The 243702-nt window shown below is 39.0% G+C and overlaps 8 protein-coding genes and 1 pseudogene across 9 annotated transcripts; 3 read left to right on the top strand and 6 right to left on the bottom strand.

Annotated features, from left to right (window-relative positions):
* Positions 1-108662: 108662 nt before the first annotated feature.
* RnrL (Ribonucleoside diphosphate reductase large subunit) lies at positions 108663-112260 on the bottom strand. The gene is made up of 5 exons (XM_065228135.1): positions 112073-112260; positions 111914-112002; positions 111635-111812; positions 109656-111274; positions 108663-109590 (listed from the first exon to the last, which is right to left on the bottom strand). The coding sequence occupies exons 1-5, from the start codon at positions 112110-112112 to the stop codon at positions 108985-108987; spliced, it is 2532 nt and encodes an 843-aa protein (XP_065084207.1). The 5' UTR covers positions 112113-112260; the 3' UTR covers positions 108663-108984.
* A 4551-nt stretch (positions 112261-116811) lies between these two features.
* Rsph1 (Radial spoke head protein 1) lies at positions 116812-117654 on the bottom strand. The gene is made up of 2 exons (XM_065228251.1): positions 117567-117654; positions 116812-117510 (listed from the first exon to the last, which is right to left on the bottom strand). Exons 1-2 carry the CDS (start codon positions 117648-117650, stop codon positions 116812-116814), a joined length of 783 nt encoding a protein of 260 aa, XP_065084323.1. The 5' UTR covers positions 117651-117654.
* A 6242-nt stretch (positions 117655-123896) lies between these two features.
* LOC135706565 (RNA-binding protein 42) lies at positions 123897-183204 on the bottom strand. Its single transcript, XM_065228218.1, has 5 exons — positions 183097-183204; positions 182659-183028; positions 182422-182589; positions 158394-158649; positions 123897-124157 (listed from the first exon to the last, which is right to left on the bottom strand). The coding sequence occupies exons 1-5, from the start codon at positions 183135-183137 to the stop codon at positions 124033-124035; spliced, it is 960 nt and encodes a 319-aa protein (XP_065084290.1). The 5' UTR covers positions 183138-183204; the 3' UTR covers positions 123897-124032.
* Positions 125745-126698, bottom strand: LOC135706583 (chromobox protein homolog 3-like; annotated as a pseudogene).
* Positions 131054-158369, top strand: LOC135706588 (uncharacterized). The gene is made up of 2 exons (XM_065228241.1): positions 131054-131387; positions 157686-158369. Exons 1-2 carry the CDS (start codon positions 131373-131375, stop codon positions 158205-158207), a joined length of 537 nt encoding a protein of 178 aa, XP_065084313.1. The 5' UTR covers positions 131054-131372; the 3' UTR covers positions 158208-158369.
* Positions 183205-183661: 457 nt separating the features above from the next.
* LOC135706644 (zinc finger protein 558-like) lies at positions 183662-189901 on the top strand. Of its 2 annotated transcripts, none has more exons than XM_065228289.1 (4): positions 183662-183905; positions 186353-186483; positions 186547-187661; positions 189194-189901. In XM_065228289.1, exons 1-4 carry the CDS (start codon positions 183789-183791, stop codon positions 189349-189351), a joined length of 1521 nt encoding a protein of 506 aa, XP_065084361.1. In that variant the 5' UTR covers positions 183662-183788; the 3' UTR covers positions 189352-189901. The 2 variants fall into 2 exon arrangements, with proteins under 2 accessions (XP_065084361.1, XP_065084362.1); XM_065228290.1 differs by having other exon boundaries at positions 183805-183858.
* A 9027-nt stretch (positions 189902-198928) lies between these two features.
* On the bottom strand, positions 198929-203890 carry LOC135706646 (uncharacterized). Its single transcript, XM_065228291.1, has 4 exons — positions 203529-203890; positions 203103-203378; positions 199749-203035; positions 198929-198989 (listed from the first exon to the last, which is right to left on the bottom strand). The coding sequence occupies exons 1-3, from the start codon at positions 203766-203768 to the stop codon at positions 199757-199759; spliced, it is 3795 nt and encodes a 1264-aa protein (XP_065084363.1). The 5' UTR covers positions 203769-203890; the 3' UTR covers positions 198929-198989; positions 199749-199756.
* A 4293-nt stretch (positions 203891-208183) lies between these two features.
* Uba2 (Ubiquitin-like activating enzyme 2) lies at positions 208184-210736 on the top strand. The gene is made up of 5 exons (XM_065228292.1): positions 208184-208325; positions 208387-208559; positions 208685-208839; positions 208903-209190; positions 209261-210736. Exons 2-5 carry the CDS (start codon positions 208416-208418, stop codon positions 210609-210611), a joined length of 1938 nt encoding a protein of 645 aa, XP_065084364.1. The 5' UTR covers positions 208184-208325; positions 208387-208415; the 3' UTR covers positions 210612-210736.
* Positions 210737-226031: 15295 nt separating this feature from the next.
* LOC135706648 (zinc finger protein 345-like) lies at positions 226032-228589 on the bottom strand. Its single transcript, XM_065228293.1, has 4 exons — positions 228446-228589; positions 228288-228347; positions 226882-228214; positions 226032-226809 (listed from the first exon to the last, which is right to left on the bottom strand). The coding sequence occupies exons 1-4, from the start codon at positions 228536-228538 to the stop codon at positions 226037-226039; spliced, it is 2259 nt and encodes a 752-aa protein (XP_065084365.1). The 5' UTR covers positions 228539-228589; the 3' UTR covers positions 226032-226036.
* Between the last annotated feature and the right edge of the window lie 15113 nt (positions 228590-243702).

The raw sequence follows: 243702 nt of genomic DNA on the forward strand, positions 1-243702 counted from the left end.
TTCGTGCCCCTAGGCACAGACCCTTCTTCTTTTTTTTTCGGATAAAATGTCGAAAATTTCCCGGCTGGTCCCAATATTACCAGCCGGGAAATTTTCAAGAAAGGAAAATGTTCAACCATTACTTTTTTAAAACGTTATCAAATACAAATTGTTGAAGAAAAAATTATCTTTAGGAACAAAAAGTTAGGAATTTTTTTTTAAAGGAGAAAGATCAACGAAACAGAATGGTTCACTTGATTTATTCAATACCGAACCATACATCTTCATGATAATATTTTGATTCCTTCTTAACGTTTTACAGTCATCCCATAATTATGCATCAGCTAATAATAATTATGAATCAGTCTGAGCGGCGCCGGTTGTGTAGTGGTAAGCGTGATAATCTCTCACCCCAGCAGGCCTGGGTTCAAACGCAGTCGGCGCCGCCGGGATGTTATGAGGCAAAACATCTCTGATCACGCCTTCCTTCGGAAGGGAAGTTAAGCCGTTGGTCCCCGGTTCATGAATTGATGGGTCGATAGGTAGGGTCCAGGTGTGGGAGCTGCCTCCCTGGCGTCGGTAGCATTGGTGCTCAGCACGGAAAACAAGATCGACGAAAAACAAATCAAGGAAAAAAAATAATCAGTCTGTTCAGCATGTTAGTCAACTGGAAGTGATCCTTAAATTTTGTGTATTTAGTTGATTAAAAGATACGAAAAGTAAATGTTATCTTCGAAATACAGTCAACTCTTGCTTACTCGATATTCATGGGACCATCGACTTAGGCACGTATCAAGTTACAAAACATCATAAAAAAGATTAGAATTCCAAAAATCCAAATTATATAAACTCAATAATTTAATGCTCGATTTAGTTATTTTTTTTTTCCTTGATTTATTTTCCGTCGATCTTGTTTTCCGTGCTGAGCACCAATGCTACTGACGCCAGGGAGGCAGCTCCCAAACCTGGACCCTACCTATCGACCCATCCACTCATGAACCGGGAACCAACGGCTTTACTTCCCTTCCGAAGGATATGCCTGTTATGCCTCAGAACATCCCGGCGGCGCCGACTGGGATTGAACCCAGGCCTGCTGGGGTGAGAGGCAATCACGCTTACCACTACACCACCGGCGCCGCTTCGATTTAGTTATGATTTTGATATGAAATTAGAAATTATAGGGGGAATGGATGAATATCGGCCTAAATGCCCCTTATTTGGGCCCATACATGAATTCAGCAATCGACTAAATTTTCAATAGCGATCAAAAATATCCATTAGTACCGTCCCATTCATTTAGATAAAATGAATAAATAACAGACTTTTAGCGATCTAAGATCCATAGGCCAACAGTAGAGTCATTTACCCTATTTAAAATATTTTCGTCAAGTGATATATTTATTTCAAATTTTTCACCAAAATAATTAATTACTATTTTTTCCTAGTATCTTTCCTCTAGATCACAATTATACTCTATTAATAGAACCGTACTCTGAGATTAATTTAAAAAAAACGGAGGATATTTAAAAAAAAATCTTAGGAGCGGTTTAAGAAAATTCTAAGAGAAGAGTTTTATCAAGTATGTCATGATTAATCTAATGATAATTTTAATGTAACTCTGGGAATAATACCTAATAATGATTGCATGGTAATTTTGACTTGAAGGCGTAAAAATCAAATCCCGGAAAAGTTTTAGATGAGTATCGGTTTTTACATGTTTTTTACCCTTCTTACAAAGAAGGGTATAGATATCACTTGAAAAACCGACTATCGATCCGAGGCCCGGAGGGCCGAGTGTCATATACCATTCGACTCAGTTCGACGAGATCGGAACATGTCTGTGTGTGTACGTGTGTACGTGTGTATGTGTGTATGTGTGTGTGTGTATGTAACGAAATGAATGTGCTCACGTTTCTCAGCAACCGCTCAACCGATTTGGACAAACTCGGCGCAAAATGATAGGTCTTGGGGTCCATTGAACGCTATTGAACGGTTTTGGAATCGGTGAACCGGTTCTGGAGATATGGCCGGAATAAGATCCGGTGAATATGGGCCTTCACGCTGGATTTAACGGAAAACGTATCAAAACCATCATGCGACACATCAAATTACTACAGAATTCAAAAATAAGATCAATGCAAGTCGTGTTAAGTGTTCCAGACCACATTGGACACACTTGGACATGTTCCGGGTACCCCGGGGAAGTTGCTTGAATATGAATTGAATTAAAACCCATTAAATCACATTAAAATACGATGATAAGGTGATTGGTAGCATCACCAAATAGACTACACCTGGATATATTCCGGGTACCCCCAGGCAGTGGCGTAGCGTCACTGGATGACACGGGGGTGGGGGGCTTGGTCACTGATAATGACAATAAAATAAATAAACTTGAATAAGTAAGAAGGGTCTGATCACACCATAGGTGGATAAATTCGGGTTTTTCATTTTATTTTTTCATTTTTTTTTTACTTCAATGTTGATGATATGAACATCCAGATTGGAGTAGGAACGAAAAATAATTTGCATAAAATAAGACGAATAACTGATAGAAATTATGCAACAAAAGAGCAGGTCTTTTTTAATTTTCTTTTTTTGGTTAGGTAAATACTTGCTCTGTTTCACTAATTGATTCTGTATATCTGGTGTCAAAATTTGGCCGTAAATTAAGGTTTATAGATTTTTCTCGGTTCTCTTGACAAATTCCCAGGTTTTCCCGGTTTGTGCGGCTACACAGCAAAAAAAATATTTTAATGTTTCATCCAACAGGATACACTTCAATGATGTCGAAAATCTCGCATAATTTTAATGGCCACAAAATAATATTATTGAAAATCTTGTCCTTTTTGACAAGTAACATTACACCATATTTTTGATACGATTGAAGTGCATTCACTTTGCTGTGGTATCAAAATTATTTTTTTTGCTTTTTAAATTCCTGGTTATTTCCCAATTTTTCCAGTTTTTCCGGATTGCTCGGTATTTTTTTTTTAATATTGAGTAAACATTCAAAAAACTTTTAAAAACTTAAATATTTCAAAAAGTATATCTGCAATATTTCTGATTTATTGTTAAGATAAAGCTCATAAAATGCCAACTTTTGCAGTATTTCAAACTATCGATAAAAATCGTATAACATCAACTTTTTGCCATATTTTAGAACTTCTTGGTAACAATGTCTTAAATATTGTTTCTTGTGTAGAAATTACATAAAATAGCGTAAAAGGAAAAAAATTTAAAAAAAAAATGACTACAGGTTCATGTTCAACGATATTTTTCAATTCAAGTCTCCATGGTTTTAAATACTCTAAAAGATTACATTTCTTCAAGCTTTCTGTAATATAAAAATTGAAGATATAATTTTATATTATAATTACCAAATTCAGAGCAGCGTTAAAGGTTATAACAGTTGCAAACCGAACCGTAAATCAAAATATTTTAGTGAAAACAGGAACGCAAAAGTCGAATTGAAATTTTCTATCAAAACTTTAAAATAGTGTCGAAAAAAAATATACCTGAGTTAAATATACAGAAATTTGGTGAACCTATTTTCAATTTTTGTTTTGCGCTTAACACAAATTACGAACAGTTAATTACATCCAAATGCTAACCGAAACCTTATTTTGCAACGCTTAACTATTTCATTCGAGTATTCGCTCATGATCTTCGAAAATAAACATTGATTTTAGATGTTGCAAATATACATGGAAATGATTTTTAATTGGATTCATTCTACTCGACAACGAGTTTCAGGATGCATTTCGGTCTCATGTGTCGTGTCTTTATCAAGGTATTTACAATACCCGTATCCATCAAATCGGAAACAAGTTGGAACAAGTCTAAATAAGCCTCCAAAAGTTAAAAATTACCATACCTTTCATTCGAAACTTAGCTCCACCTGTAACCATGGATTATTTTATCACAGCTTCTCATTCAATCTGCCATTTGTTAACCAATCGAACAATCTCTTCGCATTTGGGGGCTGGTTTTATCCGTGTTGCGATTGTGTCACGCGTTCAATTACTCGTGCAATAAACCCAGTTGTCGTCACATAAATTTTGCAAAACTGTTGACCACTTTCTTTATGGATTTGAATGCTTCAAGTTGCTCGCTTCGGCGTCCGGCTCGAAACAAGATCGAAAAGGGCTTATATCACATTCACGACACTACTATCTAGGTCTTCTTTACCAACACAGATATGCATTCACGTAGGCACAGTAACTCTTCCACAGTTGCCCCCTTCCAAAAACTTCTGCACTCACGTCCCGTTTCAATGTCATCAATCCATTCGCGTATTGAGCGAGGAGAACGCGTTTTCCAATTTACGAGCGGAGATTATGCAAAGCATAAGCCTCGATTGGGAAGGTCGGGATTTCGATTAATACTTGATTCGAGAGAAGGGCCCACAGATTGGTATCTCTTCACGATCCTGTTTGTTATCGGGAATCACTTATCAACTGAGGTACGTAGGAAATGAAAACACCTACACTGGCAATCTAACGGATCATTCGCATGTAGAATGCAACCAATGCAACTTGATCGTACCTTCGAAAGTAGTGAACTTCCAGCAGTCTCTCAGAACAAGTGGCATTAAATTCCAGAACGCGAGACCATAACAAAATCAACGAGAATAGGTTGTATACTGTTTACACACACACGCGCATGGTCAAGACGAAGAACTTGTGAAACAAAAGTAAACAAGCAAAACGCGAAACAATTCCAGTCACGAAACTCTAGCTTGCCTCTAAAGCTTACGCGGGTCCCCTTGCTTCAGACGGTGCAGAACACGTAGAACGACGGCGCGATGTATCGCGGTTTCAGAACTAGCGGCCAGCGAGGAGCGACTTCAGCATGCGCTCATAACAGTTTCGAACGGAAAGCAGAACTGACTACAACTCGCCAAGTTGTATCTCCCCCGGCCCGGACCGGCTCTACTTCGATTGCTGGCTGGTGAACTGCTCTCAATCCATGCTCTCTCTCACGCGCGGCGGGCTTGGTTTGGTTGTTCCTCTGACGACGGCACTGGAGAACCAGAAAATATCAGCCACTGCTTTGTGAACTCAATCGAAGCGAGGTGAGCCAGCCAAAAGCGAATGATCTTCGCCGCTTGTTCTCCCCATCGAATGGCACACCGTGGGCCTCGCTGGTTTGTCTTCGATTTATTCTTATCAACCATGGCGATAATGGAACCGTAGATGCAATAGCGAGAGACGTCACCGGAGGCAATTAGCGATGGCATAAAGGAAATTGACTGCACTTCCGAACCACGAGTGTGAAAGCAAACCAGAAATACTACACAGTTCGAAAAAGTTATGAAAATCGCTGTCTTAAAATGTGATGTATATTAGGGTGCGTCATCATTGCAACCTCATGCTCCCCAGTGCTCTTTCGATGCGCATTGAGGTCCCCAATAACTGTGCACAAATTTGAACAAATTTGATTATGGTCTGAATTTGCGGGAGAATTTAAAATGTTGTTTGGGCAGATGTATGGAAAATTACGCGAACCTATTCATTTGCCTGTCAAATATTCAAAAAATGATCAATTTTATCCAAACCTCGGACTTAGATTTGGAATACTATGTACAACAACTTTGACGAAGACTGCAAAATGATTCGCATTCTTTTTAAAAAGTTATTAAACTTTTACTTTGGCCAAATGCTTCACTCATACCTACAAGCTCATAATACGCCAGCAGTTAAGTGTTGAGCATTATGCCTATAGTAAAATAATAATAACTTATTGCTCAGGAGTTAAAATGATTTGCGGTCTTGGACAAAGTAGTTCTGCATGGTATCTCCAATCTAAATCCGAAAATTGGCTGAGCAATTTTCGATTTTTTGGCAACCAAATGAATAGTTTCATGTCGATATATTTTCCCATAAAAAAATTCAACTAAGTCCACTCAAATATTGCACAGTTGTTTGGGACCTCAATACGCATCGAAAGAACAGTTGTGATCCACCATATAAAGTTGACCCACCCTAATGTGCATCAAAAGATGCTCGTACATCTGTATGGGCAATCTTTAGAAACACTGTTTACGTAGAGAGATTTTTCAAATCGTGGCTGCAGGTTGATAAATTATCTTATCATTTATCACTGATTTATTAGCTGAGTCTGAATGAAGTTTGGGCAATTTACTGGTATGGTAACTTTGTATTTTTTTTTTCTTATTAAGTGTAATTCAGTTAAATTTGTGGCATGTCAAGAGATCTTTAACTACAAAGGGGCAACATTTCAACGAATATTTTTCATTGTAATTCAGTGTTTAAGAAGTTTTTTTTAAGACGTTTTACTGAAATTTATCAAACTTCATACACGGGGCATAAGCAACATAAAAGAAATAGGCGAGCATTTGTCCAACTGAATAATTACACGATTGAGGACGGTTCTGGTGCACTATTTTCATTCAGGGATTCAGGTGACCAATAATCGAAAATTTACTTTCTCCTCGTGCTTCGTGATTCGTGTTCGTCAATCGGTAGTAGCCTATTCAACAGAGGAAGCCCCTGAATTTCAGTTCTCTAAACCATCATAGCAACAAATTCTGAATTTTAATTGTGATGTAAACATTCATTCACGTACTTTTGTTTCACGCAAACCAGCAACTTTTAAGCAATGTTGTTTACAAATATGGGCTTTTGTATACCATATTTGCAACATTCCATTAAAAGTCTCAGATCAGAGAAACTCTATATTTACCGAGATACAAGTAATTGATGAATCTACGTTACGGCCAGCAGATGGAAATGATGTGAAAATGATAATGACGTTTTGCTAGCTGTCAAATCGTATGGAATATTTTTACATCATCTCTTTTGTGGTTTTGGATTTCAAACCTAGGTGTCGCATGCAGTGGTGCAGTTTCGCGTGGATTCATCAATAGAGTCAGGCAATGGATCACATCATTCGAGCAGTTTAAAATGACGTTTCCTACCACTCGAACTTCAGCGTGGAACGATATTTTAATGTTTTTTCTTCTACAACCTCGAGAAAATAGGGTCTTATTTGTAAAACGCTTGAAAAATCTGGAATTGGTTGTTTCATTTCCGTTAAATCGCTGGTAGAAGGTCGTCCCAAAACTGCTCGACAATATGATTAACTGTCGGTTTTGTAAAAAATCAATAAGTCATTCAATTTCATTTTTCTCTGTGATGAATATCAGTCTTTTTCAATGCTTGATATTCATAAACACTTATGTTGTAAGCTTACAAATTAAATATAGAGTATTTGTACTAACTGTATTAAAGTACGAAATATTTGCAAATCAATGAAATTTTTTTAGCTTAAATGTTCTAAACAAAAAATGTTTGTCAAAGTTTACATTTGGGGCAAAGGCAAAAAACATTTTCCGACTTTTAAACTTCACTTTATTTGGTGTTGTATGGTTAGTTGTGAACACGATGCCTCCGGTAAAATGTGTAACGGCAAATTGGCAATATTTGAAAAAATTATTTCTCAGCAATTTATCAAAAGAATTTAATTCTATTAATACAGAATAAATCTATATAGTATTTAGTTTCAAATGAAACCAATAGTTTTTAAATTCGTCAATAAATGGCAGAGCTATGGTTTTTCAACCATTGCAAGTTTGCCGCTACACATTTTACTGGATGCATCGTGGTCGAAGTGTTAAGGGGTGCGGCGAAGCTTACTACACTGAAACTTTCCCGATGGTGGTTCGTTGCGGCTGCGGTCGCAACACTCCTCCCCAGTAGTTACGGTAGTCGTCGCCAGACTCGTTTGCATACACCTCCGACATGCTCCAGGAACTACGGCAGCACTTTCGTTAAACGCGATCGGGGGCTTTGAACCGTTCGAGAATCCAATAAGGATGTGGTTCGTGGTTAGCGATGAGACTTATTCATGTTCGAGCGGTATTTCGGTCAGCGGTCTAGCGTTGATAATGGAGAAAGACCATATGGTTTGGGCACTTACGAAGCTTCCGATCAACTTGTTTTAGTCAGTCTCTTGCAGGACATCCTTCAATTTGCGGACTATGAAGTTAGTTCCGCAGTTGCTATTTATGTCCAGTGGCATTCCTCATCGTGCAATGAAATTTCAAATGGCAATGATACAGGAGTCTGCTGATAATGAGTCGGCAATCTAGATGTGTACTGCTCTGAAGGTCGTTATCAGTACACCCCAGCGTTTCTCGACTCCACGGCCGACCATGACCTGCATAGGCCCGAAACAGTCGATACCGACATATGAAAATGGTTCTGATCTTGCATTGTTGGCAGCGACTTCGACAGCGACGGTAGGAGACGTAGCACATAATACTTCTGCCTATGGCATATGGAAAGCAAGATAGGATGCTTCATATCCTTTCCCACGAAGTCGAATGCGTAGTACACCGTCACTGTCGAATTTCAGGCTGAGCTTGTAGAGAGCGCTGTGCTTTGGCAGGTTTCGCTTTCTCCCGATCTGCTTCCTGGAGTATTTGGATCTCTTCCGAAAAAACTTCAGCTTGAACGCTCCTACTAGTTCTTCCTGTGTGAGTGAGCAAGTGAGAAGCGTCTCCTTCAAAAGCTTCCTACGGATGCTCATCGGGAACCACCTGACGAAAGCTGCGTCCCGAGTCGCTCGTTTTGCTTCGCAATCCTTGCAGTATACCTTCGCAATGTTCTCATCATCGTACACACACTCGTAATGGAACCAATCTCCACAACACACCAGCCGACTGTTTTCCTAGGAGCCACATATTCTACAGGCATCGTACAATGTCACTGACGATTCGTTGCGTCTTTGAGCTACTTCTGACTCAGAACCTTCACTGCGCACTCCCCGGTCGCATAAACGAAATTCCCAATATGTCACAAAATAGGTATGGTGAAGACACATCGTAATCACCCCCCACCCGTCGGTGTTAAGTTGGTAAACGAAGCAAACCAGAAATTTTGAGTAAAACTAGTTTAGAATGTAATGTTTACATGTGCAAAATTTCGTCACAATCTGTCAAGTGGTTATCGAGATGGCTTCCAAGCAAGAAGTGATTTAAAACAAAAATATGGGTGCGGTCGTGGAAAATCCAGGCTAGTCCCACAGGTGGATCACGAAACAGGTTGGAATCGACAATTCGATCATATCCGAGGAGTAAAATAGTTCAAAGAGATCCAGGCGACCCAGCGGCGAGCTGGCAGCGAAAGAAAAACGAATACGACCGACCCCTTGAACGCAAGGAAGGTGAGGGAATAATCCAAGCGCAATCCGAACCTTTGGATTCAGAACATGGCCAAGAAGGTCAATTCTTCCGTCTGGTTCGTCCAGCAGGCAATGAAACGGGCCGGAGTTCAGGTCTTCAAGGAAGGCACCTAACCGAACCGATAATCAGAATACGGTGGCCAAATCCCGCGCTAGGAAGCTGTACCGCGAGTGGTTGGTGCAGCCAAAATGCATCGTAATCGATGACGAGACGTACATTAAAGCGGAGGCCAAACAGATCCATCTGCCAAACTCGCCAGAACTTCGCCCAATAGAAAAATTCTGGGTGATTATGAAGGGCAAGCTCCGGAAAACAGCGAAGTTCTTCAAAAACCACAAGGATTTGAATAAAGAGTGGATGAAAGTGTGTAAGAAAGATGGTGCAAGTGTTGCACAGGATTCGATGGGTAGCATGAAGGTATTTCAAAAATATCAGACTTAAAATGAATTTTTGGTGATCACTTGGTGTGTTGCATTTTTTTTTTTTCGAGTCAACAGAAAATTGTTTTTATAAGCTACAAACTGTATCAATATTTGTTTGCTCTGAAGAAGACTCAGATTACATCAAAGCTCCAATCGCCATCAAAGCCTAAATGCCATGATATTCAATCCTAACTGATCAATTCATTCATTTCATATCGTCTGAAAAACCTGCTTCTGTAAATAAAGAAAAAAAGATTCCATCGCAAACCTATGATTTTTGAAGATTTTTTTCAGTTGATAATTATGTTTGATTTGATTAGATAATTGATAAGAACTAAATAATATAAACAAAACCCAGAAGATACGTATTTGTCTCACAATCATGAAGTTTTTTTTCAAAACAAATAAGGGTTGACTTTTCACTCAGATTTCAATACCTTTTATCTGTTTCCTTCTTAAAAAAACAGTAAACACTGATTCGATTTTGACAGTTCAAATTGGTTTGAAAATCATAACGTTTTCACCAGACCTAGGTTGCAAAAACTTCGAAATAGTTTCCCACTTTTTAACCTCACTTCAGTTGGTGTTGTAGGGTTGTTGACCTTACCGAAAATGGTTAAAAAAAATATAATCCCTGCTAAACTTTAACTGAAATGGTTATGGAACTTTACATGAATGCGTGATAAAGTTTTAACCTTATGTATTATGGTTTTTTGGAAGTGAACCCTACAAATAATGGGTTGTTAAGAACCATTACCATTCAAAATTCTTGTTTTCTTCGTACATTTTCGGAAAGAAAACTAAATTAGAACCTTTTTACTTATGGTTTGAGAATTTTAATGGTAATGGTTATGGTAGTCAGTAAGGTCCATGGAAGTGAATCTTACAAATAATGGGTTGTTAAGAACCATTACCATTAAAGTTCTCAAACCATAAGTAAAAAGGTTCTTATATAGTATTGTTCGGAAAATTTATGGAGAAAACAAAAATTTTAAATGGTAATATATAACCCATTATTTGTAAGATTCACTTCCCAAAAACCATAATACATAAGGTTAAAACTTTATCGCAAAAATGTTCAAGTAAAGTTCCATAACCATTTCAGTTACAGGTTAGCAGGGATGTTACGCAATTTTTAACCATTTTCGGTAAGGTCAAGATATGGTTCGCGTTTATGCGGGAAGTGTTGCGACCGCAGCCGCAATGAACCACCATCGTGAAAGTTTCAGTATAGTAAGCTTCGCCGCCCCCCCCCCCCTTAAATAGCAACTGACCATGCACTACAACTAACCCTACAACACCAAATAAAGTGAGGTTAAAAAGTCGGAAACCATTTCGTTGTTTTTGGCGAAGACGTAATGAGCTTGGAGACATTTTTTAAATTCAGAAACGATTATTCAGATGTAAGATTTAGAATATTTTCTGTGTCACGGAAATTCAAAGCTGTCAAAATATACATAGAAAAAAATGGAAAAATTTCAATGTTCATCATTTGCAGAATGAACCTTATCAAAAGTATTTCAAAGGATGTATCTGAAGAAATGTATGCTTTTCTGATTTTTCTCCTCTACTTGCTGATCGAATGATGAACTTTCGAGGATATCAAGACTGGAAATCAAGCAGATAGGTATCTGAAGTTTGCGAAGCGTGAATCTGAAGGGTGAAGTCTAAGCAGTGATACTCAAATTGAATTGATTTGCTCTGATTTTTGTCTGGGCTGGTTCCACATTTCCTTTGTGGTTCGCCTTCATAAGGGATTTACTGCAGTGGCTGCATCTGCTCCCTGGAAAGCGCATTGAATTCAAATGTGACCCTCAAATGTGAGCAGTACAGAACAAAAAACTTAAAAATATGATTTGCAAAACGAATATATGTGATTCTCACCGAATTAATCTTAACCTTCTTGCCGTTGTTTATATCCTCTCAACGCTACTAACAAATTGGTTTCTTTATTTTTTTGGAAATTGATCGATTTTTATACTTCATTTGAAAAGTCTTTGTTTCGAACCCATAGACTTTCATCTCGATCTTTAAATCAAGATTTAAAGCAAATTTCAAAGCAAATCACCCCAGCAGGCCTGGGTTCAATCCCAGTCGGCACCGCCGAGATGTTCTGAGGCATAACATCTCTGATCACGCCTTCGGAAAGGAAGCAAAGCCGTTGGTCCCCGGTTCATGAGTTGATGGGTCGAAAGGTGTAGGAGTTGCCTCCCTGGCGTCGGTAGCATTGGTGCTCAGCACGGAAAATAAGATCGACGGAAAACAATACAAAGGGAAAAAAATAAAAAAAATTAAAGCAAAATCATAGCTTCACACAAAAGGCTGGTCCATTTAGAATCCGGACACTTTGTTTATTCTATAGCAGTGCCTCTAAAGGGTGATACGGTCAAAATTTGGTCAATATCAACTTGACGTATTTCTTTCAATTTTGCATTTAAAAAACCTGAACACCCCTCATTTTGAAGGTGTGTGTGTGTAGAATGTTGCTCCTATTTTGATTTTGCAATTCACTCTTCAGTTGTCAAAATGCCGTCCAAGCAAGAAGAGTAGCGTATCAAAATTTTGCTCGCGCATCGTGAAAATCCGAGCTACTCGCACGCAAAGTTGGCAAAATCGCTAAAAGTTGCCAAATCAACCGTTACAAATGTAATTAAAGTGTTTGGGGAACGTTTGTCGACAGCCAGGAAGTCTGGATCGGGGGGAAATCGAAAACCGGAAGCCGCTGAGACGACAAAGAGAGTTGCCGGTAGTTTCAAGCGAAACCCTAACCTCTCTCTCCGAGATGCCGCAAATAAGCTGGGTGTATCGTCTACAACCGTGCATCGAGCCAAAAAACGAGCCGGACTATCGACTTACAAGAAGGTAGTGACTCCAAATCGCGATGATAAACAAAATACGACGGCCAAAGCGCGATCCCGGAGGCTGTACACGACGATGCTGACGAAGTTTGACTGCGTGATAATGGACGACGAAACCTACGTCAAAGCCGACTACAAGCAGCTTCCAGGACAGGAGTTTTATACGGCAAAAGGAAGAGGAAAGGTAGCAGATGTTTTCAAGCACATGAAACTGTCAAAGTTCGCAAAGAAATATCTGGTTTGGCAAGCCATCTGTACCTGTGGCTTGAAAAGCAGCATTTTCATAGCTTCCGGGACTGTCAACCAAGAAATTTACGTGAAAGAGTGTTTGAATAAACGTCTGCTGCCTTTCCTGAAGAAACACGGTTGTTCCGTACTGTTTTGGCCGGATTTGGCATCTTGCCATTACGGTAAAAAGGCCATGGAGTGGTACGCCGCCAACAACGTGCAGGTGGTTCCTAAGGACAAGAACCCTCCCAACACGCCAGAGCTCCGCCCAATTGAGAAATACTGGGCTATTGTCAAGCGGAACCTAAAGAAGACCAAAAAAACTGCTAAGGGCGAGCAGCAGTTCAAGGCAAACTGGCTTTCTACGGCGAAGAAGGTGGACAAGGTGGCTGTACAAAATCTGATGGCAGGGGTCAAGCGTAAGGCCCGGCAATTCGGATTTGGAAAAACGGAAGCCTAACTGAATATTTTTCCTGAATTTTATACTAATTGAACTTGAAAAAGAAATTTAATTTGATTTTTTAAATAAACGATTTCACCGATTTACACGCGTTTTCCCTTGACCAAATTTTGACCGATCACCCTTTAGTGGTCGGATTTAGAATGTTTTGACAGCGATTTGTTTTGAAAGTACACTTGTTTCAGTGGTGAAAATTTTGTCATGATACTTGCAGTATTAAAAAAGTTTGTAAAAGATGGAAGACGAGAAAAGAAAATAAATCCTGCACACCCAAAAACCCACACACGAAAACCAACGTAAACAGTTCGAAATATCGCAAGCGCTTCCAATAGTGTGGCCCGTAAGGTTCAAAGCAAACGTCGTGCTGTAACTTTGGATCGGCATCTGAACTGGAAGGTGTTGTGGTCGATCAAGAGAAACCCAGGACTCTCGGATCGGAATGTCGCCAAATATACGGTGCCAGCCGTAGTACCGTCCGGACGATCCGTCTGCGAGCAGGTTACCGTTCATTCCGTGCCTCCAAGCAACCGAACAGGACGATGAAGCAGAATCTAGTGGCCAGAACACGCACCCGAAAGTTGTACGACCGGGTTCTGACGAAGTACAGACGAAACCTATGTCAAGAAGGATTTCACCCTGCCTGACAAAAGTTTTATTTGGCCACTGCACGGAGTGATGTCCCCAGCATATTCGAATTTGTTTTCGCCAATGAATTCGTCCGGAAACTGATGATCTGGCAAGGAATTTACAGCTACGGACTCAAAACCAAGCTTTTCATCACTAACAAAACGATGGACTCGAAGCTGTATAAGCAAGAGTGCCTGGAAAAAATTATACTACCTTTCATTTCTGTTCAGTTCTGGCCACATTTGACAAGCTTCGACTACAGCCGGGAGGTGCTGCAGTGGTACCGCGACAATAAGGTGGATTTCGTCGACAAGGGTATCAATCCACTAAACTGCCCGCAATTCCGCCCAATCGTAAAGTATTGTGTATTTATCAAGCGGAAGTTAAAGAAAACCAGAACGACGTCTCAGCACGCCTCATGTGAATTCTCACTGAGTGTGAAACAATCGTGAGTGTGAAATAATCGATAGAACTCTTTCACTCATTTTTGATATCTGTTCGGGACCTAACACCTCTGCGACCAGTAATTTGATCTATTGTAGTTCCCGTGTCCTTAGTTTATATGACAATTGAGAAATGATGAAGTATTCGATTAGTTTACAGTTGTCATTCTTGCATTTATCGCAAGGATCCGACTCTAAATAATTGAAAGGTCCCGATCTTTATACACTCTATTCGTACCCTCTATTTAACGATCATCCTCGGTGAAAAAAGCCGAGTCTTGTCACTGTCAACAAGGCATAAAAAGTAACAAGAACTAAGACATGTTCCTTGGATTACTGAACAATCCTATTCCCCAGTTTGAAGTTAGTCAGGACTACACAGTTATAAAAAGAAGTGTAAATTTCTGTTCAATATGATGCACATTAAAGGAGCGTCACATATCATATAAGTTTACATTATAAACCGTGTAAAGTTCTGAGACTTTTCATGAAATTTTGCAAATATTGTAAACAAAAGCCCATCTTTGTAAACAACATTGCTTACAAGTTGCTCGTTTGTGTGAAATGAAATAAAAGTTTACGTGACTGAATATTTACATCACAATTAAAATTCAAACGTACCATGAAAAGATGATCTACCCACGTTCCACTCATCGAAGGTACCTGAACAAATCGGCGATCATTTCTTCTGCCAGTGGTGACGGGGGTAGATACCCCTCACTATCCCTCCCTAACAGGGGAGTTTGGTAAAGGAGATGATCAACCCGATTTGAAACAATATTTATTTATTTGCTCACCATCTTCGACCACGTGGTACAAACTGATTACTAAAACCTAATTTAATCTAAGCCCCTTATTCTAGCACTAAACACATGTTTGGTCAAAATAAAATCAAACTCGCTACAAACATCATTAAAGGAACGCAAACAAGAATTAAAACAACTATTGAATCCAAAATTCGTTCTGTGAAATGGAATTGCAAGCAACGGTGAATTACGGAATCGTCGAGGAGGAGTATACCACGGAATCAGTTCCAGGAGTTCGGGACAGTCCACGTTGCCTGTTATGAGGTCGAAGATAAACAGTCGTTGCAATTTAAGACGCCTGGCAGAGAGGGATTCCAAATCAATCAGCTTGCATCGGTCGGGATAACTTGCAAGATTGATTGGATCATTCCAGGGGAGCTGACACAAGGCAAACCATATAAAACTTTTCTGAATCCTTTCAACCGCAAGGATATGCGTAACGTAAAATGGAGACCAAACCGGGGAAGCATATTCTAAAATGCTGCGAACCAGCGAGCAGAATAGCGTCTTGAGACAATAAACATCGGTGAAACCAGAAGCATGACGACGAATAAAACCAAGCACAGTATATGCTTTAGCAGTTACGAGACTGCTCTAAAAAGCAAATTACAGTTGAGTTGGTTAGATTTAAAAAAAAATTACAGATCTTTCGATAATTTACGATTTGCATATCGTCTCCAAAATTACAGTTCTCCGGTAAAGTCGACTACTAATCAAGCAATGCACATCGGTAAACGCTACCGATTTTTCGGTAAATTTGACAACTAATTGTGCTGATTCATTTTACAGATTTTTCCGTAATGTTCTCGATTACCAAAAACATTACCGACCGTTCAGCTGTTGAGAATTCGGTAAATGTATTACCGAAGTCGGTAATTTTTTCAATGCGTGAATGTGAACTGATAAATACTGAATGTCTTCTATACACAGAGAAAAAAATAATTCTAATCATTGCGTAACCCGAGTAGGAACAAATATCTCGATACCTTAAATTGGTATGGATGAGCCTGACATAAGAGGTAAAACATCAAAAAATAATACCAAGAAAATGTTCCCCAAATACCATTCCAATACCAAATTATGATAATGCAATACCAAAACACTACCATACATGTACTCTTTTGGTATACAAATATCATTTTTTTTTTTTTTTTGTTATTCACAAAGTGTTTTGCATGTAAATTTTTGGTATTATTCTTTGATATTTTACCTCTTATATGTCATGCTGGTCAAAACCAAATTTTGGTGTCAGGTCAAAATTAGGTATTCATAAGTTATTTTCTCCTGCTCGGGAAAGCATCCCTCGTGTAATTTTAAGCTAAATTTATCAAAAGCAACGAAATGATTAGCAGTCAGAATACCAAGGGTGCAAAATGCGTTTCAATGTTGTGACACAGCTCGCTTGTCTTGTTGACGAGAACCGAGCTTGCTCACAGCATTGATACGCATTTTGCACTCATGGTATTATTCTGACTGTTAAAAAGCCTGTATGCAATATTTTTGATTCACAAAAAAAAATTAGCTGTTGGGTATAACTTCCCTCGTTTAATTTTGAACAGGTTGGCATAAACTAAAAAACTGAGTATACGTGCATCATTACAGATTTATGCGAAATTGTATTCCGAATTTTAAATTGAAAAATGCCGAGGAAATACGCGGTGAAAGGATGTTGCGCGGACATTACAGAAGTGTGATTTAAATCTCACTGCAGTCTGAAAAATTATCGAGAAAATCTACCCAAGAAAAAATCCACGTAAACAGAACCACTGAACTGTCATCCGATTGAGGTTAACCACGATGGAACAGAACCTTACAGTAAACGATCTCAACAAATAAATCCAGAGGGAGAGAGAAACTTCGTGAGAGCAAGAGACTGATCGAGACTCATGTACTGATGCTACTACCATAATTCGATTGGGCTTGCAAACACCAACCGGTATACGGTGGGTGTTTTTGGTAGGTTGTTTTGAGTTCAACACGTCTGTATGTACCAATACTAAGGTGCATTGGACTTTAGTTGCAATTCATGCTGCTAATAAATAAAACAGACGTGAAATCCCGAGCAGGAGAAAATAACAAATGAAAACCAAATTCTGACCTGATATAATAATTTGGTATTGACTAGCATGACACAAGAGGTAAAATATCGAAAAAGTTACATGCAAAATACTTTGTAAATAACAAAAATTGATATTTGGATACCAAAAGAATACCTGTGTGGTATTGTTCTGGTATTGCATTTGGTCAATTTGGTATTGGAATGGTATTGTGGGAACATTTTTTTTTTTGTATTATTTATCGGTATTTTACCTCTTATGTCAGGCTCATCCACACCAATTTAAGGTATCGAGACATTCGTTCCTGCTCGGGATGGTGAATTTGCTTCAGAGAAAAGCCGGGTTATGCGTGAGTAATGCGATTTTTCTATAATATTAATTAGGAATCCAATCTAGGTTCAAGAAGTTAGGCGCTAGAAAACAGGTAACAGTAATGACCGTCCAGCATGATTGACCTTCCCGTCAGATCATGTTCTAGTGATAATGACGCCCTGTCAAGGAATAGAATGTTGTTACATGCCACTGAGAGCGATTAAGTGTGATGAATAAACAAAACAAAACTTGTCCACTGTGGCTACACAGTCGCACACACACAAAAAAATCATAAGATACTTGCGGGTGGTCACTAACGATGTTTCATTGTTTTACATATCCACACGACTCACTTCTAGCCGGGGCAGAACGATTAAATAAATTATGCGTGTACGCACTCGACAACAAGTCCCAACGGCTCAGGTAGCGTTTCAAGCTAAACTGACGTTCTGTTAAACGAGAATGTCTTATAAATGAAGATGCACAAAATAATCCAAGTCTCCGGCGTTTTTATGAATTTTATAGCCGCTAATTTGGTCATTTGAGTGATGTGTTGAAATTTCAAAGTTTAAGCACGCAATACATATAGCATAAACACCAAATGTAAGTGTGGACTTAAGGTCTTATGTCACGTGATCGTCATTTTTGATGGATTATTGAAAAAAAAGAATGGTAAAGAAGATCGAAAAATCCCACTCCCATTTTTTTTCTAATTATGTCACATATATCATTGACTTTATGCATTTCTCTCAAAGTTTTTAGTTGTTAGACAAAAAGGAGAAGGAGAAAAAAAGGAAAGTTTTGTATTTCTCTAAGGATCATTTAAGCATAAAAACATGTGTATATTCGCTTTATATTTTGAGAAATTTTACTTCAAATAAGCAAAATGTTCCTTCAAGGGTACATGAATTTCTAAATTGGGAAAACATCCTTGAAATAATCCTCTCTCTGATAAGAAGAGAAAATAGAGCATAGACCATAGTCGAGCTAGTACTATCTTGCCAGTGGGAAGCTATATTTCTTTCCACATTTTTGAAGCATATAATTGGGTGTACTGGGGTATTTTTGAAAATAATTATGCAAATTTAATTTTTGTTAGAAATCACCTGGTTTTGCCACTTAAGATTGAAATACTTATAAGTCAACTTCAATCTCAATTATCATGAGAAGTTCCAAAAGTAATTTAGAATATTCTGTAAATATATCGGCATTTTCGGAGCATAGACTACCATGTACCGGGGTATTTAAAAAAATAAGACTAATTAAATTGATATTAGAAATCAACCGGCTTTGCCATTTCAATTTTATAAACAGTGTAACTCAAAATTGATCATACAGCAGTACTTAAATTTTAGAAAAACGGCTCTAAAATGACAAGTTAAAAATATACGTGTCTGAACTTTTCTCAGCTGACTCAGCAATATATTTATCAATTTGGCCGGAAAAAATAAAAATCTCAAGTTTTTCTTTTGTCAAGTTTCCACCGGTTGCTTTAACTCTTGCATCTTCTGTCAAAGTATAGAATCAATAGTGACCTGCGGCGAAGTTCCGAACTAAAACTTAACTTCATTCAATGGGTCTTGTCATTTATAAAAAAAATCTTCTGAAGACACCCTATTGAAAAAATCTCTGTGAAAGATGGCAATGAAAAAAGTTCATGGATTTGGCCTTTTGCACCACAGTGCACCGTAATCGTCCGATTTTCGTAATCGATCTAAATTTCTTAACTTACAAACCTGCTGCAATGCTACTTAATGATCCAATTCTTTTCTACAGTGATTCAACAATTTTTGAGCTAAAGCCAATCTTTTCAAAATTGGTTTAAATTTTTTGAAGCGAGGCCAAATCAGAAACGATTCAGGAAATTCCTAGTTGAGATGACACTTCAAAAAGCAGATTAAAAACTGATATTGAACGAATGAATGGGAAATGACACTGATGAAGACTGCATATTGTAGTCGAAATACGTATCTGTCATAGATACCAAAATTAATTAAGTGGAATTAAATGGAAGATAACCATTTTTTTTTTGTTGTTTTATGAGTCTTATCTTTTCGAAGTGAGTCTGAACTTTTTTGAAGTGAGTTCAAACTTTCGAATAAGTCATCAACTATTTTCTAACTGAGTCAAAAAAATTCTTTTTTTTTAAACTAGTTCGTTTATTTGGAAGGCTCAATCGCGTTAGCTTTACGGAGCCGATAGTTCATTGTTCTTTGTTTGTAACAAAATTCTCTTAATTCTATGTCTAGTAGGAGTTGGGCCGAATACTCGTGGCTTACTCGAGGTTAGAGAGGTACATTGTCGAAGGATAGGATCAGGGGAGGAGCTTGGGGGCAAGGTTTCGTTGTCTCAGCAGAGCGTTGTCACCAGTATGAACGGTTGTGCGGTTCTAGTTTCGTCTGGGGTTCGACCGGCTATGGTGACCAGTGGGCGACGATGAGACTCATCGAGACGGGGGTCAAGACAAACAAAAACTAATAAAGAGAGACAAAAGACAAAGGAATTAAATTCTTATACTAGACATTTGAAGAAACACATAAACCGACTGCATATATCAGATGTCGCGAGTTCCCAACACGTATTTGATAGGAACATAGGGTTGTCTTCCTTGGGCCTCGAGGGTATTCAAAAGTCGCTCTCTGGCGGCGTCATTATCCGTACATTGCCAAACTGCATGATCGATGTCATCGTAAACGTTTCCACAGCGACAGATGTTGCTGTCCACGAGGTTTATTTTATTGAGATGAGCATCTAGCGAGTAGTGGTTGGACATAAGTCTACTCATCACGCGAATGAAGTCACGACTTAAGTCCAAGCCTTTAAACCACGCTCTTGAAGAAACATTAGGAATAATTGAATGTAACCACCGTCCAAGATTTCCAGTGTCCCAATCGGTTTGCCAACTCGAAAGGATACTCTGACGCACAAAATGGTAAAACTCATCGTGTGAAATTTGCCTGTCATAAAATTCGCCTTCGCGCCCACCTTTGCAAGAGAGTCCGCCTTCTCATTGCCTGGGATTGAGCAATGTGACCAGCACACTCATCTGCTCCTTTATCTTTGAAAAGAAATAAGATGAGTGCCTACCTTGTTTCATCGACCGAATAGCCTCGATCGAACTGAGACTATGCGAGAAGATAAAGTAATGGTCTGCGGGCATGTTGGAAATCATCCCCAATGCGAAGTTGATTGCTGCCAGCTCAGCAACAAAAACGGAACAAGGTTCCTGGAGTTTGCGGAAGGCGCTAGAATTTTCATTGAAGATACCGAAGCCAGTGGATCCATTGAGACGTGACCCGTCTGTAAAATATCTGTTCACGCAATTGACGTGTTGGTACTTTTCAGTAAAAATACGCGGGATAATAATAGGTCGATGTTGATCGGGAATCCCATGAGTTGATTGTTTCATGGTCAGATCATATTCAATTGAGGAACTGTGATTGGTGAAGTGAGCACGGTCTGGAGTGTAACAAGGAAGACACATATCTGACGATATGTAGTGGTGGTAGATTTTCATAAATCGAGATTGTGTGTTCAGCCCAAGAATTTCTTCAAAATTTTCAATTATAAGTGTGTTCGTCACTCCGCATTTGATTAGTATTCTGAGAGAGAGCTCCAGAAACGGTTCTGGAGGGGTGTTACTCCTGCCAGAACCTCGAGACTCATGTTATGCGTTGAGTGCATACAGCCGAGAGCAATACGCAGACAACGATATTGAATTCGTTCCAATTTTATTAAGTGACATTTTCTTGCCGAGAGAAAGCAGAAAGAGCCGTACTCTAGAACAGAGAGAATTGTTGTTTTATAAAGGGTTATGAGGTCTCCCGGATGAGAACCCCACCATGTGCCGCAAATTGAACGGAGAAAGTTGATCCTCTGCTGACATTTTTGCTTCAAATACGTAATATGGGTATTCCAAGTGCACTTTGAATCAAACCAGACCCCAAGGTACTTGAAAGACAATGATTGACTAATGTTTCTGCCCAAAAGATTAAGATGCATTTGGGCTGGGTACCGCTTTCGAGTAAACACTAGATTGATGCAAATTTTGACTTTTTCGCTCCACAGTGCTTAAATGGTTTCAAATCGGGTCCTGATTAGCCTCCCAAAGTTACAACTCATTTGGTTAGAAACAGACTTCGCACAAGTCATTTGTACATGTAAATTACTATGGGAAATCTTACTTTTTGTTCATTGCCTTCTAGTTTTTTTTTCCATATTGAACTGCGAAACAGTTCGATAGTCATTCTTATAAAAAAATTTCTCAGCTACAACTTTGCTAAAGATCGTTTCTATGTTAAACGAGACAGGAAAAAGTTATTAATTATTTAAGAGATTGGTAAACTTATGACATGATCAAGCAGCTGCTATGTAGGCAACACTGTATTTTGCAGTGTTACATAGTAGCCATGATTTTTGTGTCCTATTCAACGCCCCAGAAACACCAATGTTGCCTGCTGAGCAGTTGATTGAGCATGATCATAAGACATCAACGCATTGAACCATTGATAACTTTCGATTTTTGCATTTAATCAAAAAGTAATCTTCAGCAAAGTTGTAGCTGGGAAAATTTCCTACAAGAACAATTTAAAGTTTTTGAAGCAGACCGATATGGTTAGTTATAAGATAGACATGAACAAAAATCTTGGTTTTACTATAGTAATTCCCATACAAACTTCAAATGGTTTTGTGGAGTGAAAATTTCAAATTTTGCATCCCTCTAGTAAACACTACCAGTTCAGTTTTCTGCGGCGAGAATTCGATCCCTAGATTCCTAGCCCAATACGACAAGTTATGTAAGAAACTTTGCAATGGTCCTTGCAAGTCCACGGTATGTGGACCTCTTACGGAAACCACACCGTCATCTGCAAGTTGTCTTAGCGTGCATTGTTCTGCCAAACAGTTGCCGATATCTTTGACATAAAAGTTATAAAGAAGAGGGCTGAGACATGGACCTTGGGGCAGGCCCATGTAGCTCAGAAGTTCATTTGCTTTTCTGACAACAAATTGTCAAGAAATTATTTAAAATTCCAGAAAGTCCACATCTGTGCAGATTGTCTGACAGAATTTCAATAGAAACTGAATCAAAAGCCCCCTTAATGTCCACGAATACTGAAGCCAATTGCTCCTTGTGCGCAAAGGCCAGTTGAATATCTGTGGAAAGCAGCGCTAGACAATCGTTTGTTCCTTTGTTCTTGTGGAACCCAAACTGTGTATTTAATAGCAAGTTATTTGTTTCGACCCACTGATCGAGTCTCCGAAGGATCATTTTCTCCAACAATTTCCTAATGCACGAAAGCATCGCAATCGGACGGTATGAGTTATGGTCAGACGCTGGTTTGCCAGGTTTCCGAATGGCTATTACTTTGACCTGTCTCCATTTAAGCGGTATAATGTTGTTTTATAGTAAGGAATTGAATAAGTCTTGAGTCAAAAATGTTTGGTTATGTTATTCAAAAATGTTCTGTTATGTTATTCAATCCTTTTTAGAGTTTTCAAACTTTCCTGAAGTGATCCAACATATCCTGAACCAAGTTTTAACGAATTGGATTAGAATGTTCTGGAGTGAAGCCACATTAGCGGATTTAATCAATTTCCTAAATCAAGGTTTCCTGCATTGATTCAACTTTTTCCGAACTGAATTCAAACTTGTCAGAACGGGTTTGATATTTTCCTAAGTGAGCCCAAGATTTTTCCTGATGAATGTGGGCGTCTTAGTGGAATACCTGTATAATGAGAGTATTAGTACAAGACACTGAAGAAGTCTGCACATTGTAGACGAAATACGCGTATCTGTCAAGGATAAGCAAATAAAGTAGTGGAATTAAATGGAAAATACTAATCCTTCTCTCTCTCATTATACCAAGATTTTTGTTAACTGCTTTAGCATTTGGCTAGGACACAATCTTGTTTAGGTCATCTAGCTTTCCTAAAAGTGTAGAAGTTTTCCGAAGTGAACCGAATCTTTTTTGTGCTTAAACTTTCCAAACGAAGACCAATTTTTTTTCTGAAGTGGTTCAATACAGTCCAAACTTTTCTGTTGTGTGATTGAGTTATATTTAATGTTAGTCTGAGCTTTCCTGAAGTGATTTAACCTAATGGCGGAAAATAAGTACAGTGCGGTGAAGAATCGTTTGATCTCGCGTTTTCAAGTGTCTGCAGAAGAGAGGTTGGAACGTTTGCTGAGTTCCTGCGATTTGGGTGATATGCGGCCAACACATATGCTCGCAAAAATGCAAGAGCTGGCAGTAGGATTAAACGTAACCGATGAGCTCTTGAAAATGTTGTTTCTTCAGAGTCAGAGTCGATTGGACCGACCTTATTTTCCGCCGGCGGATTCGACACTAAGTCCGTTACGTGGCAAATGACCGATTGGTCGATTTTGGTCACAATGTGATAAAATTTCGTATCGTCTCTAAGAACATTCGCGAGGGCAAACTGAGCCTCTGCCTGTGCAAACCACATGACAGGATCGTTCTTCCAAAAGTCCGGAAGTTTTACGGCGACGCCAGCCAGATTCCGCTCTCCTAGATCCCTTCCTCGTTCTTGTGAGACTCACAAGCTTTGAAAATTAAGCTGATATTTTAAAGAATGGACCTTCGGGTGTTCATGACGGTAGATTTTTTTAAGCAAGCACAATTGTTGAGAAAACTGGGTTTACATCCACAAAAGTACGTATTTTTATAGAAATTTTGATTTTTTGATCAGCAAGTTGGATTTTGGTTCCGTCCTTTGAAAAACAGGCTTGGACTTTATAGAATAGACCTTTATGAGTTCATTCGTGATGGTAGATTTTTTTGAAGTCAGGTTGGATTTCGGTTCTATCGTTTGAAATTTGTGCTTTGATCTTAAAGAATGGAACTTGCTGAATCCATACGTGAAGGACGAACCTGGTTAATATTCATAATAGTAGGTATTTTCATAGAAATTTGATGTTTCTGTTTTGCCGAACTGAATTTTGGGTCCTATCTTTTCAAAATAGGTTTGTAGTTTATAAAATAGAACTTCCGGAATCCATACAAGAGGGTTGCATTTCTCTATTTTTGAGAAAATCGAGTTTAAATTCACAAAAGTACCTATGTATTATTATAGAAACTTTGATTTTTTGATCTGCCAAGTTGAATTTTAGCTCCGATCTTTGAAAAATAGACTTGGATTTTATAACATGGACCTTGCTGAAACCATATGTCAGGGTTGAATTTTTGATTTTTTGTGAAAACTGAGGTTAAATTCACAAAAATATGTATTTTGATGGAAGTTCGGTTTTCCCGTTCAGCCCAGTTGGGTTTTTGCTCCGTTTTTTAAAAAAACCGGCTTAGATTGTATAGAAAAGAACCTTGCTGAATACATACGTTATAGAACATTTTTTGAAGCATGCACATTTTTTGAAGCATGCACATTTTTTTAGGAATCTGGGTTTAAATTCTCAATAGACCTTATTTTCATTGAAATTTGGATTTTCTGTTCAGTCAAGTTGAATTTTTGCTCCTTCCTATGAAAAATAGGCGTGGATTTTATAGAATTGATTAATCCATATGTATTTTCATAGAAATTAAGTTTTTCGGTTCAGCCAAACTGCATTTCGGCTCATATCTTTGAAAAATTATATTTTATAGAATGGACCTTGCTGAATCCATAAGTGAAGGTTGAATCGGGTTTGTAATTTGAAAAGTATTTGCTTAGAAATTTGGGTTTCCTTTTCTGCTAAGTTGGATTTTGATACCGTCCTTTGAAAGTTATGCTTGGATTTTATAGAATGAACATTTTTTTTTTGAATATTTTTTTAAGCACACACAAAGTCAGGTTTAAATTGACAAAAGTACGTATTTTTGTTAAAATTTGATTTTTATGTTCAGCCAAGATAGATTTTGGCTCGTTCCTTTGAATATTACGCTTGGATTTTGTTGAATAGGCCTTCCAGAATCTATACGACTAGTTAGATTTTTTGAAGAACGCACATTTGTTGAGAAAACTGGGTTTAAATTTAAATTTTCATATCAATTTGGGTTTCCTGTTCATGGCAGAATTTTAATGAGGAGGAACTATCGAAAACAGAACATTTTTTTTAATAAGAACTATTACGTTTGTGGTATTCCGCTTGATGGTTTACCCGGAATTTATCAAAATCCACAAATTAGTTGCTTTGATCCTATTGATCTACATTATTACCCATTATTCTTCCTTGAAAGGATGAAAAAACTTATGCGCTAAATGTATTGTTTATAACCGGAGTGTTACACAAAATAAACTCAACATTTGTGGCTCCTATTATGCATTAGCTTGAAAAACCACGGCTTCAAAGAAGTATAAGACTAAAGCGAAGACTAAGAAGTAATGCAAACGCTTGAAATATACGGTTTAGATGTGATGTAAAACGAATTTTGAGTGTTTTAGTTTATTTTTTAGAGCAATTTAAGGAAAATTCCTTTTCCTTGAAAAACCTTATTTTCTTGAAATAAAATGAACATAACTTCTTGAAATTTTGCTAATTTTTATTCGTAATAAAGATCATTCATCTGCCACTAATTTTACTGAAATTTGACCACTAGGTAAAAAGTTGAAAATCGAACGACCTACTACAATATATATAACTTCATACACAGCAAAAAAAATAATTTTAATATCACATCAAAGTGGATGCACTTCAATCGTGTCGAAAATATGGTGTAATATTACTTGCCAAAAAGGACAAAATTATCATTAATACAGTGCATGAACTGACATTACGCTGCTTTTACTGCATTTGTTTATTTGTGTGGACATAAAAATTACATTATATTTTTGACATGATTGAAGTGCATCCTCTTGGATGTAATATTAAAATTTATTTTTTGCTGTGCTACTGTAAAATAATCTTAGTGTGTAGAAATGGTTTGCACGAATATTGTGCAACCATGCAAAACTCATTTGGGTGAATGCACTTTCTGATTAGCTAATTGATCGTCGTCGCACAAGATGTTTGGAACTAAGATGATAATTCGAAACTTCTTGCTCACAGCACAGATAAGCGGCTTAGAACGGTGAATTATAAAGGCCGTCCCTGATGCCATTTCTCAGCTATCGACCTCGTCGCACAACATAGAACACAGGAAAAGATGAGTAGTTCCACGCCAACTGATGAATCGATTTTATTTTTTCCATCTCAGTATTCCATGAGACTTTGCATAATTGTTCACTAGGGGCAATGAACCAAGTTTGTGCTGGAATTAGGTGATTTTTGTTCGCGCCTTAACGTTTCAAAATGGTTAATTCAATATTTTTCAATAAATCATAGCACGGACACGGGTTATCTAATCGAAATGACGTCTGAGGCAAAGTTGTAGAAAACAAGATAACGGCTTTTGATCTAATTTCCGTCCCAATAAGCACAAACCACGCTTTACCTCTCTTTTCTGAACGAGTTTAAACAAAAAAAAATAATATTTCTGTCAAAGATGACTTTTAAATTTATTCACCTTTCCATACGTACCGTTGGATTTTAAAAAGAGTCACAAATTGTTAGGATATGTTTTAAAAACTAATACTGATTCTTGATTCTAAATTCGTTTTATGAGTTTCAATTCCGCATTGAAACGCCATTAGATTTTTTTCGTCATACAGATAAACGTAGAAAAGGTAATTCGCTAGGAGCACTCCTTTTGTTTTGAGAACATTGACGTAAATATTCATACAATGCGCTCTAACAGGATTTATGTTGTAGCTGATGAACTAACGCATCGGAACAAATCTATTATTGATTTCGGGACGGTGAAATCATCGATATTGTTGATCTTTTCTGATCGATAGAACGAAAATAAGCAATTACGACGAAGTAGTGCTCTACCCAACCTTTACAGAAAACATATGCGCTGAACTAAAATCAAAATTTTTCGTCAAATATTAAAAAAAAACTACTGAAAACTTCAATAACAAAAATTTTAAGATTTTTTTAATGATTATCAAAAACAATAAATTTTCTGAAATTGACAAAATGACCAACAAACAATTTGTGATAAGAAATTTTTTAACTGAAAAAGCATATTTTTGCCTGATTAAGCTCTTATTCTGATTACAAAGTTTGTTGGGTGGTCACGAAAATTTGTGATTTTTTCTAATGTGTATTTTTTCCGGAAAAGGCCATTCAGTTTTCTACGAATTTGTATCAGAAGTCATTTTGATAAGATGAGCCATTTTCGTGCTATGATGAATTGGAAAATATCGAATACGCCATTTTGAAAAATTAGACGTGAGTCAAAATAGCCGAAATAACGAAAAATTAAGTGAAATATCAAGGAGTTCTGAGAGGTTATATAAAAAAATGTGTTTATTTTTTTCGCTATTTGGCCTGGAACTGCTCAGGTTCAACGTTTGCTACATCTCAACGCATCGACGTTCATCAACTTACGTCGCGCTTTCCAATTGAGAACACTCTTATCAATGAAGCCTCGGTAGGGAACAGTGCCACACTTGCTCCCAAATCTGACTATACACGCATCGCAACGTGCCAAAGCTCAAAGTTGAACGAATGTTCGTACAAGAAACCGTGCAAAGCTTTCCGCGATCATCACCCGCTTAATGCTACTGTTTGCATTGGACAGCTGATTGTGACGAACTCGACGACCATTTCCAGGCCAAATAGAATAAAGAAATATAAAAAAATTACTTGACCTTCTCCAATTTGCATGAAACTTTGTATAATTGTATGTATTGGGTAATCATTCACATTTTTTGCAAAAAAAACGTCTATTTTGGATCTTGTAGGGGAAACGCTCCTATAGTTGCGGTACGTTGGAAGCGTTAGGTTCCAATAGTTGTGCATGAAGACTCAATACACAACTATACTGCCGTTCCACGCATATCTGTCCCATGTTCTAAAAGTTACATCTGAGAAAATCGCGAATAATGTTTCGAATCATTTCTGCTCATTGAAAGAAATATAAGTTAAAATAAGTTAGTGCATTGTTCACATTTCAACAGAATCAATTTGTTTTAGTGAAAACTACAGAAATTACCTTCAATGAAACTAGTCAAGCCTATTTTTATACGAAAACAATTCAGTGGGACTGTTATGCCGAGAAATTTGCTATGAAGTAGGAAATTCTACGCATATCAGTCCCACTAAGAACTATTACTTTCCGTGTTACTTTGATGGCCACGTTGCGTTTGACGTCTTTACTCTTGTGGTTGTGGTTGAGTTTACATGAGCGTGCTTGAGTTCTCCGCGAAGTTTTGAAAGTGTATAGTTTGCATAGGTTTGCATCATTAACTGAAACCAACAATAATTGAGTTGACATTACTGCAATTAATCATTTTGTTCAACCATTTTCCGCAGAGATGGCGCTGTTCCGCTGGTAGGAAGTGATAAAAATTCCCATATAGAAATTGAGAGAAGTGGGAATAATTCGCTTTCGGTGCATATTCAGAAACAAAAAAAGTGAACGACAACCTAAAGAAACTAGTCAGGGACTTCGTCGTTCAGTTTTTTCCCGGAAATTTTTGTTAAACAAGCTACAATTAAATAAAAATGATTTTTCCCCATACAGTTTTACCTGCTTTACTACCAGTTCCCAGAGAGCCAAAAAATTCAAATTCGAGAGAGAAAATTTGCTCTCACGACCTCAATCTCTCAACATGCCATGTATTTTGTTGACACTCGATTTGTGATTTCCCTTTCACAGATTACAAAATAGAGTACCTGACACTACAAAACATGTCTGGTACCTCTATATATGCATTTGCTTTAACATTTGAAGTCCCTCCTTTTTTACATATTCTGCGCAAAAGATACTTTATGCCCCGCCCCATACATAAAATTCGGCTGGAAATTCTGTGAGGGGTGAGCTATTTTGTGTGCAGAAAGTGTAAAAAAGGAGGGACTTCGAATAATAATCTAAATGCATATATAGAGGTACCAGACATATTTTGCACTGCAGTGTCCTCTGTGAACAATTATAGGAAAACAGATTGTGTCTAGTTTCCGATTGATGTCACCGCAAAGAACAGCTGTGACATCTGATGGAACATGAATGCAGAAGCTTGACAAAATGATCAATTAAACCCTTATGACGTACCGCTACTATAGGAGCGTTTACCCTAATATTTTTCACAATTGCGTCTTTGACATTTTTCAATACTTTGTAGTACGAAAACGTCACTTTTGATCGAAATGACGTCTGAGACAAAGTTGTTCAGAAAAGTAAAAATATACAAGGTGATTTTTTAAAGTAGTTTTGAGTAAAAATTCATAAATAGTTTTATAGACTGAAAAATTTCAAAAATTATATTTTCAATATTTATAATTTTTTTTTAAATAAAGCTTTAAACAAAATGCAAACTTAAGAAGTATTTAAAACCATGGACACTTGAAAATTGACAATGCAATAGTGGAACATCAACTTTCGGTCATATTTTTAAACTTCTTGTTAACTAGCTTGTTTGTGCATTTTTTTCACAGATAACAATTTAGAATGTCTCAAATATTGTTTCCTGTGTAAAAAGACGAAACATTTTACCAAAAGATGTTATTCTACGATTTTTTTCAATTTTAAAGTGTCCATGGTTTTAAGCATACCAAAAGTTTGCATTTTTCCGAAGCTTCTCTTTTTAAAAAATATAATCAATGAAGTTATATTTTTTGAGATATTCAAACACTTTTTTTTAATTTGCACTCAAACTTACCAACAAAAATACTATGTTATTTTTTTTTCCCCGGAAACAGTTTATTTTTATCCACAACTTTGTCTCAGACGTCATTTCGATCAGAAGTGACGTTTTTGTGCTACAATTTATTGAAAAATAACAAAGACGCCATTTTGAAAAAAATAAATAAATACGAGCTCCAAAATGGTCGATTTTTTGTAAACATGTAAATGATTGCCCATAAGACACAATTATGCAAAGTTTTATGCAAATCGAAGATGGTCGAGTTTATCCGATCCGTCATTTGGCGTGGAACTACTGCTCGAGTGGTTTCGATCTGCTGGCCTCACATTATACAATGTTATACGGTCGCCTGTCAAATGGTTCTGCTTGATGGATTCTCGCACTCTAACCAACTGGTCGTAGGTATTTGTTGTGTTGGTTGTTGCCAAGATCCCCACTACTTCTCATACGAGAAAATCGACAGATTGTGAAGAAATAGTCCTCACTTGCAAGCTGGGGCAAGTCGTCACGATCCACACCAATACTAGCGAGCTAGCAGGAAACTAGAATCGCTGCTGTGGTTCTTCCAATGCGCAATGGCAGGTAATGGCAGAAAATGATCGATCGTATCTCGTCTTGGGCTCAAACCGGAGAGGTGCCAGTTTGCGCTGATTGGAACATTCTGTTTTTCTTCCTTCATAGCTGAATGCCTGCGCTGCTGCTGGCGCAGGTCGGAAGAACTGGTTGTGAAAACGATTCTAGAAACGGCGATAATTGCATTGCCAATCTCTGGTCGGTGGTTGAGATAATTGGATCGATCGGATGTTTGGGCTGATGAAACGAGGCGATTTGTTTGATTTTACCTGAACCAAAAAGGCTGGTACCTAAGTGGGTGCGAGACCGACTCAAAATTAAGTTGAAATCGATTCAATTTTGCAAAAAGTGGATTTTCTCACCAATTTAGCCAAATTTGTCTCGGTTTATTTTTATTCATGTAGTTTGTTTCTGGAAAATCGAGAAAAATTTTACTCACTTTGTGAGCCAATTTAATATTTGTAAAATTGAGTCGAATTCAAGTAAATTATGAGTCAGTCTTATCGTCCGTTGGGGCAGTTGGAAATCAATAAGTGGTACAAATAATCCGGTGTGCAAATAGTTTATACATCTATTTGAATGCCACTTGAATTCAATTGTAACAATGATCCTATAAGATGTTAAGATCTATCACCTCAGAAGGTATGCTTTATATGTGCGAAATAAATAAATAAATAATGCACTGTTTTTTGTAGATTCTTACCACTCAAAAACATAAAACTAAGAGTAAAAATATGGCGAACGTTTAGCATAAAATATCAAGTGATTTTCAAACATAGTTTCAGAATTTATAAGGTTTGAGGAACTCAGCTTCTCTAAAAGTTCATCATCAAGGGCTCAACCAGGTTTAAAAATCGAGATGGGGAAGTTCATTTGGATCTTTAGATTAAATTCGATTGGGCTGACTTCAAGCTGAACATTGCATTAGGTCCTAAGTAACATTGATCGATTCTCTTCGTCGACTTTCTCTTTCATTAATAACTTAAGCATATAACCGTTTCTTGTTGTAGTTGTCGTATTAGATGCTAAATAAAAGCATTTTTATCGCTCCTTGTGCTGAAAACACCTGGGAATGTCTCAACAGGGCCGTGAAAATACAAAGAGAAAATCGACGGAGAGAATCTGTCAATGTTACTTAGGACCTAATGCAATGTTCAGCTTGACTTCAGCAAAACTATATGCCATTAGACCACAATGTTTATTGACTGATGCATTATACATCATCAGTACTGTTAAAAAAAAAAAAAATTAAAGGGTTGTGTCCTAGACACAACCGCAGTATGACGTAGAACCTATTTATCTATCTATACCTATGATGCATGATGTATGCATTTAGGTTAACATCCGACGTCCCTCCTTTTTTACATATTTTGCAGAAAAAATACATCCGAAATTTCCCGCCATTTTATTATTGAGGGGGGGGGGGAGGTTGTTGTGAAGGGGGGAGGGGTTTTTTTTTCCTCATTCCTCATTGTATTGCATTCCTCATTGTGGTCACGTCGCTGACTTGGTCCTGCTTGCTGCAGGACCAAGTGCCACGCCGTCCGAAGCGACAATGAGCAAAAAGTTTTTTTTTTTTAGTTTAAATGATCTTTATTTTAGTTTAACTTGGACGATTACCATATAAATTTTTTACTAAGTGATTTAATGATTTCTTCATCTTTAGGTATGGGCAAAATTCAAAATTTGTTTTACAGAATTAGTCCTAGACTTAGTACACGGTCGACCACCTTGGTGGGATTGGTTTGTTTTGTTTTTAGAATTTGAAGAGAAACTACTTAATACTACTATTTACAGCTTAAAACTAACCTACTCTACTATATACACTTAACCTACTATGTACAAATTGCTTATTAAAGCATGTTCAGAAAGATTGCATTTTTGAATAAATTTAGTTGTCATATCATCAATTTTGGAATCTACTTTGGGAATTTCTGCCTCTTGATGGAGGTCTGCTATTCTTGTGTCGAATGGACGATCTAGGATCAACCTCAACACTCTATTCTGTGCAACCTGGATTTTGTTCCTGTGGGTCTGAGCGCACGATTCCCACACCGGGGCGGCATAGAAGATCGCGGGGGCTATGATCTGTTTGTAAACAGCCAGTTTGTTTTGCCTTGAGAGGCGGGATCTGCGGCAAATGAGCGGATACAAACACCTAACCAAGGCGGAGCACTTAACTAGGGTTTTCTCTATGTGCGAGCGGAACAGGAGCTTCTCATCGAACAACATCCCGAGATAAGTAACATCAGTGGACCACTCGACCCTTGTACCATCCATTATTACGGTACAGGAGGGAGACGGTTTAAGTTTTAATGATTGTCTGTGAAGGAACATGATCGCTTGGGTTTTCGAGGCGTTGATTTTGATTTTCCACGTGGTGGCATAATCAGTAAAGGTGTCAAGGCATCGTTGGAGCTTGTTCGTAATTTCACGAGGCATCCTACCCTTGACAGCTATCGCGGTGTCATCTGCAAACAGAAAGAACACGCAACCGTCTCCTAGAGGAGGGATGTCCGACGTGTAGATGCTGTAAAGCAGTGGTCCCAGCAGACTCCCTTGCGGAACACCTGCTGGGATCGGAAATTGTCCCGAAAGGGAACTATTCAACGACACCCTGAACGACCTTTGCTGGAGATAGTTACGGGTGATTTTCACAAGGTATGGTGGAAAGTTAGAGTTACAAAGCTTGTATATAAGTCCGTCGTGCCAGACATTGTCAAACGCCTTTTCGACGTCTAACAAGGCCATGGCTGTGGACTTGGATACAGCTTTGTTACTTCGGATGTTATTCATCACCCGCACTAGCTGATGATTGGTGGAATGCCCCTTGCGGAACCCGAACTGTTCCGGAAGAAGAATGTCATGTTCCTCCACAAACTTGTTTAGTCGGCTGAGGATCAATTTTTCGAACAGCTTGCTCAGCGCTGAGAGCAGGCTAATCGGTCTGTAGCTTGACGGTAGTGAAGGGTCTTTCCCAGGTTTGCGGATCGGGATGATTTTTGCCACCTTCCAGATGCTTGGAAAGTAGTGCAGCTCCAAGCATCTGTTGAAGGTGGCAGCTAGCAGCGAGTACACCCTCGGGCTGAGATTTTTCAACGCTAGGTTGAATATTCCGTCAAACCCGGGAGCCTTCATGTTCTTACTGTATTTCAGCGCTGAGCAAATTTGTTCCTCTGTAATCCGTTCTTCTGGAGGGACGGCACAAGGGGAGGCATCTAACGTCAGGACGCACTGCGCAACCTGGTTCTCGAGTGGACTTGGGATTTTAGAGCCAAGCAAATGCGACTGGGCAATGTGCTCCCCAATCGCATTGGCCTTCTCTTCGTTGGTGATAAGCCGTTCGTCATTGACTCTAAGTGGTGGAATGGGCTTGGGGTGAGACTTCAGCACCTTGGCAACCTTCCAGAATGGTCTGGAACGGTTGTCCAGGTTCTGAACGAGCCGCCCGAAACTCTCGTTCCGGATTGAGACCATTCTGGAAGCGATCTGCCGATTCAGATCGACCATTTCGTATTTACGCTGCAGATCCCCAGTCCGCTGAAACTGGCGTCTACGAACATTTCTGAGCCGAATCAAGAGTTTGGTGTGGGAATCAATTGCTTGAAACTTACCCCTCACAGGAACTCGTCGAACGCACTCTTCGTCAGCCATGGATATGGCTTGATGGAGACCCTCCAGGGCCCGGTCGATGTCATCCACTGTGTCGAGCGGTGGGTTGTCGTCGATGTGGCGGTCGACCACGCGTCGAAACTGAACCCAGTTGACTCGATGGTAGTCCTTCCGCTGGCACGGTGCAGGGGCCACGTTGTAGCCCAGCTCGGTCAGCACCGGTTGGTGGTCCGAACTCAGGTCGTTGACGGCAACCGGCTTGGCTAATCTGGTGTTTGCCAAGAACAGGTCCAGCGTCGATGGGTTGCCCGTCGGTGATGTGAAGGTTGGTTCGTCCGGAAACCAGACGGAATAGAGACCATGCTGGGAATGGTCGAATAGCAGGCGGCCGTTCTGGTTCTGCTGGTAGTTCCGCCAGCCCTCGTGCCGGGCGTTCAGGTCCCCTCCGATTACAAAGCGGGCATTGGTGTGGGTTATGATGGCAAGGTCGTTCTTGAACTGCTGTGCTGTACCATTGCTAACGGTACATTGCCGGGGGCAGTAGGCGGCGATGAACCGGACGTTTCCGGTCGATGTTTCCACCTCTATGCCAACGGCCTCGATGATGGAAGTGCGGTAGTGGGGTAGGGTGCAGTACTTGATGCCTTTCTTGATGATGACCGCGACACCGCCCCCCCTGGAGCTGGTGCGATCAAGCCGGACAATGCTGTGGTCGGGCAGCCAGAAGCTGTCACCGGTCTTGAGGTGAGTCTCGGTGAGAAGGCCCACGTCGATGTCGTGCTTGCGGAGGAAGTCTGCAAGCTCAATGTTTTTCGCCCCTACGGAGCGAGCGTTCCAGTTGGCGATCTTTATGGGTTCACGGTCCATAATTAGCGACGAAGGAGATGATAGCTTGGAGCTGTTGTGTTCTTGTTGCGCAGGTGCGCTTGATGATGATGGCCTGGGCCAACAGTGTGACGATCTCATCCGTTGACAGCGGAGAATCGTCTGTAGCTTCACCGGTTGTACCGGCCAATCCCGGAGCAGGGGGATCCGTCGATGGGCCGGAGGCTTGACTGGGTACTGCAGCGGCAGCCGACTGGGCAGCAGCCAACTGTTGGTTGAGCGGGAGCGGCGCCAACACTGGAATTGGCCGTGGTTGGACCGGTGATAACGGAGGAAAGTTCTGCGCGTTGTTTTCCGGGACCTTCTTGCGACCGGGCTGGTTGTTGGACGAGGCCTTCTTCCGGATCTCGGCGTATTCGGCCCGCTTCGGACAGGCCTTACTCGTGGCCTTGTGGGCAGCACCGCAGTTGGCGCATGTGGGAGCGGCTTCCTCGATGCTGTCGCAGTCGTCGATCTTGTGGTTTTTGCCGCATTTGATGCAGCGGCTGGCCATGCGGCAGTTCCTGGTGCCGTGCCCGAACAATAGGCAGTTCGAGCACTGAGTGACGCCACGGTGGGTTGGCTTATACCGCTCCCACTTCACTACGATGTGGAACAGTGTGCGTGTCGTATGGAGATCCTTCACGGTTGTGGAGTTCTTCTGCAGATGGACCAAGTAGAGCTGGTCACGATACTTGATGGCCTTGCTACGGGTCATCTTGTGGATTTCGACCGGCTTGAGGCCGTTCGCCTTAATCTCGTCCATTAAGGTGGTGGTGTCCATGTCGTGGAGCCCGCGCAGCACCACTTTCAGCGGCTTGGTGGCCTCGACGTCGTGGGAGAAGTACTCCAGCTTCATCCTGTCCAAGAGGGCCTGGACTGCGTTGTAGTGATTTTCGGCCGAGACCATCAGTTTGTAGCCTTCCGTGCACCGTTGAATGGTGCAGCGAAGGCCCTGCTTAATGTAGAAATCCAGCTGCTCCCATAGCCCGGGAGGGAAGCCCTTCACATAGAAGGGTGGCAACTTAACTTTTTTAGGCACCGTCTCAGGGTCCGACTGCGGCTGGGCTCCGTTCTGCAGGGCGGAGAACGGATTGTTGCTCAGCAGCTTTTTTGCTGCCGATGCGGTGGCGCTGATGTCTTCAGGTCTGGGTCGTTTAGTTCCGGGAGGCCCCGGCTGCGGGTCCGCAACGCCTGTCGGGACGGGCAATGGGGTTTTCTTCTGCTTCTTCTGAGCTGGCTCGGTGGTCGCGCCGTCTCCTGGGAGAGTCTGTTTTCCCGGTAAGCCGGCACTCGCGTTACCGCGCGATTTCTTACCCATGGCTGGGTCAGCGAGAGCGTCACTATACAACGCGGAGCTAATTCGACTTGCGAACGAACGAACGAAACTAGAGAGAATTCAAATCGACTGAACTGCTCAACAGTCTGGCGCGCAGAGGCAGGAGAGCAGCACTGATTTATATATTTTCAGGTTTAAGCAGAATGATGTGCAACCAAGTGGTATTCGTTTATGATGGCTGGGTTTGGGAAAAAAGCTTATTTCATGAAAACAGTGATAAAATTATCATTTGTACATTTTCAAAAGTTTAATTACAGAAAAATTGGAAAAATATTTATTTCAGCAGGTTTGTAATGTAATATCCTATCGATTGGCGTATTTAGATTTAAATTTCATCTACAAAGTTACAAGCGTTCAAAACCTAACACTCCTTCACCTCACATATTTTTTGATTTGCACCCTAGTATAGTCGACAAAGACGTAGTTCTACGTCAAAAAGAACAACATTTTACATGGTGATTCGGAATAACTGTCAATTTAAAAAATGGTCATAACGATTGATCGCTTGCAAGATTTTTTAAATCAGTATATTTCAGATATTCTACATATGTAACCTTCAACTTAGCATAGTTTAATTCAAATCTCTCTCCCTTAACCTTCAATTACCAGCCACATTTTTCAAGAAAATGAACCACAGTTGGCACGCAGGTCTTAGTTCCAGCATTTTTGGATTCCTGGTGATGCGTCTAAGCTCTGATATTAAAAGGATTTTACCTCTATAATGATGCGAAAAATAAATGCTTCATTCTTTCGAAGATATTTCAGTTTTCAAAAGATAACATACGAGTTTATACGGAATTATGACGGGCTCCATTTTCACGTCCATCGCTGCTTGAAATCGAAAACGAATGAGAATTGTTTTTTTTTTTGTTTGTTTGTTTGTTTATTTATCATCTGGCAGTGTAAGAGGTAACCCCTTTTAAAATACTACCTCCGTGTTGTAAAATGTTTTGAACGTAAAATCGTATGTCGTCAGTTATATAATACAAACACTAAACTATGTCTAACCTTTATCGATAATTCCAAAACCCGAGGCAGCCCCTCTTAAAATTTGCTTCCGAAGTCGAACGTTTAATCGTAGAAGGCAGCATATTCCAATTTACCACACCTCTGACGAACATTGTGCTTGCGTAACCTAACGTGTTGTTCGGTGGAAGGATCCAATTTTGCGATCACGGCTTTGAAAACGGGATCAACTTCTGGAAGAGCTCTGGTGGGGAACACGTTTTGGCAAGTTTCCACATAAAGACACAAGATCGGTATGCATACAAATTCTGCAACGAGCAACCGATCAAGTTTGGCTGGAGATGACTCACTCTTGCGTACCGGTCAAGCCCATAGACGAAACGGACACAGCTATTAAGTGCAACTCGTAACCGGCTCATGGAGTTCGCGCTGGGGTTTACATGCAGAAGATCTCCAAACAGAAAATGCGGCAGTATTAGAGCTTTGAACATCTTAGGCCGGACATTCGTGGGTGTGGCAGAAGCTGTACTACAGAGCGTGCGCAGACAAGCGTAGATTTTCCCGCATTGCTGATTAATTAGTTCCATCCCACTCCAAGTCAGCTTGAAACACGAAACCAAGATTTACAGCTCTGTCGGTCCATTCAATGGGTTGTCCTTTCATGGAGATAACAGGCAGCGAATCAGTGCGAACAGAGTTACGACGGCGTTCCTTAACGAAAATTGCCTTACTTTTCGACTGGTTCACAAAAAGCTTGTTACGATCAGACCATTCAGCAACTCTCTCAAGGTCTTCGTTCACCATACTTATTAGCTCACGAACACACGAGCCAACTGAGCACCATCTTAGCACCGTTGGGAAATCGTTAATGTAGCAGCAAAACAACAAAGGGACGATAACCGACCTTTGTGGTACGCCAGATGTTACCTCGCCAATCTCAGAACATTGATTGCCACAAAAGACAGTTTGAGTTCTTCCAAATAGGTACAAATCGACGAGGCATACTGCACCAGGCGTAAAATTGAACTTCGTCTCGAGTTTCGAACATAGTTTTCGATGCGGGATTGTATCGAACGCCTTGGAAAAATCCAACAGAAGCAATATGGCGGACCCCTTCTTGTCGATTGTGGTCGCCAAATCATCGTAAACACGTAACGTCGCCGTTTTGATGCTATGTCCTCTGCAAAACTTAGCTTGACAATCCAATAATAGATGGTTCTCAGAAATGAACGCCGACATTTGTTGCTTCAAAAGTTTTTCAAAAACCTTTGACATCGCACACAAGATGCTGATAGGCCTGAGATTTGTTAACCTGTTCAAATGTGTTTTTTACGTAGTGCCAGTACTTTCGCTTGCTTCCAGCAAGCAGGAAAGGTAGACGACTCAATGAGAGGGTTGAAAATAAAGGTGATTTGCTGCATAACTAATGGAAGAACAATTTTTATGAAGCATATCGGTAATCCATTGAGGCCCGTTGCGTTCCGTTTAATGTCCCATGTTGCGTTCACAACTTTCCAGTCTTGTACAGGATGGAAGGAGAAACTGTGAGGAGAAGCTTGTGTGGAATGCCTTAGTATGTTTTGGGATGTTCTATTGGTGTAGCTTGCCAAAAACACTCGGTTTATTTCGATTGAGCCGAATTCACAGTCCGCTGACGCTTGTTCCTTACCAACACCAAGAGTTTTGATCCGCTTCCACAGAGTTTTGGTTGGGATCCTGTCATCTAAGAAGCGGTGCAGGTAACGTTGGTGTCCTTGATCAACGCGTTGGTTCGAATCCTCAGTGCTTTATATTGTTTTCTTGCTTGTTACTTTGAATCCGACGACGCATTCAGCCAGTCGTTGTAGGCTAAATCGCGTTCCAGTATTGACTTCCTGATATTGTAATCAAACCACGAGTTATTCTGCATGCGACCGCTGTTTGATCGAAGTGGCAAACACTGATCATGGATCCGTTTGAGATGACTGTTGAAGAAATCGAGTAAATCGTCGGGGTCGTCAATGGAGTACATATTATACCATGTATAGCGTTTTTCAAAGCCGGAGCTTAGAAATTGACATAGTCACGATACGTTTGAATTATTGGTGCAGGCGAACCATCAAAATCCAAAGAACCGAACATCAGATCATGTTGCGAAAGGGCAGGGAAACTAACCTGATTAAAGCTCAGAACCCTCGAATCGCTTGTGATAAACAGATCGAACTGTGAGCATCCCGTATGGTGAAAGAAGGTTGGCTCGTCACCAACAGACGTCAACGCAAAACTCTGAAGTAATGTTTCGAAGTGTGCTCGCTTACTGTTTTGGGTGTTCAATTCTGTGCTGAAATCTCCAATAACCAAAACGGTTTCGTAACGTGTGGCAAAGTCGGCTAATTTATCGGCAAGAAAACCTGAATAGTCGTTTTCTGGGGATTGTGAACGGCTACAATCAGCAGTTTATCCGAGCCAAGTCGCAGCTCCAACGCTAGGCACTCTGTTTTGTCTTTTGAATCGAGTTGTAGTACTGTCCCAAAAATGTTATTACACCGTAAGTGATCCTTGTAATAGATAACAATTCCACCTCCACGCCTGTACAGTCGGTCTTTGCGTAAAATGTTATATCCAGTAATGGCAATGCTGCGGTTACTAACTTTTGGTGTCAACCAGGTTTCGGTGAAACATGTTACGCTGACGTTGGAGTCTTGAAGCAGGTTTCTTACTTCCTCCAGTTTGGTTGACCTCCTAGTACAGATACTTTAGGGAAATTCCGTGACACACATTTAGTTTTCCGGGGAGAAGCACTGCATTCATCACTGCACGGGGAATGTTCGTCAGGGTGTGGCTATTCAACGAGGGCATAGCGAGCACGGAGGGAAGTAATTGTTAGGGGGCAACAAGAATACAATTTTTCAACATAGTACAATCTTCACAAAATACAATATTTAACGAACTTTGATAATGGAATACAGATAGTAAACATACTTACGCAAATTGATTGAGTTGCTCCTCAGACTGAATGACGATGGCTTGTGCTGTGGCAGTAGGCTTCACGAGGACAGCTCCGAGCTTGGTGTATACCGAGGTAAGCTTGCCAGCTTTCTTCAGACGTACTGCTGCTGCCTTCAACTTACGTGCTGCCACTGTAAGATTTTCATTCACGTTCACACGTCGCGTCGACTCGATTCCAAGATGACTCAGCTGAAGATTATGTTTCCGGAGGTAATTAGGTGATTATTCCTCAGTGCAAACTGTTCCAACACCAAACTATTGTCACCATCGTTCATAGCTCCGGTTTTGAGACGCCTGATGTCGACCGAAGGCCGCGTTCGCTCGTCCATTCCAAGCTGCTTACACACAGCATTAAAATGCGCTAGGACCTTTGAGATACGGGATCCCGCTGATGATGAGCTCGTTCCTATTCCCCAGGCTGTCCATGGTAGAGGAAATTTCGTCAACCCTTCCGGTCGTAGCTTTAGGAATTAGCAGCACACTCAGCTTTGAGAGAGTGGATGTCGTTCGATCCTGTTTTACATAAGACACATTTATCAGCAAAAAATAATTAGCGTATTTCTTACGATACAGCGATAGTGCAATTGATGATGTACCTACCGAACCGTGTGCTGCTTTGGCAGCTTATCACTATGGAGCACCTCAATTGGATGGAGAACAGCCGAGAAATTACGGTTGGTGGACGGCACCAATCACCGCGATATTCGGAGGATTCCAATAATGGTCAATACCATCGTGAATTCAGTGCTGTCATACGCCAGCAAAACATGCTGCACTTCATCGGAGAACACTCAAAAGCAGCAAGTCATCAATGTTTTCAGCAGCTCGTCACAATATTTTCGTAGCGAAGGCGCTACGAAAGGGTGGAAACGAAATCAGCAAGCAAGTGCTGGATTGGAGCCCGGCAGGGCATCGCAGCAGAGGCAAACCCAGAGGCTCCTGACGGTGGAATTTCAACAAAGAAATTTAAGCAGTCTTAAGAGATGGAACTTTTATTCTGACACTCAGGTAAAAAAGCATGTGTAATTTTTATCTTATTTTTTTTAGGCCCGCCAACATACCCCCACTCCAAAAAGCTCGCACTGAGATCCCCCTGGTAGTGGACTCCTCGATAATATTTTTTTAACGTTACAAGAGAAAACATATTGACATATAAATAGAACATTACTAATTTTAAAGTTGTGTGATGCAAAATAACAATCATTAACAAAGTTAGGATGTACCCACTTGAACAAAGTTCCTTTGAAGGGATCCTCAACTCATAAACAATTCAATTAATTAATAAATACAATTTAATATCTTAAGCTTAGCGTAAATAGTGTAAATTTTATAATTATAAATCGATAGTTGACACGAATTTATATCAAGAACTCGTTTATTTTGGATTTGTAGTATCGCTTTAAACTGGTTTTGAAAAGTAGTCGGTTGATTAAGTTTTTCAAACATTCCGGAAGTGCATTGTACACAGATGGACCATAAAAAGAAATTCGTATTTGACCGAGGCATGTGAATGCTCTCGAGCGTATTAGGTTATTCGCATACCGAGTGTTATGATCATGATTTGTGATCGGTAAAATGAGGTTACGATGCATGTTGGGATTTTTCAGCGAATCATATATAAACAAACAAGACTGTAACTTGCACAAACCGCGTAACGGGAGAATACCGTGCGAATTATTTGCGTAGAGTTGAAGAGTGGAAAATAATTGTGGAAGGTGATTGATGATTTTTATGCACCTATTTTGCAATACTTGCATTTTTTTAGTTTAGCCTTGCAAGCATGTCCCTAAACGATGATTAAATACTGCAGATGAGAATGAATACAGCCATGATAAAAAGTTAGAAGTGCGTTCCTAGGCACAAATTTACTAACACGATCAGCGAATCCAAACACATAAAGCAACCAACGATACAGACAAAACGGTTACTACGACTACCATGACAAACTCGCTCTGTAACGTGGCTCGATCGGAGTGGTGGAAGGATAATGAAATTTTGCTTGCCTACTTTGTTGCAATATTCACGGATGAGGACATAGCTTGATCTGAATCGAGAAAAGACATAACAGAAAAATTCCCATTAACACACGTGTATCATCTTCGGCTTTACTTCGTGAAGCAGCTCGCCAACAATTTGCTCGTTTCCTTCTACCACCCCGAATGAGCTGTGTCGCACGGGCTGCTTGTCATGAAAAAGAAGGAAGAAGATTATATCATTATTGCTTTCCATTTCTGACATAGCGTTATTATTCGGTTCGTTGATCGCTTGTCATTTTGTCATTTGGAGATATTTTTAATTCCTTGAACACGATACATTAGGCCACATAGAGATGATACTTTGCGTTGTAGGGTAACCCGGTGTAATAAGCCCCCCCTTAAGAAAATATGGAAATATCCGTATGCTTAACACTAGATCACATGTATTAATCACGTTAATTGGTTCATTAGTTAATAGATTGATTGAAAATTGCATAGTTTCTATCGAAACCTACGTAATATTTAAAAAATATGATCTTTTCTATCATCATCTAAATCTTGAATTTCAAATAGAGCCAGGACAATATGCCCCAGCTGCAGTGTAATATGCCCCACAACAAATGGATAGTATGCCCCATAACAGGTGGATAATATGCCCCACAACACAGGGGTTATACGCCCCATCTATGCCAGACATTTACGTCCGACACAAAATTACAGAAGAACGTCCGGCGGTGGGGCATATTGTCCAGAGCTGAGCCGTTGTAAAAAAATGAATTTTTCAGGGAATTTACCTTCGTTTTTCACCGTACCAACAGATGACGGACGTTCTTCAGTCTCTACGTTCACCACTAGTTTCTATTTAATTTTCGTTATTTCACTCCGTAAACGCTTAAACTGACTGCGACGAAAATAACATCAAATCACGGCTTTTGATACTTTTTGTTTTGTTTTTGTTTTGCTGCGCGCTACAGCTGTCAATATTGCATAGTAGGGTGGTCCCATGATTAGCTAGGGTTCCCAATCATTTTTAATCTTAAATAAAGTCTGATTTGCCCAAATTCTAAGGGGGGCGTATTGCCCGGGTGGGGCGTATTATACCGAGTTACCCTACATGTTCTATATGATCCCCCCAAGAGAGCGTAGGATCTAATACCTGATACTTTCTCTATTACGTAAGACCCAATTGACGGACTGTTGTGTGGAGAAATTTTTTTCCTCGGTGAGTGGAACACCATATATTTAGTCTTTGATAAGTTTAACGAAAGTAAGTTAGTATCAAAGTATCTCATGAGTTCCTGTAAATCATCGTTTATGCAGGAAACGATAGATGCAGTATCCTGATTTGGGTAAAAAAGTGCTGTATCGTCAGCAAATAATTTAGCTATTCCCTTAAGAGGTAAATTTCCTATATCGTTTATATATATAAGAAATAAGAGAGGCCCAATATTACTACCTTGTGGAACCCTTATATTTACTGATCGGAGAGAGCTCTGTGCTTCTTAATATAGGGGAATTTACGTATTCTCGTCAATCTAAGCAGCATCCGGACTTCTATTAGCAATTTCTCAGCGTCACACACATATATGATGGGTTTGTTTATTGACATTTATCTGCTGCTTGCTGTTCTATCAATTCCAATCGACAGAATTGATCAAAACGGGTGAAACACGTTTTTACAACGCTCCAAACTTCTCAGGTGAGTGTGACTATTGTCGGCAGTCTCTTTTTCTTCGGCACCATTTCCATTTGAACTGCGTGTTAACCAGCTGTTCTATTATCGGCAACTCGAAATCAGCCGTATTTTGTAGTGTGTATATTTCATTTAAAGAAAAATCTGGCATAACAGGATTGCTCAGTCGTAAAAATGTAATAAGATTGAAGCTGAAAGGGTAAGGAATCGGTTGAATACATTCAGTGAAGAGTTTTGATGGGAAAATACAGTGAAATTAATGTTTCAATTTCGGTTGCCGAAAACAGTCAATGGGTGCCGAAGCCATAATTTCCCTAATAAAAAATAACCATAAACGAACGATAACCAAAATCATTGAACTATTCCACAAATGGTTTGGATGATACCCAGAACACGTCGTTAAGCAAATTAACCATACAATTTTTATTAGGGTTACCCTACCACAAAATGTTTCCTATCACTCAAATAACTACGTATAATGTCATTAGTCAATCCACGTATGCCATAGCTTTCTATTTTTTGCAGGAGAATATTGTGATTCAGGGTATCAAATGCTTGATACTATGGTATTAATGTGGAGAAGAGTTGAAAATTTGCTCTCGTACGTACGTAAGAAGATGCATATGGGACAAGGATCTTCAATGTCTGCTAGGAGACTTTGGGATACGACATGGCATACTAGAACCACTGATTCAAATCTTTTTCATGATGAGGAATTATTTCTCAGGTCCAAATATTCATCCTGCGTTTCATCAAGACTTCCACATCAATTGAGGAAGAAAACGGATTTCGGACTACATCAGCATCTTTTTGTAACAGCTCAGGGAAACTCAGCTCACATTGATAAGACGGTGAGTGAAAATGAGTAATAATTTCTGATTAAAGATCCAAATTAAGCTCGTTCGCTCTTTTTTCAGAGTCTATGGAACATGGCAACATTTCCAATACTAACCTTTCGGGACCAGTTTTGCCTGAGTGCTTAAAGGTCGTCTTCGAAGTAAATTAGATGGGTTTGCTCCTCTGAGATAAACTAGCCATCGGCTAAAAATCTCATTAAAATAGTATTTAAAAAAATTTACTTGCCCCGTACTTTCAAGTCCAGTGAATTTTGATACACAAAAATTTATTGAACAAGCGAGATGCTTATGCCAACCTTCCACACTAAAATTAGCAAAGAAATCATTTTTCCCTTGAATTTCCAAGAACATTTTGATTTCGTCCTTCAATTCAAAAGCACGGTTGAGAACATATTGCCTTTGGAAAACCAGCGCACCACAGTGTAGAAAAGAAGAACCACGTGATCTGAATGAATTTGCTTGTAGAGTTCTTTAAATAAACGAGTGTTCGATTTGCTCCAGATTTGACATAGTTATAATTTTGATGACCGAATCAAGTACTTGCTCTAGCTGACAAGGGCATATCGAACAACTGTGGCGTATGGAGCAAGCTCTACAATCTGTTTCTGAAATCTTGATTTATTACCAAGCATTGCTAGAGCGCCATCGGTATTAACTTCACTTGCTTTTTCCCACTGTAAGCCACCCGAGTCAAAATATGTTTTGTCAGCCGCGGACCACCGGTTGGGAAACCCTGTCCTGCATGGTCTTTAAAAGTAAGTTTTAAATCTAAGAGAGCACCCAAATCCTGTTTTTATTTTTTTTTTTCCTTGATTTGTTTTCCGTCGATCTTGTTTTCCGTGGTGAACACCAATGCTACCGACGCCAGGGAGGTAGCTCCCACAGCTGGACCCTACCTATCAACCCATCAACTCATGAACCGGGGACCAACGGCTTTACTTCCCTTCCGAAGGAAAATGTGATCAGAGATATTTCAGAACATCCCGGCGGCGGGGTAATCATGCTTACCACTACACCACCGGCGTCGCTAGACCCAAATCATTAACAGTAGATTTTCTTTTTAGAAATGTTCCGTCAATGGTGTAATCAAATGAAATGAGAGACCGTTTACGCCAAAAGGAAAGTTGCGCACCATTTGGAAAAAAACGGTTAAGTTCTTTCTGAACAAAATGTACATCTTCTTCACAGGTTATTACATAATAGAGTTTGAAGTCATCGGTATACGAGAGATTAAAACATTAGAGCACTAGGTTGACGTCATTCAGGTACGGCAAGAATAAAAAAGGTTCAATATGACTGCCCTGTGGAACACCAGATGTGACATGGAATAGTTCTGATATAGTAAATATTACCAATTTTTACCGACATTGAACCAGATAAGAGTTAAGTCAATTTAGCAGCGAACCAGATAAACCAAAACTCATACTTATAATGAACTAAATATCAATACACACGTAGACGTTGCATACCAAATAAGGTCAGTGAGCTACAGCTGGGCACCTAGTTTGAGCATGAATGTAAATTAAGTTAAATTTAGAACAAATAGAGTTACAAAAGCAGTCTAAATATATTTGACTTCGTCTCAGGTCAAGGCGAAAGCAATAAATCACCTAAGATGGAAATCATTCACGATAGCCTAATGCATCCCTTGGGAGCACGCAAGTAAAGCAAGCACAGCTCAACATTCAACACAAACCACCCACAACCATAACCTTTCCCCGCAAGTTCAACCGAACAGTTTATCTCCAAAAACTACCCAAAGCGTTTTTCTCGTTCTTCATCCACATGCCCGTGGTGGGTTGCTCTTGAGCTGGATAATTATCCTAATGACCCATTCGCTGCGTATTAGTTACCATTGAACTAGAACCTGACACCTGGTCGGTCAGCCTTCGGACGGATCTGTTCAATGGATTAATTGCTATGTCAAATGCTATGGGAAGTGAAACGGAAATCTGTAGGCGGATTGAAAACAAAAACCAAAGCTACCGCTAACAGAGAGTCAACTTAATTGTCCGGTTAGTTGTTAAGAGAATGAGAATCAAAACGTTTTTTTTTTTAGTTTTTTAAGCAAAATTTGTGCCAATCAAGTACAGTTCAGCGACATGTTAGGGTAAATTATGGCTTCGGCACCCATTGACTGTTTTCGGCAACCGAAATTGAAACGTTTATTTCACTGTATTTTCCCATAACAACTCTTCGCTGAATGTATTAAGCCGATTCCTTACCTTTTCAGCATCAATCTGATTACATTTTTACGACTGTGAATTCCTGTTATACCATATTTTTCTTTAAATGAAATATACATACTACAAAATACGGCTAATTACGAGTTGCCGATAATAGAACAGCTGGTTAACACGCAGTTCAAATGGAAAGGGTGCCGAAGAAAAAGAGACTGCCGACAATAGTCACTCTCACCTGAGAAGTTTGGAGCGTTGTAAAAACATGTTCAACCCGTTTTGATCAATTCTGTCGATTGGAATTGGTAGAACAGCAAGCAGCAGATAAATGTCAACAAACAAACCTGTCATGTATGTGTGTGACGCTGAGAAATCGCTAATAGAAGTTCGGGCGCTGCTTAGATTGACGAGAATACGTAAATTCCCCTATGTAATGATTCCTTTCATTAAAATTATTTGCAATATCATCTTTGGTGGGCAAATCTAATATACGCCAGATTATTCGGATTTAAATTACTATTTATATACATCGCGAAAATTGAAAGTTGAAAACATAAATCTGGAGTGCTTTAAGTTTTTTTTATGCATACATATTTTTTCTCTCGCACCAATCATTCCAAGCATATTAATATGCCATAATGTCAATGTCAACATGATACAAACGCGCTGAAATACAGGTATCAAAAAATGGGCTCGCGAACCAAGTACATACCATATGAAAATGCAAATTCAGCGACTATTAAATACTGCATGATATGGGATTTTTTTTAAATTGAAAACCCCTAAATAAATTATTCTTTGAACCTCTACTGCTTCGAAGTAGTGTCCAAAAATTGATCAAAACATCAGTATACACACATTAGAACATTTCAAACCAGTAGAAGTTTGGCTAGACTGAGCAGTTATAACATGTGATAAGCCTATCTTGATAAAAAAAATTCTTATCGATAATTAATAATATAGGTTTTAACTATGTAGTCTGAACGTGGTATAATTCCACGACAAATTAAATTAATTTGAATTTTCAACAAGACGCTGACAGCAAATCTTGAAGTTCAGTTGCTGATTTGGGACTTGCTCGGGAACCGGTACTGCTCGTTTTGTCACCAGATTTAGCTGTTCTCTATTTTTGGCGAAGTTTTACCGTTTGTTTCGTATAATGCATTATTTATTGGTCCTTCGATGGTATGACATTCAAAAGCAGTCAACAGTTCGAACTTGACCGCTTTTCATAGCTGTGCTGACCGGCCTTTATTGCAGGATCTACGTCGCACGAAGCAGCGATCGATGGTGGTACATAAGCGACCACCAAAATCAAAACAAAAAATATGTCTGACCTCGGCCGATTGCTGATAATGGGTAAGTGGAATCATAAAGTAGCTTTTTGGATCGCTGATCTTGCTCAAGTTGCAACGGTGAGGTAGCGCAGCGTCTGGTAAATAGTAGGGGTAGATAATAAGCTTTGGAATTTACCTATTTACCTATGAACCTTCCCAAAAATTAAATGAACACTGATTGTTACTCGCCGTTTTTAAATTGATGAAATATTGCTCATGATTCTGGTTGCATGTTTTTGATTACTTATTACTGAACGTCACTGTATATCGTATGAAAAAATCATGTAGAATTCTGCGATATATAGCGCACACGATAATACATGTAAATTTAAGCGTTGTAAACAAGCTTGTAAGCAACTTCGTTGTTTAAGCCAACTATAGCTTAAATTTAAACGAAAGGAGACTTTCCGCGACAGTTCAGAATTTAGTTTTTTTTTTCAGTTTATTCAAAAAGCGATAATTTGGTGTATGTTGGTGAAAATATGTAACTCTTTATCACGAGCAAAGCCGAAGAATTACGGTCAAATGGAGTCTGATAAAGGGGGCATTATTTGCAAAAGTTGTCCATTCTAATTATAATAAATGGAGAACTGATGATGATTGAGAATGTACCGAGCCGCTTCGAGATCAAAATCTTGGACTTAGAAAATCTTTCAATCCAACCTCGCTTAAACAATATCAAGATGATTTACGGCAGCCAAGAATCTATCTATACAGACTCTAGATAGAGTGAATGGACAGCTGTACGGGCAGTTTTTTTGGTACACAGTATTTATAAAAACACGTAGCATATAGAATATCGAAAGAATCATTTGCCACCATTATAAAAATAAATGCCAGATCCGTAGCATCAGACTTAGTTAACAATGTACCACCCATTCTATGTAACTATTCGCCATCTAAAATTCCCCCCTGCGGCGAACATAAGAACTAAAAACATGATGATGGTTTCAAAATTCCATCACGGTGAGGTATGGGAGAGCAGTTTTTCAATTATTGTAATAAATTATTTAAGCATTTTAATTAAATTAGATTTGCACTACGTTACTACGTTAAAATCTAACAATCTTTGTGAAAATTGAGAAAAACAATAATATTGTATGAGTCTATCGAGTAGCCGTTGAAGATTTGACCCCGTATAGTGAAATCCAAATTCAATTAAAATGCTTAATTAATTTAATGTATGCATTTTCGAAATACTCTCCCATGCCTCACCGTAAAGGAATTTTGAAAAAAATCATCATGTCCAAATTTATCTCTTTCTCTACTAGCACCAATTTTTAATCTTCTATTGGCAGCATCTACCTCGTGCCTATATAAGACAGCTCATAAACCTACCAATAAAAGCGTCACAGATTTCAAGCGAGTTCGCATCTATCTAGAATCGCCACGCTAAGTATACCAACCAGTAAAACCAGCATCCAGCCACATTCAATTACCTATAGTGCAAGAAAGCTCGATTGCGACGACGCTTGAACCGCGTTGTTGTAAGCCTGCAAGTTGTACCTACCTTACGTACTCGGCTTGAACTGAAAATAAAGACAACATTGGTAATTTTCGAGACTGGGTCTCCAATATGGTCCCGGCCCAAGTAAAACAAGTTTGGATACAACAACCCCTGCCCCGGCAACAACAACCCACTACCACCACGACCGCTTACTTGCCACTGAATGGATCTGGTTGCGTGTTTGGTCACACACCGAGTTTGCGGGTCCGGATCAAAAGGTACAACATAGTTACTCACTCAATCTCGCTGCTACTACATACACTGGAGGTTTAGTCTCTAGTCTATGGCCTATGTAGAACTAGAAGAATACCGTATTTGCTGCTAGTTTCCATAGGTATAGAGGGTAACTTTTTCGACATTCTTGTTTTGCGAGTCTACGGCCTCAATATTGATACGCTTGCAACTTGCTTGTCTCCACAAGTAGGAGAGGGAACATGGGTGAAAGGTAGGGGAATATATGGGGTAAAATGCACCCCCGGGGCAAAAAGACTTTTCGCCCATTTTAAATACATTTCCATAATTTTTTTTCCGATGTATGTATCAGCACAGAGACTTTCACAGAGACATTCACAGAGAGTTGAAAAAGAAGTAAAAGATTTATTTTAAACGCCAACATGTAATTTTACCCCGGTGGTGAATTTTACACCAGAATGGGGATTTTTTGTTTTTCGTTTTTGAAAAGAACCAGATGAATGGCTCGACTCAAGTATGTATGCATGTTGCAGCAAAATGCATCCCGCCGTGAGAGCATCTGTCCAAACATGTAGCGAGCGCCGAACACGCGCATTGTAGTGGGTGCATCGCTGATATGTGGGTCACAATTTAGCGAATCCGTTGTCCCAAGTGGGTCAAATGAAAATGGATACTGACATTAAGAAGAAAGCCACGGGTGGGTGCATTTAGAAAGTGACTGGATTGCACGGTAACCGCAAAATACCCAATAGTGACTACAAAGTAAGCATTTTCGAGGAAGACTGGGACTACCCATTAAATGAGTAAAAATATTTCTTATTTATGAGTATTAGTTATTCAAAAATGAATACTTACTACTTGTTTTTGTAGTTGTAATTACTCATATATGGATAAAATTTTACTTATTTAATGGGTAGTCCCAGTTTCTCTCGAAAATGCTTACTTTTTAGTCATTATTGGGTATTTTGCGCTTACCGTGTGGTAACAACGTACAAACAGATATAACTCTCGCAACCACAATCTTTGCACATGCATTTTAAAAATTAGGTTTTGGTTGAGAATGTACTCACATTTGTCATGGTAGCGCCACCACTGTGTTCAGTGGTCGCTATTGAAAATTTAGGCGATTGCTGAATTTATGTATGGGCCCAAATTAGGGACATTCAGGTCGATATTACATCCATTTCCCCTATATCGCGCGAGTAAAAGATGGCACTCAAACCCAAATAACATTTCTAAAGGTCCTATCTGCATTGATCGATTCTCTTTATCGACTTTCTCTTTCGTTAATGATTCAGTTGCAAACCTTTCCCTGTTGTATTTGACACTTTGCAGCTTCTTACTTGTGGTAAAAATAAATGGTGGGGTTGTGTACAAGACACGACCGCCTGGTTGACGGAGACTACGTTAAGCGGTGTAGTGTAATTTTCGTGCATTTATCTAGATATTGATTTAAAATACAGTAGAAGTAACCTGTGATTTTGGTCCTATGTACATATTATGGATTTCCTGCTAAGTAAAACTTGGTTAAATTCAGGATCTCATAAAAAAGCGAATTTATATTTTATTGCATTTGGTTCCTAAATTACAATCAGATATGAGTAAGGCTTTCTTCAGGTGATTCATTGCAGCGTCCAACAATGACTTCAAGATTTCTAGGGCACAAATCTTAGACGGTTGTGACATCACTCATGAAATTGAAACTACTGGTGTACTTCACTGCAGCAAATGTGGAGTTCCAGTTTCTTTGTTATAAGTTTTGTGAGAGCTGATATTTGTGCTCTTGAAATTTTTATGTGGTAATGAGATTGATCAGAAATAAGATTCCAGCGATTCAACTACAAAACGCTAAAAAAAATGCACACACAAAAACGGAACGCACAGTTTTGCATCAATGTTATCCAACATTTTGTAGTTGATATCTCGATTAGCCATAAATCCCTCCAATAAGTATTCGGTACATCTTTTATCTACCGATTGAGCAAAAAAAAAATAAAAATATTGCTGTTTCTTAAAGATTTCGTTTGTGTTTTGTAGACGCACATGCATCTTTTGGCATAAGAACATTGGGCGTTTCTGTGGTGGGAAAAAGGTGACTTCCATATCTATCACAGATTACAAATTCGACAGTGAGCATGCATAATTGCGTAACCGCGATGATGGATTCTCTATTTTGTTAATAACTCACTTGGATTAACACATCTCAGGTGCATTTGCTGTTGCCTTTGACAGACAATACCTGTTACAGGTTACAGCACTACATTGAACAAATTTCAGATAATATTCAAGCTGAACATTGCATTAGGTCCTAAGTATAACATTGATCGATTCTCTTCGTCGACTTTCTCTTTCGTTAATAACTTGAGCACATAACCGTTTCTTGTTGTGTTTGTCGTATTAGATGCGACAAAGATAAAAGCTTCTTTTATCGATCTGTGTGCTAAAAATACCTTCTGCTTCTTCTTCTTATTATTCGCATTTCAAGCTTATTGCTTAGTGTGCATATTATCTTATTGCGTGCTTTTAAATTACACACCTAGAAAAATAATGTAAATTTAGGTGCTCTTAGAGTGACATATACGAGCGTCAATTTTGACATAAATTTTAGTCATAACATACGCGAAATATAGCTCAATCAAGCGTACTTGTAGTCGAGCAACGGACTTTTCAGTCTCGGAGCACTTAATATAACATGATATGTTTGTTTACGTCTCATCTTTAATGTCAAAGATGGATTCCGTCACGGGTAAAATTAGTTTTTTCTAAGTGTGTAGTGTTTTAAATGCACTTCCACATTTATTAATTGAGAGCTTTCGATGCCAATACCAATACATGAATTTGTATATTGTGTGGCAAGCACAATGATACTCTATGCCCATCAAGGAGTCAAAAATATCTCCAAATGACAAAATGACAAGCGATCAACGAACCGAATGATAACGCTATGTCAGAAGTGGAAAGCAATAATGATATAATCTTCTTCCTTATTTTTCATGACAAGCAGCCCGTGCGACACAGCTCACTCAGGGCGGTAGAAGGAAACCAGCAAATTGTTGGCAAGCTGCTTCACGAAGTAAAGCCGAAGATGATACACGTGTGTTAATGGGATTTTTTTTGTTATGTCTTTTCTCGATTCAGATCAAGCTATGTACTCATCCGTGTATATTACAACAAAGCAGGCAAGCAATATATCATTATCCTTCTACCACTCCAATCAAGCTGTGTTGTAGTGAGTGGTAGTCGTAGCAAGCTTTTTGTCTGTATCGTTGGTTGCTTTATGTGTTTGGATTCACTGATGCCCATAGAAGTCGAGAAAATTTTCAACGCAAAAGATTCACTCGACCGGACCGGGAATCGAACCCGCCACCTCCGGCTTGGTAATACCGACCCTTTGAAGCCCCCTGGCTTAAAATACCTGGGAAAGTCTTTACATGGCCAAGGGGATACAAGGAGAAAGTCAACGAAGATAATCGGTCAATGTAACTTAGGACATAATGCAAAGTTCAGCTTGAATTGTTTTGCTTAGCTAAAGCAATGTAAAGAGAAAATCGATCAATGCAAGTAGGCCCTTTTCAACGCTCACTGTCGAATTTCAGTACCTAGTACTACAAAACAACCTGACGATACCTCTATTTATGCTAAGAGAATAGCATTATAAGTCCCTCCTACTTGTAGCATTATGCAATCGAACGGCTTGCTATGCCTCGCCCCCATCAGCCAAAAAATACAGGACGGAATTTTATACCCCGTTCTATAGCATAATTTTCCAAGTAGGACTTACATAGCTAATCTAAAAGGTAATGTCTGATAATTTCAGTGCGTAATTTGTGTAGGGAAATCCTTTTTTCCCACCACAGAAACATCCCGTTTTCATATGCAAAATAATGGATGTGCGTTCACAAAACGCACGAAATCTAAAAAAAGCAATATTTAGTATTTTTTTTTTTCATTTCAATCGGTTGATAAAAAGATGTACCAAGAATTAAATGAGGGATTTCATTCTCAAATGATCTGATCGTGAGATATTCACGATCACTACCTAAATTTCGCATAAATGTCAAACCCGTTTTTGTGCGCTTTTTTATAACATTCTGATGAAGCCCTACCTGAATATTAAAATAGGAACATTGTTGAGACATGGCACTGATTTCACTGTTGCCCAATGCTTAGGGAACTCTCATAAATAACGTAGTAGTTAAGGGGGGAGAGGGGTTTCAGAAGTTGTGACGGGCCATGTAGTAAGTATATCAAAACACGCTACGACGGAGAGGGGGGTCAAACAAAATCTTCGTCATTTATGGATGGAGCCTTATTTTACTTCCAAGGCAGTGACCCAATTGGCGACTAAAATTTAACTCGATTACTTTTTCAAAGGGACGCATTTGATCGTCGATTTGGCGTAACTGGTAGCTCACCGACGCATGCTAACACTACCATCAGATAAGGGAAATCTAAAATGCGTTGTTTAAAAGCTGATATGTCCTTTCGAAAAAGTAATCGAGATTTATAGAACGCGGGATCGTTATCACTCAGACAATGAGGTTGATTCACTTCGGACCGCTTGCGCCATCAAAGCAGCCAGTGATCTCGACGGGAACGACGCGCAAGGTTCGAGGTGAAAAACAGGAACCGCTGCCTTCCTACTGCTGATGCTGTTGCTGCTACCTTCTCGCTCACCGTCCGAAGCGAAAATAAGTTGAGGCACAAAAGCAGCGCTCTTTTATAACTTTTCAGATTCAAGCAGTACGATGTGCAACCAAATGGTACTCGATTATGACGACTGGGTTTGTGGAGAACGTTTATTTCATGAAAACAGTGATAAAATTATCACTTTTAATTTGTACATTTTTTAAAGTTTTTCACGGAAAATTGAAAAATCAATTATTGTAGCAGATTACGAATTTTATTTCCTATCAATTGGTGTATTTGGATTTTAATTTCATCTATAAATGACAAAGTTATAAGCGTTCAAAACATTACACCATTTCGTGACGGTCGCAATTTTAGATTTTCAATTTACCCCCAGTACCTTCCCGTAAGACGTAGTCAACGCAAAAATTCACGAAATCGTTTTGCATAGCAGTGGTTATCAAATAAAGATATATTTCAGAACCCTACGAAATCATAGAACTTACGTCCTAATGTTAATATGTAGTCTACGATTTGATTGATTGACGAATAAATAAACAAATAAATAAATATCAAAAGAGAATGCCTATGAAGAGAATCGATCAAAGTAGATTGGACCTTTTGAAATGTTCATGAAAAATGTGAATTTGTTTTGTGCACTAATGGTGGTAAGCTCCATCCGGTAGTATCCTCGGATTAAATTCCGATCAAGATATGTCAGAAAATATTTTTTGAAGTATTGTCTTCTAAGAGTTATGTCTGTTTGTCTGTGATCGTATGCTGCTGATGAAGACCGAAAGTTTCAGAGAATATAAATAAATACACTGCGTCAAGAATATTTAAGACATCCCTTGTAATAGATGCGATGTCTGCCTCATTCAGTAATTTTCTGAATTTTGTTCTGCCTAACTCATTGCCTTGGCGACAAACCAACATAAATGACCATAGAAATTACCATAAAATTTCTGCTCAAAACACACTACTGACATCTGCACCATTGATCGCGGAAAACTTCTATCTATTCAGAAAAAAAAAAACATTCACGCATGTTAACTTCCTTTTCACGTACGCATAAATGCGAACCTTACCAAAAATGGTTAAAAATTTGATTATCATCCCTGCTAAACTTTAACTTATGCATTATGTTTTTTTGGAAATGGGTTGTTATTCTCATTTTCTTCATAAATTTTCGGAAAAGGAACTATATTAGAACCTTTTTATTTATGATTTGAGAACTTTAATTTTTTTTTTTTTTTAACTCTTTATTTGTTCCAAATTCAAAATAAATTACATTTCATTTTTAACCTAGGTGCTCCAGTTACTGCAGTAACGTACCAGCCTTAATTGTTATGATATATATCTAAGTGTTTTTACATTGTTCATGTCTTGGCAATTAAGCATTTTAAACAGGTTTTTTCACCTGCATGTCAGTATAACAATTGATATCTTAAAACTAAAAACTAAAACTAAATCTTATCTAAGTATAAAGGGAATTAATCGTTGCAATTGAGGATTGCAACGATTTTTGCCTGAAATTATTCATTATTTTGTTGGACATTTGTTCTAAAGTCTCAACATTCGAAATTATATGTACCTCGGTAGTACTGAACCAGGGAGGCAACTTCAAAATCATCTTCAGAATTTTGTTCTGAATCCTTTGAAGTGCTTTTTTCCTGGTAGTGCAACAACAAGACCATATTGGCACAGCGTAAAGCATGGCCGGTCTAAAAACTTGTTTAAATATTAGAAGTTTATTCGTCAGGCAAAGTTTGGATTTCCTGTTTATAAGAGGATACAAACATTTTATATATTTGTTACATTTGGCTTGAATGCCCTCAATGTGATCTTTAAAAGTTAATTTTTGGTCAAGTATTAATCCAAGATATTTCACTTGGTTTGACCAGGAAATTGGAACTCCGATCATAGTGACTATGTGACTACTACTAGGTTTCAAAAACGAAGCTCTAGGCTTGTGTGGAAATATTATAAGTTGAGTTTTGGAAGCGTTGGGAGAAATCTTCCATTTTTGTAAATAAGAAGAGAAAATATCTAAACTTTTCTGCAGTCTGCTGCAAATAACACGAAGACTTCTTCCTTTAGCGGAAATGCCTGTGTCATCAGCGAACAAAGATTTGTGGCAACCCTGAGGCAAATCAGGGAGGTCCGAAGTGAAAATGTTATACAATATAGGCCCAAGAATGCTACCCTGAGGAACTCCTGCTCTAACAGGTAGTCGATTAGATTTGGAATTTTGATAATTTACCTGCAGAGTTCTGTCAGTTAAATAATTTTGAACTAATTTCATAATATAAAGTGGAAAATTAAACTTTTTCAATTTAGCAATCAAACCTTCATGCCAAACACTGTCGAATGCTTTTTCTATGTCTAGAAGAGCAACTCCAGTTGAGTGGCCTTCCGATTTGTTTGAACGAATTAAATTGGTAACTCTTAAGAGTTGATGAGTAGTTGAATGCCCATGGCGAAATCCAAACTGCTCATCTGCAAAAATTGAGTTCGTATTGATGTGAAGCAATTCAAAGCTATTCAAAATTATCTTTTCAAAAAGTTTACTTATTGAAGAAAGCAAACTTATTGGACGGTAGCTAGAAGCTTCAGCTGGATTTTTATCCGGCTTCAAAATTGGAACAACTTTTGCATTTTTCCATTTATCAGGAAAGTATGCCAAATGGAAACATCTGTTAAATAATTTTACCAAGAAAGACAAGGTACTCTCTGGGAGTTTTTTGATGAGGATATAGAAAATTCCATCATCACCTGGAGCTTTCATATTTTGAAACTTTTTAGTTATAGACCTTACTTCGTCCAAATCAGTCCCCCAGGAATCATCAAAAATATTTTCCCGAGAGAAAATATTCCGAAAATCCCGAGCAACCTGATTCTCAATAGGACTAGTAAGACCCAAACTGAAATTATGGGAACTCTCGAATTGCTTAGCAAGTTTCTGAGCTTTTTCCAAATTTGTGATCAAAATTTTACCACCTTCTTTAAGCGCTGGAATAGGCTTTTGAGGTTTTTTCAAAATTTTTGTGAGTTTCCAAAAGGGTTTGGAACTCGGGTCTAATTTAGAAATATTATTTTCAAAAGTTTTGTTCCTCAGGGCAGAGAATCGCTTTTTAATTTGTTTTTGCAAATCCCGCCAGATAACCTTCATGGCAGGATCGCGTGTTCTTTGATATTGTCTCCTACGGACATTTTTAAGGCGGATCAAGAGCTGAAGATCGTCGTCTATTATAATTGAATCGAATTTAACCTCGCATTTTGGTACTGAGGCAGCTCTTGCTTCAACTATAGAAGTAGTCAGAGATTCAAGAGCATAATTAATTTCATCTTTGGTTTGCAAAGGAATGTTTGGATCGAAGTTATATTCCATAAATGTTCGATACTGCTCCCAATCAGCTCTATGATAATTGAAAGTAGAGCTGTTGGGATTACAAATTATTTCTTGGGATATTTCAAAAGTTACTGGAAGGTGATCAGAACCGAAGTCAGCATGGGTAACCAGTTGGCTACAAAGTTGACATGAATCAGTTAAGACCAAATCAATAGTGGAGGGATTTCTTGCAGAAGAAAAGCATGTTGGGCTGTTTGGATATTGAATAGTGTAATAACCTGCAGAACAATCATCAAACAGCATATTACCATTGGAATTGCTTTGAGCATTATTCCATGAGCGGTGTTTTGCATTAAAATCACCAATAATGAAGAATTTAGACCTATGACGGGTAAGTTTCTGGAGGTCACCCTTGAGAAAATTCTTTTTCTGGCCTACGCATTGGAATGGCAAATAGGCAGCTATAAACGTAAGTTGTCCAAATTTTGTTTCAACAGAAACTCCCAAAGTTTCAAAAACTTTGGTTTCAAATGAAGAAAGAATTTTATGTTTTATTCGTCTATGAATAATGATGGCAACGCCACCACAGGGTCCATCAAGACGATCATTTCTATAAATCAAGTAATTTGCGTCCTTCTTAACCTTATGGTCAGGTTTAAGGAACGTTTCAGTTATAACGGCAATGTGCACGTTATGAACTCTCAAAAAGTTAAATAGCTCGTCTTCATAATCTTTAAGAGATCGAGCATTCCAATTTACAATATTTAATGCTTTAAAATCCATTACTGAATTTTAAAGTCATGACAATATTATTTGCAAATTTTACTCCAGTTTGAATAGCATCAAACATGGAGTTAGATTTAAGCATATCAGAAATCATGTCAATTAATGAATTCTGTAAAAATTCCATTTTAGGGGCAGTAATGCTTCCTAAGTCAAAATTGTCAAAATTTCCGTTAGAACGTTGGTTAGTATTTTGATTTCTACCCGCTGCAATAGCAGCATAGGTAGCTCCATTAACTCGCTGAACATTGTTAGCAGCGAGGGGAGTAGGTACAGATGAAAAATTTGAAGCAGGGGTGATATTTGTACCTACGGGTACGAATGTAGAATTTGTTCCTCGCTGACCGTTGTTAACAGCAGAGGAATTTGTACCTGGTCGGAAACGTGGAGCGTTTCTTACCTGGCGGTTAGAACGAGATTGTAGGATCGCTTTGCGAGTCTTACATTCCCAAAAATTGGATTTGTGGTTTTCACCACAATTTGAACATTTAAATTTCTTAGGATCTTCCTTCACAGGACAGTCGTCCTTTGCGTGAGAGGAATCACCACAATTCATGCATTTAGCTGGCATGTAGCAATTTTTAGTTCCGTGACCCCATCCCTGGCACTTACGGCACTGAGTGAGGTTTTGGAAATTTCCTCCAGTCTTCCTGAAGTGTTCCCACTTCACTCGGACATGGAGCATAAGGCTAGCTTTTTCTAAGGCCTTAAGGTTGTTTAGTTCACTAGACTTGAAGTGAACTAAATAAAAATCATTAGAAATCCCGTTGCGCGAATCGCCAGGCACAACTCCAAGTAATTTTTCCAGTTCATCTTTGATCTGATCCAGGGATTCACCACTGGGCAGTCCTTTCATGACAACCTTGAACACACGTTCAGTTTTGGTGTCGTAAGTAAAAAAATTATGCTGCTTCTCAGTAAGATACTTGAGAAGACATTTAAATCCGTCCAAGGTTTCAGCCAATACACGGCATTCACCCCGACGTCCAATTTGTAGAGAAAACTTAACTTTCACGAAGTTCAAAAGTTCCATGCGAAGAGCATGGAAATCGGAAGTGGTTATCACAATAGGGGGAATCTTTTCCTTCTTGGCATTAAGCCGGGAAAGTTTACTAGATTTTTTCTTGGATGATGGATCATTCTCATCATCCGTGAGCAAATCAAATTGATTACTCAAATTAATTTCTTCAGAAGGGGGGTCAAGAGTTTGCCCCTTTCTTTAGCGTTTAGGCGCCATGGCGGCAGTAAATTTTTATCCAAAACGACTTCCAAGCAGATTACTATAAGAATCTGAAGGATCGAAGAGGAATTTTCCAAATCGATATCCAAGAAGGATTACCTCGGGTAGGATCCAAACAAGGATCGAAGAGGAATAAAGTTGAAAAAGGTAGAAATTTTACAGGTTGAGCACTGAAAAGTGCTGTTTAAATTTGTTGTAGCTTTAGGTAGTAGTAACACTTCCTTCAGCAAAAAGCAAATAGAGCCGCACGGCAAGAGAGCACGTTGAGAACTTTAATTGTAATTGTTATGGTAGTCAGTGAGGTCAATATATGGTTATGTAACATCTATCAACTCTATGTGGAATATATTGCGAATTTCTTGCGTTTAAATTAATGACTACCAATTCGCGATACATATATGACTACCATAATCATTGCCATTAAAGTTCTTAAAGCAAAGTAAAAAGGTATTGTTTTGAAATGTATGGAAAAAACAACTATTTTGAATGGTAATGGTTCTTAACAATCTATAATTTGTAAGGTCCACTTAAAAAAAACACAATACATAAGGTTCAACAATTATCACACAAACGTTCATGTAATATTCCAAAGTTTAGCAGGGATTAGAAACAATTTTTAACCATTTATGGTAAGATTAGGTTATGGTTCACGTTTATGCGAGCGTTAACTATCAACTTGAAGGAAATGTTGCTCACAAAGATGGACAGTTGCGTACAATATATGGCATATTTCATGACATGTCTCATAAATTTACACGATCTATATTGTAAACTTGAATGATGACTTCAATAAAATGTAAACTTGAACAATGAGGCTCCATTTATGTGCATCATACATACAAAGAGCAAAAATTTATGCAATAAAAATAATGCATTTTCAAATTGAAAGTTTCAAAAATTTCGTAGTTTTAAGTACAGCAATATTCAAAATGAAAGTTATTTCTTTAGTTTGAATGTATTTTTTTTTTCATTTTACGATACGTAATTTTAAAAGTGCATTTCTCTGCAGCTTGATGGTGGTCATATGATTACAACTAGACAATAAAGGAAGCATTGGCTATCTGTGCTTACAATCGAAGAGATTCCTGCATGATTAGGATTGATGATGTGGTGATAAACGTATCACGAACGGAAACATCCGTTATTTGGGAAATCGTCGATCATAACAGATGTGAGCTGAAAGCACATACGGAAACGGCCAAATTTCGAGACTGCAGCCGTGTTTGTTGAAGGGCGATAAGGATGTCGATAAGTGGCAGAAAATGCTTTTATGACAGCCAATGGGCGGAAGAAGATCAAAGATTTTTGCACTACAAGAATGTGTTAGGTTTAAATAAGTGTTATCGAAATTTTGATAAAACTATCACTGGATTTAGAGAGATAAGAGAGGCCAAATGGCAGATAATTATTATCAATCCGATAATTCAATTGCGTGAGCCTACTTTGGTTCGCGTGTAAAGGGCCTTAGAAAGTTTGTTTACAAATGCTTTCGTGCCGTTAACAAATGTTATGCCTGACATCGTCGCTAAAACATTAGCACCATCTGTTGAGTACAATGTGGTGGGTAGTACGCTGAACAGATGGCGGTAGTGTGCAAACGTTAAACGCAAGGGAATTGACTAAGCGCACCACAGGTGGCGGTACTACCAACTACGATACTTTAAAATTGACCGTTAAATGCTTGTTCGATGAACAACTTGCGTATGTTATGTCTGTTTGTCTGTGATATAACTATAATGTATTCAACAAAGTTGCTTGTAGTAATTTTTCCTACAACTTTGGAAACATCTATAAATGACGTTGCATACTTTTGACCATTTTAAACCTCCGCTCCCCCCTCGTACCGTATTTTGCCATACCTAATACATGGTTGGTCACAACTTCTGAAACCCTTCCCCCCCCCCCTCCTCTTCAAATCCCTTTACTGAAGACACAATTATGTGGAAAACAAAATTTGCATCTCACTTGTAGTCTACTAAATTACATAGTTGATACTTCCAGAAGAGAGAGTTCGATTCCAGCACCACAATACACCACTCCTCTAGAATCAACTCGTCAGGGGTAAAACTATTTCGACCACTAATTTGGGCCTCGTATTTTTGTTGCAAGTGATTTTTGAACGGTTAAGATTTATTAATTTATTTGATAAAGATCAATCGAATTAACTTTACAGAGCCGAGGATACAAATCGCAAAACTATAGTCAAAAGGTGCAACACAATAAACACTTTATCTCAATTTTTGAAGTTGCCTCCCTGGTACAGTACTACCGAGATACATAGAATTTCAAAGGTTGTGACAATTTCAGGCAAAAAACGTTGCAATCCTCAATTGCAATGATTAATTCCCTTTATACTTAGATAAGATTTAGTTTTAGTTTTTAGTTTTAAGATTTCAATTATTATACTGACATGCAGGTTAAAACAAACCTGTTTAAAATACTGAATTGCCAAGACAGGAACAATGTAAAAACACTTAGATATATATCATAACAATTAAGGCTGGTAAGTTACTGTAGTAACTGGAGCACCTAGGTTAAAATTAAATGTAATTTATTTTGAATTCGGAACAAATAAAGAGTTGAAAAAACACTTTATCTTCCGCTATCCAATAAGCCGCCTCCATCAGAACGAGATCCGCTTCCAGTGATTTTATTGTTTGCCAGTATCTCCAAGAGGGAAAGAGCGCTTCCATTGCAGCAATGGATGCAAAACATGGTCATCATTCACACACATTCACGAAACGGTTGCTTTTCAAAGTCGACGACACATCGACCGAAAGAACTTCTGATGAGGACATGACATGAAGAACAATAAGGAGGACGGCACAATGGTTGCTGCCAAATAAACAGACGATCGCGTGACACACATCGAGGGTGGCCTACTTCTGTAGACAGCCGAGTGATTGAAAAAATTATTGGATCAGTTTAAGTCTACCTTCAAAAACAATTTTAAAAACGCATATGTTCAAGCATCGTACATTATATCACAATGATTAAAATATACAAGCATAGTCAAATTAAAAATGAACCTTGAATTGATTTCGGCACCTTGATTAAGTAGTAAAAAAATTCCGATTAGTTAGAAATACTTTTTTGATTTTGTCGTGAAATTTTAATGTCGTGCGCTGAGAAGGAAATTTAAATAAAGAAAACTTTTAAAATATTCATTCACGAGAAACAAGGTCAACTGATAATAAACCATCAAATAACATTAAAGACTTCCTTTCCCATCAAGACAAAATATAGAAGCAATTATAAGCTGTTATGTAAACAAACTATAGCTACCTATGCGTGCGAATTGTTTGTTAATGAGCAGCACTTCACGATGGGAAAGGTCGTGCAGCACAGCAGAAGCTCGCGTAGCTAACGTTTCTAGTGCATATTATTGCACACGTAATTCATACGCCACTTGTCTTTATGAATAAGTATATGTACCTACAGATCTGTCTGCCCTGCCCGGGGTAATAATAAGTGATTTATTGTACCTACTCGGGTTCCAAACGCATTTGCTGCTGTGATCTAATGATCTATGAATCATGATTGTACGGATTACGGCGAGAGGCGGCTTGTGAAACTGATTACCTGAGACAATATGGTAGATTGTTTCCTTAGCCCCGTTAGGACTGTGCTTTCACGTTCATGTAGCAAATGTCAAATCGATAAACAATGAGAAACAAATTATTCAAAGTTTTCTAATCTCATGAGGTGTAGTCACATCAAAACAGAAAACGTATTGTTCAACCCAATTTAATAAACACCTTAAACATAAGCGAACGGTAACCGGAATAGGAGAAAAGTTAAATTTTGATTTTTGGCAGTCTGTAATTTGTTATTAGTAAACAACTACCAACCACTTTTCCCTTTGTTCATATATATATATTTTGCTTTATTGTAGAGACTGTCAGCCTTAAGCTGGTTCGTTTCTTATTGTTCGTATTCTTCTTTTTCCACATGAGTAACGGAGGGAGATGGGGCCTAAACAAAATCCGGTGCAATTGGCAACATTCGTAGATGAGGATCTTTAGTACCTAGTTCTAGTATTTCAATCACAATAATAGATGAATTTAAGTGACAATCGACCAGCAGATGGAAATGATGACGTTTTGCTATCTGTCAAATCGTATGGAATATTTTTAGTACATCATCAGTTTTGTAATTTCAGATTTGAAAACTTAGTTAGTTAGTAGTTAGTTACTGCAACTTAGGCTGTGAACCATTTGCCGAGTTAAATTTAACTTGTGGTTAAAAACTAACATTTGGAAAGTTATTCTTAATGTTCGAAAATTCCTGTGCTGTCGAGAAAAACTCAGCCACGGTTGTCAAAATTTATCTTCTGGTCTGTAAGAATTTTGCTATTTCTATGGTATGTCTTTGTTCCGGCGTTCTCAAGCAAGTCATCAGTGTATCGTTAGCAAGTAAGCAGTCGAATTTATATCTATTTTCAATATATTTAGAGTAATTAAAAAGGACATGGTTGATACCTTCCTTGACCCCACATTCGTCACAATTTTCTATATTAATGAAAAAGTTTTTCTTTCGTCACCGTGTGAAATGCAAGGGGGGGGGGGGGAGGTGGCTGTCAAATATGAACAATCTTCACATACCTCGCATAACTGGTTCCAAACGTAAACAAGCCATAAGAAACCTACAGGGTTTGTTTACGTTTGGAACCAGTTTCATACAAGAATGATCAGTAGGCTGATTTAACAGCACGTCCACCCCCCTCCCCCCCAGGTGAAATGTCCTTAGTCTTCCTATATTAATAATTTTGTGTGTTTCCAGGCCTATGTTTTAAAACCAGGGCTTAAGTGTAGGGATTGGATAAATTTTAAAGTGGCGAAGACCCTTGTCTTTAGACAACTCTGTGTATAGAGAAATCCATTCCTGTAGTGAATCTCCTTTAGCGAAGCTAAATGCGTCTGTTCGTGGTATTTTGAAATAAATCGCATTTGTGATATTACAGCCTTGTTTCGAAAGTTTATCAGCGTTTTCATTTCCGATGTGCCCTTGTGTCCTGGAACAAATTGGAGGGATATTTGTTTCGTGGAGTTATTTAGTTTGGTTAAAATTTCTGTAATTAGATAATTATTTTTAATGATGAAACATATTACAAACAAGGTCTCTGGTTGAACATTAATTATATCAATCACTATGTTAATTGCTGTAAGTTCCACGTTCCTTTTTGAGAGTTCACTGTTTACTTTGCAACTAATTGATTCTTTGTATTCTAGCCATATCCCTATTCCGCATTTATTTGAAGATTTCGAGCCATCTGTATAAATTTTGATAAGATTCTCACATGTATTTTGAATGAAATCATTTGTTATTGATCTAATAGTACCGTATGCGTGATAATGTTTGCACCATCGTACAAATAAGGTTTCCGTTTCACCTGTGCATACAATGCCTTGGTTTTCTTTGCATGCACGTAACCTATAGACTAAAGAGCCTACATTTATAAAGAGACGACATGTCAAAATTGGAACAATCGATTGTCTGTCAAAGTCATAAGAAAAGCCATTCCAATCGAGCAGAAGACCTGTCAAATGGATAAGATGTCGTCTCTTTATAAATTCAGGCTCTTTACTATAGACGAGTGCACGGATGGATTTGAGTTCATTCACTCGACAAAAAGTGACACAACAGTGGGGCCCTGTTTACTAAAAATGAACACATGAATAATACTCACGTAACATTTGAAACGGGTCTATCAACTTATGTACACAAAACTTGTTAAGCCTTTTTCGCGCGAACCGAATACGCTCACGCAAACTAACAACACCATCGGACAGAGGAAATTCTCCCCTTCCCGATAGTGCTCTTGGTTTGCGTGGGCGTAATTCGGTTCTCGTGAAAAGGACCTAGCAAATTATTTACAAGAGTTGATAGACGCTTTTAAAATATTACGCGAGCATTATTCATGTGTTCATTTTTAGTAAACAGGGCCCTGCTGTTGTGTCAAAAAAATTTCAGTAAATGAGCTAAAGTTCACGCGTGAACAGGTCTATAGGATGCTGCACGCTGACGTCACGAATGAACGCGATGAACCCGCATTCATCAGTTTGACATCCAGTGGTGGTTTGTTTACCTTTGCTTGTTAGTCGATTCAATTGGATTTGAGGTTTAAAAAAAAGAATTAAATATATAATATCCGACTATGTTCGTTTGAAAAATATTCCTATACAAAAAATCAAAAAAAAAATTTTAAATTTTTTTTAATTTTTTTTTTCTCAGTCCATGCAAACAAACCACTGTCAGATGTCAAAATAAGTAAGGTTAACCCGACAGTGCAGCTCCCTATAGCTCATACCGTAGTAGGTTGTGCATAAAAAAAATGATTTACTTAGTTTGACAGTTGCACCATGACGAAGTGGCAGCGTATTCGTGATTTTTTCCAAGCGCAAATGTCGCAAAAAGACATTTCAATCGCCGTGGGAGTGTCCCGGTGGACCGTCAAATGGGTTTTAGACCGAGAAAAGAAAGGACAACTATCCGCGAAGGTGGCCACAGGTCGTCCGAGGTCAGCTCGGGTTCCGAGGGTTATCGCTGCTATCAAAAGAAAGATTCGGGTGAATCCAGTGCGTTCAATAAGGAATATGGCAAAGGATCACGGGATCAGTGACTTTACGGAACGGAAGATCGTAAAGGAAGATTGAGGGGCGAAGTCGAGGGCACGGAAAAAACTCATATGATTGATTACCAACCGCATCCGGGAGCTACGAGTCGAACGATGCAAGAAAATCTTGAACTTCCTTAAGCGAAAAAATCCGGTAATCCTGTTCACCGACGAGAGCATTTTTACCGTCGATCCTGTATCAAATTCCAGAAACGACCGGTATATTAGTTCTAGAAGGCCAAGGCCTGTTCTAAACGCCACCCGAGTACAGCAAGCCTCAGACAAACATCGACCCATACCTGGAGAGAAATAGATCCAGACTACATTATTAGAACCTGCCGTGCATTCCGAAAGCGTGTGCAGGCCGTAATTGCAGCAAGTGGAAACTCGATCGATGATTAACGTAGTTTAATACTCTGAGAAACATCCCCCCTTTCAATAAATAAAAAAAACTCGAAAACGAAATTTTTGAGAATTTTTTTAATTTTGACATTGCTCAATGGTGCAAACATTAGCACGCATACGGTATTCATTCATATTTTGCATTTTTAAATTTGGGATTTCTGTTACTATGGGTAGTTTTCCTATTTTTTCTATACATCTTTTTAATCTCGTTTGATATAATTGAGCTACTTGTTTGTATGACTAAATAATTATTCTCAAATGTTATTTTTTCCAAAAAGGTGTATTTTTTAGGTAGATTGTCCATTTCTGTGAATTTGCTTAGGTTATTAATTATAGGTTTAATATGCGCATTTTTTTTTTTATTATTATTTCTTTTTTAGCTAACCCACTTGCTCTTTCCTTGATTGGCATTTCTCCTGCTTCTGCATATAGAACATTAATGGGTGTTGATTTGACTAGCCTTAGACTTGTTCTAATCCCTGCATTGTATTTGAGCTTTTGTAGATTGGTTTTGGCAACACCACCGTAAATTGTTAATCCGTAATCAGCCACGCTGTCAAAATTTAACTTCTTGTCGGTCATAAATAACCACGCTCGGATAGCGATAACTTTCCATCTGTCAAATTTTAACCAATAGTTAAAAAAAATCCACGTTCAGAGGTTCAGAGCCTTAGTGTAACGATGCGGGAAAAGTTTAGCTGTGCTCTGATCTCTACCGAAAAGCTTTTAATTGAACTATCCTTTTAACATAACACGAAACACATAAACACCCCACAGTGCACCAGGCGGGTGGTTTTGGTTGCCGCACATGAGTGACCCAATTGGCAGTGGTCTCGGTATAATATAATCTTTGCGCAATTAGGTTGTCTATACACTGTGCACGTATAGCTCTTTCACTGAGCTTTATGCTTTTACGTCCCCGTTAGCGACCACGCGGTCAATCGATTCGAACAGTTAGTCGGCTGCTGCTGGATTCTACCCCAACTTCTAACCTTATATCTAATATCTGATTCATAGGCCAAGCTGTGAGTGGCTTTCGATTAGCAGCCATGTGTGACTCTACTCACCATATTTCCACTGTCTGTACCTACTCTGGCAGCACCGGACAAGGTATGGGGAAATTGGAGGCCAACGCCGTCTCTGAACTAGATCAAGTTTTTAGGATGACAACATCTCGGAGGGCGACCGAGCTCTGATAGTCGGCCAGAGAAAATAGAATTGCAAATACCGAGCTACATATTATACCTAAGTGAAGCGAAGGTACTTTTGAGCCTTGGAATAGCGGGTCAGTCAGAGCAGTTCTGCTCCGTCGTCGTGTGTTCATGGAGAGGTGATTTTAATTACCAGCGACGATGACGAGGGTAGCGTTGGATGGGCTGTAACTCTGTAACCCGCTTGAATGGAGCGTAATATGCGTAATTTAAGAATGTGAAAAATGAGCCTAACGATCCTTTCACTTCGCGTAGCGAAAATGAAAGTTGAGTGGAAATGTTTCTGTGTTTATCAACACGGATTATGGAATCGAGCAGGTTGAAATCTGATGATATTAGCCCAAACATGAATGTTCTTAAAGAACACTAATTTTAGGTTCCAGGCAGGAAGCTATTTCTCAGATAATGGAATCGAAGAGTACAAATAGGAAGCAGGCGATCTGTAATCGTCAATCACATCGTCAATTACAGTTTAAGCCGTAACTTTAAATCACAGAATAAAAAAATATGCTAACACTTCTGGCGTCACCGAGTTCCAGCCCAGCCGATTCTGCATTACTATCGATCAACAACTGGCTTGCTTCTTCATAGTCAAGTGATAATTACCTGAATTGGTGATTGAAGTTAAGGTTTGCATACAGATTAGGCGACTCTCGGTGGATTCACCCGATTTGTGATGATGTCTTTTGGCGATTGTGCTTTTGTTCAATCTTGAGAGCGCGTTCGTCGATGAAATTCAAATGAGTTCATGAATATGCCTATGAAAAAAAATCCCCTAGCATTTATCGTATATCACGAGTAAACGATTCAAACTTGGAATAATGTGTTCGACACGAAACAAGGACAAAGTCCATCTCAGGTTGGTAGGAACTGGTTGCAATCAGAATACTTGCCTTTACATAACAGCAACACGCAACGTGATAGAAGAAAAGGAAGAAGAAGGACGTTGTAGATTGTGTAAGTTAAACTTGTGACCAATGTTAGAGATGTTCAAGCTTGTAATTTACTGAAAACCTGCATTACAATCAGAAGCCTAACGAGATGCTTTATATATTGTTCGATGCATGATAAAGCGGAGAAGCAGAGCACCGGAAATGTATTCATTTTTTTTAATTATTAGCCCATGGACAAAGCGATAGAGCAAGGTAAGGCAAAAGTTTTACCATCATTCATCTTCAATGTTATACGTTGCAGAACGTTGCACCATTCCTCAACTTCAGTGTTCTTTGAGGATTTGCCCTGTTGTTGATTCAGAGCTTTCTAAGCCTTTACCAGTCACCCGGTACAGTAATGACCCGATTTGGTCAGACCCTCCTCAGACTTTTTTCTTTCAATAATTTCACATTACCATAATTCCAAATCTTTATCATTCACATTCTTTCGGTTCGGCCTCGTCCTTCCTTGGCTCTCTACTGCGGTGGCGAGACGACTGGCTGAGCCACCACAGTGAGGACGGCGGGTGGTCAGGGATCCTTCGTGGTTAGCCGGGGAAGCGAACGACTTCTTGTCGCTTAGCTTTCCTCAATGACGGCGATCCAACACTCTTAACTGTGCACAGTTCACAAACCACGGGCCAACTTCTCGGGGGGAAAACGTGTCACTTCCGACGATGCTGGAAATGTATCATCCATTTGACGAGCGTCACGGAAAACGGCATTGAAACTCGAAGTTTCCACTGAAAAACGGACGACGCTAAAACGCGTCAAATTTCAACCGTGGTTCGTAAATTCCTCTTTTAAAATCACTGTTAATGTTTTTTGCCTTCATTTGCAGTGGGAGGGGAAACTAGTCCAATCTTTGAACTAGACGCGAGGCAATTTAAAACGATTTACCAAAAGGCGTTGCTTGGGACCAGCAATCATCCTCAATGTGTAAATACTGGTGATCTAAAACTAGGCCATACTAGCGCTGGCCACGTCCGAATGCTGGTCAAGAAAGGAATGGGTAGGAATATGTTGACGTAATACTCGCTGTAATGAATGCTGAGAACACCTCTGTTCTTCCACGAGAAATCACTGAGATGTTGGATAAAAGGGTTGGGATTGCAGCATGACTCGTTTTGGTAAACGATATGCTGATTTGATGTCCTAACGATTCAATAGCCCGAAGGAGCTTGAGTTCGAACCCACGGTCTTCTGCTCAGTAAACAAAACTGGTCGCCACTACGCTACCGAGCTCCTTATTTCACAAAAAAATTACGATCATGTTTCCGTTTAACTTGCTGTTACTAGATTTTGATTCCGGCGGTGACCTCACCGATGATGATTACAACTGTCTTTATAAAAAAAATACCATACCTGAACGATAATCCAAATGATAGAGCAATTCCACAAATTATTTTGATGATAGCCTGAAAGCGTCGTTAAGCAAAATAACTATTAAAATTTTATTACGGTGCTCTTGAGAAGGATTTGATATGGATTTTTGATCAAAATGTCTTTCCTTAAACTCGCGCTCGTTCCTCTATCCGATATGCATTACTCTTTATCTCGTATTTAAAAACAAACGATTTAGGCTCTTACTCTATAACATGAGGGAGCCTGAAATTGAACCCATGACTTTTTGCTTAGTAAGCAAAATTGGTCGCCACAAGGCCACCGAGCTCCTTATATCACAAAACCTTTTACGGACAAGTTCGATCCCTACGGCAACCTCACCGACGACGATAACAACTACTCTTGAGAAGGATGTGATGTGGATTTCCGATCAACACTTTAGCATTAGCTTCAGCAGTGTTCGTAGATTGGATACTAGTGACACTCACTTCTCTTTTGAAATTCATAGTCAGACTGCTTTCAGGAATAATGCTGGGGAGTAAACATTATTTCCAATCTAAACAAGTATATCCAAATCATGACTGTCGCTTAGACTGGCCCACAAAAATAAAAGATCTAATTTTCCACGGGCCAACCCCTAGATTTGTGCCTTAAGGTGAGTAAACTATTCTGTGAAAGTTTCAGCTCATTTGGTTCCAATATTAGCTCGCACTTTTAATTTGAAGTTTGTATAGGGAATCCAGTTAGTTTATTGAGATATTCGCTTTTTAATGTATATGAGCATTTTTATATGAAAATTTCAAAGAAATCTGTGTAACGTCAAAATGAGCTGAAACATTCAGATAGAGGTTATCGCACCAAAAGACACGAGCCTGGATGTTGCACTGTGGAAAATATGAACTTTTATTTTTAGTGGTAATCTAGTTGATACGTTACGTTACGGCAGGTTATGCCTGTATTTTGTTGCAATATACGAGCAGAATGCACTTAATTAATTAATATCTCCATAATACTAACATGAATCATGATGCTGTCTTTAGCAAAGTTGTTCCTTATAGTTTAAGCTAAGTACGTGTGCTGAAATTCTGAGGTTAATCGAGTTTTCTGAACCAGTTCTATGCACGAAAGAGTGAAGGAATGTCATTTCTCCATACATTTCAACCAATATTCCCATATAAATTTTAAATCAAAAGCGCCAGCTCTTGTTACATCCGAATGAGCTGAATTTTTCAGAAAGTGATTATCTCACCCAATGGCACAAATTGAAAAAAATTATAAAAAAAATTCCCCCATATGAATGTGGACCAGTCTACTGTCGGTATTCCCGGCCAAGCATGGAGCATGGAGCATGTCATAAATCTGTATAAATTCGTGTGTTATCTTTTAGAAAGTAAAATCCCTTCGGAAGAATAAAACATTTATTTTTCGCATCATTTTTTTTTTTTTTTTTTTTAATGCTTTTATTTTTTTAGGCTCATAGGTTTCGCATCATTATAGAGGTAAAAAACATGCGTGGAAAATCTGTTCAATATCAGAGCTTAGACGCATCGCCAGGACTCCAAAAATGCTGGAGCTAAACCGTACGTGCAAGCTGTCGTTAATTTTCAAGATAAATGTGGCTGGTTATTAAAGGTAACGGGTGAGATTTGAATTAAAGTTTGCTAAGTTGATAGCCTTCAATATCTGCAATATACTGATATCATAGCGTTCAATCGTTGAGAATTTTTTTAAAAGTGACATTTCTAGATAGAGCTGGAATTAGGCCGTAACAGCCTTTGTAAACAATGACTTCTCTCGTTGATTTCTAGGGATTCAAGGCACGCCTACACAAACCAACATCCATCGAGTAGGGGAAGTCTTCCCCTACTCGATGGTGATGTCGATTTGCCAGGGAGAGCCATGACTTTCAAGAAATCCTCGAGAAAAGTCATTGTTTATAAAGTTACCCCCTAATTCCAGCTTTATCTAGAGTTATTCCGAATCCCCCTGTAAAATGGTTAAGCATCCCCCTGTAAAATGGTTAAGCATCCAAATAAAAACGCGTCTTAAATCCTCTTAAATACAAATGTATTCAAAACATGTATTTATGTATTAACTAAAAACAATTATGGATCAGGCCGTGTTTATCAAATGGGAGTGATCCATAATTGTGGCGTGACAGTATGGCACAAGGATACTGAATCAGCGTTGCCAGATATACCGATTTATCGGTATTTACACCGATTTCCAAACAAGATACCGATTTACAGATAAGGTTCCTCAGAATACCGATTTTAAACATTTTATACCGATTTATACCGTTTTTTTATAAATAATCAAAATTATTATTGCCTGCCTACCCTCGAATTTTCGGAGATAATTTTTGTAAGAGACTTGTATCTTTTTGAATACCTCATATTTTTTGAGCCTTCAAAATTCTAAACAATCATCTCTAAAGATGCCTTATGCTTGATACTCTTTCGACTAATGTTTTCATTTCCTCACCGTTTTTGGCTGCCCATTAGACTGATGCAAAATTTGAAATTTTCGCTCCACAGTGCTCAAACGGTTTCAAATCAGGTCCTGATTAGCCTCCCAAAATTTAAATTCATTTGGAAAGAAACTGCCTTGGCACAAACTATTCGAAGTTTATATGGAAATTACTATGGGAAAACCAAACTTATTGTTCATTGTCTTCTACCGATTTTCCATATAGCTTTTTCGAAAATTTCAATAACTATTCTTACGGAAAATTTTCTAAGGTACAACTTTGCGGAAGATCGTTTTTCAGTCAAATGTCAAATTAAATTGTTATTAATTGTTTAAGAGATTGATTGTTCTGTGGGCAACACTGTATTCTGCAGTGTGACATAGTAGCCATGATATTTGTGCTCTATTCTACGCGCCAGAAACACCAATGTTGCCTGCTGAACAGTTGATTGAGCATAATCATAAGACACTAGTGACTTGAATCATTAATAACTTTTGTTCCTTACTTTTGATTGAAAAGTGGTTTTGACCAAAGTTATAGCTGAGAAAATTTTCTACAATCACTGCTATGATTTTTAAAAGCATAGTGATGTGGTGAATTGTTAGATAGATATGAACAAAAACATAAGTTTTCCCATAGTAATTCCCATATAAACTTGAAATGGTTTGTGCCAAGTCAGTTTCTTACTAAAGTAGTTCAAATTTTGGGAGGTTAACCAGGACCCGTTTTGGAACCGTTTAAGCACTGTGGAGCGAAAATTTCAAATTTTGCATCAGTCTACTGCCCATCAATCGAGAAATAGTCGATGGCTCTTTCAGGGAATTTTAAACATAATTTAACTTCCGGAAGTTTTTTTTTCATTTTTAAACTTCACATCCAACTTCCCCTGGAATTTTCTTCCACCCTACCTTGGAAGCTTCTTCAGCCTTCGCTCGAATGATTATTTCATCTTTTTCCGCCATAAAAAAATAACTTTCCCGGAGCTTCAAGGATGCTATCAGATTTTTATTGCGGATCCACACTAGATGCATGCACATTTAAGAAAATCTGAAACTTCAGCAAAGTCCAGGCGTTTGTGTAAGTTTCGATAAATTAAAGACAGTTTCATTAACTTCTATTAAAATTCGAAAACCCGGAATTTTCGGAAAAGTCCAGCGAACTCCAGTGAACTTAAGGAAACATCATACATATGTATTTTGGAAACTTCACGAGTCCAAGGAAATTTAATGGATTTCAGGAACTTTAGTGAAGCTCAGAGAACATCAGGAGGGATCAATTAATTTCAATGAAATTACTGAAATTATAAAGGAGTTCCGAAAAACTCAGGCAATTTCCGAAAACATCAGCAATGTCCTGCAAATTTAGGAAACGTAAGGAAAGTTACATGAACATTGGATCATTGTGAGAACATTTTATGGGAAGTTCTATGCTTTTTTAATGGCAGTGTCGATAACTTTTAAAAATTAAAAAAATTGGGAAGATCAGAGAACTTCAATGTTGATGTTACAATAAATTTAAGAAAATTGTGAAAGCACTAAAGAGACTTCGTAATCTTCAAGAAAGTCCAGAGATCTTCTAAGATGATTAGAGATATTCCGTTAGTCTTATTGTATTCAGGGAAGTTTCGAGCGCTTCGAGGATGGCCAGAGAACTCCAAAACAGCCACTAATTTCAGGAAAAAAACAAGAACTTTTAAGGAATTTCGAGGAATTAATCATTTTGTCAAGCTTCTGCATTCATGTTCCATCAGATGTCACTGCTGTTATTTGCAGTGACATGTATCGGAAACTGCACAAAATCTGTTTTCCGTTAATTGTTCACAGAGGACACTGCAGTGCAAAACATGTCTGGTACCTCTATATATCCATTTAGATTAATATTCGAAGTCCCTCCTTTTTTACACATTCTGCACACAAAATAGCTCACCCCTCACAGAATTTCCCACCAATTTTTATGAATGGGGCGGGGCAGAATGTATCTTTTGCGGAGAATATGTAAAAAAGGAGGGACTACATACTACATATTTTGTAGTATCAGGTACTCTATTTTGTAATCTGTGAAAGGGAAATGACAAATCGAGTGTCATCAAAATACATGGCATGTTGAGAGAATGAGGTCGTGAGAGCAAATTTTCTCTCTCAAATTTGAATTTGTTGGCTCTCTGGGGACTGGTAGTAAATCAGGTAGAACTGTATGGGGAAAAATCGGTTTTTTTAGTTGTAGCTTGTTTAACAATAATTTCCGGGAAAAAAGTGAACGACAAAGTCCCTGACTAATTTCTTTAGATTGTCGTTCACTTTTTTTGAACTGAATATGCACCGAAAGCGAATTATTCCCACTTCTCTCAATTTCTATATGGGGATTTTTATCACTTCCTACCAGCGCAACAGCGCCATCTCTGTGGAAAGTGGTCGGACGAAATGATTAATTATGGAATATTCCTAAGTGCATTTCAGGAATGTTCTGAAAACTTCAGGGAAATTTTGGAGTCTTCAGGGATGTTTTTTGAATATCAGGAAAATTTTCTGGATCATTAGAGCATCCTCCAGGAATATCTTTCTTCCGGAATTATGTCCTTGTTTCTTTCGACTGTTCCGTAAGCGTTCTGGCTTCCGATTTTCTTCAGATGTTTCTTCCAATCTACATTAGGAAGTTTCTGCCAGCGTCTCCAGAAAGTTTATTTCGTCTTCTCAAGGAAGTTTAATTAATTCTCCCAGAAATTTCTTTCGTCTTCTTCTGGAAGCCAAGGGTTCGACTTCTATTGGAAGGTTTTCCCGAGCTTCTTCTGTATTTCTCTGGAAATGGCTACTTTTGGAAATTTACTTCCGGTTTCCGAAACTTTTTTGGCTTCCCTTGGATGTTACATCAGATTTTTTCAGATAGTTTATTTATATTTTCGCCACAAGTTTCTCAATTTGTGTCTCGGAAGTTTCCCGGAGGTTTTTCCACCTTTTCTCTAACTTTGTCCAGGAGAGCTTCTTTCGTCTTTCTCTTCAGAAGCTAATTTAACCATTCCCCGGAGTTTTCTTCCGATCATAGTTCAAAAGCTAAAATTTTGCGTTGAATAACGGCTTTCTCAGTCTTAAAACACTCTTTAATTTTTTCATTTAATTTTTAAAAATATCGTTGTACTCAAGTGCTGATCAAAATTGTGACCCAGTAGTGTTTTTTTTTTCAATTAGATGTCATTAAATGAATCAAAAATATGGAAAATCAGCCACAAAGCAATTCCCCTCAAATCCCAGTCATCACCATCGGTCAAATTGTCGCTTTGAAAAACGGCAAAAAATATAAAATTAAATAAATAGTAAATACCGAAAATACCGATTTTTTAATACCTTTGATACCGATAAGCTTTAAAACAATCTGACAACGTTGTACTGAATGCTCAGGCAAGTCAAGAGATTTTTCTAGACGAGGTTGATTTACTGCCAATTCTCTTACTTAGGCTCTGAACCATTTGGTGGATTATTTTAACTTTTGGTTAAAATTTGACAAGACAAGACAAGACAAGAAGTTAAATTTTGACAACCTTGGCTAAGTTCTTCTCAAAAACCGGTCGATCGATAGCACAGGGATTTTCGAACATAGAAAATAACTTTCGAAATGTCACTTTTAACCACGAGTTAAATTTAACTCGGCAAATGGTTCACAGCCTTAGTGGTTACCTGCACACTTAAACAGAGACCCTGAGTTCGGTAAAACAAAATTACCGTCTTAGATCGATAATGCTAAAAATTACAGATGTTTCGATATTTTCTCGCTTTATTGCTGAAAATTGAAAATTAAATTTTACCGTAATTTCATTTTAATTTAACGAAAACGGTAAATATTTTTACCGGCAGGTCTGTAAATCAGCTTCATCACTGACTTTGGTGAAATATTTTACTGAAGTTTCGGTAAACAAAGCGTTCCATTACTGAGTGCGGTAACGGTCTCGGTAAACGTTAAATCCGTCAATTTTCGATCGACTTTGAAAACGTTCGTGTTTGTGAAATTATGGAGGCTGTTATGCAACTCCAAGATGAGCTAATCGTAGATATTTTCCGTAGTGTTATTTAGTAAGTGTAAATGTAAGTAATTAATGTTCGTTATCTAAATGATTATTACAGATGGCCGATGTTGTTGCTTGTTTTTTTTTCTGTCGGTCCAACTTCCATTCCCGTTGGCGACGATCTGAAAGCAGCATTTGGAATCTTCATCCAATGCTTCCCTGTTTTCTGTGTAACGCCGAATCTTTCCGACAAAAACTTGTTTTTGTTCATTGGTGGAGCAATTTGAGGGCTACAAAATGGTGAGTTGACAACCTGAAAGGAGAGTGATTCCTAGCTCCGGTCCTCACAAGTCCCTACCTCACGCCTCCACGAGTCATATGATTACAAACGACTACCAGCTGAAACATGGACACAGCTGGGTGGCGTAGCCTGGGCAATGTTGCCAATCCGACAATAGCAAAGTGAGGAGGTGCGAAGCGAACACTGGCGCGGTAACCCTAGCACGGCGTTAGAGGAAATGCTTCGCCTCCGAGCGTCTGTCCACCACACGGAGGTGCGGCTCAAAAAGCGTCTGATTGGCATCCAGCGGCTGAATAAGAAATGCTCTTCCCCGGAAGCTACACCTAAGATGGCAGTCCCATCAGAAGACCTTAGGCCAACCACCTACAAGAAGGCCAACAAAAGACAAGAAGGAAGATGGTTATCAGTTAGGTAAGTTACTTCATCATCAAAGGTAAGTCACCGTATATACTTTCACAAAATGATAGCATATGCATGTAAAACAAATAAACCAATAAATGATGGGAAGGGGAGGGACCACCCAATTGAAGCGATTTGAATGGGGAGAGTGAAATTGTCAACTCCCTGTTGTTAACATCTCGTGGAAAAAGGGCGGGCTCTTCTCCAAAACTCATTGGGGCTGGAAGGAGATTCTCCATCATCCCATGTTGGCGTGTAGGTGAATCACCTATCGATCCACCAAAAGCGTTTTTGGCCCTTCATACAGTGTCATGTTGAGGACAATCAGAGGTTATTAAGCTTTATCAAATCAAACAGTGAGGAGCGCCTACTGCTATCGGACTTAGTTTCCGTGCTACAATGACTGGTAGATTATTATACATCATATCATACATTGGTAGAGCAATTCGCTACACTAACACATTGATCACGACTGCAGCCAAATTTTTGCATGGGTTGCAGTGACCGCCACCTTGAAACAATATTAAAGCAAATTACAGTTGAGTCGGTTACCTTTTTAAAAAATTACAGATCTCTCGGTAATTTTCTATTTGGATATCGTCCTCAAAATTACAGTTCTCCGGTAAAGTCCACTACAAATCAAGCAATGCACATCGCAACGTTACCGATCGTTCGGTAACTTTGGCAGCTAATTTTGCTGATCTAGTTTACAGATTTTTCGGTAATGTTTTCGATTACCGAGAACATTACCGACCGTTCAGCTGTTGAAAATTCAGTAAATGAATTACCGAAGTCGATGATTTCTTCTAAGTCGCGCCAAATGCTTCGAAATTCGCAAAGCTAAATTATATTATTAATTTCTGCACTTCTACGATTCTCGTTGATTTTACACGAAGTTTCCTAAACTTGTATGTAATTAAAATAAGGTTGTAGAATATTCACGAGGATTCATGAAATTAAGCAATGTTCCCTTAACTTCCACGACATTCTCCAAACTTGTACAAAGTTCCCAGAATTTCGAGTAAGACGTCTCTCAATAAGGGGCCTCCCTTAGCTCAGTCGGTAGAGGCGAAGCAAGACCATGCTGGAGGTGAGTAGGCTCGATTCCCGGTTCGGTATAGACATTTTTCGGGTTGGAAAATTTCTCGACTTCCCTGAGCATAGAAGTATGATTGGACTTGCCACACAGTGGCCTGTACCATTTTTGCAGTGGTATATTTGTGTGGAAAGTCCAATCTTACTTCTATGCTCAGGGAAGTCATGAAATTTTCCAACCCGAACCGGAAATAGAAATAACTTTTCGGTCATCAAAACAAAACTTTATTTTTCTCGGATCGGTGCGAATGTTACTTATCAATTTTGAGTTATATTTGTTGATAGAAAATGTTGGAAAAAATAAGTTTGGCCATTTTCAAATGGTGGTCTTGATTTTTTTTAAATAGAATAATTATGCAAAGTTTCTTAAGTAGAAGATATCTTTAAACCAACCCCATAGTCGAGAGTTGGCGTGAAATTCGTCAAATGTAATGACAGTTCTTGCAATGGACTGCAGCGCACAACCAAGTTTTTCCAGAATGCATATTTTTGTAAAAACCTTCACGTGATGATTTTAATTTGAGGAAACCAACTTTGTAAAAAAAAAGGTTACATTAACACACAGCATAGCATAGCATAAACCAGGTTCCACAATGTCGTAGTTGGCACGAGCTCCAAACTGTTGTTAAGAAGGAGACTCGCCTTTATCCGTTGCTGTTAGATAGTAATTTGTGATTAATTACTACCTCTTAGATAAAGGATATGTCTCCCTCCAACAAACCAGAGCTGTCCTGGCCACGTCCTTGTATCTGGTGGGGAAAGGGGAGGAATGTTAGTCCGACACTTACTTAAGAGAGATGCAGAGAACTCTACGACCCCTCATAAGTGTCACGGGAAGTGTGGATTTTTATTAGGAGGGTAAGCCATAGGATACGCCCAGCCGGCGTTGCTGGCAATCGTTATATCAAGCATTTAATAAATAGAAGCTGTAAGTAGTTTATCTGTCCGTTGTTGCTGCCCATTACCTAACCGTATTATTCAAAACAGTCTTCAGATTTTGGAATTAAGAAACGTTATCAGCTCGATCCTGTTGTTCCTTTGCGCCTGAAAATGTTTGTTGATCCTAAACATACCTATGCACAATTCATTCTGATGTGTAAAAGGTTATTATTAGTATGTGGAATCGTAGATTAGAATGAAGATTCACCCTTGGCCTAACTCCCACTGTCTGGCTGTGGTATTATGGATAAAATCTGCCTGCAATCATTTCTTATGAATGCAAAGAAGCTTGAACCCGGGAGTTAGAAGGTGACAGCTCTACCACAGCTACAATAGCCCATTTCAAGAACGCAAGCATTCCGAAGCTATTTTCACAGATGATAAGCCCCGCTCCAATACGTTATCGATGCAAATATACACCATTGATAATGTTCTGAAACTTTCAATCAAGCAGTAGTGCAATACTTGATTGACACGTATTTAGTAAGTTTTTAAATAATCGTCTTGAATTAGATGCATATTTCCTATTGAGGACAGAGGAACGAGAAGGTAAATAAACTTAGCTGAACGTAGCTACGCGTAGGTTAGAACAGTCGGCACCACATGCAACGGATAGGAATTTGAAAATTTTCACTTAATGCACTTTTCAACATCACTTCTGTAATTAACACTTATTGAAATGAAATTGTAAATTTGTAACATTTTCACTAGAACGCAAACGACGCAGCAATACAAAAACACGTCATTTTCGCAGCGCGGCCTTCTTCGATCTCCTTGTTAAAAAAGGTTACATTAAAATCACAAAAATATTTTTAAAACCTTCCGAAGACCACATTACTTGATTGATTTTAGAATAGGTCCTATGTCCATTTTTCAATCAAAGAATCGCTTTCTACTGCGACCTGTGCTGTGTGTTTGCAATATGCATGCAGATGCATGCAATCAAAAGTTCAAAGTTTGAACTTTTAATTGCATCTATCAATATTGCAAATCCCCCGCTCAGGTAGCGGTAGCGAATCAGGTTAATCGATTTTTTTTATCGACAAATGGACATAGGACCTATTTTAAAATCAATCCAGATTACAGAATCTGTTCACGTTGCCAAACATTATTACCTTTGAAATTAATTAATCAGAAACTTTTTAAAAGCAAGGAGTTAGAGAGAAATGTTATTTTTTAGGCCGAGACTACTTTTAAACTTTCCGAGCTGACCAAGACTACCTACTTATTTATAAGGGGTGGTACATTAATTATGTCACGCAAATTTGACCCATTTTCAATCCCAAACCCCCACCCCCCTTTGTCACATTTTTTGTATTGACCTTAATTTTTTTTTTGTATGGCTCGTCACAGTTTTCAAAACTCCCCTCCCCCTAAATGTGTGACATAATTAATGGACGACCCCTAAAAGCAAGAAACGTAATCATCCTAAGCAACATATAACATATCAAGAGCAAATTTTCATTATGTCGTAAGTAACATTCACTCCAATCCGAGAAAAATAAAGTTTTGTTTTGATGACCGAAAAGTTATTCCTATTTCCAAGTAAACACATATAATCTCATAGTGATAGCAATGTTTAACATATTTAGCAGGGTTTTAATCATACAAATGCAAATCGCTAGCTTTCATGCTAAAAAATACTGGTTTTTGAGTCAGGCCCCTATTGTTACTTAAGTCAAAGTGTATTTACCAGGATATTCGGGAGAATTATCAATTACGTCTCCTTACGTGCAGCCCATTCATCATTTTAGGATCACCGAAATCATCTTAGCAACAAACAGTTCGATTTATTCACTTTAATAATGAAAAAGCGAAACGACGAACGTACACTTTTCAAGGGTTTCTCAGCGCTGTTACTTAAGTCAAACGGCATCTCCATAGAAATTGGGTGACTTAAGTAACATCGAAAACTATTTTGATCGGAAGGTGATTACGTCAAAAAGCAATTTGACTGGTAAATAAATTTAAAAATGGGATTTGATCCTATATTCGGACAGTATATAGTGTAATAGCAGGAGAATCGATTGACACTGATAGCTCGACTTTGTTTACCTTTGTTACATTCGACGTAATGAAAATTTGCTCTTGATATAACAGTTCAACAGCCGGCATCTAGAAATATCCACCGCCCACTGTCTCAAACACATGCAACGGCATCCATCAACATACAAAACAGTGAGCAATTTTCGCAAATTACAGATCGTACTGAATTCCTCACCCCTTCAACCTCATGGATGGCCGGCAAGAGGAAAACAACGAAAACAAACGCAGGGAAAAGTCTCTCCAGTTATCCTCTTTTTATGAATTCTCCCACTCTCGCATCAGATTCCTGTTCAACGCAATGCTCTTCTCTCCAGTGTGGCTAACCTACGGAATTTTGCACACCAAACAAAGTGGACACCCTCTTGGGGATTTCCTTATAGCTTTAATAATAGGATCACTTTTAAACTTTGTTTAGTTCAAAATATACTTCAAAAGATTTGCTATTTTTTCATCAAGCACTATCTGATTTGAAGTTGTATTGAAAAAGTTTAAAGAGGGTATCCACTTTTTTCGTGAACAGATCTACGGATAGTTAACAACACTGTTTCTCTCCGGTTGTCGTTTACCTGCTAAAAACCGGCCGGAAGGGTTTCCCCGGTGGCACGTACATAGATCACCTACTTCCAAGCATAAACTCTCATTAAATGTATTATCCTCTTTTGGGGTGTTTTTTTTTTTTTTTTTTTTTTTTGTAGTCGTTTGAAAGGACACACAGTCTGCATCTGCCCGTCTGTCGACGAAAACAACCATCCTGATGGAGGATAAAAGTTTTCTCCTCTCGCACGTGTACCCTAGATACGAACAGTGATTCCAGATGTGATGAAACCGTCTTTACAAAGATTATAATTTTAACTTGTTTATTTATATGACTTACCGTTACATTTTTAGAAAATTGTTGAACTAGTAGTATACATACCAAATGGTGCATCCTATATCTATATGCTAGTTGGCTTTTCTGTATCCTAACTACTGAACCCTGCAGCTTACAAATTTCCCGAATTTCAACAATCCGGGAGACAGGGAATAGTGACAACATCCCACCCAGACAACCAGAAGTCGTATAACAATGTACAGACAGTATCGTAAATTGCTACAGTTTAAGTCAAAATCGCATATTAGAATGGCATACCTCGCATTATGTTTAAGTTAAATCGTATAGAATGCAAATTTCCGACTTATATGCGATGACTCATTTTTCCGTCGTACTGTATCACAAATTTAATCGGATTACATCGTAAGACTTTTCAAAATGGATTTGTTATTACAGATCAAATTGCATATGATGTTAAATCAACTCGTTTAAAATTGAACGAAAATATGCACGTATATGGCCTCCACTTTTGTACGTATAAGCCATTTCTTTGCATTCTATACGACTTGTTTGTTTGTATATATGTTTGTATATCACGAAAACATGTTTGAATATACGTGCATTCTGGTTGTCTGGGCAGGAAAAACATGTGCTTGATTAACGTTTTCTTGAAGGGTTTAATATATTTTAAAATGCCTATATAATTTTCCACTTGTTATGATGTTGCTAGTGCCATCAGAAACGTAAAAGGATGCATAATTTTTCATATTTCCAAAAATAGTAAACATAAGAATGGCCCAAATTAGTTCAATCGGGAATTTCTAACGCATCACCCTGGAATGATTATTTGATGGGCCAGAATCAAACAAAGCTTTTATTATTTTGATCGATGATTCTACAGGGGATACAAACACATGGGGGGGATTTTATTACTACCGGGCAACATAGGCGGAAGGTTCTCAAAATACTTTGAAATTTCGCCGACAAGTTGAGTTTATGATCATATTCTTCTTCTTCTTCGCTTTTTAAGCTTATTGTATATGGCATATTAGCTTATTGCGTGCTCTCAACTTAGTGTTCTAGATGCACTTCCACAGTTATTAATTGAGAGCTTTCGATGCCTGTACCATTTTTGCATTGGTATAATTGTGTGGCAAGTCCAATCATACTTATATGCCCAGGGAAGTCGAGAAATTTTCCAACCCGAAAAATTCCTAGACCGGACCGGGAATTGAACCCAGCCACCTCCAGCATGGTCTTGCTTTGTAGCTGCGCCTTTACCGACTGAGCTAAGGGAGGCCCTTTTATCATATGAATAAAACTAATATGGTGGCCGATTTTCCCGGAAAACTTTAGGTAAAGTTTTCAGATTTTCCCGGACATCACATACTTTGAAAATGCATTACTTATGCACCAAACATTGTAGAAGAAGTTTTGTTTAGTGAAATGCAGTGATGGCATAATGCTCACCCAAATGATTTTTTGTTTTCGTTCTCAAGGGCTCCCAATATCACGCGTGATATTGGATTTTATTCCAATGATATTGATTTTACAGGCTCCTTCGATATTGCGAGACTATTCACAACATATAAAATTGTAGATGACGCACAGCTGAAAAAAAGTAGTGTAAATTTCCGTTACTATGATGCACATACATGGAGCGTCATATATCATACCATTTTAGATTATAGATCGTGTAAATTTATGAGACAAAATCACTACTTTTACACGAGGCGTAATCCATATTGGACGTAAATCATAGAACATAAACAAACATTTCTGGTAAAATTAAGTGTTCTCCAACCGAAACATCAGCTAGTCGACTAAAAGAACGTTTGATTGAATTTATTTTCACGTTTCTTTTAACTGATTCTTATGTCAAAAGGCCCACTTACATGTGTCGGTCTCAGGGAACCGAAATTTACATGACTTTTTAGTAGTGTGTACTTGAGCGGTCGGTTTTCATCTCTTTTTGCCAGTGGTGGCGGGGGGGGGGGACACCCCTCACCATCCCTCTTCAAAGGGGGAGTTTGGTAAAGAGAGAGATGAAAAACCGATTTGTACCTTCCTTAAAAGTTGTCCTAGCTCGCTATTCTTAAAAGTTGTCCTAGCTCGCTATTCTACTATCTATATGCAATTTTCACACTGCCGTACTCTAACGGAACTATCAACTCTATACTTTCATCTACTCCATCTATCGTATAAAAATTACCACTACCGTCTGTTATTTGAAATTAGCATCATCAACTATGTAAATCGTTGACTTCACGCAGAAGTAATACTAAACATATAGTCAAAGTGATAAAAGCTGTTCCAATCGAGCAAAGCGGTGCATTTTGACGGTTCGATTGGAACAACTTTTGACAGACGTTCATACTTTTACTGTAGGGCTTTAGAAGTTACTGCTACCAGCAGCGATGAAAGTTTCGGTTCGTGTTTGGGTAATCAGCAAATATTGTAAAGCTCAAACTCGCCTCAGTTTGGCGAGAATTGTAGTTGGTGAGTTTTGTAAGCATGATATCAGAGTTACCGAATCACAGCCAGTGCTGAAAATTGTCACCGTCACTGCAAAAATTTGGGCTACTATGACGACCATTGCAACATCCTTTACATCCTGGAAAGACGAGTATTTTCGGTCTTTTGTGAGGAATAGTTCAGATGGTTATTATTTAAATATTATTAAATTTATCAGGATTACGGTCTATTTTTTATTAGAATATTCCTCGTTGAGTTCATACTCATCATTAATTCTGAGAACATGACATCCATGTCGTGATGCAAAACCTAGAATGTTTTTTTTTTAAGCTTTATTAAGGAGATTTTTAGCCGACAGGCTACTGCATCTCCGAAACCTACACAGCAAAAAAATAATTTTGATATCACATCAAAGTGGATGCACTACAATCATGTCGAAAATTTCATGTAATTTTTATGACCACATAAATAAACAAATGCAGTAAAAGCAGCGTGATGTCAGTTCATGCATTGTATTAATGATAATTTTGTCCTTTTTAGCAAGTAATATTACACCATATTTTCGACATGATTGTAGTGCATCCACTTTGACAAGATATCAAAATTATTTTTTTGCTGTGTAGAAAGGATACAACAAGCTTGTGTTTCACCTCGACTGTGATTATTTTTCAGAGTTTGCGTTAGAAATAGTTAGAAATGTGAATTTTCAATATGGACATTTTAATATTCACAGCTTTTGGTTGATCCAACCAGCATTTTTTTACCTTCCCATTCAAAGTAGATCAGCGGGTTGTGTTGCGTGTCACGTTTCATGAATTATTTGATGTGCTGGAAATATGCACGTATACACAGAAAAAAAAGCTGTTGAATATTACATCCAAACTGCTGCAACCAGGTCAATCCATCGGTTGTGTAATATAACGAACAAAATTACATCCATTGATGTAATATTGTATCTGCTTTTTGCTATTACATCATTATTTCATACATCAGCTTGAATTACATTGATCGATATTACATTTTTGTTTTTTTTTTTGCTGTGTATGCAATTGTCGGCTGCAACGAGACGCTTAGTAATGATTCGCGACTTTTTGGCAGAATTTCCATTGAAAAAGAGCTGTTTACCTCCCGCAGCCGTTGAATGTTTTGTTTAGCAGCGTCGCATCAAATTCCAATTATCTGAAAAAATGCTCAACCGCTGTTGGGATCAATGGCACAATAATATTCACAGCCGGTGATCCTGCAGCACTCCTGCGCTATGACCGCAAAACTTTTAAGTCTCTTCCTTTGCGCAGAAGGATACTCGGAACCACTACTTTCGTCGTATGATACCCACTAAGCACAACAAAACGACAACCGACACGATGAGGAAAAACATGTTGCTCAATGAAGAAAAATAACAGTCTGCGACAATCTCAACCTCAAAGAGCCTGAATTTATAAAGAGAAGACATGTCAAAATTAGAATAACCGATTATCTGTCAAAGTCATAGGAAAAGTTATTCCAATCGAGCAGAAGACCTGTCAAATTGATAAGATGTCGCCTCTTTACACAATTCAGTCTCCTTATGTCGTTTGCAATGCTGAGTTTCAAAATTGTTTTAAACTACTCGACAATTCTATAATTTGAAACTGTCAAAAATAAAACTGCAACACGATCAGCGCAACGCACAGTTCTAAAAGATGTTTGTAATCATCATGTTCTATAAACTTTACTATTCTCTATGCAGTTCTCCGTTTTTTTTGTGAAGCTCTTCGAAACATCTTTAAATACATCTAAATAAATTTGAAACAGAGTTTCATTCGTGTTTCAAACTCGCTCAGAAATAAAACAGAATATTCGAGCAGTTGCAAATCTGGTGCAAAATAGTGCTCGATTAATGAAACTGCAACTCAGCATTGCGAGAGGTGCGTTTCTGTTCTAGTTTCAAATTGAAACAGTCCTTATAAAAAACAATAGCATTGCGAACGGCCTTACTCAACCTATCCAGCTTTCCATGCTCGGTAATGGCGGCCTGTTTGCATGAATAAATGTATCCTTCACTGTGCTTTTTGACACTATCTGGATGTTCGGATTTTTATCCCTCCCTTTCCCTCTCCCAGGAACAGCAGAAAATGGAACAACATACGCCCTCCAGTTAGTGTCAAAAAGTACAGTGAAGGATACATTTATTCATACAAACAGGCCGCCATTACCGAGCATGGAAAGCTGGATAACAAACAATTTGCCGGACTACTTTGTCTGTCAAAGTGTATTGATGAAGCAAAGCAACGCACGTCGTGTCGCATCTTATTTTTTTAGTTAGCATTCCAAAAGAGATTTCCTAGCGCAATCTCACGAACACTAAAATCCAACATTCATATATAAAAATGAAGAAGAAGAAGAAATAAAAAGGTATAGCAATATCACAACTACATACTTAAAAAGGTAGCACGCGACCAACCCAAGAAACAATTTCCAGTTGAAGAAACGCTTTCGTTTTGATTTTGTTCAGCTGCATGTTGAATAATAATTGCACAATGTGTTCACCACAACTTTTATAAAACCCTTGTTTACACTGGTTTGGAGAACCTATACAACTGCAACACAAAAGTGTTGTCTAACGTATTCAGTAAAACGTTTACCCAAAATCAATTTCTTGTTGAAGAAACGCTTCCATTGTGATTTTATTCAACTGCATGCTGAATAATAACTGTACAATTTGTTTATTACAACTTCTGTAAAACTCTTGTTTACACTGGTTTGGAGAACCTGTTCAACTACAGCATTATATGTATACGCGGTATAGGAGTAGAAGCAACTTTTATACAACGTTTATAGATACATATTTAAACTCAATCTTTATTATTTTGGTGAAAGCTCTTATACAACGTTTGTAGACACTTCTTGACAGCTGCTTTTAAATTTAGTAGAGAGTAAACCTGAGAGGCGTTTGTTGCACTCTTTTATGAGTCCTAAATAATCATTGTACAGCAAGCGGTGAAAAGCGTTTATAGCACTTTTCAATGACTCCTTAACAACCGGATAGAAGCAACTATTATACAACGTTTATAGATACATATTTAAACTCAAGCTTTATTATTTTGGTGAAAGCTCTTATACAACGTTTGTAGACACTTCTTGACAGCTGCTTTGAAATTTAGTAGAGAGTAAACCTGAGAGGCGTTTGTTGCACTCTTTTATGACTCTTAAATAATCATTGTACAGCAAGCGGTGAAAAGCGTTTATAGCACTTTTCAATGACTCCTTAACAACCGGATAGAAGCAACTTTTATACAACGTTTATAGATACATATTTAAACTCAAGCTTTATTGTTTTGGTGAAAGCGCTCATACAACGTTTGTAGACACCTCCTAACAGCTGCTTCGAAAAGTATTAGAGATTGAACCTGAGAGGCGTTTGTTACACTCTTTTATGACTCCTAAATAATCACTATACAGCAAGCGGTGAAAAGCGTTTATAGCACTTTTTAATGACTCCTTAATAACCGTTGTGTAAGTACTCACAATATTCACAGATTAAAATTAGTTTAACAATTGTCGTGGTACGCCAAAATAATTGCTTGTACAGTTTTTAATAATTTAATTTATTTGTGCACATTGAAAAAATATGTAATTATGCCATAATTCACATTCTGTGATCATGGAGGAAGTAGTAACAAGCATCTGTTTAATCTTTGATTGATATTCTTTCAATTAATCTCTCTAATCATTAATTGAGAGAATTTATCTAGAAATGTTATCGTTGATTATATGATATATGTCTTAAATTAATGTTTACATTTATTAATAACACCTACTCCACCAAGGGTTTCTCGAAGCAAGATTCGAACTCATGATCCCGGATTGCCAGCCGCTTCTGTTTCCATCTGCTCTATTCTTGAATACTTATTTTGATCATATGAGAGAAGTATATGAAGCTTATCTTGAGTGACTTCTCTTGCAGTCGAATAATCATTGCCTTATGGTCATATAAACGTGCCTATCACTTGTGCTATTTTTAGCAACAAAATTGTGGTTGGTGGTTGGTCGAACGTAAACAATCATTTAAGAGTGCTCCAAGCAGCTTTTGAAGCGTTTAACCAAATGGCAATACAACTACATTTTTGTACAACTCTGGAAGCTATTATTCAATGTTTGATCAACTCAGGTGTTTTATAAGAGCTTCCAATGGTTTGTTTTGATGCGTTTATTTCACGTTCTATATAGCTCTTGTCAATCGGTTTAACTAAGGTGCTATAAAAGTTATCGTAGGTCTTATAAAGCATATAGGTAAACCGAACGTAAACAATCATTTAAGCGTGCTCCAAGCAGCTTTTGAAGCTTTTAACCAAATGGCAATACAACTACATTCTTGTACAACTCTGGAAGCTATTATTCAATGTTTGATCAACTCAGGTGTTTTATGTTTGTTTTGATGCGTTTATTTCACGTTCTATATAGCTCTTGTCAATCAGTTTAACAAAAGTGCTATAAAAGTTATCGTAGGTCTTATAAAGCATATAGTTAAACCGAACGTAAACAATCATTTAAGAGTGCTCCAACAGCTTTTAAAACTTTTAATCAAATTGCAATACAACTACATTCTTGTTCAACTCTGGAAGCTATTATTCAACGTTTGATCAACTCAGGTGTTTCATAAGAGCTCTCAATTGTTTGTTGGGAAGTAACCAAAAGTTCTGATAAAAGGCTATTTGTGGCTTAAGCAGCTTGGTTGGTGTTGGTCTATAGAATTCTAAGCAGCCTCATTTTTAAGTCGTTATAAGAACTTGAAAGTTCCGGTATCATAATTGAAGAGCATTCTAAGCAGCTTCTGGTGGAACTTGAACGGAACTTTTAGAAAATATTAAAAAAGGTTTTTGTCCTCTACACCAAATCTATATTTAGTTCGCACTTTTAAGAAAGTTATTTCTAAAGGCAGGTAAATAATGTGTATTGATTTATCAGCATTAGTAGTAGAAAATTGGACCTGTTTGAATTGAAGAATTAAAACCCAGTCCTTCTGCGTGAGAGTTCCAGCACGAACCGCTGCGTCATCTGAGATATAATAAAGTGAGGTTGTCCCGCCTACTGTTGGAGTTTTCAATCCAGCTGACTGACTTGAATGCGAAGCACACTTTAATGAATTTTAAATTGGTGTTTGCCCGCATGGTATTCCAACACATTTGTGGCGCGATGGTTAGCGTTCGTAGATCGCATACCGAAAACACGGGTTCGAATCCAGGAAATAACTTTTTTTATGTTTGGATAGAATGTTGATGCACTGCATAAATATAAGAATTATGATTTATTCGGGCCACTGATCATTCCATAATTACGTACATTAAATTTTGTTACTAATAAAGACTTGTGTGGATTGCTTCATGTGGCTTGTTCTGTCAGAACTTTATTTGAACTTTATGGAACTTGAAAGTTCTGTCGGAACTTTATTCGAACTTTATGGAACTTGAAAGTTCTGTCGGAACTTTATTTGAACTTTATGGAACTTGAAAGTTCTGTCGGAACTTTATTCGAACTGTATGGAACTTGAAAGTTCGGTCGGAACTTTATTTGAACTTTACGGAACTTGGAAGTGATTTTAATCGTTGAATGCGGAACTTTTGGTTACTTGGGCGGTCTCACGCACACATTTGTGCATCTCGAGAACTCTAATAGGGGTTTCGTCAGAGAAAATCGAGAAATGTAGCACGTCAGTTGTCACGTAATATTGATTTTTTATGTTTTATTATAAAGGGTGTCCCACATAAAATTGCATCTCGGAAAAAAAAACTCTGTAGAAAATTATCTAATTGACCGATCCTTTTCAAACACTCAGTCAATAAAGAAAAACTATTATTAAGCTTTTGGCATATCTATTTCATTCAACATCAATACCGTAACCGTACGCTCGCACCTTACGCTTAACTCCACTCATTAGGTTCTGTACAACATCTGGCTGCAGCTTCTTCTGTACGGAAACCCACTTTTTCTTCATGTCTTCCTCAGATTTGACCTCCTTGGGACGCCTCCGTAGTGCCTGCTTCATACTAGCCTAGTATTTTTCTATGCATTCTCAAGTATGGGCCGAACTAAAGAGCAATACAGTGCCTTCAAAAATCAGTGCCTTTGAAAAATCCCAGTTGACGATTTGCCTTAGAGATGATTGAAGCTCATTTTCGGATCCAAAAGAACACCAAGATCAGTCATACGTTCTACTCTGCGAAGCGAAACGTTATCAATGAGGTAGTCGTATATGTTCGGGTTTTTAGAGCGGTGGAATGTCATTACTGCACACTTGGGAATGCTGATGATGAGCTTATTGCGACGGCAACAATCCACAAACAAATCTAGCAGAGCTTGAAGACGATGACCGAGTGAACTATGACGTATGGTTTAAGGTCATCTGCATAAATGAGCTTGCTTTTTTCTCCCAACAATGCTGCTACAACGAAAAAAATTCGAGCGGCGCCGGTGGTGTAGTGGTAAGCGTGATTACCTCTCACCCCAGCAGGCCTGGGTTCAATCCCAGTCGGCGCCGTCGGGATGTTCTGAGGCATAACATTTCTAATCACGCCTTCCTTCGGAAGGGAAGTAAAGCCGTTGGTCCCCGGTTCATGAATTGATGAGTCGATAGGTAGGGTCCAGGTGTGGGAGCTGCCTTCCTGGCGTCGGTAGCATTGGTGCTCAGCACGGAAAACAAGATCGACGGAAAACAAATCAAAGGAAAAAAAAAAAAAGAAAAAAATTCTGAATTTTAACTATCGCGTAAAATCTCCCTTCGTTTAATTTTGAGCTATACTTGGCATAAACAGCGAAATCGTTTACAAGCTTGCATACAATATTGTAAATTTATGCGATATTGCGCTTAAATTTACAAGAAATATCGCGTAAATGTATGCCAAATCTAGGGTTAATTTTATGTGCGCTATATCTCGCAGAAATTTACATGAATTTTTCGAACGGTGTACATCGTTGAAGAATAACCTAAACAAAAGTGGACCCAGGTTACTTCCCTGAGGTACTCCAGAGATGCTGGTAAACGTAGAAGTGATACAAGATCCTAGTCGTACTCGAAGAGTTCGTCCGGTCAAGTACGAATCTAACCATGACCTAAGCTGTTCAGACGCTCCTAATCGGGAAAGCAGAGTCCGGCCGAATGCCGTTTGGCCGAATGGCGTTTGGCCAAATACTTGAAAAGAGATTTCCAATTCGTGAACACTACTAGATTCCTAAATGGCATCTCTGTGCATATTTTTTTTTACATTCCACAATTCTGGTGTTTTGACAATATAAATATGGGATTTTTTGTTAAATTGAACATTGTATAAAACTGAAATTTTATACTGCCGATGTATTCATTATTCTTTTAAGGATAAGCTTTTAGTTATGTAATTGGTATTTTTAGCCACCCTTTTTAAAAGGAAATTTACCGGCCCGAAAATAGAAAAAACTATTTTCGGTACATTTTTATTTTTCTAAAAATATTGGGAAAAATTATCAAAAATCACAGAAAATCAGTTCCATCCTTAGATTTTTGTCAATAATTACATGTAAAAATATTTTTTCTATCTCATAATGAAAGCAAATTGGACTCTCAGCAAAACCAAAAAGTCGATGTTTAGTGGTTTTTTGTGTCCAACTTTATGCCATAATGACTTATAAAAAAGGTTTTTGCACGTGGATTTTCTTTGAATAATTAGAAAAAATGTGAGTTTTTAGATTTTTGATAGTGGCGGAGACGAGCCAGCCAACGGCTGAAAGTCTCCTTAATAAAGATATAAAAAAAAAAAAAAAAAAAGATTTTTGATAGGTATCTTTTCCCTATAATTTTAGAAAAATCGAAACTCATTTTTTTTTCGGAGTGGTATGCTTCCCCTTAACATGAGCAGTTCTTTGGAGTTTTGCTGATCTTATTATTTTTGCACAGTAAACGCAGCTTGTTCAAAAATTTCATAAAAAAGAGATTTTAGCAATTTTAAGAGACTTTTCCTTCCTTCAAACATGAGCAGTTCTTTTGAGATTTGGACCCATTCGGACAAATGACATGCGGCCTAAAGGCATTCAGCCAAATTACCTGGAACAAGGAAAGCTTACATAACAATACCTTCTGGTCGATCTTATCGAATGCGGCTTTCAGATCAGTATATGTGACGTCGACTTGTGCCTCATCCTCCATCGCGGTGATGCATACACTGGTGTAATCCAAAAGGTTAGTAGCTACCAATGCACCGGAAATGAATCCATGCTGGTCAGTTGAAATGTAGTTTTTCGAGCAATTCAAGGCAAATTCGCTCAAGATGATCTCAAACAGTTTGGACGCTACTGAAAGACTGGTGATACCTTGATAGTTCTTGATATCTCGTTTATTGCCAGCCTTGAAAACAGGAAACATATACGACTGCTTCCACAATGCTGGGCATTTTCCTTGCTCAAAGGACGCACTAAATATGGCAGCTAAAGGTTCTGCTGGATTTCTATCTGGACCCGGAGCGAGTAACATTTTCAGTCTCCTAGCTGCTGAAAGTACCATATCCCGAGTTACTTCGAATGAATAGTTTCAGTTTCAACGTCACTTGTCATATTTTTATCGAAGATGGAAAGATGGAAGGTGCCTCGGGTGGGGTGAATTCCAGTAGTGGTTAGAAATTTTGGACTTACCCAGGACTTGGAGATGACCAATTTCTCTGAAATGGTGACCAGCATTGAATCGGTTTCGCCACAGCCTTATTTCTCTCGCCTTAGCCACGGTTGACCGGTGCAATGTTGGAATGCTGGTTAATTGGCCAATTTCCGTAAGACCGACGCTTAAGTCAGAATTTTCATGGCAACTAGTGGTGAAGCTCATTAATTCCCATGATAGCAGCTACCTGGTGGCACTATCTTGACGATATTTCACCATTCTTAAACGCAATCAGTGTTACCAATCGCGGCTCGTTTAGCCTGGACTCGCTATTTTCCATGCTAGTACCTTAACTTAACTTACATTTTTGTAATTATTGTTTATGTTATACTGTGTAAGTCACATCAACACATGTGTAACTTATAGTGCGATGAGATTTGAACTCATGACCTTCAACGTGAGAGGCATGGATGTTAACCACTATACCGGGAACTAGATAAGAGGTGGGTCGGCTGCCATAAACTACGAACGTGCTGGATGGGAACCCGGCAGGATATCCCGACAGAAGCAGATGTTCTGGAGCCCATGGCGACGGAGCTTCAAGTCCAGATCAAAGCGAAAGCAATCAGCCTCCCAGGATGGAAATCTTTCACGTTGACCCTTTGCACCACTGAAAGTGCTCCGATCGATTGATTGATTGAAAACAAAAATCTTGATAGCTCTACAGGAGCACTTTATCGAACAAACGATATATGTATAGCTTGAGTGCTACATGGTACAAACCTTAAATCATATCAGTGAATCATATCCTCCACCAATCATTCCAGTTCAGCAACACTGCAATATTTTCATGTCCCGCAGCATCCCACAGTCGAACGATAAGTCTACCGAACAAGTAAAACACCACTGCCGACATAAGCTTCTTTTCAACTTGAAACGCACATAGACTGCCACCCACCACCCACACGGCTAATTCTCTCACTTTGCTCCACCGTCGTCGTCGTCGTCGACGACGGTCGGTCGGTCGGTCTGTAGGTCGCTTATGGGTCGCTCACAAGACCTACCCACATTAGCTTCCTATACACGCACATAAACGCACGAAAGGATATGAGCACCTTTCACCGAACAACACATCAAGGCACCCATCAACAAGACAAACAGATGTCCATTTCACACACTTGCTCCAAGGAAGTATTCACAAAAAATTACCACAATATTCACATTTCACACGAATTTGCAAGGACTTGTTATGATCAACCGCACGAACCAATCGCGAAACATACACTTTCCAAATAGTATATTAGAAACAGCTGACAGGGAAGACGAGATTCGCGTCGGGTGACCGTATTTGTGCGCTACGTGTTCAGAGTAGGTCGAGATATACTCCTCCAGCCGGCGACACGAAGACTTCACTCCCGTTGTTGGCGGTACCATTCAGCTTCGAGACTGAAGTTCTACTGTTCGCTGCTCAGCTGCATACCGATACAGACTCTTGCTCTCCCTCTCTCTGCCTCTCTCCCTCTCTCACTCTCACTCCGGTATCAGTGTATCAACATAGCTTTTCCCCGGCCAGGACTCTGAAGGATTTCTTCTTTCAATACCAATTCATGGTACGAATATCCTGCGTGAAAATGAGTTAACGTAGTGGAACAGTGCTGCCAGTAATGGGCTTGGTATACTACACAAGGTAAGCTAAATCAGAGGATACATTATATTATATTAAGTAGTCGACCCTATTTTGGCCCAAATAGACGATTAAAAAAAAAACTCATCTATTTGCATGCCAACGTAGACTATAAAGCTCAATTTCCGCAAGATCAGAAGAGGGACCATAAATCTGACCATAAGCAAATGGACTGACGCACGCATTATAATTATGCACGAATAATGATTTCTGGATAAACAGATACAATGATCCATTAAGTCGAAACTATAGCGCCACCTTGTGAGCTAATTCTGAACTAAACTCTTTACCTTAGGATACGTCTTGTCCATCTGAACAACTTTGCTCACGACGGAAACCATCTATCTAGTCAAGATGTTTAGATAGGGCAAGTAATTCAAAATTTATGTCACACTAGCGCCACCTGGTGAGTAATTTTTTTATTGAACTCTTTACCTTAAGATTGGTCATTTCCTTCTGACCAACTTTAACCAAGACGGAAATCTTCTATCTAGTCAAGATGTTAAGTTAGAGCAAACAATTCAAAATGAATGTCATATTAGCGCCGCCTTGTGAGATTATTTTGAATTAAACTCTTTACATTAAGATAAGTTTTGCCCATCTGAACAACTTTGCTCAAGACGGGAACCATCTATATGAGCAGGATCTGTAGATAGCGTCTGTCTGTAGATGTGTATGGTGCAACTTGCTCATTTTTGTTTAAGCGTCATCTAGTAAGTATATTCTGTCATACACTCCATAGTTTTAAAGAGCTTGTATTCTTGAATATCTTTGCAGAAGGATGCAACATCCTATTTGGTTGGGATCTCGTGATATAAACATGTCTATCATCAAAATATGCCATACCATGGGAATATTTTTACAATGACTCCTCCCTATGAGAGATCCGCTCCTTAAAATAAACTTTGATAATGTAAACTGAAAGTACATAAAATTTACCCTCTAAAGGTGCGCCCCTTTGTCAGTCAAAATTTGATTTCTTGGCTACAAAATTAAGCAATGACACCGATAATGACCATGCATCAGAACCTTAATCTTAACCACTTCAAACTAGAGAACAACGAATAGAAGATTTGGAATCCCATACACAGATAAAAATTCTGAATTTTAATAGTGATGTAAACATTCATTAACGTAAACTTGTATTTAATTTCACGCACAACCGAGCCACTTGTATACAATGTTGTTTACAACAATGGGCTTTTGTATACAATATTTGCTACATTGCATGAAATGTCTCAAAACTTTACATGATATATAATGTAAACTTATATGATTTGTGACGCTCCATTTATGTGCATCATACTGAATAGAAATTTACACTACTTTTTCGAGCTGTGTATAATCAAGTTTACTACCATTCTGCCAAAACTACTATGCTTACTCAAACGGCATAGTAGTTTTGATAGAAAAAATAGTAAAATTCATTTATTTCGTTTCTGCCAAAATCTATTGGTGGGAGTATTTAATTTAAACCATCAATATAGTATGTTTGCCAATGGCTTTTGTTTCTGTGTATAGATAGAGATAGAGATAAAAGAGTAAGAAGCCAGTTGTCTCCTCTTCCTCTTAGATACAACGTACCACCGAGAAGCGCTAAGATTGTGATTTTTTCTAATGTAAACGAACTTATTCAAAATTGTTCCAGTGCACCTCCAGCTTCCAGCTATCCTTGTGTTTGTAAGTTCTCATTGTCATGACCGGACCGAGGTTTCCAGCCTCGGCTGCTCTCTTGACTGCTGTGTAGCAGTTCCTGCTGCTACTGCTGCTGCTGCTTCTCCACCAAAATTCGTCACAAGAATGTCTTCAACGAGACTTATTTTTTACTTTTTTTTTTACGTTAAATGATGTATATTTCTTAAATTTGTGTGGTATGTATTACCTACTTATCAAGTGACACAAACGCGTCTTTTCAACTTTAGTTTCATTGAAATTTCAATTATTATTAATTGCAGTTCCTAGTCCTATCAGGCCTGTTTTAAGAATGACCACATTGGTGGGATTGGTTTGTTTTAAATTTGAAAAAAACTTATAACTACTATTTACAACTATAACTAACCTACAACTACTATATACACCTAATCTACTATATACAAATTGCTTATCGAAGCATGTTCTGATAAATTACATTTTTGTGCAAATTCAGTCTTAATTTCGTTAATTCTGGTATCTATTTTGGCAATGCCTGCCTCTTCGTGTAAATTTGTTATTCTAGTGTCGAAAGGACGATCAAGTACCATCCTCAGCACTCTATTCTGAGCGACCTGAATGTTGTTCCTGTGAGTCTGTGCACATGATTCCCACACCGGAGCTGCGTAGAGGATCGCAGGTGCTATGATTTGTTTGTAAACAGCCAGTTTGTTCACCCTTGAGAATGTTATTTTCCTCGACAAACTTGTGCAAACGATTGAGAATGAGTTTCTCGAACAATTTTCTCAGCGCTGAAAGGAGGCTGATTGGTCTGTAGCTTGAAGACAATGTTGGATCCCTACCGGGTTTGCGGATTGGTATGATTTTTGCTACTTTCCAGATGCTTGGAAAGTACTGCAGTTCCAAACATCTGTTGAAGATAGCGGTTAGAAGAGACTGCACTTTCATGCTGAGTCTCTTCAAGATCAAGTTGAATATACCGTCCAACACGGGAGCCTTCATGTTCTTGGTGCATTTCAGCGCTGAGCAAATCTGTTGTACTGTAATCATATTCGCCGGAGGCACTAAACAAGGGGAGGCATCTAGGTTTTGAACGCATTGCGCAACCTGATCATCGGGCGGACTTTGGATAGTCGAGCCAAGCAAATGCGATGAAGCGACATGCTTGCCGATCGCATTTGCTTTCCGATCGTCATCATTTTCGACTCTGAGAGGTGGAACGGGTTTGGGATGAGTTTTCAGGACCTTGGCTACCTTCCAGAATGGTCTGGAGCGGTCGTCCAGATTCTGGACAACACGCCCGAAACTTTCATTTCGGAGTGACTCCATTCTGGAAGCAATCTGTCTGTTCAGATCGGCCATTTCACGTATTTTGCCCAGATCTCCAGTCTTCTGAAACTGGCGTCTACGAAAATTTCTCAACCGAATCAGTAATTCGGTGTGGGAATCAATAGCAACAAGGAACTTGTCGAGCGTTTGACAGGAAGAAGTCCAGGGTGGAGGGATTTCCCGTCGTAGAGATGAAAGTTGGTTCGTCCTGAAATTGCACAGTGTACAGTCCATGTTGTGCGTGGTCGAACAATAGACATCCATTCCGGTTCCTCTGGTAGTTCCGCCAAGCTTCATGGCGGGCGTTCAGGTCGCCCCTAACGATGAATCGGTAGCTAGTACGGGTGATGGCTGTCAGGTCCTTCTTGAATTGGATTCCTAACCGTTGCTTGCGGTACACTGGCGTGGACAGTAAACAGCGATAAACCGGACGTTTCCAGTTGGTGATTCCACCTCCACACTAATGGCCTCGATGATAGAAGTGCGGATATGGGGCAGAGTGCAAAACTTGATTCCCTTTCTGACGATGACCGCTACACCACACCCCCTAGAGCTGGTGCGATGAAGCCGGATAATGTTGTGGTCAGGCAACAAGAAGCTGTCGCCGAACTTTAGATGGGTGTCGGTTAGTAGGCCCACGTCGATGCTATGCTTGCGGAGGAAGTCGGCAAGCTCAATCTGTTTTGCTTTTACAGAGCAAGCGTTCCAGGTAGCGATGGTTAGCGGTTTAGACACCATACTGGATGATGAACTTACCGAGCACTGTACGGGTTTAATGCGGCACTTACGTAGAGCACCGGTCATGTTGAAGAAAATTTCCATCAGTTTATCTGACAACAGATCGGTATTATTTGTTTGAGCTGTTGGTTGTCTCCAGAATCCAGGCGGGGATGGAGAGCTTTGTCCAGCAGAAGATCCAGACGTTTCTTGAGGAGGGGCGGATCGCACCCTTGGATTCGCTTGTCCATGAAGAGGCGGAAAGTCCTCCGCCCTGAAAGCCGGGGCCTTATCCTTCCTTTGTACTGGTTGCTTGTTGGTGGATGCCTGATTTCGGATGCGCTTGAAATCCTTGCGTTTAGGGCACTGCTTGTTGGATCCTTGGTGAGCACCACCACAGTTGGCGCATTTTAACGCCACGGCTCCATCCGCAGGGCAGTCGGAAGTGGCGTGGTCTTGAGCGGAATTACCGCAGCGTGGCTTAATGTTGCAGTTGCGGGTGCCGTGTCCAAAGTTCAGACACCGTGGCTCCCAGCGGACGATGATGGAATTGATCGAGCGGATGGCTTTCAGCGTGTTGAGCGTCACCATCCCTTCTGGAAGTGTACCAGGAACAGGCAATCCGGATACGCCTTCACATTCTTGTCTCTTCTTGTCATCCGATAGACGGCACTTAGGGCCAGCTTGTACCGGTCCCTGATTTCAGCTTCGATAAACTTCGGGTCGAAGTTTGGTAGGCCCCTGTAACCGTTTGGTCACAAATTCATAGGTTTTTGTCATTTATGGTATATATTCAGAACCTTCACGTTTCTTGTGCAATAACAGCAGTATACCACATAAGTGATAGGGTTCTGTACCGCTGTGAAAATGTTGTGCCGTTACGTTATGTCCACAATAGAACTACAAACAACCATAGAAAACTAGGATGACGGGATGAAAGAAAATTGGGGAGAAGAACGGCCATTGCCCAAAATCGGCCGTTTTCAATATCAGGCGTCCGTGTGCTAAGACGCATTTAATTAGCTAAGTGCAGTGGTTGGTGTTTTAGAACGTGAATCAGGACCCCCCCCCCTAGCAGCAGCTAGGTGCGCTAGGGCAAGCTAACGTTCAGGACCTCTTTTTTATATTGGACCTTAAAAAGGTCATCCGTCAGCACACGGCCGACTCGTGAAATTGGAGCCTAATTGTCAAGGACCAAACAATATTGTCTGGCCAAACGCAGGCCATAATCGTAAAGGAGTTTTCCCTTCTCGGCTTGACCAACAATCAATACGAAACTAACAATTTCAAATTTGGCTCACTACTTGACTACCCAAGTAACAATTTCTAGTTGAAGAAACGCTTTCGTTTTGATTTTGTTCAGCTGCATGTTGAATAATAATTGCACAATGTGTTCACCACAACTTTTATAAAACCCTTGTTTACACTGGTTTGGAGAACCTATACAACTGCAACACAAAGGTGTTGTCTAACGTATTCAGTAAAACGTTTAGCCAAAATCAATTTCTTGTTGAAGAAACGCTTCCATTGTGATTTTATTCAACTGCATGCTGAATAATAACTGTACAATTTGTTTATTACAACTTCTGTAAAACTCTTGTTTACACTGGTTTGGAGAACCTGTTCAACTACAGCATTATATGTATACGCGGTATAGGAGTAGAAGCAACTTTTATACAACGTTTATAGATACATATTTAAACTCAATCTTTATTATTTTGGTGAAAGCTCTTATACAACGTTTGTAGACACTTCTTGACAGCTGCTTTTAAATTTAGTAGAGAGTAAACCTGAGAGGCGTTTGTTGCACTCTTTTATGAGTCCTAAATAATCATTGTACAGCAAGCGGTGAAAAGCGTTTATAGCACTTTTCAATGACTCCTTAACAACCGGATAGAAGCAACTATTATACAACGTTTATAGATACATATTTAAACTCAAGCTTTATTATTTTGGTGAAAGCTCTTATACAACGTTTGTAGACACTTCTTGACAGCTGCTTTGAAATTTAGTAGAGAGTAAACCTGAGAGGCGTTTGTTGCACTCTTTTATGACTCTTAAATAATCATTGTACAGCAAGCGGTGAAAAGCGTTTATAGCACTTTTTAATGACTCCTTAATAACCGTTGTGTAAGTACTCACAATATTCACAGATTAAAATTAGTTTAACAATTGTCGTGGTACGCCAAAATAATTGCTTGTACAGTTTTTATTAATTTAATTTATTTGTGCACATTGAAAAAATATGTAATTATGCCATAATTCACATTCTGTGATCATGGAGGAAGTAGTAACAAGCATCTGTTTAATCTTTGATTGATATTCTTTCAATTAATCTCTCTAATCATTAATTGAGAGAATTTATCTAGAAATGTTATCGTTGATTATATGTTATATGTCTTAAATTAATGTTTGCATTTATTAATAACACCTACTCCACCAAGGGTTTCTCGAAGCAAGATTCGAACTCATGATCCCGGATTGCCAGCCGCTTCTGCTCTATTCTTGAATACATATTTTGATCATATGAGAGAAGTATATGAAGCTCATCTTGAGTGACTTCTCTTGCAGTCGAATAATCATTGCCTTATGGTCATATAAACGTGCCTATCACTTGTGCTATTTTTAGCAACAAAATTGTGGTTGGTGGTTGGTCGAACGTAAACAATCATTTAAGAGTGCTCCAACAGCTTTTAAAACTTTTAATCAAATGGCAATACAACTACATTCTTGTTCAACTCTGGAAGCTATTATTCAACGTTTGATCAACTCAGGTGTTTTATAAGAGCTCTCAATTGTTTGTTGGGTAGCCTATTGGTCCCAAGCAAATCGATTAACGTACCCCATTCTAGTCTAAATTCTAGTACTACACTATGTTTGGTTTGATTCGCTATGAAAGTTTGGCAGATAAAATGGGGGGTTAGTGGATTTTCCTATGTTTCGAGGGGTGCATCGATTAACTTGGGACCGAAGATAGTACCAGAGCTGAGCCAAAAAGTTGAGCTCGTTTCTTCGGGACCTTCTGGTCTTAGAGTTACCTCTATGGCTTGACCAAGGTGGCCTTGCCACGGTCGGCCGATCGTGCCAACGAAGGACGACGCCTGCCATCCCACCGTCCAGCAACGCCCGCTGGCCCGTCATCCGCTCGCTTCGCCAATCTGGCGAGAGTTCCGGCCGCACAGTAGGACAGGAGTCACTGTGTCGGCCATCCCGATTCACCATCAACGGCAGCAGCGTTATGTACCGGTACAGTAAACAAGGCGATTAGGCTACACGACACATATTACACGAAATTATGAACACAGAACAGTCCGCATCGTGCTCTCTTGCCGTGCGGATCTATTTGCTTTTTGCTGAAGGAAGTGTTACTACTACCTAAAGCTACAACAAATTTAAACAGCACTTTTCAGTGCTCAACCTGTAAAAATTTTCTACCTTGTTCAACTCCTCTTATTCCTCTTCGATCCTTGTTTGGACCCTACCCGAGGTAATCCTTCTTGGATATCGATTTGGAAAATTCCTCTTCGATCCTTCAGATTCTTATAGTAATCTGCTTGGAAGTCGATTTGGATAATCGCATAATCGCACTTTTCAGTGCTCAACCTGTAAAAATTTTCTACCTTGTTCAACTCTTATTCCTCTTCGATCCTTGTTTGGACCCTACCCGAGGTAATCCTTCTTGGATATCGATTTGGAAAATTCCTCTTCGATCCTTCAGATTCTTATAGTAATCTGCTTGGAAGTCGATTTGGATAAAAATTTACTGCCGCCATGGCGCCTAAACGCAAAAGAAAGGGGCAAACACTTGACCCCCCTTCTGATGAAATTAATTTGAGTAATCAATTTGATTTGCTCACGGATGATGAGAATGATCCATCATCCAAGAAAAATTCTAGTAAACTTTCCCGGCTTAATGCCAAGAAGGAAAAGATTCCCCCTATTGTGATAACCACTACCGATTTCCATGCTCTTCGCATGGAACTTTTGAATTTCGTGAAAGTTAAGTTTTCACTACAAATTGGACGTCGGGGTGAATGCCGTGTATTGGCTGAAACCTTGGACGGATTTAAATGTCTTCTCAAGTATCTTACTGAGAAGAAGCACAAATTTTTTACTTACGACACCAAAACTGAACGTGTGTTCAAGGTTGTCATGAAAGGACTGCCCAGTGGTGAATCCCTGGATCAGATCAAAGATGAACTGGCAAAATTACTTGGAGTTGTGCCACTCCAAGTAATCAAAATGAAAATGAAATCCCGTCCTGGCGATTCGCGCAACGGGATTTCTAATGATTTTTATTTAGTTCACTTCAAGTCTAGTGAACTAAACAACCTTAAGGCCTTAGAAAAAGCTAGCCTTATGCTCCATGTCCGAGTGAAGTGGGAACACTTCAGGAAGACTGGAGGAAATTTCCAAAACCTCACTCAGTGCCGTAAGTGCCAGGGATGGGGTCACGGAACTAAAAATTGCTACATGCCAGCTAAATGCATGAATTGTGGTGATTCCTCTCACGCAAAGGACGACTGTCCTGTGAAGGAAGATCCTAAGAAATTTAAATGTTCAAATTGTGGTGAAAACCACAAATCCAATTTTTGGGAATGTAAGACTCGCAAAGCGATCCTACAATCTCGTTCTAACCGTCAGGTAGGAAACGCTCCACGTTTCCGAACAGGTACAAATTCCTCTGCTGTTAACAACGGTCAGCGAGGAACAAATTCTACATTCGTACCCGTAGGTACAAATATATCCCCTGCTTCAAATGTTTCATCTGTACCTACTCCCCTCGCTGCTAACAATGTTCAGCGAGTTAATGGAGCTACCTATGCTGCTATTGCAGCGGGTAGAAATCAAAATACTAACCAACGTTCTAACGGAAATTTTGACAATTTTGACTTAGGAAGCATTACTGCCCCCAAAATGGAATTTTTACAGAATTCATTAATTGACATGATTTCTGATATGCTTAAATCTAACTCCATGTTTGATGCTATTCAAACTGGAGTAAAATTTGCAAATAATATTGTCATGACTTTAAAATTCAGTAATGGATTTTAAAGCATTAAATATTGTAAATTGGAATGCTCGATCTCTTAAAGATAATGAAGACGAGCTATTTAATTTTTTGAGAGTTCATAACGTGCATATTGCCGTTATAACTGAAACGTTCCTTAAACCTGACCATAAGGTTAAGAAGGACGCAAATTACTTGATTTATAGAAATGATCGTCTTGATGGACCCTGTGGTGGCGTTGCCATCATTATTCATAGACGAATCAAACATAAAATTCTTTCTTCATTTGAAACCAAAGTTTTTGAAACTTTGGGAGTTTCTGTTGAAACAAAATTTGGACAACTTACGTTTATAGCTGCCTATTTGCCATTCCAATGCGTAGGCCAGCAAAAGAATTTTCTCAAGGGTGACCTCCAGAAACTTACCCGTCATAGGTCTAAATTCTTCATTATTGGTGATTTTAATGCAAAACACCGCTCATGGAATAATGCTCAAAGCAATTCCAATGGTAATATTCTGTTTGATGATTGTTCTGCAGGTTATTACACTATTCAATATCCAAACAGCCCAACATGCTTTTCTTCTGCAAGAAATCCCTCCACTATTGATTTGGTCTTAACTGATTCATGTCAACTTTGTAGCCAATTGGTTACCCATGCTGACTTCGGTTCTGATCACCTTCCAGTAACTTTTGAAATATCCCAAGAAATAATTTCTAATCCCAACAGCTCTACTTTCAATTACCATAGAGCTGATTGGGAGCAGTATCGAACATTTATGGAACATAACTTCGATCCAAACATTCCTTTGCAAACCAAAGATGAAATTAATTATGCTCTTGAATCTCTGACTACTTCTATAGTTGAAGCAAGAGCTGCCTCAGTACCAAAATGCGAGGTTAAATTCGATTCAATTATAATAGACGATGATCTTCAGCTCTTGATCCGTCTTAAAAATGTCCGTAGGAGACAATATCAAAGAACACGCGATCCTGCCATGAAAGTTATCTGGCGGGATTTGCAAAAACAAATTAAAAAGCGATTCTCTGCCCTGAGGAACAAAACTTTTGAAAATAATATTTCTAAATTAGACCCGAGTTCCAAACCCTTTTGGAAACTCACAAAAATTTTGAAAAAACCTCAAAAGCCAATTCCAGCGCTTAAAGAAGGTGGTAAAATTTTGATCACAAATTTGGAAAAAGCTCAGAAACTTGCTAAGCAATTTGAGAGTTCCCATAATTTCAGTTTGGGTCTTACTAGTCCTATTGAGAATCAGGTTGCTCGGGAATATCTGAATATTTGCTCTCGGGAAAATATTTTTGATGATTCCTGGGGGACTGATTTGGACGAAGTAAGGTCTATAACTAAAAAGTTTCAAAATATGAAAGCTCCAGGTGATGATGGAATTTTCTATATCCTCATCAAAAAACTCCCAGAGAGTACCTTGTCTTTCTTGGTAAAATTATTTAACAGATGTTTCCATTTGGCATACTTTCCTGATAAATGGAAAAATGCAAAAGTTGTTCCAATTTTGAAGCCGGATAAAAATCCAGCTGAAGCTTCTAGCTACCGTCCAATAAGTTTGCTTTCTTCAATAAGTAAACTTTTTGAAAAGATAATTTTGAATAGCTTTGAATTGCTTCACATCAATACGAACTCAATTTTTGCAGATGAGCAGTTTGGATTTCGCCATGGGCATTCAACTACTCATCAACTCTTAAGAGTTAACAATTTAATTCGTTCAAACAAATCTGAAGGCCACTCAACTGGAGTTGCTCTTCTAGACATAGAAAAAGCATTCGACAGTGTTTGGCATAAAGGTTTGATTGCTAAATTGAAAAAGTTTAATTTTCCACTTTATATTATGAAATTAGTTCAAAATTATTTAACTGACAGAACTCTTCAAGTAAATTATCAAAATTCCAAATCTAATCGACTACCTGTTAGGGCAGGAGTTCCTCAGGGTAGCATTCTTGGGCCTATATTGTATAACATTTTCACTTCGGACCTCCCTGATTTGCCTCAGGGTTGCCACAAATCTTTGTTCGCTGATGACACAGGCATTTCCGCTAAAGGAAGAAGTCTTCGTGTTATTTGCAGCAGACTGCAGAAAAGTTTAGATATTTTCTCTTCTTATTTACAAAAATGGAAGATTTCTCCCAACGCTTCCAAAACTCAACTTATAATATTTCCACATAAGCCTAGAGCTTCGTTTTTGAAACCTAGTAGTAGTCACATATGTAGTCACTATGAACGGAGTTCCAATTTCCTGGTCAAACCAAGTGAAATATCTTGGATTAATACTTGACCAAAAATTAACTTTTAAAGATCACATTGAGGGCATTCAAGCCAAATGTAACAAATATATAAAATGTTTGTATCCTCTTATAAACAGGAAATCCAAACTTTGCCTGACGAATAAACTTCTAATATTTAAACAAGTTTTTAGACCGGCCATGCTTTACGCTGTGCCAATATGGTCTAGTTGTTGCACTACCAGGAAAAAAGCACTTCAAAGGATTCAGAACAAAATTCTGAAAATGATTTTGAAGTTGCCTCCCTGGTACAGTACTACCGAAGTACATAGAATTTCGAATGTTGAGACTTTAGCACAAATGTCCAACAAAATAATTAATAATTTCAGGCAAAAATCGTTGCAATCCTCAATTGCAACGATTAATTCCCTTTATACTTAGATAAGATTTAGTTTTAGTTTTTAGTTTTAAGATATCAATTGTTATACTGACATGCAGGTTAAAAAACCTGTTTAAAATACTGAATTGCCAAGACATGAAAAATGTAAAAACACTTAGATATATATCATAACAATTAAGGCTGGTACGTTACTGCAGTAACTGGAGCACCTAGGTTAAAATGAAATGTAATTTATTTTGAATTTGGAACAAATAAAGAGTTAAAAAAAAAAAAAAAAAAAAAAAAAAAAAAAAAAAAAATGAACACAGAACAACACGCACATAATACAGAAAGTGGCAAATAAATGCGTTTAAAGAAAAGTGAAAGTTCTTCGTTTTTGTATGGCGAAACCCTCTGATTACCCAGTAGCTAGCCGACCCTGGGTGTTCCGGAGCTTGCTCTTGTCGCCTGAGTCGACCGGGTGCTGTATGTTTGATCTCCGAGTAGGTAGTAGGTGAGTGCTAAGTTCTTACATCAGTTATACCCCTGATGACGACCTTGAATGGTTTCTCACCGAGAATGTCGTGGATGAAGAATTCCGCCTTGGAAGTCCTCAGGTGGGCGATGTCCAAGTCATACTCCGCTTTGGTGGGGAGCACCACCTTGGTGCCGACTCTGCCCAACTTGTATTCGGCTTTAACGCCCAGCGTCGTTAGATCCGCTATGAGCTCATTTAGATGAGCATTTTTCACTACCAATGGAGGTAGCTTCACTTTTGCCCCACTCGGGCCGGTAGAATTTTCGTTGTCGATGGTGTTACCGAAATCACCGATGTCGCTGGTGTTCGTTGCTGTGACGTCTTCACGTCCACTCGCACCACCGGACTGGCCTTGGTTTTTCTTCCTCTTCTTGGATCGCTTCACCGTGGCAGAGGTAGTATCCCCAACATCGGTGGGAAGAGTAGCGTACCTATTTGAAATAGGTACACTCGTGCTACACTCACCACTGTTCTTCTCCGCTTTCTCACGGAGCCTGCTCCGGGAGCGCTGTCTTCCCATCACACGATGCGACCGACACTACTGACAACGCGAATAAACGTTTGGAATAAACTATCGTCTTCAACGAGCTTAGGTACCTCATATTTATACCTGCTAACCTATCAAAATTCTCTAACCAATGAGATTCCGTTTACATACGGACTATCACCACAAACGAAGTGACAGACGACTAACTGGCGAAGAAATCCATTTAAATAATGTGGTACACTGTAATAGAATTTTCTTGGAAGCTTGTGCCATCATCCACCAGATGGATTAGTTTTTTTGTTTTGATTTGAACAAAGTTGATTTTGTGTACAATGATTCTTTGACAGTGTGCAAAGAGTGCGTATCATTTTTTCATTTTTTTTTATGCATTTCAGTTTTGAGTAGAGTGAAAGAGATAGAACCAAAACATTCTAGTACATTTGGTGAAAATGCTAGTTCAATCTAGTAGTAGTGTTGCCATGTGGTACAATCCAATAGTACCGGTTTTAGGGCAAATTGTAAGCAAACTCGGTCGCTCATCCATACAAAAATCGAACATGGCTGAATCATAAATTTGACACATTAGAACACCTATATGTACTCGCCTTGGTTTATACTATGAATAATTAATTTCCTTTAATTATTCCTGTATCGATTGAAAACTGTTTCTTAAAAATCGGGTACGAACTGACGCAGTGGGAGCTATGTCATTTTTTGCTAGAAGAGGCTTAAAAAGATTCTACAACTGCAATAAAAATCGAAACGTTCGTTGATATCTATAAGTCTTTTTTTTTTATTTTTCAAATCAAAGTATCATATTTTCGAACACTATTTAATGTTTTCAAATGAGCCTAGTCCTTTTATTGGAATTTGGTATATTTTGCTGCTCCATTTCACCAATCTTAACACAAATACATTCTTCTTCTTATTTTTCTTCTTTTGCATTATTATAGACTTTCAGCCTTTTGCTGGTTCGTCTCTTGACACAAAAACACAAAAACACAAATACATGAAAATAGGTACAAAAGGATGATGATGAACTGGCAGTTAAAATCCTCGAAATTAAACGTCTAGTGAATGAAAATTAAATCAGGTGCACTTAACTAAGGTCTATCATACATTAAGCAAGTTGCGCCTCCCTATTTTTGCTACAACCTTTCACATGTTACGATCCGCACATCATACAATCTTCCTTATTCTCCAGCGAACAAACCATCTCGGCCATCCTTCTGTTGCGCTCCGCTTCGGAACCATTCGCCTGTTGCTGGGCGTTGTCCGCCGCCAAATCTGGTGACACACTTCCCTTGGCCACAGCACCGCTCATCTTACTCGGAGTGCTGGTGCTGCCATTCATCTTCGACGGGGATCCTCCGACCGAGCTACTGTTCATTCGGTTCGATTGATTCAGTCTGGTCTTGTCAACGGTGAACTGAATGGCATTAACTGCTGGTTTCGTACGCAGATAGTACATGCCCGTTTTCAGACCCATCTTCCAACCGTAGAAGTGAATCGACGTCAGTTTACCATAGTTTGGCTCGGCAACGTGAATGTTAAACGACTGCGACTGATCAATGAACGCGCCACGATCAGCAGCCATCTTGATACAGTTCTTGACGGAAATCTCCCAGACAGTCTTGTAAAGATCGCGGATTTCTTGCGGGATTTGTTCGATATTCTGAATTGATCCGTTCGACGCGATGATCGTGTTCTTCATATCGTCATCCCACAACTCCAGCTCGGTAAGATCCTTGAGCAAATGATGGTTAACGATCTAAAGGGGAGGGATACATATTGTTAGATCTCTACATCTAAACCATGTGGAGTGTTGCAACTTACCTGGAATTCACCGGATAGCACTCGCCGATTGTAAACATTGGAAGTGTACGGTTCAAAGGATTCGTTGTTTCCGAGAATTTGAGCAGTAGAAGCTGTTGGCATTGGCGCTAGGAGCAGTGAATTTCGGACTCCATGTTTGGCAATCTTCTCCTTCAAGGCAGCCCAGTCCCACAAATCGGTCGGTTCTTTGTTCCACATGTCGTACTGGAGGATTCCCTTGCTCACCGGACATCCCGGATACGTTTCGTATACTCCTTCCTTTTCTGCCAATTCGCAGCTTGCTTCCAAGGCACCGTAGTAAATGGTTTCAAAAATTTGCTGATTCAACTTCTGGGCTTTGTCGCTGTCGTAAGGATAGCGCATCAGAATAAATGCATCTGCCATTCCCTGGACACCGATTCCAATTGGTCGATGACGCATATTTGAGCGCTTAGCTTCTGGCACCGGGTAGTAATTGATGTCAATTATTTTGTTGAGATTTTTGGCTGCGATTTTGGATACTTCTTTCAATTTCTGGAAGTCATATGTTTTGTCTGGTTTCACGAACATGTTCAACGCGATGGAAGCAAGATTACAAACAGCAATTTCATCCTTGGAAGAGTATTCAACTATTTCAGTGCACAAATTTGAACACTTGATCGTTCCGATGTTCTGCTGGTTGCTCTTCCTGTTACAAGCATCTTTGTAGAGCATGTACGGAACACCGGTTTCGACTTGCGACTCAATAATGGCAAACCACAAATCTTGAGCCTTCAATTTGCGAATAAATCTACCTTCCTTTTCATATGAAGTGTACAGCTTTTCAAATTCTTCGCCCCATGTATCCGACAACCCGGGACATTCATGGGGACACATTAAACACCAGTCTTCGTTAGCCTCAACTCGCTTCATAAACAGATCCGGAATCCACAGCGCGTAAAACATGTCCCTTGCTCGGACGTCTTCAGCACCGGTGTTCTTCTTAAGGTCCAAGAACTCGAAAACATCACCGTGCCACGGTTCCAAGTAAATAGCAAAAGCGCCTGGACGCTTGTTGCCTCCCTGATCTACGTACTTTGCAGTATTGTTGTACACCCTCAGCATCGGGATCAAACCGTTGGAAATTCCGTTCGTGCCGGCAATGTACGTTCCCTTTGACCGAATGCAATGCACGTTTAAGCCGATACCTCCGGCCGACTTGGAAATTAAGGCACACTGTTTCAATGTTTCGTAGATTCCTTCAATACTATCGTCGCTCATAGTCAACAGAAAGCACGACGACAATTGCGGTCTACAGGTAGCCGCGGCAAACATCGTTGGCGAAGCGTGCGTGAAGTACCTTTCCGAGAGCAAATTGTACGTCTCAATGGCAGAGTCGATGTCCTCACCGTGGATTCCGATAGCCACTCGCATCAGCATGTGCTGTGGGCGTTCCACGATCTTTCCCTTGATCTTCAGCAGGTAGGATCGTTCCAGGGTCTTGAATCCGAAATAGTTGTAGCCAAAATCCCGATCGTAGATGATGGTCGAGTTTAAACGATCCGCATTGTCCTGGATAATCTTGTAGTGATAGTCCGAGATCATCGGCGTACGCTTCTTCAGGTGCTCATTCTCCATCATGTACAGATCGTGCATCACATCTGGGAAAGGACAAATATTATCATTAGTGGGACCGAGTAAAACAACACTTGAAACTTTCTGCGATTTTTCATACAGTCATTTGCAATATAATATATTATCAGATCTCATGTATCCGTTAGCAGCTGCTAAACAAATTTCAAAACATGAACCGATGCACGTTACTGACCCTTATCTACTTATTACCATATTTCACTGAATAAACAGTTAACGGCAGTCATAACATGAAGTTTCCTGAACGGCAGCGACACATGTTCCTTGTACAAAACATTGCATGCAACATACCATTGTGGGTACTTCCAACTGGATCACTCTCAATCTGAATAGATATTCGAATGATTTCAATCAATTATTGCACTTACCGGAAAAATGTTTCTTCGTTTCCTTGTGCAAATTGGACACGGCCAACCGGGCGGCCAGGATGGCATAATCGGCGTGTTCCGTTGTCAACGTAGCTGAGGTTTCCGCAGCTAGATTGTCCAACTCCTGAGTCGTCACACCCGAGTAAAGGCCATTGATTACTTTCAAGGTGATGGCAACCTATAGTTGAAAATTACATTTCCGTTAAGAGACATCGAGTTCTAAATACATCCCACAAAGCTATTGTCATTAGATCAAGAAGACGTAAAAAATTAACATACCGGATCGACAAAGTCCATGTTCAATCCATAGCACAATTTTTGAATTCGGGATGTAATCTTGTCCAGGTGTACTTCTTCCTTGCGACCGTCTAACGATGAAAAGACCACAAATTAGCAATGTTTCAGCTGCTACATCCGGAAGTTTATTGCTTCACTTACCTCGCTTGAAGACGTACATCTTGTTCGATTTTAGCACCATTTTCCACACCTAACGAATGCTCTCCTGTGCCAAAGATAACGGGAAACACTAGTTAAGAACAAGAATGGAAGGTTCAATGGAAGAAATGCTCAATTTAAAGTGAATTTCAATAGATGTTCACGATCAAAGTGACAAGCAGGTCCACACTCCTGGACGTACAAATAAGAATAGAAACAGCGATGCAAGCTTTCCCGCAATTTTTGTCTGTTGACACACGAAGCGTCGTCCCACTGACAGAGGGAATGGTGCAAAACGGAACAGAGTGGTGCGTTTAGATCGTGCGTTTTACATGAGAACGCTTCACACAAAGTTGAAATGTTTGGAAAAATTCAAATTTTGAATTGGGTTCTTGACGAGGTTCTTGATGATGATGATGATGATGAAATTTTGCACGGTGAGGTGCAATCACACTTAGAAAATAATACCGACCTCGGTTTGATTTCAATCGAGTTTTTATCTGCTGAACGGTCGGTAGTCTGTTCGGTTCAAAGAGGACTAACCGAGCTGTCTTTGGAACTAGGGGGTACCAACAATCAATACGAAACTAACGATTTTAAATTGGCTCACCACTTTAGTAGCCTATTGGTCCCAAGCAAACGATTAACGTACCCTATTCTAGTCGAAATTCTAGTACTACGCAATGTTTGTTTTGATTCACTATGAAAGTTTGACCACAAACGAAGTGACAGACGACTTACTGGCGAAGAAATCCATTAAAATAATGTGGTTTACTGTAATAGAATTTTCTTGGAAGCTTGTGCCATCATCCACCAGATGGGTTAGTTTTTTTGTTTTGATTTGAACAAAGTTGATTTTGTGTACAATGATTCTTTGACAGTGTGCAAAGAGTGAGTACAATTTTGTCATTTTTTTATGCATTTCAGTTTTGAGTAGAGTGAAAGAGATAGAACCAAAATATTCTAGTACATTTGGTGAAAATGCTAGTTCAATCCAATAGTAGTGTTGCCATGTGGTACAATCCAGTAGTAGTGGCACAGACAAGCAGACATAACACATTGAATATTTCTCACTGTAAAACATCATCACTAAAACATTACCGCCATCTGTTGAGTACACTGTGGTGGGTAGTACGCTGAACAGATGGCGGTAGTGTGTAAACGTCAAACGCAAGGGAATTGACTATGCGCGCCACAAGTGGCGGTACTACCAACTACGATACTTTCAAATTGACCGTTAAATGCTTGTTCGATGAACAACTTGCGAGTGTTATGTCTGTTTGTCTGTGGTAGTGGTGTTGCCATGTGGTACACTGAAAAATTGCAATAGCAGGTTAGTCACCAAAGTTTTTGAGCCGCTCCGTCTGTCACTTCGTTTGTGGTTTGACAGATAAAATGAGGGGTTATTGGTTTTTCCTATGCTTCGAGGGGTGAATCGATTAGCTTGGGACCGAAGAGAGTACCAGAGCTGAGCCAAAAAGTTGAGCACGTTATTTCGGGACCTTCTAGCACAAACGAAGTGACAGACGGAGCGGCTCAAAAACTTTGGTGACTAACCTGCTATTGCAATTTTTCAGTGTACCACATGGCAACACCACTACTACTGGATTGTACCACATGGCAACACTACTATTGGATTGAACTAGCATTTTCACCAAATGTACTAGAATATTTTGGTTCTATCTCTTTCACTCTACTCAAAACTGAAATGCATAAAAAAATGACAAAATTGTACGCACTCTTTGCACACTGTCAAAGAATCATTGTACACAAAATCAACTTTGTTCAAATCAAAACAAAAAAACTAACCCATCTGGTGGATGATGGCACAAGCTTCCAAGAAAATTCTATTACAGTAAACCACATTATTTTAATGGATTTCTTCGCCAGTAAGTCGTCTGTCACTTCGTTTGTGCTTCTAGTCTTAGAGTTACCTCTATGGGGGTACTCCAGCTCAACGCTACAAAACATTATTAACCGGGACTAAAATGGGCGATATAGCTTGGACAATGTTGTCGACTAAATAATAGCAAAGGAGACGAACCAGCCCAGGGCTGAAAGTATCCTTAATAAAGATATAAAAAATAATAATAGCAAACTAAAAAGAAGACTGCCGAAACATCTTTAATACACCGATAATGGAAACGCTGGCATCAAGCGATAGAATAAGCGGTTCCTAAGATGGTAGCCCTATAATGGCGGATAAGTGAGAAAAAAAAATTACAACCATCTATAAACCAACAAAAAAAGACAATGAACTGACATCAAGGATTAGTTTTTCGTTTTGTACATGAAAAATAAAATTGATAAGTTAATGACTATAACCTAATTTAATTTAAAACGTCAAGAGAGTAATAATCATAAAAATGCAGATCTTTCATTGCTTCTTTTCCGCAGCTTTTATTCTGCTTCTTCTCCATTGTTGCCATTGCCTTTTCAAGTTATAATGCTTTCTTGCTTCCAACTTTATTTCCTCATCTTCCTCCTCTTCCTCTCTCGCTCAACCTTTTTCTTTTGTCGTTTCTCAAGTGAACCCTACACGATTGCTTTTATTGACAATAATCGTATTGTCAATACATGCTATATTGACGTCAATATATCGAGATTGACAATATTTCTGAATTCACATCATCAATATTATAGTCAATAATTCCCCTTCGCGTCAATATATTGATGCGTGTGGGGTTTGCTTCAATCCTTTGTTTCTTTGCGTTCTCTTTATCAATTTTCTCCCGCTCTACTTGCATGTATATTTCCGGCCATTCCTCGCTGGTGGCTACTGCTGGGAATGCTCTCTTGCCCATTTCTGTCTGCTATCTGTAATTTGTATATGCGTGTTGGTGATATCCTGTAGGGGAGCTGCGTTGTTTTCCTTTTCGGCTGGTTCTAGACGCTCTTCATTAAAAGATATTAATAAAAAAACATTTACAATACGAATAAAATAAGAGAGTAGCGATTCAATACGGCATCTCTTATGGTGGTGAATGGAACGGCAAAATCCCTGGATGCTTCTCGGTAAGATTTCCCCGCACGCATCATTACCACAGTCTTCTCCAAATCCTCCGGCGTGTATTTAGCTTCCATGATCTGCTGAAAAACATAGGATAAAGTAGAATCGTCATTGTGGTGCAAATCAGATTGGATTCACCCTTTGTATATATTAGTATGTTTTAGCGATTTGAGCTTATGTATTGGTTATGGTGCAAGGATACTAATACATATACTAAACTCGTGTTTATTTTCTAAAAGGTGGGAGGTATTGTAATCTCGTAGATTTAAATTTAACTATAAGATTATCTGAGAATGTAATGGCATGCGTTAAGTTCAGTTTCAAAACAAACTGATTCATGTCAGAGGTCTTTCACTTATTATGTAAGGGTTTATAGGGGGAGGGAAGTCTAGGATTTTCTTATTTTTAGGATTTGTTTTGTTATTTCTCGGATTTGTTAGGAAAAAATCAGGAGGGTTGAAAAATACTGAAATAGTCTTACGTAATTAATGGACGGCCCCTAAATAATAGAAATAAGCATGTTGACGGAGGTTGCAATATTCCCAAACAATGGTCTAAGACTTGTAAGACCTACGAATTTGTGAAACCTTTATTCTTTCGGGACACTATGGAGGAAAAAAAATATAAATTTATTTTGAAGAGCAACACTCCTGATTTTTTTTCTCATTTAGGGTTTTGACAGGAACTTTTTTTTAGGAAAACAGACTATTTTGGAAAACGGCATTCGTTATGGTTTCTTCCTTAATTGAAATTTTGCTATACAGGGAAATCATATGAATGATCCATTGCTTAGAATTGAGATATAAAACGATAAACACTTACCTTTCCGATCGATCTTCAGGAAACTACTTGCAAAAATCACTTAAATACGCTTAACAACTGGTAGTACATCCGAGAGATTTTCTTAGAAAATAGTTAAGAACGCAACCGATTGACAGAAATGCTCGACACGTGATAAGGTTTTTATTTTTCTTATTTTAATTGCATGACATACTGCTTAATTGTTGACGTAAACATCAAGCTAATGCATTAAGGAACATGAATATGTATTCATGTTTAATATTTACATTGTTATGATGCATATAAATAAACAAATTCAACAGGGTGTACGAATTTCGGTCCCGCACGGTACATACATATGTATCGAGAAGGAGAAAAAAAAACTATTTTATTTGCTTTATTACTACATATTTACATTTGAAAACATAGGAATTATAATAAAATCCGAAATCCGACACGAACAAACCGTATAAGGGAATATGATAATCATGCGTTATAACTCCAATTCAAAACCTTCGTACACCTTGTCGTCCATTGTTCAACTAAACTATAAAGGAGCATACATTTAATTATTGTAAATGAAAAATCTCAATCCTATCTACTTACAATTTGTAGTAAAGCCAACAAAATAACAAACAAAATTATCATTGACATGTAAACATACTAAATGCGCGAGTGGGTCACTCATTTTTGTCACACTAGAAAATCACTTAAGGTTTACGTGAAACGCACATAGAATTTATGTATGTGGAAATCACGTAAGTTTCAATGAAAATCTTAGTGGCTTCGAATGGAATATCCTTTGATATATAAGTGATAGAATGTAAATTCTATTTACGCCACGTACAATTGACAGGAAAGGGAAATGTGAGACTCTACGTGATTTTTCACGTAACAATAACGTGTCAATTATTTTGAGTGTAGCTATAAAACTAGGTATGATCGAATAGATTTATTCAGTCAAAACAAGAGATGAACCATACGATCCACATTCATCGTCATCAGATGAGCTCATTTCTGATACATCCGATTCATCCACTGGTAATGGGAGTGGTTCCAGCGGTAGCTTCGAGTATTCGTACTTTTCGATCGCTTCCGGTTGCCACATCAAAACCTTTAAATCACTACCCTCCTTTTCTTCGACATAAAATTTTCCCTTGACCATAGCTTTTGCATCGAAAGTAAAACAACCGGGTCCCCTTGGATGATCTCCGTCCCAGTATCCATGGAATCGGCAATCTTCGAAAATCACTTCAGCAGGACCTTTGGCAACGCTAGCAATCCAGCTGCCTTTCAAGATCACATTACTCCCGCTAAAAATGTAGCATCCAACACCATGTCGATGATCCTTGAACCAATTCCCTTCGTAGCGTGCCCCGTTCGGATAGAGATACTTCCCGAAACCGTGTCGTTGATCCTTTCGAAATTCTCCTTCATACTGGGAACAATCCGGGTAATACATTCGTCCCATACCATGTTTCAGACCTTTATACCAATGGCCATCGTAACGGTAGCAGTCTTGCAGTACCAAACGTCCTTTTCCATGCAGTATACCCTTGCGGAAACAACCATCATAGCGGCCTCCATTTGCAAATTTTGCTCTACCTTCACCATGGGGCTCAAGACGACTGTTTCTTGGACCGTTGTATTTCTGAAAGTAAAGTGAAGGATGATTCAAAGAAATGTTGAGCCATCTTGAAATCCTACTTGAATGTCATATACCACGGCTTTTTCGTCTTCGGAAGGTTGAAACTCGTAAAGTATTTTCTCATCAGTCAATTTGTGTGCCATGGCTGAGGACATATAAGCATGCAGAGCCTGCTACTAGCCTAGTTATTGTACCTACGACTGAAAGCCGGGGTGAAGTTTTCACCAGCAGCATCATTCGAGCACAATAAAACAAGGGGGGTTATTCCGAGAGTCGTTAAGTTAAGATACCAATACTAATAGTTACTTTCACATGGAAAAATATTGTTGTTTGAAAGAAACCTATAGTTATTCCAGCATTAATTCGACCGTCAACTCAAGCATATCTACCTAATAGATTCAACTGTTCATCTTATACTCAATTCAACTATAACTTTGATCAATTATAACAACCGTCAAATGTAATTTATTTATATAATTTGGTTTCAAGTGATCATCATAAATCTACATACTTTTAACTTGTGATGCGTAGAGCAGGCGATAAGATAGCTGGCTCTCACGCAGATGAACACGGTTCAAATCTAAGCTGAATGTTCTTGTTCACTTTTTTATGATTTTGCAGTTGTGTTTTTGGATCGATAAAAAAGTAAAACAAACTTCCTTAAAATGTCGATAATGAAGAGCAGTTCGTTTAATAAACATTGTTAAATTGTGCTTTCCTAACAATAGTTTTCTTGAATCAACTAAAGCATAGTTGTATTTTGAAGTTTGACGTTTGTTCATCTACTGAAAAATATAGTTGAGCCAACCGAGGAGCCAACTATGGACTATAGTTGATGCCCTCTATATATAGTCAAATCAACTACAGTTTCGGGTTATCTCTAAAACAATTGAACAATATAGTTATTTTGACCGGAAAAATAATTGCGTCTGCTATAATTTGTTCTCCGTGCGGGCACATAAAAACAATCTGCAATTTTCAAAGTGTAGAATGTCCGTCTTACCCCAAGGGGTGGTCACTCTACATACTTATTTTGCGCCTACATTTGTCTCAGTGTGTCGCGCTGCGCCAACTGTACCGACAGTGCCTACAGTGCCGAACATCGGGCTGACTTTGTTGGTGATTAATTGTATGATTGGCAGTTTTTTACAGTTGCAATGTTACAAAGCGAAAGCTAGCGTAATATCCCTAATAAAAATAACCATAAAAGATAGCTTAAAGGCCCAACGCAATGTGGACAGAAGCGGAACGGAAACGGAAAGTTTGACAGTTGTCCCAAAAGACATCAAGATGCCTAACCGAAGTCGATTTGGTTCTAACTAGTTTTCAATCCGACAAGTAGGCTTACTCATATCGGGCTTTTCCGGTGCCGCCGCCGTTCCGCTTCCGCTGTCATTGCGCTTGGGCCTTAAGGGGAAGATTACCACCCCGAAAATAAAAAAAAATATATTTTCGGCTCGTTTTTATTTCTCCAAAAACATTGGAAAAAAATTATCTAAAATCCAAGAAAAACAGGTTTTCCATAGATTCTTGAGAAAATTTACATGTTAAAATAGTTTTTCTATCTCATCATGAAAAAATATTGGACTCTCAGCAAAACCGAAAAGTTGATGTTTTGAGGTTTTTGAGTCCAACTTTATGCCATGATAAATAACAAAACATATTTTTGCACGTGAATTTTATTTAAAAAACACGAAAAAATGTTTTTTCTTTAGATTTTTGATATCTGTTCCCAATAATTTTAGAAAAATCGAAACTCATTTTCGGAGCGGTATGCTTCCCCTTAACGACGTGTTCGGGGTAGCATCCAAACCATTTGTGGGACAGTTTACCCATCCGCGATACAGTTCTTTTATGGTAAGTGTTTATTAGGGATAATTTCGGCAGTACACCGATTGGAACTGGTATGATTTTCTTATGCTGATGGATGTTAGAATGGCCGGTGTGGTAGCAGCAGCTGCCGTCGTAGAACGAAAAATTATCCTAGGAATCACGACAAGCAGCTTCGTTCCGATCGTATTTCTGGATGGTACTTGACATTAGTCCGCTGATCCCTTACAGGGAAACGGATAGATCCCAGACGAGAGGAACTGTGGAGGGTATGCCGGAGCAGAAGCAGCATTGTTTACATATATGAAAAACGTTGCTTTTTACAGTGTGGTATTGTTTGAGTGGCCTTGGCCAGTTCCGGAAAAAATGAATAATTTAAGTTTAATAATGAGTATTTATTTTAATGTAAAAATTTACTTCAATTTAACACATAATAGTAAATTAAATTCAGTAAGTTTTGTTCCTTAGAAGTGTGGGAATGATTCTGGCCTAGGAAAATGCCGGAAGCACACGCGAGATATTGCTATGGGGTATTGAAATTGAGAAGTCATTTTTAAATGTATTAAAATATTTCTTTTATTGATATCGTCACTGACTCTGAATCTATGGTCAGTACTCTGTGAAGGCCAGAGTGATCGTCTCGACATTCAGAAAAAAAAGGTGGTTGATCCCGGGAATCCACTACCATTGCATTGGGCTGCGGATTCAGCGTATACCTCGGCGTAGACGAAGTTATGTGGCATGTTGAAGTTCGAATATCTATTCAAATTCAACTAACTGAATGACACCTATTCCCTGAGGGTGCACCGAAGCTTTCGTTTGTGGATCCCTAGGGAGGTGTTCGCGGTGCTGTGAGGTGAAATAAAGCGTCGTGTAAACTCTACATACCACTTCGGCCGAGGAAGGTTGATCTCACGGAGCCGGGACTTCCTTGAGTGTCTTCCATGGTGATGAGCAATAGTAGAATTACGTCTTTCGATTGTACCTTCGCCGGTAGAGAATACCGAATCCGATTTTTGGGGATCGAGGTCGGTGTTGCAATTAACAAAAACTGTTTGTGTCAACAATCAAATTTTAACGCACGTGCAGAAATAGTGCAGTGTTGCCAGTTACTTTAAACATCATAAAACATGTGTACCATGGGTGCAAAACAGTGCCAATTAGTGTGCCCAGGTGTGCCCATATTTGTTTTTCGCACACTGTGCTGTGTGGCCAACCCCTTAAATTACTTAATACCAATGGAGCAGCGCCATCTGTTTGGAAAATAGCCTTGACTTAGGCCGTTAGCAATGCTGTTGTATTTTATAAGGACTGTTTCAATTTGAAACTAGAACAGAAACGCACCTTTCGCAATGCTGAGTTGCAGTTTCATTATTCGAGCACTATTTTGCACCAGATTTGCAACTGCTCGACAATTCTGTTTTATTTTTGAACGAGTTTGAAACACGAATGGAACTCTGTTTCAAATTTCTTAGGATGTAGTTAAAGATGTTTCGAAGAGCTTCACAAAAAAAAAACGGAGAACTTCATAGAAAATAGTAAAGTTTATGGAGCATGATGATTACAAACATCTTTTAGAACTGTGCGTTGCGCTGATCGTGTTGCAGTTTTATTTTTGACAGTTTCAAATTATAGAATTGTCGAGTAGTTTAAAACAATTTTGAAACTCAGCATTGCGAACGGCCTTAATGGTTCATTGTTATACTGACACGCAGGTCAAAAATAAAATAAAAGTAGGCCGCAGAAAAACTGACGTGGTTTGGTTTAACTGCAGTTTTTCTTTAGTGATTTTGATAAATTGTTATTATTTTCTAAATTCTTAATTCTAAATTTTTGATTGAATCGAATTTGGCAAGTGTTGACACGGTAAGATAAGAAGAAACTAGAAGATATCCGTGCACTGCGTATGTCGTGAAACGGTTTTTCTTCAAAGAGACGGTGCTGAATATTGACTAAAAGTCGTCAATTCCAAGCTCAGGTGCTGCATTTGGGAGAAGCATTTTGATCCAACTTAGGAAACACGAGAAGACGGGCTAACTATAGACTATTAGCATAGAGGTAACTCTAAGACCAGAAGGTCCCGAAGAAACGTGCTCAACTTTTTGGCTCAGCTCTGGTACTCTCTGCGATCCCAAGCTAATCGATGCAATCCTCGAAACATAGGAAAATCCAAGAACCCCTCATTTTATCTGTCAAACTTTCATAGCTAATCAAAACAAACATAGTGTAGTACTAGAATTTCGACTAGAATGGGGTACGTTAATCGATTTGCTTGGGATCAATAGGCTAGTCAAGTATTGAGACAATTTAAAATCGTTAGTTTTCAACCGGTGCTATTAGGGTGAGACCCATCCTTTTTATTGGTTTATATTATATTTCAATCAGTATTTGTGAAAACTTTAGCTTGGTGGCAGCCGCTTTTGCTTACTGAGTAGAAGATTGTGGGTTTACTTCCAAGCTCCTCCAAAAACAAAGCAATTACTATGGTCGCATCGCTTGCTTAAGCGAATCCTGACTCATCTCCTACCCAACTATCCAACTCCGTAGCATCTATGGGAGCGTTGGTGAGTCGCTGGCTTCCCGTTAAGTAGGTGTTACATCAACAATATCCTTCCTTTCTCCTAAAGAGCCTGAATTTAAAAATTGGAACAATCGATTGTCTGTCAATGTCATAGGAAAAGTCATTCCAATTGAGCAGAAGACCTGTCAAATTGATAAGATTGACCTCTTTATAAATTCAGGCTCTTTACTTTCTCCGTAACGGCGAAGATAAGCGTGGCAGGCAATGGTGATTGTCATGCTTTTCCTGTTCTGAATTTTAGTATACATAGGGGAAATTTCTCTAATGTTGGCCTATGGATCTAAGATTGGGCCCATCGCTAAAAATCTGCTATTTATCAATTGTATCCAGATGAACGCGTCATTGTGACGGATATTTTTGGTTGCTATTGAAAATTTAGTCGATTGCTGAATTTATGTATGGGCCCAAATTAGGGACACTTAGGCCGACATTACATACATTTCCCCTATATATTTCATAACAAATAAGGTTGGGTTAAAACATGTATATAAATTGATTCCAATTTTGAACAACTAAAGAGTTGAAAAAATAGTTGTGGTTTTCATTTAGATCTTATTCTGAAATTACAGTACTGACCCGATTTAGTCAGCCCCTCCGCGCCTTTTATCTCTCAATAGTTTCACATAACAGTAATTCCAAATCTTTCTCAATCATCTTCAATATGGATGTTTAATGTATACTTAGGTACAATAAGACCACTGAAAATACGCATAGATTTCGTGGAACAATAGAAAAGATTTTCAAAAAGGGGCTGACAAAATCGGGTCTCAGTTATAAAAATATAATTCTAAAGGTTAATACGTTATCCCGCAAATGTTAACATAAAGTTGACATGTTCATAACAGCTGGAAGGTAAATCATGTTTAGCTAAGGGCAAGTTTTTGGTTTGCGCTTATGTCTCAGACTAACAGTTTGCAACAACAATAAGCAACAAATTTTACATCAGAACCTGTAGACGGTTGCTGTTATATTTCTAATGTCTCTCATCCAGTGATGCAAAATATCATGACACTCACGTGACACTCGTCTTCGCATCAACCGACTATCGCTGACAGATCGTTTTGTCACGCAGTGAGAGTTAGAGCCATGGCAAACAACAATCACCAGTAATGGTCGCTGCTCACAAGTAAGGCCACGGCCAGGGTAGACGCGACACGCGACGCGACGCGATGCGACTCACGCAAGGAATAATAATAAATAATAAGATTCTTTTGAATTGGTCGCGTCGCGTCGCGAATCGCGTCTACCCTGGCCGTACCCTAAAACGGTACACTCGCTGCTGATGATGAAAAGCAGAACGAAAACAGTGAAGACTTCTGCAGTACGATCGTGAGAAACAGCGTAACGACAGAAGAAAATGAAAACAATGCCTACGCATTCCAAGTTCGTCTCGGCAGGCGCGACTGTGTGAGTTACAAACAAAGCAGGCAACATGAAACGGAAGCTGTTTGGCTCACTCACCAACACACTCACATAAGCAAGCAAAGCAGCAACTGCTTCAAAACGAGCACAGATGAGTGTCGTGATTGTCGGGAATGACCAGATCGGTGATGGATCACAACAGAAGACGACATTCACCAGTTGCTTTTTACTTCTTTCGTCAACTTGATGGATGGTCATGGGAGCTTCGACGAGCACATTGATAGGAATGTACAAAGGGTTACTGTTACTACCATCAGCTGTTTGGCGATCGTGATTGTGATAGGTTGCAACTCTGCTCTCATCAAGACAAGTTTAAGTTCAACATGTATTTCTGTCATTCAATTACATATTCATTAAAATGGTATGGATTTCTTTCCTATCTTAAATTAATAACCGTCAATGACATAATACTCTAGAAAATTTATTATCTACATACAATCATAGTACATAGTACCATAGTATAGTACATAGAGTCTTGCACTGAAGCTGGAGGGTGTTTTATATTCAAGAGAATGGGTAGAACTGTTAATTAAAAATGGTATAAAAAACTAGCGCATTGTTATATTGAAAAAATGAATACAAGTAGTGAGAAAATGAAATGCTAAATTGTTAACCATTGGTTGATACTTACCTACTACTGATTCATAGGAAAAGACACACCTCCAAACCACATTGAATTACCTTAAGAAGAACTAGTTTTGAGTGAATAGACTAAGCATGGCTTGTTTCTCTTTGTCCTTCTTCCGAACCGCTTCGATGCTCCGATTTTTCCAAGTGCTTTTACGTAGCTTGATGGGACGGCTTCCGACGTAACGACCTGCGAAAAAGGAAACGCATCTTGAATGGAATGTGTTCACAACGTCTATAAACTGTAGCTTTTTCAAGCTTGCTTTTTATTGCATACAGTAATATTCGGCTGTATAAGCTCCCGAGCAAAGTCTGAGATCAAATTGAAATCTAAATTTGATGTGATTTCGCTGATAATGATTACTCATGTTGCTGTCGTTTTTGGTCGTTTTATTGATTAAAATATCAAAATTGTGAGCAAAAAAATCTTCCTGTGACATCACATTGAAAACTATTTCTGCTATCAAGTGAGAGCAAACTGAAAACTAAAATTGATATAAATTTTTCCTGTTGATAACAAAACAAGTCTTCAATTTGATGTTATGTTAAGGCAATGAAAACAAACCCGCAACAACATATTTTTGAAGAGCAAATGTACAGCAAAATGAAAAAAAAAAAAATTGGTATCACATTTGTGAATTACAAATTATGATTTCAGTATGATGTTGATATCAAAACTTGATTTCAATTTGCTGTCATTTTGATGCTGGACTTTGCTCGGGCTGTTTTTCAGTAAAAATGTATTGTTTAGAGGCTCTGTTCGATATATTTTAATACTTTCCTATTGATGTAATTAACGATAGTAGGGTTTTTGATCTAATTTCCGTCATACTAAGCACAACCCGCGGCTTACCTCTCTTTTCTGAACGAGTTTAAACAAAAAAGGAATATTTTTGTCAAAGATGACTTGCAAATTTGTTCACCTTTCCATACGTACCGTTGGATTTGATAAAGAGTCACAAATTGTTGAGATATTGTCTAAAATCTAACACTGCTTCTTGATTCTAAATTCGTTCTACGAGTTTCAATTCCATCCTAATGCATTGAAACGCCATTAGATTTTCTTCGTCCTACGGCTAAACGTAGAAAAAGGGGATTCGCTAGGAGCGCTTCTTTTGTTTAGAGAACAATGAGCGTAAATATTTGTACAATTCGCTCTAACAGGATTTATGTTGTAGCTAATGAACTAACGCATCGGAACAATCCTATTATTGATTTGTGCACGGTGAAATCATTGATATTAGTGATCTTTTCTGATCGATAGAACGGAAATGGGCGATTACGACGAAGTAGCGCTCTACCCTACATAGATCTCGATTACTTTTTCGAAGCTGATACGTCCCAGGTTTTGAAAGCAATGCATTTCATCGTCGGTTTGGCATAACTGGTAGCCCGAAAATTTCCCCTATCTGATGGTAGTGTTAGCATGCGTGGGCGAGCTACCAGTTACACCAAATCGTTGATCGTCGATTAATGCATGATACTATGTGGTAACCCAATTGAGGTAATCCTATGACCAATTGACAAATTAAATTTATTTATTATTGAGTTAACTGTCAACAATAGAATCTACGGTAATTTCACTATCATTTAATGGTTATATTTCAGCATGGACTGAACTACCCACCGTGTTCATCGGGGGAAACATTTCATTTTTTTTTGGTTGTCCGAAATTTTTATTTTTCTGCTGTAAAGTTACTCTATGGCCTTGCATTACTTCGTACAAGCTTTTTACGATTATATCCATCAAATCAATACAGTTCAAGCCAATCAATTACAAAATCAGTAAATAAAAGCCTTGTTTATCTTGGACATACATAGTTCCGGGTCGTAATAATTATTTGTTGACATACTTAAAACGAAAATCCTAAGCTTACATCCATCAAGGAAAACGTTCAGCCCCATTCGATTTGTAACGGAGAAAAAAAAGTAGGGAAATTGAACTCGTGCGAGTTACTCCGCCGAATCGGATAATTGCCAGATCAGACGCTCCTCGTAAAAGTCTATGACAAGCTGGGGACAGTGCTTGCGCGCTTCCTTGGACGACACAAGCTGGGCCTTGTCCTTGTCCTTCCATTGGATCAGGAATAAAAGCTCATTGTTTGCTTCGGTGGCTCCGAGAATCTTCTCCGGGGCGTAACCTTTTTCGAATCCATTCATTCCATCATCGCTGGCAGCAGCATCATTATCGACTGCAGCAGTCTTCGACTTGCTTGACTTGGTCGACGCAGAGCCATCCTTATCATCGTCTGATCCATCATTCTCGGCATCCGAATCGGCCTTTCTTTTCGAGCTACTCGTGGAGGACGGTTTGGCAGGTTTCTTTTTCTCCTTTTCCTTCTCTTTTTCCTTGGGGCGGCTTCTTTCTTTGCCGCAGTGCGAGTATCTTCAAATGCCTTGATCAACTCCGGGCACTCCAAATTCTCTCTCGGTTCCCAGGTGTTTGCTGACGAATCGTATCCCTTCCATTTCAGGAAATATTCGACCTTACCCTTTCGTTCTCGTCGATCGACGATTTTCTCTACGACATACTCCTCCTCCTCGCTGGACTCGCTATCAGAATTCGGTTTATTTTCCTTAACCTTGCCCATCCTCCAAAGCGTCAGTGGTGTTGTGGAAAATAAAATCGATGGTGGCGCTACTGACACAGGCTGAACTGTCGTTCAGTCACTTCCGGCTCAAAATACCAAATTCACAACTGGAAGTCTTTCCAGCAATCGGGAAGCTACGTTTTGTGCGGAAAAAGAGTGCAATTATAGCAAAAATTTTCACTTTAACAAGCCAGTACGACCTCGTTCGGCAAACAAAAAAAAATGTCAAAAAAAAAATTAAAAATAAATGAAAAAAAAAATAAAAAAAAATAAAAAAAAATAAAAAAAATAGGGGAAATGACGGCTTCGGCATGCCAGACTATTTTCGGCCACCCCAATTGAAACACTATTTTCACTGGATTTTCTTACGAAAACACTTCGCTGAATGCATGCAAACGATTCTTTATGCTTTCAGCTTCAATTTGACTATACTTTTACCACTGAGAAAAAGCAATCTAGCAAGGTTTTCTGAAATGAAACACACGCACTACAAATTGTAGCTGATTTCGAGTTGCCGATAATAGAACAGCAGATTTACATGCAATTTAAATGGAACGGTTGCCGAAGAAAAACTGGTTGCCGACAATACTCGCTCTCACTAGAGAAGATTGGAACTTTGTAAAAGCGTTTCAAAACAGTTTTTGACAATTCTTTCGACTGAAATTGTTAGAGCAGCTGGCAGCAAAAGATTGTAAACAAACCAATACTGCATATGTGTGCGTTCCTTAGAGAAAAAGGCTATAGAACGAAGGTCGCTGCTTAGGTTGCCGAGAATACGTAAATTCTCCTATATAAAAAAAATGAAAAAAAATGAAAAAAAAAATAAAAAATATAAAAAATAAAAAATTTCTAGGGTTTTTGATCTAATTTCCGTCCTACTAAGCACAACCCGCACTTTACCTCTCTTTTCTTAACGGATTTGAATAAAAAATGGAATATTTCTATCAAAGATGACTTCTACATTTATTCACCTTTCCGTACGTACCGTCGGATTTGATAAAGAGTCACAAATTGTTGAGATATTGTTTAAAATCTAACACTGCTTCTTGATTCTAAATTCGTTCTACGAGTTTCAATTCCGTCGTAACGCATTGAAACGCCATTAGATTTTCTTCGTCGTACGGATAAACGTAGAAAAAGGGGATTCGCTTGGAGCGCTTCTTTTGTTTTGAGAACAATGAGCGTAAATATTCATACAATGCGCTCTAATAGGATTTATATTGTAGCTAATGAACTTACGCATCAGAACAAATCTATTTTTGATTTGTGCATGGTGAAATCATTGATATTATTGATCTTTTCTGATCGATAGAACGGAAATGGGCGATTACGACGAAGTAGTGCTCTACCCTATTCATGTTTTTAGATGGAAAATTAATCTTAAAATTTGATAACACTGTAAACAATTTATTCTTGATTTTGTTTTCTTGTTTCAAAAAATATTTGATACAGTAGGCGAGAAAAATAAATTCTTTTACTTATAAAAAGCAAACGAACAAATTTGAAAAGAATGGTATTTCTCGTCATTTTTGGCATTCTTTGCTTTAAAATCACTTTTTGCTGATAAGTGTTTCTTGTGTAAAAAAAAAAGGATGTGGAACACGATGGTGCTGTCAGAATGAAAATCTAAATATACTCATTCTGGGACAATTCCGTTCTAAGTTTTTAAACGCAAATATAAACTATTTTGCAACACTGTACAAACATATATATATATTTGGAAAATTCATCTTTGGTCCTTCGGATTCTTATAGTAATCTGCTTGGAAGTCGATTTGGAGAAAGAAAAGGGTAATCACTTGATACCCTTTTGATGAAATTCAATTGAGCAATCAATTTAATACGCTTACAGATGATGCGAATGATCTATCATCCAGGCAAAATTGCATTAAACATTCCCGGCTTAATGCCAAAAAGGAAAAGGTTCCCCCTAGTCCCCCTAGTCCTATTGAGAATCAGGTTGCTCGGGACTACCTGAATATTTTCTCTCGGGAAAATATGTTTGATGATTGCTGGGGGACAGATTAAGACGAAGTAAGATCTATAACTAAAAAGTTTCATAATATGAAAGCTAGAGGTGATGATGGAATTTTCTATATCCTCATAAAAAAACTCCCAGAGAGTACCTTGTTTTTCTTGGTAAAATTATTTAACAGATGAATCCTGATTAATTTGGGGTCTTAGTGGAATACCTGTATAATGAGAGAGAGAAGGATTAGTAATTTCCATTTATTCCCACTACCTTATTTGCTTATCCTTGACAGATACGCGTATTTCGTCTACAATGTGCAGACTTCTTCAGTGTCTTGTACTAATACTCGACTAGAAGTCTGCACATTGTAGACGAAATACGCGTATCTGTCAAGGATAAGCAAATAAGGTAGTGGAATTATGTGGAAATTACTAATCCTTCTCTCTCTCTCTCTCTCATTATATTTAACAGATGTTTCCATTTGACATACTTTCCTGATAAATGGAAAAATGCAAAATTGTTTTATTTTTGAAGCCGGATAAAAATCCAGCTGAAGCTTCTAGCTACCGTTCAATAACTTTGCTTTCTTCAATAAGTAAACTTTTTGAAAAAAATAATTTTGAATAGAACAATGCTTCACATTAATACGAACTCGATTTTTGCAGATAAGCAGTTCGGATTTCGCCATGAACATTCATCTACTCATGAACTCCTAAGAGCTACCAATTTAATTCGCTCAAACACATCTGAAGGCTGCTCAACTGGAGATGCTCTGCTAGGCATAGAAAAAGTATTCGACAGTGTGTTTGATTAATAGATTAAAAAGTTTTATTTTCCACTCTATATTATGAAATTAGTTCAAAATTATTTAACTGACAGAACTCTGCTGGTAAATTATCAAAATTCTAAATCTGATCGACTACCTATTAGAACTGGAGTTCCTGAGGGTAGCATTCTTGGGCCTATATAGTATAACATTTTCACTTCGGACCTCCCTGATTTGCCTCATGGTTGCCACTAATCTTTGTTCGCCGATGACACAGGCTTTTCCGCTAAAGGAAGAAGTCTTCGTGTTATTTGCAGCAAACTGCAGAAAAGTTTAGATCTTTTCTCTTCTTATTTGGAAAAATGGCAGATTTCTCCCAACGCTTCCAAAACTTAACTTATAATATTTCTACATGAAACCTAGTAGTAGTCACATAGTCACTATGATCGGAGTTCCAATTTCTTGATCAAGTCAAGTGAAATATCTTGGATTAAAACTTGACCAAAAATTAACTTTCAAGTACCCATTAAGGGCATTCAAGCCAAATGTAACAAATATATAAAATGTTTGTATCCTCTTATAAACAGGAAATCCAAACTTTGCCTGAAGAATAAACTTCTAATATTTAAACAAGTTTTTAGACCGGCCATGTTTTACGCTGTGGTCGCATATTGACCTAGTTGTTGCACTTCAAGGATTCAGGATGGAACATTCTGATCAATAAATAAATTACATTTACAATGTTGAAGATGCTAAGCGTCAAATGACAGACTTAAAGTGGTCATTTTTATACGGTAAATGAGAAAATGAAAGCATAGAGTTGATAGTTCCGTTAGAGTACGGCAGTGTGAAGATTGTATATAGAGAGTAGAAAGCGAGCAAGGACAACTTTGAGGAAGGTACGAATTGTGTTGATCATCTCTTTTTACGATTCGTATGTCTTGACATTTTTACCTAGGGGATGGGTACTTAAGGGGGTTAGTCTTTAGTGGGAATGACACTGTTAAAGACAGCAAATTGCAGTCGAAATACGTATCTGTCATGGATACCAAGATTAATTAAGTAAAATTAAATGGAAGATAACTTTTTTTACTGGTTCATGCAAATCTACTTTATTTTAGGAGAGCTACCGACAAAAAATAAATACATCGAGTTTTCCACCCTTATACGACTATAGGAACACCACTATTACTGGAAAACTTACCCTATGCACTTGATGTCTTCATAAAAATACTAAAATATTAAACTAAAAGACTAAATCTAGACACGCACACACAATTCATAAAACCTTACTCATTTAATTATTCAATCTATGTCTTTAGGCTGAAAACCTCATAAATAATTTAACAAAAATTGTGTATCTACGAACTGGGACGGTCCCATGCAAATATTTGAGTTGTATCGTGGTTTTATTACACCTTCTCGGAAAAAAAGGTCGTAGGTAATAATGAATGCAATTTCACACGAAGTCAATCGACAATCAAGAAATGGATTCTACCGAAACTGATTGTTGCATGGCAACTCTCCGGTCGGCCGAAACTAAAAGTGTTGTTCTTCTAAACGCTCCTGATTGTGTCTGCGCCTCAGTAGGAAGGATTTTCCCACATCCAGCATCAGCAGCAGCAGCACAGTCATCTACTGTCTATAGTACAGACAGCCTTGCTGCGGTGGCACTTCATCTCCTGTGTTTCTCGTTGATAAAAAGCGCGCGCGTTCACTAGACGACTAACATTTAACTCGCAAATCTCGTACGGGACGGTTCTGTGTAGCACGGTGGAAACGCGGAGTGTTTTTTACGTATTGTAGATCGCTTTGAATTTTTTTTCTGGAGATTGGGCAATCGAATGTGAATCGAAAAATCAATAGAATGAATAACGTGTGAAAGTTGATAGAAGGATAATGAACGAGTGAAGTGGATTGCAAAAGCTTAGCTGTCACCAGAGAAGTAAGGAACAAGTATCGTTGGATGCGTATCGACGGTCGGCTGTGAATAGTTTAAGGAAACGTATTTATCTATTTATTTTAACTAAACGTCGCAATAACTCTGTGGTGCATAAAAATCGGATAACAGCCGGAAATGACTATGGATAAGGTAATTACGGATGCTGCAAGTAGAACAGCCAACGGCAAGTTTAGTTTTGACTTGTAAATCATAATCTTCATCATCATCATAATCATCCAAACGGTGGTGCGACACACTAGTCGAGAGTCCTTCAGTTCATTTAAAAATAACTCATGTATAGTTAAATAGCCAACTCGGAGTAAACATGTTTTGTTAGTTAAATTAGAATAGGTGCTTGGGAAACGTAGTAAGCCCTCTCAGGTGTTTCATGTATATGCAATTAGATTATCATTCGACGGTACACAGGATGAATATTCCTTTTAGCAGAAATGATCTAACCTTCATTTAAGATTTCGAAAAACAAAAGTGATTTTTTGGAAATATTTTTTGTTTGTATATATGCATTGGCGAAAAAAAAGATATAATATAATTTTCTGAAGGAGGCGAAGGAAAAATGATTATCAGAAATATATAAGATTTTTTTAGACGGACATTAACGATAAACAGATAAGGTTGCGTTGAGAAGAAAGATAACTACCAGGATGATTGGAAGGAGTGAATTAAATTAGCTCAGATGGTAAATAAGCAAGGCAAGACCATGCCGGAGGCGGTGGGTTCCGATTCCCGATCTGGTGTAGACATTTTTCGACTTTGAAGCTGTTCATAAACTACGTAAACAGTTTAGGGGGAGGTGGACAATTATCCACGGTCCATACAAACTTTAATTTTTTTGTATGGACAATTGTCTACGCAGGGGGAGGGGGGTCAAGAATCCAAAAAAAAAATTGTCTATGTAGTTTATGAACAGCCCCTTTCCTATGAATATAGAGTATCATTTTACTTATCACTCAATGTACCTACGAATATAAAAATCGTACCGGCTTAGAAACATCTCAATTAGCCACTGTGAAACACTAAGCTCAGGGCAAGTTTTTTTTTCGAATACGTTCGTCCCAACTGGAACATAGTGCTCCATGTACATTTTGTCTGTTGAAAAAAAGCACAATTATAGCCTAAATGATTTTGGTTGGAACGGAACAAAACTGATCCAAAAATTAAATTTACCGGCACGAAAATAAAAAAAAAATATTTTATGAAATCCAAGAAAACTCGGCCTACTAACCGATCAGCCCAATACAATATGACCCGAAACGACAATTTAGCAGCAAAAAAAAAATAGTTAAACTGTTACATTTGGCGGTTTTGGATTGTCATGAAACTTTTGTTCCAAAAGATGAATAGGGTGGTCCTCATTTAAAATAAAGGTAATTGTAAAAAAACATGGTTTCAAGCAACTCGGCTGTGGATTCCATTCGTCTGGCTTTTCATTTGACCGTGTTACAGCAATTGTTCAGTTATCAAATAATCATATTGTCGAGCAGTTTGGGGACGAGCATCTATCAGCGATTTTAAGAAAATGAAGCAATAAAATCCAGATTTTTCAAGCTTAGCATAAGAAAAACCCTATTGCCTCATGCTTCTTAGGAGAAAAATATGAAAATTTTGTTCCACTGCAAAGTTAGAGTTGTAGGTAAACGGTAAACGTCATTTTAAGCTGCTCGAATGATGTGATCTATGAAGGTACTTTAAAAATAGTAGTTTTTAGTTCTAATTTTTCGAGAAGATGGTCTTTTGAAGACAATGATGCAAAGCTTAACTCTTTAGATTGACTGATCCATAATGGTGGGGTGAGTTTGTCTCGACAATAAAAACTTATGGGTATGTTTTACCAAAAAAAAAACATACAGTAACCAAATATGAAGGGTATAAATAGCGGAACCTATCAATTAGAATCGATTCCTTGCGATGAAGGCAAGAATGACAACTGTATCAAAACCGAATACTTCATAATTTTTCAATAGTGATGAAGTAATACGACATGCACTAAACTAAGGACACGGGATATACTACAATAGATCAAATTACTGGTCGCAGTAGTTTTATGTCCCGGAAAAAAAAAATATGAATATCTTAAGACATTGCCATATTAGAAATATCACTGATATGAGGGGTAAAATATCGTGAGAGCGTAATTTCCAGCAAAAAAAAACTCGCTTACAGTAGCAAGACCACATGTTTCGGCTTGATAGTATACCTCCGAGACCGTGCAAACGTGCCAAGCAGTGTGGTTAACATTTCATGGAGTACGATCCATAAATAGGGAACATCTGTAAATTACGTCACGCATCTAAGGGAGGAGGGGTTTAAGAAAACGTGACCAAATGCGACAACTGGGGAAGGGGTTTGTTTAACCGTGACATCATATTACCATATTTATAATTTTTATTTGTGAGATCTTATAGCATGAGATCATTGAAATGAGTAGAATTTACAAAAAATCACAACATTTCAACATCTATGCTATGTGAAACATTTATTTACTTTCAAAATGAGTTGAAAGCTCATTTGGTTTAAAATTGCTATTTTTTTTTATTTAAGAGGTTTGCCTCTTAAAATTGCTATGTAGTAATTATCCCGAGATTTCGACAATTTGGAATAGCAAAGAGGGAAGTTCCTTGAACTAGTTGAAAAAAAAACCTTAGAAACATTGAGTGTTTCGTTAACTAGTAATTAGTAAAAAAAATCCGCAAAACTATCGTAAGATCCTTTAATTAATCAGAACTTCCATTGAACTTTTTGGAGGTTCCGTGTACTTGTCTATGAAATTTTGAAGATCTATGAAATTTTAAGAAGTTCTCTGAACAATAGGGTTAATCAATCTTGTCATATGTTTCTAGTTGTTCTAGTTGTAGGGAAATTGCGGTGATGTTATTCGAGCTGTCGAAAATGGAAGTTGTATGAAATTTTCTTTTGATACTTGAGAAGTTCGAAAACTATAATATACCAAAAATCAAGGATTTTCGAGAAGGCCGTAGTTTTTCCGTAACATTTCTGAGAAGTCTGTAGAATATCCGAAATGTCCGTAGAATATCCGAGACGTCTATAGAACTTCCGGAAAGTCTATAGAGCATCCGAGAAGTCCATACAATACCCGATAAGTCCGTATAACATCCAAAAAGACCGTATAACTTCCGAAAAGACTGTAATATTTCCAAGAAGCCCATAGAAGTTCCAAGAAGTATGTAGAACTTCCGAGAAGTCTGTAGAGCTTTTAAGAAGTCCGTAGAGCTTTTGAGAAGATCATAGAATTTCAAAAGTCAGTAGAATATAATAAAATAGAAGGCCGTAGATCTTCCGAGAAGTCCGTAGATCTTCCGAAAAGTTCTGATAACTACCTAAATCCGTAGAACTTTCGAGAAGTCCGTAGAATATCCGAGAAGCGTATAGAACTTTAAAGAAGTTCTATGAAATTCCGAGAAGTCCATAGAACTTCCGAGAGATCCACGGATCTTTCGAAAAAAAAACAGCCTTGAACTTCCGAGAAGTCCGTAAAACATCAAAGAAATCCATAGAACTTTAGTCGCGTTGTTTGGTTAAATTGGCTTGTTTACTTTCGAAAAAAAAAAAAACATACCGAATTTATATATCATCTGAAAGAGCGTCGTTTTCTGAGCACAACGATATTTTTATCGGTCCCATAGACATCCCAAGTAATAATTATGGTTTTATGAGGGTTCTGTAGACCATGATTTAGACTTGTAGAATGCTTTAAAACCACGATAAAACTAACAAAGTTACATGGGATTCATCTTGATTTTTAAATCAAGATTTAAACTGTTAACACCTCGCTCCCATAAAAGTCTCACCTAGGGGTGTTAAGATGGTGATTTTTGCTAATGTAATCACAGTTATAAAAAAACAAATAGTGCACCAAAATTGATGACATTTTGGATTTTGATACCATTTTTAATGCAGATTACAAATATGTATTTAACTCAATACCCCTAATCTACCCAATTCAAGATTTTTTTATCGTTCATTAAGGGGGGGGGGGGGACAATGATTGAATTACGTAACGGTGTAAAGGGGGGTCGAGGAAAATGTGACAATCTGTGGCAAGGGGAGAAGGAAGTATTAATTTTGGACAATTTTCCCGTGACGTAATTAGTGGATGCTCCCATAGCACATAGGAGTATTTGACTCAAAAAGTTTGCCAAAACTACAAATCGATGATTTTTTTGTTACATTTGATTCAATGAATGCTAGTAATGTTAAATTGTACATAGCAAAAAATTAATTTTAATATTACATGCAAGAGGATGCATTTCAATCATGTCGAAAATCTCATTTTAAACATTACATTTTTATGGCCACGAAAATAAATATAATATTTTGCAACATTATTTCATCACCAACTATAACAATACTCTTAATATACTCAAATACGACGTTCTAGACTCTAAGAAAATGAATACAATGGACATAACTTTCAAAAATTGCATGCAAGCATATGCAGAATGAAATATATTCCTTGGCAAAAAATACCAACATATCGAAAATTCGCAAAAATTCATAAAATGTTCTGCCGTAGATCATTTGTTAGAACCCTAATGTACCGAACAGTATCAAACATTCTGCATGGAAATGCCCGGAACATTAACAAAAATACCTTTCAAACATAAAAACATAAGCAAAAATCGTTACTTGCTTCAACCTTGATAATTACTTACTATATTCATTGCTCCTTGGGTTCAGCATACACACTTAGAAAAAAACATGTAAATTTAGGTGCTGACTGAGACTGACATATACGAGCGTCAATTTTAACATACAATTGAATCATAACAGACGAAAAACATTCAGCTCAATCATAGGTGTTTTTTGTCGAGTTACAAATTTTTAGGTCTCGGAGCACTTAATTTTACATGATGCTTGATAGGGATGCTTGAAATTTGCCTATTTTTGAACTGATATTGCCTATAACTTTTTCTGTTTTGCATATTGAACCTTCTTTTCTTGAGTAAAGTTGTGTGAACATTATAGTCATAAAAAAACAAATAATTTTGGAAATATTTACAAAAAAACTGATTTTTTAGGCCTTTCTATAAAAAAACGCTTCATTACTCAAAATCGCAAGTAGATACAGACATAGCGTCTTCTACAAAGTTTTAAGTTATGAAACAACCTATTTTTTTATTGCAGAAGACTCTGCCCAAACTAAAAAGTTAAATTTTGCAGCGCCACCTGTGGTGAAGTTTCGAACTAAAAATTAACTTCATTAAATGGGTCTTGTCATTTACAAAAACTCTTCTGTAGACACCCTATTTTTTAATCTTTATTTTAGAGATTTTTAGCCGAAGGCTAGTTCATCTCTAGACACCCTATTTGAAAAACCACTGTGAAAGGTGCTAATGAAAAACGTTCATGGATTTGGCCTTTCGCACCATTGGTGTGCAAAATGATCTGCTAGGCAGCTTTTTGAGTTTTGCCATTTTGGCCAGCTTTCTTACCCAAATACTCCACTGTGCATAAGTGGAAACAAATGTACCTATGAGAGTATCGTAATTAAGTCACGCGAAAATTGGCCAAAGCTAGCACCCTTTTCCTTGTCACAGATTGATTATTGCCAAATTTAATGACCATTTTCCATGAACAGTCATTCAAAAACATAAAATTTCAAAAAGTGATGAGTGAGTGATTGAAACACAAGCCACACTGACTGCGGTAGCTCGGTCAATAGAGCCAGTCTCGCCGCCGCAGTTAATAGTCTAGCGAACGAAGCAGGCCGAACCGAAGGAGCGTTCGCCTGGGTAGTGCACTGCGGTGACTACTGGGACCATCTACGGTGAGTATTTAGTTGGTCCGGTGCTTCGTCACCACCAGACAAGCCCCACTCGTCCCCCTCGCTAAAAGCTAAGGACCACTGCTAGGCAGCAAAAAGCGAAGTAGGAGAAAACGCTCGGCACAGACCGTGTCTCGAGTCGACGTGAACCAGCAGAAAAGCAACCGCCGCCGCAACCGCCGCCGCAATCGTCGAAAGGCCCCATCGTGCGACACCGAGGACAGCGAGGAGAAAAAGGAAAAGGTCAAATTAGTAGAATAGACGTCTCAAATTTCATTTTCTTTCCTTTTCTTAAATTTCAATCCATCCTAATCCGAACGTCTTTGGGGAGAGTACCCTGCTCGTATCGGGCCACCTATATGCTGGTAGGTAAGCCGCAACTTACAAAGTATTGTCTAGAGTATTTTGATGATAATTTCAAATGAGGTTTGAGGAAAATTGTAGAGGAATAATTCTAAGGATTTTGTGATGAGAATTCCAAAGGCATTTGACTAGAAATTCCAGGTAATTTAAGAAGTAGACGAAGTATTGGAAGACAATTTTAAGGCAAACTTAAAGTGAAATCTATAATTTCAAGGTAGATCAGGAATTCCAAAGCAAATGAGAAGGATTTTCAGCATTTAAGGGGAATTCGAAGGAGAATTCTAAGTGAATTAAACCTACGACAAACTTAATGATGATATGACTACAATCTTGGCAGCAAGCTTAAAATGATCTCATGCGGCTGAACATATATAAATGTTAATCAATCAAGATCATTCAAATATTTAAAAGAGAGGCACTCTGAGGAGAGCTCCAACATCGGTAATAATTCCAAGGGATTCTTATTTTGAATATAGCTACACTTTTGCTATATAGCTATACATTGGACATAAGTAGCATTGTAGCATGATTTGTTGTGGATGCATTTTGTTTACAAACAACAAATGCCCATTGGCTGAGTAAATAAAACACTGTTAATATCATATCATAAGTCGGCATTATGTGAATGATACGTTTTTCAAAGTGTTGATATTAAAATTCCCAAAAAAATTGGGGGCCATGATCCCCCAGCCCCTAAATCAAACCCTGAAAAATTTTGCTCCGTTAGGATGAAGATTCTACACCCAACCGGTGGATGTAAGATTCGCTTACAATTATGTGGGATTCATCATCAGAGGATGTAAGTGGAGACCGCATGAACCGAGGATGCGATATACCTAGCTGCGGTCCGATGTAAGAAAATTGGAGACCGAAAAATGTGGAGTTGTATTAGTGAGTGAAATTAATTATGTCGAAAAAAATAGAAAAAAGGTTGGCGACTGGACTCGAACCACGGACGTTGCGACTATCAGACCAGTGCTTTCTCCACTGCTCTCTCTATGCTTCTGAATATGGTCAGCCTAAAAGCAAACATGAAGCGCTCATTTTCTCGCATGCTCGACTTCGTATGCTTTTTCTGCTGGAGAGATTCGAGTTAAGTGTGTGCGTCGTTCTACAATGTTCTACAATGTGCGTCGTTCTACAAGCTTACTGGTATCGTCGAAAGCGTAGATTGAACCCGAAATAAAAATGCTCGACTTCGTATGCTTTTTCTGCTGGAGAGATTCGAGACAAGTGTGTGCGTCGTTCTACAATGTTCTACAATGTGCGTCGTTCTACAAGCTTACTGGTATCGTCGAAAGCGTAGATTGAACCCGAAATAAAAATGCTCGACTTCGTATGCTTTTTCTGCTGGAGAGATTCGAGACAAGTGTGTGCGTCGTTCTACAATGTTCTACAATGTACGTCGTTCTACAAGCTTACTGGTATAGTCGAAACCGTAGATGGAACACGAAATAAAAAAAGACAAAAAACCATTACATCGCCTGCATGGTCAATTTCTAACATTCGTTGCGATGTTCATGAACAGAGGATGATAGGAAACGGAACTAACATTCATTGTAATAGATTTTTGGTTTGCGTGTATAAAAATCGATTACATACATATAAGGGTTTAAGCCACTCGTATTTCCAATACAGATTAAAAACAAAAAAATCTGTTGACACTTGCTGACCTGACGATTGGTGTTATAGAACATACATCTCTCATCACACAGTTCATCCCACCTTTTAGCGTGCTGCCACTGAATTAATGTTATGGCTCTCACCATTAAAACAACTTCGACGCTAAAAGATTCTTAACAAAAGGAGATCCTAAAGACTCTAATGCAATTTGGTCGGAAGCAAAACAGAAACGACAAGTTTGACAGCTGTCAAAAAATACATCAAAATATCTAACCGAAGTCGATTTGGTTTTAACTAAGAGAGGAGCGGATTGGCTGGTTTTGAGCTAAACGAACTATCAAAACCAGAGCAAATCGAGCAGCACCTATCTTGATTGCATTGGCAGTGTTGCTAGAAATCACCTTGACATAGGTTGTTTTGAATCCGCTTCTCTCTTATACTAGACCCTCTCTAGTTCGACAAGTAGGCTAACTCAGATCGGGCCTTTCCGCTGCCCAGGGTGGTCATACCTACCGATTTTCGGGATGCCTACCGATTCACAGACGAAAGGTTCAAAACTACCGATTTTTCACTTTTCCTACCGAGAATCACAGATGTTAAGTAATCTTGAATAATGTTCAATACCTATGTTTTGTTTTCCGTGTAATCAGTCAATTTGATCGAACGCGATGCGTTTTGCAACTTCATTCCAAACGACCGAGTTTTTTTTTTTTAACGTTTAATTAACTGCCTCTGTCTGTCTCCGAGATGCTATTTTCTGTTTCTCCCTTTTTTGGTTCCGTATTCCGTTCGTCCTACTCACACTTACTTGTTATAATTAGACTAGAGTCGGTGTATAATGAGTCACGCCAAGAGGGGAAAAAAGATGTACGCGCATCACGGTTTTCGAAAGATTCCCTTTCTTTTCACTTGACAACAGAGGACTTCTACATCAACTTCAAATGACTTCTAGCGAGAAAAAAATAGTAGCTGTAGTAAATCATTATATCAGTGATTTTGTAAAGATGTAGGTCACTCCACACACCAATCTTGGGTCATCTTTTTTGACAGTGTGCGTAGGTGTGCCAATTGTGCCGGTCATGACACCTGGAATGTTTTGGTTTGAAATCGCAAGGATAAATCGGATTGAGGCTGACGCGGGAAGTGACGGGTGTGCGAAATTTGTTTGTGTTATGTTCATAGGATAATAAAAGTCCTGTGTTTTAGGAATTTATAATATCCTCAAAGGTACACCAGAAACCTAGCCTTCGTGATGTGAAAAGCAACGGTCTATCAGCGGCCGCAACAAGTGGGGAACATTGCTGGAGACCGTCTATAGAGGATGATGAATAGGCTTCTGTAGTTTATTTTGTGTGAGTTGCAGCATTATTTGAATTAAGGCTACTAATGGGATCTGATTAACTGCCTCTTCCTCTTGAGCTCACCTACATTTCGTATTTAGATCTATAAGTCTAAGTGAACTGCTGGTCTGAGTTCCTCTGGTATATTCAATTAGAGAATGTTCCTGAATATGCAGTCAAACAGCACGTAATGTTGTGAACAACTTCAATGACAGCTGCCCAACAGTGCTCCCATTTTATTTACAACAATCCAATGCCTACGAGATTGTTCCCAAACTGTGCCAAATCTAATTTCGTGCTGAGTGACTTACCCCTAGGATTTTGTCAAATTATCTTAACAAAAAGTAGTAGAAATTCTCATTACTGATCATTACCAAACGTATTCCATTACAAATTAATGCTCATTGCATGTTTATGACCATTTCTTCAATTATATTTCATATTTTATTGCAATACCCTCACTGCAAAAAAATAATTTTAATATTACATCCAAGAGGATGCACTTCAATCATGTCGAAAATCTCATGTAATTTTTATGGCCACAAAAACAAACAAATGCATAGTTGAAGATGCTAATTTCAAATAACAGATTGTAGTGGTAATTTTTATACGATAGATGGAGTAGATGAAAGCATAGAGTTGATAGTTCCGTTAGAGTATGGCAGTGTGAAGATTGTATATAGATATTAGAATAGCGAACTAGGACAACTTTTAAGGAAGGTCGGTTTTCATCTCTTTTTGTCAGTGGTGGCGGGGGGGGGGGGACACCCCTCACCATCCCTCTCCAAAGGGGGAGTTTGGTAAAGAGAGATGAAAAAACCGATTTGTACCTTCCTTAAAAGTTGTCCTAGTTCGCTATTCTAATATCTATATACAATCTTCACACTGCCATACTCTAACGGAACTATCAACTCTATGCTTTCATCTACTCCATCTATCGTATAAAAATTACCACTACAATCTGTTATTTGAAATTAGCATCTTCAACTATGTAAATCGTTGACTTCACGTAGAAGTAATACTAAAAACATATAGTCAAAAAAAAAAACAAATGCAGTACATCACATTTTGGATACGATTGAAGTGCATCAACTTTGATGTGATATAAAAATTAATTTTTTGCTGTGTTTCGTGGACCTTTCATAGCGTCGTTATGCTTGTTTACTGTGCACGATTGGTAGCCGGTTTGACAGTTCAATAGATAGACTTGACTTCACTCTTGGCGTGACTCATTATACACCGACTCTAGTTGATGGCTCGGTTCGAAAGTTCAAAATTGCGTGGGATTTGATTTTATCCTTCCTTCGCTCACAAAGGTTTTAAGTTTCGGGAAGCCTTCTTAAGACGGCCTACCGATAACTACCGATAAAAGTTTTGAGAAGCTATCGATAATGAAAAAAATAATCTGGCCACCCTGCCGCTGCCGCTATCATTCCACTTTCGTTGTCACTGCTTTTGGGCCTTTAGTGTTCACAGTCGTAGGTTAAGGTGATTCCTTGTAGAGTTCACAATAGACTGCCCAAGCCCAGTCGGCGCCGCCGGGATGTTCTGAGGCATAACATCTCTGATTACGCCTTCCTTCGGTTCATTATTTGGATTACGTTGGTCCCCGGTTCATGAGTTGATGGGTCCATAGGTTGGATCCAAGTGTGGGAGCTGCCTCGCTGGCGTCGGTAGCATTAGTACTCAGTACGGAAAACAAGATCGACGGAAAACAAATCAAGAAATCTCCTGAAATAAGTGGTCAATTTCAAAAAGAAAATTTGAAGAATTTCGGGATTTTTTTGTCAATGTTAGAATAATCGGTCAACAAACGACGAATGTATGATTACTTTCTAGGGGTACGACACATCTAAATCCTTATCTACGAAAAAATATCATTACACGCACCTAAATCATTGCAGGAAATCTACAGAATCTTCATCAATCATCTTTCCATCTACTAATCGCGAGCGAATATGACGACAGCAAAACAAAATCTTTCCTGCCTTTTCGAGTACCCACTTTGATTTGTGTGTGTCATTTTTCGACATTAAACATCAGACGTCACTGGCTTGCGAGATAGCTTTATCAGCTTTTACCTCATTTAAATTCGTATATTGTGTGGTGTAAGCATGCCTAATATATATGCTATGTTTTAATATTTATGACCACATAAAATATGATATGTGGATTTTGCCAAACAGTTCACCAGTTCAAATTTCAGCAAAAATGAAGTATCGAAGTGGGTTTAATATGTATATGAACAATAATCTCATACAGCATCCAACGGAAAGGGTTCAGATGCCATAAGAAGGATTCATTTGTCTCACACACGAAATTTTCTATCGAAATAGCTGCAACCTAAAATAAACTCATCAATGTTTATTAAATTAGGGTTTCAGGTTTAGACATTTTATCCCAAGATATATGAACTTTGATATTGATGGTGAAGAAACAGAAGACACCAACAAATTCAATCAATCACTCAGCCTGCCCGCAATGCAACATTATGACGAACTCCAGTATTATACCAACGCTAACTGAGTAGCTGAGCAACGTGGAATCGGTTCCTCTTCATTTTTTCCACGTCATGTTCGCTCACCAGACGATTAACATCGAAACCAAAATTTAACAGGATAATCGCAAGTTACACGTGCTGAGTCGCTGAAATTAATTATGTCACTCATTGCCCAGCCAGCTGACGGATATTAACGGTAACCGTTCGCGGTATGGGACAGCAATATTGCACCGCACATGTCCTTCCAAAATTAGCTACCACGGATGGGGGCATCCTATTACCAACCTTCCCTCAGCAGAATACATTAATTACACCTGACGGAATGTGATTGAATAAATATTGGACGATCACTTTAATTAACCTAAATGAATTTGCAAATGCCCAATGGAACTTTTTATTTTCGGATGAATTAACTCATGCCGCTAGAGGCAGGAAGGAAAAATTAAAGTGAATGAGGCATAACAGCAACGAATGGACTTGTCCAACGAACAGTGGAGTACCATTTTTTTCCGGCAATGTTCAACTTGAACAACATTCGAAACTTTTAAGGTGATTCCTTCAAACGTTCTTTTCTATTTTTTTTCTACCTTAATTTGTTTTCCGTCGATCTTGTTTTCCGTGCTGAGCACCAATGCTACCGACGCCAGGGAGGCAAGCTCCCACACCTGGACCTATCGACCCATCAACTCATGTACCGGGGACCAACGGCTTTACTTCCGTCAGAACATACCGGCGAACATACAGCACGACTGGGATTGAACCCAGGCCTGCTGGGGTAAGAGGTAATCACGCTTACCACTATACCACCGGCACAGCTAAACGTCCTTTTTAAAAATATTAAGGTTTTTGTAAATGCACGTAGCTGAAACTACTCTTGTTGTTTGCTGCGAAGAAGCAAGCAATGTCTTAAATTTACCGATTTATAAACCTCGTAAATCCGGAGTTGTGCGCTCTTGAAATTGCGAACCGTGAGAAGAAAAATTACTCTACAAAGAAACACAAAAAAGTCGAACCTTAACAGTTTAACCTGAAATTTCTATGGCTAAATAAAATTTAGGATCCAGAAATTTCAAGCAACTTCATAATCACGTAGGCAGTAATCACGTGGGCATGTGGGACACCTAGATAGAGCGGACACGGAGAAGGATGTCAAAAGTTTGTTGACTTTGTTTTGGGAAAAGAAATGATGATGTGGAAAGGAAGGAGGGCCTTTGTCTCCTCTCGTTTCGTAAGAAATTAACAACATATTGTTCATCACTTCCGTAAATGATCGACAAATGTTGACTTCCTTCCAAGCGTGCATACGCTGCAAGTGTATTGCGAAATTAATTCGTGAAATTTTATTTTTAGGATTTTTGGAAGACATATGATTCAGCGAGAACCATTCAACTAGAAAGTTATATTTATCTCTTGCATGGAAGAGTATGATATATTAGATTAGATTAGATTACCCACACCCAATCTATTACCCATATAAAAAAATAACCCACATTTAGGTTAACTCGACGATATTTTATAAGAGACGCGCGGAGAGAATAAAAGTAAATCTGGTTGAGCGGCCAACTAAAGGGCTATTCATGAACTACGTAGATTGATTTTTAGATGTTTTAGACACCCCCCCCCCCTTCCCCGCGTAGACAATCATCCATACCTTTTTTGGAAATTTGTATGGACCGTAGACATTTATCAACCCCCCTTAAAGAGTCTACGTAGTTTATGAACAGTCCCAAAGTTATTTTGTCTGCAAGGTTTGGCAACCCGCAATTTTGTGGTTACTTACACGGTAAGAAAAAAGAACCCAATCACTTTTACCTACTTTTGACCAGTTTGTCTCTTTTTCTCTTTCTAAAGTTGTCAAAAACTGAGGAGCAAAACCACCCAACAGGGGTAGTAAAGTGTGGGAGCTCAACGTTGAGTATTATCATATTTACCTACTTTTAGGTACAACTAACTTACTTTTGGGTAGAAAGCGAGTGGAAAATTCCAAACGAATTGCAAACGAGTAAATGAAAAACTGAAGTAGTTTTCAAAACTACTTTGACCCGCTTTACCTACTTTTGGGTTCCTGGAGTATAGTGTCGAGATGAGTGAAAAGAACTTACTTTTGGGTACTTTTTTCTTACCGTGTAGAGAGACTTTTAATTAGAGCTGCAGCGCCACGATAAAACGAATACTTGTTTGACCGTATCGGTAGTCATTATTTGAAAAATTCAATTGAAATGCACGGCATCCATCTGTAAAAAAATACAACGAATAAAACGTGACAAAATACAGCGTCGTCAGAGAAAAGTGGTTTCAATTCAGTCGGTTTCCTCCCGGTCAAAGCGTAACGGAAAACTTCGATTATGTAGCGGAATTAGTCTATCATATTGATAGTCGAATTGTCGTTTAAATGAAAGTCGACTTTAAACTGATTTATTATTTTAGGGGAGCCAGTGACTTTTCATTTTGAAATTCACGGTTCTTTCCCCGGTTTTCCCGGTTCAAATTATAGAAATTTCCCGGTTGTTAATATTCAACAAAAAACCAAATTGTACGCATTTTTTAAAACGTGGCCAACTGTTAAATTTAGGAGTTTTTTTTTGTGGGAAAAATAAAAGAAAAAGTTACAGAAAGTGTTTTCAAAAATCGAAGAAAAAATTCAACTCTATGAGTCACTTTATGAATTCAAAACAGTTTATTGATTTTTCAAGATATTTTAAAAAATCAAATTCTACCACTTTTATGCTCGATACATCTTTTGATTTCAAAGCCCTAGAATTTATTGAGTAACAGAGATTAACGTCACTAGGCCAAATGCTATATGGATGAATAGGTTATAAGACAGAATTGTGAAGAATAAGAGAGTTAATTAAAAAAATATTTCAGAAAAAATGAACTTGATACAAATGAGGATTAGAGCAAATTGTTAGGGATATCGGTGAAAGAAAATGTGACTTCACTCCGTTGTCTATACTAACATAAATATTAATCTTACTGCACTCGCGCTGTTGTACAAAGTTAAACAAGGAAAAATATGTAAAACCTACTGACGTTGGAAGTCGCTCAACGTGAAAGTAAACATGGTTCATGAAATTTAATAGCCACGACTAATTGAAAAAAAAATGCTGAAAGGTTATTTACAAAAATGATACAAATTGATTTAAGTAGATTCACAAGATTCTGGGGCTTTGAAATTTGTGTACAGTCTTAAACTAACGGGTGTTCAAAAAAAATGAGAATTTTTTTTTTCAACGAATTTAGTATTTTTTATTAAAAATATAATGTTTATTCTTCAAAAAAACGTCAATGAATATTGGAGGAGGGGCCCTGGTCAGCCGTACGACACAACTTAGTCGCGGTGCTCTCGCAAGAGCGTTGGACGGCACTGAAATCATTCTCATTTTTTATTGAACACCCGTTAGTACTTTTCTTTTCTTTTTTTTTCGGGTATCAAGCTGGAGCTGCGTGACAGCTTAGTTTTCAAGACTTGACCCATTTGAATAAATTTTGCTTCTATCTTTGACAATATGTACAGCAGAAGGACTAGCCTATGTTGGTCGCTTGAACACTGGATTCCGTATGTATTGTTTCAAGATAGTTATGGAAAAAAATGCTGTGACGTGTGCGCGTAGAAACATCCGCGTAGTAATCCGATTGAAGAAGTAAATCCGTGTCGAACGAAGTATCTAAATTATGTATGTTACGAAAACCACGCGAATTCCGAAAGCCGTGCGAGACAACCGAAGCGAGAAAAAGGCTTATTATCATTTAAAGAGTGCCACCAAAATAAATGTGATAGCCTATGTCGGCAGGTTGATTAATTTTGGTTTCCTCCCTAGATATTCTACTTATTTACTACTGAGCTTTGTATCAAATTAGTTAATTTAAAAAACGTATCAATCATTTGAAGATTTCGCGACCACACCGAACAAATTCTATACTACATAAGCTCAAAAGCGTTTGACAAGCTCTACCGAATTGCGTATCACTTCTGCGTAAGCTCCGTAGACGTAGGCGCGTTGAATCCGATAGTCGGCAAAGGTTTAACCTGTACCAACACCGCTTAAGGAACAACCTCGAGTCAGTAAAACCGTTTAGAGCTAAACATCTAAATTACGTAAGATACCTGGACAACGTTCGCATTCGCGGAGATAACAATGTTTAATTCTGGATGATGTCGCTTTTGAATATGAATCTTCTTACCTTCCTTCTTCACTGAAACGTAATCGTTTTGTACTGGCGTGGCTCTGCTTATCTGGTCGCTTTCGAAGAACTGCAATACCTCGTTTTTAATTTCGGGATCCAAACCGTGCCCTAACCTTTAGTTGGGGGTGGCCAATACTCCTTTCCCGTTTGCCAAGCATCGAGCTTGCAATACAATGTATTTATTTGTTACAAACTCGTCCATTACCGTTTGCGTTGACCAAAATTTCGGCAAAATCGTCAGAATCCTTATTTGATCGTCTCTCGATAAACCTGGATCAGCAAATCTCTCCTTCAGTTGTCCGATCATCTCATTGTGTTTCGCAGCTTTCAATTTTAGTTGCTTCAGGTCATCTTCTTCCGCTTGAAAACCGAAGATGCGTTTCTTAATGCCATTGGTAATGTCCATATACTTTCTCCGGGGATAAAGGGTGTCCACGATGAAATTGCTCTAACTTTTTAACCGTTGGGTAGAATTTAATGAAAATTTGGGTGGATTTAGTTCATAGTGCATTATTTACATCCTGCAAGTTTTAAAGTCCTGTGATCAAAACTCGCGGAAATGGAGTCGAAAGAACAGCTCGTGCGTGATAAAATCTTGCGCATTCATCACGAGAACAAGGATCTCTCGCATCGTTCCATCGCTAAAACGTTGGGAATCGCGAATTCCACGGTGTCGCGAGTGATTAAGCGGTTCGAGGAACGGTTGACCACCGATCGGAAGCCCAGAAGTGAAGGAAAAAGTATTCCGTACAACACCTAAAATCACAACCGCGTAGTTGGGGCCTTCAACCGAAATCCGAACGCCTCCGTTAGGGATGTGGCTAAGAAGCTGCACCTAAGCCGAAGTTTTGTCCAGAAGACCAAAACTAAGGCTGGGCTTCGAACGTTCAAGGTACAAAAGGCCCCTAATCGCGACGAGAAGCAGAACAAGTCCGCCAAAACCCGTGCCAGGAAGTTGTACCTCAACATGCTGACGAAAGTTGAATGCTGCATTATGGACGACGAAACATATGTGAAGGCCGACTTCAAACAGATCCCCGGCAACCTGTTTTTCACGGCCAAGGATAAGGTCAGCGTTCCGGAGCATGTCCGCACTCAGAAGATGTCCAAATTTGCGAAGAAATTCCTGGTTTGGCAAGCCATCTGCACGTGCGGGAAGCGGAGTGCACCTTTCGTGACCCAGGACACGATGAACGGACAGGTGTACATAAAAGAGTGCCTCCAGAAGCGGCTGCTTCCTCTCCTGAAGGCCCACAACGTCCCAACAATCTTCTGGCCGGATTTGGCCTCATGCCACTACTCCAAGGACGTGCTGAAGTGGTATGCGGACAATAAGGTCAATTTCGTGCCGAAAATGTTCAACCCTCCCGACACTCCGGAGCTCCGCCCCATCGAGAAGTACTGGGCGATTATGAAGCAGCACCTTCTTAAACGACCTAAGGTAGTGAAGACAGTCGAGGAACTGAAGAAAGTATGGGTTTACATGCAAAAAACGGTTGATTCACAGGTTGTGCAGAATCTTATGGCCGGGGTAAAGGCCAAGGTGCGGGCATTTGCGTATGGACTGTAAATAAAATACGAGTAAAATGGTAAAATGAAGTTTAATAGTTATTTCTCAATCCCTGAAAATTTGATGGCAATCGGATGAAAACTCGAATTTTGCGAATCAATTTTGTGTGTGGCAATTTCATCGTGGACACCCTTTAGTTAACATTCTGGAATTTTTTTGTCGATATTGGCGATACGTTGATACCAGCTATGCCCTTGTTGAATAGCTCAATATTATGCGTCCAGGAAAATTGTTGCTCTCCACTATCCTGAGATGATGCTGTTGTTATTGACGTAGTTGATGGTATTTCTTCGAGGCCATGTCAATGAATGTATGTATGTATGTATGTATGTATGTATGTATGATGATGTATCACAGATTGATAGAGATGTATCCAAATTAAATTTTCACTCTAGGAACTTATGTTTTTCAATCAAATTTTCGGATAATTTAAGAAGCTTTGACGAACACCGTTTATTAGGAAACGGCTTGCAACACTCGACCTTCTTGAATTCCATATATAAATTATACTTGTTCACTCAAAAAGATTTTTTAAAGTGATGTCTGTTTTCAAAAGCATGGTCATACTTATATACAAACGTAGGTACCATTTGAATATTTAGGTATAAATATTGTTTTGGTATTGAAGCTACTCTACCAGAGAAGCTCTTTTTTTCATGAAAAATACCATGGAAGACATTATAATGTACCTAAAATAATAGGACGGATAGGTACATCAATATTAACAACTTAAATAGGATGAAACTACGCCTGATAATGAAAATAAGTGCAACTTAACTTGTGTTGGTTTCTATATTTAAAATAATAGTGTTTTCATTTCCCCTGTAAATTCTAAACGGGTTGTCTGATTGTTCAATCGTCAAAAGACAAATTGAAGGTAAATATATGTGTATCTTGCTAAACTTATCAAGGCTGATGGAGAATCACGATTAACTTATGAAAATGGCATATTTTCTACAAAAAAAAAATGATTTTTATGAAAGTAAATTTGAAATATCTCGAAAACGGTTATATTTAGGAAGTTTATTGATATGACCACTATCGTTTGAAATGATCGTGGTACGTTACGGGATGTAAGATCTACCACCGATTCCTAGTCATGACTACTTCATACTAGGGGAACAGGATTTTTCAGTAATCCAAGGAACACATCTTAGTCCTTGTTACTTTTTATGCCTTGTTGATAGTGACAAAACTCGGCTTTGTCTACCGAGGATGATCTTGAAACAAGGAAAAAAAATTAGTTAGTTGTCTTCATCTATGTGATTCCTAATCTTCTATTCGTTGTTCCCTAGTTTGAAGTGGTTAAGACTAGGGTTCTGATGCATGGTCATTATCGGTGTCATACCTTAATTTTGTTACTAAGGAATCCAATTTTGACTGACAAAGGGGCGCGCCTTTGGAGGGTGTTTTAACACTCCGAAGGGTATAAATAGCGGGACCTTTCAATTAGAGTCGGATCCTTGCGATAAATGCAAGAGTGGCAACTGTAAAAAAATCTAATACTTCATCATTTCTCAATAGTGATGGAGTAATACGGCATGCACTAAATTAAGGACACGGGATATACTCCCAAGCAACAATTTTTGTTTTATTGAAGTTCTATAGCAGTTGATACAACCAAATTATAAAACCTTCACTGACGACCACATTGCTTTAACAACCTCCTGAGAACCGCTATACAGCCATGTCATGGCCAATTGGCCCAGTTTTAATGCATTCATTATAACTTGATATGCGAACTACCTTAGGAGCAAAGGTTTTATGTTAGTTTTATCACACTCTACACGTGGTTGTCGAAAATGCAAACATAAAACCTCCTCCAGGTCAGAAAGCTTTAACAACCTTTTGATGACTACCATAAAACTATATTACAACCGCATAAATCGCTCCTGAAGAAGTTGATAAAACATGATACGCAAAACATTTTGACAACCTTGAAGGTTTTAAGTTGGGGTTTTTGGATGATAGTTAATATTGAGAAATATTTTATTATGGTTTTATTCTTTCGATGTTTGATGTGGAATCATGATCCTTGTCAGTTGATTACCTGATATTATTGTATATTGAAAATAAAACGACTTTATTACAATTTTAAACCAATCTGTATATGCTTCACAGCATGCCGTGCAATATTTATGGTGATTATTATACCAAATAGGAGCATAAATTCAGTGCGCCATATGAATACTAAAAAATAGGGATATTTTTAATTTGTCTGCATTTGCACCATGCATTAAAGAGTCATTAAAAGATTATCTATTTAGTACAAAACTGTTACTACTGTTGAGCAATAACCAGTCATTTATTATTTAATTATACATAGATGTGTGAAAGTGTTTTATCGCCTATCAATTAAAGCGTAATTATTCATACTGTGTTAAATTTGTTCATACGGCGACATTTTTTTCGTTATAACTTGCTACTCCTTAAAAATACCTCAATATAACATATTCTCCTAGATTGGAATTCTATAGCATAACATAAACCTAATGGTTGTATCTTAGCATTTCGTAGTCCGAATTGAGAACGTTAAGTTATATCTAAGCTCTATAATAGCTTGCTGGTTTTATTCGGTACAGCTAATCAAAACAAAACAAAAACCATGGCAACCTGTCAAAAAGTCAACATTCCAAGCGATCCTCCTATTTTCTCTTGTAATCAAGATGTAAGAAATGCTTATTGGATCTTTTAAAAACTTTTACAATACAAGGTGTGAAGCCGTGATGCAAATACTGATCATCTCCAACCGGATTTAGTGAAACTGTCTGCGTTGTTTTAAGAAGGGTTCGTGGATCTGTCGGAAGTGTATCGGAAAGCCGCTTATTCAATATTTTTAAAAGCTCATTCACCACACTGTGCCTTATGTTGAATGAGGGAGCCCATAACTGTAGATACTCCAGGAGTTTCATAATGGCGATTGTCTCATTTTCATCGTGTTTAAAAACACTGAAGGGGTTTTCATTTCATGTATCTCAATAAATTTGTTTTTTTTTTATATTGGTAACAATTTTCAGAGTATTTTTTGTTATTGTTGTAGTATATTTCTTATCTGTAAATCTTAGGCCTCTGATAAAGATGATGGTTGTAATGAGGTTTTGATGAAGGTCTAAGACTGCTTCAAGTTTTATATCGGTCATAAAAAGTATGCCATAAAACATAATTGTATGTTTTGTTTTGGTTTTATTCTGCAGTTATAAGCAGTGATATAGAGCCACCTTACAGCTACCATTAAAACTATGAAGTCTGAGTTTTAATTTAGTAGTCATAAAACAGTTTTATATTCGACTTGACGGCCTGATTTTATGACAAGCACACAAAACCGTAATACAACCACAGGCTGCAAGGGATGCTATGATAAAACAATGATAAAATAAGAATAAATCTTCCAAGCATTTAGATTGTTACTTGGGACTACAATAGATCAATTTACTGGTCGCAGTAGTGTTAGGTCCCGAACAGAGGGAAAAAAAACATATACTAACATCAAACTGAACATTTTGCCGTAAATAATGAAATTTTCAAAAATGCCTCAAAAGTTGCTCTTAGAAAAACTTTTTTATTGAAAGTTTGTCCATCCTGGAGTTGTTTTCAAAACTTTTGCTTTCTATTCAAGTTTTTATAAAAAAAATATAAAAAAAAAAACAAAAATATGTTTTTTTTTTGTTATTTGAATTTTGAGGTTTATTTTTAATTTTTTTTGTAAAAAACGAAAAAAAATTCCGTGTATATTTTTTTTATAAAGCCTTATTAGTTTCCTACAACTTCGTCTTAGTAAAAAAAAATTCTACAACCAACTGTTTTCGAACTACATTTTTTTTTTAAAGCATGTGTGCAAAACACATAGGCCTTTTTCAAAAATTACCCTTGAGTCAAAAGGGTCTCCTCTCCTGCGGAAAATACTTGGTCTATCATACTGAAAAATTGGGCAAAGTATCATCCAAATCGAAGATGGTCGAGCACGATTTCAGGTTTTTTCAGCTCATTCTGGATGGAATCCCTCAGCTCCTATTTTCGCACTACAAAGCAAACCCGAATACGATTTTCTAAAGTCATGTACCTATAGACGAGTGCACGGATGGATTTGAGTTCACTCACTCGACAAAAAGTGACACAACAGCGGGGCCCTTTTTTCTAAAAAAAATAAACACATGAATAATACTCACGTAACATTTGAAACGGGTCTATCAACTTATGTACACAAAACTTGTTAAGCCTTTTTCGCGCGAACCGAATACGCTCACGCAAACTAACAACACCATCGGGCAGAGGAAATTCTCCTCTTCCCGATAGTGCTCTTGGTTTGCGTGGGCGTTCTTCGGTTCTCGTGAAAAGGACCTAGCAAATTATTTACAAAAGTTGATAGGCCCTTTGCAAATGTTACGCAAGCATTATTCATGGGTTCATTTTTAGTAAACAGGGCCCCATCGCCATCGATGCCTCACGACCAGGCCATGCACTTCTAGTTAGCGGTTATCATTCAAATCATGCAAAAAGCATCAAAACCCCAGCCACCCACGCCAATGATCACTCTACTAGCATCATTCCTCCCGGATATGTGGCAGCCGCCGGTAGTTCAACAGTTAAATCAACTGACCTATCTGTCTGGCTGCTATACCTAGATCAGCGATTGGAGCAATGATAATCGCATTACCTTCCACAGCTTTTCCCAGTGACAGAGACAAGCAGTTCATCCTCCCGGCACCTGATAACGGCGTGGATGATGCGGCTAATTTGTCAATCCAGCAATCAGTCATCAATCCACGCCGGTTTTTAGATTTGCTTTGCATGCCAACGAAAACATACCTCGGATGGACGAAATTTGGTCAAGCTTCGATTGTTGTTTCTTTCGAGCATGACTGTAATAGATAGGATTTGGCTCTCAGGTGCCATAGGGGCGCTTGGGAACTACCATAGGAAAGAGTAATTAAACCGGTGATAGCCACAATTGTTTTCCTCGTTTTTTGCCCCCACCGTCGTTGTATAAATCAATTTGCCCCTTAATCAGCACATTCTCAATTGCCAACAAATTATCATTTTGCTCATTTTCTTGTTTTGTAAACAACTGAGCGTTCCCATAATAACAGTAAACATCAGTGGATGGAACGCAGAATCTAGCGTGGATCCTCCATCAGAGCCAACAGAGAAGAGTTCTTCACCGCGGCGCTCCTGAGTGTCGCCCAGAATACAACGCTTTTCTCCTCCGGATAGATTACTGAATCGTTTGGTTCAATGGAGGATTATTTGCGGATCGAGGCGTCTGTTTTGTAAACACGGTTTTATTTATTCCCATATTTACATGCGGTGGAGGCCGAAGTCTATCAAATGTGACGTTTGGCCACCGTCTCGAGGCGTGATGTAGGTGATGTCATGATGATGGGAAGCCGTTGGCCCAGGATTAGAAAAGGGGGCATGGTCCGTGGCGATCTGTGTTACAACAGTTTCGTTGATGTACATTTGACAGTTGGTTGGAGAGGTCGTTCTTGAAAACAGCCGCCGCACTCTTGTCTACTGATACCGGGGGGTAGTTTAAATCAGCAGTAGCATTTTGATGATTCTAATTGGGTGCCTTTTTGTGGCATTGAGCCCGGTCTGGGTCTGGGTTCAATCTTTGCCGAAATCGTTGGGATTTTGTCAGGAGAAGAAAGCTTTTGATCCCGACCCGTGTGTTTAATGGGTTTGATATGTACAATCTAAGTGAAGCCGGTATTGGTGATTGGCATATATGTGACGGAGCCGATAATGACGGGAAGTAAACAAGAAAAACATGTTTATTTGGGTTAATTTCTTTTACAGCCAATCCTCTCAAGGATGAAATTTCAAAAGGACTTTGTAAACACGGATGAATTTGTGAAAACACTAGGCTCACCCACGCAAAACAACACCACTATCAGGAAGGGTGAAGTTAGTGTTAGTTTGCGTGATCTAGCTAAGAGTTTCGACAAATTGAAGTTTGAATATTTGTTTAGAATAGCAAGAAGGTCGTTTTAAAAATGCATCCTTGAAATAATGTAACGTGCAATTGGTGTCCGACCATTGGACCCGGAGGACATTAGGCCAAAGAAAAGTAGGCCGAAGGTCGTTATATCGAATGACCATTACGCCGAAATTATAAGTTTACATTTTCCTTGTCAGAACTTTCTTCGAAGAACAAATACATACAAAAGCCACCAGAAAACGGACAACATTGTCAGACGGTGGTGAACCAGGGAGAAAAAACGGATTGCATGACTGCATATGTTGTTATTCAACAGGGCCCTCCCAGAATTATCTAAATCTGTTAAACAATCGGTCATGAAGCAGATTTATTTAGGCCGACGGTTTCGATCCCGGATCCGTTGAGGATATTTTTGGGTTGAAAATTTTCTAGACTTTCCTGGATTAGGTGTTAATACACCCAACCGGGGGATGTAAGATTCGTTTACAATTATGTGGGATTCATCATCACTGAACTCGAACCACGCAAGTTTAGATTATCAGAACTGTGCTTTATCCACTGCTCTCTCCATGTTTCTGTACATGGGTAGCCTAAAAGCAAACACGAAGCGCTCATTTCCTCTCATACTCGACTCCGTATACTTCGGAGAGATTCGAGGGAAGTGTGTGCGTCGTTTTACAATGTTATAAATAAAAAGCTTACTGGTATAGTCGAAAGCGAACGAAATAAAAAAGACAAAAACCATTACATCGCCTGCAAGGTCAACTGCTAACATTCGCTGTAATGTTCATGAACAGATGATGATAGGAAATGGTTTACGTGTACGATTTATACCACATGATATTTCAAGCAATGCAATAATAGTAGGCATTAAAAGCTCTCTATTATTTAACAGTTAGTAGAGAAGTGTTTGAAAGCTGAAACCAGGGTTGCTGCCATTTATTTGCTATACAAAAATGTTTTTCGAAATTATGAAATCTTTAGATGTATGATGATATTTTGTACTTGTAAGATACCAGAAGAGGTTGTAAAGGTATGTGTTTGGCACATGATTCACTAATCATAAAATTGTTACTCTCTGAAATTGAAATTTAAAGGTTTTATGTGTCAAACACATATTTTACAACCTCATATTGTATCTTACAAGAACAAAATATCATCATAACATCTAATGATGTCATAATTTAAAAAAAAATCATATGAATGGCAGCAACCTTGGCTGGAACGTCTCAAGTCAAGAAGTAGAAAACGGAAAATGTAGTTCAACATTTAAAATTTGATTGTTTACTCACACACTCACAGCTTTTTAGCTGTCAGGTCAACTGTAAAATGTTTCATCGATCACCTTATAGAAGACTTCGAAAAGGTCAATTTTTGGTACTAGAGAATTATTTCGAAGGCTATATCATTTTATAGCTATGAAATTTTCTTCGCCTTACTTCCCATTGAGCTGTTTTATTTGCGGCCAGTATTTACTCAACAGAATGAAATCCTCATCCTCATAATTCGTGATCATGAAAGCGTCATGCAAGAAGGGAAAAAGCATATTTTAAACATCAACAACTCTATCATGTACAACGCCACTGTCTACCACATTTCTTTTCACAAGAATGCTATATTACTGCTTCTACTGGACTAGTATACATTCAGCACAAACAAACCTATCCGACCAGTAGTCGTGACGTGCGTATTTATGCGTGCTCTGTTTACACTCGATTCACTCGATTGCCTATTCACCCCATAGAACTAAACCCACATGAAGGATGAAATCCCTAGAGATAATAGAGACATAATACACCAGATACCATACTGTATCCATTGCTACCAAAACAGCATCCTCCGGTCGTGAAAACCCACTTGAAACTAGATTAACATCTATTTCTATGCTGTTCGAAAGAAATGAAACGATGCTTTTTAGCTTTCTGAATGCGACAAAAGCCGTTATAAGTAAAGCTCAAGTAGGAACAGTAGATTCGGTGCATTCGAATTATGATTCTGGTAGCGGCGCAGCTACTGACATCCTGGGAATCAATTTCCACTAATTTTATCACATTCTATGGAAGCTATCTTGATTAAATTAAACATTATTTACGGAAAAATGCTAGACATAACATTCCCGTGAAATTAACTCTATTAAGAACTATACGGAATATTGATTGATTGGTTTCTTTATTATAGAGACTTTCAGCTGTTGGCTCAACTTGGAATAAGCGTTCAAGATAAATCGTTAGAATTGGCAAACGTCAGTTCCAAATCAAGTCTGGAATTAAAGAATTAACTTCCAGGAGAATGTAAATCGTTAACTTCTGGCATGAAGTAATACAAACATGATTTGTTAAAATTCCAGGAGAAGTTGCAGGGCTCTTCCGGTGGAAGTCGTAAAAAACATCCTAATAAGGCTGGAACAAGCTTACGCGGAAAGATGGAATAAAGTCGCGGTAATTATTCCAAGAAAACTAGAATACACTTCCAGGAGTGGCCTTAAGATTATTTTAGGGGAATATAGAAAATAAACTATCAGAACAAGTTGGAAGAATCATCCGGAGAAAGTTAAAAAAAAACTTCCGAGGGATGACTGAAGAATATTTCAAAGGAGACAGATGTTAAACAGCGGTAATTATGAGTCTTTGGATTTTTTATTTGTTTTCACATAAATCAGTTGGCGAATGAATTTTAATCGTATAAAAATATATTGGAAATATTTACCGGACTAAGATATTTGTCCGCCCAATGTTTTGAAATCCAAAACTGCAAGAGTTAGAACATAACGTGTGCCATACTGCCTAAATGTATCAAGTTGGGTGTTGTCCTAATCTAATCATAAATCCTAATCTTCAAAGGGTTCTGCGAAAAATGTCGCTGTTTATTATTTCGAGAGGATATTTCACTATTCATAAAAGTAAAATTTCCCGATATACATACACAATCAAGCTAATATGGTTATGCTTTTATGGGCAGTGACTAAACAAATATACACTAATCTAATATCAGAATATATGCCTTTAAAACGACGACAAAAAGAGACACAAATATTTCACTTAAAACATTGACCTTTTCATACATGCATGAGTCTGTATCCTCATCATCAAGATGATTGACTTTCCTCTCCTTCTATCTTTACAGGGTCAACTTTCACTTTGTGTCCATTTGTGCTTCGCCGTAATGATTATTTCGTCGCACGGTCATCCAGCGCGACCCCAACAACAATCCGGGGTCAATGGCAACGACATCAGCACCGGATTAATGCCACCTATCAAAAAAGACGTTTTCATGTCTCGGGGCTGGGGCGCCTCAGGCATGCCATTTACAATGTTCTATCTCAACCACTTTACAAAAACACAGAAGGCTTATGCGCAAAACCAGCAGCAACAGTTGCAGAAACTTCGTCAACAAGAGGCCGACGCAGCTCAATTACAAGCCAGTGAGGATGAGTTCGAGCAGCCCAGAACGCTGCCATACGGCTCTAGATATTCCAACCCGATGGCCAATGCTCAGCAGAGCGAAATCAGCCACGGCAGCGGTTTCAAGGAGGCGGAAGAATATTCCGATGGTGCAGTTTATCTGCCGTCCAAACCAAGTTCACCGCGAAGGCAATATAACGTTCCTCAACTTTTCGTCTCATATGGCTGGGGCCCGATGGGCTAAACTAATGCCATCATTCCCAAAGTAGGGGTTAGCATTTAAATCTATTTATTTTTCACTATTAATATTAAAATTATGTGTTTATGTGTTTCTGTCATCTGCGCTAATCATTCAGAATGATCTATATGTGATGTCTTGATGTGTGTATAAAAACAAACAGCCAAATAAAACGATTTCAAATGTACTCACCATCCATCTCCTTCATTGCCCGAATGAAATCCTGGGGATCTTTAAAGCTAACAAATCCATAGCCTTTGCTTTTGCTCGTACGCTTGTCGCGAATCACTTTGGCCCGCTGGAACGAGGGAAACTTGTTGAAGGTACGTGTCAACAGTTCATCATTCACATCGTTGCCCAAATCACCGCAGAAGATCCGGAAATCGTCATCCGGCCAGTCCCCAAGAGATTGATCCTCCCACGTCTGACCGCCAGCCACGCGCACCGTCTGAAAAAAAGCAGGGAAGAGAAAAAGAGAACACATGTAAGGGTGCAATAAAATTAATTACGCCTGTGACTGTATCACACAGCACAAACCAACAAAAAAGATCAAACGAGGCACCTGAGTGGGCAGAGAAAGGATATATAGAGTTTTAGTTACAGAATATAAATAGCAGGATTAGCAACAAACCCTACAGAAAGAGAATCATCAGTGATGTGATATAATGAATGGGAAATTACAGTGCTTTGCAATTATATGCACATACAATGAGATTTTGTGATAATCATGAAGCATTTAGATCAGTGGTCCTCAACCTATCCGACATTATGGGCTGCAATAATTTGCTATAATACTGCGGACCCCAACAAGCTTCTTTTTTTAGTAATCGCAATTTTTAATCACATTACACTTGTGTATTTCATTAGTATAACTGTTCTTATATATTAAAATGGAAACAAAAACAATTGAATGTCACTGAAATGAATCATATTCATGTATGTATGTATGTAAGGTAGCCACCATCCCTTCGAAGATCTTGTCTTGTATGCAGCTCCACTTAATAGCAAGATCAATTTGAGCTACCGATCTGAATTCACAATATCGCTGTATGAAGGGCCAAAAACGGTGGGGTGGACCCGTAAGCAGAGGCACTTACGCGAAATCCACGGGAATTTAAGAATCTCCTTCCAACGATAGGATCCAACAAATCGAATAACGCAATTCGCAATACTTATTAAGCTTCCTACAGGATGGTTTGTTAAGAAGGGCGCGTCAATCTCCATGAACTGTTGGAGTAGAATTCACACCATCACAATCGAATCGGTAGGATAAAGAAAATGATAGTGTTTATTGCCTCCTAGACTCCGGTTGTCATACCACTCCAATCGTCCAGTTTCAGGACAAATGATACCCTGATGCTCCCTCCCAACCCAGTATTTATTTATATATATAGTAAACATATCAGGCATAACATTTGATAACGGCACAAAAGCATTTGTAAACAAACTTTCTAAGGCCCTCCACACGCGAACCAAAGTACGCCCACGCAAACCAACAACATCATCGGATAGGGGCAACTATCACCTTTCCGAAAGAGGTATTGGTTTGCGTGGGCGTACCCTGGTTCGCGTATAAAGGGCCTTTGAAAGTTTGTTTACAAATGCTTTTGTGCCGTTATCAAATGTTATGCCTGATATGTTATGGAGAAATGAAATATATCAGAACATTAAAATACGTTATAATGAAAATACATTTATATGGATAAAAAAACTGGTATTCCGCAATGAAAATAATAATTATTTTACATACAATATGATGCAGCTCTATGTCTCCTCAGCTTTCAATAAGGAAGATGTAACCCTGAAATTTCCAGGTTATATTATGCAAATAAATATTTTTAGCTAGAATGATACTTGATATGTTTGTGTTGTGTTATGTTGTGGGAGAGCTTGGGATTAAACCCATGATATTCTGCTCAATAAGCAAAACCGATCCCTCTAAGGTTATCGAGCATCTCAAAACCAAAACACTCCACGGCAAAATATGATTAAGCCACAGCCAAACAGACGTAACTCTTTGAAAAAGTTTTTCTTGAAAACATAGTATCTCCAAACATAGGACCTCAGTAACGACATCTCTCGGGCTTCTCGCGGAAAACAAGCTTGCTCGCTAACTCGCAAACAATACCGTGCGGGACCGAAATCCGTACAGCACCGAAATCCGTACACCCTGTTGAATTTGTTTGTTTATATGCATCATAACAATGTAAATATTATACATGAATACATATTCATGTTCATTCATGCATCAGCTTGATGTTTACTTCAACAATTAAGCAGTATAACATGCAATTAAAATAAGAAAAATAAAAACCTTATCACGTGTCGGGCATTTCTGTCAATCGGTTGAGTTCTTAACGATTTTCTAAGAAAATGTCTCGGATTTACTTCCAGTTGTTAAGCGTATTTAAGTGATTTTTGCAAGTAGTTTCCTGAAGGTCGATCGGAAAGGTAAGTGTTTATCGTTTTATATCTCAATTCTAAGCAATGGATCGTTCATATGGTATTTATTTATCAAAATTAGTACTGTACGGATTTCGATCCATATATAACAGCTGATTCTAAATCCGTACACTTGTGCATCACTAATGACGATTCTACTTTATCTAATGTTTTTCAGCAGATCATGGAAACTAAATACACGCCGGAGGATTTGGAGAAGACTGTGGCAATGATGCGTGCGGAGAAATCTTACCGAGAAGCATCCAGGGATTTTGCCGTTCAATTCACCACCATAAGAGATGCCGTATTGAATCGCTACTCTCTTATTTTATTCGTATTGTAAACGTTATATTATTAATATCTTTTAATGAAGAGCGTCAAGAACCAGCCGAAAAGTAAAACAACGCAGCTCCCCTACAGGATATCACCAACACGCATATACAAATTAGGGACCATGCATAAATGACGTAGCATTTGAGGGGGGAGGTGAGGGTTTCAGAATTTGTGACCGGCCATGTATTGGATATAGCCAAATACGCTACGAGGGGGGGGGGAGGAGTATAAAATTGATCAAAAATATGCTACGTCATTTTTGGATGCTCCCTTACAGAGAGCAGACAGAAATGGGCCAGAGAGCATTCCCAGCTACCAGCGAGGAATGACCGGAAATACACATGAAAGTAGTGCGGGCGAAAATTGATAAAGAGAACGCAAAGAAACAAAGGATTGAGGAACGACAAAAGAAAAAGGTTGAGCGAGAGAGGAAGAGGAGGAAGAAAAGGAAGAAGAGCAAAGAAAGTTCCCTAATAAACGATACCATGAACGAACTTTATCCCGGATGGGTAAACTTTCCCACAAATGGTTTGGATGATACCCCGAACACGTCGTTAAGCTCTCTATTATGGTTATTTTTATTAGGGTTGGAAGCAAGAAAGCATTATAACTTGAAAAGGCAATGGTAACAATGGAGAAGAAGCAGAAGAAAGCTGTGGAAAAGAAGCAATGAAAGATCTGTATTTTTATGATTATTACTCTCTTGACGTATTAAATTAAATTAAGTTATAGTCGTTATTTTACCATTTTTAATTTTCATGCACAAAACGAAAACTAATCCTTGATGTCAGTTCATTGTCTTTTTTTGTTGGTTTCTAAGATGGTTGTATTTTTCTTTTACTTATCCGCCATTATAGGGCTACCATCTTAGGAACCGGTTAATTTATCGCTTGATACCAGTGGGTTGGTGGAGTTCCAAAGTATGGCGCATCTTGCACGTTATCACATGTCAAATTTCAAAAACCTCGAAGTTTTGATCGGAGGAAAACTCCAGTAAGAATATTTAACCCAAAGCACTGGTATAGAATAAAATTTGGAAGAAATTAATCCTTAAACATGATATTAGTTAGCATAAAAATCCAGAACAGTTACCTTCTTAAATACAAAGAATTCAGTTACCTCTCCTTTGAATCGATTGGAGCATCAATTAATCTAACGCTGATATCATTAGTAAAAAAAGTAAAAGTAAAAAAAATGAACTTGAACCTTTGAAGAATGATTCTTATGTAAAATCGTGCACTGAATTCAACAATGTAGTCGAAAAAATGTCAGTAGGATAGTTTTTGAGATACAGCTAAAAATGAAAATTCACTTTAAACAAGTTTGATTACTATAATACAAATATCTCCGGTTGTAATGAGATTATATCAATTATTTTAACGCTAAATTAGAGGTAAGAAATTTTTTCGTTCGATCAATTGAACATCAATTGTCAGTGAGATTGATGGTATTGTTGTTAGTTAATAGTTTGTTTTTTAAGTTTTCCTAAGAAAAATTGAATTTCTGCTAAGTCTTTAAGCAATGTTAATTAAAATGTTTATGGTGGTTCTACCATTACTCTCACGGAAAAATAGTGTTATAACGATCGAAATAAAATTTTATCACGTTTAATTTGGCGTTAAAATAATTAATATTACTTCATTGCAGCCAGAGATATTTGTGTTTTAGTTTTTTTAACGTGAGATTTCATTTTTTAGCCATGGGAAGGAGGGGCATAGTGAACAGGCGGGGCATAGTGAGCATCCCGTACTTTGGCTCTGGATCTCCAACTGCATGAAACAAATCAACTGGTAGTAGGATCAATATCCTTAAGATATTGATCCTACAGCCAACAAATTTGTTCTGAACGGCCGGAAGTCCAAGCTGGAGCACGCGTGATGCTCACTATGCCCCACCTGTTCACTATGCCTCTCTTACCCCTATATCTCCAAAACTATCCTACCGAGATTTTTTTTGACTATATTTTTAGATTCAGCGCACGATTTTACATGGGAAATGACCATCAGCGTACAAAGTTCAAATATGCTGTAAACTAGTGTATTTAAACGAATATAGCTGTTTTGGACTCTTAGCCAAGCAACTACAAAAAAAAATACTTTATTCAAGATAGCAACACGTTTTTTTTTCATTGAGTTGGATCGATTTACATTCATGTACGGATTTTGATTCATGACTGTACGGATTTTGATTCATCCTCAACACAGTGTACGGATTTCGATTCAACACTGTACGGATTTTGATTCAATCGTAAAACGCTGTACGGATTTTGATTCAAGATATGTGCAATTTAAATCCTTTTTTCTAATAATTGAAGGTAATTTTAAGACCTGGTGTTTGCAAATATTGGAAAAATAAAGATAAATGTAAAGGAAAAAGATGTGATACAGAGCATAATGTGATAGCATTATTTAGTATTGACCGTTAATGATTCTCTCGTGCTTAGGTGTACGGATTTCGGTCCCGCACGGTATTGCATTAAAGTTCTATAGTGATCCGATGCCAGCGCTGCGACGAGTAGTTCGCGGAACTGATAATAATCAAATCAACCGTTAAATGCGTGAACGAAGATACCTAATGAAGAGTTACGTCTGTTTGTCTGTGATTAAGCCCTCACCTGGTATGTAATGAAAAACATAAATACGCGATAATTCATATATTTTCAGCATATGATGCAATATCACAACTGTTGATAAAAGGAACGGATCTCATCTTATTTAAGACCTGGATGACCTGAAATGTGTGAAACCGGGTTAATACTTATTTAAATGTAATGTAATATTGAAAATGCGTTATAATGCCATGTAACAAGATACAATAAACACAATATTTTTACAAAACAGATAATGAACGATTCAGATTTCTTTTCAAGCTGGCACTATGCTTCCCTGGAGCCGCTCATAATAGCTAACATTAAGAATTAAGTATAATAAAATGTAATTTACAATAATATTAAATGATGTAAAGTCAATAATGAAAGATATGTAGTACTATAAACACTATACATATACGATAACCAATAGCTAGCTTAGCTTAGCTTAGATTGGTTGCTACTCCGTGATTGATCAGAATCAGTGAAATTGTACAATGAATCAACTGAATGGGCTGGGAGTGACCGTCCATTCTCATTGTACAAGTTTCAGTGACTCTATATGTTGTAGATCAATAACGGCGCCGGCCACGTCCTTGCAATCAGGTGGGAGTAGGGAAGGAATATTAGAGTGACCTTTGTTGTTTGTGGGCCGTGTATACCTCTGCACTCCAACAAAAAACACAGAAAAGGAGATTTTGTTAGTAAGTTGGGTTCGTTGGATCAGGATTCACCTTGATAAGTGATGCGACCATGGTTTTAAATGTATCAGTGTTATCATGCATTATACTTGGATTTGCCCGAAGCCAAAACCAAATGGTGTATCCTTGGGCCTTATTTCGGGTGTCACTACACGGTGATAAGCAAGTGATACTCAGAATAAGAGCCGTGATTACCGTTCAAATCAAATGGGAATCACTTCACCGTGACGACAAGTGACAACTTTTCACCGTGATGTGACACCCGTAATAAGCCCCATTATAATATAAATCTGAAGACGTTCCATCATCGAAATGCTGAAAATAAACTTAGAGCATGAACATGAGCAAAATTGATCGCCCGCGACTGCCAACACCAAAGAGCTGAAAACCAATTCAAACAAATCAAATAAACAGACAAAACTAGGGTGAAAGCTGTAAGAGTGAATCATTACAGTATAAATCTAATGATGTTCCGTCATCAAAGAGCTGGAAGAAAACTCAAATAATTTAAATCAATAGATCCAGTCTGAATGAAGGCTGCAAAAAGAGAATAATTATACAGCAATGACCCCATTTTGCCAGCTAGCAAAGAATGTGTATCTTAAACATTCATCTTGAAGGAGGAAGGTATGAAATTACAATTATGTGGAATTATTGAAAAATAACAGTCTGATGCGCGGAGAGGTTGACAGAATCAGGTCATAACTGTAATGTGAATATTAGAAAGATTTATCATCATCAAACTATTCTTGAATTGACCTGGAAGAATGCTTGTGAATAATTGTTATACAGATAAATTAAATTGATAAACTAAATGGTTCAAACAACAACTCCAGCCTGTAAAAAAGCTGAAAATAGGGAATCTTTACAATGTGGATCCCCCACGGTCTTCTACTCAGTAAGCAAAAGTGGCAGCCACCAGACTAGTCGAGCTGCTCAATTTAAATATTGAAACCTTATTTTGCGAAGTTCTTAAGAATACCGATTAAAACACAATGTAAACAAATAAAAGTTAAGAGTCTCATCCGAATCAAATGATTCCAAACGAATTCATAGAAATTAAGTTTAAATAGACAAAAGTAGAAAAAAGGAAAAATCTCACCAAATCAGTCCAACTGAATCCCTTGCAAGCAGCTATGTCACGCTTGGTGTAGTAGCTTCGATCATAGACCCGCCCTACGGGGATCAATCCTCTGGTCGAATGTAGTCGATTGCTCCATGACGCGAACACGAAGCGACCGCTCACAAAATCATACAACGCGTAAACAAACTGAAATCAAAAACTATCACTCGCGACGCCACAAATTTCTGTACCGGGAGCACAAGCGAAGAAAAAAAACAAACTGGAGGTCGATTTCATCACTATTGTTTAATTATTCTATTGATATTATATTTATTTTTGTAGTTGCCATGAAAAATCATTTTTGTTTTTCGCTTTTTCCGTCCAATGCACAGTGTTGCTTTTTGACGTTTGCTTCTCAAACATTGATTTTAGGGGTATAGTTTGTTTAAACATGTTTTAACAATCTAAAGAGATAATTAGTTACAATGTTCAGCAAAAGCATGTGTTTAAACATGCAAAATATACTTGTAGAAGAAACCAAAATTGTAGGATGCCTAAAAAATCAGTTATACTAAAAAACATGATTTAAAGGGGCCTTTCACGAAAAATGAAACATATCTCGCAATTTATAAGAGCTACAAATTTTGGGTGTTCGGTAAAGTTGCTTATAATAACATTTGCTACAATTTTATTGAAGACGTTAAGTCTCTATCTGCATCAGATAAAAAAATATTTTTTTGATCTCACTTTTACGTAGATTAATCTACATCAAATGAAGCGGATTAACATATGCAAAAACATGTTTAAGCAATCTATACCCCTAAAATCAATGTTTGAGAAGCTATTAAAAAAGCGCACGAAAACGGTAAAAAGCAACACTGTGCAATGGATGCTTCGTGTATAACACTGGTGAAAACCCGTAGCTTGTCAACAATATTCTCAATAGGTTACGGTTTGCTTGCGTAAGAGACGTAGCATTCTACGAAGGAGGAGGGTCTGAATTTAATCAAAAATATGCTACGTCATAAGGGTTCATAAGTATGTCCCTTAAGCAGGTTTGGTGGTACACAATGTATGTACAACGGTAATGTTTTGCTATTGAGAAGCTCGAGAGGCTACAACAATTTTTCAATAAACTTCACTGATTTATGCATATGTCAAAAGTATAGAGACTCATGCTCATAGAAGTGCGGATATGTATTGATTGATTTATCTTTATTTAGGAGGCTTTCAGCCTTTCGCCTCCACGTATCCAAACGAGCATTTCCATACAATTTGACAGCCCGTTTGGATACATCAGTCAGTTGTGACATCAGCGATGTTGCCTCCCTGGTACAGTACTACTGAGGTACATAAAATTTCGAATGTTGAGACTTTAGAACAAATATCCAATAAAATAATTGATAATTTCAGGCAAAAATCTTTGAAATCCTTAATTGCAACAATTAATTCCCCTTATATTTAGAAAAGATTTAGTTTTAGTTTCTAATTTTAAGATGACAATTGTAATACTGACATACAGGTAAATAAAACCTGTTCAAAATACTGAATTGTTAGAGCAGGAACAATGTAAGCACACTTAGATATATATCATAACAATTAAAGCTGGTAAGTTAATGTAGTAGCTGGATCACCTAAGTTAAAATGAAATGTAATTTAATTTGAACTTGAAACAAATGAAGAGTTACAAAAAACGGGCATCCGCACATCTAATACATGAGTATCTAAAATCAGAATTAGGTGGCGGTCCACATGTTGAGCACCACTGATTTAGGCGAAGCACATAAAATATGTCTAGCAGTTTGCAACGGTCCCAACAAGAACCGGAAATAACACAAAATCTACAACCAACATAATAATACCAACTACCAACTGCGTAGGATAATTCCTGATTTAGAGATTCCTAGAATGGGCAATTTTGTTCTGTGCGCACTGTGTGCTGTTTATTACCGAGTTCAACGCCATTCACGTCTATAATCGAACCGCACCCATACGCGAGAAGGTGGAAATAATTAAATGGAACGAGTTTGGCGAATTTCCATTGTAGTTGCGATTGATTGTAAGGGCTATACGAATTCTATATTGGGACTTGTTGCTGGAAGTTGAGGTTACGTTGACACTTTTTGTTTGAAGCCAGTTTTCGCGAATCAAGCATTGTTGAAACAAAATTAAAAAAATTAAAGTGATATGATGTCTACACGCAAACCAAAAATCTATTACAATGAATGTTAGTTCCGTTTCCTATCATCCTCTGTTCATCAACATCTCAACGAATGTTAGAGATTGACCATTAGACTGATGCAAATTTTGACTTTTTCGCTCCACAGTGCTTAAATGGTTTCAAATCGGGTCCTGATTAGCCTCCCAAAGTTACAACTCATTTGGTTAGAAACAGACTTCGCACAAGCCATTTGAAGTTTACATGTAAATTACTATGGGAAATCTCAACTTTTTGTTCATTGCCTTCTAGTCTTTTTCCATATTGAGCTGCAGTTTGATAGCCATTCTTATAGAAAATTTTCTCAGCTACAACTTTGCAGAAGATCGTTTCTATGTAAAACGAGACAGGAAAAAGTTATTAATTATTTAAAAGATTGGTAAACTTATGACATGATCAAGCAGCTGCTCTGTAGGCAACACTGTATTTTGCAGTGTGACATAGTAGCCATGATTTTTGTGTTCTATTCAACGCCCCAGAAACACCAATGTTGCCTGCTGAGCAGTTGATTGAGCATGATCATAAGACATCAGCGCATTGAACCATTGATAACTTTCGATCCTTGCATTTAATCAAAAAGTGGTCTTGAGCAAAGTTGTAGCTGGGAAAATTTCCTACAAGCACAATTGAAAGTTTTTGAAGCAGACATGAACAAAAATCTTGGTTTCACCATAGTAATTCCCATACAAACTTCAAATGGTTTGTGCCATTTCAGTTTCTCACCAAATGGGTTCAAATTTTGAGAGGTTAGTCAGGATCCGATTTGGAATCGTTTAAGTATTGTGGAGTGAAAATTTCAAATTTTGCATCACTCTATTGACCATGCAAGCGATGTAATGGTTTTTTGTCTTTTTTTATTTCGTGTTCTATCTACGCTTTCGACTATACCAGTAAGCTTGTAGAACGACGCACATTGTAGAACATTGTAGAACGACACACACACTTGCCTCGAATCTCTCCAGCAGAAAAAGCATACGAATTCGAGTTTGCGAGAAAATGAGCGCTTCATGTTTGCTTTTAAGCTATCCATATTCAGAAGCATGGAGAGACCAGTAGAGAAACCACAGGTCTGATAATCGCAACGTTCGTGGTTCGAGTCCAGTCGGCAATCTGATTCCTATTTTTTTTCGACATAACTAATTTACCTCACTAATACACTCTACATTTTTCGGTCTCCAATTTTCTTGCATTGGACCGCTGCTAGGTATATCGCATTCTCGGTTCATGCGGTCTCCACTTACATCCTCTGATGATGAATCCCACATAATTGTTAGCGAATCTTACATCCACCGGTTGGGTGTAGCCATCACCAGCCACTATAAGTACAGGACGTATACAGTTTCTATTAAAAGGAATACATTAGCAGCCAGTCCAAAGGGGATAACTCGAAACGTAACCATTGACTGTAAACGTCTTGGATTTTGATCGTATACTGCCAAATCTCACCATGTGGTGTTGTTGCTCAATAGCGCGGGTTTCCTGGAAAATTTGGCCATATTTGGCTTGCATGTGGCCTCCTCGGTACCACCCTCTTTGTGAATTGGGATATTTTCCTCAATTTCAGTAGTAATACCACCGACAACAGATGTTCTGCTTCGCCAAGTGCACGTCACGCGAAAATTGACAGAAGCGGTTACTCTCACTTGAAATCCAACTTTATACGATTTTCGCTAAAATTGGAAACAGAGTGACATGTTGTTGGTGATAATATTGCCTAATTTAAGCATATGTCCTCAAAAAAACGAGTAAAGTATCTAGGGTATGTGTCTCTAACCGCAGTCTAATATGAAGCCTTCAATGATATTTTATGTTGTACCTTATGTAATAATTGAGCTGCGGTCGATATTTAACTGTCAACATGCAAGTTTGGATGTTCTTGTTATTTGGATATTAATTAGGCACGACTGAAAAGAAGATTACCGGCTATTATAATTGAATCGAATTTAACCTCGCATTTTGGTACTGAGGCAGCTCTTGCTTCAACTATAGAAGTAGTCAGAGATTCAAGAGCATATAATTAACTTCATCTTTGGTTTACAAAGGAATGTTTGGATCGAAGTTATATTCCATAAATGTTTGATATTGCTCCCAATCAGCTCTATGGGTATTGAAAAAAGAGCTGTTGGGATTAGAAATTATTTCTTAGGATATTTCAAAAGTTACTGGAAGGTGATCAGAACCGAAGTCAGCATGGGTAACCAATTGGCTACAAAGTTGACATGAATCAGTTAAGACCAAATCAATAGTTGAGGGATTTCTTGCTGAAGAAAAGCATGTTCGGCTGTTTGGATATTGAATAGTGTAATAACCTGAAGAAAAATCATCACTCAGAATATTACCTTTGTAATTGCTTTGAATATTCCATGAGCGGTGTTTTCCATTACAATCACCAATAATGAAGAATTTAGACCTATGACGGGTAAGTTTCTTAAGGTCACCCTTGAGAAAATTCTGTTGCTGGCCTACGCATTGGATTGGCAAATTGGCAGCTATAAATGTAAGTTGTCCAAATTTTGTTTCAACAAAAACATCCAATGTTTTAAAAACTTTGGTTTCAAATGAAAAAAAAATGTATGTTTGATTCGTCTATGAACATTGAACAATGATGGCAACGCCACCACAGGCTCCATAAGACAATCATTTCTATAAATGAAATAATTTGTGTCCCTTTTAACCTTATGGTCAGACTTAAGGGTTTCAGTTATAACGGCAATATGCACGTTATGAAGTCTCAAAAAGTTAAATAGCTCGTCTTCATTATCTTTAAGAGATCGAGTATTCCAATTCAAAATATTTAATGATTTAAAATCCATTACTAAATTTCAAAGTCATTACGAATTGTTCGCAAATTTTACTCCAGTTTGAATAGCATCATAGCTCCATTTACTCGCTGAATATTGTTAGCAGCGAGGGGAGCAGGTATAGATGAAGAATTTGATGCAGGGGTGTTATTTGTACCTACGGGTTGTTTAGTTCACTAGACTTGAAGTGAGCTAAATAAAAATCACTAGAAATCCCGTTGCACGAATCGCCAGGACGGGATTTCATTTTCATTTTGATTACTTGAATTGGCACAATTCCAAGTAATTTTGCCAGTTCATCTTTGATCTGATCCAGGGATTTACCACTGCCCAGACAACCAGAAGTCGGATAACAATGTACAGACAGTATCGTAAATTGCTACAGTTTAAGTTTTAATCGCATATAAGTATGGCATGCTTCGCATTATGTTTAAGTTAAATCGTATAGAATGCATATTTCCGACTTATATGCGATGACTCATTTTTCCGTCGTACTGTATCACAAATTAAATCAGATTACGTCGTAAGACTTTTCAAAATGAATTTGTTATTACAGATCAAATCGTATATGATGTTAAATCAACTCGTTTAAAATTAAATTAAAATATGCACGTATATGGCCTCCACTTTTGTACGTATATGCCATTTCTTTGCATTATATACGATTTTTTTGTTTGTATATATGTTTGTATATCACGAAAACAACTTTGAATATACGTGCATTCTGGTTGTCTGGGTGGGCAGTCCTTTCATGCCAACCTTGAACACACGTTCAGTTTTGGTGTCGTAAGTAAAAAAATATGCTGCTTCTCAGTAAAATACTTTGGATGCGTCCAAGGTTTCACCCAATACAAGGCATTCACCCCGACGACCAATTTACAGTGAAAACTTGAATTTTACGAAGTTCAAAAGTTCCGTGCGAAGAGCATGGAAATCGGAAGTGGTTATCACAATAGGGGGAGTCTTTTCCTTTTTGGCATTAAGTCGGGAAAGTTTATTAGAATTTTTCCTGAATGATGGATCATTCCCATCATCCGCGAGTAAATCAAATTGATTGCTCAAATTAATTTCATCAGAAGAGGGATCCAGAGATTACCCCTTTCTTTTGCGCTCAGGCGCCATGGCGACAGTAAAACCATAGAGGTAACTCTAAGACTAGAAGGTCCCGAAGAAACGTGCTCAACTTTTTGGCTCAGCTCTGGTACTCTCTTCGGTCCCAAGCTAATCGATTCACCCCTCGAAACAAAGGAAAATCCAATAACCCCTCATTTTATCTGTCAAACTTTCATAGCGAATCAAAACAAACATTGTGTAGTACTAGAATTTCGACTAAAATGGGGTGTGTTAATCGATTTGCTTGGGACCAAAAGGCTAGTCCAGTAGTGAGCCAATTTAAAATCATTAGTTTCCACCGGTTGATAAAACCGGGCTACAAAATGGTGAGTGACAACCTGGAAGGAGCGATATACCTAAATCCGGTCCTCACAAGTTCCTACCTCACACACTTAGAAATTTTTACAGAAATCTGTAAATTTTTACCGAAATCTCAACAGCTGAACGTTCGGTAAACAGTTTCACAGATTTCTTGTACTTTTTCACAAATATCTGTGATTTTTTCACAGATATCTGTAAAAAATTACAGGAAAACTGTAAAACTGTTTACCGAACGTTCAGCTGTTGAGATTTCGGTAAAATTTTACAGAAATCTGTGAAATAATCTTAGTGTGCACGCCTCCACGAGTCATATGATCACAAAAGACTGCCAGCTGAAACATGGACACAGCTGGTTGGCGTAGCCTGGGTAATGTTGTCAATCCGACAATAGCAGAGTGAAGAGATGCGACGCGAACACTGGCGCGGTAACCATAGCACGGTGATAGAGGAAATGCTTCGCCAACCCGAGCGTCTGTTCACCATGGAGGTGCGGCTCAAACAGCGTCTGACTGGCATCCAGCGGCTGAATAAGAAATGCTCTTCCCCGGAAGCTACACCTAAGATGGCAGCCCCATCACGGCGGATAGGAGACCTTAGGCCAACCACCTACTGTCTCTGAAACCTTTACAATTGTTACAGAAACCAACAGAGAAAGACATCGAACTGATTTAACGGCAATGACTTTAAGCGCAAAACAACGGATCATGGAATGTATTGACGTTAGCCCAGCAGGTTAAACTGGCACAACTCGCCAACGAGGCGACGCATGAAGCTAGAAATCCTGGGACTGAGTGAAGTTCGTTGGCCAAACTTTGGAGAACACAAACTGCCGTCGGGACAGGTACTACTATACTCTGGTATTCGAGGTGAAAACGCTCCCCGCCATCGTGGAGTTGGTCTCGTACTTAGCGTCCAGGCAAGTGCTGCGCTCATCAAGTGGGAGCCTGTCAATGAGAGGATAATCGTTGCCAGATTTAGAACACGGGTTCGTAACCTTACCATAATCCAATGTTATGCGCCAACCGATGCTGCCGAGCTACAGGACAAGGAAAATTTTTACAGTCAAATGAATGCCGTCGTGGGTAAGGTTCCGAAGGGTGACATCAAGATCTACACTGGCGACTTCAATGCGAAGATCGGCTCCGACAACACGGACTATGAGCGTGTCATGGGACGCCATGGTCTCGGCGAAATGAGCGAGAACGGTGAGCTGTTTGCAGAATTTTGTGGCAATAACGACATGGTGATCGGGGGCTCGCTCTTCCCTCATCGGCCAGTGCACAAAGTCACGTGGGTTTCCCGTGATGGACATACCGAGAATCAGATCGACCACATCTGCATCAGCCGAAAATGGAGACGGAGCCTTCTTGATGTCCGGAATAAACGCAGCGCCGACATCGCGTCTGACCATCACCACACGCCGACTTGAAGATCCAGCGGTAAAAAGGTCTTTTGTTCATGAACTTGAGACTCGAGCTGCGGACGTTCCAGAAGGTTGCAGCGTAGAAGAACAATGGACGGCTATCAAGAATGCCTTTATAGAAACAAGCGAGAACAACTTGGGTGAGCTGCGCACCCAGAGGAAAGAGTGGATCACAGATGAAACCTGGCGGAAGATTGAGGAGCGTAGAGAAGCAAAAGCCGCGATAGAATGGGCGAGAAGCATAGGAGCCAAGAACGAAGAGCCCGTCAGTGGTACTCGGCTCTAGAGAAGGAAGTCAAGCGCTCTTGCAGACGGGACAAGCGAGCGTGGGTGAACTCCCTGGCCGACGAAGGGGAGAAAGCCGCAAACACTGGCGATATACGCCTTCTCTACGATACCTCACGACGCCTGAGTGGAGCAAGGATGAACCCGAGGATGCCAGTGAAGGACACGACTGGACAATTGCTTACCGACCCCACTGACCAGCTGAAACGCTGGTTTGAGCACTTCGAACAACTTCTTCAAGTTTCGACGGCCAACCAGCCATCAACATCTCGGCATGATCCGCCTAGGGTGCGGCGCATCACTCGCGTCAATTCCGAGGCCCCATCACTGCAGGAGATTGAAGCAGCTATCCGAAGCATGAAATCCAACAAGGCTCCAGGGGTCGATCGCATATCAGCAGAGATGCTCAAAGCTGACCCCATGCTATCCGCACAAATGTTGCATCAACTATTCTGTAATATCTGGGACACCGCGACTTTTCCGGCCGACTGGATGCAGGGCATCTTAGTGAAGGTCCCAAAGAAGGGGGATCTGACTGTGTGCGAAAATTGGCGAGGCATCATGTTACTGTGTATTGTTCTCAAAGTTCTGTGCAAAGTTATCCTGAATCGGATACAGGAGAAGATCGACGCGACTCTCCGACGGCAGCAGGCAGGATTCCGTGCCGGAAGATCTTCTGTGGACCATATTGTCACGCTCCGCATCATCCTGGAGCAGGTCAATGAATTCCAAGAGTCTTTTTATTTGGTATTCATTGACTACGAAAAAGCTTTCGACCGTCTCAATCACGAGAATCTGTGGGGCGCTCTGAGACGCAAGGGAGTCCGGGATAAAGTCGTCAACCTCATCGAAGCGCAGTATGAAGCTTGCACGTGCAGAGTTCTGCATAACGGAGCCTTGTCCGACCCTATCCGGGTAGTCGCTGGTGTGAGACAAGGATGTATACTATCACCGCTACTGTTTCTCATCGTAATCGACGAGATCATGGTAGGTGCAATTGACCGTGTACCGAACCGTGGGCTGCTTTGGCAACCTATCACCATGGAGCATCTCAACGACTTCGATTTGGCTGATGATGTTGCTCTACTAGCACAACGGCGCACAGAGGAGTAACTGGAACAAAAACCTGGCCAAAATAAGAAAACAAGATTTTCTTGATTTTTCATGCGTCTTTATTTTTTTTATATCTTTCAATATATGTAGCATAAAGTAACAACGGAATAAAAACGTTACATTTTGTTTACAAATTTTGAGACGTGTTCAAAAACTGAAGAAATTCGAAGCTTCTTGTTTTCCAAAAAGTAACCATGTAATAATTACGCCTACCAGATATAAACAATTTGATCAAGAGACAAGTATTATAATAAAATGGGTACTTTGGGCTCTCTTATAACAAGTTATGAGATAAAAACCTTTAAATTTAAATAATGTCTTATTTTTTCAACAATATGAAAAAAATGTATTTTTTATGTTTTTTTGTGCTGTTTCAGACTTGAAAAAGTTGTAGAATCTTGCGCGATCAGATCATATAATCTATGGACGAATGAAAGTTCACGTTATTATGAATACATTGGCATTAAAATCTCGTCCGGAGTCGTCCGGATTGGCGATTGAGAGCCATTTGAAAATGGCATGTTTTGCATCATTTCGTGGCAAAATTTTATCCCTTTATAAGGTCATACTTCCAGAAAACTTCCGTAACACAACGGTTTTCTGCAGATACTTATTACAAACTTATCGAGTACTACTTCTTTAATCTAGTACATCAATTGTGGTACTAGATTAAAATTACACTTCAGTAAACTACTCCCGGTTGATACCCATGGTCAGTATTATTTTACTAATGTTGCTAAGGTTTTTAATCTAGTACCTCAATTGATGTACTAGCATAAAGGAGTGTAACGCTAGAAAAACCATGTGACATTAGTTTATCTTTATAATTCGTGTGTGTAGCAAGAGTAAGGTTTCTTTGCCTTGTAATTCAATGTTTATCACAGACCGTTTACCCCATAAAGTATTTCACTTTTGAGGTAGATACTGTAAATTTTGAAAATTAGCGAGTGCCATTTGGTTGTAATACTCTCTCATACACACACACACACATTTACATATTCGATTTTACATACACATAGGTTCGTTCAAGCTAAACTAGCAGAGCGTCATATCTGGCGATAACGAATGAAAATAAAGCAGAATCTGTGCACGGTAACCGCAAACTACTCAATATTGAATACAAAGATTATAACTTAACGAACGTAAGAAATCGCAAATTGTGTGATTAAAACTTTCGTTATTTTTTATTATTTTTTTATTACAGGGCAATGATTCTTGGATAGTTTCTTTACTCTTTTTTGTTAAATAATCCTTATATTAAGCAGAAGAATAAAAAAATCCTATTTTCAAAACCAATTACTTTTTTTATTCGTATGGATGATGAAAGGCCAGATATGCACTGCTAAGTAGATGGATTTTAAAAGTTAAAGTTAACAGAAGTCTTAAAACCTATTAATATTAAATATTTTAATATATATTAGCAGAAAATTGCTCAAAACCAGTGAATATAATTTTGGCCAGGTTTTTGTTCCAGTTACTCCTCTGTGCGGCGCTCTGATATGCAGAGTAAGCTCAATGACCTAGCCGAACGCTCCTCTGCGGCGGGTCTCACCATCAACGTCAACAAGACCAAATCGTTGGATATCAACACGGGCAACCCTTCCAACTTTACGGTAGCAGGGCAAGCAGTGGAGAAGGTCGAAAGTTTCCAATATCTTGGCAGCCAAATAGCGTCGGACGGCGGGACCAAGACCGACATAGGTGCACGAATAAAGAAGGCTAGGGCTGCCTTTGCGAGTTTACGAAACGTATGGAGATCCAACCAGATAAGTCAACGCACCAAAATCCGAATTTTCAATTCGAACGTGAAATCTGTGTTGTTATACGCCAGCGAGACGTGGTGTGTATCAGCGGAGAACACTCAAAAGCTGCAGGTCTTCATCAACCGATGCCTGCGGTATATAATTCGTGCCTGGTGGCCTCACAACTGGATCTCGAATGCCGAGCTCCATCGTCGATGTCATCAGAAGCCGATAGCAACAGAAATTCGAGAGCGAAAGTGGAGGTGGGTCGGCCACACACTTCGACGGGGCGGAAACGAAATCTGCAAGCAAGCGCTGGATTGGAATCCAGCAGGACATCGCAGCAGAGGCAGACCCAAGGCAAGTCGATAGAAATCTGACCTGGGCCCAGGTCAAGGCAAAAGCGAGCAGCCGCCCAGGATGGAAGTCTTTCACGTTGGCCCTTTGCACCGCTGGCGGTGCACAGGACCCTTAAGGTGAGGTTGATAAAACCACCGACGAAGTAAAACGTTTATCCAAACCGACTTCCAAGCAGATTACTATAAGAATCCGAAGGATCGATGTCCAAGCAGGATTTCCTCAGGTAGGGTTCAAACAAGTATCGAAAGGAATAAGAGTCGAACAAGATAGAAATTTTACAGGTTGAGCACTGAAAAGTGCTGGTTAAATTTGTTGTAGCGTTAGTTAGCAAAAAGCAAACAAATCCACACGGCAAGAGAGCACGATGCGGACTTGAATACGACCCGCCGTGACTAACGTCAGTCTTCAACCACGGCCCTTATGATTGTGTTAAGGATAAACCGGTGGTGTAGTGGTAAGCTTTTTTTTTTAAACTTTATTTAAGAGATTTTTAGCCTTAGGCTAGTTCATCTCTTAGTAGTGGTAAGCGTGACCTCACCCCAAAAGGCCTGGGTTCAATCCCAATCGGCGCCGCCGGGATTTTCTGAGGCATACAATTTCTGATCACGGGCACCAATGCTACCGACGCCAGGGAACAAGATCGACGAAAAACAAATCAAGGAAGAAGGGCCAAGTTTGCATGTTCGATCGCGACATTTATTTTCTTAAAGAATCATGCTTCTTCTTCTTCTTCTTCTTCTTCTTCTTCTTCTTCTTCTTATTCTTCTTCTTCTTCTTCTTCTTCTTCTTCGCATTTCAAGATTATTGCGTGCTCTCAACTTAGTGTTATAGATGCACTTCCACAGTTATTAATTGAGAGCTTTCGATGTCTGTACCATTTTTGCATTGGTATAATTGTGTGGCAAGTCCAATCATACTTCAATGCCCAGGGAAGTCGAGAAAATTTCCAACCCGAAAAATTCCTAGGCTGGAACGGGAATCGAACCCAGCCACCTCCAGCATGGTCTTGCTTTGTAGCTGCGCCTTTACCAACTGAGCTAAGGGAGGCCCCTAATATGAATCATGCTTCAACATAAAAAAAAAAAATCATAATGCATTCGTAGGCACCTAACCGTAAAAAGCGAGGAACATGCCTCATGCGAACGACGTCATCCCTCTGGCAAACGCTTTCTCATCCGATGATAGTGTAGTTACAGAAGTATCGCTGTAAAAATTCTGTAAATATCTTTCATCGAAAATTACATTTATAAGCCCTGAGGCAAGTAAAAACAATTGGCTTTATGGGGGTTCTGCAGACCATGATTTAGACGTGTAGAATGTTTTAAAACCTTGATAAAACTTGCAGTGATATTTGGGCTAGGATGGCTGGTTTTGAGCCAATCGAACTGTCAAAGCCCGACCCAATCGAGTAGCTTCTATCTAATTTGATTGCATTGGCAGTGCTGCTAGAAACCCCCTAGGCATAGGTTGCCAAGGCAGAGTTACTCATGTCTCGATGGATGGATGGATGGATTTCAATATTTGGGAGATCGTGACCGTCGGACAAAAATAAGCTAGTAAAGGTGCTGTATCCTAGGCGGTGAAGTCATAACACAAGGGTGAAAAACCTATGTAACCACTAGCATGCGTAGCAGGGGTGGCAAACAAACCGTCATGCTGATCCCGTTAGTTATGTTGTTTATTTGAGAGCTGTCAACATTAACAGACTAAATGTAGCCCCAACGATGGATTAACTTAAAATTAAAAGTAAAGGTCACACATTAATAAAAAAAATATAAATTAAAACACTGATACACATACGTTTCATAAAGCCAGACAAAAATGAAGAGAAACGTCTTCGTAACATCTGTCGAAAAAAAAACAGCGGTGCCGGTGGTGTAGTGGTAAGCGTGATTACCTCTCACCCCATGAGGCCTGGGTTCAATCCCAGTCGGCGTCGCCGGGATGTTCTGAGGCATAACATCTCTGATCACGCCTTCCTTCGGAAGGGAAGTAAAGCCGTTGGTCCCCGATTCATGAATTGATGGGTCGATAGGTAGGGTCCAGGTGTGGGAGCTGCCTCCCTGGCGTCGGTAGCATTGGTGCTCAGCACGGAAAACAAGATCCACGGAAAACAAATCAAGGAAAAAAAAATTGTCGAAAATATCGAAGAGAGTTGATTGAACAATCGCTGCAACCCACCTACATATAGTACCGTTCATGTTTTAGTTTGTGCGAAGTGGCAATCTCAGTACAATGTTGAAGGTATTTTGTCTACGCATCATAGAAGTAACAATGTTTTTGTTTTGATTATTTCGATCATCGAAGAACATAAGTAAAATAATTGATCAGGCTTCACTTCATCAGGGTCTGTCCATAAACTACGTAGACAGTTTAGGGGGGGTTGACAATTATCCACGGCCCATACAAATTTTAAATTTTTTGTATGGACAATTGTCTACGCAGGGGGAGGGGGGGTCAAGAATCCCAAAAAACTGTCTACGTAGTTTATGAACAGGCCCTCAGTGTATTGTGCCTTATGATTTATCATTGCCAATGTACCAAAATCAATGTGAGGTGGATTTCACAGCCACAGCATACCCCTGAGTAGGACGTTGATGTTGAAACGGGTCTCTCCAAGAGCTTCACCAGAGCGAATCGAAGAAAACATCGCTGAACGGTAAGAGATGAACTAGCCTATGGCTAAAAATCTCTATAATAAAGGATAAAAAAAAAATCGCTGAACGGACTCAACTATCTCAACACAATTGTTGTTGTTTGGAATCCAGACCACCTGGCGTGACTAGAAAAAACATCAGACCGGCAGTCATCAATAAACCCAAAGCTGGTACACACAATTCGTCATAAATAGGGGCAAGAAGGTCACCCGGGGCAAGAGTGCCATCTTCAATATATTTTGAAAATGAAATCATTTCAATCCTATCTCACGATGAACCTATGCATTGGTGAATCGCTATGTACATGTCAAGATTGGCGCGTCGGAATCGGATGTTTTCTCAACCAACTCGGGAGTCCCGCAAGGCAGTAACCTAGGACCGCTACTATTTTCGGTCTTTTTAAACGACGTCGCCTTGCTGGTGGGCGTTGGCCAAATTTGGATTTTTCAGATATAATCCTAAATAGGACCTAGATTATTTAATACTCTAGTAACCTCAAGTCCGTGCTCTGTCACAATGTTTCATTGTGATTAATCAACACTCAAAGGGGTAAAATATCAAATTTGGGGTGAATTTGAAAGAAAGGGAACTTGGAGTGTAGAGCGCACTGCCCACTGGACGATTCTGAAGCCTGGCCAAGTGAGTGGGGTATGGGTTTATTTGATTGAACGTCATTTCCAATGTATATATTGATACATTCAAACCATTGGCATTTGAGATAAGACAGAGATAGGATGCGGAGGGCCCGCTTAGGGGAAGCGTAACCCATGTTATGGTTTCCATTTATTAAATAGTTCAGATAGGCTGGAAATGACAGGTTCATGGTGAGAAAATGTACCATATGGGGCCCGTTCACTGATCAAAATCAGATTCACATCGTCAGACCCTGCCCAAGAATAAGGGGATTGACGATGTCTTGTCAAGTTTTATTTTGAATTTGCGTTTTGTATTTAATACTCTAGTAAATCTCGCGTCTGTGCTCATTCACAACAGTGTGAGGTGTCAATGCTCACTGGGTCATATGTCTTAGACCAGTTCCAGATTAGTTTGCTATTAATATCTTCTGCATCGCAGTTCGCGATAGATTTCTAAATATGGGTTCTCTTTTCCGACCATACTAGTGTGAGGGAAGGGGGTGAGTTCTGGATCAACAATGGAAGGGGGCCCATCGGTTTTTGTGGGCAGACCGTCCAGAACCCGTTCCTCACAGATCGGGGGCTGCTCGCGCGGGCCAACACCGTCTTCGTGTAGGTGGAAGTTTTCCCTATCCGATGATGGTGTTGGTTTGCGTGGGTGGCCTTCGCTTTGTGAGTGGGGGGCTTTGGAGCGGTTTGTTTACGAATGCTGATGGGCCCTTTTCTATTGTTGATCCAGCGTTAAACGTTCGATAGGAGAGCGACTAGGGCAAATAAATAGGGAAGACAACACCATGACCCAAATAAGTAACCAATGCATGCGGCTCACACTTAACTTGTTCTATTTCTTTCTTTCTTCCTATCATGTACTAATATTAACTGCCTGAGGACAAATGGGAACACGACCAGAAACCAGAAACGAACAAGAAAAGAAGAATTAAACTTGCACCGGCAAGAGGAAACAGACAGAAAGGATCATGCCGGTTGGAGACAGCCAATGTATACTGGACGAAGCTTGTATCTAGGAAAAGTCGTATGTGCAGGAAACCGTAAGTAGGATAAGAATCGTAAAAGGTGTGTGCTTGCTTGATAAGATCCTAACTTTACTTTAAATACACGGTAGGAATCGAATATCGATTTATGATTAAGGTTTTGCCCATTTTTCAGTGGGAGTGGCAATACTCATTGATGAGTGATTTATCGTACCCATTTATTAGTAACTGTTAGCAGCTAATGATTAATTGATTTACCTATTTTAGAATTACCTATACTTCACATCAGAACCTCATTTCCTTCAATTACTACTCCGTCGCAGCACACACCTTATATGGATCGCTAACCTTTATTTAGTTTCAGCAATTTCGACATTATAATCAAAAGGTGAGTTTTAAAAGTATAATTACCATGCATAAGTTAATGTACCAGAACCTGGACGGACACGAGCCTACCCAGGGGAGGACCCGGATACGACCACCCATGTGTGTCTAGAGTATCGCACGAGCTGACGAGTGCAACGGGAAGGACAGTAGGTGTATAGACTAGGGGGTTGGTCCCTAGATAAGCCTTCTTAGCGGAAGGCACAGCCTATGCACTGAACAATTACAATTACAATTACAATTTTAAACGACGTCGCCTTGCTGATACCATCAGGATGCCACGTTTTCTATGCAGACGATACGAAAATCTACAAAATTATTAAAAGCCTCTCGGACTGCTGGGATCTCCAGAATATGTTAGGTATTTTTGCTGACTGGTGCTCAAGAAATTTGATGAGTCTAAGCATATAAAAATGTAACATTATTTCTTATCACCGAAAAATCGAACTTTGTTTGTTTGACTATGTTCTCTACGGAAGTTTGTGAGATATGCTCTTCGTTTCCTCAACTGGCGTGACCCAACGAACCTGCCTCCGTACGAGGAGCGTTGCCGTCTCCTGGGAATCGAGCCATTAGAGGTGAGACGGACGGTCGCTCAAGCTATGTTCGCTGGAAAGCTTCTTACAGGTGACATTGCCTGTCCAACACTGCTGTCACAGCTAAATATGTATGCCCCTAAGAGGTCTCTTCGTCAACGCTACTTTCTGTTTTTGAAACCACGGTGCCGGAATTATACACAACACGAGCCAATTCGAGCAATCAGCCGGCAATTCAACAACTTGTTTTATATGTTCGACTTCAATGTATCAGCTGACGTGTTTCGTCATCGGCTACTTGGCCTTTTCCGTACCGTTGACCCTAACTATTTAGTTTAAGTTTTATTCATTTAGACAATAATTGTCAGTTGAATTTTTAAATAAATAAACAAATAAACAAATCTGTTTAGAGCTTATTTTTACAGAAAAAAATGTCCTTCCCTGCATTAAAACGGGAATTGGTAAAAAAGCTCAAGTTCTCCATTAAATAATCAATAATCATGTAAAATCTTACCTTGCGGTCCTTCTTTCCCCTGCGATCAGAATTTCCAAACGACTGCAAAGCCGATGATGCTCGGGCCGCCTTGATAGCTTCTTCAGCAATCGGATTCGGGCCCGACTTTTCCGTTTTCTGTTTCTTAATTTTAGTGGTCACTTCAAACTGTATGTTTGCAATGTCATACTGAAAAGGGCACAAGAAAATCCAATCAATTAACACGGAGGCGTTTTCATTTGCCAAGCAATGACTAACCGATTGTACCGGAGTGGAGGAAATGGTGGGACCTATGGAACTACTGGCTGCCGGAGTATCCACCTTTGGCAACGTGCCAACCGTTGGTCGTGCATTGTATAACTTTGGGGCGCTGCTCACGACCGCCGGCGTAGGCTCAGTGGAGTAGGACTTCTCCGGGGCGGCATGCTGCTGGGGCATGGGTGTCGAGTATGTTGGTAGGAACGGCGGTACCGGAGGAGGCGGTATACGGTTCGGAACGGTGGCCAGCTTTTGCTGCACCTGATTGTAGGTTTGTGAGCCAATAACGGTGCGTACTTGCGAAGGGATAAATGGATTTGAGGACGCGCTGCTGGAGGGACCAGTTGCTTTTGAGATTTCCGCCTCGAATCTGGGGGGTGGACGTTAGAAAAGGATTATTAGATTCCATACATGTTTATTTACAAACCCATTGCTTACCTGGACATTTCGTCTTCCATATTTTTGCGTTTTGTGCCCATTATATACCCAAGCAAGTGGCTCCTATTCAAATATCAGTAAAACGTTTTCACAAGAAGTTAATGCGAGCGCGAGCAAACCAAAACACTCGAATGTTTATTTACCTATCGCCGCTCTCGATGATACAAACGCTTGGAGAAACGTCAAACTCCATTTTCAACCGGTGCGGAACACACAGGTCACAGGGTGGAACGTTTGGAAACGAACGGAGCGTGTGGCTAAAAACCGGAATCAGTTCCGGAGTGATTCGAAATTTGAGCGTAATTGCTTTTGTAAACAAACACGTCAATCGCTGACTTCTTGCGAATAAAAGCTCAATCTCAAAACTAATAACACAATCAGGCAGTTGAATCATTCCTCCATCATTTGGTATATTTTTTTTTAACAAGATTGAGCTTTTATTCACGAGACATTGCAGATTGACGTGCAATTACGCCCAAATCTCAAATCACTCTGGAGTTTTTGTATTTATAACAGATAAATAATAATATAAAATTTTGGCCGATCGGTGTTTATCGGTTTGGTACAAAACGTAACCTTGAGTAAAAGTTTATTAATCGGCGAGATGGGCCGACATCGGCCTTAGCCTTGTTAACAGTGATAACGTCAAGCAAACAAAGTTTATTAATCAGTGTTTTTTTTTTAATTTCCTGATGGAATACTGCCGAATATGTGCTGCTTCCACTGCAGTACACTCACAAAATGTCAACAGAATATTCGAAGGTATTGATCCACTTGCTGGCATGATTAATGAGTTGTGTGGATTGGAGGTAAGATATAGTGAGATAATACCAAGTATCACCGACTTCGATAACATTTTCAACAACCTAATGCACGGTAAAATTTTGCGTGAAAATAGCTACTTTAGAATTACCTTACCGATATATTTCTCAAAATTAAAGAACCCAATGTAGAAGTTTTTTTTATGCATTTGCTCAAGTTCTTAAAATTATAGTACCTAGGTATGTATTATAAGGTCATAAGTTCTTTGGCCTAAAGTCGTAAATAAATCGAAAATGTATCTTTCTTTTCAACATGAGCAGTTCTTTCGAGTTTTACTGTTCATGATTTTGTGAGTCAATATATATGTTAATAGGTTATCCTGTTATGAAAAAAAAAAACTCCGAGGTACAGCCTTATGGGGTTGTACGCAATGGTGACGTTGGACTACGTGGTCTTATACAATAAATCTGATTTGTTAACTGCAGCAGGAGCTTGTGTTTTGTGTAGAAATAGGAATTTGAGCGCGGTTCTCTCTGTTTATACTCTTTAGTATGACGCACTTGGCATAGGCCCACAGCAACTCACGAAGAGCTACTGATTCCGATCAATAGCGGTGCTGTTTCTTCCTCTTTCTATGGATGCTCATGTGGGTTGCAGCTCGCTGCTTGCAGGCAGCCTTTCATTGTGTACTGGAGAACACTACCACTCACCACGCAATTTTAATTATCATAGCAACAGTTGCACATCCGTTAAATTTTTAATAGTGACATTTTCTTAAATGATAAAGTCTTAATTTTAACAGATTCGTAGAAAAAATTCCTATCAAACAATATTATTTTACAAATTTATGGTGGTCCTGAAAAGGATCGTTTTGTCGTGATGGTTGAGTAATGCTGAGCTATTAGGGTTTTAAACACAGATGATGTTGTTTAGAATGAGGGTGACGCGCTTGGCATAGATGGCCCACAGCGACTCACACAGAGCTACTGATTCCGATCAATAGCGCTGCGGCTTCTTCCTCCTTCTATGGATGCTCATGTGGGCTGCTGTTCACTGCATGCAGGAAGCCTTTCGTTGTGTACTGGAGAACAATGTTCAACGCCACGCGCCGAAAGCACTGCTGCTGCTACATCTGATGCCGACGACCGGATATCAGCACACACGGTGATTGGAACTGAATCAATCAGCAGTTGAGGCCAGCCTTGGTAGCTAGCTGCTTGCGGGGAGCCTTTCGTTGTGTACTGGAGAACACCACCACTCACCACGCGGTGATTGAATAAACACCGTTTGGTGAGACCGGATGGAATTCAACTTTGAAATCTGTTTTAGGGAAATCGCTTTTCACCGGCAATCGGTGATAATTTTAATTATTAAAGCAACAGTTGCACATTCGTGCAATTTTCAATAGTTACATTTTGAAAAATGATAAAAAGTCTTAAATTGCGATGCGTAGAAATATATCTGATCGATTGGTGCTAAAATTATTGAAATTGGTCCAGGGGCAGCTGAGTTATTAACGTTCAAAATCTTTCATAATTGTGTTACATGTTCCATTTTTGGTTTTCACAGAGTGTACCCCTATATAGAAATCACAGACCTAACGGCGCCGGTGGTGTAGTGGTAAGCATGATTACCTCTCACCCCAGCAGGCCTGGGTTCAATCCCAGTCGGCGCCGCCGGGATGTTCTGAGGCATAACATCTCTGATCACGCCTTCCTTCGGATGGGAAGTAAAGCCGTTGGTCCCCGGTTCATGAGTTGATGGGTCGATAGGTAGGGTCCACGAGCTGCCTTACTGGCACGTCGGTAGCATTGGTGCTCAGCACGGAAAACAAGATCGACGGAAAAAACAAACCAAAGGAAAAAAAAAAAAGAAATCACAGACGTAGTCCTACGTCAAAAAGACCATTATGTCCAACAATGTTAGGCCAAACGTGGTACAATATTATTATAAAATGTTCGATGTAGGTGCCTGGCTATAACATGGAGTGCTTGAGTAGCCTGTGCGTTCATGGACAATATTACGAAAAAGGAAATATGACAGATGCTACACCGAAGATTTGCTTCGTTTTGCGCTGGTACTGTAAACCGTGAATGACTATGTTTTTAGTATAGGTATGTAATTTTTTTATTCATTTGACATTTATATGTTACTCTTTTATACCGTCATTGGAGCCATATTGAGCGTGTCGATGTTAACAAAATAAAAGACACAAGAAGGAGATGCTATAATTGCCAAAATTTATCTAGACCAACGTGATCGCCAGTATGTGACATGACCATGGATTCAGAGCCAATCTTCATACCAAGTTAAAAAATAAAGAACGTACACAGAAGAAACAAATATTGTAACCCATAGTAATATTTAACATATGTAGGTATTAAAGCTTGTATGCTCTTATCTCAAATTTCGAATAAATCGCTATTAAACACGAAAAACCCGCGATGTCTCTTCTTGACAAAAATTATTAAAGCAGTTTTTTTTTCCCTAACAGGTGCTGGAAAATGATGGATTACCAGATATTGTATGCGCTACATGCGAAAAAGATTTGAAGTCAGCACTGGGTCTAAAGCAAAAATGTTTGGAGTCAGACGTAAAATTAAGGTCAATTATCAAAACGGAAAAGTAATGTATTGAAAAGATCATTTTACCTGTGCATATATTTAACGTGCAAATTTACTATTTCAGTCTACTTAAAACAATTTATGATGCTCCGGTTATTAGCTACAAAATACTATATGAAGAAGTGATAGAACACACTCCGCCAGAAATCGAAACCACCTACATAGTCGAGTCACAGCCTACTCTAATTGAAGAGCCAAATACTGCTGAAGTCGATCAGTCAAAGCCTACACAAATTAGAGATCTACTGCCTACTAAAACCGAACAACCAGAGCATACTAAAATTGAAGAGCCACAGGTTAGCCAAGTTGAAGACTTAAAGCTTTTTCAAATCGAAGAGTCTGAGCCCACCCGAATCTCAGAACCAGATTTTGCTCCGATTGAACACCCTTTGAAACAAGTAGAACAAACGGAAGTGAACCAAACCCAGAACAAGGAAGATGGCAAAGAAGGTAATCAATCCTTCCGTTGTTGTGGCTGTGAACAAATATTCCAAGCCAAAACAAAGTTATTGCAACATTCAAAGGAAGCACACGAGCGCCAAAGAACCTCCAACAGCGAAAAACCATTCGAATGCTCCGTATGCTACAAGCGATACACTACCGAGCGGGGATACAAATTGCACCGGAAGAGTGTCTACCAACTGAAAAATCACCAGTGTCCTTCGTGCGGCAAACGATTCAGTAATCGAAGGGTTCTGGACAATCACGAAAGGACCCACACAACGCTGAAACCTTTCCCGTGCAGTTCCTGTTCCAAAAGCTTCAGATCGAAATCTAATCTGCTGTCGCATCTAAAACTACATTCCGCAATTCAAGAACGCAAGAAACATGTTTGCGACATATGCGACAAAGGATTCAGTCGGAAAAGTTATCTGAAGTACCACAAAAATTTATTGCACAGCGAAGAAACGCCTTTCCTTTGTTCATTTTGCCCGAGTAAGTTCAAGGCAAACGCCAACCTACGCCTGCACCTGAGAACACATACCCAGGAGCGACCGTATTCTTGTGATCTATGCGACAAAACCTTCATGTATCCCACCGACAAGAAGCGACACGTCCTGCAGCATTCCGGTATGAAACCGTTCAAATGCCAGGACTGCGATAAAGGATTCACGCGGAAGACGTTGCTGCAGAAACATCGTACCAATTGTCATGAAGATGTGCCGACGGGACAAGCAAGTAAGTAAAGTATTAAAATCAAACGAAAAACTTTAGTTGCTTGACTTGATATCACAGCCATTTGGAAAAAAAATACATGGGGTCGACTGATTTGAAGGGAAGTGGGGCAATGAAGCCACCCGATTAAAAATCAACTTATTGAAAATATGTTACGAAAAATCTGTTGCAGGCTTGCAGGCTTGCTTCCACTCACTTGCTATAAAAATTGTTTTTCGGAATTATGAAATCATTACACAGCAAAAAAAAGTTGTTGAATATTACATCGAAACTGCTGCAACCAGGTCAATCCATCGGTTGTGTAATATCACATTGTACGATATACATCGATTTTGCGAACAAGATTACATCCATTGATGTAATATTGTATCTGCTTTTTGCTATTACATCATTATTTCATACATCAGCTTGAATTACGTTGATCGATATTACATTTTTTATTTTGCTGTGTAGATATTATAATCATAGTTAGTAGTTGTAAGTCACACGATAAGGTTGTAAACTAGGTGTTTGACACACAAAACCTGTAATTATTGCGTTCAGTGCGTCACAATCAGCGATTTTACGATTCGTGAGCGCTCACTCTGAGTGAATTAACGCTCACGAGTCATAAATTCGCTGATTGTGACGCACTGAAAGCAAAATTGACAGGTTTTATGTGTCAAATACATACCTTCCAACCTCTTCTTGTTCTTGACAAGTACAAACTTTCATAATAGCATCCAATGAATTCCGAAAAACACTTTTTATAGCGACGTGAGTGGAAGTAACCCTGCAGGCTTGAAACCTACTTGTACTATTAATTTCATTTTAGTCTAAAAAATTAACTTTATCTAGTGCCCTGGGCATTGGCATAACCTTGAAGATTGCTTAACTGCAACCAGGTTCCAGTATAGTCGCTATATTCATAGTCTGGCGTATAGAATATCGATCCATCAAAAAGCGGAACCGATTCAATATATTGTAGACCAACAATTGAAAAGGTCCTATCAACTTTTGTAAACCAAAAGTTGATTATTCTTTCCTCGACAATCGAACGCAAATTACCGGCATCATCGGATAAGGGAATCTTTCCCCAACCCAAAGATAGTGTTAGTTTGCGTAGGCGAGCCTTGAATCACGAGAAAACGGTTTTCGAAGTTTTGTTCGCAATAGCTGATGTGCTCTTTTCTATTGTTGGTCATGATTTGCTCGATTGGTTCCGCTATTTGACAGCTCAATTGGTTCCCGAGATTCTATCCGCCAGACTATGAATATAGCAACTATAGGTTCCAGGGCTTGTATGTATCTTTATATTTTGAAAGATGCACACTAGTGTTGCCAATTGTGATGTAGCAGACTAAAAGTATGTTAGAATTTAACTAATAGCCAAAATTAAATAATTGAGTACTTTGGAATTATGATTTTAACTATGAATTGTTTTTTCTAAATAATTGAGGCTATTGGATGCAAAAATTATTTGGTTCAAAACTTTTGGCATGCGACATCACACAAGTACTACCATTGAATTTGGCTTTCAATTTTCTTTTCTTTAGATCAAGACGATGAAGTTTTGAAGAAGACAACGATATTAACTATCTGCACGCTGGATCAACATATAGCCATGCTAGAGGCATTTTATTTTCATAAAAACAAAACCATCATAACAGACTATCAGGAAAGCCCTTCTCGGAGGATCTCGGTGAAGAAGTAAATTGGAAGACTATGATCCACTCACATTCTGGAACAATCATCACGAAGAGCTTCCACAAGAGAGAAGTACTAGTGTCCACATTGTCCCCGAGTGGCTGGGTGGATATACGATAAACAACAAGATAAGACAATCAAGGCTCAACCGCTCAACTACTACGGGCACATCCTTAGGAGCGATCCAGGCGGATTTTTGAAAACGGCACTCAACCTAAAACGAATAGAAAACCTGTATTTGACAGGACGTGGAGAGGAGCTAAATTCTTATTGAAGTATGGCAGGATATAACACAAGAAAGGAGCAAGTTCAAACAAACCATTAAAAATCTGTTTAGTAGCATGGTGGAGTCGGAATTTGAGACTAGCAGCGACTCTGACTTCTCCGGATTCAGTGATGAGGATTCCATCATGAGAGGAACCAATTCTGACGAAGAAGTCGGTCCGAGGCAACGACTATAACAACCCACAAAGCACCCCCAGTCAACCGATGATTTAGCAACACAATTAAGCCCAGAATTTCATAGGTATGTTCATACAATCGTTATATTAACACGCAACCCCAATAGATCCCCATTCAAATGTGTTAGCAGTGCATTTTTAACTACCATTGCTTGATAGAGCAGGAATAAGGGCGTAACAGCTTTTGTAAACAATGACTTCTTGCGATGCAAAAAATGCATTCATGATGTAAATAGGGCTAGAAACTATCCATTTTGTTAAGGTGTTCACTGTCCACTTTTCCCTATTCAAACTCACTGATGCATTCTGGAGTGACTCTAATGATATTACCCAGAATCCATTCCAAAAAGTTGTTTTTCCTTACTACATTATACATATAATAGGTACTTAGTATATTAAAAATACGGACGAAATAAAATCGCGTAGAAAGTAGAAGAGTCTGTGCCTAGGGGCACGAACGGAAGGTTGGCATAGGTAGAATCGCGATTGGTCGGTACAATTGTTTTTTCGCTTAGTTCTTTTAGTTGTTTAAAATCCTCTGCGTTATATTCATAGTCTGGCGGATAGAATCTCGGGAACAAATTGAGCTGTCAAATAGCGGAACCAACCGAGCAAATCACGACCAACAACAGAAAAGAGCTCATCAGCTATTGTGAACAAAACTTCGAAAACCGTGATTCAAAGCTCGCCTACGCAAACTAACACCATCTTTGGATTGAGGAAAGTTTCCCCTATCCGATGATGCTGGTAATTTGCGTTCGATTGGCGAGGAAAGAATAGCCAAAGTTTTGTTTATAAAAGTTGATAGTACCTTTTCAATTGTTGGTCTACAATATATTGAATTGGTCCCGCTTTTTGATTGATCGAAATTCTATTCGCCAGACTATGAATATAGCGACTATACCAGCCCAGTGGCAGGCGCGTAGGCAACATGTTATATCGTGAAAGCGGGCCCAGCACAGCAAAATAAACGATTTGAGCCCGGGACATGCTGCCTACTGTCAAACGCTGCTATTGGTATACTGCCTATAATCAACAATCAATACGAAACTAACGATTTTAAATTGGCTCACCACTTTAGTAGCCTATTGGTCCCAAGCAAACGATTAACGTACCCTATTCTAGTTGAAATTCTATTACTACACTATGTTTGTTTTGATTCGCTATGAAAGTTTGACAGATAACATCAGGGGTGTGTGGATTCATGCAGAACATGCAGGGGTGAGTGAAATAGCTTGGGACTGCTTGGGACCGTTGTTCTGGTACTGAGTGAGCCAAAAATAATAATGATTTTCTTCGGGACCCAGTGGTCTTAGAGTTACCTCTATGCTATAATCGCATATCAGTCCCATATGAATTTTCGTCAATTTTGAGATAACAACGCTATCCACTATCAATTGGCATCTACTTTCATATTATGTGATAAAACTATGGACTTTGATCTTGAAAAATGTGAAAACAACATCAGGTCAGTTTGTCCCATCAAGCAAAATAATCGCATATCAGTCCCATCCTGAAATTCAATCGCCTATAGTTCAAGTTAAGGTGATACTCTAAGGAAGCCTTACAGTGAAACTTCAAAGGCACAAATGTCAGCTTCAACAAAACATACACATTTGAAATTGCTACTCTCTGTTTGTAGTAGCACAGCAAACAAGCAGTAGCAATTTCAAATTTGTATGTTTTGTGGAAGCTGACATTTGTGCCTTTAAAGTTTCACGCTGGTCTGATTTTTGAATTGCCATATTTTTCGTTGATATAACAAAACATGCAAGCTTCATTGCAACAGATTTTAACCTGAAAAAATGTTCAATTAATTTACTATCATTTATCACATATTTACATGGGAATTGCACTTTGTAACTTCGACTGCCATTTTCTCAATGCCTACTTTTTCCATATGGGACTGATATGGGATTATAGGCAGTATATGCCTTGTCACTGGCGTGCACTATATACCATATAGGTACACTCCCGATCATAAGTTTAAGGACACCCCAAAAAAACATGAAGAATTTGTTATGTTCATATCTCTGTCATGTTACGTCCAATTTTCGTTCTCTTTGGATCATTTGAAAGGTATTGAATGGAACTTTCCTCGTAGGCAAATTTTCAATATAATTTTCAAATTTTGTGTGCTAAAAGTTCACCCAAAGTTACAATATTTTTCAAAATTTACTCTGAAGAATCGTGACTGATTTTCTTAGAATTGGGTTGGCCAAATTTTGAAATAAAAGTAATAGTAGAACACTTATGCTATACCATTCAAACCATTCAAATAACCTTTGGAGATCGAAAATTGAACGTTAAATGAGAGATCATTGAACAAAACATATTTGCATGGTTTTTTTTGTGAGTGTCCTTAAACTTATGATCGGTAGTGTTAACTCTAAAGCGCTGTCCAGACTGAGCAGTTATAACATGTTATAACGGTTGTCAAATAATTGCAACACAGAAACCACCATCAAGATAGCGCTATAACATGTTATAACTCTGTAGTCTGAACGTACTATAAGACTAGTAGGTCCCGATGAAACCTGCTCAACTTTTTGGCTCAGCTCTGGTACTATCTTCGGTCCCAAGCTCGGTTAAATAACAATCAATACGAAACTATCGATTTTAAATTGGCTCACTACTTGACTAGCCTATTGGTCCCAAGCAAATCGATTAACGTACCCCATTCTATTCGAAATTCTAGTACTACACTATGTTTGTTTTGAATTGCCATGAAAGTTTGACAGATAAAATGAGGGGTTCGTGGATTTTCCTATGTTACGAGGGGTGCATCGATTAGCTTGGGACCGAAGATAGTACCAGAGCTGAACCAAAAAGTTGAGCACTTTTTTTCGGGACCTACTAGGCTTAGAGTTACCTGTATGGTTCAATTGTGAACGCATGTTGAAAATTGAAAATGTTCTATTTTTTCTCGATCCGGATTTGACTCCCATGAACTTCTTTTTATGGGGGTACATAAAGGAAGAGGTGTATTCGGTGACAATCAACACGCTAGTTGGTCGAATTTGTCTTGCTGCTCGAAAGATACAAGAGAAAATGAATAATATTAACCTTGTGAAAGAGAGCGGCGCCGGTGGTGTAGTGGTAAGCGTGATTACCTCTCACCCCAGCAGGCCTGGGTTCAATCCCAGTCGGCGCCGCCGGGATGTTCTGAGGCATAGTATCTCTGATCACGCCTTCCTTCGGAAGGGAAGTAAAGCCAGCCGTTGGTCCCCGGTTCATGAGTTGATGGGTCGATAGGTAGGGTCCAGGTGTGGGGGCTGCCTTCCTGGCGTCGGTAGCATTGGTGCTCAGCACGGAAAACAAGATCGATGGAAAACAAACCAAGGAAAAAAAAAACCTTGTGAAAGAGACCGAAAATGGAGGACACATAGAGCAACTATTGAAATAAATTTATGAAAGAAACGAAGATCAGTGTTTCAATTTGATTAATCATTGAAAAATACCCAATCAGTTCAATGAACCGATCCACATTGGTATCGAGAAAAAAAAAAATAGAACATTTTCAATTTTATCATGCGTTCAATTGTTTGTTTTTCTTGTTGACGAGGTTCGGTAGCTCAGTGGTTACCGTTTCTGCTTACTGAGCAGAAGGTCGGGAGTTCAATCCCAGGCCCGTCCCCTTCCTTGCAATTTTTCACTTTGCCTTATTCTGTACCCACTAAATTTTAATGAAAACAAATTCTTCTTTAACACCGATCGCATCACTTACCACAGTGTGGGTCCTGATCTAAAAATAGAAATTGGATGAGTGCGCTCGCGTGTGTGTGTGTGTGTGTGTTTGTGTATTATAATCGCTCTACTAAAAAACGATCCCTGCGTGTGCGTGCAACCTTTCCCCCACATCCAACATCCCAGTGATTTCTCGTGGAAGCGCAGAGGATTTCTCGGTTTCCTTCACAGCGAGTACCACGTCAACACATTCCTTCCCATTCCCTAGTTGACCTGCATTCGGACACGGCCGGCGCTGGTATTGCTAAAATATTAGATCTCCAGTTCTTACACATTGAGGATGAATGTTAGTCCCAAACATCATCTGTTGGTTCTCTGTGTAATTGCAGCTGATCTGGTAATAACAGAGCAGCAACCGTGGGCGGTCAATCTGATTTTTTTTTCAATTGTTTGTTTTTCTTGTCATACTTTTCATACTGTCACTCCGCGTGGCGATCAAGTGTGCACTGCGTATTATCAGATTATCATGTTGTTGTACGTTGATTCAAAGAGTAAATGGTATTAACATTGAGCTGTCCGTAGTTGGGCGTTGTTGAACTTGTGGTACTTGTACAACATTTCATGTGAGTACCAAAGTAACCATAAATCACAAAGTAGCTGGTCCTGGTTGTATCTCTTTTTCGTTTGCATGTAACACTATTTGATATTACTAATCATATCAAATCTATGATGCACCGAGCGTTCATTCCGGGTGGTGGGCGAACTCGGGCGAACCTAAAAATGAAATAGCCCCTTCTCGGACCAAGTGTATTGTTAATGATGCTTCAAAGTCGATTTCTGTGATGGTTGGTATCGCAATAAAAAGAGGTAAAATAGGTAGTACCATCTTCATCAAAATGTACCTGGTTCAACGATATTTAAACATACGCATTCAATCTCGACGACATCTAATTCTGCATTTCAACACCTTGGCCTCTCCTTTAAGTTGCATTTTTTACATTGAATTCAAGTTGACTTTTTTTACACCATACGTAGAATATGTGTTTTTCATTCAACTTTAATGTTTTTGAGAATGAAAGAAATGTCGTTTACGTATAGAATAAAAAGAAGAAGTCCCAAGGAGCATGAGCATGATTGACCGCCCACGGTTGCTGCTCTGTTATTACCAGATCAGCTGCAATTACACAGAGAACCAACAGATGATGTTTGGGACTAACATTCATCCTCAATGTGTAAGATTTGGAGATCTAATATTTAGCAATACCAGCGCCGGCCGTGTCCGAAAGCAGGTCAACTAGGGAATGGGAAGGAATGTGTTGACGTGGTACTCGCTGTGAAGGAAACTGAGAAATCCTCTGCGCTTCCACGAGAAATCACTGGGATGTTGGATGTGGGGAAAGGTTGCACACGCACACGCAGGGATCGTTTTTGGTAGAGCGATTATAATACACAAACACACACACACACACACACGCGAGCGCACTCATCCAATTTCTATTTTTAGATCAGGACCCACACTGTGGTAAGTGATGCGATCGGTGTTAAAGAAGAATTTGTTTTCATTAAAATTTAGTGGGTACAGAATAAGGCAAAGTGAAAAATTGCAAGGAAGGGGACGGGCCTGGGATTGAACTCCCGACCTTCTGCTCAGTAAGCAGAAACGGTAACCACTGAGCTACCGAGCCTCGACAAAAAAAAAGAAGAAGTCCCAAGGAGGACGGCTGAAGTGACTTGATTGGGGTCGATTTCTTTCCGTTGAATTTAATTATTTGTTATCGGTTAGTTAAATATAATTCATTTTTGACGTAGGACTACGTCTGTTATTTCTATATGGGGGTACACTTTGTGAAAACCGAAAATGGAACATGTAACAAAATTATGAAAGATTTTGAACGTTAATAACCCAGCTGCCCCTGGACCAATTTCAATCATTTTATCACCAATCGATCAGAAATATTTCTACGCAGTTTTAGACTTTATCATTTTTCAAAATGTCACTATTGAAAATTGCACGAATGTGCAACTTTTGCTATCATAATTAAAATTATCACCGATTGCCTTCAAAAATCGATTTCTCTAACACAGATTTCAAAGTTGAATTTTATCCGGTCTCACCAAACGCGTGGTGAGTGGTAGTGTTCTCCAGTACACAACGAAAGGCGGCCTGCAAGCAGCGAGCTGCTGCCCACATGAGCATCCATAGAAGGAGGAAATAGCCGCACCGCTATTGATCGGAATCAGTAGCTCTTCGCGAGTCACTATGGGCCATCTATGTCAAGCACGTCATACTAAAGAGTATAAACAGAGAGAGAACCCCGCTCAAATTCCTATTCCTACACAAAACCCAAGCTCCTGCTGCAGTTAACAAATAAGATTTATTATATAAGACCACGTAGTCCTTCGTCACCATTGCGTACAACCCCTTAGGGCTGTCCCTTGTAGTTTTTTTTTTTGCAATTTAAAGAGTAGCATTGCGGTCAAATGCATTACTAAAGTCTGTAGAGAGGGTTTCTACGTGGTTTCCATTATCCATTGTACTCAAGTAAATTTGTCGAAGTCGAACGACCCTTGAAGAAGCCGTGTTGTATGTCAGAAATTCTATTTTTGATTTGGAGAAATAATTTTTCGTTGACAATGGATGATTGAAGATGCTGAGGTTTTGACAGCACCGTACTGTGGCTACCACAGTATTTTACATTGGTTCGTCCGTATACAGTAGCGCCAAATGAAAGCTGTGGTGGGTTCAAAACTCAGCCATCTAAAATGATCCATTGCCTCGAAAATTTTAGGAATGCAAGAGATGATTTTCGTCCCGGCTTTCCCTGCACTAAAAATTAGCTTTCCAAATTTTTGGGAAGGATCCGGATTCCAGTGACAGTGAGTTACATTGCTAGACTTTCATTAATACTGGAGAAATTCCGTCAGGTCCAGGACCTTTTGAGGCGTCTAAATTTTTTAAAGCGTGCAAAATATCCTGCACTTGAAAAGTTGATTGAATGCTGGATCGAATACAAATTAATCGCGGTCGCGATCTCCTTCAGAATGTTATAATTTGAAGAAAAAAAATGCAAATAGATTATAGTTTTTTTCCGAGCTATCACCGACATGTCAATGTATGTTTTTTTAAAAAATCTTCATTCCTTTATTTAACGTCGGTCTCTGTTCCGCAATCTAGTGCCAATCACCCACGGACATCGAATGTGCAGAAAGGCAGCTTCCACATCTGCGTAGGATATCGCACCCATTCAAACACACATGGGCCGGGACCAATGGCTTTACTTCCTTTCCGAAGGAAGACGTGACCAGAGATTTTTATGCTTCAGAAAAATCCCACTGACCTCGGCTGGGATTGAACCCAGACCCACTTGGGTGAGAAAGTACACTCTAAAAAATCTTCCCGTCCGATTTACGTGAAATATCACGTACCTGATCTGTATTTAGAAAATCTCAAATGTTACGTGACGTTAGTAACTTTGACCTGAATTACACACCATGTCTACTAAAAATGTTGGTGAAATTGACCGTATATTCACGTAAACAGATCTAGTGTATTTGTGTTTGTGTGTTTGGGACTTCGATATTTCCGGGAAACGAGATTTACGTGATTTTCAAGTACGCAAGAATAAAATCAATATGGCGTCACCGAGCGTGTTGGAAGAACTTCTTAAAGATTCAAAGTTCCTCAGCGCTTGCTGCAAATGTTGGACGGTAGTTAGATTCTTTTACATGAATTTATTTATGATTATATGTATATATCCTTTTTCTAGTTTTATAATTTCAGACGGTGACATCACCATTTTGAGTCTGCAAACAAGTGTTAATATTTTGTCAGAAATAAAAAAAAAAACTCATACACGTTTCTACCTTACAATAATCATTTAGTCAATATTTTACAATTTTAAGAGTAGATATAAAGCAGAGCTTAAAATTATTGACTGCCTAGGCTGAGTGTGAAAGCACTGCACTATTCAATACATTGCTCTGTGCAGACCGTTTGTACCAAACGGTAAAGGACGAGGCAATGAAAGAGCCAACAAAAACATTCAGTCACTCACGAGTAGTACCATCACGGCAGAATAAACGTGTTGACTGAGCTACTGACTGAGTGCTCGGCTGTCAGTGACTCGTTTACCTCTGAATCATTCAGACTCTCACGAGGCAGTGAATGATGAGGCAGATGGCAGTTCATATTCATATCAAAATAACTCAATGAACCTGACTGTTTCGCGCACTGGATATAAGTATTAATTTAAACACGTGAAATTTATATCTTCCCGATAAAATTGCATAATATTGACTGCTTCTAAATATACTTCCCATTATTCTCATTAAAAAAAATCACGTACAAATTACATGAGAAGCATTTTAAACAAAACGGAATGTCACGTAAAAGTCACCATATGTCCAGTAGTTTTCAACCCGATTTCACGTAAGCAGTACGTGAAAATCAGGTCTTATTTACCTGACTAATCACGTAGATAATTGAAGCTGAATTTTGATCGACTACGTGCAATTCCGGTAAAAGTTACGTGAAGAATAGGGTGGACGAAAACTACCTATGTTTTCACGTCAATTGGACGTGAAGATTTTTCAGAGTGTAGTCACGCTTACCACTAGACCACCGACGCCGGCGTTTTTTGAATATCAGCCAACTTTATGTGGAATATATCACGAATTGGTTGCCTTTAACTTAACGATAACCAATTCACGATATATTCATATAAGGCATAGAAAGCTCTCAATTAGCAACTGTGAAAGTGCATCTAAAACATTAAGTTGAGGGCCGGCGCAAAAAATGAATAAGCCATGGTGCGGTTGTCAGTTGTGTTGAAATGTTTTCCCTGAAATGGCAATAGGGGAATTTACGTATTCTCGGCAACCTAAGCAGCGACGTTCTTTCTATAGCCTTTTTCTCTAAGGAACGCACACATATGCAGTATTGGTTTGTTTACAATATTTTACTGCCAGCTGCTCTAACAATTTCAGTCGAAAGAATTGTCAAAAACTGTTTTGAAACGCTTTTACAAAGCTCCAATCTTCTCTAGTGAGAGCGAGTATTGTCGGCAACCAGTTTTTCTTCGGCACCCGTTCCATTTGAACTGCATGTAAATCTGCTGTTCTATTATCGGCAACTCGAAATCAGCTACAATTTGTAGTGCGTGTGTTGCATTTCAAGAAAACCTTGCTAGATTGCTTTTTCTCAGTGGTAAAAATATAGTCAAATTGAAGCTGAAAGCATAAAGAATCGTTTGTATGCATTCAGCGAAGTGTTTTCGTAAGAAAATCCAGTGAAAATAGTGTTTCAATTTGGATTGCCGAAAATAGTCTGTCATGCCGAAGCCGTCATTTCCCCAACCTGTTTTCCAATTTTATCGTCGCCACAAATTGTTTCGGAGTCTAGTTCGTAGTACAAATGAAACACGTCTAGTTTGTTCTGCGATGGGTTGAATGATTATATTTTCAGTTGTTACAAAACATAAATAGAAACCAATCGTGCCTGAAAATAAAAAAAAAATCGGAAAGGCTTGCAGAAGATCCGATGGAATGATCCAGTATTGATTCGTGAGCAATTCTCGCTGAAACCAGTCCACTTTTTGCACGAGGTTCTCAAAAATCAATTTTGTTTTACTCATTCAAAAGTTCTAGTTATGAAACTAGAAAAATCTATCGGAAAATGTAAAAATTATGGTAACTAGACGCTCTAACAGTTATTAAAAGTTTTTTTTTTTTAATTTTTGCATTTTCTTGAAAACCCCTAATATTTATACACTATAGTAAAGGGGAAAGTTAGAGCATTCATTTGGTATGTTTAGAAATTTTAGCGACCATATTGAACTCGGCCGCCATATTGGATTTATTCTTAAAAATGCGTTTTCACGAGTTACCTCCCACCGATTTTAAAAATCGGTGGTAGGTAAGCTCGTAAAAAACGCATTTTTTATTAATAAATCCAATATGACCGCCAAAATTTCTGAACATGCCAAATGAAAGCCCTTTCCTCTTTACTATGGTGTATAAAAATTAGGGGTTTGCTTGAGAAAGATAATATCTATATTAGTTTAATGAATCAAGAATACGCAAAAATAAAGCTCTTTTGAAAAGAGTTACAGCCCCTGATTACCTTAAATTTTACCTTTGTCGATGTTTCATAACCAGAACTACTGAATGAGTACAAAAAAATGGTTTTTGAGAACCTAGTGAAATGGTTTCAGCGAGAATTGCTCTCGTATAAGACTTAAACAACTTTTAAACTTACCTACAACATTACAGTTCGTCGCATTTCAGAGTATCATCGCTGTCCATTGGCACCTCAACAAATGCTATCTGATTGTCGCATTCACTGTCTTCTTCGTGTTCTTCGTCCGCTGCACCCCCTCCGTAGATCCGAATCCATGTCGCTATCTTTTCCTCCGACGGAGATTCATGGTTATGCGGGCTGCCGGTGGCAGCTATTGATTCGAACAACATCGTTACGGTCAGTGTTGCCGTACAGTATTGCCCTGATTGCCCTGCGCACCGAAACTTGCAACTGTCTCCGTGTTCGTTTATAAAAGTCATGTGGAATTTGTTCTGGTCATATATTAGTATGGGGTAAGATCGCAGAAAGTCAGACTGCATTAGGTACCAGAAGGGTTTCATGGTTTTCGTGTTGCTATCCATGATGCTGTTTTTCCCCAGAGGATAGCGGAAAATGTCCCACAGTTCGACGGGGTGGTTGTGTTTGGGGATCTTTGGTAGGAATCCTTGTTTGCACTGGTTGTCAACATAAAGCACAGCACGGCAACGACGGATGAAGCTGTAGATACACTTCCAAAGGGAGTGAGCTGAATTGGAAGATTGATAGTAATATTCGTAACCATTCTGGAGAATTTTCATCTTCTCTTTGTCGATCGATACCTGGAAGTTGCGATCCGAATCGTTTCTTGAGAGAAGCCTCAACAAGGTAAATGGGCGAAGTGGACCTTCGTTTGCCGGAGCGCCATCGGATGCAAGGATACTGGGATCCGGCAGCAAATCTTTATCCACTTCGGTTGAACCGGTGATGGCGAGAATTTCCCCGTCCGGGAGAGGATCATGGGTGTGGTGGTTCTTGCAGGTGATTACCTTGAGGCAGTCTTCGACGCGAGCAAATGCTTTGCACTTTTTTACGCGACACTTCCAGGAACTCATTCTGTTGTTTCCAATTGTGTGAAGGTAGTATTTGTAGCCTTGGTAGATAATGGCTCGATTTGTGCGGTACTCGGATTGGCAACTGAACAACCAGTAGTACCGACTGGCTCCAATATATTCATCGTAGACGAGTGCTTTGCCGCATGCCAAATAGAAGAGAGCAATTTGCTCTTCGGAATGGTTATGTTTCTTTTCCGGATCAACGGTGGTGACTTGTTTACCATCAGCACTTAAATGGAGAACGACTGGACACTTTCGTACATGTAGCCAGGTACAACTCCATAAACTTGTCCCATCTGATTCTCGAAGGTTTATACGGAAATCTTCTTCATCGAAATGAATGAGTAGCTTGGCTTTCATTCTACTGACCGAAAAGTTCCTATCGGGATCCTGGCGAGCAAGTATAGATAGTATGTTGTTCGAATCATAGTCATTCGCCAAATGTTCAACTAAACCACTGCCTTCTGCGGCATCAGATAGAGTATTGTTCGCACTTCGTTGGATCATTAGATCCATTTCGGAATCCAACATAACTTCGTGAGTGTGCTCTTCTTTTATATAGATAGACTCGTAAATCCCCTCCACAACGGCTGCCACACGACACCCTTCCTGTTTCATACACAGCCATCGACTAGTTCCATACTGGTCCTGCGAAGTGAACGAATATCGGAAGCCTCGGAATATCAAGCCGTAGCCAACTCTATCTCCAGTTTTTACTTCATTCAGAACGTAGAAGGTTTCGTGTTCGTTTCGAACTTCGTCCCAGATTTTCCCAGTCATCGAAGGAACCGACAGAAGTCGTTCCTTGAAGGAGATATTTTCTGCTGGACTCAACGGATTTGAACGACCTTCTATTAATCTTGTAATGATTTTTTGTGGTGTCTTCTCATGAGAATGATCTTTGCGCAAGCAAACGTCCTTAAAGTCTCCTTTGACGATTAGCAAAGCATGACAACTTTGCTTTCTTAAGCATTTCCAGCGTATGACGCCTTTCTTATTTACTTCCTGCAATATGAATACATTATCCCGATATATAACGTACCGGCTTTCGTAGTAGATGGAGAACCGCTTTAACATCCACAATGGTTCATCTCCAATCATCCGCTTCCCTAAAGGATAACCGAACATCTCTGCAGGTTCCACTGGATGGCTGTGGCGTGAGCCTTTGTAAATTTCCAAATGTTTACCATTCCCACTGACCTTTGCCATCATTAAACAATGATGTAACGAATCCATTATACACTTCCAAAGCGTTGATTCATCCTCTTGAGTCCCATAATATCGGTATTCAAAGCCTTCCGTCTTAATCTTTAGCTTAGAACCAGCATTCACACATTCAAAATTTCGCTCCGGATCGTCCTCCTGGAGAACTTGGAATATATCAGGACTTTTCTCTTTCATAACCGATTTTATAGCACGCCGTTGCTGCTCTTTGGAAATCCCGGCTGTTCGCTTAACTGCCTTTACCTGATTATTTTTTTGGAATGCATCTATTGCTTCCGTGGTTTCTAAATCAATCGCAGATCCCTTCAAAACCACATCAATAATTTCCTGTTTCAAGGCTGCATGATTATGGGCACCTATGATTTGAACGTGCTGAAATATTCCTCCTACCTCCAGAATAGCCATGCAAAGCCCTTTCCCTCGTCTGCCACAGTGCCAAATACTTATCGGGTTACTGTTATTGCAGCAATGTAAAAAATATCGGAATCCCGCAAATATCAAGCTTCTTGACTGGTTGTTATACATTTGCCGAGAGTTGAACAACCAGAACGGTTCATTATTGTCGCTGGATTGTACGAATCCTTTCCCTATGGGACATTCCATAATTTTAGGCGGCAGAACTGGGTGAACATGTCTGCTGCGTTTGCTTGTTATAGAAGCTATTTCCCCCTTGGAATCAATCTCCAACTGTACACAACATCTTCGAAGTTTTGATTCTACACAATACCACAAGGTGCCACCTCTACCTGTCGTCGAATGGAATCGAAATTGATAGCCCTCAAAGGCTACCTTCAATTGCTCGCCATTCTTTAACACAACGCTAAAATTCCTTGCATCCGAATCGGCTCCAAGCAGCTCCACGATCTCCGGCCGGATCGCTTCCGGCTTCGGCTTAACCCCGGTCAATTGATCTATTCGTTTGTTTTCATCCTCTATCGAACTATTTGAACCGAGCACGCTAAGTTCCAAACCCAAACCTTCGCTTTGGGTCTCTTCCTGCAGCATCCCATTAGACGGGTATGATGAACTTGCAGCGTTTTCTTGCTGAAATATCGATACCGGTACGTGCTTTGTTTGAAAATCCAGGAATTTTTGAATCCGTTGAATACAGGCTCGGCAAATCTTCGTCACAGGATCCCAAGAATTCATCTGCAATCAGGAAATTAAACAGAACTAACCATCACGATTTTACCATACTGTAATAATACAAATTTACCTGAACTGCTAAACACTCCCGAATTTTGTCCAGCTGATGCTCATTTGAAGCTGCTCCTTCCGGAAATAGATCCAGTAATTTACCACCAATCTTCAGGCAAAATCGGCAGACCCGAATCTCAGTTGGAGCGTCGACCACTTCGGCTTCATCTGCGGCCATTTGATTCTGAGCATAATCATTGCACTGCAAAGCCTGCTTCCAGAAACCGTGGTGCGCATCCAACTCTTGGAGACAAAGGCAGCAAATTCTCGCTGCCGGATCCGTCTCGGGTGACATCTACAAATAGCAAAAATAGTGTAAGAGAATAATCAGTACCCAATGTCGTAATTGTAATTTATTGCTAACAAACGAGAACCTGCCAGTTATACAACTATACATCAAGCCAAGGGAAAAAAAAAACATTCAATTTAGTTTCTATCAATATACCTCCCGTCCGATGCAAATCTTTATTTTGTCCACCGTTGTTGGATCTGCCCGCTTGGAACCTTCCTCGAACAGTGCCGATAGCTGTACTCCGGCGGAAGCCTTGCACAAACAGCAGACTCCAGACGCTGGAAGATCGTCCTCGGGTTCAGTCTTGATTTTTGTTTCCCTTTCGCATCGATCCTGTTCCGGACAATCATTCAACTTTCCTGAAAGCTTGCGTTTTCGACGAGTTCGCGGCATCTTGCATATAATTTTAGGTATAACAGGGCGCAGAAAATAATAAATTAAAATGTGATGATCAAATTTTTGTGAAGTTTTGTACACGTCCCTTCACTTTTCTTGAATGTACACAAAAACCTAAGAGGAAGAGGAGACAACTGGCTTATTTTTGTTGTGACGTGTTCTTCTTCATTTTTGGAAAGGAATTATATCTAGATCAATAATTGAAATAGACGGAACAACCAAACGTAAACAATGGCTTTAAACGCAAATTCTTCGAGAATCAAAGCATATCCAAGCAATCTAACACCGTCATCTGATAGAGCAAACTTGCTTTATCGAATGGCATTGTTAGTTTGCGTGGGAGCGTTTTGATTCTCAAGTATTTTGTTTTTAAAGCCATTGTTTAAGTTTGGCTGTTCCGCCTATTTCAATTGTTGGTCTAGATATTATTAGGTGATCCAAGCGAGGATCCAAGAGACGTTTCTCATAAAGAGCCTGAATTTATAAAGAGACGACATCTTATCCATTTGACAGGTCTTCTGCTCGATTGGAATGACTTTTCCTATCCCTAATAAAAATGGTATGGTTAATTTGCTTAACGACGTGTTCGGGGTATCATCCAAACCATTTGTGGAATTGTTCAATGATTTGGGTTATCGTTCGTTTGTGGTAATTTTTTATTAGGGATGACTTTGACGGACAATCGATTGTTCCAATTTTGACATGTCGCCTCTTTATAAATTTAGGCTCTTTAGTTTCTCAGTGGAACTGACAGCTAGAAATCTAGAGTGTGTGAGTGATCTGGTAAACAAAGCAGAAATTCATATTACACGGCAAAAAAAGTTGTTGAATATTACATCGAAACTGATGCAACCAGGTCAATCCATCGGTTGTGTAATATCCCGAAAAAAAATAACAACAAAAATACATTAAAAAACAATGTAACAATAAGAAGAAAATTATTGTCTTAACAATGATTTATATTGTTACGTCTACAATAAATTTACCTTGATTTATGTTGTACAAAACAATAAATTTCATGGTAAATGGAAAATTTACAATAAAAAAGGGGGGTTGTTAAGTATCTTAACAATGAAATTTTCGTGATTTTCCCATATAATTTTGTTTTTCAATAACATAATATATTATTGTTATTTTACTGTTGGTTGGCGAATTTATTGATTAAAAAAAAATAACAGTGTACTTTAGAGTGTATGTGTTGGCTTGACAGATCTACTTTATCGACTTTAAAAATAAATCGAAAAAATAAAACATTGCCCCGGGAAGGGAAGGGGGTGGTATTTCTGTTACGGGTGGTCCTTTTTTTTACTGGTTATGGATCGAGATTCCATCCGGAACTTGTGAGAAATGCAGGCCAACTCCCCTGCGCTCGATATCCCTAGGTCACGTCTCCTTGGTGGTTGAGCGTCGTTGATAAGTTAATGCATTCGACTGGAGAGAATCGCCCATGAAATATTCTTCCACCTGAGAGTTACTTCCTGACATCTTCAAGTGGTGGAATTTTTTATTATTATTGTATGATTATTGACTGCACGGAAAAGGTCTCCATTAAGCTTTAGAGAGGGTCTAGGATAAGATATGAGCGGACGCGGACTGCCTGATTTTGAGCCAAACGAACTGTCAAAGCCAGAGCCATACGAGCAGCGCCTATCTTAATTACATTAGCAGTGTTGCTGACCCTTTCGATGCTCGGTAATGGCGGCCTGTTTGTATGAGTAAATGTATCCTTCACTGTGCTTTTTGACACTAACTGTAGGGCGTATGTTGTTTCATTTTCTGCTGTTCCTGGAAGAGGGAAAGAGAGGGGTAAAAAACCGAACGTCCAGATAGCACAGTGAAAGATACATTTATTCATACAAATAGGCCGCCATTACCGAGCATGGAAAGCTGGATACCTTTTGGCAAATTTCTATTGCTGATTATTTATAAAATGTACACAGCAAAAAAAAAATATAATATCGATCAATGTAATTCAAGCTGATGTATGAAATAATGATGTAATAGCAAAAAGCAGATGCAATATTACATCAATGGATGTAATTTTGTTCGCAAAATCGATGTACATCGTACAACGTTATACACGGATACGAATTTTGTTCATTTAAAACAAAAATATAAATGTTTATACTCTAAACATATGAATTATTCAAAGTAAATTGAAAGCATGTTTAAAACTAAAATATTTATGTTTGAATTAAATTCAAAAGCATGTTTATTTCAACAATATAGGATTTGGGTAAACGGTTTTAAACGTGTCATGCCTTTTTATTTCCTTCTTATTACATTCGGAAAAGTTGCCCCAGCTTTGCTCAACCTCAACAGAAAACGGTCATCCATTCCGAATCCATTCCGGATCCTCCTCCGATATCGAACACGGAAAGAAACCGGTATGAGGACCAGTAGCAGAAACCGAGGCAGAAACGGCAAAACGACGCTAATAACACAAATTTGCACCGGTTCCACTGAACTGGAACCCCCGGACACCCACCCCGACGGGTCCTCGCATCCCGGACCTGGTCCCCAATACCCACAGGTCACCTTTAATCGCACCCGAAAAGAGCAGGAATTAAGATGCCCTGCCCGAAGATCTTTTTTTTTCATTTCTTTCCGTTTTATTTTGCTCTACCCTGCAACTATACTCAAATAATTCCAAAATATGTATGTATGAGAAGCATGTTTAAAATAAACATATTTATTATTGTTCGCACAGCTGTCAAACCAAACAAAAATAAATACGTTTATTTTCAACACGAATATTTTTGAAATAAACGCAGCAGTTTGGATGTAATATTCAACAACTTTTTTTTTTCTATGTATAAGTCAACTAATAAGTCAACGCCTTGCAAAAAGTTAATGAAGATCATGTGTCAAATGAAATGTATAATATATAGAGAGAAGATTGATGACAATTTTGAAGATTTCCTGCAAAAGGTGGTAAGCGATGTGAGTAGATGGATTTAGATGAAAGAGATGAAAAACAGATTTTTCGTAGATTGATTCGCTAGCATGACCCGCATAAACGCGAACCATCACATGACCTTACCGATAATGGTTATAAATTGTTTATAATCCCTGCTAAACTTCAACTGAAATGGTTATGGAACTTTACATGAACGTTTGTGTGATAAAGTTTTAACCTTATGTGTTATGGTTTTTTGAAAGCGGACCTTACAAATAATGGGTTGTTAAGAACCATTACCATTCCAAATTCTTGTTTTCTCCATACATTTTTGGAAAGAGAACTATATTAGAACGTTTTTACTTATGGTTTGAGAACATTAATGGTTATGGTTATGGTAGTCAGTAAGGTCCATTAATGGTTTTGTATTATCACTCAACTTTACGTGAAATATATCGTGAATTGGTAATCAGTAATTTACAGGCAACCAATTCGCGATATATTCCACATAAAGTTGATCGATGTTACAAAACCATTCATGGACCTTACTGGTTACCATAACCATTACCATTAATGTTCTCAAACCATAAGTTAAAATGTTTTAGTATAGTTTTCTTTCCGAAAATGTATGGAGAAAACAAGAATTTTGAATGGTAATGGTTCTTAACAACCCATTATTTGTAAGGTCCACTTCCAAAAAACTATAATACTTAAGGTTAAAACTTTATCATTAAACGTTCATGTAAAGTTCCATAACCATTTCAGTTGAAGTTTAGCAGGGATTATAAACAATTTATAACCATTATCGGTAAGGTCAATTTATGGTTCGCGCTTATGCGGGGAGCTCTCGCGTGAGCTTTTTCACCATCTTAAATTGAGATTTGGATGTGTCGTACCCCTCGATTATGGTATGTTTCACTTACACGCTTATTCTGGTCAACTCAAAATTGAGTCGAATGTACTCATCTCAGCGGCAAGTATGGCTACTCAAAATTGAGTAGCCTTATGTTGACTCACTTTTGAGTAAACTACGTTCTCACGTAGACTGAGTCAAATCCACTCGCCGGTATTTTCAGTTGCGAGGAGGGTTTTGTATTTTGATTTTCATTCAAGGAAATGTAAATTGCCTGTTCCGGATTCATTCTACCGGAGCAAAAAACGGTTCAACCTCTATAGTTCAACACCGTTTCCCTAAGCAATTCGTACTTACCTGAAGGCATTCCAGCCGGTTTTGAGTAACATTTTCTATGAGCTTTCCTCCGACATGACTGGCATTTTTTCCAAGTCCAGGATTTTGCTGACTGAGTGGCTTTTACTCAGTTTGACATTTCTCGTTTACTCAATTTTTGACAACTCGATACATCGGACGAAAGTGAGTACGATCGACTCACCTGGTGAGTAAGCAGAAGTTAGCGTGTATCCTACTCAAATTTAGGGAGTTTGAAATAGCGTGTACTCTCTGCGTCGCTGCAAAAACTGTCAGACAAAAGAGAAAAATTTTGATTGTTTGCAAGCCGCTTTCTCTTGATGGTGGAACGTTAATCACCGCTCAACGCAAAATATTTTGCAAAAAATAACTGCAATTCCGCACTAAACTACACAAATTAACGTAGCAGTCGTGACCTTTAAGGTTCCTGTGTTGAAGTATATTGCAGGTAAGATGATGTTTGATTTTCACGGGACGAAAAAATGATGTGTTTATTGCTCTCTCCGCAGCAGACGAAAAGAGTGATAAGCATCAAAACATGGCGGCTCAAGTTGCGGGTGTTTTTGAACCGGAGCTACAGGGTAAGATTGCCAAATCAAAGCTCCTGGTTGTCGGTGCTGGCGGAATCGGTTGTGAAATTCTGAAAAATTTGGTCCTATCCGGATTTCAGGACATCGAAATCGTAAGTTTGTTGTTTGTTTTGAGCGTCTTTTATAGAGCAGGATCATAACCTCAACCCCTGAAGAGGACAGTGATGCCAACTCAGGTGTTAAATGTTTTCCGTTGACTGAGATGTTTATTTTTCAGATTGATTTAGACACGATCGATGTTAGTAACTTGAACCGTCAATTCCTGTTCCATAAGGAGCACGTAGGTAAATCTAAAGCCAATGTAGCGCGGGAGAGTGCGCTTAGCTTCAATCCCAACGTGAAGATCAAGGCGTACCATGACAGTATTACGACGTGAGTGGAATATAGCTGTTATATTTTTTTACATATGTAGCAACGTAATCGATATGTTTGCAGTTCCAACTACGGAGTCAACTTTTTCCAGCAGTTCAAGCTGGTATTGAACGCGCTTGATAACCGAGCCGCACGGAACCACGTTAATCGCCTCTGTCTGACTGCCGATGTTCCGTTGATCGAATCGGGCACCGCGGGTTACAATGGTCAAGTAGAATTGATCAAACGTGGGTTAACTCAGTGTTACGAGTGTACTCCGAAGGCAGCGCAAAAAACATTCCCTGGGTGTACAATCAGGAACACGCCTTCGGAACCGATCCATTGCATCGTCTGGGCGAAGCACCTTTTCAAGTATGTTTTAAATGAACACTAAGATATGTTGTTTAGTATTAGTAACTGTTTAATTTTTACGCTATTGCAGTCAATTGTTCGGCGAGAGCAACGAGGATGAGGATGTGTCACCGGACACAGCTGATCCAGAAGCAGGAGCCAAGGCGGGTGAGAGTGCCCTAGCAGCTGAAGCCAATGAGAAGGGCAATGTTGATCGGATAAACACTCGAACCTGGGCTCAGCAGAGCGGATATGATGCGGAAAAGATATTCAACAAGTTGTTCTACGATGATATCAACTACCTGTTGAGTATGTCGAACTTGTGGAAGAATCGTACCCCTCCGAATCCTGCCAAGTGGGATGCTCTCGAGGAGGAGGGTGAAGCTGCACCAACGGATACGGTTTTGCGTGATCAAAAGGTGCTTAGTTTGACCGAGTCTGCGAAAGTGTTTGCCGAAAGTATTTCCGCCTTGAAGGGCGAATTCGAGAAACTGGCCGATGGCGACCATCTCGTGTGGGATAAGGACGACAAGCATGCGATGGATTTTGTGGCGGCTTGCGCCAATATTCGATCGCAAATTTTCAACATCCCTAGAAAGAGTCGGTTCGAGATTAAGTCTATGGCAGGAAATATCATTCCGGCGATTGCAACGACTAACGCTATCACCGCCGGAGTCGTTGTCATGCACGCCTTCCGCGTGCTGCAAGGCGAACTGGATAAGTGCAAGTCAGTGTATATGCGACTGAGACCGAATGCTCGCAATCAGCTGTTCGTTCCGGATCGAGCTTTGAATCCACCGAATCCAAAGTGTTACGTTTGTGCAGCTAAACCGGAAGTTACACTCAAAGTGGACACTAAAAATGTAACCGTCAAGGAGTTACGGGATGACATTCTGATTAAGGCGTTGAACATGATCAATCCAGATGTGATTCTTGATGGCAAGGGAACAATTGTGATTTCATCCGAGGAAGGTGAAACCGACTGCAATAATGATAAGAAACTGGATCAACTGCAAATCGTCGATGGATGCATCTTGAAAGTGGATGATTTCGTACAGAATTACGAACTCACGGTTACCGTCATCCACAAGGATCCTGGTCGGGACGAGTCTAGCTTCGACATTGTTGCCGATATGGATACGCTAAAACCGAAAGAAGATGAAGAAAAGAAAACAGACGATGCTCAGCCATCAACTTCCGGCCAGAATGGTAATTCGAAAGCTTCTGCACCGTCAACGGCTGCTGACGATGATGACGATATGTGCATTATCGAGGAGGAATCCGATAAGCCTAGTACCTCAGCTGCCGTTGCAGGTCCCAGCAGTTCCGGTTCTGAAAAACGTAAGATAGCTGAAAGTGAGGGACCTTCGTCGAAGAAGGCACGCGTTTCGAATACCGATGATGATGATGATGATGACGACGATTTGATCGTTATCAACTGAACGAACACCGTTTGCGTTGAAGTGTCGGGTACGAAGTTTTTATCCGTAGATTTGCGTAATAGTTGCCCCTTGTAAGCGGCTATTTTGCAATGAACTCCTATAATAAATGTATCTCTTAAAATTAACTGCGGGAGAATGGAACGATGTGTCCGAAATTGCCATGATAATCATAAGTGCCTAGGTACCTAGATATTAATACAACATTCTTTTCATTATGCCAATCCTTCCCATTGGTCATTTTTGTCACCTTGCCGAAGGTGGTATGATGATAACGATGATGACAACCGCTCAAAAAACAGGCCGAAAGGAGCACCAATGGGTAACCCTCTATCTCCTTTCTTGTGTGAACCATGACTAAACTAGAGAGTGATTTTAAGGAGAAGGGATTGCTTCCAAAACGATGGTGGAGACATGTAGGCGATATCTTAAGCGAGAATCTTTGCCAATCATTCTAGATGCCATTAACATCAGTGCACATAGGAATATCAAGTTCACTTGTGAACAAGAGAGGGATGGAGTGTTACCGCTCTTCTTATTCTTCGCCTTTCAAGCTTATTGCTTATCGCATACTAGCTGCTCTCAACTTAGTGTTCTATAGATGCACTTCCACAGTTATTAAGCGGAAGTTTACCGCACCGAAAATATTTTGTTTTTAAATTTTGGGAAAATTTATAAATATTATCTATATCATCACCAGTGTGTTCACTCGGCTGTCGACAAAAGCAGACCACTCTCGATGTGTACCACTCGATCGTCTGTTTTCTCGGCAGCAACCATTGTGTGGTCCTCCTCATTGTTCTTCATCAGCAGTTCTTTCGGTCGGTGTGTCGTCGACTTTCGAAAGCAACCGTTTCGTGATGAGTGTGTGAGTGCTGACCACGTTTTGCGCCCATTGCTGCAATGGACGTGCTCTGACCCTCGTTGGCGTAACCGCCATACAATGAAACTACTGGAAGCAGCTCCAGTTCTGATGGAGGAGGCTTTTTGGATAGCGGAAGATAAAGTGTTTATTGTGTTGTATCTTTTGATTATAGTTTTAAGATGTATTGTATATTGTCCAACCCTCCCCTTGGCTAGTTTTTGCACCTTGCTGTTATTGTTGTTATTATTATTGTTTACGTATAGGCACTGACGTTGGGTGTGATACTGGCGGGTTTTGCCGCAAATCACTCTTATTTTATTTATTTTTACGGAGATAGATTTATTTGGGTTTGCAAGGGAATTATACTATTGAAATATTTCAGAAAGTGCCCAACAGTGCTCCTTCTATTTGCGTGACAAGCTTTCATTGTTGTTTTCATTGAAGTATTACTCAGGAAACAATGTTAAACATCATTTTTGTACATGGTATTGTAACTAATCTTATATGTGCTTCATTTTGATTTGGGATAAGTGTTTGAACTATGACTCGGGATTTCCACTGTGGTGTGCTTCTATTGTGACATACCCATGTGTATTTTTGTGGTGCCACATAGTGGAAGCGTGAGAGCGTAGTTGGAACATTTACCCTATACAATATACAATTTAAAATTAGCTTGGAAACTAACTTCAAAGTGAAGCATTTTAGTCACTTGAAGGTGTCATCTGGGACGAACAAAGATATAATTAATATATGTAAAAGCCAGAAGTACATGAAACACGTTAAATTGTAGTTTAAAAGCATGGGTTATGATTGTGTAGGTAGATTAGAGATTTCAGTTATTTATTAAATAAACTTCAATTATAGAATTCAGAAAGTTAATTAACATAAAAGATAGGACGCGGGGGGTCCGCTTAGGGAGGCGACTAGCCTATGAACTTGTATAACAAATCTTCCTATTTAGTGTATTTGTTAATTACAGACAATGTCAATAGCGAAAGTCATATCTTCAACCAGGCGCTTACGAACAAGTGAAGTTTTAGGAAAGATATGTTAAATATGTTGATAGGTTTGAAATAAGAATTAGGATTGTTGTGCTTTAGTTTTCGGTAAGGTATGATGTGTCAACAAAGCCCTTTTGAGCAAATTTTCAAACATCAAATTGATTGAGTGATTTATTGAAAGACATTGCGTTGCGAAAATTGACAAGTCATACATCTAACATAGTAGTAGTAGCAGTGTCGCATAATCTTATCACAATTGCTGCAAATAGTGCTGGAGGGGCCGGCAGGGCTGAATACGGATCAAACTAACATAACTACTAACACTAAAATGATCCCGGAACTAACACTTATCCATTGCACTTTTAGTTATATATTAGTTCATCTATGCTTCTTTCTATTGTTTGGATCAAGTACAACTAATACTAATCTACCTTTATGTATGTTTTACTCTCTTTTAACCCATTATCTTTATGAATGGCGAATCATATGACGTGAGACACGTACAAGCTGGAACTCAAAGAATTACTTCGAACAGGATGTCAAACAAATTCAGGACCAATCCAAATGAGACCAGAAACCAACAAGGCATCGGGGAGTTATATATTCTGGGAGAGGTATTTGATAAATAATCAAAAAGTGGTAAGTTAAAATCAGAGCCAAGGATCATGAGAGGTAATTGTCAATAATTCATTAATTAGTAGAAATATCGATAACTTTTTCAAGGGAGCGTATCGGCTTTTGTAGGCGGTGCGTTTGGTCGTTGATTTGGCTTAACTGGTGGCTCGCCCACGCGGGCTGGCACTATCATCAGATAGGGGAAAATTTCCTCTACCTGCTGGTGGTGTTGATAAGCGTGTGCGAGCTGCCGGTTGCGCCGGATCACCGATCGGATGCATTATTTGCAGGAGCTGGTGCTTCCCTTTGAAAAAGTAAAGGGTGATACGGTCAAAATTTGGTCAAGGGAAAACGCGTGTAAATCGGTGAAATCGTTTATTTAAAAAATCAAATTAAATTTCTTTTTCAAGTTCAATTAGTATAAAATTCAGGAAAAATAATCAGTTAGGCTTCCGCTTTTCCAAATCCGAATTGCCGGGCCTTACGCTTGACCCCTGCCATCAGATTTTGTACAGCCACCTTGTCCACCTTCTTCGCCGCAGAAAGCCAGTTTGCCTTGAACTGCTGCTCGCCCTTAGCAGTTTTTTTTGTCTTCTTTAGGTTCCGCTTGACAATAGCCCAGTATTTCTCAATTGGGCGGAGCTCTGGCGTGTTGGGAGGGTTCTTGTCCTTGGGAACCACCTGCACGTTGTTGGCGGCGTACCACTCCATGGCCTTTTTACCGTAATGGCAAGATGCCAAATCCGGCCAAAACAGTACGGAACAACCGTGTTTCTTCAGGAAAGGCAGCAGACGTTTATTCCTCGGTTTATTCAAACACTCTTTCACGTAAATTTCTTGGTTGACCGTCCCGGAAGCTATGAAAATGCTGCTTTTCAAGCCACAGGTACAGATGGCTTGCCAAACCAGATATTTCTTTGCAAACTTTGACAGTTTCATGTGCTTGAAAACATCTGCAACCTTTCCCCTTCCTTTTGCCGTATAAAACTCCTGTCCCGGAAGCTGCTTGTAGTCGGCTTTGACGTAGGTTTCGTCGTCCATTACCACGCAGTCAAACTTCGTCAGCATCGTCGTGTACAGCCTCCGGGATCGCGCTTTGGCCGTCGTATTTTGTTTATCATCGCGATTTGGAGTCACTACCTTCTTGTAAGTCGATAGTCCGGCTCGTTTTTTGGCTCGATGCACGGTTGTAGACGATACACCCAGCTTATTTGCGGCATCTCGGAGAGAGAGGTTAGGGTTTCGCTTGAAACTACCGGCAACTCTCTTTGTCGTCTCAGCGGTTTCCGGTTTTCGATTTCCCCCCAATCCAGACTTCCTGGCTGTCGACAAACGTTCCCCAAACACTTTAATTACATTTGTAACGGTTGATTTGGCAACTTTTAGCGATTTTGCCAACTTTGCGTGCGAGTAGCTCGGATTTTCGCGATGCGCGAGCAAAATTTTGATACGCTGCTCTTCTTGCTTGGACGGCATTTTGACAACTGAAGAGTGAATTCCAAAATCAAAATAGGAGCAACATTCTACACACACATACCTTCAAAATGAGGGGTGTTCAGGTTTTTTAAATGCAAAATTGAAAGAAATACGTCAAGTTGATATTGACCAAATTTTGACCGTATCACCCTTTAATCGAGAAATAACCATATTATCCTGTAATGAAATTAGTCATGACAGAGTAACAGATGGGGAAGGACAATAGACACAAGTTGACACAATAAACAAGACAAGTGGGGGTTAATACACAAGACAAAATGACAAAATAAGTGACGACAGAAGACAAGACTGGGACGAAAATCAACCTTTTAAAAAAACAAGAATGCGCAATTATATTATCAAAACTATTTGGATCAGCACAAAAACAACAGTGACCAAACGGGCACCATAGCCTAGGAACGTCTGTGTGTTGATTTGAAATAGAGGCTCATAGAAGCCAAATTTATCAATAAAAGGGGTCCAGTGTAGAGTTTTAGCAAGTTGCTGCCAAAGATGTATTGTATATTGTCCAAGAATCCTCGGCTCTGTAAACTTAATTCGTTTGAGCCTTATCAAATAAATTAATAAACAAAAAAAAATCTATCTCATCATAAAAATAATTAAACTCTCAGCAAAACCGAAAGCTCGATGATTTGTGATTTTTTGAGTCCAACTTTGTGCCATGAAAACTTACAAAAAATATTTTTGCACGTGAATTTTCTTTAAAGAATTAGAAAAAAATGTGATTTTTTAGATTTTTTCAATATTTCAGTGCCAACATTTTAAAGGGGCGTAATTGATTTTGTAAACAATGGCTTTAGCCGTCGATTTCTCGCAAATAAAAGTTCACCTCTCCAAATTAACAATGCTAGCTGGTAAAGGTAACATTATTCTATCCGCTGGTGTCATTAATCTTCATGATTGAGCTTTTATTCACGAGAAATCGAAGGCTAAAGCCATTGTTTACAAATGCAATTACGCCCCTTTGAAATGTTGACACTGATTTTATGATAAATCAAGACGTAATTATTTTTTCGGAACGGTGAACTTCACACCTTAATGGAGAGCTTTCGATGTCTGTAGGTATCATTTTTGCATTAGTATAATTGTGTGGTAAGTTCAATCCTACTCTATGCCCAGCGAAGTCGTGAAATTTCACAACCCGAAAAATTCCTAGACCGGACCGGGAATCGAACACAGTAGCCTATAGCATGGTCTTGCTTTGTAGCTGCGCCTTTACCGACTGAGCTAGGGAAGTGTGTATGTCAGGCATAACATTTGATAACGGCACAAAAGCATTTGTAAATGAACTTTCTAAGGCCCTTTACACGCGAACCAAAGTACGCCCACGCAAACCAATACCACTTTCGGAAAGGTGATAGTTGCCCCTATCCGATGATGTTGTTGATTTGCGTGGGCGTACTTTGGTTCGCGTGTTAAGGGCCTTAGAAAGTTCATTTACAAATGCTTTTGTGCCGTTATGACATTTGAAATCTATAGAAAACCGACAAATACTAGACGAGTTAAACCAAACACTTCCAACCATTCTCATGAACATAAAGTGGCTGCTTTTCATCACATGATCCATAGACTAGAGACTTTAGCACTTAGTGTAACAGGAAAGAAAAAAAGTGTTAGACTATATATTTGAGAAAGCTAGACTAAACGGATACCCAAGAAAAACCATCCAGGCTAATTGAAAACACAGAAACAACGAATACAAAAGATCATTGACTACATTAACACCAATAACAGCATACGCCGACTGTCTGTAGATTAAGACCATAACGTAACCAGACCATTACGAACTGAATTGAGAAAATTTTAAATTTTAGAAAAACCAGCTAAAGACAAGATTAGGAAACACCCAGTTAACGATTTAGCAAAAACTGGAGTTTACCAAGTATCCTGTTCCCAGTATGACAAAATATACATAGGACAGACAAAAAGAACTTTAGACACAATATTTAAAGAACATTCAAGCAGAAGTGACAAAAGCTACTACGGCCACGAAAAAAGGTACTCATTGCCATTTCAAATCCAAAATGGCTGAACATAACAATTGTACGACATATTACAAACACTTGGAAAGTTTAAGTAGCTGAGTTTAGAATTCGTGCTGAATTTATGTATGGGCCCAAATTAGGGGCGACATTACATCCATGTCCCTTACATGTATACATCCAACGACCATTGGCATAGCTAGAAAATTAATCTGGAGGGGCCTAGAGGGCCTGTTGCATTTATTTTATTTTGCTAAATTACGGTTAAATAAAAACTCGTAAATATGTTATTCAAACAAATTGCGTCAAGGCAACTTTTTGTTGAGTGCGACCAATAATATGACATTGAGCCTTACTATTATTTTATGGGAACCAATAAATTTGATTATATTTATTTCATAACAACGATTGGGACCTCGATTGGGGGAGCCTTAAAAGTTTATTGATTTTGCACAAGCAATGATCTTTTGTTGATGCTTTCTGTAATGAAATCACATAGCGTCCGTATGTCATAAAACTAAGCATCTCAAACTTAAGAAAATTCTAAGAGTTCGGTAATTCCATGCATTTTGGTATAAGATTTTATTTAGATTTTGAATATTTCATTATCAATGAAATCTCAGACATACACACCAAATTTAAATCACTGGAAATCAGCAAAATTTTGCTGATTTTGGACTTGACGAAAGATCAGCAAACCTTCCAGCAAAATAATGTTGCTGAAACTTCCAGCAATTCGAACTTCTGTCAAAATGACAACGTTTTACTGAATTTTCAGTAAATCTGTTATGCATTGCTGAAGCTGCCGCATAAATGTAAATGACAGCGTTTAACTGATTTTCCAGAAAATTTCAACGAAATATTACTGAAACAACAGTAAATTTAATTATATCCGTTTCTACTGATTCTTCAGCAAGTTTCAGCTTCATAGTTCGGAACCAGCTGTCAAATTATTGTATTTTCTTTTTTTAATCACAATCACATAAAAAACACATTTAAAAGTACGATACAGCAAATCACAATTTTATTCATTGGCAATTAGTAAATTTCAGAGTACTTTTTTATCCGCGGGGCCCGTGGGGCAATTTTACATGTGCAAGAAAATCAACTTTCCTGCTATCCTCCAATTATATGCTTGCAAAAAAAACACTGGAGCCTGCAAAAACATAATTTATAACTAAAAAATCAACTTACAAAACAATTTCTCGGCATCCCAGTTGTCTATCGCTTTCGACAACAATTTTCATTGCTCCATGTATACACGAAACTTTATAATATCTCATAGTAAAAAAAAAACAAAAACGTACCGTGCCTGGAAGCACGGCAACGAAAAAACGTCAATGAAAAATAAAATTTGAAGTAGATAGTGTAGCCAAGCTTTTCCCGACTGTCATTAAGAAGTTCAATTTACTGATTATCAGCAAATACTCTGACATTCGTCTGTTTGCTGGGTGTCGGCAATGCCAAAAATGTTAATTCTGAATTCCAGTAAAATATTATGCTGAACCCATTTCAGCAAACTGTTTTGCTGAAACCCAAAATATAAATTTGGTGTCACACCAAACTTCTTAAATTATGTTCGGTACTTTTTTTGCTGAACTTAGTCTGTAAAATACAATTTTTACCGATTGTTCTGTAAAATACGGTGTTTTTCCGCTTTTCAGCATTTAAAAGTGACGAATTTCTGTAATTTACAGAAAATTACCGTAAACTGTAAATAAAATTACGGATTGAACCTGTAAATGGCTGCAATTCCGTAATACTGTAAAAAACTATTACGTGTGTACAGTAAAAAAAATGTTTTACAAAACAAACTGTACAGTTAAGTACGATATTTTTGAAAAAGTACCGAACGATTTGTGAATTACGTGCTGTCAAACTTATTTATTGCCCACCTTTTTAAAGTTGGTTATGACTCGTTTCTCCGGTGTTATAAAGTGCGCAATTGGAAAGTGTTTGAAAAATGTGTAAATACTCCAACAAATTTAAGCTCTCGATGGAGGAACAGAAGATCTCTTTCGTTAGTAAGTAAAATTAAAACTATTATTACTATTATTATTGTTTTTATTATTAATTTCGATTATATTTTTTAGATGGTTCTCAAGATGAATGAAGATCCCATCATGTGTTTTTCCTACGGTCAGCTCGGGCACCACCTCCATCACTATCCATGCGCTATCAGCATTTGTGTTCCCTGCAGAAGTGAAAAGATGCATCGGGAAAATGCATCCACCGAATTCAGAGAATGAAGGAATATGAACTCTATGGGTACCTTCATGTTCCAAATCACAATGCTGTTAACAGTTTTCCGACACAGACGGAAAATGCATGCATATTAAAGACATTGTAGCTAATAACATTCGTAGAAAAAAAATATACCAAATAACCTATTTATCTTATTGTTAACTTCAAATTTGAAAAAAGAAAGAATAATCCATGCATCCATAAAAAATGCAGTAACAAAACAATCGGTAATTTTTACCGAACAAATTTTAGATCGACCGGTAAACATTTTACAGCATTTTCGGTAAAAATTTACAGAGCGGTATATGCAAAATTTACAGTATGTATCGGTAAATTTTGACAGCTCAGCTGAATATAAATTTACTGAATGTACTGTAAAACATAAAAATTACCGAATCGATTACCGAATGTTCAGCTGTTCCATATTCGGTAAAAAATTACAATGTTCTGTAAAAAAAATCTTAGTGTGTATACGTTAATCGTTTGCTTCACGCTATTTCAAAACTACCCAAATTTGGGTAGGATCTACCCAGATCCGTCAAAACTAAACCTACCCAAAAATGGGTAAACTGTGTTGGGAGTGGCAAGTTGACAAATGAACAACGTCGATCGGATTGATGTCAATGTTGTTCATTTGTCAACTTGTCACTCCCAACACAGTTTACCCATTTTTGGGTAGGTTTAGTTTTGACAGATATGGGTGGATTCTACCCAAATTTGGGTAGTTTTGAAATAGCGTGTTGGGACCAATAGGCTACACGCAAAGAAATTTCATGTAGTTGAAACAAAAAAAAAAACTTTTTTGAACTGAACAATTCGATATTTTTGTTTTAAAAATTGGTTATGGTTGAACCAACAATATTTTATTTTAAATTCAAAGCAACATATTTTTTAATTTAAAAAAATATCGTTTATTCAACAACAAAAATTGTTGATGCATTTTGTCAATGTAATCAAACGCAATCAGTAAATTGACCGCCATTCTGTGAGCCAATTTTAAATCGTTGGAGGCGAACCAGCCCCAGGCTGAAAGCCTCCCTCTTCTTCTTCTTCTTCTTCTTCGCATTTCAAGCTTATTGCATATCGCATATTAGCTTATTGCGTGCTCTCAACTTAGTGTTCTAGACGCACTTCCACAGTTATTAATTAAGAGCTTTCGATGCCTGTACCATTTTTGCATTGGTATAATTGTGTGGCAAGTCCAATCATACTTCTATGCCCAGGGAAGTCGAGAAATTTTCCAACCCGAAAAATTCCTAGACCGGACTGGGAATTGAACCCAGCCACCTCCAGCATGGTCTTGCTTTGTAGCTGCGTCTCTACCGACTGAGCTACACAGCAAAAAAAGTTGTTGAATATTACATCGAAACTGCTGCAACCAGGTCAATCCATCGGTTGTGTAATATCACATTGTACGATGTACATCGATTTTGCGAACAAAATTACATCCATTGATGTAATATTGCATCTGCTTTTTGCTATTACATCATTATTTCATACATCAGCTTGAATTACGTTGATCGATATTACATTTTTTTTTGCTGTGTAAGGGAGGCCTCCCTAATAAAGATAAATTCTAGATAGAGCTGGAATTAGGACCTAACAGCTTTTGTAAACAATGACTTCTATCGATGATTTCTAGAAATTCAAGGCTCGCCCATGCAAACCAACATCCTCATCGGATAGAAGAAGACTTCTTCTACCCGATGGTTATGTTGGTTATACCCCGTTCACATTACAGCCTATATCACGTAATATAGGCTGTCTTGCAATGAACACTCATACTAAGGATTTCCAGTGAAAACTAGATGTATGAGTGCTCATTGCAATACAGCGTATATCACGTGATATACGCTATAATGTGAACGGGGTATTAGCGTGGGCGTGCCTTGAATTTCTAGAAAACATCGAGAGAAGTCATTGTTTACAAAAGCTGTTACGCCCTAATTCCAGCTCTATCTAGAATTAATTAATTAATTAATTTTAAATCGTTAATAGTACGTTCAGACTACAGAGTTATAACATGTTATAGCGCTATCTTGATGTTGGTTTCTGTGTTGCAATTATTTGACAACCGTTATAACATGTTTTAACTCTCCAGTCTGGACAGAGAATAACTTTTCGGTTATTCATTGCGAATGTTACTTACGACATAATGAAAATTTGCTCTTGAAGTATTTATTGAAGATAGTATATACTTTATTTATCACCGTTAGCTTTTGTGGTTTTTATCACAATGTCATGTGCTTTTATGTAGAACAAAGTGTGGTATGTCATACCTTTTCAGGTCCTAAAATTGTGAGTAATGTTTGACAAATTACTTTCTTGTACAGTTTTAAATCACCAAAGATGAGCTCTTCGGACGAAAAAACCGTAGATACTGAGTCTCCGCCCTCGATCAAATCAGGGTTAGTTCCCCGGAAGGAAAGCTCATCGGAATCCGAAGAAAATGACTCGGAACCGGAAGGAACTGCTGATGAAAGTGAAGAGGAAACAGGTAATAACAGTGAGGAAACTGATGAAACTGAGAAATCCCCACAACTCGTTCCCGTAGATCCCAAACCATCATCAGTACCGAAGGCTAAGCTTGCTCCCCGTAATGCTGTCAAATCGAAAACGTATGACAAAATGGTTTATGAAGCAATGGAAAAGCTGAACGAAAATAGACGGTTAGGTGTGTCCATCCAGCGGATTGTGAAATATGTCAGCGAGAATAACGATGCACCGTCCAAAAGGGTCAAATTATACTGCAAGAAAGCCATTGATAAAGGACTGAAAGAGAATACCTATATTCACACTTCCGGATCGGGTTTTTCGGGATCGATTGTCTTCTCAGTCGACCATTGGAATGTGCTGAAGAAAGAACAGAAAAAAGCATTGAAAGCTGCAGAGAGAGAAGAACAATCTAAAACTACGGCTAAACGTAAACCCATACCCAAGCAGAAAGTTGAGCCAAAACCAAAGGCACCGAAGAAGCCGGGAGCGGATTCAAAGTCGAAGAATCCTCAAGGCCAGAAGGACAAGAATAACAATCCCACTGTTGGTAAAGCTGCAGCAAAGAAAACGAAGAAGCCTATAATACTCTCCGTAGTCCTTCCGACGACCAAGGCAAGACCGAAACGTAAAGCGGCCCCAGGGGCCGAAACTAACAAAGACAAATGATCTGCTGAAACTCTACGGTATGTGGCCAAGGGTAGGCAACAAGCTGCAGCTACCACCAGGAATTAATCCATAGATGCGTAATAAAATAATTATTGGCAATAATAATAATAATAATTAATGGTTGAGAATGTTATTTGAATGTAATTTTGTAAGTTAACTGTTTAAGTTGATATGTTAATATACAGTACCGGACATAAGTAATAATAATGAACAGTCAAGATTCCTATATCACGGTTGTCACTGGATTTCTATAATACGGTCGGTCCGGCATTAACGAATACACGTACCAAATGGGATTTGACCTAATTGGGACCAAACACTGATTGTACGGTAATTTGAAGAGATAACTTCCTGATGTCTTTGAAGAAGTTGTTGCCGTCTCTGAATACATTAAAGGCATTTCCAAAGATTTCTTCACTTTTTACGCTTTCATCCCAGATGTTTCAGTTGCCAGATTTACCGAAGAGGATACGCATAATAAACTTTGATAGATTTCCTTCATTTTGGCTGCGCTTTTCATGCGATTGAAATTTTGACAGTAGATCAAAATTTCAGTCGCATTCTTTTTAAGTGAAGAAATTTTTGGAAGTACATCGGTTGATAAAATATGTTTAATAGTATTATTCCAAGTTGTCAGATGCCGCCTGTTTTGGTACACCATATTCTTCGTGCACCTCGAAAAAGATCTTTCCTCCGCTAAGGCCGGTACCCTAATAAAAAAATTATGGTTATTTTGCTTAACGACGTGTTCCGAGGTATCATCCAAACCATATATGGAAAAGTTAGGGGAAATGGATGTAATGTCGGTCTAAATGCTCCTAATTTGGGTCCATACATAAAATCAGCAATCGACGGTTGCTACTCTGTTATTGCCAGACCAGCTGTAATTACACAGAGAACCAATAGACGATGCTTGGGACTAGCAATCATCCTCAATGTGTAAAAACTTGTGATCTCGAATTAAGCAATACCAGCGCCAGCCGCGCCTGAACGCAGGTCAAGAAAGGAATGGGTAGGAATGTGTTGACGTGACACTCACTTTGATGGAAGCCGAGGAGCCCTCTGCACTTCCACGAGGAATCACAGGGATGTTGGGTAAGAGGGTTGGGTTTGCAGCAGGGTTCGTTTTGGTAAACGATAAGCTGAACTGATGTTCTAACGATCGTATAACGCGAAGGAGCTTGGGATTGAACCCACGGTCATCTGCTCAGTAAGCAAAAACGTTTGCTACTAGGCAAACGAGCTCCTTTTTAATCATCGAGTTGCTGTTATTACCATGTAGTCATATTAACAAATAAAACCAGGCTTGCAATTGCTCATCACAGCCAAAATGCCAATCCTCGGAATCATGAAACTATGAGATACCACAATGACAATTCTTACCCGCAAGAAGCAAGAATGATCTCTGATTGCTCGCTCATCACGTTGCTCATCGTTACAGCTAATCGCCATTGCGACCCTCTGAAAGCCAAACTAACATGTTTTATGTATCATACAGATACTTTACCTCCTCTTCCTGCATTCTGCCAACAGGAACCACCATCACCAAAATACCCCACAGCCCCGCAAATCCGAAAAACAGCATTCCATCGGTAACGAGCATTTGCCAGCTTGAATAAAACGATTGACGAATCTTGATGTGGATGGGCTTGAGATTAGACTCAGGATGTTCTGCTCAGTAAGCATAAACGGTTGCTCTAAGGCCACCGAGCCCCTCATACTTGCGGCATACTATTTTGGGCGCCCATATACCCTAATAAAAATATACCATAAACGAATGATAACCCAAATGATTGAACTATTCCACAAATGGTTTGGATTATACCCAGAACACGTCGTTAAGGAAAATAACCATAACAATTTTATTAGGGTAGGCGTGTACTATGTAGGGTAGCTCATCTCTCGTCGTGATGGTGGGATATAGCAGACAAATTAGAGACGAAACATTTGAGAGGAAACAAAGAGGTATTAGTATTAGTTATATCTGAACAAACAAAACAAAAGAAGAGCAGAACAATAAAAAGAGAATAAAGATAAAATGGAAAACAAAGAAAAAGAAACGTAGGCAGATTATTGAAAAAGTATAAAAACAATAAAAAGAAGCATAGATCAATAACTAGGAAAACAGAACTACTTTATAACTAAAAGTGCAATGAATGAGCGTTAGTGTTAGAGTTATGATCGTTTTGATCCGTAGTCAACCCTGCCAGCCTCTTAAACACTAGTTGCAGGCAGTGGTTGTTCAATCATGCGACACTGTAACTACTACTATGTTAGAGGTATGATTCGTCAAGTTTATACAACTCAATGTTTCAATTGACGTAAACTATTTATCGTGCAATTACAAAAGCAAACCTTAAATAACAATTATATGGTAATATTATATTTCTTATATAAATAACTTTGATGAAAACAAAAACAAATGCAAAATGAAACTTGACAAACCATCGTCAAACCCCCCATTCTAGGGCAGGGCAATAGGGAGGATTATTGTCACAAGAGACAAACACAGCAACAACGAGAGATAAAAAGGGGGAGAAACAAGATAAACAATTGAGCCATATGTGTTAACTCAAGGCAACGGAGGCTTAACAAAGTAATCAAACAAGTTGACATAAATCTAACCAGGGTCCAGGCCAAGGAAAAAGCAAGCAGCAACCCAGGATAGAAGTGTTTCACGTTGGCCCCATGCGTAACTTAAGGTGCACAAGATACCTGACTGTTTAAGTGAGGGAAGGTACATCGTTGGATAGCAATAAATAATAAATAAATAATACTAACGAAATAACTAACGAATGGAGGACTTTGACTACCCAGCCATGCAATAGTCTCATTTCGTGCCTTATGGCAACTTGATGAGTCTATTGCGCTCATCTTCTGGCACCACCCAGGGGAGACTTGGTCCTGTACCTAATGCTTAACTTATCTCCATTCCACTCAGCTACTCGGAATTTCTTGTGATATTTGAGATAATTCAATGCAGACGTCTTTCCAAACTTGGCAGATCGACAGGTAATCGGTGAGTTACCACGATGGTTGCTAATCAACAACTCGACAACATCTCATCGTCAACGCATGCTATGAGAATTTCTCATTGCAAACAATAACGAAATGACGCCATCGAGCTATCGATCAACTACCCTGTTACCACCTGGTACCTTATAGCACGCTGCTAGGAGGCGGACTGGAAGAATCGATGAGCAACCTCCCCCTAATCAACTAAATTTTCAATAGCGACCATAAATATCCATTAGTACCGTCCCAATGACGCGTTCATTTAGATAAAATAGATAAATAGCAGATTTTTAGCGATGGGCCCAATCTTAGATCCATAGGCCAACGTTAGAGCCATTTCCCCTATATGCTAAATAAAGGCGAGCGATTTTAATAATTTTTATGTCCCGTAGTCGCGCTTTCAGGTAACCATCAGCTGATTGCTGCGTCAAGCTTACGATGTGTTGGCGCATAGGGTCGAGTGATCATCCAGGTGTTGAATTTGATTGCAGAAGTGTTGACGGAGCGGTGTTTTCTGTTGGTTATTGCATATGGAATGCATGGTCGATTTCTTAAATGTTTTCGCTTAATAAAATTTGATTAATTATGTATACAGATTTATTTTATACCAGTACTTAGATGTTCAGTTTACACGTCTATGAGAAGAAATAATTCTTAAATAGAGCAAAATAGTTTTCATTCAGATTTTTTTACATTGATATCTTCTTAACCGTTCAGAATATGGTGCTTGCACGGCAGAACATAAGATATTCAATTGTCTAAAATTATCGAATCCATAAAAATAAATTTGCTCTAAATCTATAGTATTTTAATTGTTTTTCAACAGTTATTATGTTGAATTCTCAAGAATACATATTACGAGAACCATTTGGTTATGAGGCAGTATCGCATGTTTCCTCCCCGATCTTCCTAGCCAAGAATTAGCTCTGCATACTCACTGCAGTAAGCCATTTGATCTAATGGCATTCGGACTGATGTCATTTGGTATAAATAAACTTTAGGTAGGTATTTGTAGCAAAAAAATGTTATTTATTAACTCTGATCAACCTACTTATGATTCACCTTGGTTTCCACTTCATCGATGGACTCAATTGCTTCAACTTCAACCTGTTCATCTTCATACATTTCTATTTCCTCCTCCAGGGGCGATGTATTAGCGGAGTATTTGCCCCTGACTCCGGCCCATCTAATGCCTCCTTTCAGTCTGTTGGGGCCCTTTCGATTGAATTTATCATTCCAATGCTTATCCTGCGGTTCGATTCGGTGTTTGTACTTAATATGGTTGGACAGGAAATGATCCTGGCTGTATTTCAACGGGCACAAATTGCACTGGAACACTTTTTCCGCTTCCTCGACATGCGATTCATAGTGCTTAATGAAAACCTGACGAGTCGTAAGCTTTTTGTCGCAAATCTCACACTCATACGGGTACATCCCGGTATGGCGAATCTCGTGCTTGTACAGCTCAGTGGTCGAACAGAACTTTGATGAGCAGTACTTGCAAGGGTAGTTTTTCTCGCTGGTATGCGTGTTCATGTGCTTCCGTAAGTGAAAACTGCGCTTGAATGATTGGCCGCACACGTCGCACTTGTAGCGACGATCTTCGGAATGGGAAATCATGTGCGAGTAGAGATTGGATGCAGCTGGGAAGGTTACGTTACATATCTTGCACTTATGTTGCTTAGGACGCTCGTGACGTACCATACAGTTCCGCACGTTGGATCCGTGTTTGTACTTCTTCCCACAGATCGGACAAGGAAATTCCGCTTTCGTCTTATGGGTGGCCATATGCACGTCCAGACTGTTCTCTTGAGCGAAGCCTAAGAAATGATTAAGAATTAGCTCTCAACGAAAAATCCTTCGTTCCTCCTAAACAATTATACGACATTTACCTTTTCCACATGTGTCACAAACGTGAACCTTCTCGTAATACACAAATCGTTGATGACCGCGGAGGTCTCTGGCGGATTTGTACCTTCGGTAGCAAATCTTGCATTCAAATGGTCTTTCAGTATCCTGCTCGTCGTTATAGTAGACCTTCGGCCGATTTGCATGTTCTTCTATCGAATGTTGCTCCAAGGCATGTTGTGATTCGAATCGCTTCCGGCATCCACAGCAAATAAATGCGCTTTGTCCAGTGTGAGTCGCTTCATGTTCAATCAGCTCCTTGAGCGTACGACGCGCTACACTACATTTGCTACACGCATAAAGCTTCTTATCTGCAGCTCGCCGGAGATGCTTATTAAGGAAGGAATTATTTTTAAACCGTTTGTAGCATCCTCCGCATTCAATTGGCATTTCCTCTAGGCAATCAATTCTCTGCGGCAAATGGATCTCTTCCTGATGAGAGTTCAATTCACTCATCAACGAAAACACTTTAGCGCAACCGCAACACCTCAAAACTGTTACGGTTACTTCCTCGTCCTTTTCTTCCTGCCTTGCACTAAGCATCCTGTACGGAAAGCGCTCATGTGTTCGCCTCTCTTGTAGCGTTTGGAACCGCGACAAGCAAATCACGCACTGGTAAGGCCTGTCTTCGTAATTTTCAATAGATTCACTTCTATGATTGACGGAATGGCAGAGGAGCTCCTCCTTTTCGAAGCAAGAAAATCTACATCCACAGCATTTGTACATTCTGTCCTCATGAAAAGTCCTCTTATGCTGCAGCAGTCCATTCGATGAGAAAAAGTTACATCCACAGAACTTGCACTTCTTCAATGGCGGCACATTATGTTTCCCTGCTCTATGGATATCTAATTTGTATTCATTTGAGAATAGTGCATAACATACGTGGCAATGAACTTTTCCCTCTGATATATCCGTATCCCCTCGAGGACGGTGCTTACTAAAAGAATGCTTCCTCAATTGGCGTTCCGTTTCAAAGGCCGCATCACAACCACAGCAGAGCACCTTCTGATGGTTTGTGTGATCGATAACTTGCTCCGACAGTACGTCCTCGATCTTGACATCACTCTGATCGTCTACGTCTATTTCCAACAGCAATGATTCTTGTTCATCCAAATATTCTACTTCATACAATCTTCCGTCGTCCAGCTCTTCAACATTCACCTCGAAAGCCAGCTCAGAAGTGGCTGTCTTGGTAAACAGCATATCGTATAGAGCTTCCTGCGATTGTTGAGACTGCTGACGAAGTCTGTAAGCTTCTTCCAAGCGCGAAAGGCACATCGAGCAGATGTTTTTCGGATAGAAGTCATCCTCAGATAACTGAAATGAAAGAAACCCACATTTACACAATAGAACTTCTGCTTTAGGATTCTACAATAAGATAAATTCTGACCTCCAATCCACAGATAGTCTGCAGTAATTCGGCTATTGAGAATTCCGGGCTTGAAATGTCCTGTTAAAACGATTAAAATTTATAAAATTATTTAATAATGGTTATACCGTTATACCTATACGATCCAATCAATGACCTACTTCTAATATAGAACTTACATTCTGAGACTCAAAGATGTTAACCAGCAGAAAGTCGATATCCATGCTTCCACCACCCAAACAGATCCGGCAAATGTTTTCTATGTAATCCATGTCCAATTGAATTTGAGTGAAACAAAGATCCTAATTTTATATTTTGAATAAATTCACTCCGCTTGCGATCAACAATCAAATTCAATAAACTATTTCTGACACTTTCCGATTTGTTTATTTGTTGTACAGCGTTGCCAAAAATGTGATAAAATTGGTAAAAAACAATATTACGGCAGAATCCATCTCCATATTGATTGCGGTTTGCACTCAGAAAATATTCAACACGCTAACCCCGAAGTACCCATTAATGAGAAAAAAAAGTACCCATTTCAAAGAAATGTGGCTTAACTCATGAAATGAGTAAAACCAACTTTACTCATTAATGAGTATTTCACGAGTACTTCATAAAATTCATTTTTTAGAAAAAAAAAACAAGCCTTTAGGACTCATTACCATCAATAATAAATACGTCAAAATTCATCTTAAAATCATCACACAAAGCTCAAATTAAAATAATCAAACAAATCACTTTTTTTATTAGTTCAAATCAAGCAAAAATTAATTGAATATTTGATGTATAGATTATAGACAGCTGCCGATGCAAGTTCCCTGAGGTCTGCTTTTGTCGGTTTGCTGCGGTAATAGAAGGGATTTTTTATGCGATACTTGTCCATCCTATCCTCCTCCAGCACTTGCTTTACTTCCATCGGCTTAACATCCGGCAAGTGGTCATTAACTTGTCCAGCTTTCTGGGGGTGATACTACAGGATGTGGGCCTTCAAAGCTTTTAATAGAAGCTGTATTGAGCCACAACCAGCACCGTAATGGAACAGGATTCAGATAACCTGAAACTATAGTTATAGTTATAACGCAGTGCATCCGGAAACAAAATAAGATAATGCTGAACGAATTACAGAAAAATCAAAATAAACGAAAAATATTCTACCTTTCAGTTTTCCGTACTCTTCTGGGTTCAGTTGGTCTTTTAGGGCTTCCATTTTCTCTCTAATCCCGTCATATATAACTGATTTGCACTTGCAAAATGCCGTCACTTTTGCACTGAATCAATAATGAATCTCTTTTAGTCATTTTTATTCCAGAACAGGTTTTCAAAGAAGGGGAAAAAGTACCCATTTTTCAATATTAAGAAAATACTCTAAGGTAACTCTAAGACCACTGGGTCCCGAAGAAAATCATTATTATTTTTGGCTCACTCAGTACCAGAACAACGGGGCCAAGTAGTCCCAAGCTATATGTTCTTTCGGATTGCTCAGCGCGAAAGCGAATCAATGGACTGTATAAAAACGTGTTTACTGAACGATAACTTTATTGTAACTGAGTTTTGTTATTGAGGATTTCCGGTCTGACGAAATAGCAAGAAAATCAAGACAGTAAAACAGGGGTGGGTTAATTATGAATGTTTACAGTGGTTAGGGTGTAGGAAAGTATTTGCACTGATCCAAATTTCTTTGATTTTTCGATGAACATTCTCCCCCAGGTGAGGTGGATACCTCAATCCTCCTTCTGTGCCGTTCAACTGTTATCGACGATTGGCAATACAGCTATCTTGGTTGTCGGTCTACGGAAGGTGCCATTCTTCGTACGTACTGTGACTACCCGTGTAACGCCATCCTTTCCAGGGTGTGTTTCGATGATTCTGCCTAACTTCCAGGATTGGGGCGGCATATTATCTTCTTGCAGAATAACAAGCATTCCATTCCGCAGTAAGGCAGGTTCTTTCAACCATTTGCTTCGCTTTTGAAGAGATGTGATGTACTCGTTTGACCACCGGCGCCAGAATGATTGTTTTCTCTTCTGAACCAGTTGGTATCTCGATAGAACTCCATCCCTCAGATTTTCGTAGATCGGTTCTGCAACGGATGTCAGCTCTCGACCGATCAAAAAATGGCCCGGACTTAGAGCTTCGTAATCGATCGGATCGTCATTCATAGGAATCAATGGCCTTGAGTTTAATATAGCCTCAATTTGTATCAAAAGAGTATTCATTTCTTCGTATGTCAGGTGGCTTTCTGACAACGATTTGTAGAGATGGGTTTTCATGCTCTTCACGTTCGATTCCCATAGACCTCCTTGGTGAGGTGCTCTTGGAGCGATAAAGTGCCAATTGATTTCTCGCTGTTGGCAAAATTCGCTCACTTTCTGCTCAAGAGTTTGAGACTTCAAAAGTTGTCTCAGCTCAACTAGTTCCTTTGATGCTCCAGTAAAATTTGTGCCGTTATCTGAGTACAACTCTGATACATTTCCACGACGTCCGACAAATCGGTGCAGAGCAGCTATGAATCCATCGGTCGTCAACGATGACACCAACTCCAAATGAATCGCTTTTGTACTCATGCACACAAACAAGCTTACGTATGCTTTCAGTGCACTTTTACCTCGTCCTTGCTTAAGGTAAAATGGTCCTGCGTAATCAACTCCTGTTCGGCAAAACGGCTGGGCTGCGGTTACCCGAACGCTAGGAAGATCACCCATATACTGATCCAAAGTCTTTGGCTTCATTCTGTAACAGGTAACGCACTTTCGTAGTACACGATGAATCGTCCTTTTAGCATTGACTGGCCAAAATTTCTTTCGTACGACCGCTAGTAAACCATTCAAACCGAGATGGAGATGTTCCTTATGAAGAGCCGAGATCAAAGTTTCTGTGAAACGGTTGTTTTCTGGCAATATCATTGGATGCTTCTGGTCCTTGGGAAGGTCAGAGTGCCGGATTCGACCACCAACTCGCAGGATACACTTGTCCACCACAGGATTCAAGTTCTTTAACTTGCCCTTGATGGATTTACCCTTCAGAATATAATCAATTTCATCAGCATACACTTCCAGTTGTACACAAATCACCATCATCTTTAATCCATCTTCCAGGTCATGCAGAGTCAAATTGTGTCCAGTACGTTTCTCGCTCGTATTTTTCGTCCTGCAGTTAAATATAAAGCGGGCAACGTAGCCGAACACACGCTGCAGTCGCCGAAAATTGCTGCTTGCCATTAAAACTTCATATGGTCGATTTTCATGCACTGCTAGCAACATAACAACATCAGCATCTTCAACGTATTCCTTCTGCTCTGCTACTGGAACATTATCGTCGTGCTCGTTCACCCGAAGAAATAGTGGACCATGCCACCACAGCTCGCTTTTCATCAACTCCATTGGAAATAATCCCCGAGATACCACGTCCGCAGGGTTCGACTTCGATGACACATGATTCCAATTCGATCCAGGTTGTAAATTGTTTATTTTCGCAACATGATTTCTAACGAATACCGATGTTTCTTGCTTCAGTCTTTGTAACCAACAAAGTACAATGCTGGAGTCGGACCACAACACCACTTGATCTGGTGTAAAGTCCAAAGCTTCACAAACTGCCTTCATTTGTCGTGCCAAAAGCAACGCCGCACATAACTCAAGTCGTGGAATAGTCATCTCAGTAGGCTTTGCATCTGATTTGACACTTCTCTGCAGTTCTTTCATGGGAGCGACCCTCGATTTACCACACATAAGCTTCATATCAGCCGTTCCATCATCCTTAACACTTCGCATGTATATACAGCAGCCGTAAGCAACACCGGAAGCGTCCGCGAATCCATGCAGCTCCAACTTAACTGCATCGTCTGATGTCACCCTACGCTCGATCTTTTCCGATGCGATTCCACAAAGTTCGGATCTAAATCGGTTCCAAGTTTGCAGTAAATCATTCGGTATGTGCTCATCCCATCCTATTTTATTCATCCACAGTTGCTGCATAATCAATTTGGAAATTATCACGGTCGGCGCAAGAAGACCAAGCGGATTATAAATCTTTGCTGTCTCCGATAACACCTGGCGCTTCGTTGGTTTCTTCAGGGCTTCATTTATCGGTGATACTCGGAACATAAATTGGTCTTCGGTTGGATCCCAGAACAATCCAAGCGTCTTGATCACCCCATTAACTTCGCAATCTTCAAAATTCATCTGCTTTTCCTGAGCTTCCACAGGAATCTCTTTCAACAGCTTCGGATGATTGGCGCACCATTTATGAAGACCAAAACCACCTCTTTGTAGCAATGCAATCAAGTCCTTCTGCAGCTTAACAGCTTCAACCAGGGAGTTAGCTCCGGTCAAGACATCATCAATGTAGAACGACTTCTTTATTTCGGCGCTGGCTTCTGGAAAATCGTCCTTTTCGTCGTCGGCTAGCTGGTTCAACGATCGTGTTGCCAGAAACGGTGCAGCAGCCGTCCCATAGGTAACCGTATTCAGCTCTATCTCTTTCAATGGTTCGGAACTTTTCTTTCGAAATAGAATTTTCTGATACTTCCTATGTGATCTATGTATCAGAACTTGTCTGTACATTTTAGGTACATCTGCTGTAAAGGTGTACTTGAATGTTCTAAACCGAAGTGTGATGCCGAAGAGACTGCTCTGGACAGTTGGTCCAACTTTCATAACGTCGTTGAGTGACAGACCTGATTCGCTCTTTGCGGAGGCATCAAAAACAACTCTCAATTTTGTTGAGGAGCTGTCCGGTTTCATCACACAGTGGTGAGGAAGAAAATAAGCGAAGTCCGTATCATCTCCGTCACTGCATTCAACCTCTACACAGTGCCCGAGTGCTAGGTATTCCTCAATAAATTCCCTATACATTCGCTTCATCTCTGGATCCTTGTCTAATCTTCTTTCCAGGAGCTCAAAACGCCTTTCAGCTTGCCTTCGAGTCATCCCCAAATCACCGACGTTCTCTCGAAGAGGTAGCATAACAACATACCTTCCGTCATCTGTACGACTATGCGTCTCCATGAAATGAACTTCGCCACCGTCGTCTGGAGCAGCGGATTCCTCATCCTCCATTTGTTCGTCAACGGCCCAAAACCGTTTCAGCAGTTCATGTAGGTTTTCTTCTGGCTCTGCTACGGGGGCAACTTGGCAGACCCGCACGGTATTCACTGGTCTCGCATCGATGACTGAACCGGCCACTAGCCAACCCAGAACACTTTCTTGGAGCAATGGAAGATCATTAGACATTTTGACCTTACCTGATAGCAGCAGTTCATAGAAAACTTCCGCTCCGATGAGCATATCGATACGGCTTGGTTGGTGGAACTTCCTATCAGCCAATACCAAATCGTCAGGAATCGGCCAACTCGAAACATCAATCTTCTTCGCTGGTAGAGATCCCGTCACATGAGGCACTATCAAGTAATCCAAGTTGAACTCATAATCCATCGCCAACGATTTCACTGCAGTATGGACCTTGAACTTCACTTTTGACTTCATTCCGTTTACTCCAATCACAGGAATATCCACGCTCTTCTTTGGTAGGCACAACAAATCTGCTACTCGTTCCGAAATAAAACAAGCCATTGCTCCGGAATCAAGTAACGCGCGACATTTATGCATTACACCACACGAGTCAATCACTTCTACTACAGCCGTTGCCAACAAAACTTGCTTCGTCGTTCCATAGGGTAGTTCCGGAATCATACATTTAGCTGCAGTCAACGATTGTCCACTGGAATTATCCGATGCTCTTTCTCCACTGCGTGGTGCTTCACCAGGTGATGCTTGCGGTGGATTCAATGCTGGTTTTCGATCGTCTGGATACAAAAAACTGTGATGTTTCTTTGAACACGATGCGCAGACTTGACTGGTTTTGCAATTAACCGTTCGGTGTCCCTTCTTCAGGCAAGAAAAGCACAAGCCTACTTGCTTCGCCTTATTGTATCGAGCTTCGACATTCATGTTTTTGAAGACGTCGCATTTTGCCACCTCATGGCTTGATTCACATACTGGACAGTTGTCGCCAGACTTTTGCAGCACTACCGAGTGCGTCTTGCTCACTATCGCAGCACTCTTTGGAACCGAAATCACTGTTCTAATCTTCGGTGCATTTGTCATTTGCTCACAACGTTCTAACACGTAACTGCGTTTCCGTAGAAAAGCGATCGTATCCTTATAAGTTGGCATTTTACCGTGTTCAATAGTCGACTCCCAACACTTTCTGGTTTCAGGATCCAGCTTCGTCGTTAGCAATGTAATTACGATTACTTCCGACATTCCATCCATCTTAAGCTTATGGAATTCCAATGAACTCACCCGTTTTTCACAATCATCAATCAGGGTTTTCAATTCTTGTGACGTTTCCTTGACCATTTGCTTGAGGTTGAGAAGCTTCATCACATGACCGTGCAGTACCATAGGAAGGTTTTCAAAGCGTTCCGTCAAAATTTTCCATGCACCTTCGTAGTTGTTGTCATTTATGGTCTGCTGATAAATCGCACCCTGAGCCTTTCCTACCAAAGCTTTATCCAAATAATGTAGCTTGGTAGCAGGGGAATCACCAACGCACTTATCGACGATATCGCGAAACATTGATTTAAATTTAAACCAATTTTCGTAGCGTCCGTCAAATGTGGGTAGAGGGGTATTCTGCAGCAAAAGAGAAGGCACTCGTGTTGGCATGTTTACACCACTGCTACCTGGAACATCACTATGTATAGGCTTCAGTGCTAGCAATTGCTGCTGTCTCTCTACTGCTAAAGCAAGATCTTTTGCCTTCTGGTCTTCTTCGTGCTTTTCAAGCATCTCACACAACGATATGCGAACATATTCGTAAAGTTCTTCGAAGTCGATAAATCGTATCTCATTATCCTTTCGCTTCGATGGATCTGCCATGTATATCCGAGTTTGGAAATCGTTGAATTCGGCATAAGCAGCATCTACGGTCTTCACGTGTAGCTTCAAAGCATGAATACTGAACTTACCGTAATTGAAATTAGCAGTCTCTATCGATCGCCTGATCCGATCCACTTTGCCGCTCGTCGAAAGGCAACACTCAACTAGAGCTTCAATCGTCTCCGCCATCTTTGCTTCCGCTTCTCGAGCCAACTGCTCCTCCTTTTGCTTCTTGATAGATAATCCTGGGGAATGCACCACTTTTGGCTTATTCACAGGGATCGCTGGAGAAACCGCAAACAGCGATTTTTTCGCACCTGCAGACCGCAACAGCATACCACTTTCTTCTGTTTCTTCTTTTTTTATTACTTATTCAGTTTCGTGTCAACACCAGAAAAATCTTCTTCACTTCTTCTTGCCGTGACTCGTCAAGTCGTTGTCAGACGCCATCTTTTTCATCACGGTGAAATTCTTCAAGATGGCCGTTTTTGATCTACAAATCACTTCATCAGCGTTCGAACGCCTTTTTCTCTTGCACATCCGACGGTGTTATGCCCTTCGAAATCACTAATATCGTGGCACCGTATGCCACAACTGAATCACAAGCGGTTCAACAACGCCTTTTTCTGCAGCTACACCACACTGTTTCCACTACAGAATCAATTTCTTTTTATTCTTTCCGAATAATCGGAATCATTCTGGAGTTCTGCCCTTCGGAAACACTTCTGCTTTCGCAGCACCACGTGCCACGATCAAATCACTTTGCCATCGAGGCAATCAAATTCCCGGCGATTGCAACCACCGAAAATAAAAATCTTCCCGTTTCGCGCACGAACCGGAATCAAAGGTTCACTTTTCCGTCACTAATCCGACATCCGGATCGAAATGGACCAAAATGTTCTTTCGGATTGCTCAGCGCGAAAGCGAATCAATGGACTGTATAAAAACGTGTTTACTGAACGATAACTTTATTGTAACTGAGTTTTGTTATTGAGGATTTCCGGTCTGACGAAATAGCAAGAAAATCAAGACAGTAAAACAGGGGTGGGTTAATTATGAATGTTTACAGTGGTTAGGGTGTAGGAAAGTATTTGCACTGATCCAAATTTCTTTGATTTTTCGATGAACACTATATTTCACTCACCCCTGCATGTTCTGCATGAATCCACACACCCCTGATGTTATCTGTCAAACTTTCATAGCGAATCAAAACAAACATAGTGTAGTAATAGAATTTCAACTAGAATAGGGTACGTTAATCGTTTGCTTGGGACCAATAGGCTACTAAAGTGGTGAGCCAATTTAAAATCGTTAGTTTCGTATTGATTGTTGATATAACCACAGACAAACAGACATAACACATTGAATATTTCTCACTGTAAAACATCGTCGTTAAAACATTACCGCCATCTGTTGAGTACACTGTGGTGGGTAGTACGCTGAACAGATGGCGGTAGTGTGGAAACGTCAAACGCAAGGGAATTGACTATGCGCGCCACAGGTAGGCGGTACTACCAACTAAGTTACTTTTAAATTGACCGATAAATGCTTGTTCGATAAACATCTTGCGAGTGTTATGTCTGTTTGTCTGTGATATAACGTTGTACGATGTACATCGATTTTGCGAACAAAATTACATCCATTGATGTAATATGGTAATATTGTATCTGCTTTTTGCTATTACATCATTATTTCATACATCAGCTTGAATTACATTGATCGATATTACATTTTTTTTACTGTGTAGATCAAATTACTGGTCGCAGTGGTGTTCGATCCCGAACAGAGAAAAAAAAAAACACCAGCTAGCTGCCTGTTTTTTCAGACCTTGTAAATTGACATCGCTCCTGACCGACGCATAGCTCGGTATAGACTAAGAGGAAGAGGAGACAATTGGCTTTTTTTTTGTCTGTGACGCGTTCTTCTTCTCTCGCGGAAACGACCATGGTGGGTATATAAATGGTGATGCAGCTTTGTCACTATATAGGCGAGGAGGTCGCGGGGGGGGGGGGAGTGTGGTTTTAGAGCAAATTTGTAGACAAACTCGGTCGCTGTCCCATACAAAAATCCAACATGGCTGAATCATGAATTTGACACATTAGAACACCTATATGTAGTCACCTTGGAAACGACCGTACAAAAACTATCTAATTATAGGCGACGCAGTCGACTGTCAAAATACAAGAAAATAGATTCCCTGTTGTGAGAGATGAACTAGCCTATGGCTAAAAATATCTTAAATAAAGAAAAAAAAAATACCTGTTGTAAAAATTCTTGTGTTTCTATACGTTCACCCGACCAATCAGGCGCTGGTTCGTGTTTGACAGAAAATTTGTTCATAAAAGGCCCCCTATTATCTTCTCTTCCTTATAGGGTATAGAAACCAGAAATCGAAATTATCACTGATGTCAAAAGAGAAACGGCACTTTTCACCAACGTTGCAAATACTCATTTCAGCTTAAACATTTTTTTTTAAATTATGAAATAATTAGGTGCCATGATACTCGCTATGATCATATTTTGAATTGGTAAGATACAAGAAGAGGTTGCAAAGAATGTGTTTGACATATTGTGGCGCCTATGTTTGGTAACGGTCGAAACGCGCCGCTCATAAGTGCGATGCATAAGAATTATACACAGGTGTGTAACTTAGATAGTATTTTATGGTAGCGGCTTGAGGAGCGAATCCTCGATAAATAGCCGCCGTGTTTTAAATCAATGGGCGCAGTCGTACGGCCATAAACAGAAAGCAGATGGTATAATCCCATTTTGAGAAATTATCCTGCCACACACAATATTAAACCTGTTTATTTAACTTCATGAGAGTCACAATCAGTGATTTTTCACACACACACTCACTCACTCACTCACTCACTCACTCACTCACTCACTCACTCACTCACTCACTCACTCACTCAGCGATCAGCAAATCGCTGATTGTTACTCATAGAAAGCAAAATTTACAGGTTTTATGTTTCAAACGCATACTTTGTAACCTCTTCTTGTAAGTTAAGGCCCAAACGCAATGTGGGCGGAAGCGGAACGGAAACGGAAAGTTTGACAGTTGTCACAAATCACATCAAGATGCCTAACCGAAGTCAATTTGATTCTAACTAGTTTTCAATCCGACAAGTAGGCTTACTCAGATCGGGTTTGTTGTCATTGCGCTTGGGCCTTTACAAGTAAAACATGTCATCATACCATCTTTTGGTTTTATTATTCCGAAAAACATTATTTTAGCTGAAATGATAATTTTCAAACTTGCTTTTCACCCGTACAGAGAACTTTGTTCAAGTAAAGCAGTTCTCTCTAGAAAAGCAACCACGACAACACCGACATGAATGACTATACAAATTACAATGAAGTTTCTGATGAAAGCACAAAACTGGCATCTGCCGCAGTGTACACAGCAAAAAAAAAAAAATGTAATATCGAGATTTTAGTTGGTTGAGCTACTGAATGTTGTGTATATCTCGGTGTATATGTAAACACCCCAACAATGGGGCGTTTGCATTTGTGCTGATTCACGTGCTGGTGAGCCTGTTGTACGCAAACCCATGGTTATTAGCATGATGTAAATAGATTTTCTGTGCTGATTAACATTAGCACATTAATTTGTGCAAACTTGATCGGATTGCACCTATAGAGCTTGCTGGCGTTTATCGTATGCACACTACGTCACGTATACGTATATGCAAAATGTTTTCATCGGAAAAAAAAACTTCATAGCGAAAAATTTTCCAGCCATTCTGAGGCATAAAAATCTCAAGACCTGTTTGACGTTTAATCATCTTTCTCTATCTAGCACACATGGATCAATGGACGGTTTGTTTTCCCACTAATCTGCTTTCCTCTTGCTCGCACTCGTTCGATTTAAATGGTGCCGTAGTGTGTGCCGATTGAACGTCAAAAATCTCTCTGGTCACGTCTCCCTTCGGAAGGGCAGTAAAGCCGTTGGTCCCGGCCCAGGTGTGTAATATTCTACGCAGGTGTGTAAGCTGACTACGCCTACCTTCACATTCGATGTCCGTCGGTGATTGGCAATGAGGTACAGATAGCCCAAGTAACAATTTTGGTTTTATGAGGGTTCTGGAGACCATAATTTAGGCTTGTAGAATGCTATAAAACCACTATTAAGCTCGCAATGTTACTTGGGAGAGGTGAAGCAGATCGTGAAATATGGTTGTTTTAGTAATCCAAAAAATCAATGTAAACACAATTAGTGACGTCACTAATTGCTTGTATCGTACACAATGAGATATACATACAGGAGTGGCACATGAAAGTGTTTGTTTGTGTTTGAGAGCAATACTACGAAACATTTTCGGAGATGAAAAGTGGTGACGACACAAGAACCAACTCTCCGAACAAAAATCGTGATTGTGACGTCGTAACTTCATTGTCTCCGGTGCCTGTAGCTTCGGGTACACGGGACCACACAACCACCCATAAAGTTTGCCCCGCTTACCAATACATTCGTAAGAGGCACTGCCTCACCTATAGGTAAAGCACATAGTATCGTACAGGGGTTTTACTCACACAACTTAACCGACTGCTTTACCTCGGGGTTGAGCATTATCCACGGCCCATACACATTAAAAAAAAATGTATGAACAATTGTCTACGCAGGGGGGGGGGGGTCAAAAATCTGTCTACGTAGTTAATTAACAGCCCCTTACGAAAATCCGTTCCAAAGTCGATGAGCTTCAGTTCATCCGTCTTTTAGGAGTGAAGTTGTTGAACCCAGCTGTGAGCATGAGCATTAGCATGATCTTAATTCCTATAGACACTCATTGCTTGCGATTTAATAAAAAATCAATAGTTGTAGCGTTATGCATGCAATACCATTGTAAAAATCCTCACAGGACAAGAAGCGGATACTGAAAAAGATCGATAAACTACCTGAATTGTCCGTTCTATAGTACTGACCAGATAACGAAGCTGTCCTGAACACAGCTACGGCAGCTGGTACAAGCTTGCTTGAAGCTGTCGAAAACGTGGGCCGGAAGTTTGAACTTGTCGATAATTCCTTACAATTTGATTATTTGGGAATAGTTGAGAATGCTGTTTAGAGTTGAAATGGTAGAATGTACCTTAAAGAAACTCTCATTCTGTGCAACACTTCGGCGATGACTTCCCAGCTAGCGCCATTGAATGCTTTCTTGACGACTAGCGCTATCGCATTCTTCTTTGCTATCACGACGCAATATCAATTTCTACATCCTAAGAGATAAACTAGCCTATGGCTAAAAATCTCTCTAATAAAGAAAAAAAAAAAAAAAAATTCTGCACCCTTAACGACTAAAGGGTGATACGGTCAAAATTTGGTCAAGGGAAAACGCGTGTAAATCGGTGAAATCGTTTATTTAAAAAATCAAATTAAATTTTTTTTTCAAGTTCAATTAGTATAAAATTCAGGAAAAATATTCAGTTAGGCTTCCGCTTTTCCAAATCCGAATTGCCGGGCCTTACGCTTGACCCCTGCCATCAGATTTTGTACAGCCACCTTGTCCACCTTCTTCGCCGCAGAAAGCCAGTTTGCCTTGAACTGCTGCTCGCCCTTAGCAGTTTTTTTGGTCTTCTTTAGGTTCCGCTTGACAATAGCCCAGTATTTCTCAATTGGGCGGAGCTCTGGCGTGTTGGGAGGGTTCTTGTCCTTGGGAACCACCTGCACGTTGTTGGCGGCGTACCACTCCATGGCCTTTATACCGTAATGGCAAGATGCCAAATCCGGCCAAAACAGTACGGAACAACCGTGTTTCTTCAGGAAAGGCAGCAGACGTTTATTCAAACACTCTTTCACGTAAATTTCTTGGTTGACAGTCCCGGAAGCTATGAAAATGCTGCTTTTCAAGCCACAGGTACAGATGGCTTGCCAAACCAGATATTTCTTTGCGAACTTTGACAGTTTCATGTGCTTGAAAACATCTGCTACCTTTCCCCTTCCTTTTGCCGTCTAAAACTCCTGTCCCGGAAGCTGCTTGTAGTCGGCTTTGACGTAGGTTTCGTCGTCCATTACCACGCAGTCAAACTTCGTCAGCATCGTCGTGTACAGCCTCCGGGATCGCGCTTTGGCCGTCGTATTTTGTTTATCATCGCGATTTGGAGTCACTACCTTCTTGTAAGTCGATAGTCCGGCTCGTTTTTTGGCTCGATGCACGGTTGTAGACGATACACCCAGCTTATTTGCGGCATCTCGGAGAGAGAGGTTAGGGTTTCGCTTGAAACTACCGGCAACTCTCTTTGTCGTCTCAGCGGCTTCCGGTTTTCGATTTCCCCCCGATTCAGACTTCCTGGCTGTCGACAAACGTTCCCCAAACACTTTAATTACATTTGTAACGGTTGATTTGGCAACTTTTAGCGATTTTGCCAACTTTGCGTGCGAGTAGCTCGGATTTTTGCGATGCGCGAGCAAAATTTTGATACGCTGCTCTTCTTGCTTGGACGGCATTTTGACAACTGAAGAGTGAATTCCAAAATCAAAATAGGAGCAACATTCTACACACACACACCTTCAAAATGAGGGGTGTTCAGGTTTTTTAAATGCAAAATTGAAAGAAATACGTCAAGTTGATATTGACCAAATTTTGACCGTATCACCCTTTACTCGGCTCTCTTTATCGCTGTCCGGACTGTATTCAACGAAGATCTTTCTTTTCGGAATACGAACTTCATCATCGACCATTGGGTTCTTTAAGGGTATTGAGTTAAATGCATATTCGTAATCTGCATTACAGCTGGAACCCAAACCCAAAATTTCATCAATTTTGGTACACTGGAACTATTTTTAATAAGAACGATTACATTTGCAAAAATCACCTTATGAGCGCCCCTCGATATCACTTTGTATGGGAGCGAGCTGTCAGTTTGTCAGTTTAGTGTTAAACAGTGAAGTAATTATTTTGCTTTAAATCTTGATTTAAAAATCGAGATGAAAGTAAGTGGGCTCGAAAAAATATATCGCTGTGCTCAGAAAACGAAGTTCTTTCAGATAATATATAAAAACCGATATATTTTTCAAAATTAAAGAACCCAGTTATGTTTACTCTCCGTACATTTCGTCAGTCTGTTGAGGGTAATCTTTCAAACAGTTTTTCAAGTGTATGTGTGTGTAATGCGCCTCATAGCCTAGTCAGTAAAGGCACGGTATTACCAAGCCGGAGGCGGCGGCTTCGATTCCCAGTCCGGTCGAAAGAATCTTTCGGGTTGGAAATTTGCTCGACTTCCCTGGGCATAGAGTATCATTGTGCTTGCCACACAATATACAAATTCATGCATTGGTATTGTCATCGAAAGCTCTCAATTAATAACTGTGGAAGTGCATTTAGAACACTAAGTTGAGAGCACGCAATAAGCTAATATGCGCTAAGCAATAAGCTTGAAATGCGAAAAAGAAGAAGAAGAAGAAGTGTGTAATGCAGTATTGCAGCTCCGTGTTTTTCGACAACCATTGCACCAAATTGGACGCAGTAACAAATTAGACTTATCGCGGTACAAAAAAATCAATACTATAGAATATTTGTATTAATCGGTCCATTGGTTTTGGATGTCCCAACAAACAATTATCTAATGAAGAAACGACTTCTTGACGATTTTATTCAACTGTATGCTTAATAATACTTGTACATTTTTTAATAATAACTTTTGTTCAGGCTTTGTTCACACAAATCTGGAGAATTTATTCAACCACAACATGGTGTTGGTTGAGGTATGTCGAGAAGCTTTTATTCGACTTCCATGAGTTGTAACAGAGCTTATTCGAGACCAATTCCACCTTTTCACCTCTCCAATTTCCAAGGAAAGTATGCTGGGTTATTTATTAAACTAAATCAATGAATTCGTTGTCACGAATGATTTGATCGATGATTACGATTTATAAAACAAATGAAAAAAGGGTTGAGCTTGGGATTAAACTCTCGACCTTCTTCTTGGAAAGCGGAAACGGTAAACACTACTTTATTGATTTCGTCTTGTTGTTAGATAGGACCAGTGTTGTCGAATAATGAATCTAATACGTCGTTTATAAAGCATTTACAAGGCATGCGATTAAAACATGGACGCATAGTGGTATGAGAGCTATTATGCTGACTGTATCCACCTTTATTCAGCAATATTGTAAAGCAATGCAATGAAATCTAATAATAGAACTAGAAAACATTTATAAGACGTCTAATAAAGCATTTTATTCAATCAATTGAAAACAGTCGAATTGAAGCGTCAATGTATGTGCAAATTACACTTATTTAGTTTGTTATTAGATCAAACTTCTAGTTCTGAATCAGAAAGACAGTCTACGTTTATAAAGCTTTTAATAAGTAAATTAATCATATCAGAGCAAACATCTATCGATCTCAAGGAGCTTTTTTCAGCACATTATTCGACATCCTCCTTTATTCAGCATTGTACACTGTTTTACAGCATTTATTCAATATGTATGCTTATTTGTGATTTTGAATTGTTCCGATTATGCCGAGATATGACCAAAAAAGAGCCAAAACCCATCATATTCGAGACCATGACACATTGGCCACATCCAGGCATGATCTGGGTAC

The sequence above is a fragment of the Ochlerotatus camptorhynchus genome, unplaced genomic scaffold (assembly GCF_037179485.1).
Source record: "Ochlerotatus camptorhynchus isolate MF236.1 unplaced genomic scaffold, CSIRO-AGI_Acam_v1.1 ptg000284l, whole genome shotgun sequence".
In the NCBI taxonomy this organism is placed as follows: domain Eukaryota; kingdom Metazoa; phylum Arthropoda; class Insecta; order Diptera; family Culicidae; genus Ochlerotatus; species Ochlerotatus camptorhynchus.

Coding starts and splice junctions, on each gene's coding strand:
- Uba2 (XM_065228292.1), top strand. CDS start 208,416: ATGGCGGCTCAAGTTGCGGGTGTTTTTGAACCGGAGCTACAGGGTAAG. Junction 208,560..208,684: donor GATTTCAGGACATCGAAATC/GTAAGTTTGTTG, acceptor TTTATTTTTCAG/ATTGATTTAGACACGATCGA. Junction 209,191..209,260: donor TGGGCGAAGCACCTTTTCAA/GTATGTTTTAAA, acceptor ACGCTATTGCAG/TCAATTGTTCGGCGAGAGCA.
- LOC135706644 (XM_065228289.1), top strand. CDS start 183,789: ATGGAATACTGCCGAATATGTGCTGCTTCCACTGCAGTACACTCACAA. Junction 183,906..186,352: donor ATGAGTTGTGTGGATTGGAG/GTAAGATATAGT, acceptor TTTCCCTAACAG/GTGCTGGAAAATGATGGATT. Junction 187,662..189,193: donor TGTGCCGACGGGACAAGCAA/GTAAGTAAAGTA, acceptor TCTTTTCTTTAG/ATCAAGACGATGAAGTTTTG.
- LOC135706565 (XM_065228218.1), bottom strand. CDS start 183,137: ATGGGCACAAAACGCAAAAATATGGAAGACGAAATGTCCAG. Junction 183,029..183,096: donor ATGGAAGACGAAATGTCCAG/GTAAGCAATGGG, acceptor TCCACCCCCCAG/ATTCGAGGCGGAAATCTCAA. Junction 124,158..158,393: donor GGCAATGAAGGAGATGGATG/GTGAGTACATTT, acceptor CCTTTTTCGCAG/GTCGTTACGTCGGAAGCCGT.
- RnrL (XM_065228135.1), bottom strand. CDS start 112,112: ATGGTGCTAAAATCGAACAAGATGTACGTCTTCAAGCGAG. Junction 111,813..111,913: donor ACATGGACTTTGTCGATCCG/GTATGTTAATTT, acceptor TTTCAACTATAG/GTTGCCATCACCTTGAAAGT. Junction 111,275..111,634: donor AACGAAGAAACATTTTTCCG/GTAAGTGCAATA, acceptor GTCCTTTCCCAG/ATGTGATGCACGATCTGTAC.
- LOC135706648 (XM_065228293.1), bottom strand. CDS start 228,538: ATGGATTACATAGAAAACATTTGCCGGATCTGTTTGGGTGGTGGAAGC. Junction 228,348..228,445: donor ACATCTTTGAGTCTCAGAAT/GTAAGTTCTATA, acceptor TCGTTTTAACAG/GACATTTCAAGCCCGGAATT. Junction 226,810..226,881: donor TTGTGACACATGTGGAAAAG/GTAAATGTCGTA, acceptor ATCATTTCTTAG/GCTTCGCTCAAGAGAACAGT.
- Rsph1 (XM_065228251.1), bottom strand. CDS start 117,650: ATGGCACACAAATTGACTGATGAGAAAATACTTTACGAGTTTCAACCT. Junction 117,511..117,566: donor CCGTGGTATATGACATTCAA/GTAGGATTTCAA, acceptor CTTTACTTTCAG/AAATACAACGGTCCAAGAAA.
- LOC135706646 (XM_065228291.1), bottom strand. CDS start 203,768: ATGCCGCGAACTCGTCGAAAACGCAAGCTTTCAGGAAAGTTGAATGAT. Junction 203,379..203,528: donor AGATTTGCATCGGACGGGAG/GTATATTGATAG, acceptor TGCTATTTGTAG/ATGTCACCCGAGACGGATCC. Junction 203,036..203,102: donor GGGAGTGTTTAGCAGTTCAG/GTAAATTTGTAT, acceptor TCCTGATTGCAG/ATGAATTCTTGGGATCCTGT.